This window comes from Struthio camelus, chromosome 5, assembly GCF_040807025.1.
Source record: "Struthio camelus isolate bStrCam1 chromosome 5, bStrCam1.hap1, whole genome shotgun sequence".
Taxonomy (NCBI): domain Eukaryota; kingdom Metazoa; phylum Chordata; class Aves; order Struthioniformes; family Struthionidae; genus Struthio; species Struthio camelus.
The window spans coordinates 2,882,762-3,112,267 of NC_090946.1; the positions used below are offsets into that span (position 1 = coordinate 2,882,762).

The 229,506-nt window shown below is 50.1% G+C and overlaps 11 protein-coding genes, 2 long non-coding RNA genes and 1 pseudogene across 23 annotated transcripts; 7 read left to right on the forward strand and 7 right to left on the reverse strand.

Annotated features, from left to right (window-relative positions):
- Window positions 1-17,856: 17,856 nt before the first annotated feature.
- LOC138067353 (uncharacterized) lies at window positions 17,857-22,635 on the reverse strand. Its single transcript, XR_011141206.1, has 3 exons — window positions 22,253-22,635; window positions 21,738-21,821; window positions 17,857-20,127 (listed from the first exon to the last, which is right to left on the reverse strand). It is a non-coding gene; the product is annotated as an uncharacterized lncRNA (long non-coding RNA).
- Window positions 22,636-23,886: 1,251 nt separating this feature from the next.
- On the reverse strand, window positions 23,887-31,297 carry LOC138067354 (uncharacterized). The gene is made up of 5 exons (XR_011141207.1): window positions 30,634-31,297; window positions 29,523-30,049; window positions 27,893-28,057; window positions 27,360-27,443; window positions 23,887-25,164 (listed from the first exon to the last, which is right to left on the reverse strand). It is a non-coding gene; the product is annotated as an uncharacterized lncRNA (long non-coding RNA).
- Window positions 31,298-54,542: 23,245 nt separating this feature from the next.
- On the forward strand, window positions 54,543-55,526 carry LOC104140388 (olfactory receptor 5AR1-like). The gene has a single exon (XM_009669117.2). It carries the CDS (start codon window positions 54,543-54,545, stop codon window positions 55,524-55,526), a length of 984 nt encoding a protein of 327 aa, XP_009667412.1.
- A 6,501-nt stretch (window positions 55,527-62,027) lies between these two features.
- On the forward strand, window positions 62,028-64,322 carry LOC104140387 (E3 ubiquitin-protein ligase TRIM39-like; annotated as a pseudogene).
- Window positions 64,323-71,080: 6,758 nt separating this feature from the next.
- LOC104140386 (olfactory receptor 5AR1-like) lies at window positions 71,081-72,076 on the reverse strand. Its single transcript, XM_009669114.2, has one exon. The coding sequence runs from the start codon at window positions 72,074-72,076 to the stop codon at window positions 71,081-71,083; it is 996 nt and encodes a 331-aa protein (XP_009667409.2).
- A 19,865-nt stretch (window positions 72,077-91,941) lies between these two features.
- Window positions 91,942-92,938, reverse strand: LOC104140384 (olfactory receptor 4S2). Its single transcript, XM_009669112.2, has one exon. It carries the CDS (start codon window positions 92,918-92,920, stop codon window positions 91,991-91,993), a length of 930 nt encoding a protein of 309 aa, XP_009667407.2. The 5' UTR covers window positions 92,921-92,938; the 3' UTR covers window positions 91,942-91,990.
- A 4,551-nt stretch (window positions 92,939-97,489) lies between these two features.
- On the reverse strand, window positions 97,490-118,368 carry LOC104140383 (olfactory receptor 4S2). Its single transcript, XM_009669111.2, has 2 exons — window positions 118,344-118,368; window positions 97,490-98,545 (listed from the first exon to the last, which is right to left on the reverse strand). The coding sequence occupies exon 2, from the start codon at window positions 98,500-98,502 to the stop codon at window positions 97,567-97,569; it is 936 nt and encodes a 311-aa protein (XP_009667406.2). The 5' UTR covers window positions 98,503-98,545; window positions 118,344-118,368; the 3' UTR covers window positions 97,490-97,566.
- On the forward strand, window positions 104,501-113,754 carry LOC104140375 (proto-oncogene Mas). Of its 3 annotated transcripts, none has more exons than XM_068944120.1 (2): window positions 104,501-104,709; window positions 112,448-113,754. In XM_068944120.1, the coding sequence occupies exon 2, from the start codon at window positions 112,513-112,515 to the stop codon at window positions 113,446-113,448; it is 936 nt and encodes a 311-aa protein (XP_068800221.1). In that variant the 5' UTR covers window positions 104,501-104,709; window positions 112,448-112,512; the 3' UTR covers window positions 113,449-113,754. The 3 variants fall into 3 exon arrangements, with proteins under 3 accessions (XP_068800221.1, XP_068800220.1, XP_009667398.1); XM_068944119.1 differs by lacking the exon at window positions 112,448-113,754 and adding an exon at window positions 106,219-109,308 and having other exon boundaries at window positions 104,509-104,709; XM_009669103.2 differs by lacking the exon at window positions 112,448-113,754 and adding an exon at window positions 106,620-109,308 and having other exon boundaries at window positions 104,510-104,709.
- On the forward strand, window positions 114,491-118,390 carry LOC104140381 (proto-oncogene Mas-like). Its single transcript, XM_009669109.2, has 2 exons — window positions 114,491-116,033; window positions 116,511-118,390. The coding sequence occupies exon 2, from the start codon at window positions 116,567-116,569 to the stop codon at window positions 117,539-117,541; it is 975 nt and encodes a 324-aa protein (XP_009667404.1). The 5' UTR covers window positions 114,491-116,033; window positions 116,511-116,566; the 3' UTR covers window positions 117,542-118,390.
- Window positions 118,391-129,341: 10,951 nt separating this feature from the next.
- Window positions 129,342-136,888, reverse strand: LOC104140373 (proto-oncogene Mas-like). Of its 6 annotated transcripts, none has more exons than XM_068944124.1 (4): window positions 136,591-136,888; window positions 136,186-136,286; window positions 132,855-133,215; window positions 129,342-132,344 (listed from the first exon to the last, which is right to left on the reverse strand). In XM_068944124.1, exon 4 carries the CDS (start codon window positions 132,280-132,282, stop codon window positions 131,308-131,310), a length of 975 nt encoding a protein of 324 aa, XP_068800225.1. In that variant the 5' UTR covers window positions 132,283-132,344; window positions 132,855-133,215; window positions 136,186-136,286; window positions 136,591-136,888; the 3' UTR covers window positions 129,342-131,307. The 6 variants fall into 6 exon arrangements, with proteins under 6 accessions (XP_068800225.1, XP_068800224.1, XP_009667394.1 ...); XM_068944123.1 differs by having other exon boundaries at window positions 132,855-133,101; window positions 136,591-136,887; XM_009669099.2 differs by having other exon boundaries at window positions 132,855-133,116; window positions 136,591-136,887.
- Window positions 136,889-145,598: 8,710 nt separating this feature from the next.
- On the forward strand, window positions 145,599-156,521 carry LOC104140372 (mas-related G-protein coupled receptor member H-like). Of its 2 annotated transcripts, none has more exons than XM_068944046.1 (2): window positions 145,599-145,877; window positions 154,913-156,514. In XM_068944046.1, exon 2 carries the CDS (start codon window positions 154,955-154,957, stop codon window positions 155,906-155,908), a length of 954 nt encoding a protein of 317 aa, XP_068800147.1. In that variant the 5' UTR covers window positions 145,599-145,877; window positions 154,913-154,954; the 3' UTR covers window positions 155,909-156,514. The 2 variants fall into 2 exon arrangements, with proteins under 2 accessions (XP_068800147.1, XP_009667393.2); XM_009669098.2 differs by lacking the exon at window positions 145,599-145,877 and adding an exon at window positions 154,001-154,524 and having other exon boundaries at window positions 154,913-156,521.
- A 3,303-nt stretch (window positions 156,522-159,824) lies between these two features.
- LOC104140380 (mas-related G-protein coupled receptor member H-like) lies at window positions 159,825-160,919 on the reverse strand. The gene has a single exon (XM_009669107.2). It carries the CDS (start codon window positions 160,852-160,854, stop codon window positions 159,937-159,939), a length of 918 nt encoding a protein of 305 aa, XP_009667402.2. The 5' UTR covers window positions 160,855-160,919; the 3' UTR covers window positions 159,825-159,936.
- Window positions 160,920-164,331: 3,412 nt separating this feature from the next.
- Window positions 164,332-168,113, forward strand: RHOD (ras homolog family member D). 3 transcript variants are annotated; one of them, XM_068944126.1, is made up of 5 exons: window positions 164,332-164,390; window positions 165,352-165,625; window positions 166,811-166,920; window positions 167,310-167,444; window positions 167,565-168,113. In XM_068944126.1, the coding sequence occupies exons 1-5, from the start codon at window positions 164,361-164,363 to the stop codon at window positions 167,730-167,732; spliced, it is 717 nt and encodes a 238-aa protein (XP_068800227.1). In that variant the 5' UTR covers window positions 164,332-164,360; the 3' UTR covers window positions 167,733-168,113. The 3 variants fall into 3 exon arrangements, with proteins under 3 accessions (XP_068800227.1, XP_068800228.1, XP_068800229.1); XM_068944127.1 differs by lacking the exon at window positions 164,332-164,390 and adding an exon at window positions 166,339-166,426 and having other exon boundaries at window positions 165,285-165,625; XM_068944128.1 differs by lacking the exon at window positions 164,332-164,390 and having other exon boundaries at window positions 165,300-165,625; window positions 166,816-166,920.
- A 1,303-nt stretch (window positions 168,114-169,416) lies between these two features.
- Window positions 169,417-223,666, forward strand: KDM2A (lysine demethylase 2A). The gene is made up of 22 exons (XM_068944129.1): window positions 169,417-169,506; window positions 169,913-169,940; window positions 171,434-171,538; window positions 194,992-195,130; window positions 196,348-196,426; window positions 197,926-197,972; window positions 198,346-198,524; window positions 200,077-200,183; window positions 200,798-200,891; window positions 203,747-203,900; window positions 206,290-206,405; window positions 207,580-207,706; window positions 209,110-209,534; window positions 216,190-216,273; window positions 218,641-218,907; window positions 219,075-219,206; window positions 219,287-219,376; window positions 220,317-221,029; window positions 222,172-222,335; window positions 222,681-222,839; window positions 223,035-223,250; window positions 223,445-223,666. The coding sequence occupies exons 1-22, from the start codon at window positions 169,487-169,489 to the stop codon at window positions 223,624-223,626; spliced, it is 3,627 nt and encodes a 1,208-aa protein (XP_068800230.1). The 5' UTR covers window positions 169,417-169,486; the 3' UTR covers window positions 223,627-223,666.
- The last annotated feature ends 5,840 nt before the right edge of the window (window positions 223,667-229,506 follow it).

The window sequence follows — 229,506 nt, forward strand, 5'->3', positions numbered from 1 at the left end:
GGGGGCTTGTGCGCAGATGACTGCAAAAGGCGCAGGGCCCATCTTGGAGCCCAACAGCCTAGAAAGAACAACAGCAGCAGTGCTTCCGCAGAGGGAGGAGAGCGCAGGCGGCAAAATGCAAGGTGCCGTCCTGCACACCGAAACAGCCTCCCGGAGGGGCAATAGTGAGGGGAGCCAAATGGAAGAGGCCGTCCTCAGTGGGCACTGCCCAGGCCCTGTGCCTGCCGCCCCCACCACAGCTTGAAGGAGCAGACCTGTCTGCCTTCGCATCAGCAGGCCTGGCTAGCACGGAGCCTGGGAGCACTGTGCTGCCTGACAGAAGCCCGAAGCAACGCGAAACACACAGCAGCCTAGCTGAAGAAGAGCCTGTGGCACCAGAACAAGAACTCCTGGAAACCTGCAGCTGTGAAGGCGTGCGGACGGAAGAAAAGGAAGCGGAGCAATTGGTGGAAAGAGCCCAAGAAGTAGGAGACTCTGGCGGCCTGGAAGCTGTGAGAGGCCCCGCTCCCGTCTTCCCATTAAACGCTCTTTCTAACTAGTTTCCTGGGTGAGGAGACTCTCTGTTGTGTGTGCCTGCGTGTGGACGGAGGGGCACGTGCCAGCCACGGGAGTCACACCGGGGGCCAGGGTCCCCGTGCGTCTCTGGCGCAGCCCCTGGAGCGCGTGAGGGGCAGCTTGCCAGGGGGTGATTGCTAGCAAATTTCAAGGCAGCCCAGCCAGCGAGTAGGCTAAGAAGCTTTGATGATGGCCTCGAGGTGGCCGTGTGGGCCGGAGACTGGAGAGAGTGAGGGTGTGCGAGTTAGCTCCTGGGGGGACCAGGGCACCTGAGCCAAGTGTGTGTTTATCTGTGGGGCCAGCCCCGTGGAGACGGGCCGCGTATAGGTGTGGGCACATTTTGTGTGTGCGTGCCTCTAGCTGCTCAGCCTGGCTGCTGCCTGGAGCTGGGAGCTGGGAGCTGGGAGCTGGGAGCTGGGAGCTGGGAGCTGGGGCTGCGGCAGCCTCAGCTCCATGGGGCCAGCGCCTCCAGCCCCTCCAAACGCTGTTGCCCATTCAGGCACAGGGACTGCCGAGGCCGACTGTGCGGAAGCACCTCGCCCTCGCACGCCACCTGCTTCCATGAAGGCCATGCCAGAGAAGAAGGAAGCGCTGCCCCCAGCTCTTGGACAGCCTGAACAAAGTGTTGTTCCTCCGAGCGAAAGTGCCTCTGTCGCCCAGCTGCAATTGGAGGCGGAGGCTGCTCTGGCTGTGACTCTGGGCGCCCAAGAAGCGTGCTGAGCTTCATGGCGGCGCCTCTCGACAACCTCAGAGACAGCCAGGGCTGCGGCTGCTTCTGCTCGGCCTTCTGCATCAGTCAGGTCGTGCAGGGCAAGCACCAGCTTTTCCAGCCCGTAGAGCTTCTGCGTCACCAGCTCTTGGGCTCTTCCCTCTTTCTGCTGGGAGCAGTGGCGACCGAGAGACTGGGGGCCACGAATCCCCTCTGCAGCTTCACATGCCCTTGCTGTCTCGTTCTCACCACGATGCTGAGGAGCACAGGGGCAGCAGCTCGCCGCTACGCAGACAGAGGGTCTTTCTGGGACCGCTGAAGGGTTGGCTGAGGCAGAGGCGCCAAAGTAACAGCCGCCCCTGTGGCTGTGAGCCCGTGGTGTCTTGGGCTGAGGGGACGTCACCTTCCTCTCCTCTTCTGCACACACTGTTAGCGGGGCGGGGGGGGGGCGGGGGCGGGCGGGCGGGGGAGGGGGGCTCTGGGCTTCCTGGCAAGGCAAGAGCCTTCCTGCTCCAAGGCTCCTTCCAGACAAGGCCAGATGACATCAGCCTGCCCTTCCCACCCAAGGACCGTGGTGCCACGTGGTGGGCGGCAGCCTCTCCCAGGGCTCACGCTGCCTTTCCCCTCTCCCGCCTGACAACCCCTTCCCAAGCCTGCAGTGACAACTTCCCTTCGCGACACAGCGCTGCTCTCGGCGTGTAGGGACCGGAGCCTTTGGTACACTTCTGCCGGCCTGGGAAGCTCGGGCAGGCCGTTTAACTGCCACACAGTCCAAGTGGCCGGCGTCAGCATCTGAGGAATCACAGTACTTGCCCGACAGTGTCCTAAGAGAATCCTAAGGTTTTTACATTTTCAGAGTTTATTAGAGAGAGCATGGCTCTAGCAAGACAGCTTTGGAGGAACGTGTGTATGGTGGAGAGTGCTATTTCAGAGGTGAACATCCATTTGCCTTTCCGAATAGAAAGGGCTGCACGGCGCGCTGCAGTGCTATTGAGCACTGGAGTGTGGACAGCATTGGCCTTCCCAAATGGTCTCCAGCTCCCTCCATGAAGTGGATGGGGCTGAGGACTGTGAGGCCACTGTGCTGGGAGCAGCAGTGGTGCCAGCAGGGGGGCAAAGAAAGTGGCCATGTGTCTGACCCCTCTTCAAGACACAGCTGCAGAAACAGAGGCACAGCTTCTGACACGCAGATACACGAGTGGCATTGCTGCAGGAAGTTTCCCGCCACAGCAAAGCACACGTCTCCCCTGGGGGAACAAGAGGAACCAGGAAACACAACTCGCAACAGTTCCTTCTCCCAGGGAGTGGCTGGCCTCAAGCAGCAGTCTCCAGTCCTTCAAGGTAAAGGACTGGCAAGGCAACATTGTCACGCAGGAACAGAGGGAAAGGCGCATTTCCCAGAGGTTGCTGGGCTTCTCTGGCCAGCAAGGCCCAGAGAGAAGCTGGGCGGGAGAGAAGTTGCTGGCTGACACCATGTCACTCCTCTGCGCCCTCTTTCCTGGCTGCCGAGAGTTCCAGGGCTGAACAGGGTCCCGCTCTGTGGCCAAAGTGTTCTTGAGAAAGGGCCGCCGAGCATTTGGAAGGCTCAGGTCCGAGTTTTAGTCCAACAGAGATTTCAGAAAAACGGGCATTCCTGGTCCGTTCTGGTCAGCAAGAGGCAACGGTTTGCGGGGAGGGTTGCCTCTCCGACTGGGGCTCCTCATCTGCCTCCACGATGCAGTATTCGGTGCTCCAAGGCGCCACAGACTGTGCACTAATGGCCTACGGGCAACCAAGCCACAGCAGTGCAAACAGGCGAGAACTGGAGAAGTGGGGTGAAGGAACAGGCTTGGACGGCTCAGTATGAATCGCTGTAGAGGGGAGGCAAAGCCCTGTGGAGCTTTTCTGCCTAGAGCTACCATGAATCACATACTTCCCTGCTCTACTTACGAGCAGTGCCACTCGGGGAGAACGTGGCAAACTCGGGCCTGAGCAGTCTGAGCGGGCTGCCAGCACTAACCCTAAACATAACCCTAACCCTAACCCAACCCTGTCCCTAACCCTAAACCCTAACCCTAACCCTAACCCAACCCTGTCCCTAACCCTAAACCCTAACCCTAACCCTAACCCTAACCCTAACCCTAACCCTAACCCTAACCCCTAACCCTAACCCTAACCCTAACCCTAACCCTAACCCTAAACCCTAACCCTAACCCTAACCCTAAACCCTAACCCTAACCCCTAACCCTAACCCTAACCCTAACCCTAACCCTAACCCTAAACCTTAACCCTAAACCCTAACCCTAACCCTAAACCCTAACCCTAACCCTAACCCTAACCCTAACCCTAACCCTAACCCTAACCCTAAATGGCCCTAACCCTAACCCTAACCCTAAACCCTAATCCTAACCCTAACCCTAACCCTAACCCTGACCCTGACCCTGACCCTGACCCTAACCCTAAGCCTCACCCTAACCCGAACCCGAACCCTAACCCTAACCCTGACCCTGACCCTGACCCTGACCCTGACCCTGACCCTAACCCTAACCCTAACCCTAACCCTAACACCAACCCTAACCCTAATCCCCTAACACTAATCCCCTAACCCTAACCCAACCCTAACCCTAACCCTAACCCTATCCCAGGTGCGGGGTGTGCTCGGGAGGCTCCTGGACCAGCCCGCCTGCTCCCGCCCGCTCCCGTCACCGGCCAGCCGGACACTGCGGGGCCAAGGCCGCGGGCTGTCACAGGAGCACGGTCACAAAGGGCCCCCACTGTCACCCTGGGGTGGGCTGGCCCCGGCCCCGGCCCCGGCCTGGGCAGGGGCAGGCCAGGTCCCCTCGGGGGCGCCAGGCCGGCTCGCCCCCTGCCACACCTCTCTCTGTCCTCGGGGCGCCCGGCCCCTGTGGCGCCTGGGGCCCTCCGGGCCGCTCCCCTCCTCTTCTTGTCCCCGCCACCGCTGCTCCCGACCCCGTCCTCAGCCAGCCCAGCAAGCGCCCCGCGGGGACACCCCGGCACCGCGGGGAAGGGCACCAGCCCCGAAGGGCACCTCTCCTCCCCGGGCACCCTGGCGGCTGCTCCATCCCCCCCGCCAGCCACCCCTGTGGGGCACAGACAAACCCAGGCGTCTGCACTGGCGGCCTGGGTTCCCTGGGGCCATCACGCACCCTCCCGAACGGCGACACCCGACAAGCGTCCTGGTGGGGTCCCCCATCTACCTTAGCGTGCGGGGTGGGTGGTTGTTTGCCCCCTGGGGCCCACCACCAGGCTCTTGGTGCGCTGCCCCCCACCCCGAGCTGCCCGGGGGCCGGGCTGGGGCTGGCTTGGCCTCTGGCAGCAGCATCGGTGCCCAGCGGCCGGAGGAGGTGTCCCCACGAAGCGGCGTGGGGTGCGCTGCTGGCAGCAGGGGCTGGGCCAGTGGGCGCCCAGAGCCGAGCCCTGGCAGGGCAGCTTGAGGCCATGGGCTCAGCCCCTCCTGCTGCCCCTCCACAAGGATCCAGGGCCTCACCTGGGGCTGCCTTTCTCCCCGGCGCCTGTCACGTCCAGGCACCCTTCGCCGGCCTCCCGCCGTCACCTTGTGTGGGTTTCTGCTGCGCGCCAGGGCCTCCCCGTGCTGCCCTGGTAGGGACCCGCCTCCCTGGCCCCAGGGACAGCGGCCACCCAGGGCTGTGCTGGCCCCCGTCTCCCTGCCGTGGGGGGATCAGGGTCACCAAGGGGCACCTAGACGTCCCCGGGGTCCACCATAAAGCACACAGAGGTCCCTCTGGTGCCTGCAAAGCCACACGGAGGCCCCGACGATGCACCAAAAGCCACGTGGAGGCCCCAGGACTGCACAAGGAAGGATCTGGCACAGCCCAAAAGGCACCCTGAGGCCTTGCTGCCTTTCTGCCTGTGAGCGGGTACAGAGCAGCGGCTGAGCAGCCTCGGTCCCTTCCCTTGGGCTACTTGGTAGCAGGCACCAAGGAGGACCTCGCGTCGGTGGGCTGCTCCTGCTCTTTCTGCAAAGGACTGAACTTCGCCATCCCCACCGGCCTGCCCGCTTCCCTGGCAGCCAAGCGCTTTGTGGTCACGTTTGCATTCGCGTTCGTGTTGCATTAATTTTGCTGCCTGCTGGGGGGCTTTGCAGAGGGCAGAGCCAGGCCAGGAGAACAGCTTCTTCTGGTGGCTGCTCGCAAACGACACCCTTCCCGTGCCCACAGATGGCTTTGGCATGGGTCCGGCAGCTGGGGGGAGAGAGAGCAGCGTTCAGGGACGAGGGCTGTGGCACCCCAGCTTTGTATCAGGAAAGGTCAGCCCAGTCCCCACAGCGGGAGTACAGCTCTCTCTGAGCTCCAGGGTGGGCCAGCCCTGGGGGAAATCTCCAGTCTCGTCCAACCCTGCTGCTGTCGCCAGCCCCACCACACCCATGCCAAGGTTCTTTGACGACCTAGGGCCCGTTGTTGCTGGTGTGAGCAGGCGCCTGATGCTTGGCTTGCTGCCCCCGGGGCAGGGGAGCAGGGGACCAGCAGGGCCAGCAGGGCCAAGGATGCTTAGAAGGAGGAAAGCAAAGCATTGCAGGGCCCCCAGAAAAGAGAAGTCCCCTGTGCCCCACAGGCCTCTGGCTTTGGCACCTGCGACCAGCCTGGAGTGTGTGGCTGAGGTTGGGGTTTGGTGCTAGAGGTGTGAGATTTTGCCCTGGCAACCTCACAGGGGCACAGAGCAGCTGCGGTTGTGGTTGGAAGGGGTCTCTGGAGCTCCTCTAGTTTCAGCCTCCTTCTCCACCGATTGGTTTGCGCAAAGACAAGACACTGGCACGTGGCGAAGAGACTGGGTGGCTTCTTTTGGAAAAACCCAGCAGACGGTGGGCTGGCGGCACAAGCCTGGCACGGGCTGGGCCTGAGGGCTGCAGCTGTCCTGCGGGCAGGGAGAGAGGCCAGCAACGCCCCCACCCACAACTTGCCCCTACACGCCGGTGGTCCTTCGGGGGAGAGCAGCCCGGCATCAGGAGGCAGCCAAGCTCTAGCAGCAAACGCAGCCACCTCGCAGAGGCCAGTGCCACCTCTGCCACGCTCTCCTCAGCTGCCAGCCCAGGCCTTCGTGGCCGCCTCCAGACGCAGACGTCTTCCCTGGAGCTCTCAGGAGCAGGATGGTTTGCGTGGCCAGGGAACAGATGGACGGGCTGACGTCCTCCTCCAAGCCTTGAAGCGCTGAGAGAAAGAGCCAGAGCAGAGATCAAGCCCCCATATCTGCAAAGACCCCAGGCAGCCCTTCCTGGGGACGACATGGCCTGTCCCACCCACCTCTTCCCACAGACAGGAGGCAGCAGAAGGGACACATGGATCAGCTGGGACTTGCTGGCCAGGAATGTCCCAAAGGCCCCTGAAATCTTCTCGCGACTCTACCCGCACCGCCTCTGAGCCGCACGGGGAGCAGAGCCCTCCTGGCCTGCGCCAGGCATTGCAGCTCACTGCCCAGCCTCTGTCTTCCTCCCCGCCAGCCCTGCCTCACACCCTGCTGCCCTCACTCACCCTCGCAGATGTCCTCCACCACCTTCTTGCTCTGGCCCCTCATGCTCTGCCCGACGAGCCCTAGGCACACGCACAGCCCCTCACCAATCCTGCTCCCCACACCACCCTTCCCCCAGGGCTAGCGCTAAGCTGCCCCAGTGCAGAGAGGGTCCGCAGGGCTTGGAGCTCACCAAGGAACCGCACAGCCATCTCTCGCAAGCACTCCTGGGGGCTCTCCAAGTACAGCAGGCTCTGGCGCAGGTATTCTTCCGATCTTCTCCTGCCCCTCGCCAGCTGGGCAGAGCACAAGGCCACAGGCTGGGCGCACACCCTCCCCACCCAGCCAGCCACTCCCTCCACCCACCACTCGCTTCAGCATCCCAGGGCTCAGTGATGGCACAGCAACCTAGAGAAGAGCCCGTTGGGGCAGTGTGCTGGACAAGGGCGGCGGGAGTGCTGCCCCAGGCTGGCACCTCTGGGCACCAGCCGTGGCAAGGCACACAGCTGCCTGCCCCCCCCCCCACACACTGGCCATGCAGGGGCACAGGCCTTGCCCAGGCTGCCTCTGGGGGCTTTGGGGGCCATCCTTACCAGGCACTCGCCGATCCTCCAGCTCTGCGCTGTCTCAGCCAGCTGCCTCAGCTGCTCCCACCTCAGGAACTTGGCAGCACCAAGCAGGGCTTCCTGAGAGGCCTGCACAGCAGCACAGACCTGCTGATGCCACCGCAGCCCAGCGCACAACCCCCACCGTGCCCCTCCTCTTGGCAAGGCCTCCTCGGGGCCTTTCCTCGCCCACAATGGCAAGAGGGAGCAGCTGGCAACTGCCTCTGCCAGCATGTTCCGTGCCCCGGGCAGACATGTGGGGCAACCACCCCCGCAGGTGTATGGTGCTGCAGGTGGAGGCATGGCAGGAAGACGAAGGCACTGCTGCGCCTGGTGCAAACAGCAAGGGGGCGCTCTGCAGCCTCAGCACCTGGCACCTCCAGCTCACCCACCTTCAAAGGCTCCCACTGCCAGCAGCCCTTGCTCCTCATGCTCACGCCCACTCACAGGGCGTCCGCATCGCCCTCCTCCAACGACCCGTCCCGTTACACATCCATACCTGGGCCACACGGGGGATCTCGTCATGCCAGTGGAAGAGCAGAGGCAGCAGGCTCCTGTGCACTTGCTTCTTCAGGGCCTGTGTTTTGGTGCCCACCACAGCCTCCATCACCTCTTGGAAGAGGCGGATGGAGAGCTCTCGCACGCAGGCCGGCTCCTGGCGGGAAGGGAAAGGGGGCACCTCAGCACTGCCTGCTCCAAGCCCACAGTCAGCACAGGGGTCAGTGGAGCTGATGGCGAGATGAAGGTTTCGGACCCTCCCTCCGCACCAGTGAGCTGTGGGCCTCGTCTGCACCCACTGCAAAATGACCCCCCGGCCCAGGCCGGGCGATGCAGCGTGCTTCTGTACCATGCTGCGGCCAGGGAGAGCGGAGCTGGCGGAGAAGCCTGCGCCTGGAAGGGCTCCTCTCGCCCTGGCCACGCTCCCCGCATCACCCCTGGCCAAGGCCCAACAGAGCTGCTCCAGGATGGCCCTCCACAGCGGCTCCTGGGGCTGTGGGGACGTTGGCGTTACTGAGGGCCTATCTGCAGGCATGGGCAGCAGCAGGACTTCAGGCTTCCCTCAGCTCGGCCTGCCTGGCCCTCCTGGAGAGCCTTTCTTCATCGCCCAGGCGCTCGAGCTGTGCTGCCAGCTCTAGAGGCCGGCAGAAGGAGGCAGCCACAGGGCACGGCTGCAGGGGCCAAGCACAATACCCTGCAGCTGAGGCTAGACAAGGGGCTGCTTCAACACAGTCCTGCAGGCCAGCGCACCACGGGCAGCACAGCGCAATGACCCCAAAAGCCACTGGGCAAAAACGTTCCTGGCAGCACCCAGGGCCCCTGCTGGCCAGCACAAATTCCCATGCCGCGGGTACACACACACACACGGCAACACACCACAGCCCGCAGCCCGCACACAGCCTCACCGACACGCCAACAGGGCCCCCGCCTCTCCCCCCAGCCTTACCTCATCAAAGAGAGGCAGCAGCTTCTCGGCCAGCAGCGGAGCAAAGTGGGCCACCACCTGCTTCTCCATGACGTGGACCACATTGCTGAGCACCAGCAGGGCCTTTGCGCTGATGTCTCTGTCCACGTCCTGCAGGTGCCCCACCAGCAGGGGCCACAGGTACTGCATTCTTCTGGCCTGGGGGAAACACAACCTCGGTGCCTGAAGAAAGAACCCACTGCCCTGGCAAAAAGGCTCACCTTCTTACACACCAGCTTCCCCCCTGCCTTTCCAGACGCGGCCATGGCGATGACTGCGGCAACCTGCTGCCTGGCAGCCTTTACCGGCACAGCCACGGGCCTGGGCAGGGCTGGGGCAGAGCGAGGCAGGAGAGGGCAGCACCGGCTCCTCTGCACCTCACCCCTCGCCCTCTTCTCCGCCACACTTGAACGGGCAGCGGGTTTAGTAACCCACGCTGCCTGCAAAGCTGCCCGGGCCACGGGCTGTCCCAGCCCTAGCAGGCACCTTTCCTGGCAGGGCTCGCTGCCCCATTGCCAAGGCCCTGCCGACACCCCCGGCTTGTGCACAGAGGCTGTGACGCAGTGCAACACCCCAAGGTGGCACTCGGCCCGCGGTGGCCCCTGCGTGGTGGGGGCTGCAGCCTGGCGGCCCGGAAGCTGCCTGCGGCATCAGCCTGGCCCTGTGCTCAGGCTCCAACAGGGCAGCAGCTCCCACAGCTCCCGAGGCCCACCAAAGTCCCAGCTACCCTGTTGCCCAGCACCCCACCGCCCAGCCCCTCGCTGCCTGCGCACCGTCACCCGGCTGGCCCCTGCTCACCATCTCCTGTCTCTTGCATAGCAGCACAAGGCCTCTGAGCGCCAGCCCGTGCATCACCCGCCAGTGACTCCGCAGGTAGCTCCAGAAGAGAATCAGCAAGTCGTCCTCCTCTGTGCAAAGGTCACTGCAGGCCAGCAGCTGAAGCACAGCACAGAGAAAGTGGTGAGGTCGGCAGGACTCCCGGGCTCAGGCAGCGCCCGATCCCACCAACAGCTCCGGGCGAGGGCACCAGGCCCGGCCCAAAGGCAGCCGTCAGCGCCGACAGCCCCTGGCACCCCACTCCCTGCCCCGGGCCTCAGGCCGCACCGCGCACAGCCCTCACCTGCTCCTCCGCTCCTCTCCAGCCCCGAGAGGCACCGCCTGCCATCAGGCTCACCTCCACCAGGAAAGCCATGGCAGGCATCTCCCAGCGGGCCGCGCCACGTTTCAGCAGCGCTGTCAGCCATTGGAAGAGGAAGAGACGCAGCTGTCTTGGGCTCTTCCTCATCTCTCTGGCAGAGGCAAGAAGGCACTGTCACTTCTGAGCAGCCAGGCAAACACCTCGTCTGTGATTGTGAGCCCATCCCTCTAGCCAGGGCTCGCAGAGCCCCGCAGCCATGGAGCGGCAGCTCCCTTGGCTGCTCTACTCGGCCAGCCCGCCATCACAAGGCCTCAAGCTGCAGCCCCGTGGGGCTCTGCGGGGCAGCCTGTGTGCAAGGGAGAAATGCTGGGGCAGAGCAGGGACAAGGGGGTTCTCACCTGGCCAGCAAACCCACTCCCCTGTGGCAGGTCTCCGCGCTGAGGAGCGTGTCCCAGGCGCCCTTCCTCGCCATGGCCAGCACCTGACTCTCGTAGCCGGCACGGCACAGCAGTGCTTTCATGGTCTGCACTGCCAACCTGCGTGCACAGCAAAGGCCGCGTCACCCTGGCACCCCTGGCCCTGCCGCCACCTCCACAGCACACACAGCAGGGCTGGCATGGAGCACCTCACGGGGCTGCCGGGAGCAGACTCTTCCCCTTGCCGTTCCCCCCAGCACATCTCAGCCTCCTCCGGCGTCAGCTCTGCGCAGAAGGAAATCTGGAAGAGCAGCGCCAGGAAGAGCTTGGGGAAGAACACCTCCAGCACGTGCTGGCAGCTGGGCTGCTGCAGCATCTCATGGAGCACTCTCGTTGCCTGCAGAAGAAGCCCAGAGACAGCTCTCGCTGCTGAGACGTGCCTGTTGCGCTGCCCGAGCTTGGCGGTGAGGCTCACACACTGCCCTGAGCCTTGGGACAAGCAGGAGTGCCTGCCCGGCCTGTGTGGCCAGAGCAAAGGCACGGAAGCTCTTTGGGCCATGGCCACAACAAGCCCTGCCAGCAGAGGCAGAGGCAGAGGCAGAGGCAGAGGCAGTGGCAGAGGCAGAGGCAGCGGCGGCGCGGCCGTGCCAGGGGGGCGGGCGGACGAGCTCCGGGGGCAGGATCTGGGTGCTGGGTGCAGGGTGCCGGGAGGTGCGTGCACGTTGCTGAGTGCTTTAGAGAAGCGAGTTGGGTGCTGAGGGAAGTGCGAGCAAAGCTCATGTCGTGCCTTTCTTTGCTTTTGAAGAAAGGGTTTTCTATTTCCCGGCCTGTGTGGGAGCCAAGTTTGCTGCAGGAGTAAAGCTGGAAAGGGGTGCGGGACGTGGCCAGCTGCCATTTGGGGCTGCTGGAGGTGGATGCAAAGAGCATTTTGGAGCTGCTCGAGCTTTTTTTTCCCTCTGGGAAAGCGGCTGCCCGGCTGCCCTGCGGTGCTCTGGGCTGCTGCCCAAAGCACCGCTTGCTCCTGCTTTTCCTTGTGCCCACTTTGTCCTTTGAGCTCTGCAAAAGACTTCCAAAGTGCTTTTCCCCCCAACAGCCCCTGATGTCTGTGAAGCTGCCAGGTCCTTTGCGTGTCCAGGTAATGCCTGGCTTTGCTATTCTGTTTGGCAGGTGAGGGGCTGAAACGGGGGGCAGGAAGATGCTCATCAGGAAGATCTGGAGAAGCCAGGCGAGAGTGGAAAGCTGTGCTCGCGACAGAAAGCAAACGGCGTGGGAGGGTGAACGCAGGGCAGCTCGTGAAGGGAGGGCTTTTTCAGCAAGTCCCTGAAGGCTGTTGTCCAGGGGAGTCGGGACCCTGTACAGGTGCAGTGTGGTGACACCTTGGCTCTGTGGGTCCTTTGCAGCACGGGAGGCTATGTAGGGACACAAGGGACACGGGAATATGCAAGGGACATGAGAGCACCCAGACGATATGTAGCTCCAGCTCTTTCCGCAGTTTGGAGAATCAGGGGAACATCCAAGCAGCAGTTTCTGAGGAAAGAACAGAGCTAACTTCCTGGCTGGCAACATCCTTCCCACAAGCTGCAGAGAATCCTCTGAGCAGAGAGGAATGCCAAGACAATCACAGGCCCTGGAATGGGACAAATTAGGAAAACCAATTGTGTAGCGAGTGAGAGAGCAAAGAGAGAATCCTTTGCGATACACCTTCAAGGAGGGGAAGAATACGTCAGTCGCTGTAAAACAAGACCACTGTCCTGGAAGCTCCGATACTCTCACTCATTTTTCTTTCTCTAGTTCATGTGATTTGTTTCCCTTTTTTCACGTCAGGGAAATAGAGCTGGCCAGCAAAACTGCCTTTCATGGTCTCTCAACTGTTCCAGTGGCAGAAGAACAATGTACAACCAGCAGCAGGACCGAGGTGGGTTAAACTTGTGGCAGAAGGGAAATGCAGTCTTGGAGCAGCTCAAGGGGCCCTGCCTTCTGCTCTTAAGACATGGACTCTCTGCGCTCTTGTGTACATCCCACAGCTGGACTGAGCAGGCAGATTTTGGAGTTGAACGGGACCTCCTTTAGCCTGCCATTCATTCCCCCTCCCCAAACCCTACATTCAGATGTCTACTCCAGAGGAATCTGGAGCATGCGATCCTGCCCCAGGATCATGCCTTGCATCTGCCCCAGCATCCTGTCCTGGCATCTGCGCTGGCCCCTGCAGCGTGATGCTGCCCCGGGATCTGCCTGTGCTGCCCCAGGACGTGCCCGATGCCAGGCATCCGAGGGAGCCCGGTGTCCCTCAAAGGCGGCGTCGGAGGAGCCGCCAGGAGTGTCGGTAACGGCGGCGTCGCAGAACGCGGTGTCCCGGCAACAGCGGCGTCCGAGGGAGCCGGAAGAGCCGGTAACGGCGGCGTCCGAGGGAGCCCCAGGTGCCGGGAGCGGCGGCGTCGGAGGAGCCGGAGGAGCCGGTAACAGCGGCATCCGAGGGAGCCCCAGGTGCCGGGAGCGGCGGCGTCGGAGGAGCCGGAGGAGCCAGGAGCGGCGGCATCCGAGGGAGCCCCAGGTGCCGGGAGCGGCGGCGTCGGAGGAGCCGGAGGAGCCGGGAGCGGCGGCGTCCGAGGAGCGGCGGCGTCGGCGCGGCCCAGGCGTCAGGGGACACAGGCGATGAGGGACCGCGGGGCCGGGGCATCCAGGCGTCAGCGTGCGGCGGCGACAAGGGGCCCCGGCGAGCGAGGGAGCGAGGTTTGGGGGCGGCGCCCGCCATGGGCGGGGGCAGCTCGCGTCTCCTGGCGGGGCTCCGCGGCTGGCTCGGGCCGGGGCCGGGTTGGGGGCCGGGGCCGGGGCGGGCAGCGGGGTCCCGGGGCGGCAGCGGGAGCGCGCGGGCGGCAGGAGGCGGGGCCGGGGCCGGGGTGCTGGTTGGGGTCCGAGTCCGGGTCCGGGGCGGGATCGGGGTCCAGGTTGCGGTCCTTGAGCGGGGCTGGGGCTGGATCGGGGTCCCGGTTGGGGTCCTTGAGCGGGGCCGGGTCGAGGTCCGGGTTGCGGTGTGGGGCTGGGGCCGGGTCGGGGTCCGGATTGGGGTCCTTGAGCGGGGCCTGCTCGGGGTCCGGATTGCGGGCTGGGGCCGGGGCCGGGGCCGGGGCCGGGGCCGGGTTGGGGTCCGCGGCCTGGTCCGGGGCCGGGTCGGGGTCCGGGTCCGGGGCCGGGCGGCAGCGTGGGGCCCCGCGGGGTCCCACCCGCGCTGAAGGGGCAGCGGCCGCCGGCAGCCGCCGAGCCCCCCTCGCGGCTCCGGGCAGCGCCGCCGCTCGCAGCGACCCCGGCGTCCGGCAGGAGGCAGCGGCTCGGGCAGTGGCGGCAGTGCCCGAGGGGCCGGGGGGGACACGGGGGAGACGGAGGGAGAAGGGGGACGAGTGGGGAGCCGGGGGAAACGGCAGGACACAGGGGACATGAGAGCGAAGGGAGGCTCTGTAGGGACAGAAGGGACACAGGAGGGTCTGGGGAACAAGGGACACATAGGATATGTAGAGAGAGAAGGGAGATGGGAGGGGGCAGGAGACAAGAGGGGACATGGAGGACATGGAGAGACAGAAGGGACATGGGAGGCTGTGAGAGGCTTGAGAGGATATGGAGGTTATGCAGAGACGCAGGGGACATGGGAGCGGGCAGGAGACATAAGAGCACATCTAGGATATGTAGAGACACAAGGGACATGGGAGGGGGCTGGAGACATGAGACAATATGGAGAATATGGAGAGACAAACGGGACATGGGAGGGCGAAGGAGACATGAGAGGATGTGGAGGCTATGTAGGGACAGAGGGGACATGGGAGGGGGCAGGAGATAGGAGAGGACATGAAGGATATACAGACACACAAGGGACATGGGAGGGGGCAAGAGACATGAGAGGACACTTAGGATGTGTAGACACAGAAGGCACATGGGATTATGCAAGAGACATGAAAGAACATGGAGGATATGAAGAGACAGAGGGGACATGGGAGCAGGTAGGAGACATGAGACCACATCTAGGATATGTAGAGACAGAAGGGACATGGGAGTATGCAGGAGACCTGAGAGGACATGAAGGTAATGTAGGGACACAAAGCACACGGGTTTCTGTAAGAGACATGAGAGGACATGGAGGATATGCAGAGACAGAAGGGACATGGGAGGGGGCAAGAGTCAGAAGACAACATCAGGGATATGGAGAGACAGAAGGGACATGGGATTATGCTGGAGACATGAGAAGACATGGAGGTAATGTAGGGACACAAGGCACACAGGATTATGCAGGAGACATGAGAGGATATGGAGGATATGTAGGGAGAGAAGGGACATTGGGAGGGCACAGGAGACATGAAAGAACATGGAGGATATGTAGGGACAGAAGGGACATGGGAGGGGGTAAGAGACAGAAGACAACATCCAGGATATGGAGAGACACAAGGGACACGGGAGTATGCAGGAGACATGAGAGGACATGGAGGTAATGTAGGGACACAAGGCACACGGGATTATGGAAGAGACATGAGAGGATATGGAGGATATGTAGGGAGAGAAGGGGCATGGGAGGGTGCAGGAGACAAGAGACGATATGGAGAATATGTAGAGACACAAGGGACATGGGAGGGCGAAGGGGACATGAGAGGATGTGGAGGCTATGTAGGGACAGCGGGGACATGGTTGGGGGCAGAAGATAGGAGAGGACATGGAGGATATGAAAGGACAGAAGGGGCATGGGAGTATGCAAGAGACAGAAGACAACATCCAGGATATGGAGAGACACAGGAGACATGGGAGCAGGTAGGAGCAACCCAGGCGCCTGGATCCCTGGGGGCAGAGGTGACCCAGACATCTGGGTGCCTATGGGAAGCCGGGACCCCTAGTCCTGGGTCCCTGGGGGAGTGGGGACTCAGACAGCTGGATCTCTGCCGGAGTGTGGCCCCAGACACGTGAGCCCCTAGGCAGGGAGAGAGGCCTCCGATGCCTGGGTCCCTTGCGGGGTAGGGTGAATCAGGCCCCAGATGTCTGGGTCCCTGTTGGGGGAAATCAGGTCCCGGACACCTGGGTCCCTGTTGGGGGGGTAGAGGTGACGCAGATGCCTGTTTCCCTGGGGGGAGCAGGGACCTGGACAGCTGGATGCATGAGGGGAGCAGGAACCCAGATGCCTGAGTCCCCAGGGGGAGCAGGGCCCCAGACACCTGGGTCCCTACCTGGGGGCATTGGGCCCTGGGTCCCTATGCATGGTGTCTCTGGGGCTACATGTGTGGGTGGGTGTGCCACAGCCACAGAAGCACGGTAGAAGGTGCGAGCTCTTTGCCCTGGGGCGCTTCTCATCTACCAGCACAACTGCAGCCCCTTGGCAGTTACTCCCCAGGACTCCAGTAGCTTTGTGTAGATGAAAAACTTGTCGCTTGTTTCACGTTCCTGAATATAGAGAAGAGCTGCTGCAAGCTGTGCAGAGAAGTAGAACGGTTCGTGCCGGTTAGTAATAGAAGGCCCGGGACATGCAGCCAGTGTCCGCTGCCGGCTTGGTGGATGGTGCAGCCTGCTGCTCCTTTGGTGAGATGTTCTCCTCCCTCGCAGCACGAGCAGAATATAGGTATTTTTCAGGTCTGCCATTTCAGGCTGCATGGAGCGTTCCATGGGAAGCCAACTTGTCAAGGTTAATGCTGAGACATCAGGTGGGCCATGGCCTGGTGGGCAGTTGCCTGATCAGTGGATTTGGGGAAGAGCCCCTCCACTGAGGCAGCCTCTTGCTGGGGCTGCAGAACACAGAGAAGGCTGTAATGCCTTTTTCTGCGGTGGGGCTGTCTTTGCCTCCCAACACCTCCAGCAGCTGCAGATGTGGAGGGTAATTTGTCCTGCAGTAGATGTCTTGGAGATGCCTCCAAGCCAAAATTGTCTTGTGGGGGGGCCTCCTTGTTGCCATTGACTCTGGAGGTGGCGAGGAGCTCCGGTTGAGAGACAAGCTCCTCAGACATGTCCTCTTGTGCGTTTTCTTTCCTCCTGAGCTGCTGCCGGGGCTCAGTGCTGGTCATGTGCTTGCCTACGCTGGTTTCCTCCTCTTGGCTTTTGGGCTCTTCAGTCCGGCGCGAGGTGGTGGCAGCAGGATGCTTTCTTGCCTGAGCCAAGCAGGGAGTTGGGAGAGGAAGGGGGCCTGGAGGGACGCCGGAGCTGTGCGTGTGTCTGAGAGCTGGTGGGCTGCAAGAGGATGCTGAAGGTGCGGGGAAATGCGATGGTGGGCAAGTGCTGGCGGGACGTGTGTGCAGCAGGCAGAGGCGAGTGGTGGCGGAAGGCGAAGGCTGGAGGGTGTGGGGCGCAGGGCGGCCGGGCGTAGAGGCCGGGCGAGCGGGCGCGGTGGCGGCACGGCTGAGGTAACAACCTACAACGGTTGACTAGCTATAGTCATTCATTATTGTTATGAAGCAATGCTGGTGGAGTGGCTACTTGTTATGAATAAGAAAGCGCTTCTTCCCTGCAAGAAGTTACAGTTGGAGCTGAAAATGAAGTATGGGCGTATGGTAGGAAATGGGGTTATGAGAGTTAAGACTGAGGGCTCCCGAATAAAAAGAAGGATTCATGTCTGGCTTTTTATATTTTTAGTCTGTTTCTTTTCGTCATGCAACTGCCTTTCACCCACAGACTCAGAACTGCTGTACTCTTTTTGGTAGAATGTGGTGTTAATGAAACGCTGGTTTTGTGCTCGGGGTATGTGGGGGGGGGGGTTTCTTCCCGTGTCTCGGTCTATAAAGAAAGGATAAGAATTAAACCTCAAAGCCATTGTCCAGAAGCCTTTTTGTTAGACATAGATTTCTATCGCAATATTTCTATCCCTTTTGACCGCTAAATCGGTTAAATGCTGTGGACTTCTTAGGCACAGACAGCAGTCCCAAAGTTTGCCCATACACAAGCATGATTTCACGTCAAAGAGGAAGGAGTTAGCTCCGCTGGATCCATACCCGCTTCTGCAAAGCCTGAATGCTCGCATAGTGTTCCCTCTTCTACCAGCAGTCACTGAGGAGACAGAAAGGTTTCCCTTGTACCTCTGTGACAGCATTCCTCGTCTGGTAGTAGGATGTAAACGGTAATACATTAATATTAGTGTCTGTGTTTCTCTCTCTCTGCTTTTTGCTCTGTACAAAGTCTGTGCCCCCATGTATAATGTGTTTGCGCATGCACACATAATTCAATATCATCCGAAGCCTATATTACCAGCACTGAAAAATCGATTCCAAGTCTTAGGTATTGGACTTTAAGTCCAAACTGTGGGAGTCCTGTGAACGTGACCTGGGGTTTGCGTCTTCCACTTGTAGAGCTGTGACCCCTGCAAAAGTCTTGAATTCAAGCAAGTGGCAGTTAAGTAAAAAGAATGAAAAATGTAGTTTTAAGTATGTTTAGGTACAGTTTTCCGGCAGTTATTAAAAAGAAGCTGGTGTGTTTTCAAATTCAAGGATATTAAAAGCTGTTTTTCTGTTATTGTTTTTAGGGAGTAGAAGAGCATTCCAAGGCAAATGAGCGTAAACTGCTTAGTTGAGCGAAGCCAAAGAGCTGGATTTAAATGGCCTTTTCAGTGGAGCAAATTCTGTGCTACAGTGATGAGCGCGTGGTGACTGAGGAGGGATAGTAGCCATATAAATAGGTACTGTTCACTTGAGTTTCTGATGACACCATTTGTACCACACCATCCTGCTACGTTTCCTACATTTCCACACCTAGCTCTCCTGAGAGCTCCCCCTCACGCGCACTGTGTAGCCCATCTGGCTTTGTGACTTTGCCTGGCTACATCCCTGTGGAAGATATTATTGAATACTGGCTACGCGACAAGGGGCATGACAACAAGATCACAAGACCTGCTTAAATGTAGCTAGACACGGAATGCAGGACCTTGGTTTAGAAACTAGAAGATAATGTAGATACCAGTGTCTTGAGAAAAGTACATGACTTGCTACTAGTGTCCTGGGAAAGGTACATGACTTGCTACTAGTGTCTTGGGAAAAGATGCATAGCCTTCTACTGTATCCATTTAATAGATAACAATGCCTTCTACTGTAGCCACCTATAAGGAGCTTGGCTTTTGCAATATGTATGAGCTAATTAACTCTGTTATATAAGTAATAAGATAATTCTGAATAAACTGAGACTTGTTGATCATCATCGGATGTGCTTGTCTCCCGTTGTTCTCCGACACCAACACCCTTGGGTGCACGAGGTACATCGCAGCTATCCTCCCCGGGACGCCGCGCAAAAGTCCTGCTCGCGGGACAGCCTGCCTCCCCACACCTCCAGGCCATCTGCATCTACACGAGCGAGGGCACACGTACAAGCCTGCCTTGGGGAGGAACCTCAGCCCTAAAGGCAGGAATTAAAACAAAGACAGGGAGAGGCAAACATGCGTTCCGGGCAGACCCTGCCCTGTGCCCGCACGGAGCAGAGCGCTGCCAGGCCCCTGAAAGCCTGCACCCTTTTCTCCCCGCAACCCATGCCTTGAGGTGGGCCGGAGAAATCCAGGCACCCGCAGCCACCCCAGGGACACCCTCGCCTCTCTGGTTCTGCTGAGCCCTCGGCGCAAGGTGGTTCCGGCCCTTACCCGCGACGGGCAATGAGCGCTGCCGCCTACCAGGAGAAACGCATCGCAAGGCAAAGCCTCCAAAATCGTCAGCGGGCGTACGACCGCCCCCTGGCGGTCTTCTCCTCTTCCACCGCTCTCGAGGGAAGCTCAATAGCTAGTCCGCTTCTTCCTGCCCTTGCATGTCTAGAGCACCGGCTTATCGACTGCTCTCAGCTGCCTCCTGCGACGCGACGTTAGCGCTAGAAGCACATCCACCGTGTTGCTCGGTATTGGCTCAGAAAGGCGTTTGTTTACTAAAGGAAAGGAAAAGGCAAGAGTACTCCTGGGGAGAACACACGTATATGAACGCAAGCACCATATGAGGGAGGTCATATGCAATGGCAACACAATCTCTGCTTTACGCTCAGTTATGACAGTAAGGCAGTAAGCCAAACGAATACTAGTTTCAAACTTTCAAAGCAACGAACTTATAGAAACAACAACAAAAAATCCAAACTGTGATGAGGATTTCCCCAGAGTTAGCCCAGAAATACTACAAACCACAATAACGTATTTGCTTCCCCTCCAAAGGGTTGCAGCTGCATAAAGAGATACCGAGTTTGCCTTTAATCTCTGCTTTATTCAAAAAGGGGAGGGTGCTGACACACAAAGCCAGAAGGAAGGCTTCTCAGGGGAAAAAAAGCCAGAAGCTTGTAAGCGGCACAAAAAAAGCTTTACAAAGGGGGTGGGGGGTGGGGGGTGCAAAAAGCCCAAAAGAGAGAAGAGCTTAACAGAGTGAACTGGTGGTGCAAAATTGCAAAAGGAAGGATCGAGGGGCAGCAAAAAAGAAAAGGAAAAAGAAGGGATGTTGTGGGCTGGGCGAGGGAGAAGAAACAATTCAGGGTTCTGTGGGGACAAGATGGTGAAAGGGAGGACCTCAGGGGCAAAAAGAACCTCAGCGGAGGAACCTACAAGTCACAAAAAGCCAAACTCAGGCATCCGCAGAGCACAAATACTTGACAGGAGGGATCGGGGGAGAATGAAAGGCCAGAAGGTGGGCTCTGGGGTGCACATAATCCAAAGAGAGGTACCTTTCTCAGCACTCATCACGGCAGCACTCCGGCCTCTCCCCGTGCTGAAGATGGGCTGTGCCAGGATTCGCCGTGTCCCCGCGATGCCATCCAGGGCCCATTTACCCACAGCTGGCTCCTTCCCCCCTCTGTCCACACCAAACCCTGACCTGCTTCGGGACAAGAAAGAGCAAAATAAGTGCCAAAACACTGCAAAATGGGTAAATTTGGGGGTAATGGGGAGGGCAGAAGACCATGGGGGACCCTAGGAACCCATCCAGAACGCATAAGTATTGCTAATAATATTAAAAAGCTGCTTATACTCCTTGTTTTCTTCCCAGGGATTTTTTGCAAGCATATTCTAGATGAGATTTAAAAGGACAAAATTCCATAAAATTTGCAACCCCTAAACAAGCAATGACCTTACTCATTTAGCGCTGTCAACCTCCTGCCTTTCTGTTTGTTACGCAAAGTAGATAGTCAAAAGAGAGCTCCGTGACAGTCTGCGCAGTCTTGAAGATTAAACACAAGGGATGTTTGCACAGAGCATCTCTACCACACTAAAGCATGAAAACATCAGCACTCTGATCATCTTTCGAGGTACTGCAGTCAGCAAGCTCAGAAGGCTCGTTCAGTTTCTAAAATATCTGGACTTTTCGAGTAGCGATCGCAGCTTAAAGGCTCTTATTGTCAGAAAAATCTAGTGGCTTGATTACTACAGGTATTATTAGAGGAAGCACACAGCCTTTTAAAAAGGGCAGATACTGTCTCTTACGTTTCCAGTGAATCCTCAGAATTCTCATTGCTTTTCATTAGGAGTCACCTTCAGCCGCAAGAGCGTTAAAAAGACCAAATACTTTGCTGTCAGGTCAGAACTTTCTGCTTCCTGGGGCCTAAAGGGACACGCGATTGTCTGCTAAAACAGGTACTAAACCCCCCAAAAGAGAGAGGGGAAGTCGGACAGAGAGATGGGATGGTACAGGGGAAAAGAGGGATAAGGAGGCGGCAAATAGATGGATGAGGAGCTGAACAGAGGGATGGAAACAGAGAAGACTGGAGAGGTGGATGGAGGGCTGAAGGGGCAAAGAGAGGTACGAAGAGGCAGATAGACAGAGCAGTTGGGGGGGGGGGGTGGAGGGATGGGGAGCCAGGCAGAGGGACAGCAGGCAGGTAGTGGGATCGGGAGAGAAAGAGGACGACGAAGAGCTGGACAGAGCGATAGGGAGCCAGTCAGAGGGATGGAGAAGCAGACAGAGGGAAGCAGGTATTGACAGAGGGACGGGAAGAGTACAAGAGGGATGGGGAGCTGGGCAGAGCAACGAGTAGCTAAACAAAGGGATGGGGTATCAGACAGAGCTACGGGGAAAGAAAGAGAAAGATGGAGAGCTGGACAGAGGGACAGGGAGCAGAACCGGATGGACCCAGGCAGCCCGCCCGGGACAGCCCTCGACCCGCTCCAGCCCCGCTCACCCACCGAGCGCTCTGCACACCGTTTTCCCCAAGTCCGCCTGTGGGCCTGCTTGCCCGAATCCCTGCGCCTCCAGAGCGCCTGCGTCCGCGAGAGCGAGGGCGCACGCACGGGCCCACACCGGGGAGGAACCTTGCACTCCGTCACGCCCTTTTACTACTGCTTGTGCATCAGCCCCTTTCAGACCGTCACGTGCGCACGCTTAACCCCCCAAATTCTCTCAGCCCTTAACAACTTCCGTACTCACGGCACCTAGCTTTCCCACGCTCTTCCCCGTCTTGTTTGAAAACCCTCCCAGAGCTCTTCTGTACTTACGTGCTTCCTTAAAACAGCATCACCGAAATCAACAAAACGGGTCGAGCGGCTCCTCCTCAGGTTGCTGGCCCTCGGAACACTATTCTGCAAATGAATCAAACCACCAAGGTCACCGGGAGGTTCCTGTTTTGGAGCTTCCTCTCCCCCCTCCCGCTCCCCCCCCCCCCAAGCTTTCATTACGGTTCCCTAACCTGGGCAAACGCAGGTCCTCCCTTAAGCACTGCAACAGTTTTTATTCTGGGGTCCCAAGTTCCCGTTATTACTTGCTGCTAGGCAGCAAAGCAAGGCGAGGACAGGTCGGGTCACAGGTTACCCATCTAGCCATCCTAAATTCTCATTTTAGGCCTCGCCGGTTACTCCGGGTAAACAGACCAAAATAAAGCTCCAGACAGGCAGGTGAGGCTTCACACAGACCTCGCGGGCCTGCTAGCGCCAGCGATGCCATAGCGACTGGGCTACCAGGCGCTACTCCCCCCTCTCCTTTGCTGGTCCACAAAGCGTGGCTTGCTACTCACGGGTCCGGTAAGGACGCTGCCAACCTTCCTACGGCCGAAGGCTCCTCTTCGGGACCGGGCAGAGAACCTTTCCGCTGGCATTTGGATTCTCCTGGCCGCTCCTGACACGCGATAACTGACAGAGGTCTGAGGGCAGCAGCCCGTAGTTCTTCACGGCAGCATATAGTCCTTCCCCCATGACATGACAAGTAAGGAACAGACACACTGGCCCACTGCTGCAGTGCTGAGGAGGCACAGGCACCTGGAACGGCAGCTCCTGGCTGCCACAGAGCACGACGTGGCCAGCGGGTGGGAACCCTGTTGACAGCTGCACCTCCTGCCACCTCGACAGGCACAACATGATTTCCCAGAAACCCAGCAAGGGAAGCCAACGCCTCCCGGCATGCCTAACAGATTAAAATGGCCGCCCGGAAGCTCGGTGCTGGGACACTACATCTCCCAGAATGCTCCGCAGATGAAAATGGCCGCCCGGCAGCCCGGCGCCGGAAGACTACTGCTCCCGGCATGCCGCGCCCCCAAAACAACATGGCCGCCCGGAAGCTCGGTACCGGAAGAATACATCTCCCAGAATGCTCTGCAGACTAAAATGGCCGCTCGGAAGCCTGGTGCCGGAAGACTACTGCTCCCGGCATGCCGCGCCCCGCAGACAGCCTGGCCGCCCGGCAGCCCGGTGCCGGAAGACTACTGCTCCCGGCATGCCGCACTCCCAAACCAGCATGGCCGCCCGGCGCCGGAAGACTACATCTCCCAGGATGCCGCGGGCAGCAGCGCTCCGTGAGGTTTGACCCAGCGGCGATCCCGTCCCGTCCCCGGCAGCCGCCGTGGAGCCCGGAGCCCCCCGGCCCCGCGATCCCCGGCACCGCAGCGACCCTCCGCAGGGCTCCCCTGGGACCCCTCCGCCCTCCCGACACCACTCCCAGCCCCGCCGTAAAGGAACAGTGGAAAAAAGGAAGTTACCGGGCGACGACAGCGCAGACGGAGGGACTCTGCGGGGCCCGGAGGCGCCAGAAGGCACCCGGACAGCTCCTGGGCAGGGGAGAAAGCTCAGCAGAGAACTTTGTGGCGTGCTGCAAAACCAGCACTGGGCCCCGGGGCACACAGAGGGCTCGGGGGCACCTCAGAACGTGAACGGAGGGGTCCTGAGGGCGTCGGAGGGCAAACGCAGGGCTGTGGGGCAAAGCAAAGTACGAGTGCAGGGTCTCAGTGCACACCGAAGGGGCAGCAGGACATGTCACAGGGCTCAGCGCGGCTGACGGGACGGTGCCTGCAGGCTCCCCCTGTCCCCAGGGAAAGTGTCTCCCAGCCCCAGGCGCACAGGCCCCCGCCACCGACACATGAGAGACGTTGCAGAGTGCTGAAAGCAAATCTGGGAGCAGTCTGGGGCCCTCACACTGCCCTGCGGAGCCCTGGCTGCCCCCAGGATAATGGGAAACTCCACCAAGAGCCCCAAGGGTCGAGGCAATGCAAGGGAAGTTACCCCGAGCCCTGTGAACAGCACTGGGGTCCCTGGGAACCGCAGGGACCCCCAAGAACAAAGGATGTGGGGACCAGCTCCCAATCCCAGACACAATGTGTAACCTCCTCCCCTGGGCATCATCTTCAGGCAAAGCGACGGCAGGAACCACAGACACGAGTGCAAAGAATAAAGCAACTGTTTATTGTTTTACTGCGCAGAAGCAACACCTGGGAGGGAGTTTGCCATGGAGCTCAGTGCCAGCATGCTTCCCCTTACCCTGTGACACCTGAAGAGTCATCTCTGCACCAGCGTTCGTCGGTCCTTTGGGGAAGGGTCAGCTCCTGCTGCTGCCCTTGACGCGGCAGGCGTCTGAGTAGCTGACAGCCTATCCCCTCTACTTTTTCCTTCAGGGATAGGATTCAGCTCTGACAGGTGAGAAGATCTTTGATCTCTGATCCTGCCTGTCTGCACTACTGCCCTACCCCAGACTAGAGCCCTGCAAGACACTTTCACAGCTCTCACCTCACCTGTCACATCACCACTCTCAGTGCGATGGGCCTGCGCCTTATCAAATCCAGACCTCAGGTCAGTGCACAAAGCTGAACGCTGGGAACAGGGGAAGGTTAGGAACCCCAGAGAAGGGTTTGCAGCCTGCTGCTTAGGCTTCGGGGCTTACAGTTTATTATCTAAGGATTCAGCCCTTGTCATTTATCAGTAAGGCGTAAGCCCTGAACCCTAAGTGACAAACTGCAAATCTTGGAACCCAAGTGGTTGCTTTAAAATTTACGGATGAGGTTGGATTTTAAATCCTGCGCCCTGATCGCTAAGTCAGCAAACTGTAAACCCTGACTGATAAAGACAGCCCCACAAAATAAAGTAATAAACCATAGCCCCTGAGTGACAGACCCTCAACAACAAACTAAACAATAAACCTCAAGTGAAAAACTCCAAACCCTCAGCTTTAAGCAAGAAACACCAAAGTACACATGAGCGTGCAAGTTTTGCCCACAGCTTAAGAAGTTTCCCCTTCATTTAGAAGTACAGCAGAACAGGAAGATATGCATCAGAATCACGTTACAGTTGCTGTTTATAAGCTTGGTCTTAGCCACCATTCAAATGTGAGCACATGCAAGAATCGCTCCACAGGACTGCAGTAAGCTGCACTTCCACTGAACCTACCTGAAACATTGCAAGCGCTTATTCAACTCCATTACAGACAATTAATATTTTTGGTCCCCTCAGCTCCATGGGCAAACATCCACAGCCAGTGACTCCAGCAACCACCTAGGGGACAACCACCTTCCACCTCCCAGCCCTGCACACACACAGTGCAGCCCCAAGACTTAGCTGCGTCCACGCTGCAAGTCAGAGCTCGACCTTCATGGCCAACCACAGATCTCCGCAGAGCTCCCAGCTGTGACACCGCTCCTTCGACTGCCAGACTATGCTTCAGCACCTGCAAAGAAGCCAGAACAGTTACTGAGAGGCCAGGCAACTGCGCAGCCCTCCTAGAACTACTCCCTTGTCCAAGGCCCGTAACTGTTCCCACAATTATGACTGACCCTCTACACTGCTCCAGTCACTCTCTCAGGCTCCGTTTTATCGCAAGGATGTCACGGCAGCCCTCACATACAGTCAGGCTCGCTCAGGCACTCGGCCACCTCCAGCCTTCGGTAGATGGTCCTCCTCAGGGAAACTGTGCCGCTGACGGACACTCTCAGAAAGCACTGTCCAGCCAAGGCAGGATAAAAACTAAGGCCTCCAAAAACTCCAAACTCTGGAGACTGAGCTGATGGGAAACTGACTCTGGCCTGGACAATGACAGAAGAAGGATTTTGCTTCACTCGTTCAGGCTGCCTAGCATGTGGCCCAAGTCAGACAGACCGTGCTGGATAATCCCTGTGACATGACAGCATGCCGGAAAGCAGAGTTGAAAACAGGCTCCTGGAAGAGGAGCAGAGTAAGGCTGATGTAGGGAAGACAACAGTTTGCATAAAGTCAGAAAACAGGGCTCAATGCCAGCGACACAATCACGACTCAAGCTGCACCGCGCAGCAGCCCTGTCTGCGCACAGGCAGACAAGACACAGTAACTGCAGACTGCACTGACGAGTACGACAGACAACAGTAGCTCCAGACTGCCCTACCACAAGCACCTGTCCTAACACCCGAGTACTCGGAGCCTCTGCTAATCTCTGCCTCCACGACAGCTTCCCCAGAAGCCTCTTCACTGTCTACCACATCCCCCACAGCATCTATGGCCCATTAGTGCTCCCCCACTGCACATCCGCAGCCCCATGCCTCTGCACATAGAGACACTGCAGGGGTATCTGACATGACCTGAACCAGGCAGATTGATGGGACCCTCTGGTCGCTACTGATCATCTCTGCTGAGCACCAATTGCCTCTTGACTCCTTCCACACCAGACAAAACACAAAGGAATGATGAACTTTCAACTGGACAGAGGAACAGGGAGCAGAACAGAAGGAAAGAGGGATAGAGAGCTTGGCTGACAGATGGAAAAAGAAAGAGAAGGACAGAGACCTAGCCCCAGGGTCAGGGCCCTGGACAAAGGAAGAGAAAAAGAGGACAGAGGGCCAGACAGGTGGAGGGCTGAAGAGAGGACCAGGGAGCAGAAGAGAGAAAAAGAGGGATGTAGAAGTGGACAGAAGAATAAAGAGAGGAAAGGAGGGAAGGGGAAGCAGACAGAGGGACGGGAAGCAAAAGAGAAGGGTGGAGAACCAGACAGAGGAACGGGGACTGGAAGAGAGGGAAAGGGAGCCAGTCAAAGCAATGGGAAGAGAGCGAGAAGGACGAAGAGCCAACCAGAAAGGTGGAGAGAAAAAAAGTAGGAGGGAAAGTCAGACAGAGAGATGAGATAGAGCAGGGGAAAAGAGGGATAGGGAGACAAATAGATGGATGGGGAGCTGAACAGAGGGATGGAAAGAGAAAGAGAAGGCTGGAGAGGGGGACAGAAGGCTGGAAAGGTACAAAGAGACAGACAAGAGCGGCAGAGAGTGGCAGTGGGAGGGGGAGCTGGACAGATGGACAGCGGGCAGGTAGTGGGACAGAGAGGGGAAAAGGATGATCGAGAGCTGGATAGAGTGATAGGGAGCCAGTTGGAGGGAGGAACATATTGACAGAGGGATGGAAAGAGTACAAGAGGGATGGGGAGCTGGGCAGAGCAACGAGTAGTTAAACAAAGGGATGGGGCACCGGACAGAGCTATGGGAAAGAAAGAGAAAGATGGAGAGCTGGACAGAGGGACAGGGAGCAGAACCGGATGGACCCAGGCAGCCCGCCCGGGACAGCCCTCGACCCGCTCCAGCCCCGCTCACCCACCGAGCGCTCTGCACACCGTTTTCCCCAAGTCCGCCTGTGGGCCTGCTTGCCCGAATCCCTGCGCCTCCAGAGCGCCTGCGTCCGCGAGAGCGAGGGCGCACGCACGGGCCCACACCGGGGAGGAACCTTGCACTCCGTCACGCCCTTTTACTACTGCTTGTGCATCAGCCCCTTTCAGACCGTCACGTGCGCACGCTTAACCCCCCAAATTCTCTCAGCCCTTAACAACTTCCGTACTCACGGCACCTAGCTTTCCCACGCTCTTCCCCGTCTTGTTTGAAAACCCTCCCAGAGCTCTTCTGTACTTACGTGCTTCCTTAAAACAGCATCACCGAAATCAACAAAACGGGTCGAGCGGCTCCTCCTCAGGTTGCTGGCCCTCGGAACACTATTCTGCAAATGAATCAAACCACCAAGGTCACCGGGAGGTTCCTGTTTTGGAGCTTCCTCTCCCCCCTCCCGCTCCCCCCCCCCCCAAGCTTTCATTACGGTTCCCTAACCTGGGCAAACGCAGGTCCTCCCTTAAGCACTGCAACAGTTTTTATTCTGGGGTCCCAAGTTCCCGTTATTACTTGCTGCTAGGCAGCAAAGCAAGGCGAGGACAGGTCGGGTCACAGGTTACCCATCTAGCCATCCTAAATTCTCATTTTAGGCCTCGCCGGTTACTCCGGGTAAACAGACCAAAATAAAGCTCCAGACAGGCAGGTGAGGCTTCACACAGACCTCGCGGGCCTGCTAGCGCCAGCGATGCCATAGCGACTGGGCTACCAGGCGCTACTCCCCCCTCTCCTTTGCTGGTCCACGAAGCGTGGCTCACGGGTCACGGTAAGGACGCTGCCAACCTTCCTACGGCCGAAGGCTCCTCTTCGGGACCGGGCAGAGAACCTTTCCGCTGGCATTTGGATTCTCCTGGCCGCTCCTGACACGCGATAACTGACAGAGGTCTGAGGGCAGCAGCCCGTAGTTCTTCACGGCAGCATATAGTCCTTCCCCGATGTTCCGAACGCCTAGGATTAAGGCAACGTATAAACACAAAAATACTACCGCTATGGGGTGGGTGTAAAGCCAAGCTACAATTCCTGCAGCCAACGAAAACCTCTCCGTGTCTGAAAGAACGAGCCACGCGCATCAGCGCCTACGGCTCAAGGCCAGCAACCCCTCCCAGGCGCTGTTCTTCTGGCAGGCTGCGGGTCTGAACTCCTCCGTCTTGTCTGGCACAGGATAACTTTGTCAGCCAGCGCTCATCGCTGGGGGCACGGTAAAATCCATCGCCCTACCAAAGCATAAAGCACAGCAAAAAAAGCGGAGAGCGCCGCAGGAAATTTTTAAGAAACCAAACTCGTTTATAGGCGCAAAAAGCACACACACTAAGACACACGCAAGCAAGATCAACGATAGCATGCAAGGCACAAACACCGCTTCCCCCAGCCCCCGTTCTGGTCACTATGACGACCCTCGGGTTGCTGTGAAAGGGAAGCGGGACTAAGTAGCCGCTAGAGATTAATCTTTTGGAAGCCTTCTGCGTCCACATTTGTGGCACAACCGCGCTCTGCCCCTCATTCAACTCAGACACGCAGAGGAAGATCCGCTCCTCGTAACGCTTGCGCAGCAACCCACCCCCCGTTACGCTTCGTGCCCGCTGTGCCACTTGGAGAGAGGATGCGCTGCTGTCTACTCGTTTCCCTGGCATTAGCTGTTCCAGAGGGAATTGAGCAGATCGGCCTGCATCTGTGCCATCAGAGGCAAAAAAAAATAAATCTCAAAGGCAGCTACAGCCCAGATTGCCACTAAGCAGTCCTTCTCGCAGCCGGAGAATTTCTGTTCGGGCCTCAAAGGGGATGGATGTAAGGATGCTGCTGCCAGCACCCGCTTTCCCTTACCGCTGTTTTCTAACGGTGCTGCTCCCGCGGAAGCAGCAGACGTGGAAAGCATTACTGAGAAAGGCTTGCCTCGTCCCGGCAACTTTAGGGCAGGAGATTTTTTACAGACGCTTCTCTCAGTTTAGTGAAAGCGGCGTCGTGTTCCTTGCTCCGGCTCCGTTCCCGACTCCCTCCAGGAATTTCCGCCACGGTCTGCTGATGCCCGCAAAGCTATCTTACCACTGCTGGAGGAAATTAAATCCTCCTAAAAATCGCTCCAAGTCGGAACTGATGAGGAGGACCCTAAATGCCACGAGGCTTTGGCCTTTCTCCTATCTCCCCTCTTCCTCTTTCCCCAAATACCATGGCCATGTCACTAGCCTGGGGTTGCACTAACTGAGCCTTCCTGAAATCACTCTCTTAATTTTACAATTCAGACACCTCTCTCTCCCCTCGCTTCCTTCTCGGTAACTCTGGTCACTTGACTATCATTCCCCTAAGATAATAATTTGCTGTCTTGTAGCTTTTAAAATACGATGCTTCATAGACACACGAAGTCTACACATGCACAGAAACACACGCACGCAGCATACTTTTTGTAGCGCGTACAGACCTGTGATATGTTGGCCATCTGTTATCCTGATCCCCATCGATGGCGATCCTTCCTCACCAGGAGGAACGGGCTTTGCCTCTTTGGGAGACGGAGGCAGCTTTCGGCTGGTTCCATTTGATTTCATTCCTCCAGCTCGCTTACGTTTTTCCGGTCTCTCCAGTTTCAGCCGCGGCAATTAATCTACAAAGCATCACATCTTTCCCTTTTCGTAGATGCATGTAAGATAGCGACACCAAACAGAAACACCCAAAGCAAAACTACGGCAGACACAGCTAACAGTAGCCACAGGGTAGGAACGGGTTACTTAGTCCTCAGCGCTGCCCCTGGGAGACAGAAATAACAGGCGTTTGTTATCACTAGTTGCCCACGCCAGAACACCTCCTTCTGTAGCAGTTTCTGCCGAGATGAAGGGTCCGCTAAACTTCGTTCCGGCTTCCTTGTTTTATCCGGTGCCTTAGGTATTAATCGCCAAAAACCGCTCGCCCGTCTTTTCTCTTCGTCAGCTTTTGCTATCGTTGCTTCCATCCCTGTAACAAACAGGGATTGTTAAACTTGCGTTTTTACCTCCAATGAAACACTTAAATTCACGTGTGTTCTTTTCCTCTTTACCATGTTCTTCCCCCCCCCACCCCGCCCCGTCCTTAAAGGAGAGGTCTTAATACAGCGCTTTGCATCACGCGACGCGTTACAGGGTAAACAGTTTGGAAACATTACATACGGCCGTTAGGACTAGGTTATCGGACAGGCAGGCACATCCCCTAATGCTCACCCACGCCATTGTTAGAAAAGGGATTTAATTTAGCTGTAGCCCAACTTAGCACTAGTGCCTGAAGTAGACGAAGGCTGCAGGCGTGAACTGGAAATGAGCTCGAGAGACAATGCTGAGGATGCGACTGCAAACCCAGCTAGAACCAGCCCTCAAAGATACAGCACGCACTGGACAGAGGTAACTTCAGGTAAGATAAGGCATCGTGAAACAGGCACATAGCAACCGTCCCGGGATGCAGACGTGAACCAATCAAAAGGGAAGAGACCACCGACTCCAGTACACAAGACTGGAAGAGACTGTCGCTGGCAGGTGGGGAAATAAGACTGTAAGGAGTAGAATGACCGGCAAATTTCTTTGTTCGGGGTCCTTCCCCAGAGGCACCCAGCTCGAGCTGTTACTTTGCTGTACCGGCGTTTAAACAGATAATTAATTTTGCTGCTAGACGTCCGCGAGACTCTGCTCCTCAGAAACCTAGGGTCGAACTGTTTCCATAACGCCACCTTCCACGACAGCTTATTCGTTTTTATTCCGGTTCGGTGTGATTGTACTGTTCAGTGTCCTTTCTTGAACCCTCGCGTACGCGTGCTTAACCGGCAAGTCTCTTGGTCTTTAACTACGTGGAAGAACGACAGCGCTTCGTTTGCCCGCCTCCGTTTCAAACCTTTTGTTGACACGGCTCCTAGATTCCTCCCGTACGCGGACGCTCGCTTCAGAAGCGATGCCCAAAGCGAACAACTGGATCACTAGGTCTAGCTGCTTCTCTTCAAGATGTCCTCCTTCGATGGGTTACCCTGCCAGACAAACCAACAAGACCGATGAGGCCATGAGGGGATCAGACTTTTGGATCGCTTCTCTAAGGCTTTCAGGGTGATTGATGTAACCGCTTCTCTTCGCGTTACTCAAAGCTACGTTCCTCTATTACTTGGGACTAAACCGTTTCCGGTGTCAGAGGGGCTTGCTGTTTGTTTCAGCTTTACACGCAGTCCATAATCTGCTAGGCATCATCTCTAGTCCCTTCTGCTTTCACAACACTTTTGGTAGTTAAAGGTGGTAATTAACAGTACCCATTGTCCTATGGGCTGGAGGAACACGTCTCTCCTTCTCTGAGGATGTACCCAAAACCCATGCTTTCTCCTACAGCATGGTGGGGGCTTCCCCTAGCCCTTCACTGTTCTCAGGCTTTTGCTAAGCCTTTTGCTTTTTTAGGTTATCCCTTAGCCTGCAGTTTTATCTTAATGTTCTCTTTAAGCATTGCGCACAGCACTATTATCCCAGATCAGCCACATTTAGAGAGTCCTCTTGCACGCACAGAGGGTTCTGAGGGGTGGCTCAGAAGAAAAGAGAGAAAAATCTGTTTGCCATCTGTGCATCTGTGAACATTCCTCACCAAGAAGGGCTGTAAATTCCCTTTTCTCTAAAGTGAGCAGACAAGAGGAGGCATCAGGCTGCTGTGCCACTGCTGGAGACACCCACACCCCTGTGCAGCGTATGAGTGCCTGGGGAGATGTCAGAGGCAACGGAGGACCCATCAACACATATTGGACTGGGGAACCCCACGGCTTTGGGGCAGCTGTGCAGGAGGGCGCAGGGCTCAGCGAGGCTCAGTGGGGGTTTCAGTCAGTTGGTGCCTGCGTTGGCTGGGGCCCACAGTCTGTGCCTGCGGCTGGGGGAGGCCTCAGGGTACCCTGGGATATTTTTCCTCCATCCACCTTCCTGTTTCCCTAGCTACAACTCTCAAGTAAACCTTTTTTGGGTTGCACTAATTGTATCTGGCTCAAATTGACCTTAAATCTGTTTGGTCCCGTGGCTTTAAGCTTTCTCGCGGCTTACCAGCACCCTCGGGCAAGCCTGCTGCCACAGGAGCCGTCTGCCCAGTGCCGCTCCAGGGCCCACGAGCCTCGCCGCTCCTCCCGGCCGCCTCTGCAGGGGCGAGCGCCGCCCTGGCCACGCCAGGGAGGAACCGGGGCCCTGAGGGCAACACACGGCAAACGGCCAGTCAAACCCGCGCTCCTGGCAGACCCTGGGCCGCGCTGCTGGTGCGGCACAGCACCAGGCCTAAGTCCCCTCCCCAACCTCGCCCCGCACCTCCGCCTCCACGCAGCGACGGCCCCAGCAGGCAGGAGACTGCCCGACGCCCGCGGCCACCTGAAGCGACGCGCTTGCCTCACTGAAGTCCCCGCATCCCCAACTCCAAGTGGCCTCGACCCTCACCCGCCACCGCCCCAGCGAAAACTCTGTCCCTGCAGGCCACCATGCGGCTCCCGGCACCACGCATGCGCCGGTCACGAAGGGAGCGCAGCAGAGCCAGGGCCCAGCTCTCGAGCACTGTGCATGCGTGGGCCCCGCCACAAGCCAGGGGGAGGCGAGGCGGGGAACGGCGCCCCCGTGTGCCCTGGGTGATTGGAGGGCGTCTCCGCGCTGCCTGCCGCAGACTGGCACCCCGCGCCCGCCTCTTGCCAGGGAGAAGCCGGTGGCCGCTGGCAAAGATGGCAGCGGGTGCGCTTGCTCTGAGAGACTTTCAGAGTCTTAAAGTCTCGGGCTGCTCTTAAAGTTACTTTAAGAATAACCTAAGGAACTCAGCCCAACTAGGAGAACTTGAACTTTCTTCTTCAGTTCTTCCAGGTAGGCTGAGTTCCTTAGGTTGTTCTTCAAGTTACATTGAAGGATTAGGAAGAAATTAAGGAAGTCCAAGTTACTTGAAGAGCACCCCGAGACTTTAAGACTCTGAAAGTCTCTCAAGCATGCCTTTAAGGTCAGGGGTGGGCATCGGGGGCTGGCCTTGACCTGACCTGACCCCTGGGGGGCAGGGGCAGGCCTGGCCCCACTGGAGCCACTCCCACTCGAGGGAGCTGCTTAGGGCAAAAAAGCGCCACAGCCTCGCTGTGCTTGGGGCGCCATCGCTGCTCGGCCAAATGCCCCCAGCTGCATTTACAACCAAACCTTTACTGTCACGAGGAAAGCTGACGTCCAGCTGCAGAAAGATCATGGCCCCAGGGATCTAAATGGCCCTGCAGCAGCCATGGCTCCTTTCTCCACCGTCTCAGGGCCCGGCAGGGCCGGCAACGCTGCTCTCCCTGGAGAGGAGGCTGCTTTCCCCCTTCGGCTCTCCCCCTTGGGCTCCAGGATCAGGTCCCTGTGGGGAGGGGGCTGGGGGCAGGGCCATCTCACTGACTCTGCTGTTGCTTCTGCAGTGCCAGATGGGCTGCAAGGGAAAGAAAACATACCTTCACAGCCCCATCCTCAGTCAGCTACTGACGGCTGAGCTGCTGGATGCTGCCCGGCTGAAGAGGGCTCCGTAGGCACAGAACCGGGGCTCCCTCCTCTTTCTCCTCCTGGTGTTGGGCGGGGCAAGGGGATCACTCCCAAACTCCTCTGTGTCCTGCCTGCATGGAGGTGTTGTGCGAGCCCCTCCCCGCCTGGCTGGGGTGAAGCCAGCAGGCTGCATTGCGGGGTGGGGGTGGGGGAGCTCTGGGGTGCCCCAAAAGACAATACAAGCATCAAGGGTGCTTTGAAAGGCAACCCGAGGAGCCTGGGGTGCCCAGAGAAGCAAACGACAGGCCAAGGAACCAAACGGAGGGCTCCGAGGTGCTCTGAAAGGGGAAAAAACACAAACAAATAAAAAACCAACCAACCCCCAAGGCTCTGGGGATCCGAAAAGCAAACCCGAGGGCTCCAGGACATCCCAAAAGGCAAGCAGAAACAGCTAAGATGATTCAAAAGGCAAATCAAAGCCTAGAGGGTGCTCAAAGAGCTACAGTGGGGCTCCAGGAAAAGCACCTGGAGGTGGCTAGAGCACCCTGAAGAGCACACTAAGTGCTCTGAGGTGCCCCAAAAGACACCCCCCAGGGGTGCAGGGTGCCCCAAAAGCCACGCTGAGAGTCCAGGAGCACCCTGAAAGGCAACCTGAGGGGGTCTGGGGCACCCTGAAAGGCACCTGGGGGGGGCAGGGCCCCTCGCAAGGCGCCTTGATTGATCTGGAATGCAAGGAAAGGCACTCTGAGAGGGCCAGGACACCCCAAGGGCGCATCAGGGTGCCCAGGGGACCCCAAAATACACACCAACAGTGTGGAAGCTCCCAGGCGGCACCCAAAGGCAGGCAGAGGCTCCCCAGCCTCCTAGAATGACCCTCAGAGGATCCAGTGCCTCCTATAAAGACACTCAGAGCATTCCCAGTGTCCTAGAATGACACTTGGAGGCTCCCGGTCCTCCTAGAATGACACTCGGAGGCTCCTCAGCCACACTGAATGATACCGGGAGGTTCCTCAGCTACACTGAAAGGCACGCGGAGGATCCCTGGCCTCGTAGAACAACACTTGAAGACAGCAGGAGGCCGCCCCATGCACTGCGTGATGCCCTAGCCCATGTTACAGGGGGGCTGCAGGGACGCATTGACCGGCCAGGCCCTGCCAAGGTGGGCCCTGCAAGGGGAAGGGGAGCTGCCTGGGGCACTTTAGGGAGCTGCCCCCAGCTCCCTGCCCACTCCCCAAGGCCCTCCCACAGGAGGGCTTCCCCAGGCTGGGGCTCCCCTCAGGCCTTCCAGTGCTGCCATGTCCCCACCTCGGGGTTGCTGGGCTACACCTGCTGGCAAGGAGAGGCTCTGCTGAGGAAGGCAGGCCTAAGCGAGCAACCCAACGAATACAGAGGAAGACTCAGTCATCTTCTGGGGAGGAAGGGCCGAGTCCTAGCTGTTGCTTCACTAGGCCACAAGCATGGAGCGGGCCGAGCCTAGTGAAGCAGCAGAGGAGTGTGCTCGCTCACCCTGAGAACTGCTTTCAGGCAAATGTGCCGCGAATGTGTCCCAACGCTGTCAAAGCCTGGGAAAATAAAACCAAAACCAAAACCAAAAGCTCCCCCAAACCTTTATGGGCATGGTCATTGCTTTCCCTCGGCGCTAAAATGCCTCTGCATTCGAGACAACCCCTGGGAGTACTGGGCTTGGGGCGGGTTCTAATTTGGGGAGGTTTAGAAACGGGATGCTCACAGGGGAAAACAAATGAAGGGTAGGCCCAGGCTGAGATAATCACGGGAGCCCAAATCCCCATTTTCATTCTAAAGGCGCTCGTTTTGTAGAAGAAAAAAATGCGACGCGCACACGCAGCCTACAACACTCGCGGCACCCTCACGCTGGCTGGGTTGCCAGTGGAGGCGGTTCAGAGGAGCTTCCCACCTGTAGCGTGCCAACGCAGTGTCACACACCCGAATGAGGCACGGAAATGATGCCTGTCCAGGGAAAGCAGAGTGGCTTTACACCGAGGGCCTGCATGCCATCGCCTGCAGGTTGCTTTCCTCCCTGGGACTCTGCGGGGGCCTCAAAGGAAGGACTGGAGTGAGCGAGCCCGTGGGAGCAGAGGCGAGCTCCTGCTGACACCCCCCCTGCCCCGACTGTACAGCTGCAGAGGTCTGTCGGAGGGGCGCTGTCCCTTCCACAGCAGCACCGGCTGCCCAAGCGAGAAGCTGCAGAGGGGAAGTGAGTGTGAGTGGGGGGAAAAGGGCGGGGACGTGAGCGTGCCGGGAGGGAACTGGAAGGACGGTGGAGGCTGCAGGGAGAGGACCAGCGGAGAGGTCATCATGCGTGAGGGGAAGAGAGGGGCTGTGAGGACAGGCAGAGGGGAAGAGAGCACCGGAGCATGCTCGGAGAAGGCAGAGCAGAAATTGGTCTCTTCAAGGAAAGCAGCAAGAGCTGCTCAGGAAAGAGCTTGTTCACTTGTAAACGGCGCACTGTGCAGCACCCCCTTCCTCCTTGTGCCCTCAGGACGCTGGTGCTACCTGGAAGCAGCACCTGGCCGATGCCTCGTCTTTTCCACACATACAGACCCACTCCAGGGGCTTTTTTTTTCCTCCAGGGCGTGGGAGGAGCGGAAGCGCTGGCCGAGTGCAGGCGGGAGCTGGTGAGCGGGTGCCGCGGCGCCGGCGGCGGGCAGGGCGCCAGGACAGGCTGCGAGTGCGGCACCGGGGGCGCGGGACCCGCGGCGGGGCGAGCGGGTCAGGAGAGCACTGGGCTGGGTGCGCAGGGCGCGTGTGCGTGTGTGCGTCGAGGGGCCTTGGTGGAGAAGGTGCTGAGCCCTGGTGCTGGGCGGACGTCGAGAGGGGGCGAGCAGGAGAGCGCTGGGGAGACAACGGAAGGGTTTGTGGCTAGCGAGAGAGCGAGGGAGGAGGGATGTAAAAGGAGCATTGCGAGGCTTCTGAAGCAGCAACAATGACAAGGTAGCCAGGAAGACAACTTCAAAGGATTTAGATGAGCTTTATTCCTGTCTTCCAGGCGCCCCTTTCCTGAGTTTCACGTTAGGAGCACGGGAGAAGTTTCCAATTGCTTCCTTCATTTCCTAAAAAAAAAAAAAAGATTGACAATAGCAACAGTCACCAACCAACCAAAGACAAACTTGCTATAAGCGGGAAGAAAAATGCACAACCCCTGCAGCTGAGTTCTTTAGGGAAAAGAAAAGGATCTGTAGATGCATGCCGTCGCTGGTTGGCTCTACTTAGCAAATACCTCTATTAAGCGAGTTCTGTCATTGTCCTGCCGGTGGCGGTAAGTGCACTGGCTGAGCACCAGATGGAGTTTCTCGAGGTGGCGTATGCTGCAGTCCTTGGTTGCCTCGCCAATGTCATTCAGCAGCTGCTGAAGAAAAAAGCCAGACAGTACAAGTTTACAGCTGCACGGGATCTTCTGAACAGGCTCTCGATGTGTTGGGACACAACAAAGGAGGCAGTGCAACACAACTCTCATGTACAAAGGCAGATGAGTGAGCTGCAACCTACCCTGAGCCAGATGTTAGTTTCCTTCTCAGCAGCGGCTGAACATCTCCTCCTCTTCTCTGCTAGGCTCTCTGAGGGCGATGTGGGCCGCCTTCGCTTTCCTCTGCATACGGCTGCACAGAGATAGCAGAAGCAGCACGCCAAAGCATTACCTAAGCAGTTCTGTCTTTGAAATCGAGCATCGTCCTCTTACTTGGTGCACCAGGGAAATGGCGAGAGGCACTCAAGTGCCATTGTGCTGGCAGCAAGGCGAGAGGGAGAAGAAGCGAAAAAGGAAGGCAAGGCAAAGGGAAAAGACGGCCTCTTTCCTATGCCGGGAAGAACTTGCGGAGTGTTCAGCAACTGCTCTAAACAGCATGTAACATTTGAGGAGTTAGCAGTTGCAGGGCCATCCAGGCCAGGGTTTTCCAGTGTGACCCAACCTCTGTGGCTGGCCTTTACTTGGTAAGCATGCTGGCTGAACGTCCTGGGCATTCACCTCCCATGCTGAAACGCAGTCCGAAACGGAATGCCTTTGGCATAAAGCCGCCGCATCTCCAAAGCCTGGCATGCCATGGCAACAGGGAAGGTAGCAACGCCATTGGCAGCTCATCCCCAAAAGACCAAAAAGCTCCAACAGAAAATCGAAGGGACCTTGCCACCGGAGAGGGCTGTACTGGCATCTGCAGGCACCGCTGGCAATGTGTCCTCCTCTTGCTCCTCCAGCTGCCTCTCTTCCTCCTCCGTCAGCAGTCGAGGCTCAGGTGGGGATGCCACAGGCAGGCCTTGCAGTGTGTGACAACCTCCAGTCAACCAGAAAAGGTTAGCCAAGTGATGGCAGTCAGACACAAGCAGAGTCCATCTGCTGACGTACCAGTGACCCAAACACATGCCGAATAGCTGCTAAGCTACCGATGGCAAAGCTCTATGTGTAGAACGGGCCCACCTGCTCTCCTTTGTGGTGCAGCAGGTTGAGCAGCTTGCTGGACAAGCAAGTCCTCGAAAAACTTTCTCCCTTCCTCCTCGCTAGGTGACTGGACACTGAAGACTTCTCCATAAAGCTCAGAAAATAAAGCTTGCACCTGAAAATAAATAAAGCGTGCAGCCATAAGGCCCCCACTCGGCGCCCTCCCCCACCCCCCCGAATTCGTGTTCTACTCCAAGAAGGTGAAAACGGTTTTCAGTGAAGCCGAGGAATGCTTTGAATAAGGGGGAGACTAGAACAAGTTTGCTTCTTGGCCTTCAAGGCAAGATTGTAGTGGGTCAGCCCGGCAATGGAGGGCGTCTTCTTTAAGGAAGACCTCCAGGATGAAAGCTCAGGGCAGCGAGCCGAGGTTCCAGTGAGGCCAGGGAGGACACGGACCAGCTCCTCGGTGGCCTGCTGTGGATTGCCTTGCCTTGCTGCCCTTCGCGTTGAAGCCTTGTGGCAACTGCCGAGGGAAGAGATGCCAGCAGGGTGCCCTAAGAAGAGCAGTGTCCAATTGCTTAGGAGGGCACAGGACTGAGGTGCTTAAGGGAGTGATAACTTATCAAGGGACTGAGAAAAGCGGGCAAAGCGGTGACAGCAATACCTCTTCTGGGAGATCTGCATGGCAAACATCCGAAGTAGCGAGCAACAGCACTGGAGCGTGAGCTGGAATGCGCTCTAGCAGTGTGGTGAGCGTAGCTCTCAAGGTGACTCCAGCAGCCTCCCACCAGGCGTGGATGTGTGGCATATAAATGATGCTGGGGGCTGTCCTCTGGGCTTCTCGGATCAACTAGTAAGAAGGAAGCTTGGGGAAGACCTCTGAACGGAGCAGCAGAGGCTGCTGCTGAACAGCAAATCAAAAGCACCAAGCAAAAGTACCAATCAAAAGCACCTCCAAAACAGGAGCGCGCAAAGAGCAAGTGTCCAAACAAGCCACCAAGAACAAGGTAACATTTCTCCTTGGACACAGGTGTAGACTGAGCTACGCAGCCAGAAGCAGAGCTGACTCTCTGCCGGCTTTCCAAACTGCTTAGGGGGTCAGGTATCTCCCCCAGAGCCTCGCCCCTGGGTTCCAGTGGTAGTGTCCTTCCGACCACATTGCTTGCTCAGTACTCTCAGTAACTGCCCAACTCCAAAGAATACTCCTAGCAATCAACAAGTGTCTTCCTGTCTTTTGCCTGTGGCATGCTGAGAGAAAAGAAACACTTTTCTTTGCCCCCAAACCGGGCTTGCATTTCCGCATGCCAAAGAAGGAGGCTGGCGAGAGGGCATGCCCTGCAGTCGGGCTGATGCAGAGGCGCCTCCTGGGAGCTAGAGAGCCTGAAGAGGCAAGGGAAACAGCTCTGCAGAGCCCACTGTCATCAGCAGCAGCTCTTGCCAGGAAGAGAGGCTTCTCAAGAGCATCTTGGAGCTCCTTGAGCTGCTAGCAACAGCCTTACTGTGTGGCACTTGCAATGGAAAAGATGCTCCGGCACAACGCGCTGCTTCTCTGCTGTTCGGTGTACAAGAAAAGTGTTCTTTCAGCGCAAAACACACACCCCAGAAAGCACAGGAACGCCAGGCCACCTCCACTAAGCCCGTGAAGCCTGTTAATCCTGGGAGCCTGCAGAGAGAAGCGGTACCTGGGTGCATCTTTCTTCAGGTGACGTGCTGCTAGCAAAGAGAGCCGGCAGGTCCAGCACATGAACGGCAAACCTCTCCAGCGCGTGTATTAGTGCAGGCGCCAAGTGAGAAGTTTGCCCGTAGCCGGGCTCTCCAGCTATCAGGAACCTGGGCCTGTGACATGCTGGCTGGCCGCAAGCATTGCTAGGAGAAGAGCTGCAAGACAAGCAGTTTGGAAGGAAAGCGATCGGTCAAGACCCAGATGGTGGAGGTGTCTTTCCCTGTCCGGCACACACCGTAGCAGCTAGTTCTATCGCCGTGCTTGCTTCTGGCAGTTTTGGACACCAGACACCCTGGACAAACGCTTCTTTCCTCCCTCATCTGCCACCCCTGCCGCTTGCAACCGCCAAGGCAGTTTGGAAAGCCCCAGCAAGCAGAAGCATTTCACTCAAAAGGCCGCGGGCAGTTACCTGTTCAAGTTAAGGAAGGTTTCTTTTTGTTGTCCAGAAGGTGACTCGCCCTCCCTCTCCAGGCAGTCGTTTTCTGAAGAATGATTGGTACCATCATGAGAAGGCAAGAGAGGGTGGTTAACTTTCCTGCAGGTCTGCAGCCCTCCCTTGCACTAAGCCAGCTTCTAAATGAGGGCTGAAACCCACTGCCTTGCCTGTCTTCACTGCAAGGGCACACACTGAATGCCGTTTCCCCCAAACTGTCCGGATTTGCCTAAGCTGTCTTTTGCTACTGGTGAAAGCTCCCTTTCTCCTTACAATACAGAGAGAGGACAAGCAGGAAGCCCTTCTGCGCTTCCTGCACACCTAAAGCAGCCAACAAGGCCACTGCTTTCTGCAGCGGGAGCCCACACTCCCAGTGTGGAAAAGAAGGGAAGGGCACGGCCAAACACTCCCTCATATTGCCTCCTAGTTCAAGCCTCAAATCAGTCCCAAACAGCAGGAAAGATGATGCTGACAACCTCCAGAAACTGGCTGCTTCAGTGGAGAACCCACAGTGCCCTTGCTGTGACTTGGGTTGGGAGGAGTTCCCAGCTCTCCCAAGCTCCACCATTCCGTTTAAGCTCCGCCTGGCGCAAAGGTTTCTTTCTGTTGTTGGCGCAAACTAGCAGGGTTTGCTGTGGGAGAGGTTGACGGCAGTGAACGTAACGGCCCTACCTGGCTGTTGGTGCTTCTGGAGTGCAAGGGCTGCATGGGGAAATACCCTCTGCACGCCTTTTAGGAGCCTCTCTAGCGTGTTCTGAAGCAGAGGCTTGGAAATGAGTGGGAGTGGTTGTCCAGGGGAAGCCACGGCCCTCTGTGAAGCTGGTGCAGTCTTCTGCATAGCCACCGCAAAATCCGTTGCTGTGATTTCAACGGCAGCCACGTCGATCTGCAGCTTCTGACTGCTTGTGTAGATGTGGGGATAGTGGCGATGGAGAGCACAGAGGGCAGCTTCAGCGCAGAGGGCTTGAATATCGGCCCCACAGTATCCTAATTCAGCAGACCAGAATCAAAAGGTCCGTCAGTCTCAGGCAGCACAGAGGAGTCAAGGACAGGCTTTGCCAAGGGACACTGCCAAAGTCCGGGCATGTGGCCCGAAGGGGAAGAGTTCCAGGGACAGCGGGAAAAGAGGTCCTGCCCCGCAGAGGCGTTCCGTGGTGGGGAACTCCCGTTCTGGGAGGCCCAGCGCCCTATAGCCGGTGCGGCGGAAGTAGCCCTCTGAGCAAAACTTTGCTCCTGAGGAGGATGCCCCGCAAACCCTTCCGTGTTGTGGGAGACAAGGGAAGGGACGTAGGCAGAAGCATCCCACTCTGCGAGCGAGCAAGGCGTGCCGCCTGGCTGGTGGGCGAATTCTGAGGGAAGGCACGGGAGCTTGGGTACTGCCTGGCACAAGCTCAGACGCTGTCAGGACCCAGGCACAGGCAGGAACTCGGAGCGCTTTTTCATCTTACCGACACATTTTTCAGCAAGCTCTTCAAGCAGCGTGTCCGATGGCTTAGGGCTCCAGTGTCTCGTGTGGATGCCGAAAATGTCTTTGCGAGCCTACAAACCAGATGGTCACATTTGGGGTTGTCTTCAACCTTTTTCTCAGAAACAAAATAAATATCCACAAACCCCCCCCGTCCCCCCACCGTCACATTCCCATACTTGCTTGTCTTCCTCTGCTGAAATTAAGAAACATTTGAATTCTAGTAACACACTGCCTGCTTTTTGAAGCTCAGTACTTCTCCAGTAGATAGGAGGAGGAGTAACTACAGTAGGAGAAACAATAATTCTGACGCAAACCTCTACCTCTGAACGAGCAAATGTCAAGCTGTGCCTATGCTCATCTCTGACCTTTGCCAGAGATTTGGGGAAGTGTTTCCTGTTTCTTTCCAACATGCTGTGCTGGGCATTTTTACTAGCCTTCGATCCAATAACGTGTTTCTCCTTTTCCCCCTCAAATGTGAATTAAGAAAAACGAATCTGGGATAGCCAGGGGGCGGGGGGGAAAGAGAAGAGGAGAGGAGAGGAGAGGAGAGGAGAGGAGAGGAGAGGAGAGGAGAGGAGAGGAGAGGAGAGGAGAGGAGAGGAGAGGAGAGGAGAGGAGAGGAGAGGAGAGGAGAGGAGAGGAGAGGAGAGGAGAGGAGAGGAGAGGAGAGGAGAGGAGAGGAGAGGAGAGGAGAGGAGAGGAGAGGAGAGGAGAGGAGAGGAGAGGAGAGGAGAGGAGAGGAGAGGAGGAAGCACCAAAGCTAGGGCTCCAGTTTGTCTTGGAGTTTCTGTTTTCTAAAGGAAACAGTTACTTGTGGTAGCTCTGTAGCTCTGTGGTCCCTGCTTGGATGTTGCCAAAGAACTGCAACATCCTGCAAGTGTCCCAGGCCTTGCAAGTAGAAGCTTCCCCAGCGTTGCAACTGGGCAGCGTGCTTCGTGTCTCCATCCAGCTGCCTGCTCAGACCAGTAACAATGGCAGCTCCCTAAATGCTTCTGGGCGGCCGGCCAGGATTCCCAGGGCGGCCACACTCAAGCACAGGCTTTGCCCCGAGGCTCTCCCAAATGGAGAACTGAGAGCAAGGAGGCACCTGCAGGAGGCAAGGGCCTGGGTGGGCTAAGGAACGAAGCCGAGAGCAACCGCTTGGGCAAGGAAGAAAGTCCATGCGCTCCAGGCTCCGTGAAACTCCTGTTTGCAGCCTCCCTCCCAGTTCTGCTCGGGGAACAGGGAGGTCTCCAGCACGTAGGGCACCTCTTTGCTTCCTCCCTCTCGGAGATACTGTGCGGCAACACGGTTTCCTTGTAAAGAAAGGCCTTGGCCCCGTAGCAGGAAGGCTGCCTAAAGAGCCTTACCTCTCTGTTTGGCAAGGTGAAAAGGAACTCCCTGTCAAAGCGGCCAGGCCTTCGCAAAGCAGGATCCAGGGAGTCTGGCCTGTTGGTGGCGCCGATGACCACGACCTCGCCTCTGCTGTCTAAGCCATCCATGAGTGCCAGCAGCGTGGTGACAATTGAACTGGCAAGAAAATATTGTTGGATTGCCTGGTTTAGTAGCTGTTGCTACATGCTGCTTGACCTTCTCCAAAGTCACGTCTCTCAAAAAAGGATAAGCCTTTCTGGATGAGCTCTTGATTATGGTAAGCCCAAAACACCGAGGCAGGGCAAGAGAGGCCTTGTCCGGAAACCAAGCTTAGGGACTCGATTTCAACTCTTGTCTGTAAAACCCTGTGAACCGCTGTGTCGTTGTACTAGAGGAGTTCAGAGTAAGTTGTGTGCGTCACCTCAAGGGGACCAGCTGGGTCTTTTTTTCCTCGGGATGAAGCCGATTACATGGCAATGCAAGGAAAAGGTGGTACCTGTGAATCTGATCTTGGCGACTGGAGCGCACAGGAGCGAGACCGTCGATCTCGTCAAAGAAAATAATCGAAGGCCGCATCTCATAGGCCTGGAAGGGCAGCACAGAGGCAGGGCTACTGACTGCATGTAAAACACAGCCCTACTCGGCAAGAACGTGCAGGCTTATCCTTGTGGCTGCAAGGGCACTGCGCCTGTGCTGGCCCCAACCCATCTGCAAGATTTCCAGCCCCTCGGGCCAAGCCGGACGGCACGGGAAAAGGAAACACTGATGTTCCCACGTCAACAGGAGACACGGCCAAACTACCCAGGAGGCCGAGTTCTCCTGAAAGATGTCCACCGCGGACAAGTACAGCTGCAACTCCGGCCCGGCATATTTCCTCCTTACCTGCTCAAATAAGGCGCGGAGCTGCCGCTCGGATTCTCCCACCCATTGGCTGAGGCAGTCGGCACCTTTTCTCATGAAGAAGGCTACTCTCTTGTCTCCCTGCCTACATTCCTTTGCGAGCGCTCGAGCCACCAGTGTCTTTCCAGTGCCGGGCGGCCCATAGAACAGACAGCCTCTGCAACATGAGAAAAAGAGATGTACGCAGCTACAACCAACACATGGAAAAGTGCCTGTGGCAACCGCTGTCCTGAAAGCAAAGCACCCTTCCCTCCTAACCAAAACACTTGCACCATTAGACAGCAGGAAGAGCTCCGGTGGGAGGAAAGTCCAGGCAGGTGCAAGTGTTCCCAAGAGGCAAGACTTGCGAGCACAGCCTGTCTTTCTGGCGGAAAAAGCCGCAAGCTCTTTTTGACTGAGCCTTGCAAAGAGAGGGAGGCGGGAAGTCAGCAGGTCTCTCCAGCAAGAGCGTACAGGTGACTTGCCGGGCCTAGTGCCTTCCCGCTTATAAACTTTTCCTAAACACTCAGAAGCCAACCAGCAGAAGCACTCCCAAAGCCACCTTCTGAAACCAGGACCCTTCTGCAGCGTCTTCAGCTTTGACAACGCTGGACACTGAGCCTTTGACTACGACAAGGCGTTGCTTGTGGTTTGAAAGTAGGTCTAGATAGGTCTGGATGTAAGCCATTTGTAAGAAATTCCTTTTTACCGCCACTGCGCAAACTGTGCACGGGCAAAAATGTGGAAGCGCACAGCTGTGCTGACCCCTCCGCTTCATATTCTCCGGAGACGAGCGCAATTAGCATGTGTAGTTCTAAGGCAGCGTCCGTTACCTGGGGGGTCGGATTTGGAATCTCTCAAAGAACTCGGGGTAAAGTAAGGGAAACAGCACCATCTCCTTTAAAGCGGAAATGTGGTCAGCGAGACCGCCGACACCATCAAAGCATACCTAGGGAGACATTGAAGAGGAGACATGTCAGCGGTCAGAGAAAGCTGCAGCCTAGCCAAAAAAGGCTTCCTCCAAATTTGTCCAAGGCCAGCCCAAAGGGAAGGTTCAGGGCGACCTGGAAGTTCCCCGAGAGGAAAGCGTAAAGCACGGGAGCTGTTGACAGCACAGTCAGGAAGGTTTTCATGAATGCTGGGAAGGTCCCCACCGACTCAGGGAGTTCCCGCTCCTCACCGAACTCTCGGTTTGCACTGGATCCACTTCCGGCAGGTTGGTTCCGGTTTTCCTTCCATCCGCGTGCTTTCCCTCGCATTCATCCTTCCCAGAGTTTAGGGGAAGACCCCTGTTGTGCAAGAAGGAGAAAGGGAAAGGGGCTTTATAATGAAGCTGCAGGTAGAGGGATAGCTGTGGCTTTCATGTTGGCAAGCGAGTGGAGAAACGCTTATATGCTGGCGTAAACGTGGATGTTGTGAAGCTAGGCCCATCTCTCGGAGGAAAGAAGAATTCTGCTCGAGCCACATGTCCAATTTAAATGGACCCATTTTCAACCATGAGACAGAAGAGACTGAAGTTTTACTCAAACTTAGCAAGACGCTCTCCCTCTAGGTCTGACTGAATTGCCTGCCTGGGTTAAGAAAATCATTGTTCTACTTCACCATGACATCGTCTAACGTCAGTTTGTGGCAGGGGATTCTGGCTTCAAGTGTAGAACAGAAGGATTTCCGTTACCCAGTCTCAGCCAGGACCTCTGCCACCATCATCTCATGGCTGGCTACCCCATGGCAAAATCCTGCCTTTTTACAAGCTGTTGGCGAATGAAAGTTCTCTCCTGTCCCAAAGGAAAAGCCTTGCTCCCTCTAGACCCTCTGACTGCCACAGCTACAATGCTGAGATTTTTCCCCCTCCTGAGCATCCCTTGGAAAAGCTTTACACGCGTTACTCGGTGATGGGAGTTGCACCGCTACGGATCCCTGAGAACTATCACTAGCCGTACACCGACCTGCTTGTTCTTCTGCAGCACGGGCTTCTCGACCGAGCACGGCTCGACGCAGCTCTTGGTCCGGCAGCAGAAGATGGGCCTGAAGAAACAAAAAGCAGCAATGAGCCTGCACACTGGCCAAGAAGTGCAACGTGCACAGGTTACAGGCATCTCAATCCCAAAGGGAGAGCCTGACCTGCAGAACGAAGGCAGGGAACGTCAATGAAAGTTGTGTTTTCCTTTAGCCCCTTGTAGCCCACTCTACACAAGAAATCAGCTCTTCCGAGAAACTGTGCATGGAACCTACTTTCCAGTGCATCCTGGGAGTAGGCAACAGTCTTCCTGGCTCGAAGGCTATACTGCTTCCAGGGACCTTTGCCATCTCCCCCTTCCCGGCCTTCACCTTCCCGTGTTGCCCCTGTAATTACAGAGCCTAGACAGAGCTTCTGATTTGTCTGTGCGTGTATACGCTTGCATTGCCCAGCCTGTATCCCACTTACACACAAGAAACGAGCCCTTCAGAGAGGCTCTGCATCTAGCCTACCTTCCCGGGGAGCGGCAGTGTCTTCAGCAGTTTGCCTGAGGTGAGGTGCCATCATCCTCTTCCTGCTCTTGCTCGTCTTCTGAGGACCCTGTAATTACAGTGCCCGAGCATCGGATCTGGTTTGCCACTGCATATGTACCGTCTCATTCAGGAAAGCTGTACTCCCCCGCCCTTAAACACAAGCAATCAGCCCTTCAGACCAACGGTGCCGATAACCCACGTTCCGATGGCTCTTGATCCTGGACGACAGCGTTCCTGGGTCGAAGGTTATACTCCTTGTGAGAGGCGCGGCCATCTTCCCCTGCGTGGCGTTCACCTGCCTTTGATGGGCCTACAATGACAGAAGCTAGCTCTAATTTGGGACTGCGCTGAGCGTACGGACGTTTTCACGTCGCATCGCCTGTCCCCCGCTTAGAGGCGAGAAATTAGCCCTTCCGAGAAGCGCTGCCTCTGACGTACTTTCCAGTGGAGCTTGATCGCATATAACAGGTTTCCTGTCTCTCAGGCTATAGCACGCCTACAGGGAGCAAAGATACAGGTTCTTTTAGAGTGCAGTGCACTTTGGAAGGCGTTCGTTCAGCTGCGTGAAAAGTGCAAGGGCATCAGAGTGCTGGGTGGAAGGCATTACTTACTGAGAAAGAGGAAGGTAAAGACATTTTGACTTCTGCTGCAAGGACTCCTGCAGTCTGCCTGAGGTCCATGCTTCCTCCGAACCTGAACTCAAAGAGCATACGAAGCACATGTCAACTTTTGGAAGCATGCAAGAAAAGCTCTTTACTCCTGAGGCAGTTTCTCAGGCAACAAAAGTTGCTGAAGAGGACACGGGAAATCTCCTGGAAGGCAAGCAAGCGTTTGGTTCACAAGACACTGGAGAAATTGCTGAGCCCGTAGACACGAGAGTCAGTAGTCGGAAGGTCTACTTGGAATGCTAATGCAAAAACCTCAGCCAGCAGCAGGGAATTACGCAGGAGCTGTCTGCAACGTCTTCCGACATGACGCACCTTTACGATTCCTCCTCTCACGCACCTTCTCAGTCCTCAAAGAAAGACTTGAGTAGCCATGACTGCCTACCTACAAGACGCTCCTGCCAAACCAGGTTGGCTCCACCATACCAAGGAGCACAAGCGTAACTCAGAAACCCACAGCTACATGAACCCTCGTCACAGGAGAAACCTGTGTTGGCAGCGGCAAAGCAGGAGGCAGTTATTGGAGCAAGGGCCAAAGGTCCTCTCACCGCAGCTGGCAAGGCACGAGTAACACGGGGGTGGACGTGTTGCTGGGGAGCTAAGATTCAAAACGTGGAGGTTGTGCCGCCCCGACAGTGCCCTATAATGGAGGGCTCCCGCAGCCAGCAATTTCCAGCAGGCCAGAGGACTTCCCTAGGGGCCCAGAGGGAATTCGCGGCCTCCCGGGTTAGTCCAAATAGGTCTTGCGGCCAGGAGAAACCGCTGCTCTCCAGCATCCTCCTGGGAACCTCACCAAACAGCATCTCGCGCTGTCCCACCACCTCCTCTCGCCTTCTGCTGCTCACGGCCCCTGCAGCTCCTCCAGAGCAGAGCAGAGCAGAGCAGAGCAGAGCAGAGCAGTAGCGAGAGCAGCCCCAAGCGCCTGGGCTCAGCTCAGGCTCCCGGGGCGATCTGGGCAGGGGGGAAGCTGTTGCTGCGATGCACTCACTGCATGATGCCCCAGCTCATGTCACAGAGGGGCTGCAGGGACGCATTGACCGGCCAGGCCCTGCCAAGGTGGGCCCTGCAAGGGGAAGGGGAGCTGCCTGGGGCACTTTAGGGAGCTGCCCCCAGCTCCCTGCCCACTCCCCAAGGCCGCCAGGGGGCAGGGGCAGCCACAGGAAGGCTTCCCCAGGCTGGGGCTCCCCTCAGGCCTTCCAGTGCTGCCATGTCCCCACCTCGGGGTTGCTGGGCTACACCTGCTGGCAAGGAGAGGCTCTGCTGAGGAAGGCAGGCCTAAGCGAGCAACCCAACGAATACAGAGGAAGACTCAGTCATCTTCTGGGGAGGAAGGGCCGAGTCCTAGCTGTTGCTTCACTAGGCCACAAGCATGGAGCGGGCCGAGCCTAGTGAAGCAGCAGAGGAGTGTGCTCGCTCACCCTGAGAACTGCTTTCAGGCAAATGCGCCGCGAATGTGTCCCAACGCTGTCAAAGCCTGGGAAAATAAAACCAAAACCAAAACCAAAAGCTCCCCCCAAACCTTTATGGGCATGGTCATTGCTTTCCCTCGGCGCTAAAATGCCTCTGCATTCGAGACAACCCCTGGGAGTACTGGGCTTGGGGTGGGTTCTAATTTGGGGAGGTTTAGAAACGGGATGCTCACAGGGGAAAACAAATGAAGGGTAGGCCCAGGCTGAGATAATCACAGGAGCCCAAATCCCCATTTTCATTCTAAAGGCGCTCGTTTTGTAGAAGAAAAAAATGCGACGCGCACACGCAGCCTACAACACTCGCGGCACCCTCACGCTGGCTGGGTTGCCAGTGGAGGCGGTTCAGAGGAGCTTCCCACCTGTAGCGTGCCAACGCAGTGTCACACACCCGAATGAGGCACGGAAATGATGCCTGCCCAGGGAAAGCAGAGTGGCTTTACACCGAGGGCCTGCATGCCATCGCCTGCAGGTTGCTTTCCTCCCTGGGACTCTGCGGGGGCCTCAAAGGAAGGACTGGAGTGAGCGAGCCCGTGGGAGCAGAGGCGAGCTCCTGCTGACACCCCCCCTGCCCCGACTGTACAGCTGCAGAGGTCTGTCGGAGGGGCGCTGTCCCTTCCACAGCAGCACCGGCTGCCCAAGCGAGAAGCTGCAGAGGGGAAGTGAGTGTGAGTGGGGGGAAAAGGGCGGGGACGTGAGCGTGCCGGGAGGGAACTGGAAGGACGGTGGAGGCTGCAGGGAGAGGACCAGCGGAGAGGTCATCATGCGTGAGGGGAAGAGAGGGGCTGTGAGGACAGGCAGAGGGGAAGAGAGCACCGGAGCATGCTCGGAGAAGGCAGAGCAGAAATTGGTCTCTTCAAGGAAAGCAGCAAGAGCTGCTCAGGAAAGAGCTTGTTCACTTGTAAACGGCGCACTGTGCAGCACCCCCTTCCTCCTTGTGCCCTCAGGACGCCGGTGCTACCTGGAAGCAGCACCTGGCCGATGCCTCGTCTTTTCCACACATACAGACCCACTCCAGGGGCTTTTTTTTTCCTCCAGGGCGTGGGAGGAGCGGAAGCGCTGGCCGAGTGCAGGCGGGAGCTGGTGAGCGGGCGTCGCGGCGCCGGCGGCGGGCAGGGCGCCAGGACAGGCTGCGAGTGCGGCACCGGGGGCGCGGGACCCGCGGCGGGGCGAGCGGGTCAGGAGAGCACTGGGCTGGGTGCGCAGGGCGCGTGTGCGTGTGTGCGTCGAGGGGCCTTGGTGGAGAAGGTGCTGAGCCCTGGTGCTGGGCGGACGTCGGGAGGGGGCGAGCAGGAGAGCGCTGGGGAGACAACAGAAGGGTTTGTGGCTAGCGAGAGCCTCTGCTTCATTCAGGTCCGTATCAAGGCCCACGGGGCAAGTGAGAAGAAAACACCACAGAGACCTGAACCTGACAGGCAAGGGAGAACAGATGATGGCAAAGACCCAAAGTCTCCAGTCTCTTCTTAACCAGCCCTGAGGCAACTACAGGCGTAGTCTGGGAGAGGGATAACCTGGGCTTTTTAAGTGATGAGGCAGACCTGAGGATCTGGGGTTGTTCATAGGGGGTTGTCGACCCATGCAGGACTGAGCAAGCAATGTGTGGGGCAGGGCATCAAAGAGGAATGAAGAGAGGGAAGAGGGAGAAGGGGTGTAAAAGGGGCCAGATGCATGTAAGCAGTTGCCGATCAGTATGCTTGTGTGACCAAGCCCTGCAGCTGATCTCCACAGTCAATCCTGTCATCCTGTTAAAGCCTCTTAACTATCTTTCCATGTAACCTCACTCTGTAACCAGCTTTTGAGTGCTGTAAAATCTAGGTGCCAACAACTGGAGAGATCTGAATGAGCAAATTAGGGGCCAGCAGCTGGAGTCAAATCTGAGGCAGTGATGGCTTCCGTGACTGCGATGCCAGTAACTGAGGCAAGAGAGAGTCTCAGATGACCAGGGCTGCTATTGCCCGTGGTCCTGCAGGCCACTGGCCGGAGGGAGGGGTGAGTAGAGTGAGGGTCATTGTCAGTAGTTGGTGTTGGACCACACAGCTCATAGCACACATGTGCCTGGGCACCAGTAGCTGAGGGGGCCACAATGTTTTTGTATTTTTCCCCTAACCTTGTGTGCATTGGAGTGTGATTTGCCAGCAAACTCAAAGCTGGACTAGCCGTTAAGCAAGAGGCTCTGAGTCTGGGTAGGGATATTAGAGGGGCAGAAGGCTTGAACCTGCAAATGGGAAAGCAGCAGCTGCATCCATCAGCCTGGGACAGAAAGACTTCCAGGTCCCCAGGCTCACCAGGCTGGGCTCCAGTGGCCATGCAGGAGTGATCCCTGGTTCCCAAAGCCTGCCAGGGCAGTGACTCTATAAAATCCTTTAATACACTGGTTCTCCTATGTGTTTTTCTTTCATTTACTTACTGCTTCTGGTGGGAAATCTTGAGATGGTGATATTAACCAAGACTGAGTTTCAGCTGCACACTGCCATGTAATTCCTTCTTAGTAACAGAATCACAGAATCACAGAATGGTTGAGGTTGCAAGGGACCTCTGGAGATCATCTAGTCCAATCCCCCTGCTCAAGCAGGGTCCTCTAGAGCATATTGCCCAGGACCACGTCCAGGTGGGTTTTGAACATCTCCAGCGAAGGAGACCCCACTGCCTCTCCGGGCAACCTGCTCCAATGCTCTGTCACCCTCACAGTCAAGAAGTTTTTTCTCAGGCTTAGGTGGAACTTCCTGTGGTTCAGTTTCTGCCCATTGCCTCTTGTCCTGTTGCTGGGCACCACGGAGAAGAGACTGGCCTCATCCTCTTGACACCCCCCCTTCAGACACTTATACTCGTTGATGAGATCGCCTCTCAGTCTTCTCTTGAACAGGCCCAGCTCTCCCAGTCTTTCTTCCTAGGAGAGATGCTCCAGTCCCCTCATCCTCTTTGTAGCCCTCCGCTGGACTCTCTCCAGTAGTGCCATGTCTCTCTTGTACTACTCCACATGTGGCCTCCCCAGGGCTGAGGAGAGGGGCAGGATCACCTCCCTCCACCTGCTGGCAACACTCTGCCTTTTCCCCCCCCCAGGATCCCACTGGCCTCCTTGGCCACAAGGCCACACTGCTGGCTCGTGCTTAACTTGTTGTCCACCAGCACTCCCAGGTCCTTCTCGGCAGAGCTGCTTTCCAGCAGGTCAACCCCCAGCCTGTACTGCTGCATGGCATTATTTCTCCCTAGGTGCAGGCCCTTGCACTTGCCTTTGTTGAATTTCATGAGGTTCCTCTCCGCCCAGCTCTCCAGCCTGTCCAGGTCCCTCTGAATGGCCCTGAAGGCCCCTCCCTTGTATCATTAGTACTTAACATATAAGACAACAGCATATCAATCCTATGACCCTCAGAATGGACTATGTAGGTTCACTGGGTAGTCTACAGACTTTATGTTTCAGGGGAATACACTCTATGTTCCTTTCTGCCATCTATGTTGATTAATTTTCCCCTCACAGAATCTATGAACCTATTTAACCCTGAGAAACTTGATCTTTTCATTTCAAGTGTCAATAATTTTTCCTCCCTCCAAGTTAGAACAGCCTTAGCTGGGCAAATGTTCCATTAAATTGACTGATGCAGAGAAATTAAGAAACAGAAATGGCTGGAGACTTATTTCACTTGGACTGAATGTAGGAAGATTATTTCCTGAAAACTGACTTACCTAGCCAAGATGTTTGATTTGGTTACACATAAACATACCCCTTGGTGAAAAGGAAAAGACCTTGACAAATACATAGTTGTCTTAACTGAAGTATCTTAGAAGAACATTAGTTTGTGCCTTGAATTAAATTAATTTACTGCCATATTGCATGTTTGGGGTCCCAGTGTAGAGGTTAGAAGTGTAGAGAAAGTATTTGAAGGAGCAACTCAGATCTGTTTCTTATGTCTTTAGCATGTTTCAGAATAGGCTGAAGGACATGCCTGATGTTAAACACACAGCTTCCCTCTTCTCCAGAGATTTAATTCACCCCTGCATCTCCTAGAGCCTCAGAAGACCAAGACAGGTTGATATGGCTGAAATTACTGCTCTGCCTCAGAGCAGTCTGGGGAAAGGGCCTTCTCCTCTACTGAAGAGAGGCATCTTTTTCTCATTCCCTGTGTTTCCCTCCCCGGTGTGGAAAATGATTTTTTTTGGTTCCTGATGACCTAGGTTATTACGCAGCAGAAGAAAACAAGAAAAATAACACAAAGGACCACATAGATAAAAAAAGAAAAGAAAGAAATTTCTCTTTACAAATGCAAGGAAGAAAGTCCATTTGTATAACTGCATGAGAAAAGAGGAAAAGTTATCTCCACAGGGAGCACAAAGGACATTTTAATTGTCCCACTGTGCCTTGCCTTGTGCTCAGATGCTGTGGCCAACCAGGAATTCTACACCCAAATAGAGCATAAGTATATGAAAGTGCATGTTAATTGCTAAAATACCTCTTTTCTGACAAGGAGCAAGAGACTTCCTTCTCCCACAAGTAAGCTCTGTTCCTGATTCAGCTAAAGATACGCTATGTCTTCCCTTTTGGTTTTAGAGAACAGAAATTCCTTCTTATTTGAAGCCGATAGAGACTATGCACCTTGCCATCAAAACTGCATTATTTTTTTCTTCTTTCTCTGCTTCTTTTACAGGAGAGTTTACTGACAAGAGAAGCAACACTAACACACCCAGCATGCTAAGTCGTGAGTGGTACGGTGAGAATAGTGGATTGCAAATACAAGCTCTGTTGATCAGTGTGAATGCAGAAGATGAGCTATTTCATATCTTTGCTTTATATCATGAGGGAAGCAGAAATTCCCACCCCACTGCTGCCCCCCAGCCCCCATATATCAATACAGGTACTCTTGAAAATAATCTCTGATTTTTTTTGGATTGTGAGACCTCGCTTTAGGAGCTTTCAAAGCAGTAGCTTTCTCATTTTGCTGGGATTCTGTTTTGCATAATTACCATGAGAACAAACTCTTTGATTGAAGATAATAATTTACAAAATGAGCTAACACCTTACTGGACACAGTCTAGGAAAAGCAATATGCTAAAAAAAAGGATTAAAACTGTATTAAAACTGATGGTGGAAAAATGTCTAAAAAGTGAAAGGGAAAAAATTGTTTCTTCTGCCACAATGAGTTGGACAAAAGCTTTTTCAGTTAAATTGCAATGGGGAAATTTGGGTTAAAGTTTAGGAGGAGACTTAATTATCATTAACTTTTTAAGAAGAAACATAAACAGTGAGGGATAGTGTGAAAATTTTGCTGCTAGAGAGTTTAAAGTACAAATTAGGCAAAGGTTTCTGGGAATCACATTGGTGGAGTGCATTCTTCCTTGGAAGAAGAAAAATGGGCAAGATCCAAGGTCTCTTCACAACTTTCTGTTCCTGGGCACAGAAAGCTTATTTCTAGACTTCTGAAACAGAACATGCTTGAGAAGTCAACTGATTATAATTTTCACATTAGTTTCAGAGTTATGGAAGCAACAGCAGACCATAAGCCCTGTCCTTCTTCAAGTTGAAATGCTTTTCCAAGCCACCAGCTTTTGCCTGCTGCTTACCATGGTTGCCTCAAAATACTATTTTGGCGTAGTGGTAAGCTACAGACTTCTTTGCCTCACCACCTCCACCTTTTTTTTTTTCAATTTGAGAGATTTTCCTAGTTTTAGCATATGTTTATAGGTCAGCAATGTACAAAGTTAGTTACCCAGACTCTGTCTCTAAAAACATGGGAAAAAATAAGCATTTCTAGGGTATGCTGCAAGACATCTTTGAGTAGACATCTATAATAGGTGAGGTGAAACAAACACTATGGAGCTAATGCCTGCAGTGCAGATGACTGCTTTAAAAGTTAAATTAAGCATTTGGGGAGGGAAAATTAGTGAAGTTTGCAGGAAGAGGTGTGATTTCTTAACCTGTGCTCCTTCAAAGTACACAGAAAGAATACATGCTTTTGAAAGGCAGGAAATGTCTCTGAGATAATCTGAGTTCAAAACTTGAAAAATGTGAATAGGAAGATATACACAAAATTAAACCTTCATCCTCAGTCAACTTGACTAGAGCCATGTTGACATTCTGACAGTCACTTTGCATTTGTCTTGTTTTCTTCAGTGTAACCCTGGCTTTCTCACCCATGATAGATGGCAGAAGGGAATCACACTGTGGTGACAGAATTTATCTTGTTGGGCTTCACAGACAACCTGAGGTTGCAAGTCCTCCTCTTCATGGTGTTTCTACTGATCTATCTGTTCACTGTAGTGGGAAATCTAGGGATGATTGTGCTTATCTGGATCAACTCCCAGCTCCACACCCCCATGTACTTCTTCATCAGCAGCCTTTCCTTCTTAGATGTCAGCTACTCCACCATCATTATACCCAGCACTTTGATGACCTTTGTGGCAGAGACAAAAGTCATATCATACACAGCATGCGCAGCACAGCTCTTCCTATTCTGCATTGCAGTGACAGGAGAATGCTACCTCCTGGCCGTGATGGCATATGACCGGTTCATAGCCATCTGCAACCCCTTGCTTTACTCTGTCATTATGTCCAGGAGGTTCTGCATGCTCCTTGTATGCAGCTCCTACTTCATGAGCTGTGTGAATGCAACTGTTCAGACAACATTTATATTTCGCTTGTCCTTCTGCAGTTCCAACATCATCAACCATTTCTTCTGCGATGTGCCCCCCATCCTGAAACTCTCCTGCTCTGATACTTACATCACTGACCTTGTCCATTTCACCTGTGCTACTGTGCTTGTCACCTCCACTATCCTCCTCATTGTCATCTCCTACATATGCATTGGGGTCACCATCCACAAGATTAAATCTGCCAAAGGCAGACACAAAGCTTTCTCCACCTGTGCTTCCCATGTGACTGCTGTCACCATGTTCTATGGAACAGGCTCCTTCATGTACTTAAGGCCCAGTTCAAAATACTCTGTGGAGCATGACAAGATCATCTCTGTGTTTTATACACTGGTAATTCCCATGCTGAACCCTATAATTTACAGCCTGAGGAACAAGGAGGTCAAAGAAGCCCTTCAAAGGACAATAGCAAGGCTGTATTGTTCTCCAAGAAAACAACAGAGATCCAGGACTCCAAGCAGAACTGAGAGAAAATGAAGTGACCTTATTGTTGAAACTGGTGAATTAAATATGCAGGTAGGTGGGTTCTCCTCGGCCAAAGAGAAAGGAAAAGGGAGCAATATCCAAGACTGCTTGTTGCCACATCTGTCTTCTGTGGAAGAGGCTAAGCAAACTGCCTTCCTATTACAGGGCTCCCTGTTTTCCCTCAACCCTAGGAGAGGGATGTGTCATCAAGCAGTCCTTAGGAACTAACTTTTCAGATGGTGACAGTCACTAGTTCGATGGCCATATACGCTGTAATGTAGCAGTGCCCTACACCTGATCTCATGTTGTGACCTCTGCAACTACAGCCATTGTCAGACAAGTTCACTGGGAATATTTATATGCGTTCTTGTTTGCTTGCTTGTTTGTTTGTTTATTTGGAAGCCAAAGATAGTGGAATGCATCTTAAATTTATTTGCTGTATAGAAGTCTAAAACTGAGTTATGCTTTCTGGGTTTCTTTATGCCATTTGAGTCTAAGTTTTAGCGGCAGTTCCACCAAGCTTGTACCACACCTTCATGCAGGATTACCCTGCATGCTGGTTATGCGCTGCCAATTTCTACATATGCTCCAGCAATTCCTGTGTTTCAGTTGCCCAGGTACTACCTGCAATGGTGGGTGAAGGAAGGGATCGGCTGCCAGGAAAGAGCACCACCTCACATCCCTTCATCTCTCTTCCCATTAGGACTTCATAAAGTGAAATCCTGATACTAAGTTTAATACAAGAGACCAGCACATATGCTATGCCCTGGGGTATTGGGCCTTCTCCAGAATAGGATGGGACACTGGTAGCTTGGTAGCATGGGGGAACCTGCAGGTTAGCTGGTGGGTGATAATGAGCCTTTTTTCAGGCTTTATCCTTTACTTAAGGGGATGTGTACCTGGGGAGATTGAATCTTTGCACATCCTTTTTCTCAGGGCTCCCCAATAGGCCAACCAGAAATGGCAACTGGATCCCACCAAAACCGCTACCAAGTTCCCCACAGAGCCCATTAGGATAGTCCAATTCTAAGAGCAGATTCCTTTGCCACTCCTCCCTCACCCTGGGGGCGATTTCAGGAGGTAGGGTGGGAAACAACAGATAACAAAATACAGGTTTTGACATTAACGTGGTTTAAAATGGAAGCATTACAACAAACTGGGGAAAGTACCTAGCGTCAGAAGACCAAAACAACTGGGTTTTGAATAGAAAAGATGATTGGCTTTTACTCAACATCAGTGCCAAAGCAATATCTAGACTCTGCATACTTCTTAATGATACGGCAAAAGGGGTCCTACAAACCTGGGCGGTACATGGTCTAGTGGCAGCCACTGGAAATACAAGGGGGTAGCTCAAGGTCAACTAATTTTTAATTGTAATGGTGTGGGCATCACCAGGAGAAATCATTCATCTTCACTGTAGATATCTTTGGAGAATGTTAGCATGCAGCAAACAGAACAAAAATGGGAAAAAGCAAAATGGTAGTGGCAAACACACTCAGAGGCCCAAGTGGTACTGAATGCCACCTCAAGAGATTTCAGAATCACACCTGGATACAGCCAGTTGTTGTTTTGATCTGTTTACCCAAACTACATCTAGCCCATCTGGGTGAGTGTGAGTACATATCAGATCCCTCTCTCTGGTTTGGAACTAATTAAAGGATGAAAGGAGGAGGGGAGGTTTAGGAAACTTGTGGAGGAAAAGTATATACTTCATTTCGGCATAGAATCTCAGAGTCAGGCCCTGATTTACTCTAAGTAGTTGGGTGTGCTGGGAAAGTAGCACAGGCATTGTCTGAAAAATAGAACACCAATTGCCCAAGGACTTACAAACGAATAGTTAACACCAACTGATGTGACAAACTGCACCGAACTGAAACTGACCCTTGATAATCAAGAAGTTGCCTTGCTCTATCCTTCTACACTGCAGTGTCACTTGACAGTCAACATAAACCTGCTTGCAGAAAGGACTAGCAAAGAGGACTACCCAGGCCTGCAGGAGCCAGATCAGATCTGCAACATCTCAGGGACCTGAGCCTACAGGCAAAAGGAGGACTTACTCTAGCCGCATAAGCCCGCATAAGATAACAAAAGCATTGCACCTAGCTGCCAGTAGCCCATGACTTTGTGGTTGGGGAGGTATTGAATACTCATCAGAGCCAAAGATCCAGAACTTTCTGCATGGACTATTACTCTTAATGAGGTGTAACTGATAGTGGTTTAGCACGTACGTTCTGTACTGCCTCTCACCGTGTCAGGAGGTCAGACTGCAGCTACTTGTGTGCTCATGGTTAAGGACCAGTAGAGTCAGTCTCCCACCCCAGCGGGAGCAATTCATATGGGGGAGCACCACAAGAGACCTAGTGAGTGAGGCACTCTGAGAGAGGGAATGGGGTAGTTCCTTTGGATATTACCTTTAAGCAGAGAAGTGTTAAGGTATGCAGGCAAATGGCCATCTGTGACCCAAGGTTACACTAATAGGAAAAAAACATGAGAAACTGCTGGACATGACAGAGAGTGAAACAGGGGTGTCAGGAACTCCCTTTAGGTGAAAGATATTGAAAGACAGTGAAAGACGATTGCTGCCTTACCAAAGTTGCTCAGTAAGACTAAAGTTGTCAACATAATCATATAAATACCAAATACAGGTGTAAAACCAGCAAACTAGGAGTCAAAAGAGAAAGCATAATTGGGAGGGGAAGAGAGAAAAGGGAAATGTAAAATAAAGAAAATCACATGATTAGAGCTGCTTGTAGGTACCCGTTGATTAGTCCTGAATCTGATCAGTGCAGCCTGGAACAGGGCAATAAACTTGTATTTCTGACCATAGCACATGAGTCAAAGTTGCTTCTGCAGTCAAAGAAACCTGCAGTGTTTCTCTTAACATCAATGAAAAGGTCACCCTGAAGGGCGCAGAGGACTCCTGCGACGTCCCAAGGAATACACATCCAACATGCAGGGAAAGGAGAGAGATTTGATAACCGGTCCCTAAAACCACAAATTAATATCGTCATTTTTTCATTTCTTTTTAAACGTAGGATTTCGATGTCTAGTTTCCACCTCTAGGACAAGGTGCCAACCTTTGGGTTTCTGCCATCTGACACATGGAAGCATATATACTGCCTCTGTAGGAATTTGCAGGATGGGGACATCTTGTTATCGTTAAGGGGTAGGGCAAGGTGTTACTCAGAGACTCTGAAGTCATTAAGCACTAGTGGAGCTCAAACAGGTGCATTATAAGGAGTGTTGGGAATAAATCATGAAATTCCTGAGATAAGTGGAGGGATGTTTGTGTGGGAAAGGAGTTAGTCACACTGCTTAACTTAAGGATAAAGTTCAGAGTCCTAATGTTAAAATCAGTCTCCAGAAAAAAAGGATAACTTTAGAGATACTACATTATGATGCCACAGGAACAATTACTACCTACTATCTTGAATCTTCTATGACCCTTCAGTAGGGAAGCACCTTGTGATTGGAAAATGCTACATAAGACTACTAGGGTTGTTCCCCACCCTGCTCCCAGCTCCTCTAATAAAGGAGAATGAAGAATGAATTCAGAGCAGGAGTGTGGGTTGCAACAAGTCTTTTCTCAAATCCAAGGGGAACAGAGATCAGAAGGGTGCCCTGAAGAGTGAGACCTCTCATTTCTGTTTTTCTGCATGTCTAGTTAGCATGTACTGACGTCAAGGAAAAAAATCTGTGTGTAGGTGATAGAGCAGAAATACTCAGTATTCTCTCCTATGCTTGTTAACGTGCATACTATTTCCAGCCTGCCTTTAACCACCCGTTTCTGATAGCAGACAATAACAGCTCCTGAAGGGACTGGGGAATTCAATAAATGCTTATTACTTAAATTACTGCTTGGCTTAGTCAGTGAGTATCAGGATGCTCCAAAATAGGCATCCTTTCCTGCTTTAGGGAGGAAGATCCCTGATCCCAAAGCCTGGGGAAATGTGTCAGATTGAAAGACATGTACTTTCTAATGGTATACTTCACTCAAAATGGATTGCCACATTGAATTCTCACCTCTCCCATGGAAGGGTATGGGGATTAATGAAAGGTAAGTAGGACTAAACTGCCACTTGCTCTGTCTGTCTTGACTAGCTGCAAGACCTGTCATGATTCCTTGTGGCCACAGCTTTTGTAGAGCCTGCATCACCCACTACTGGGAGCCAGTGGTCAAAGACTTCAGCTGCCCAATGTGTCAGCATGTTTCTGCTCAGCAAGTCCAGCATAACTGAGACAGCCAGGCAACTGCCTTTTGTCAAGGAAAAGAAGCAGAATGAGAAGCTTTGCTGCCAGCACCATAAGGTCATTAATATCCCCTGCAAGGAGAACCAGGAAGCCATGTGTGTGGTGTGTGCAGTCTGCCACAGCCATCCCTATCATACAGTAGGGCCCCTGAACGAAGTCCCCCCCCCCCTCAAAAAAAAAAAAAAACGAGGTAAGCAAAGGGTGTCTCCCAGAAGTACTGCTAGAAAGCATTTCCTTCACAGGGTTTGAGATATCTGGCATTCCACCTCAGTATTTTGAACTCCTAACCATCTCATCCTAAAAAAGGGTGGAAGTAGAGCAGTTCAGACCCACCAATACTGGTTAAGTCACAGGAATGCAGCAGAACAGTCTAGGAACAAGTGTTGCATCTCTAGCTTGACTTTGACACTAAATATCTGAAAGGGGTGCTAGTGTCTAGAGAAACTCTAGAGAAACTGTGTTCAAGCACCACAGTCTGGAAGTGGAGTCTGGTGATCAGAACATGAGTAGATTATTAAAAAGGATATATGACCTTCCCAGTTCTGGGAAGAAGTTTAATCTTGGCATAAGAGCTGAGTGTAGGCTCGATGATTGCTGGCTCCTACATACTCTAAGCAGAGAAGTGGAATTCAGAATGAGTTAGATTCCACTCTCCTCTGCAAACAGGGAGGAAAAAGACAGTCTCTGCTTCAGAAGGAGGTGAGTATGTGCTGAGGGTCAGAGTTTCATTTCTGTGATCCAGGAAAGAAACTGCAGCCTAATGGTTAGAGTGAGGAGGAACAGGAACCAAGGCAGCTGTATGTAGGCATATACCTAGGTACACCTTATGGCCAACTTGAGGTGAGCCCACACAAAACTACAGTAATGCCTCAAATATTAGAAATTGTCACTGTTCACTGGCTCTCCAGCTTGAAGCTGACAAAACATATTCCAGCAGCTGAGTGTGGTGCGGCTCACTGTCTGAGGCAGCCTAAACAAACTAGCTTTGATTGTTAGTGGCTAGAATTCAGTCTGACAAATGTATTCATTCAATTCACCCTATAGTAGATGCATGGTCAGTCAATTAGCTTTCTGGAATACTCCTGTGACCATACTGGCAATTAGGCATTTAATTCATCTAAATTTAGATGCCTGGATCCTGGACAGAATCCCAGCAATGGTGTCTGCACAAGTCGTATCCAACATTTTGGAGACTACTTGTGCAGACACAATTTTCAGGCCCCTTTTTAGGAACTGCAACTTAGAATTCAATTAATCATTTTCAAAAGCAGAAGGGAGTGTTAGAGCAAAATTTCTGATATTCCATTGAGTAATTTCTGCTGTCCCATATCTGAGAGTTGAGTCAGAAGTCTCATTTTGATTTAGAGATGCAGCAGGTTTCCTGGAAAGTTGCTCTGGTGATTGACTAGCCTCCCCAGAAAAAATTAATATAGATAGTGTAGGGCTATGTTGCTTTGACTCTTGTCTGTAGTTCTAGCTGCTGTTCAGAGGCTAAATTGTGAAGGCAGAGGTATATCGTAACTTGTATTGCTGCTGTCCACACAAGTGTTCAGAACTTTATTAACCCAGAAACAGTATTTGTAGTACATGATACAGACTATTTGGTCTGGAAAGCCAGAGGATTGCTGGAATTTAGGATTTTCATCTCATGAAAGCAAACTGCATGAAGTGACATGTCAGATAAATTGGTATATGATTCTCAGCTGGTATGATCCAAGCCTTCTTAGTGCTGGTTCAGCTTATGATCCCTTGGACCATTTTGCCTAAGTAGAATCTCTTGCCTCTCCGTCTCCAGAACAGGCTACAAGCTTGCTTGGAGGACCTGGGCAGGAAAGCAAAGGATTTGATGGAACATTTATGTACAGAGGAGAAAACGCCCAAGGAGCTGAGAGTAAGTGGAGTGAAGGGAGCAGAGCTGAGAGGAGTGGGGTAGGGGCCTTCTCTTTAGGCCCACCCAACTGGAGTGGTGTGGTGAGTTCAGAAGAGTTGCCAAGAGGGGCTCTTTCCTTCGCTGGGGGTGTTGACTCAGGTCAGTCCTCAGCTGGGAGATGTTCTCTAGTCTTCTGGTGACTTCTCAGCCCCACAGGAGTTAGTGTGGAACTGTCATAAGTGTATCACCTGTGACTCTGAGGAGCTGTGCTCTTTCCTGGAGCAAGAGAAGGACCAGCAGTTGCATTGTCTGAGAGCAGAAGAGACTGAGATCCTGGGAAGGCTGAAGACTATCACAGCACATCTGAGTGGTGCTGGTCTCTCAACACCCTCATGGTGGACGTGGAGAGATGCCCGGAGTCCAGAGCAGGGGTGCTCAAGGTATGTATGACGGGGCTTTTCCTACCACCAGTGTGTGGAGCACAGCCTTTCAAAGAAGCTCTTGATGCAATCTCTTTCTCTGAGGGGTGAAATCTATTCCATGTGGTATAGCTGATACCAACATGAGTTTGATCTTTCTTGGTGAGGAAAAGGCTGAGCTGTAAACATGGTAATGGCAGGTCTCCACCTTGGGAAGCAATACTCTATACCCAAAGGATAAAAATGGGGTATGACTCACCTACATGTCATGAGCCATACCTTACAAGTGCTGCCTTTCTTTCCATTCCCCAAAAAATAATTAGCAAAATTAATGACACCTAGGTCAGATAAAGTCCAGAACTAACAGATAAAACGATTGCTGGGCATGCAGGCACACCCTACAATATTTAGGCTGATGGGGTTTTTTGGAGCAATCTGACTTACTGTCTTCCCTTTTCTTTTCTAGGACACGCGGAGTGTCCTGCAGAGGTGACGAACCCAACTCCTATTCCTATTTGGGAGGAAGGGATGGGATGGGACAGGGAAGGAGCCATTAGTAGTTGAAGATGCAATTGCTTGGTAGGAGTGCTCCTTTCCTCTGGGGTTAATGCCATGCCAGTGTTTCAGAGCAACGTTAGACTGGCTGCACTGCACTGCAACAGAACAATACACTTGAAAGATAAAACCTAATGTGTTGGTGGTCAGTTCCATCCTTTGTCTTTTCTCTAGACCAGGATAATTGTACTGACTCTGGGCTACATCCCAGCATATGGACTGTCAGCTTTTCCCCCTAAATTTCTCCCATCCTGGTTTCTCAGTGGGAATACAGACTTTCTGTAAGCTTCCAGCATTTCAACCTCAGCATAGCAATAATTCCTAGAAGGAACTGCTGTGCTTTGTACTAGGGAATGGCATCTTCTAGACATTGCTTGATCTCATTACTAGATGAGGTCACTTCTTTCCTTAGGTATGAAGCATTTAAGAACTTGGAGCTACCCTCTGTCTCTGACCTGAGGAGGGCAATGGCCTGTTTCCCTAGGCCATTATTTCAGCTTAAGAAGATGCTGAAGAAGTGCATTGGTAATTCAGCTGTATAGAGAACTAGGTCTGGGACTGGATTCCATTCTTTGGCTCCAAAAAGCATCTTCTATTTGGTAGTGAATTCACCTGTATGTCCAGGCCTGGTTTAAAATGTTCTTTAAATGAATAAACTTCATTCTTTTCGTTTAAATGGTTGTCCTGTCAATGACCTCAATGAGCAGGCTTGAGGGCTCATTTGTGGGGCCCTCCATGGAGAAACCCATTATATCAGTATATGTGCTCAACAGCACCCTGTTACCCTTTTTTTTTTTTTTTTGTCCAGACTAAGTGCAGAAGTGACCTCTGGCCCCAGTATTGTTGGTCCCAGCCTGAATAAAGGTTCTAGAGTGGGGCTTGGGAGATGCAACAGATGATAGAGTATAGGCTAGCAGAGAAAGGTAAGCAGCTTCAGGAGAAAGGTGGCATAGCATAGCACTAAGACAGTTCAGGGTAGGGACTCTGAGAAGGCAATTTAGGCCTGTGGTATGGTGAGGATATGGGACATGGGGGGTTGACGGATCAGCAGCTGCCTTGTGGTGAATGGCTGTGTAACTGCTCTTCTCCAGTTGATTCTTCTGGGGTGAGGTATGTGAATCCACTCCTCCCTCCCCCTTGGTTTTCCCTGCTTTCTCATAGTCTCTGCTCTGCCATAGGCGATGTGACTCTGGACCCTCAGACAGCTCATCTCAATCTGGTGCTCTCAGAGAATCTCAAGAGTGTTTATTTCACATCCCCCAGGAGCTGCCACACAGCTCTTGGCGTTTCACCGCTTACCCCTATGTGCTGGAATTATCTGCCTACTCATTGGGCTGATACTACTGGGAGGTTGAAGTAGGGAACAAAACCCATGGGGCCCTGGGTGTCTGTAATGAGTCTATCAGCTGCTGTGTAGAGGACCCCAAGCAGGAGATGGGCTTTGGGAGGGAGCAGCTATGGAATGAAAAATATGTGGCCATGACCACACCCTTCACCCCACTGCAGCTTAGTGTCAAATCCAAGCAGGTTGGGGTCTTCCTTGACGACGAAACTGGAAAAGTCTCCTTTTATAACATGACTATCTACTCTCATATTTACATGTTTGATGTCATCTTTGATGAGCCACTCTGTCCCCTCTTCTATCCAGGCATATGCGTGGGTCATATTAACACTGACCCACTGAGTATATGTCAGCCCTTAGACTGGTACTGATAGGCTATTGCTACCCTCCTAATAGATACAATACCCAGTATACAAAAAGCTGATGGGGTGTCAAAAGGGAAATGTTTCCTGAGCAAGCCTCTGGTCCAAGTCCCGTTTTCAGCAACCAGAATCCCTGGATTTACAAGGAAGCTAAGTATGGCTGCCCCTCTCCATGTTAGACCTCCACTGCCCCTATAATCTCTAGTAATTTCTGGAACCTTGCAGAGCAGTTAGCAAACCCTAGAAGGGTGCTTTAGTCTACATCACTTTTTGTGTGTGCGTTTTTTAAAGTCCAAGTTAACTGGCACTTTGTCTGTCTGTGTTGGTGTATGTCTTCTGATTTCTGCTGTCATAGTTCAAGAATCATAGGAAATGCCATGTAAATCTCTGCCTGTTCTGCTCTTAATAGGTAATTGTTCTCCTATTTAGCAGTATAAGGCTTTTGGTCTTTTTGGCCAGTTGGCAGAAGTGAAATATGACTGGGTTGTCTGTACCTTTTCTGGAACAGAAGCTAGGGACCAAAATAGATACCTTCGGTCGTGTTGTATGGCATTAAAACCTATATTTAGGGAACTGAGCCCCACCCTTACTGTAGGTCAGGACACTGAACTCTGGGATGCTCTGTAGCATCATGATTTTGACCCAGAAAACCATTGCTTTCCTGGAGAAGGTTTTATGTAGGTTATTTAAACAGTGGTCACCAACTGACTTATAGAGAAGTCACCTGCCAGACTTTGCCGTGACAACTTAGTACACTCGCTATTGTTCAGACTCATGTGAAGAGCAAAATAGTATTTCAAATTTGTCCCTAATGGCCCCAAACTGTTAGTAGGTACAGGCATGGTCCCTTCAACAGCAGGAATGCAATATCACTGCATATTGCAGTCAATCCCCTTTCTCTATATTGTCAGCAGGCAGACACTTGTGGTGCAGGATGAGCTCAGAAATAGTGTGCCACTCTCTACAGTCATAAGTCTAAGCAGAATGGCAACTGCAAAGTGCCATGGATCATGCAGACTGCTTATAGGACTGATGAGACTACCCTCCCCCCACCTTTCAAACTGTATCTTAACTTAGATGTTGCAGGTGAAGTTAAATGGGTATGATCTCAAAGGCAGTAGCTGAAGTATTTCCTTAAAGCCATCAAGTTAAATTTGACAAAATTTAGGCTCTTGTTTAAAATGCAATCTGCTTCATGTGTGAAGAGAAGGAGAGAAATGCTTGAATGAGCAGCTGGAATGCATGGAGCTCTGCCTGGCAACAGGTGAGGGACCAGCTGAGAGCTCATGGGTCAGGACTGGTGGGCAGAACAGCAAGGGTGACTATGTAACAGGTGTCTGCTGTAGACCATCCCTTCAGGAAGAAGAAATAGAGCAGGCATTCTTCAGAGAATTGGAATAAGCTTTGTGTTCACAGGCCCTGGTCCTCATGGGGAATTTCAATCACCCTGATATTGGCTGGATGGACAACACAGTAGGGCACAAAAAACCCAGGGAGTCTCTAGAGTGCATTGAAAACAACTTCCTAACACAGGTGACTGAGAAGCTGGGGATGAAGGATACAACAAGGGGTACTTGTACCTTGTTGAGGGGTACAAAGAAGGAAGAATTGGTTGGAGGTGTGTAAGTCAGGGGCAGCCTTGCCTGCAGTGACCACAGAATGCTGGAGTTCAGGATCATGCGAGGAGGGAGCAGGGCAAAAAGCAGGACCACAGCCCTGGGCTTCAGGAGAGCAGACTTTGGCCTGCTCGGGAAGAATCCCGTATGAGATGGCCCTGGAGGGAAGAGGGGTCCAAGAGAGCTGGTTGATATTCAAGGATCACCTCCTCCAAGTTCAAGAATGGTCCATTCCAACAAGCAGGAAATCAAACAAAGGTGGTAAGAGGCCTATGTGGATGAACAAGGAGTTCCTGACTGAACTCAAACCTAAAAAAAAAAAAGTGTATGAGAGGTGGAAGCAGGGACAGGTGACCCAGGAGGAATATAGAGGCATTGTCTGAGCATGCAGGCTTGGGGTTAGAAGAGCTAAAGCCCACCTGGAGATGAAACTGGCAAGGGACATGAAGGGCAACGAGAAAGGCTTCTACAACCTAAGCAGCAAAGGGAAGGTGAGGGAAAATGTGGGCCTGCTGCTAGAAGGGGAAGGGACACCCATTTTTTGGTGTTGGCCCTGGTGACAAAGGACACAGAAAAGGCAGAGGCACTGAATGCCTTCTTTGCCTTGGTCTTTACTGGTAAGGCTGGTCTTCAGGAATCCCAAGCTCCTGAGACCAGAGGGGAAGTCTGGAACAAGGAAGATTTACCCTGCATGGAGGAGGATCAGGTCAGAGAATGCTTAAACTGGCCATACCTAAGTCCACATGGGATATGATGGCATGTGCCCACAAGGGCTGGGGGAGCTGGCTGATGTCACTGTGAGGCCACTCTCCTTTATCTTTGGTGATCAGGTGAGATTCCTGGGAACTGCAAGAGAAAAAATGTCACCCTACCTTCAAGAAAGCAAGAAGGGGAATCTGGGCTACTACAAGCCAGTAAGCCTCACCTCGATGCCTAGGAAGGTGATGGAGTAACTAATCCTGGACACCATTTCCAGACATGTGAAGGAAAGGTGATCAGTCGGGAGTAGACAGCACGGCTTTATGAAGGGAAAATCACGCTTAACAAACCTGACAGCCTGCTATGATGAGATCATTGGCTTGATGGGTGAGGGGAGAGAAGAGATAGTTGCTAATCTCCATTGTAACAAGGCTTTTGACCCTATCTCTCATAACATCCTCCTAGACAAACTGATGAAATACAGGCTAAATAGGTGGACAGTGACAGCTGATATTAGGGCATCCTTCACACCTTTGTTTCTCAGGCTGTAGATCAAGAGATTTAGCATGGGGGGGTCACAATCATATAAAATACTACCTCAGTTTTGCCTTGCCACTGTGAGCTATTGCACTAAGGTAGAATATAAATGCAACTGGCTGTTGCATATAGCACACTGACTGCTACCAGGTGGGAGGCGTAGATTGCTTTATTTTTATTTTTTTCCACTGTGGACTGATAGCATCCTCAGGATGTTTTGAAAGCCCCCTGCATTGTGCTTAGCTGCCATTTAAGATTTTCAGTATTTTTTCCAAGTTGTGCATTTTGTTTGCACTGTAAGCCTGAGGAGTGGAATATATCACCTCTGATTTGGATGTTTCAGTCTAAACTAGAGAGATAGAAGTTCCTTTAGATGATGATTCATGTCATTCTTGGATAATTATCTTAACATACAGGCAATAACTATTACATATGGTGGATATAAATAACAAGAAGAGTAAAACTACAAGAAAGCATGTGTGTAATAGAAAAAGTTTGAGTCCTTTGTGTCATTGACCATTCGTTCCATAGATAGGAATTTCCAGCTGAGAGATTTCCAAGGGCTTGGTGTGATACCCTACAGCAGAGCAGAGAAGAAAACATACGTATACTACATCACATTCTACACCTTTTGTCTTTTCCACCTATGATTTAGTTGCAAAAGGTTCAAGAAAAGATTTCTTTCCTTAGTCCACTCTCTGTTAAAGAACTATATATAAGGCAGAGAGGAAGAGAGTCAGGAGTTTCTTGTGTCTCTGAATTTCATATTTTCCTATATAATCTCATAAGATTTTCAGGGTGCTGCAATCCAGTTGCATCTCTACATGCTGCTTTTTCTGTATAAATAACAGTCCAACTATCACCAAAACAAAAAATCTTCTAGATCAAGTATTCAGACAGACAGATATCCATGCTAAATCCAACAGAAGCATCAGTGACCAAACCTCCCTCACGCACAAAAAGGTTAACCCCTAGAGCTTCTAAACACCTTGGCCTCAGTTCCCAGCAGAGATCACCACACTATTGTCATATTTTTTTTTTCTTAACTCATTATATCAGGATTTCTTTGACACTGCTGCCGATTCCCGCTCCCAGGCAACTGTTTGGCATGCAGTTCAAAGTCACCTGCAGGTCATTTTGTTTAGAAAGAGGCTGTTGGAAACAGCTAAAGTTTTCTGAAGCTTTTATTTGCTGTGAAATAGTTTGTGGCCAAAACAATAGCACATACAGGATATCATTTAAAAATATTATTAAACCTAGTTCCAGACCTCTCACAACAGCTTGATCTTAAATGCTTTAAATAAATTTCTTTTCAGGTTTTTGATGGTGTAACTACAGAAAACATTTCCATATTGTTCTGATAGTGATAGTTTAGTCCACAATTAGTAAGAGATTCCTTCCATTCCTTCCAGGTAGCAAATGCTGTTGATGACTGCACAGTCTGTTGGTACCGGTAGCAATGATACAGTTGCCTCAGTTTGTTGGTGAATACTACATTGGTATGACCTTACCGAAAAGGGTAAGAAAGAGTATTCCAGCTGTCAACATGGACTACTGTTTCCAAAAACTATGAGAGTATAGCATGGCTCACATTCGAATGGACCGGTTCTCTCCTCCCATTTACCACTTCAAAATGGGTTAGCCATGTGCAAAGTATTAATGAGGAGTCACCCCAAACCATGTCCTGTGATTGTCTTGGGAGTAGAAGAGGAAGGAAAAGAGACAGGTAGACACAGCCTTGGTGCATGCCAACAGTGTGATAGGCACTGTATTATTTAAATAGTAGTCATCATACCAAATCAGTTCTGAAGCACACGCTCTGCTGGTTTTTATTCAGCTGTAGGAATTGCCTAGTTTGGACACTGAAATTATACATCCATGCATTGTTCCAAGGCTCTTTTGCAACTGAGAGAAAAGGTACTATGATGATATGGTTCATCTGGCATGTGAGAAAGGTTTACTTTGGGATAGGATGAATGCAGAGTTCTTGATTTCTGTTCACCTGCTGCACAGGGAACTGCATAGAAAGTCCTGGTACAGATGCTTCATCTTCATTGTTTCACATTAATCCCATCCATGACAACTCTGCTGTGATGTCAACATGAGGACGGAGCCACTCCTCTCCAAAAAAAGCTTCATGAAAAATTCGTAGAGGCATTTACCAACTTCTTAAAGCTTGACTTTGGAATTTAAATGGGTTTGGATAGTAATGGATGATCATGCTATTTTTAAAGTTGTTAAAATATACTTTAAAAAAATCAGAAAATGCATTATGAACTCATTGTCAATATGACCCACAGCTGAGGGTGAGAAACTTAAAATATTTTCACTGATTTACTATTAAGAATGTACATTCATTACCACTGAGAGGTGAGTTCCAGCAGGGAACAGTCATTAGCTTAGCCTTTGCACAAAGACAGCAGCCGCAATAAAAGGCCACTAAGAAACACAGCCTTGACATTTGGTTTCAGTACAGAGCAGTGTGTAAGCAACAAAGTCATGTCAATTATTTTGCACGAGGCACTACAGCTGGAATGCCATGCCATCGTGCTTTAACACAGTCGGAGGTCCATCTCAAGCCATGAGTGTTTATCATCCCAGCACAGAGGTGCAGTTAAGATGCACTCAAATTTTTGTGCGCCATGAAATGATTAAGGCACTGGAACATCTCCTTACAAAGGCAGGCTGAGAAAGCTGAGGACTGTTTAGCCTAGAGAAGAGAAGGCTCAGGCAGGGTGGGGGGAAGCTTATCAATGTTTATAAATATCTGATGGGAAGGTGTGAAGAAGATGGAATCAGACTCTTCTCAGTGGCACCCAGTGACAGGAAAAGAGGCAATGGGCACAAACTGAAACTCAGGAAATTCCACTTGAACTTAAGAAACTACTTCTTCTCTGAGAGAGTGAGTGATCACTAGAACAGGTTGTCCACAGATGTTGCAGAGTCTGCGTCCTTGGAGATATTCAAAACTCAACTGGACATGGTCCTGGGCATCCTGCCCTAGCTGACCCTACTTGAGCAGGGCGGTTGGACCAGATGATTTCTGGAGGTCCCTTCCAACCTCAGCTAGTCTGTGATTCCTTATGCATCCATTTCCACTTTTTTTGTCGGCCACATCTTCACTTCTGCCTGGAAGGAAACACTGTTTCTTGTCACAGACATGCGCAGACCTAAAGCACACTCTGTAAACTCACCTTCAGTACTGCCAACAGTGAGAAAGGCTCAGGCCTACCAGTGAAATGTTCACAGAATCCTTGTGATTGCAAAGTCATCTTGCCTCTCCACAGGCCAGAAAAGCAGTCTTAGAAAACTAGCTTCTGTGTAGACATCTGCACAGTTGACATCTCAGTTTATGGAAGATGATTTCCACCCTGGCAGGCTGATTGAGATGCATAGTGCAAACTGTGGCCCCGTGTGCCTATTTGCACTGTAGGTATCGCAGCTGGACTCTTAGCATGCCTGGTGAAAACACATCCACATCTCTGACCTTAAACGATAGCAAAGGAGCCTTCCTTCCAGTGAATCTTCCACAAAGGATGTGCTCACATTTTCTTTCACAGGAGTAATATAGATAACAAGATGCCCCAGCCCTATAAACTGCTTTTAGTACAGAAGGATCTGTATCTTTAAGTGTGCCTACATTATCGCTTCCTGTCATTCACACTCTGTAACTGCCTATGTATCTAAGCTTCCTCTGCTCAGTGGAAAAAAAGCCTATCAGCAAACTATAGGTCACCTCCTCCTATGATAATAATCTCAGTCATACCATCCAGTTGACTTTCTAGAGGTGCACATGTTTTAACTGTAAAGGAAGCCCAGGCAAGGAGTTTTTATCCTAGCATCTAAGTTTTAGATTGCTGAAGTCAGAGGAGCTGAGTCCTTCGCCTGATGGGGAGAAACCATAAATTGTGGTATCTATGCAGTTGCTTGGGCTCCAGAGGAGGTCAGGGACTGGGAGAGATGGTCTTGTCTCATTACAGCAGTTCTTATCTGGCTGGCCATTCTTCTTAGGGTACATGTAACTTCTTTATTTCTCAGACTGTAGATTAGGGGGTTTAGCAGGGGAGTGAAGATCCCATACAGCATGGAAACAATCCTGTCCTGATTGGGTGAGTAGCTAGAGGAAGTCCGTACATACGTGCAAATGGTGGTCCCATAGAAAAGGCATACCACTGTCAAGTGAGAACCACAAGTGGAGAAAGCTTTGTGCCTGCCCTCAGCAGAGTTTGTGCACAGGATAGTCAAGAGGATATAGACATATGAGATCAACGTGACCAGAAAGGCACTGCTTCCAAGGATCCCAGCAACTGTGAGAATTACCAGTTCCCTAGTGTAAGTAGGAGAGCAGGAGATGGCCAGCATTGGGGGAATATCACAGTAATATTGGTCAACTTTGTTAGAATCACAGAAAAAGAGTGTAAAAATGAAAGATGTGTGCAACAAAGAATTCAAAAATCCTGCTATCCAGGTGCCAATGGCTAGGTGAGCGCACAATTTCATACTCACAATATTCAGGTACTGCAGCGGATGACATATTGCAACATAACGGTCATATGCCATCACAGCCAGGAGGAAAATCTCTGTGCCTACAACATCAATCAGGAAGAACAGCTGGAGCATGCAGCCAGTGAATGAAATTACCTTGTTCTCAAACAGCAAGGCCTCCAGCATCTTCGGTACAGTTATAGTGGGGCATAAGATATCCAGGAAAGATAGGTTGCAGAGAAAGAAGTACATGGGGTTGTGCAGGCGAGTGTCTGTACTAATGGCAACAAGGATTGCGATGTTGCCTGCCAGGGTGGCCAAGTAGATGAGCAAAAAGAGCACAAAGAGAATAAAACGTACCTCCGGAGCATCAGAGAGACCTACGAGAATAAATTCAGATACTGTTGACACGTTGCACGTCTCCATCTTACTTTTCATTGTGGAAATGGTTTCAGAGATGGATCTGGAATAATGAAGGAATAACTTTGTCAAAATTGCATCCCTCTTTCAAAGAGTGGTTTTTGGTTTTTTTTTGGTCTGTGCAGCAGTTCAAAAACACTTGCAAGTTTGCCTCACCTCAGTCAAAAAAATTTGAACTTTACTCACATATACCTAATGTAAAAGGCAAAAAATAGGCATCAAGCTTACAGTGATTAATCAAGAAAGTTTACTTCATTGTGTGCAATTCGTCTTCTCAGACTCTGCAGAGCTGAATTGCTGAACACAAAGGTAACAATTTAAGCTCGTCTCCATCCACCATCTCTCTCTAAGGCATTTCCAGAGGGCCATTCTTTCTGTTGGTGTTAAATGCCTGTCCTAGCCCAGCGGTCCCCAGTAAGGATGTTAGAAGTAGTCAGAGATAGGGTCAATCTTACCTCAGTTCAGGTGGGTACAGTGAAGGCTTTAATAGCAGAGGTCAAGTCAATTTATCAAAGGATTCAACATCAGCCTTTAGAAGAGAAATTAAAGGGGAGACCCATTTGCAAAGTTCAGCTACTCATTGGGAGGTTATAAAGATGAAGTCAGGCTCTTAGAGATGCACAGAGAAAGGACAAGAGGCAACAGGAAGAAACTGCAGCAAGGGAAATTCCAAATAGAGATAAGAAACAAGAAAGTCACAGGAGTGCTACAACATTGGAAACAGTGCCCAGAGAGGTGGTGGCCACTTCATCCTTGGAGCTATTCCAAACTCAGCTAGACAAGGCCCTGAGCAACCCACTATGGCTTTGAAGGTAGCCCTACTCTGAACAGGGAGGGGGTTGGAACAGAGACCTCTAGAAGCTCTTTCAGCTTAAATGATGTCATGATACTAATATCATCAAAGGAGTTTAGATGACTAGCTGAAACTAGAGACCTCATTTGTAGGTGAAGTCATGCTAGCACAAAGGAAGCCCACTCCTAGTAATCACCAGAAGGAATGGTGTAGCCAGAATGCATTTTACTCTTTCAGCTTTATCTGGTGGGATAAAAAATGGAATATAGTCCAGTATCTGATAAAAGACCTCACTTCTTTCCACAAATTTTGCCCCACAGGCTTTCATAACAACAGTATTGTCACTTTTAGGAACCAGTTGGGCATTTAATTTTTTCCTCTCTCCCAGTGCATAAAGTCTAGGCAGACATGGCATTGAAGAATCTTTCCATATACCTTGGATTACTATATTAAACAGTAACTCAGGACTTGCAGGAATGACACTTGCAGGAATGACTTACACACTGCTTCTATAATGAGAGCTAGCAAGAATATTTGAGCTGAATCTTATGCAGGAAATTCTTTACTGGTAACAGTCATAGCGATTCATTACTATGAGCAGCCAAGTTGTTTCCAAGGAACACAGAGAAGAAAGAAAGTCTTATTCACCCCCTTATTTTGAAATCTGGATCGCAAGGATAAAATGGGGTAAATAACATAATACATTGTCACTTGTAAGAGATACAAAGAAACAACATAAAATAGGTAACTATTTTAATATGATGTAATTAATTACATTGTAATTAATTACAATGGAATCGTATTTAATAATCCTATTTTAATAGGTAACTATTTTTTTTATTTTTATTTTCTCTAACGCAGTCTAAAACAGTGTCACCTATTGTGTCTCATTCTCACAGAAGCTTATTTCTAGCTTGAAAGGGACCAAGGTCAGACCTTAAAATACCTTAAAAATGTTTTAGTCGGCAGGAATAAAAGGTACATGACCCTTTAAACCACAGCATCATGTATTATTAAAATAGGGAAGTTATTAAGGTGAAATACAATGGAAAGTTAACACAGAAATACTCACTGCTACAAGGAATTCATTACTGGTAATATACACTGATCTGTATCTCCAGGAAATGTAACTGCCCTTTTTTTTCTTTCCACATCTGATAAGAATATCTTCACATGACAGAAAAATGACTTTCACTGTTGACTTAGGAAACACCAATCCGTTAAGCAAGTGATCAATCCAGATTTGGCAGCATAGGAATATTCATATAGCTGTCCACAAACACTGGCAAAATCGCTTGCTTGATTGTGAGAGCAAGTGTCTCTTTTCTTTAATGAGGTTTCATAAATATGTGCTGAGGATAGTATCTGGGGAGGCGTGTCTCTGAGGCTTTCTTAAGTGCTAGCTTTATTGGGTATGCAAGGCTTTTTCAGAATATCATCAAAGGGTCAAGGAAAGCTAGAAATGTGATAAAAGTATTTCCTCATCCTGAATCCTTTGGTTCCTGTAGCTTTCGTGTTGTAGGACCTCTCTATAGGGCTGTGATTTGGTACCTAAGTCTACTCTCAGGAAAAGGAAATAGATGCTGTCTTTCTCTTTAGTTCCTAGAACTCTGCCTCACGGGCCCTTGCAGGTTACTGACATTTTATATCTCAGGAAAGTCCATCGTTTTAAGTGACTTCTTTACAGTAAACTACAGCCTTAGGAAGACTTGATCACAAACCATTTTGTCTTGGTATGAAGTCTGAAATCAATCACTTACATAGATTAGGCCAAAATAAATGAGACAACAGCTCCTCAGCAAAAGAATATACCTTAGGAAAGGGCAGTGGTAATATGTACGTTCAGAGTCTCTTCGCAGAGTAAAGAACAGACCCCGAATGACTGCTGTGGAAGTGTCATAATGGCTTTGCAAGGACAGCTAGCACAGCATCCTCTAAACTCCTTTTATGTTGATTTTCTGGACACTCACCAATTCTTTTTTAGGAGCAACCTTTTAATTTTGCATAGCCCCTCCTGAAATGACAAAAGGTAAACCACGTGTGGAATCCACGCACTACTTGAAGTGGATGTGTAACCAGGCATAAGAATGAGTGCTACTTTGGAGAACAATCAAAAATCCCATTCTTGTTCCAGAAAGCATCCATGCAGTTATTTACTGTAATACCACTTCCCCTCTGGATGCGCAGGGTGGTGTGTATGTTGCTATTCCAACACTACCAGCAAATAACTTCTGCAGTATTAACATGGATAATATGGTTTACCAGTCATTCCTAAAGCCTGTTCTCTACGTTTGCAGTGTGTGACTCTTAAAAAATTAAGACTCTCATGTATATGTTTGTTAGAAGATATGCTGGGGTTCACCAAGGTTTACCAAGCACAGGTCTACCCTGCAATGCTTGCAGAGACCTTCAGCTGGAATAAATTCATGAGGTCCAGTTCTCTTTCTGTGTACCGCAGTAAGCCCTAGGACCATCAGAAATCACATATCCCATGAAGTTTTGAAACAGGGAATGGAGCTAATCATTATTTAATAAACATAACAGATGTCAGAAACAGACACAGTGAACAGATAAGTCTCATGTATGCCTAGGAGAAGAACTAGGGCTGCACCCTTCCATCTTCCCAAACTGCCTTAATGCGATCTCCACTAACCGAAAACTTTCTGAGTTACCCGTCTTTTGCTGGACAACCACAAGAGGGCAATACTTCGTGTAAAATCTGTGTTGGATAGACCGCTCCAAAGTACGTTGCTGTACGGAAAGTGATGATATGCTAATACTAGCGAAACGAATGGACCTCCTGCTTGTGAGATAGTCCCTTTCTGGTATTAATGCTCTGAGAGTTTACATCTAGATCCCAGTGCTGATAATCCAATCTTGTTACAGTGCAATGTCTGATATTCTGCTAAACCATACATTGCTAGCCATCAGCATGAAGTACATGCTATAGCTAACTATCTCATCAAAAGGTAGACTTATAAAAGGGGATGGTATAGTTACGTATGAAAGCATAAACAAGTTCAAGGAGAGGTTCATGCCATGTACCTTAGAAACCTCTTTTAGGTTGGAACACACTGCCCCAAGGTGAGTGTCGCCCATGACTAGAAAGACCTTTGGGCTGCTGGCTCTCAAAGCCACCTCTAGTTTTCACATTTGTAATTGTAGGGATATTCTTAGTTGTATTGCGTAATCAAAAATAGGACCATAGGTCAGCATCTGAGATATGTCCTTTGCCAAATCTAATCAGCCCTTCCAATTAACCAGGTTGGTTGTGATGTTGTTAGCCCAAGACTACAAAGGTCTAGGCTTGTGAATATGTGTTCATGAACCCCAGGATGCCTGTGAACTGTATGTGCCACTATCACATACCAAATGCAAATACAGTCTTGAAGCCCTCAGGAAAATCATCAGCAATTACCAAAAGCTTCCTCTGCTGTGTCTGTATCATGCTATTCTTTTCATCAATTTTGTACTACAGTTCCCAAGGCCTAGTGAATTTTTCATAAGTAGAATAGCATAAGAATTCATAAGACTTCATAAGAATAGCGTTACTACCCTCTATGTACTCTAGATCACACAGAATCACAGAATGGTTGAGGTTGCAAGGGACCTCTGGAGATCATCTAGTCCAATCCCCCTGCTCAAGCAGGGTCCTCTAGAGCATATTGCCCAGGACCACGTCCAGGTGGGTTTTGAACATCTCCAGCGAAGGAGACCCCACTACCTCTCCGGGCAACCTGCTCCAATGCTCTGTCACCCTCACAGTCAAGAAGTTTTTTCTCAGGTTCAGATGGAACTTCCTGTGGTTCAGTTTGTGCCCATTGCCTCTTGTCCTGTCGCTGGGCACCACGGAGAAGAGACTGGCCTCATCCTCTTGACACCCCCCCTTCAGACACTTATACTCGTTGATGAGATTGCCTCTCAGTCTTCTCTTGAACAGGCCCAGCTCTCCCAGTCTTTCTTCCTAGGAGAGATGCTCCAGTCCCCTCATCCTCTTTGTAGCCCTCCGCTGGACTCTCTCCAGTAGTGCCATGTCTCTCTTGTACTACTCCACATGTGGCCACACCAGGGCTGAGGAGAGGGGCAGGATCACCTCCCTCCACCTGCTGGCAACACTCTGCCTTTTCCCCCCCCCCCAGGATCCCACTGGCCTCCTTGGCCACAAGGCCACACTGCTGGCTCGTGCTTAACTTGCTGTCCACCAGCACTCCCAGGTCCTTTTTAGAGACTGAAATATTCAGTCCATATGCAGTAATTGCAGTACTTGTGAAGCATTGTGCAGGAAAAAAATGAAGCCTTTAGCCCAATTGCCAGATATTGCTTGTAAAAAGGGTGTTCTGCCTCTGGATAGAAAACCTGTTTCACAGGTAGTTTTCACACCTATGAATGCTTCAAAGCAGTTTGGAGGTGCTTGGATGGTGTAACTCCCCCAAATGTTACTATTCTATACCCTTAACTTGCAGGATATATGTAGTACAGTGTAAACTGCTTATTCCAGATCTTATCAATCCAAATGGCTCAATCATCCAAAGCCACCTGCTACTACTCAACCTGCTTATTTTGGTATGGCCACCACAGGAAATTTCTAATTGAGGATGTGCACTATAAAGTTACAGTTCTTCCATTCTGTTTTAGGATGAAATAGTAATAATAATTTTTAAAAAATCTCAGGAGTCTATTTGGAGAATACGTGTATGCACTAGTTGATGATATACTGGGCCCAAGCAATCCCAGGCCTTTTGGGGGAACAATTTAAATCAAAAGTTTTGAACACACCTCTGAATTCAGTGAGTCATTAGAAAAACAGTTCTTCCTTTGAGCCCTGCTTTCCAGGTCAACACCTCTCAGTGGCTTTTTTGACTGCAGAAAACTTAGCACCGGCCCTCTTGGCCCACCAGGAGAGCATCTCTCCTGCTGTCACTTCAGACGCCTGGCTATGGCCAAGTCCTGCAGCGGACTGGCCCCCCCTGCAACTCTCCAGGGTCTCTCATCTGCATTCAAGTTGCAGATTCCCTACCAAACTCCTGCCCTGCCAAAGGCACCTGCTCTCCAAAAGGGTCTCTAAGTTCAGGATGGTTAGGGGAACTGAAATCACAGGGTTTCATCCTGATCCACAGTGCAGGAAACAGGACAAAACAAATTAGCAACTATTCCCCCTGGTACCCAGCCACACACTTTTAAATCCATGCACTCATTATTATCTCAATTTCCTAGCTGTTCCTTTTTCTAGATTTTGAATCCTAGCTTTGGATCTCAAAGCAAAGAGAAAGCTCGGAAGGAGAGGAAAAGTCTTTTTATGCATGCTATACTACTGTTAAGATTTGTTTAGGCCTCTTCTTTGCACTGTGCATGCTGCTGCATTGTTTAACCTTGCAGGCTGGTGCTTCCGTCCAGGATCATTAGCCTTGTACCTGAGGAGTTGTCACTATGGGGTTTATGTAGACAGTCAAGAGGCAGCCTTTTGGCTGGAGAAGGGCTTTGTTCACCCCTCTAGTGCCACACCAGGACTATGTCACTGGACTTCCCAGTGCAGCATGATCAAAACAGTCTGATTTTGACTAATAGTGGGATTACTGAGCTTTGTAACTAAGAATGCTCATTATGACCCCAGGCCAATTACAGACTTAGCTGCTGGCTTTAAACATGAGGCTGAAAACGATCCTTTTTCTCTTATGGCCATTTGTGTTTCAGACCTAGAGAGGAGCTCCTCTGAGGTAGTTCTGTTGCAAGGGAAAAATCCCTCACAGCAGCTCACATTGCAGGTGGGCTCCATATTCACTGCTAGACTCCCTCACAACGTTGTTTATTCTAAAATTAAATTAAAAATTGGGTTTCTATTCAAAACTTTGTTCCATATTTTCCAGGTTCTGCCAAGGAGAAGGAGTAGCAAGAAGAAATCTGCAGAGCAAGATGCCTGGGACAGCGGAAGACAGTGAAACTTGGTGGATTGGCCATATGTTTGCCAGGAACCGTTTCTGAGTTTACTCCCTTTGCTATGTAGACTGCCTATGTAGACCAGCTGTGTGTCAGCCCAGCAAAAAACAGAATAGTTCAAAAGCAGCTTAGCCCAAGCGGTTTTAAAACCGCACCCCCAACAGTGCAATGCAGCCAACTCTGTTTGACCCATCATCTTCAAATGAAATGGATTAGACCAGGGTCTCTTCAGTTTTCTTGAGATACAACAAAAGCATTGTAGAGATCCTGCCAGTTTTCACAGGATGCTTTTCCTTTAAGGCCATCTCTCACTGTCCCTGGATTTGAGCAATAATCGAGTCTGACTGTAAGAGGAGAAAGCTGCTAATTTCTAGGAGTGAAAGAACTTGAGATGTTAATGATGCACACTGGAGCCAATTTAAACACGCTCGCAAACTCATTTGCCAAGTTGCATCATTGCAATTTGTGAAGCACAAGTTTTTTAACTATACCTACTGAGACCTTATTGAAACCATCCCAAGTCATTTCCTGGAGAGAATAAACCAATTATGTTAAACTGCTTGCCTTGAGTCTTTAGACACAGGCTCCTTAAAACTGTAACCTACTTGAAATTTGCATTTGGCTTCCTTGTCGGAGTCTGAGCGATTATTTCAAATCAATACGTGTAATAACCTGCATACTGCTTCCTCACAGAAAAGCAGAGGAGATCACAGACATTTCCCCCGGAGGAACTGTAAAGCTCAAAAAAAGAAACCAGGAAATTACAGTTTCACAATTATAGATCAAGCAATTAAAAAAAATCTGAAATTCCACACTTTTGCTCTTATGGGTATATTAGCATCCATCACCTATGGTTATGACTGACTTAGTCATCACTTAGTAAGTATCTGGGTGATGTGCCTATTTTCAAAGGTTTCTCCCTTCTGCCTCACCAGTACAAAATATCTTCCTAAAGGGACTCATCTTAATGCTGAGAGAAATCAATTGGCAACTGAGAAATCTGATGTTGAAGTCAAATGTCCGTCACTGCCACAGGTTATGAAACAGGCTGCTCCTTCTGAAAAAAAGAACTTTTATAATAAAATAATTGAAATTTGGCAGTATGCACAATCCAGCCCAATTTGTTCTCTCTCCTGCCACCACTCTCAGCGCACTAGCCAGAGCAGAGGGGTTGTCTTGGGCAGCAGATTGCTAACGGCAGCAAAACTGCCAAGATCCCAACATAGCAGAATCCTGTAAAATTTCAGTGAGGATAAAGGGAGTTGGTTACTGAAGGAGTAGGGCAGGAAAGGGAGAACAGACCCCTCCCAAAACTGGCAGCTGTGTCCTTGTTTTTCTGTATCCTTAGTAGTGAGCAGTAAATTCCAGCTCTTCAGGGCTATCCCTGCATAAAACCATGGCATCCTTTCAGGTTTGACGACAAAATTCAGTTGCCGAGAAGCCTGTCAGCCCACCCTTCAGCTCTACCAGTGTATTTCTATGCTAAACCCTGCCCCACAAGCACCCCATCATTCCGTTAAGGATCCCAAATCCTGTTTTCCTCTGCCATGTTCCCTACTATATCAAAGATGAAGAACACCTCCATCCCACCTCCCCCATATATGTCAACTCACAGACCCAAGTGAAGGCTGCTACCTACAGACTTGGAAAGACAGAGTTCAGGCCCCTGTCCTGCTAAGACCTTCAGCACTCCAGACTATTTTCACACGTCAATCCATGCAGAGATACCAGTTGCCCCCGCCAGGGAACATGAGCTCTAACCTGATTATAAGACAAAGCCTTTCAGACTGAAAAACTCAGGGCTGAGGATAACCTGGCTACTGTTGCAAGGCCATGGAGGAAGATATAGTTTAGGCGGTGGGGGAACCTGTACGTGTTGGTGGCTGGACAGGCTACAGCCAACACCGCAGGGCTCTGTGAAGTAAGTGCCAAGATCTAGCTGAACTCATGGAGCAAGGGACTCAGCTGAGAAAGACTCCAGGGGCTGTTTGGGGAAAGAAGGGTCCCGCTGTGCTGGTCTGATTAGGTGGTGTGTGAGGATACTGACTCTGAATGGAAGGCAGGCAAAGGAAAGGAGGAGGGGACTAAAAGAAGACATGACTCAGCCTAGCGGGAGGAGAAGGAATGAATAATTGGAGGGAGTGATAAAAGTGAGCATGAGAAGCGCAGTTTAGGGCACTACCCCGATAAGCTCAAACAGCTGCAGGTCCAAACTGGCATTCAACCTAGCCTCCACAGGTAATGACACGTACTGTGAGTGCTGGTAATGGCAGAGCTGAGCTGGGGCCAGGGTTTAACCTTATTTCAAGCAATAACAGGCTGTGAGGTGATCAGAAGTTGTAAAAAAGTCATTTACACGTCCTCTGCAGATATGTCCCTGGTTTGTAGATGGCTAACTCTGCTCCTAAATTCACTGTTTTCACCATGCTGTTATTTCTTCCTTAAGTCCAGCTGTGCCCCTTCAGTTTTAGGCCATAGCCACCTGCTGCTATTTCAGTCCACCCTCACCCCCCTGCGGATCTGAAGACTTCTTTCCCAAAAGCTGTTCCTGTGAGGTAATTACATACTCAGTTATTTTCAGTTGATAAATCTTATGTGCTTAAAGATGCATGTGATGGTCATACACATGCATAAATACTACTACCTTGATACCCCCAGTGTCCCTCCACACATCCCACAGTCCCTCCATTTTCCCACAAGTTCCCATCCCTCTTCCAGCACATCATCTCCTGGGGTGAGGGGCGAATCAGCTCTGTAAGTGCCTCTATTCCCATGTCTTTAGTACTGCCTTTCAAACTAACTGCCCAGCTAGTCAGCTGGTATAGTCTGAGTTTGATCCATCATTATGTTTCAGATCGAGAAGCACTTCCAGTTTCAAAATACCAGATAAATTTAGGGAACTGGGGTATTGTAAACATTTGGCTTCAACATTGAAACATTTGGCTTTAGTAAGACAAAGCATGTTTCATACCGACTTTCTTGTCTAGTTTCATTTAATTTAAAATACACTATGTTATTACATATTATATGACTATTATAATTACTCTACCTTCTGAAATATCTAATAATTTCTTTATTGCACTTAAATGATTGAAAATGAAACATTTTGATTATTCGCAATTGAAATTTACCATAACTGACCCAGAAGACATTTCAGTGTTTCAATATTTCTCTCTAATGTGAAAGGAAGATTACAGAAGCAGGAATTCACCATTGAATAGAAATATCATTTGCCCAAAGATGGGAGATCTTTGGAGATCCGTCTCCACCAGGAGTATCAATGACTCTCCCGATGCTTCTGATCTTCCTTCTCTTTCTGTAGATGTGAAAGTGAAGGCAAATTTAAAATACCATTATTATATACCAGCATTATTATATATTATTATATACCAGCAGAAAATTAATTGAAATGGAAAATCACAGAATCACAGAATCACAGAATCACAGAATCATTTAGGTTGGATGGGACCTCTGGAGATCATCTAGTCCAACCTCCCTGTTCAAGCAGGGTCACCTAGAGCATATTGCCCAGGATCACATCCAGACGGGTTTTGAATATCTCCAGCGAAGGAGACCCCACTACCTCTCTGGGCAACCTGCTCCAATGCTCTGTCACCCTCACAGTCAAGAAGTTTTTTCTCAGGTTCAGATGGAACTTCCTGTGGTTCAGTTTGTGCCCATTGCCTCTTGTCCTGTTGCTGGGCACCACGGAGAAGAGGCTGGCCTCATCCTCTTGACACTCCCCCTTCAGATACTTGTACACGTTGATGAGATCCCCTCTCAATCTTCTCTTCTCCAGGCTGAACAGGCCCAGCTCTTGCAGTCTTTCTTCATAGGAGAGGTGCTCCAGCCCTCTAATCATCTTGGTAGCCCTCCGCTGGACTCTCTCCAGGAGTGCCATGTCTCTCTTGTACTGGGGAGCCCAGAACTGGACACAGTACTCCAGGTGAGGCCTCCCCAGGGCTGAGGAGAGGGGCAGGATCACCTCCCTCCACCTGCTGGCAACACTCTGCCTCATGCACCCCAGGAGACCATTGGCCTTCTTGGTCACAAGGGCACACTACTGCCTCATGTTTAACTTGTTGTCCACCAGCATTCCCAGGTCCTTCTCGGCAGAGCTGCTTTCCAGCAGGTCAACCCCCAGCCTGTACTGTTCCACTTCACTATAAGATGTTCCACTGTAAAATGTTCCACTTCACTGTAAGATGAGTTCATAAGCAAGAGTGATGAATTATCTTCTTGCATGGCCTGACTCCTTCCTTTACTACAAAGGCAGCCTAGACAGCTAGATTAGATTTAGTCACCGAACTTTTACATAGCTTAACTTCAGGGAGATGAATCCCGTCTGCTATATAGACATGTTGCATATGCTCAAGAAGTCTGATGGGTCTGGCTCTACTGCACAGCTATGTCCAGGAAATGCATTTCACCTCTGAAATATCACGCTGAGCTGGACCGTGGGCTATTCTGACTCTCTTTATGTGCACAGTAAACCAGCTGTATTTGGGATACACCGAGCCTAGTCAACATGACATGGAGAGGGCATGTACGAAATTCCATGTGCACGTGTTTAAAAAAAAAAAAGACGACACCTGCCCTGGAAATCCACCAGGCTTACCCTTCCAAGCCTGCAGTTTTGCACCTTGCTATCACACCACAACAATCTGGGAGGCCAGTCTCCATGATTACTGTTTCAAATGCTCGTAAATGTGAAATACCTGGGGAAAACATACAGAAGGACTTCCTCGCTAACCTTGAGCTGTAGGTAAGTGACCTATTTAAATCTAACCATGCTTCCTCTATTATCTTCAGGGAGAAAGAAATTAGCGTCTTCACTGAGTGATTCTTCCTTAGGATGGGTTGAATCATAGAATCACAGAATCACAGAATGGTTGAGGTTGCAAGGGACCTCTGGAGATCATCTAGTCCAATCCCCCTGCTCAAGCAGGGTCCTCTAGAGCATATTGCCCAGGACCACGTCCAGGTGGGTTTTGAACATCTCCAGCGAAGGAGACCCCACTGCCTCTCCGGGCAACCTGCTCCAATGCTCTGTCACCCTCACAGTCAAGAAGTTTTTCTCAGGCTTAGGTGGAACTTCCTGTGGTTCAGTTTGTGCCCATTGCCTCTTGTCCTGTCGCTGGGCACCACGGAGAAGAGACTGGCCTCATCCTCTTGACACCCCCCCTTCAGACACTTATACTCCTTGATGAGATCGCCTCTCAGTCTTCTCTTGAACAGGCCCAGCTCTCCCAGTCTTTCTTCCTAGGAGAGATGCTCCAGTCCCCTCATCCTCTTTGTAGCCCTCCGCTGGACTCTCTCCAGTAGTGCCATGTCTCTCTTGTACTACTCCACATGTGGCCACACCAGGGCTGAGGAGAGGGGCAGGATCACCTCCCTCCACCTGCTGGCAACACTCTGCCTTTTCCCCCCCCCAGGATCCCACTGGCCTCCTTGGCCACAAGGCCACACTGCTGGCTCGTGCTTAACTTGTTGTCCACCAGCACTCCCAGGTCCTTCTCGGCAGAGCTGCTTTCCAGCAGGTCAACCCCCAGCCTGTACTGCTGCATGGCATTATTTCTCCCTGGGTGCAGGCCCTTGCACTTGCCTTTGTTGAATTTCATGAGGTTCCTCTCCGCCCAGCTCTCCAGCCTGTCCAGGTCCCTCTGAATGGCAGCACAGCCCTCTGGGGTATCAGCCACTCCCCCCAGCTTAGTATCAGCAGCCAACTTGCTGAGGGTGCACTCTGTCCCTTCCTCCAGGTCATTGATGAATACATTGAACAAGACTGGACCCAGGACTGACCCCTGGGGGACACCACTAGCTACAGGCCTCCAACTTGACTCTGCGCCGTTCACCACAACCCTCTGAGCTCGGCCATCCAGCCAGGTCTCCATCCACCTCACCGGCCACTCCTCTAGCCCACACTTCCTGAGCTTCCCTAGGAGGATGGGATGGGAGGCAGCGTCCAAAGCCTCGCTGAAGTCCAGGGAGACAACAGGCACTACTCTGCCCTCACCTACCCAGCCAGTCCTTCCAGCACAGAAGGCTAGCACATTGCTCAAGCATCACTTCCCTTTGCTGAAGCCATGCTCACTACTCCTCATCGCCTTCTTGTCCTCCACATGCTTAGTGAGGACCTCCAGGAGGAGCTGTTCCATCACCTTTCCCGGGATGCAGGTGAGGCTGACAGGCCTGGCGTTTCCTGCCTCCTCCTTCTTGCCCTTTGGGAAGACCGGCGTGACACTGGCTTTCTTCCAGGCCTCAGGCACCTCTCCTGATCTCCAGGACCTTTCCAAGAGGATGGAGAGTGGCCTAGCAATAACATCCGCCAGCTCCCGCAGCACTCGTGGCTGCATCCCGTCAGGGCCCATGGATTTATGGATGTCAAGTCTGGACAAAAGATCTCTAACCTGATCCTCCTCCACCAAGGGAGAGTCTTCCTTTCTCCAGCCTTCCTCTCTTGTCCCCAGGGTCTGGAATTCCTGAGGACTGGCCTTAGCACTAAAGACTGAAGCAAAGGCAGCATTCAATAACTCTGCCTTCTCTATATCCTTTGTTACCAGGGCACCCGCCCCATTCAGCAGCGGGCCCACTTTTTCCCTAGGCTTCCTTTTGCTATTGATGTATTTGAAGAAGCCCTTCTTGTTGTCCTTGACATCCCTTGCCAGATTCAATTCCAAAGGGGCCTTAGCCTTCCTTGTCGCATCCCTGCACACGCTGACAACGCCCCTATGTTCCTCCCAAGTGGCCTGTCCCCTTTGCCATATTCCCTAGACTTCCTTCTTTCGGTGTGACTTTTGCCAGCAGTTCCTTGCTCAGCCACGCAGCTCTCATGCCCACTTTGCTCAACTTCTTACTCATAGGGATGCACCGATCTTGAGCTTGTAGGAGGTGACGTTTGAACATTAACCAGCTTTCTTGGACCCCTCTTCCTTCTAGGGCCCTCCCCATGACAGTCCCCTAGGTAGGTCCCTGAAGAGGCCAAAGTTAGCTCTCCTGGAACTGCCTCTCTCTTTCTCCACTGAGTACAGAGGGGTTTAGATTAGATTCAGACAAAATTCTTACATACTTACTAGTAGATGGCATGAACCATTTCACCCACAACCCTCCCCAATTTCTCTCTTTTATCTCTATTGAGAGACCTCAAACTACCTCGGCACCAGCATGAGGATCTTCAGTAGGATACCTGAAGTTAGGTGAGAGGAACTGAATCCTAAGAGTCAGTTGCTCTAACATAAACAGATAATGCAACTCACTGTATTTCTCTTGTTGGCAGATGTTGAACTTTTGATGTATTAGGTGACAGAATTGCTTCTTTCATAATGGATAATTTTCTGAAGGAGCACAGGAACATAATTTTTGTAAGGTGGTAGTCTCACAATTATTCAAGTCATCTCACAGAAAAAAATCCTGTTGTCTTCCCTTTACTCTGCTTCCCAAAACACTTCTGCTGCCTCCCCAGATATAATGCTGGATCATGTCACTTCCTCCTTTCCCATGAACGTCCTCTTGTATGATTTTTCATAATTAACGTATGTGGGAGAATAATGACAATTTTCAGAAAAGTTTTTAAAAATAGTGCCCTAATATGATTAAAGAATTTTCAGCAAATGAAATAGTCATCTTTAACTTATCTAAAAACATCAGCACCAGTGTACATGCTTTTATATACGCTCTTATATGTGCCTTCGCCATCTGGTGGCAAAGCATGATCATAGCATGTCAGAGCTGAGGAAATTTTTGGATCAGATATATTTGTTGGAAAATGATGATTCCAAAAAAGTAAAATTGTTGAGAAAGTTTCCATTTCTCGACGTTTATTGATAATATTATCAGTTATATATATCCATCATTTGGAGAGCTTATATTTTGTAAATAGTTGATACTTACTGCTTACTGCTGCTACTTGCTTTAATGTATTATATTTTGTTATATTGTACTGAACAACATTGCACTGCATCCTATCTTAATGTTGTGGAAAAACAATGTCAGACATGCTCTTTTCAAATAGCTGAGCATGTGTCTAGTCATAGACTTGAGCAAAAGGCTGTCACAGGTTATTCCAGTTATAGATGAGCACCAATTTAAACATCTGCAGCAGATTTGAGTCCATCTGACCTCATCATTCTAATCTGCCTTTATGGTCAAAAAAGCACTTCTCGGGCACTGTTCATCTTCTCAGAACAGACATGTTCATACCCTAGGATCCACGAATCTTCTTTTTAAACTAAGAAGAAGATGAGATGAACAGCTTAGGTGAAATCGTTTACTTCAGAGATCACGTCTTGCATCATAGAGACCCAAAGCACAGAGAGCAAAAACTCACGTCTTGTTCTTCAAATCAGGGAATCCAAGTCACTGAGTGTAATTTTAACCTCGTTACTCTTGCGTATGTCCTGAAATATGGGAGCTAAGAAAGATATGTAAGCCATATTGCATACTACGATCAAATGAAGGAAAGAACAAGAAAAATACTAACTCTTACATCATGTAGGAGGGAATTCACTAGTTACACCAGTATACTATGAAATCTGCAGTTTCCTGGCCTTAGAAATCAGCAGTTGAAAGATCTATTTCCCATCCCTAGTTTCTTTGTCACGAAGGAGAGCCATCCATTCTCTTACATCCATTGCTTAATTCTGCTATAACACTGGATTTCAACACAGGCAGAGTTGCTAGCTTTCTGAATTGGGAAATAACCTCTGTGTTCATTTCAGAAGTTGCTGCGTAATTTCTTGCAAGTCTTTTTTAGTAAGGACTGGATTATTTACCCATTTTCCTTATAAATTCTTGATCTTCAGATGTCTGTACGTGCATATGGAAGCTCTATCATTAACGCAATGAAAGCCTTTTCAGATGTCCTTATTTTTCACAGTGTTGGGTGCTACCAAGAGTGGAATAAATCCATATAGTCTCAGCATTTTAGAAAGAAGCCATTTCTGTTATGCAAAACTGAAATAACAGACATAAAGTTTGTTTATATTTGAAACTGGACTTAAATTTAGCAAAACATCATTTCAGAACAGTGTGGAACTGGGATGTTACAGTCTAGGAATCCTAGAATAGCCTCATTTTTATATGTATTCTTTATGGCTTGTAGGTCCAATTTATTCATATAATTGATGCAGCAGTAGAAGATTTTAGTGATGTACTCATGAATTCATAAGTCCATTTACCTACTTGTCAGACAGCCAATTCGTTATGAGTGTGAACTGAGCTTTGTTTTGTGCAGGAAAGAGTAGAATTAATCAAAGAATGTTTTCTGTCAGATATTTATCTAGTAGAATGCTATCAAGTTGACTTGAAACACATGGACTCAAACCAGTGGATTTTAATATCTTTTTCTGACTACATTTCTGACTGCATGTCTGATTCTGATTGAATTTCAGGATTATGTTTTGGATGAAGTCAGTATCGTCCATGTTGAGCAAAAGAAGTATTCTGTTCCCTGCTAGCGGAAGGATATGATCACGATCAGTTTTTGCCAGTTATTCTCCAGACTATATTAAGACAAGATTGCTTACCTAACGTGAACAAATATCTGAGCAAAATGGCAGGAGAAAATTACACCATAGTAGCTGAGTTCATCCTCCTAGATCTAATTAACAAGGCAGAAGTACAGCCCACTCACTGTAATGCTCTTAATTATTTACCTGATAACTGTAGTTGGAAATCTATGTCTCCCCAAACCACCCTCCCATGTACCTTTTCCTTAGCCATTTGGCAATCTTAAACTTCTGCTACCCGGTCATCATCCCCAGGACAGTGGTCAGTCTCTTAGCAGAGAGCAAATCCGTCTCACTTGGTGGCTGTGCTGCCCAGATGTATTGTTTCTCTGCATTTTGCACCAATGAATATTTCCTTCTGGCTGTAATGGCATATGATCATCTGTAAACCACTGCTCTACAAAGCTGTCATGTCACGAAGTCTCAGCATCCAGCTGCGACTTAGTTCTTACAGTTGTGGGTTTCTAATCTCAATGATGCACAGCAGCTGGGCTATTTTTGTGTCCTTCTGCCATTCCAGCATCACCAGTCACCTCTGTGGGGCAGCACCCATGCTGAACCTCTCCTGCTCTGACATCAGGGTTAACAAGATCAGCCTCACTGCATGCGGCATCTTCATCACACTGGAGTATGCATTTCCTACATCTACATCATCTCTGCCATGCTGAGGTGTCACTCCAGCAAGGGAAGGCACAAAGCCTTCTCCACCTGTGCTTCTCACTTGATAGTTTTTGCCATATTCTTTGGCACTTCATCTACACACTCCACAGCTGTGGCTCGTTGCCTAACCAAGACCAGGTGATATCAGTGCTTTATATAATGGTAAGCCCCACAATCTACAGCATGAGGACCAAGGAGGTAAAAGAGCCACTGAACAGCCTATTATATGGAGGAAATTGTTTGTCAGTCAATAAAACCTCCAAAGTAGTTGCAACAGGTGCTTAAAAAAACAGAGTGATGAATACAGCTGTTCATGAATGAATTTACTCTGAAATAATTGCTCATTATGCAATAGAAGTAGGAGAAAAGTGATTGCAGAAGTGAAGAAAGAAGTAACTGTAATATTAAAAACTTTTCTGCAATAGCAAGCGTTACAGCTTTAATGCAAGGAGGTACAATTGTGACAGTTTTGAAGGGAATTAATTTCACCTAATTTTTTACTTTCATGTTTGATGCCTTGAAGATATCCCAGCTTTGTTTTAAACTGTTACTAACTAGTACCAGTTCAGCAATATCACTTCCATATTCTTTTTCCACTTCCTTACCTCATACATCCTTGTAGTCTTTGTTTGCTGACTCACAGTCTGAAGGTGATCGTTAACTTTTTAGTAAAACTGGGTCATGTTCATTGGACACCTTAAAATGTTTGCAGTATTAGCGATGTGGGAGACTCATATCTTTGATACAAGGATAAATTTACCACACTGCAGGTGGTCCTCAGTGACAGCCTACCCTGCAAAGGCAGTGTTAAGATAGAGGCACCAGAACCATAAGCAAATCATCAGTGATAAACTACTTGAAGAACTTTAACTTGCATTTGAAGAAAAATTTACCCTGATGGATGAACACATCACCTAGGACTGGCTGGTCCACAGGTTATCACAGAAAGACATATGGTCCACAGGTGAGCAGGCTTCCTGAAACCACATGGTCCGTGAGACAAACAGATTATCAAACAAAGGACACTAGTCCAAGGACAGATGTGTTACTAGAGACAACAGGACTCTTCTGCAGAAAAAAACAATAGTCAACTATGTATTTTAATTATAGGAAGAATTATCAAGTTTGATCATAATTAATAACAGAGGGGGATCCACATTCAGAATAGGAAAAAGGAGGCAGTAATGACTGACAGAAAAGGGAGATTTAACAGAAGAAGGAGATTTATTACCAAATTTCTGAGTTGTGCAGAACTGTCTTTTTCAGTGGACTCCCAACTCAAAGGAAGGAAATAGCTTGAAAAGAAATCATAGACATCATTTTATTTTACTGTGCATGTTTAAAGGTCTCTGGCAAGAGCAATGTACAATATTACTCTTTCAGAAAAAGAACATCATCAAAGAGCTTACTTGCACAGTAACACGTCATGCCTGCACAGCTTCTTTTTCTGTGCTGATGTTTAAGATGTTCAAAGCCATCTAGAGCTAAGCATCAGCAGAACTGGCAGCATGTTTCAACCAAGAATCAAAATCTCAAATCCAAATATGTTTTCTGACAACTATCATTAAAACGAACAGATTTTCATAAGCCCTGCATTAATCCAAGCCCTGCATTCTTCTATCCCTTAGTGTCTACCTAGAGAAACCTAGACAAAAGTAATGAATTTAAAATGCTAAAGATCTGATGTCTCTTCAAATCTACAGTTTTCTTTTCTAAGAAAGCCTTCTGATCCAAAATCTAGAATCCTGTTCCTCTTCTTTCCTTCCCAATATCTCATCTTCAATAGGATATTTGGGAAAATACCTACCTTGAATTGTTATGACAGCAACGCTAAAGTCAGTCCATTTGCAGTAGAACAGCATTGACCAGAGTCAGGAGGTCCTAGGGGCATTTCTAGGGCATTTTCTGTGCCGCAAACAGCTGAGGAAAACTCAATGAAACAAGAGTGGTTTTATTAAGAATTTTAGGAAAATGTTCAGTGTTCAGCTAGGAATTAGGTTATATTCCAGTATGGAAAAATATTTAATTCCCATATTTCCACTGAGGTACCTATTCCTTAGATTTCTATAGTGTAATAGTACCAGAGAACTGGCCAAAGTATGAAACTTCATCCAGTCGCTAAATGAAGCCACAAAAAAATATCCCAGTAATTAAACTGGATTGTGACTCCAACAGTGACTATGGCATTTAATTATGCTTGAGTTGTTGCTCTGATAGATTACAAAGCTCAACTATGATATAAGGTCAAGGTCCTGGAAAGGTGTTAGACAGCAGAGCTTCTTTAAATGAAGAGCTCCTAGAGAAAGTAGGTTGGCACAGACTGATGTAAATTTGAGTTAATGTATGACATTGGGGAATGCCCTCTGCATCCATCAGTGTTCCCAGAAGCCTTGGGAAGTCTACTACAGCATATGTCACCCTTCACTGTAAGGCGGAGACCTAATACAGCATCCTGCTTCTCTCATGCTCCTATTTTACCGTGAAATGAATCTCAGGCCCCTCAAAGGTTTCTTGCTGTCTTCAGCAGCTTGCTCAAGTTTAGACACCTCATGTTAGCACATCAATCTATGTGAGATGAAACCTGCCCATGCTGTGCCATACTGGAGGATTGCTGCCTCTTGGAAGCTTATTACCACTATCACTTTTTTGTGTAGAAACTTGAGGAGATACTGCCCACAGGAGCTAGTAGGAAAGAATAACCTATCAAAATACTTAGTTATTCCTCTTAATGCCAAGAGAAGCCTAGAACTGAGACTTACACAGCTACAAGGGGTCTCAAGGTAGAAGTCACAATACCACCCCAAATGCTCAGGTTTGACTGGTGACAATATCCTCACATCCTTTTGACTGGCAATTTCCAAAGAAAGATGAAAGCCACATAAAACCTTGAATTTAGTTTCAGTTCTGTTCTGAACAGCCATGCTACAAATAGAACAACATTACTGAGAAGTCCCTCCTGAACACTTCTCTTTGCCTCCCCATGATTTCTTGAGCTACAACCATCTTACAAACATTCATCCTGTTGTTTCATTTCCCATTTCTCTTTGCTTTTCTACTCCACAGCTTTTTCATGGCTTTTTTCATGTCTTCATTTCGGAGAGTGTAAATCAAGGGATTGAGCATAGGCGTGAGGATGGTGTAACACACAGAGACCATCTTGTCTGCTGAGAAGGTGGTGGAAGGGCGCATATAGATGAAAATGCATGGCCCAAAGAATAGAAGTACAACAGGGACATGGGAGGTGTAGGTAGACAGTGCTTTGAGACATCCTTTGGAAGAGTGTGTCCTCAAAGAGACCAAAATAATGACATAGGACACAACAAGAACAACAAAAGAGCTCAAGGAAATCAGACCACTATTGGCAACCACTATGACACCAACCACGTAGGTGTCAGTGCAGGCCAGCTTCAGCAAAGGATGCACATCACAGAAATAGTGGTCCACCTCATTGGGCCCACAAAATGGTAGCTGAATGGTCAGCAGGGTCTGCACCAGGGAGTGCACACAGCCTCCCACCCAAGAAGCTGCCACCAGCCAGCCACAGACACGCTTGTTCATTATGTTTGTGTAGTGAAGCGGCTTGCATATAGCAGTGTAACGATCATATGCCATTGCTGTGAGGATGAAGATCTCGGTGCAGCCAAAGAAATGCACCCCAAACAGCTGTGCTATGCAGCCCGCAAAAGGGATGGTCTTCTTTTCAGCAAGAAGGTCATAAATGAGTTTGGGAGCTGTGACAGTAGAGTAACTGATGTCTAAAAAGGACAAGTAGCTCAGGAAGAAGTACATGGGAGAGTCCAGCTGTTGACCGGTCTTTATAGTGATGATGATAAGCAGGTTTCCAAGAATAATAGTGGCATAGAAGACTAAGAAAAATGTGAAGCATACTTTTGCTAATGTATTATCTTGTGTGAGTCCCTGGAAGATAAACTCAGTCACGTTATTTTTGTTCTTCATATGCACCAGGTAGATAGGACCTGAAGCACAGAGTAAAGCCACCTGCAATGGCATTAGAAATACAAAGTTACCAGTACACATACATATTGATCACTGGCATGTTAAATATTAATATATTCCCTTTGATGTCTTTTGGGGAAAGTTTCCTTTCAAGGTCAATGCTTCTCTCAAGGAATAACAGTTGATATCTAACTCAGAATGTATTACTGAAGTGTATAATAGTGAGCTCTGCTTATTTATTTGAGGAAGCTGGTGGAAATACCCTCAAGAATCGTATTTCTGATCTTTACCCCTTTTAAAAAGGAAGACTAGTTACTAGGTTCCCTAGTTTCCTAGGTTCCCACTTATAAAGTGTTAATTTGGAAATAAAAACCTGGCTGAAAAGGATAGTGCATGTTACAATTTGAGTCTCAACACATTAGTCATCCTAGGAATTCTGCTCAAGCAGTGAACGTACCTCCTTTTTCAATCCTCTGAAAGAATTCAACAGAACCAGCCCTTACCGTTGCATTCTGACTACGGTAGAAAGTCCATGCATTTTTATGCAACCATCACTATTCACATTATGACACAAGGCAACTGTCTAAGTAACTTCACTTCAAATATCATTGTAGATCATTACGCAGGAGGCAAAGTGGACACCTACCTTATGCCTGTTTAGTAGAGATGTGCCTTTAGGAGCAATTGTCTTTAAGGCCCCCTAAGTGAATTCAGACCATGTTCAAGGATTGCCAGGAAACCTGTGGCAGGAGAGTCATGGTCCTATACGTGCTGCACTGGGCTACATCTTATGTGGACTAGTTCCAGTTATTGCTCATACGCTTCTGGGTTGAGACTTGATTAAGTTCAGTCTCAGAAAGAGCTGGCCTGTATTTCCTCGGACCACCTTTCCTACAGTACGTGGGTGAATACTGAAGATAACCTGCATTAATAATGTGTTCGTATACTTCGCCCAAGTTCTGGACTAGGCATGGAAACCCTCATAAATACACCTATGATGACACGGGGGTAATAAATGCACCACTGCTGGATCTTCTTTACTCACCAACACCCTTGTATTCGCCTTTGCAGCATTCTAGTGCAGCACATGAGTATCACTAGTGTTCAGTTTCTACACTGACAAGATAGATGGCAAGAGCTGCGTAACAATGTCTACAATGCTGGCAAATCCTTTGATCCTCTTTGGCAATCTTGATCCTGTTTGACAATCACAGGTCAGTCCGTTCTTTCTCCTGAGATCTCTGCCTCTTCCACTAGCTACCCTCCAACTTTGGCAACAGAGGAAATATTCTTTCACGTCTCCATCCCTATCTCCATGACACTCCATGTGCAGAGGAAAAGCAGTGTAGGGAGGCCCACAGTACGTGTTAAGACCATTATTGCCAGGACATGTACAGCTAGAGGGGACAATTTAAGATTGAGTACATAAGAAGTGCTGTAACTAACTACTGACTCCTTGTCTCTGTAACATCGGAAACTTCCTTTGACAGATATTTCTGGAAATGATATATAACTGAAAAATAAGCAAAGACACTAATTAAAACAAAGGGTAAAAAAACTAGAATAGAGTTGTTTCTAATTCAGAAAATGTACCTCAAGAAAGTCACTCAACAATAATGCTTATTTTCAAAGGCAAGATTTCATAGTCATGCTTGAACAAAACAAAGAAGCAATGTCAGAAAACTTACACAATTTATATTTGCTAGTCTCCAACAGTTTGCTTCCTATTGCTCCTCTGATGTCCTTCTCTGACCACTTTAGGTGGTTTCATCAAAAGCTCTCGGCTGCAAGCTGCTTCTTATGTGTCATGAGAGCAGTCCACCTCTCTGCCAGTACTGAAAACTACAGAGGATGAAACAAACAGCTTGAATGTCTATCTCCATTTCTCATTCTGCAGAAACAACTTCCAAGAGCATCTGCAAGAACTACTCTGTCTCTCAAGATAGGGAAGTTGTCACAGAAGTATTTAAAGGAAATTGCACAGCAGAAGCACAATACTACCATAAGTAATGAGATCCCAGAGGCATATGCAGTTTTCTTTGTCAGAAATAATCAGTAGACAAGGAGCTAAAATAAATATTTTGGACAGCTGTTAGAGTAATCGCTACAGGGTGACTCTGGAGGGTGGTCATCTAGACCATGTTACATTGTGTGTGGGTTTGCTCGCTTTCTTCCTTGCTTTCCAATGCTGTCCAGACAAAGGGACTTTATTTAGTATTAGCTATGTGTTTTTTCTGGAAACACTTCTATTTGGCATAAATGTCATGGCTGCCAATTGCAGGATTTCGTGTTCACATCACCTTTGCAATCAAACGTTTTTTGAGTAAAGGTGTCTCTTACACATGTCATTAGATAACTTTTTCCCTTCTAAGCCAATATTTCTCATATGCTTTCTTACTTCTTATTGATTTGTTCTTACCATTGCACATTTGCAGCATAAAGAAATATCATACCTGTGCTATAGGACTGTTAGCCCCTAGACATCTGGTCTGTATAAGTTTGAAACAAGAAGTAAAAGAGGAAATTATTTCAAAACTTTAAAAATGTTTGTGGTTAGGCCTCACTACTTGCCAGGTATTTTTACTCAGACAATGCAAAACATAGAAGCAGCTGTTTAGGCCTAATGTGAAGTTAATATAAGAGGCTGGTCCAATGTGTAGAGGAATCTAATGTTGTTTTTCATGCCTTCCATAAACTATGGGCTAGCTGTTGCCTGCTAGCATCCAGCACCCAGAAAAGAAATCAGAAAAATGATGGGGTTCTTCCCCAAAACATTTTTAAAAAGCAATTTTTTAATTCTAAGCCTTAGCAGCTTCAGTTATTTGTTTAACAGAAGGAGCTGGACTTGGTTATTTTATTTAATCCCTTACATAAACCCCTTAGCAGCTTCAGTATGAAGGGGGTTGGTGGGCCCCCATTCGTCTGTCTACCTATCCCATAAAGGGTGAGACAGACCAACCTCTGAAGGTGCCTGTCCCTCTCTGTTGACAGTGGTGCTGAGCTAGACAACCGTCCTGCACCGCATGAGGAATTTAGACTGCTACAAATAGGTAGGGAGGATCCCACCTTAAGCTGTGTCCACCGAGTGTGAATGCTGGGGTGGGGGGGGCGTGCTGGCCCACGCCTGAGGGACACTATCCCTGTGAGCCTTGAGGATCAGGACTGACGCCAGTTTCTTCCTGCTGGCAGCCATCCACATAACCACAGTGAGGAGAAGACACTGAGATGTCTGCAGTACACCCGGTGCATGCAGGTGAAATGGGAACCCACTCTGCCACCCCCTGCATGCAGTGGAGGTCATCTGGGGAACGAGAGCATTTCCTGCATTGTCCCAGGGTCTAGCCTGTAGATTTGCTGCTCTCCTGTGCAGTGAACACCTTATTACCTTGAATCACACTTAAGCCACATTAAGGTGCAATGCAAGTGAAAGCAAGTGTTTATAGGGAACACAAGTGAAGAAATAAAAAAGAAAGTGCTTTGGTTACTTTCAGAGTGCATTATTCAGATCTCTCACTCACTCAGCTGATTTGCTGTTTTCCTCCTTGCAAGCTAGGAGCTGGGGTCCCATGTGTCCTCGTGGCTCTTTTTTCCTTGTGGAGAACCTTAGCTGCTGTAACTAATCTCCTGGTGACAGCTCTGACTGGCTCTGAGCTGGTTCAACCTTTCATCTTCACATTTCTTCTCTTCCCTCCTGCAGCAGTAGGCATTTCAGCTATTGCCTTGCAATACATGCTTCTTCCCTTGCCTTGGCCTGTAAATGTGCCCTGTTGTGCTAGGAGTTATCTTGCATACAGGAATTATTCCTGAATAACTCTTCCTTTTTCATTGATTCATAAAGCTGTGCCCCCAAATGCTTTTTTTGGTGGCAGCAGTTTCCTATGGTGAGCAATTTGTCTTTCACTTGGATGTGTGATTCTGTATTAGTCTAAACATTAAAATGCAAAATCTGAGGCAGAGCTGAAGGGCAGAGGGGATGGCTAGGAAGGAAGGTATTAGAGATTGACTGGTGAACTCCTGCAGAAAGGAAGAGAGTTGCAATGGAATGGGAAGGGAAGAAGCTTCTCCTCATATCATCTGCATCAGCAAATGACCCAACCAGCACCTAATATCAGCAGTTTAATTGCTAAAGCATGGATTCAGAGTAAGACAATGTACTACTCATAAAAAGGCATTTACTCCAAAGTAAAGGGGAAGCCTCTGGCATGATTGCTTCCAGCAGCAGGTGACCAACTGCCTCGCAGACACCTTGGGCCATTGTTTCCTAGCTGAGTGGATTACAGAGTAGATGGAGTTTTTCTGACTGAAAGTTTACACCGGGGAGAACTCTGACTAATGGGATGCTCTGCTGGGACAACATTTTAATATTTTTGATAACATTTATTTATTTGCTGATGTTTCAGTCGTGCTTGGAAGCCCCAGTCCTGGGCCTGTGCTACTCAAAAAGAGAATAGAAATGGAATCCCTTCTAGTCATAGGGTTTACAATGGCATTCCAATCAAAACATGAACATTCATTGTCTTCCTAATTACAACAACAGCTGAAAACAAGCTTTTCTTCAAAAGGGAGCTTTCAGTAAATTTTCCAAAATGGAATTATAGCAAGAGACACTTGATTTTCTCAGCTCCTGAGGAAGCATTACCACAATTCTACATCTCACCCTTTTCACTTCCCACTTTTCTATTCCACAGTTTTCTCATGGCACTTTTCACCTCCTCATTTCTCAACGTGTAGATGAGCGGGTTCAGCATGGGTGTGATAACAGTGTAAAACACAGCCACCCTTTTGTCCTCTGAGAGATTGCTGGATGGGCGTATGTAGGTGAATGTGCATGGCCCGAAGAACAGAATCACCACAGTAATGTGGGACCCACAGGTGGAGAGGGCTTTGTGCCGCCCTTTGGACATTCGCCTTTTCAAGGAAAACAAGATGACCATGTAGGACATGACCAGGATGAAGAAACAGCTCAGAGCAATCATTCCACTATTGGCAACAACAATGATGCCCACGACATAGGTGTCGGTACAGGCCAGTTGTAGCAGGGGGTGGATATCACAGAAGTAGTGGTCAATTTGGTTGGGGCCACAAAAAGGGAGCCTAGTGGTTAGAAGGGTCTGCACCATGGAGTGCACAAAACCCCCCACCCAGGAACCGATCACCATCCAGCCACACACGCGCCTGGTCATGAGGGTGGTGTAGTGGAGGGGTCTGCATATGGCAATGTAGCGATCATAGGCCATCACTGTGAGGATGAAGATCTCAGTGCAGCCAAAGAAATGCACCCCAAACAGTTGTGCTATGCAACCCACAAAGGAAATGGTTTTCTTCTCAACAAGGAAGTCAGCAATCATTTTGGGAGCTGTGACAGAAGAGTAGCATACATCTACAATGGACAGGTAGCAGAGGAAGAAATACATGGGGGAGTTCAGACGTTGACTGCTAATTACAGTGATAACAATGAGCAGATTTCCTGCCACAATAATCACATAGAAGAATAAAAACACCACAAAACATATTTTCTGCACCCCTTGGTTCTTTGAAAGGCCCAGAAGAATGAATTCCTTCACACTGCTTACATTCTCCATGTTGATCAGCTGGGTGGCAATATGCGATATACAGCTTATATACCTGGAATAATACAGACAGACACTTGATTAATCAGTATTTTTCCATTATTAATAATGGGTTCTATATCAGCAGTGGATACAAACCAACACAAATATAGGATTAGTACTAAGTTTATGAAGTGTTCATTTTCTGTAATTCATTTTTTTCACAGATATTTAATTCTCCACTGTACAAAACTTCTGCCATGGCTTTGGTGGCACTGAGACAGGTGCACTCTGTGATATGTTCCTTAATCCTGCTCCTCCAGGATTTTGAAGGATCGGCTCCATGGCTGGTATCCTTCCAAGGACAAGGCCAGAGTGTTCACCTCGGGCACGACAAGGCAGTTAATGCAGTATGTTTGCCCTCAGTGTAGACAAAGTCCCTGACAGCAATCTTTGTAAAATGGATATCTTTAAGAATACCTAGAAATATTTCTCAGAACAATGATATATTTTATAAGTACAAATGATCTTCGAATTCTTGTTTAGAAGGGAAATGTAACGACACGCAGTGGAAAAAAATCTCTTGCGTATAAACATTTTGAAACATAAATATGAAATGTCACAAGCTGAAGAATGAGTTCTGGGGAGGTTATCGATCACAGAGATAAAAAAAACAATTCTACATAGGACATAATATATTATTTAACATTGTTCTAAATCTCAACATTGTTTCTATCAGAGGAAGGAAGAATGAAAGAATCTGATGAGATCTTCTGTTCCGGCATTGTACTGATTTTACCTGCTACTGATTTTTGATACACTCTGCCGGATGCTTTCAAGGGTTAACTTAGCCTAATCAAGCTAATCTAACTAAACTCCTTCAATAGTCAGTATAAGTGTCTCTATAGGCTGGTTCAGAATGACTAAATTAGGATCCTTTGTAGAACCCTTCTTTTCTCCATTCACTATGAGGAGCCTAAGTAAATTAGCATCACCAGGTTAAAGTTAACTTCAGAGAATAATCCCTTTTGTTCCCTGAAAGCGGCTCAGAGCTTTTCATAATGCCATTTGCCTTTTTTATGTTATGACTGAGCTCCTTGTCCTTAGGTATTTCTACATCCATATAGTCTCTCATTCTAGATGAGGTTACGTTCCAGCATAAACAGTGGGCTGCTTTGGTTCACTCTGTATTCCAGCTATAACCCACAAAGCACTGTATGTCACTAAAATATGAGCAGTCTACATCTTTAAAAATGTAACATTTCTAGCTTGCCATTATGCACCCACATGACTAGAGTTCCTTTTGTCAAAGAAGTCTGGGAATCACCAGATTAAACTCGTCACAGAGAGTTTAAGGTCAATCAAAATCAGGCACTCTTTGAATAAAAATATCCACTATATGGGGTTCCTTCTAGTATCAAAACATTTCCAGTCTACTGGTGTTAAAATGCACCACTGTAAGTCCAGTTCTCCTCATTCGTATTGGTGATCTATGAGCCAATCTGTGGAATGATTCAGTTAATCCAAGTTATCTACCAACTATTTCAAATCGCAGCATAATCAGAAACTCTCGTGCAGGCACAAACAGATCAAGCATCCACAGGAAACACTGAAATTGAGAAAACTCAAGATTACTTTCAAACCCACAAAGGAAAGCCTAGACAGGAAGTGGGGAAAGTTAGGGACTTTTCCTATGCTTACAGTTGTACTTACACCGGATAAAAGTTTTTCAAGTAGAAGGGTAAAATTTACATGGATGGTTCCTTTTCAGATATTTCTACAAGGAAAAGGATCAGTAAGAACAATGTGAGATCAAGTTCTCCCTGGTCTTACCAAGCTGTGATCCTTTCTACCCTTCTTCCTTCTACTTAGCAATGATGTAGATTTCTCCAAAAAATAAGTGACAAGGATGAGATGAGTTCACCTTTATGGCTGTGCAGTATCCAGTAGAAAAGAAATAGCTGGGCTCCATCGAGGCTGGAGCATGACTGGACACATTCCACAGCAATCCCAGTGCCTTATTTAGGCAATCAGAAAGGAGTGACCAAGAGGTAAAGGATCAAGGAAAGCTACATGCCTGAATAAAATCAAATGGCGAATTTCTAGGCTAAAAACAAGATGTGCATCTGTGAAAGGATTGTAAGCATATGACCCATTCACAACTCAGACAGCTTGACTATGTATCCCTCTTCGTAAGGTCTTTTCCATCACCACCTGTTAAACTGCATTTAACAGACTATCCATCTGTCTGATCTCATCTCATCGACTTAAGTCATGTAGGCATCTGTATCTAAGCTAGTCATATTACACTTGACCAGTCTAAAGTATCTACTTATAGATATGATGAATTATGTACTGAAGGTACCTGTTTCTTTCTGTTGACTCTAAGAGGATTACTAGAATGACTAATTCAGCGGAGGATTCCCATCAGTTATGTGTTCTCTTTTAAACTACCTTTTCAGGAATAGACTAGAGGTATACAACATAGTGCAATCATAGCGCAAATTAAAATAAATCCAATGTGCACTCTTAACTTCTCAAAAGGACTGAGAAATTACACCATCTGCTTATTGCATGCATTCTTTCCTAAAATCTCAGGTGGTTATGGGAAACAAAAGAATAATATCAAAGTAATCTTATCTGGGGGTGTAGAACTAGCTCTGTAAGACAGTTGATAACTTCAGTGAAAGTTTCTTTCTATATGTTCACATTTGTTCAAGAAAAAGGGAAGAGGAAGAAAAAAGAAAAGTGAAAAAGGAAGAGGACAGGAGAGGAGAGGAGAGGAGAGGAGAGGAGAGGAGAGGAGAGGAGAGGAGAGGAGAGGAGAGGAGAGGAGAGGAGAAAAAAGTAAAGAAAAGAAAAAGAAGCAGGCAAGCTGGAAAACTTACCTCGTCTGTGTTTAGAGATCTAATTTTTTGTGTAAGGGCTGTGCCCTCAACTTCCTTATCTCCTCAACTTCTGCCTTTCCCGGTATGAATGTGATAGAGCACAGAGTCTTTAAAAACATAGAATGGCTTCTGGAAAGCTTCCAAAACTTGCTTAGGAGGTGGCTTTTAGTGTATAATCCAATCCCATCTAATTTATTACTTGCTTTCGTGTGTCACAAGCGTATCTTGATGTTTCCTGCCCATGTGAGAAGTGGTTTAATAGGTTGTTTGGATTACGTGACCCTGGTGTACTGAATGATGCTTTCATATTCCAGCAGCAGAAAAAAGGGCTGAGAAGAAAACCATTTAAACATCAGTCTTTAACCTTCTCCCAGGAAATCTTCCACCTGAAGGTCTCTTGGGGCCAGAGGAGGGAGGCGTGGAGGCTTAGTGAAGGGAAGGCGTGAAAGAAAGTGGCAAAGGAGGAGAATGAATCCTGTCTTGACTGTAAAGTTTAAATAAATGTATTTTAAAGAAATAGCTGTCAGTCAATGTTTTTATAATGATATCACAAAGGCATTCCAGGGTTTCTCCATAAGAAATAACAGTCAAAGGAGTAGCTAAATATTACACTGGACAAGCATATGCAGGGAACTATCCAGTTAACGCTTTCCAGAGTCCTTCATTGAACCAAGCTGACAGCTTTATGCATTTCCCATGTGTAAAGAGCCATTAGGTCCACTGCTTTGGCTTCCTATCATTATGAGTGCTAAAATAGTCCATGTGTAATCTAGGCGTTTTCTCTCTCTTTTTAAACTCTGTGTATTCCAAAAAACATGTGAAATAGAAATCTTCATGAAAGAAAAAAAAGAAAGAAACTTCAAGCTGTAAGAAAAGAGTCACCATCCTCCGGGGATGGTAAAGAATTACTATCGTAGTAGTCTTTTAAGGGCAGGTTGGGCTCATTTCTCTTAGGGATGGTTACAATTAAGTTTTTATAGAGACAGAAGATGTTCTGGGTGACCTCTTGATGACCCTTCAAGTCCTATCTCACAAGAAATTTCATCACTGGAAATCCTCTTTGCAAGAATTTGCATGTTTCAACAGAGGTCAATGAATTACAAAGTCAAAAAAAATCCTTCATTTATAAATCAGGAAACTGAGGGAGGAAGTCAGCTATTTAATGCCTATGGAAATCAGTGAACTTAACTCTGACCTAGTCACTCTAGGCTTTCCTGGGGAAAAAAAAAATGTCTCTGGAGGCAGATTCATCTGATCTACCTCAGAACTGATTTTAGGATGCGATTAGGTCTGAAATAGACATCTAGCTTTTAAACAAAATAACTTAGAGCAGGCAAATCTCACTGTAATGATGGGCCCCATCTTTTTTAACTTGAGCAGCTGCAGTCAAAGGTGATCTATGAAATGAAGCCCAATGAAGCAAATGGACATGCTGATTTATATCAGCATATCATCTCGACCAAGGCCCAAGTTGAATTCATCATTGCTCTGAACTCTACTGTGTATTTTTCACTTATGCCTCATGGATGCCAGTAAAGAAATTGTCTCAGCTACTGCCCTTTACTTTGTTTTGTTGAAATTTTTTTCAATATAAAATGGCCTGATAACAACAGAGTAAATATCTCCACCTCCACTGCACAGAATGCCAGCAATCTACACAGTGAAAACAGAAATTGCAAAATTAATGAGAATAAATGCTGGTAAAGAAACGTCTTGGTGAAAATAGTCCCCTAACTTAAATATCCTTTTACTGTAACCTGAAGTCTTGGCCAGGTTAATGAGCACTATAGGACACTATAGAAAAAACGAGAATTGAGTAAGAAGGTAGAAAAAGTCTTACAATCTTTGGGAAAGGAAGAGGAACAACAGACAACAGAAGCCAAAGATCAGTCCAAAAGTATCTGGCCTGCTAATCTAGTATGAGTTAGGCCTGCTAGTTTCTGTACCCAGTGGCACATATGGCAGGAATTTGGCTATCATCATATTCATGTCCTTTTGTTTCCCTAGGCAAATGGGCTACCAGAGGTGATTTAATGCACAAGCCCAAATGAAGAATTGCTGCTACCTCCTGTTGCAAAATAATTCCCTGCAGGGTCGTGCTTACTGCCAGGGAAGAAGAAAGGTGTTTTCTCCATTTTCATTCCACTTACTTTGGCACCTGGCTCTGGGCACAACTATGGCAGTAGCTCATGCTCAGGGGAGCTGTGATTTGGACAAAGACAGATTGTGCACAGAGAGATGAATGAGGTTTTGCAGCTGGATAGTGAACACCGGCAAGGGATTTTGTTGATAGAGCCATGGGGTGGTGAATAAGTGTTATGAATTCAATGATGGGCAGGATAGGGACAGAGCATGGTGTATGGGGAAGTTGTGAAACTTGAAATGGATGCTACATGGCTGGGGGTTGTCTTCATGTAGTTTATGAAATTGGAAGTGCCTGAGGTGTGGTGAGGGATTGTGCTGAAAGACAATATGAAGTGGCATGTAATTCTATGGGGAGTTAAGTTCTGTTGAAAGACCTTGTGACATTAGAAGCAGGCACTGTGTATTGAAGGGTAACACTAGGAGAGGTTGCAAAATTGTGGCTGCTGAGGTATCATAAGGCTGGCTACAGAGTTCTAGTGGACCCTACTGTAGGATAGATTGTGTGAAGTAGTAGGGGACAACGTATGGTGACAACTTGTGTTGGGAGTCGCTTTGAGGTCAGAAGAGGACACTCTGTAGTGATGAGCGTGCTAAGGGAGGTTCTGCAGTGACAGTGGACCCTTAGGGAGTGAGAAGTTGTATTGAGGGAGATTGTGAAATCAGCAGCAGGCATTATGGAAGAAGACTGACAATTTCTCAATCTATGTGACCCTGAGTAGCAGTAGGGCATCTTCTGCAAGGTCTGTGAAACTAGAACAGCTCATGGATGGGGCTGGGAAGCAAAGCATCAGTGCAAGAGACAAGGTATAACTTTAGACGGACAGTTCTTGTGTTCTTTATATCATGAGACTGGCTGAAGGGAGAACTAGTGAAAAAGCATTTCCTAAGCCATGACAGTGACAGGTTGGGAGGGAGGAAGGGTTGTACAGGGAGGGAAGGGGGAAGTGGTTGAAATCTAAGTGACCACATGCAGCAAACTAGATATTTCCCCCAGAGAGTGATTGGCTGGTTCTCAAGACGTCACTTGAAGCAACCATGGCTTTTTTTTAACAGTGTCTAAATAGCCCAGCATCAGGATTTTATCTTACAGTACAAGTTTTTTTTCTGGACTATCAGTCGCAGAATTCAGGCGATGATTTTCATCAGCAGATCCACACCAGGCGGTTGCTGCAAATAGTCACTGAAATTCCAAGGAGCCCCCAAGAAGGTGAGAAATTCCTGGATGGGTGCAATGGTCTTTACAATTTCACTCTGTCTATTGCTTTCCACCATGATTTTGGAGAGATGGTGAGGGGAAGGGAGGAGAAAAAAGAGCTGGGGGAAAGACAATCAAACATTTTCCTCTCCTGCTGGTTAGAAATTGGCTATAGGTACACAGTTGTCTTGATCATCTTCAAGATAAGGAGATCTTCATTCCAGGGACCTTTTTCCAAGAACAAATGCAATTGCATTGCCCTCAGCGCACATCCATAATACAAGGTGGCATTTTTCAGACATCTAGTATTAGCAGTTTTGGACTTAGATGATCAGTTAAGGTTAGCTGAGAAAACACAACAGCAAAACTTTGTGTCTGGACAATAAGATGTCTTTGTGGTGACAAGTTTGTTCAGACTGACAGCTGCCACAAGAACTATACTGTACTCAGCATGTAAACCACAAGAAGAATGCTTAATCTCAAGGGAAAGAAGACTAGCTAGATTCAGTCTGCTGCTATTTGATGCAGGCTTTCATTAATTAGTTTCATTGAGGAAGTAGACTCAGGTTTTGAATATGCTTTGGAGACAAGAGATCAGTCTTATCAAAGATGTCTTATAACAGACATATGAGAACTGTGGGTGACTCTTTTCAGTATGCTTTTGCATGGTCTATGGAAGTCATAGGATGGTTACTTCACTTTCATTATATGGAATACAAAGTTTTTGATGATTTGGCATATATCCACAGGGCGTCCATTACAACCAGTATGACAGTACATGACAGTACATTTTCAATGGCCCAGGGTCATGTCATTTAACATTATAAAATCTGATTGAAATGCCTAAGTTAGAAACCTAATCACCTGACATTCACTGAATGTCCAATAGAGAGAGAGGCACCTCCAGAGGATGACCCACATTTCAGGTGGAGTGAATTGCCTTGTGAAGATGATGGTAGCAGGGAGGTAAAGCAACTACTTTCTTAATGTGAGCAGCTGGTCAGAAGGTTGGAGTGGGCAAAGGCAGAGGTAGGCACCTCTCAAATATTTGTGTACTCTTTAAATCTGTTGGCAAATTGCCTCAGGTCACACAGATAGACTGTGGTAGAAGAGTGTGCTGCAATTGGATTCTCCAAAGAGCAGGTAACCACTCCTCACAGTAGACTTGGTTCACAGAACTAGCAGCTGCTTCAGGTACTTTCTACTATGGATTAAGGCCTGATAATTGCTCATTGCAGGAAATCAGCTGCTACCCTCAAACCAGATGGAGAGGAAGTGAACACAGTCATAAGGCCATATATTTCCAATGGGCTTGCTACAGATGTTCAGGGAGGAGGTAGCTTTTTCAGTGTTATTGGGCAACCAGTAAGCTACTCTACTAAGATAAAGAAGCAGAAGGTGAATTTGGACTCAGATGTTACATGCAGGACTTACTTTGTGAAACAAACTGTGCTACAACAGATATTCTGTGCTTTCTGAAAAAGACGATTTTTTTTTTTTATTTTCCTTACTCCATTTCAGAAGCACGTACTTCAATTCTTTCTTGGATCTAACTAACAGGCTCTAAATGCTTGATGTTAGAAACACTTGAGGCCCCATAATGGCGGAGGATGGAGTCTTCTAGCTCCCTGCAAAAGAGTATGCTGTAGTGCCAGAATTTCCCTGGGTTCAGTCAACCCTAAGCCTCAAGAAATAACTTCAGAAAGAGACACCTACATTGTAGTCTTGCTTTTCCTCCATGCCACATAGAATTTGGCCTCAGAAGCGGTGTTTTGAATGACAGAAAAAGCTCTGTGCTCCAAGTCTAAACGCAGCAATCCTTCCCTGAATCTACCTTGTGGCTATAAAGAGCTGGACGATCACCAGACAATCATGAGGGAAAGTCACACAAGAGCTACCACCTCTCTTCTGTCTGCTTACAGGTCTGCGCGAAATCAGAGATAGTGACAGATCAGTACTTTCCAGTGAAACCCGCATTATGAGTACTAAAATCGCATCAACCTTCCTTCCAAACACAACCAGCCAGGCTCATGGGGCTAATTACAGTGGGACAGGGCAAAAGGCAGAGCCATCATATGCCGTCCTCAAGTTCATGGAGAGCTTCTGCCTCATCAGCTCTGCCTGTGGGATGGTGGGAAATGGCATGGTCCTGTGGTACCTCGGCTTCCGCATCCGAAGGAACCGCTTCACCGTCTACATCCTGAACCTGGCCGCCGCTGACTTTGGGTACCTGCTCTGCATTGCCATCGAAACGGTTCAGTACCTGATGCAGTTCAACGTGGGGGTGCAGTTTGGGATATTCCTCTTCCTGGATCTTTTCATGTATGGGACCGGCTTGTATCTCCTGACGGCCATCAGCATTGAGAGGTGCCTGTCTGTCCTCTGTCCCATCTGGTGCCGAAGCCATCGCCCAAAGCACTTGTCCGGCGTCATCTCCGGCCTGCTCTGGAGCCTCTCCCTGCTGCTGAACACCTTGGGCTACCTTTCTTGCACTGTTCGCCCCTCGGGCAGCTGCCACGTACTCCTCATCACCATCGGAGTCCTGGACTTCCTCTTCTGCACGCCCCTCATGCTGGTGTTCAGCCTCACCCTCTTCCTCAAAGTCAAGTGCAGCTCCCAGCACCTCCGAACAGGCAGGCTCTTCACCGTGATTATGCTCACCGTCCTCTTCTTCCTCATTTTTGCTGTTCCTCTGAGCATCCTGATCCTCTTTGACTTCTGGGGCTATAAGTTTCTCTACTCCCCAGAGATTGGCTTTGTGCTGTCCTGCGTCAATAGCAGCCTCAATCCAGTTATTTACTTCATTGTGGGCAGCTACAGGGATCGGCGGATTCGGCTCACTCTCAAGCTGGCCTTCCAGAGGGCCTTTGAAGATTCAGCAGATGACAAAGATGAACGGGAAACCCATGAAACAATAACTATGTCCTCTTGAATACCCTGCTGTGCCTAACATGATAACTGTACTCTGGAGTTGAAGGCCGACAGTTTACAGAATCAAAGAACTCTGAAACAGTGAGTGGAGTTCCTCTCACCTAACCTTAGGTATCTTTACTGTAGACCTCTACCCTTTAGCTAGTTATCTTAAGTTCCGCTTGTAACCAGTGGAAACAAATAAGCACCTCTGGCACAGAGTTCATCTGACCTGTGTTAGTTTCCAGCTGCAAGAGCACATTGAGAGTGCCTACGTCTTTTCAATAGCCATTAAATGATTGGAATTTGATTAGGGGACACCTCTTGACATCTGCATTTCATGGAAATCCTCCCAGAATTTTCAGCTCACCCAGTAAATCTCTATCTTTCAGAGCCCAATAAAACTGACATTCATAAATTCTCAGTCAACTTTTTACCTAGATTTCTGAAGACAAGTGGGGATCCATCCTCCTCCCGTTGAAATCAGCAGCAAAATTCCTGGAAGAGGAGTCCATGTCCCTTAACTTTACATACCTGTATCTCAGCAACACATGCAACCTTTTGTGGTTGGTACGTTGCATGACTCTCTGTTTCCTAATGTGAACATTTTAAATAGTCATACAATTTATGTTCTAGAAGTCCTTTTCTTCTGTTAACCAGGGAGGGTTTCATATCATATATTTTTCATGTAATGGAAAAGGGCTCCAGCCCCTACCAATTCCCTTGCAAATGTGTGTGCTGAGCTGTATGTTCCCTCTTCTTTGCATTTCAGAGAAGTTCAGGGCTGGAGTAGTATGTCATTTTAGCTTCCTCCAGCACAGGAGAAACTATCTACTTCTTAATACAGCATACATTGGGTTGTTCTTTCTTCCTTTAAAAATGACAGACAAAAAGAACCCATGGGCTCTAAAATTTCTTGATGTACCAACAGGCGTAAATGCAGTGATAAGAAAAAACTAGGAAACTGAAGAAAGGTAAATAAATGCCACAATTCATAACACCTTCTTCTCCAGAAACCCAATCTATTGAAAAGCCAGATGTGATTATTTGAAATGTTATAGTATCAGACCATGTAACACTTTTACCTAACATAGTAGGCCTTAATCTAAATTGATGGAAAAATGCAAAATAGGTAGTTTTCTTTAAGAAACTTTACAGATTTCCTCTTCATGCTTTTATCTGCAACTATTCTCCTAAATGGAGGCTGCCACACTCTTCTATTATGTATTCTCTACTTTCTGTGCATTTGCCTTTTTATTTATATTGAAAAGCACCACCTAAAAAGCAGTGGTTCACTCTAATAATGTTGCTTCCTGTTTACAGTCTCTGAAAGCTAAAATCTGACTTCATTTCTACTATTCTTTAATTATTAATGCTATTTTTCTGCAATGCACACAGAGTAGATTCAGATTTGGTCTATGTCATCAATTATCTTTAGCAGGATTTTCTTTCTTCTGGCTTCTACTGGTGAGGGGAAGGGGGCATCCATTTATCAGAAACCATGTTAGAAATGTTTTTCTTTTCATATCTGTAATGATTTTATCATTGAGAGAACTGAATCTCATATCCTTTATTATGTAAAATGTTGAAAGTTCTTTTTTTAAGAAAAAAAAACTGTACCACAGAATAAGCATTACTGTGTTCAGAAGAAGCCATCAAATGATGAAAACCTATAAAATAAAAACTGTTAAATAAACTTCCCATCCTGCTAGCTTGTCCCTTAAATGTACCCATCAAGAAGACGTGGCATTTATTGTGAACACACCTTTTTTATCTCATCCAACTTTGGACATTTAAAAGGTGATGCTTGCATATAAAACACCATTGTAGACCTTCTCAATTGTTGATGGCGAGAGATAAGCATTCTCAGAGGTGACATCTGCCAGATGTTTGCAATATATTTCTTGTGTTCCAAAAGAAATCAGTGATAGGATGACTGCAAGGAAATAGGGATCATTTGCAGAACTTTCTGCCCTAAACTAGCATTAAGATAGCCAGCCTAGCCTGGAGTATGCCCTCAGCATGTGAGCTATGTTTGTCCTCTGAATTGCTCAGTATCTCTCTGGGAAGATGCCAGGGCATAGAGCACTCTAGAAGGTCAGCAGTCATGGCCTGAGAAGGGTGCATTCCTCAGGGGCCTCCAGCACCCTGAAAAAAACCCATATTTCTGCTTTCCTGGGGACAGCTGAAAGGAGACAGGCAGCCAAGGGTGTAAGTGTTGAGTGTGTTCGTCAACACGCTCCATGTACCGGTGACATGAGGTGCATGCAAGGGACAGCATCATTTGTTCCTTGAGGGCAGCAAACCTAACTCCACTCATCAGAAGAGCTCGTAGACATCAGCATTTGAAATAGTCTATATTGTCTCATTGACTGCAACATTACGCACACGCTTTAGTGTTGGTATTTCTGCAATGCAGTTAAGGCCTGGAGGAAGGAATCTGCATGTGCTTGTGCGTGTTTCAGAGCAGTCCAATTTTCACTACATGCAGAGAAAGACTCTACAAAGACTTGATTTGTTTCCCTTTCCCAAGCCTCCTCCCCTCAGTAGTTATCCCCGCTCTTTCCTTCCCAAAGCTACCCCCTTCTCACCTCCAAGAGCTCCTACTGCAGTCAACCCTCTTCTCTCTGTCACCTCACCCTACCTCAAACATCTCAAAATGGCAGCCTTCTCCTCATGACCCTCCCCAGCATTAGCTGCCAAATCACCCGCCTTGCACCTTTCATGGACATGTGGCTTCCTGCCACGGGAAAGAAGGGAAGGCAACTAGGAAGAGAAGGCTATGCCCTGTTTGGAGAAAGGGAGTAAGGGTCCATTAACTGTGGGGCAGAAGGAGGGGTGAGCAGCTTCAAACAGCTACCTTTTTGGCCATTTAGGTCTTGCACCAACTCAGAGCCAAGTCTCATATCCCACAATGTAGAATCATGCACAAAGGACAGAGGAGACACAATAGTGCAAACAGGCTTTGGTAGGCCTCGTGAGTCTAAAGAGACATTATAGAAACACCACATTGTGCCTACTTTCCCCTGCTTTAAAAGCTTAACCCTCAAAAAATAGTTGCCCATCCCTACCACCGCCCAAAAAAGAAATCATTTCAAAGTAAGTGCCCAGAGGCAAGAAGCTGTAGATAAAGCACTTTGTCACCTCTCTTAGTTCAAATTAACCAGAGTTTAAGATCAAAGTCAGATCACAGACCATGTGACAATATCACAAAATTAGTCTAATTTGTCTAATCAAAGACAATTCCATGAGTGTAGAGGCAGAGAGAGACCTTTGCTTCTTCATCATGGGATACCTGAAGTCTGAGTGAGATTTATCCCTCTAGAGCCAACACCTGCCCATTTTGAAACTTGCACCATCACATTACTAAAACTCCTTTCTTCCTGTTCATTTTGTAAGTGGCGTACAACAAGCATGCCTCTTGTCTGCAGTGTTTCTGTTGTATTACTGTGAAGATATTGCTGTGTTTACTATTTTTCTAAACTCCCTTTCAGGTCAACTTGTTAAAATATTTTAATTCTCTGGGGCCAGAGGTGAACAATAAGTCATCAAATGCTGTTAGAGCCCTATGCAGCTTGGAGAGACTCTTCCTATCTGCAGGAGAAAGAAATAGGCACCTTTCTACACGTATTGTGAAAGGGAGGTCCAGAAGCATTCAGGGGCTGCAGGCAAGGGCTGATAATGCCCAGAAAGGATTATTGATGCCTAGCACCCAGGGTGTGAAAGCCTCAGTGCCTGATCTCCCTTCCCCACCCCAGGCAGAGCAGACAAGCCATTTGTCTTTTTGGGGTCTTGGCAGGATTTGGAGTGAGACATTGCACAGGAAGTGATTTTTGAAGGAAATACTGGGAGAAGGGACATTCTCCTCTGCAATAATTCCATTCCAACCTATTCTGATGTTCCAAGAAAGAAAAAACAACAAAGAATACAGTTACTCTGAAAACTTCCCACAGTCTCTACTGACCACTCATTTATACATCCCCATTATAACAGCATTTGGCCAGAGTACAAATGCACCGAGCCTTTCACAAGTGCATGCAAAATCCCACAGCATCCCTGGAAATGGAATCACTGGCAGGTAATTTTCTCCCCACCTACTGTAAGAGCAACCAGGGAAGTGGAGCAGAAATATGAAACCACCTCACAACATAGAAGAATCCCATCCTCATCTGCCACTGACTTCATCCCATCCTCTTCAGCCCAGTGAAAACACTCCTTCCTGACAACACCTGTTTCATTACACCACAGGAGACAGAAACTGCATCTGCAGACTGAAAGATCTTCCTTGTCTTTTCCATAGAAAACATTTCCCAGAAGATCCAATGGGATGAATTAGAAACCAAGAGAAAGACACTGGAGCTGATGCCAGGTCCCAGCTTCTCTGAGCAGTCGATTCAGATGCACCAGCGCAGGAAGATAAGCATTTCTGGGATAGGTTCAGCAATTCCTTGCCATCATGAACACTTTGGGATGTTCTCTGTCTATGCTGTTCAATTTTCACGTCCTCTCTCACCGACATACATGCACACCCAATCACTGTGTAGAGTTACCCCCTCCCCATCTCCTCCTCCCCCACCTATTATAAGTAGCAATGTTTTCTTCTGCTTCTTGGTTTTTTTTACTCTGTTGAACTCTCTCACCTTGTCTTCCTCCTTCAACTTCTTCAAATTTCTGCGTAATTTTGCCTTTTCCTCAATATGTAGCATCTATCTATCTATTACCTTCCCAGACAGCAACAAGGCATACTCTGTGAGACATAGCTGTCCCAGGCCACAAGGCTGTAAATACAAAAGCAGTGTGTCAGTCACTAAATTCCCCTCTGTCTCTTCTCTGATCCCAGGAGAAACAGAGAGAAGAAGAAATTGTCTCCATTTTGGATATTTCATAGTGACTGCTCAGTTCATAATGCCTTCCTTTCAAAGTAACTCAAGCCAGACTCATGGGGCTAATTACAGTGGGACAGGGCAAAAGGCAGAGCCATCATATGCCGTCCTCAAGTTCATGGAGAGCTTCTGCCTCATCAGCTCTGCCTGTGGGATGGTGGGAAATGGCATGGTCCTGTGGTACCTCGGCTTCCGCATCCGAAGGAACCGCTTCACCGTCTACATCCTGAACCTGGCCGCCGCTGACTTTGGGTACCTGCTCTGCATTGCCATCGAAACGGTTCAGTACCTGATGCAGTTCAACGTGGGGGTGCAGTTTGGGATATTCCTCTTCCTGGATCTTTTCATGTATGGGACCGGCTTGTATCTCCTGACGGCCATCAGCATTGAGAGGTGCCTGTCTGTCCTCTGTCCCATCTGGTGCCGAAGCCATCGCCCAAAGCACTTGTCCGGCGTCATCTCCGGCCTGCTCTGGAGCCTCTCCCTGCTGCTGAACACCTTGGGCTACCTTTCTTGCACTGTTCGCCCCTCGGGCAGCTGCCACGTACTCCTCATCACCATCGGAGTCCTGGACTTCCTCTTCTGCACGCCCCTCATGCTGGTGTTCAGCCTCACCCTCTTCCTCAAAGTCAAGTGCAGCTCCCAGCACCTCCGAACAGGCAGGCTCTTCACCGTGATTATGCTCACCGTCCTCTTCTTCCTCATTTTTGCTGTTCCTCTGAGCATCCTGATCCTCTTTGACTTCTGGGGCTATAAGTTTCTCTACTCCCCAGAGATTGGCTTTGTGCTGTCCTGCGTCAATAGCAGCCTCAATCCAGTTATTTACTTCATTGTGGGCAGCTACAGGGATCGGCGGATTCGGCTCACTCTCAAGCTGGCCTTCCAGAGGGCCTTTGAAGATTCAGCAGATGACAAAGATGAACGGGAAACCCATGAAACAATAACTATGTCCTCTTGAATTCATCCCTTCTTTTGCCTGAACACCTTCTACATTGAAGAGAAAAGGAAAGAGAGGAAGACCATGAGGATTCCTTCAAACCGTTGGACTCTAGATATCAGGAGGAAAAGAACTGAATATAAGGTTTTAATTCAGGATTACCCCAAGTCGTGTTGCTAGTCCCCTATATTAGGCCATGTTCCAATGCCCTTTCTTCATTTAAACTCCTGCACAATATGGCATGAGAAGCAGCTGCATAGCTTTCTAACTCTGCTTACTGTCACTGTCCTTGGTTGCTAAATTTATTAAATCCCATTTTAAAATGTATCAGCCTGGTCTTTGATTCTTGTTTTCAGCCTTTATGCTAACTGAGAGCAAAAATCTCAGCTCCTTCTCCATCGACTTTCTTGCTCCTGAAGCCATTGCATAGATCATGGATTGTCAAAAGTGTCCAGTCAAAAACAATTTTGAAAACAATTATTTTTGTCAATAAAACACAAAAGGGGTCTCTCGCCACCCCTCAATTTATTTAAAAAAAAAATTAGTTTTTCCAAAAGAAACAGGAAAGAAAGAATGAACACGATGTACTGAAGGAAGGGAGAACTATATGGGGATATATATTTTCCTCTGCTTCAGTGCTTTTCCCCAGGTGTGTACCTGGATGCTATCCCTGTGGGCTAACCACAAGGAAAAGGCCAAACTCAATCCAGCCACAAACTGAAAGCTTTCCCTGAAAAAGGAAGCGATTCAGGGAGAGGAAGGGTGGAGGTTGTGGGAATACAAATGAAAAAAGGGACGTGGGTGTGTCAGAGTTTAAAAGAAGGAATCCTAAGGAAATAATGACAAGATTTCCCCCTGCTGCCACAAAACTCCCACCATTTGCGGGACACAGGACTGTGTAGGAAGTTCTTCAGGGCAGAGAGAAGGGAAGAATGAGAAATTCCCACCTGAGATAGAAGAGAGCTTGGGTAGCCCTGACCTTGCAAAGGAGGGAGCAGGAGGTGCAATGGGTCAACCACCTGATTTGCTGAGAAAGGTTGCTGGGTATAGCCAATCCCCCTTGCAGGCCAAAAGGACTTCTGTAAAAAAGCAGCAAGCTGGGGAGGGCCCTGGGGAGGCGGTGAAGCTCTATCAGACTCACAAGAGCCTGCAGGGGCAGCTGAGGAAGGCACACACCAGGCAGTCCCCTTTCCCCCAGCATCTGCTCCAAAGCTCTGTGGGAGCCCTGTGAAATCCTGGCCGAAAGTAATCCAAACATCTCTTAGAGGATCACAGAGGGAGGCACAAGGTGTTGGAGAATACAGGCGGGATCAGCCCATCAAGGACAACATCTCACCCTGAGCTTATCTCTCAAATAGTGTGACACGTCCCCGCAGTAAAATGGGCTAGTAGAGTTAATGCAAGACTTTCAGCCAAATAGAGAGCTGGGGCCAAAGCTGACTGCATGGTCTCCTGTACACTTTCCATGTCATCTGTCATGTCAGAGGTAATCCTCAGTAGGCCACTAGCTCTCTTTTCTCCTTAAAAGAACAGATGTGATCTGAGAGGGGAAGTAATATGCTAATACTATCTAAGATGACGAAATTACACAAAACTTAAAAATACAGATATTATTTTTCTGCTTTGCCTGTTCAGCTTAGTAAAGCGTGAGTACATCTGCCCTGGCAGTGAACTGGTCAGGAATTTGGACTGTTATAAGTTGCAGCTTATCCCCTCCCGGGGATCTTTATCAGCTGTGTAAGGATACAAGGATATGGAAGAGCAGGGAGGAGAGTGCTGGAGGGTGAGGCAGGGAGAAAGGCAGTGGAGCAATAACTACAGAAAGAAGCAGAGACTTGAGCCAGCAGTTTTTTGCATTTTTCCCCCAAGAAACCCTGTAGTTTGAATTGCATCCTTATGGAAACTGGCCTAAAGCAGATTGGCCACACAGTCCCTACATAGCTCAACAACTAATTACAATTCTTATTGGAAGGTTTCTCTTGGCTACCCACATTCAGAACGCCCTTTCCAGGAAAAGCAGCCAAATCCTATCGGGGAATGTCCTTTCTAGGCTGTGCAAGGTTGGACACCGACTTAGCCTTACATTTTCTGAACACTGAATGGTTTCCTAGCTCGTCAGGATTATTGTTCTTTTGAAACTGACCCCTGAAAGGAAATAGCTTGCTAAAGACCATATCTCACACTATCAAAAACCATTTTTACCTGTTGTGTACAGAGTGCAATCCAAACACATTTGTTAGCACCGTTTACAACACAGCTAAACCCAGAAGCCCTTGACATGGAGAGATGAAGCTGGAAGAAAGGAGGAGAAGAAGAAGAGATTGATGTGGCCAACTTTTACTGACAAGATCACTGGACATAGGACATGTGAGGGGAAGTTGTCAGTGATGTGATGAGATTGTGAGGAGAGTCTTCTGCTCACGCAAAGTAATCTTTGGCCAAGGGTTTCCTGCTCGGGTGCCAGAGAGGAGGCAGAAGCAGAGCCAGGTGGCCCTGGCTGCCGTGACCTGCCCATTTCTCCTGGGGGGTGCTGGCACGGGGGAGGACCCCCGCCCCATGCACTGGTGCTCCCGAGGGGAGCGGGCATTTCCGAGGAGTGCCAGAAGGTAGGAAGCAAGGGATGGGCATGTGAGCAATGCCAGCTGGCCAGGAACAGGGCTGGAGTGGTTGGGGGTGCCACGGAGGCAGGAGAGAGGCTGTCCCCAGCCTCTTTGCTAGGGCATGAGGCATGGGTGGGAGGAAGGGAAGCTTTGCTCAATGATGTTTTTGTCCTTAGTGCCCACTCCAGGACACCTCCTCTTTGACGTCCCCTATTTCTAGTGATTCCACTCCATCCCCAATGCTCTCCATCTCTCTCTTTCTCCCAGATGTCCCTTGGCCCCGGACTTCCAGCCTGTCTCCACCTCTCCCTGCAGCCTAGGGCTGGGTCTCTCCAGGCCTTCCCTGGGCACTCACGGGGGAAGGTGGTCCTTCCCACCCCAGCCTGGGGCTTGGTGTGGGGGAGTGGGGGGGGGGGGGGGGGAAGGCAAGTGCTGGGAGCACAGATGCCCCTGATTTCCCCTCTCCTTCCTCATCTCTCCTAGGAGGTGGCGGGAGAAGGGAGAGCAACGAGACAGCCACCGACAGCAGGGGCTTCACCATGTTGGGCACCAACACAACAGCCCTTTCTCTGAGCTACACGGCCACAGGATATACAAACTCTCAGAGAACTGAAGAATCTCAGTGCATAATAAGAGACTACAGACTGCTGTTAATTTTGAGTGTCACTATTGGTGTTTGTCTGTGTGGGCTAGTGGAGAACGGGATGGTCATGTGGTTCCTGGGCTTTCACATGAAGAAGAGCCCTTTCACTGTTTACATCCTGAATCTGGCCATCGCCGACTTCTCTTTGCTCCTCTTTCTTCTTGTTATATTTTCACTATACATTACTATAGCAATTTCTTGTTCTCGATTATATATCTTTTCCACATATCTCCTGATATATCTGTTTCTCTTGTGGTACTTTACTAGCATGTATCTCCTGACAGCAGTGAGCATGGAGAGGTGTCTGTCTGTTTTATTCCCAATCTGGTACCGATGCCATCGCCCAAAGTGCTTGTCAGCTGTTATCTGTGGGGTGCTCTGGGCTTTTTCTGGACTTCTAGTTTGCTTAGTTCTTCTTAATTGTTATGCCTTCTTTAATATTAGCTGTCAAAAAATATTTCAAAACATAGGCATTGTGAATTTCCTCATCTTCTCCTTCTTCCCATTCCTTTCCAACCTGACCCTGTTCATCAAACTTCGATACGGCTCACAGAGGCGTCACCCCGGGAAACTCTATGTTGCCATTTTGCTCAATGTGATCTTCTTCTTCGCCTTTGGGTTTCCTTTAAGTGCGATGATGTTCCTAGAGTCTATAATTCCTTTAAATATATTTTACACTCATATTTCTTACCTGATGGCGTCTCTAAACAGTAGCATCAACCCCATCATTTACTTCCTGGTTGGGAGCTACCGTCAGCGTCGGTTCCAGGGCCCTGTGAAAGACGCCTTCCACCGAGTGTTTGCAGAGAAAGTAATGTGTGAAGAGAGCAGCCGAGGCCCCAGAGACACTGCAGTGGAGACCACAGTATAGATCCCTGCTGGTAAGGCAGGAGTGGAGTTGCTGAGCTCCACAGGCAGCCCAGGAAGGAACGGAGAACCCTACAGATGCTTGGCACCCCACTTGCTGCCAGGGAGGTGACCAAAGCTGGGGGAGCAAGCACTGCTGAGCAAGGGGAGCATGGTATGGGGACAAGGCCACAAGCCTGGTGTGCTGCTCTGCTGGACTTGGGCCCAAGCACTGCCTGTATCCCCCATTGCAACCACAGTCCTGGTCCTGGTCCTTGCCTAATAAACTTTGGCTTTCCTCTGCCAGTAAACAAGCCTTTGTGGTCTTCTTGGGACTCTCTTGCTCAAGAGAAGCCAGGCACATTCATAGGAAGGCTCTCACGGAGCTTTGGCCAACTTGGGAAAACGAGGTTTCAGGGAGGGTGAAAGGGACAATGCCAACACATGGCAGTGGTGGTGGATCACCAGAGGGGGATCGCCTCTTCCTGATGCTGCTGTCCCTGTGCTAAAGTGAAAGGCTGAGCAAGAACTGGAGGTAAGCTCTGCCAGGAGGAAGCAGAAATGCAGCTGGATTAGCATTTGGCTGTGGTCACCTCCCTCGGGCCCAGGGAGCAGCATCTGCTGCTCTTTGTGCCCACCCTGCCACCCTGGCATGGGGCTTCTCCACTGCAGCTCCCCTCTGCTGGGGTAAAGAGCAGGCAAGTGGCTGGGCGGCTTACTCCAGGCGGCTTTCGGCCCCAGCAGCACAGCTTGGGGGCCAGTTTGCAGGCCATCTTTTGTGGTCTGCCAGGCCCCGCACCTCCGCATCTCCTTGGCCATGCACATACCTCTGTGAAGAAGATGTCCCGGGGATCTTTCTCCCTTGAACTCAGCAGGCAGGGTCTGGGTCTCTCGCATGCATCTGGCACCCTCAGCATCCCACAGCTGGGATTTCCATGGGCAGTGACTGGCTGCACGAGAAAGTCCCCAGGGCCATGTTATGAGCCTGCCCCCAGAATATTTCTTTTTTTCACACCGTGTCCTTGTAGGATACGAAGCAAGGAAGAAGTATTCACTCTTTTTCTCCCACAAGAACATACAGACCTCACTCAGAGGTCTTTGTCTTCTCTTCCCCAGCTGGGGATGTCCCACTTGCTCTGCAGAGCAGCTCCTGCCAGGGAAGGTGTTGCTCTCCTTTGCCTGCCCTTGTTTCCCTTCTTGGAGACCTTCTGGCTTATTCCATGGTGTTGCTGTGCTGGGTGGGGTGGGGAGGAGGGAAGGCACAAGTGGTGGCTGTGCCTGTGGCACAAGTGGTGTCTGTGCAGCCCTTCAAGATCTGTGTTCTTCCCCTGGAAATACCTCGCTATTCATGAATGGTTTCATCTTGTGTTTATCCTGTTCTTAGGCGGTGATAATGAGGTCCTCAGGATGTGGCACTCCTGTTAGTATGTTCTTTTCTGCTGTGCTCAACCTTGGGAGTTATTTTCTGGTGTTGACACTTCTGGGGCTGTCAATAGACCCTGTTACCTGGACATCCACTCTTTCCCTGAGCTATGTTGTAGGTGTACCTCTCTCCAGCCCTGTCTCTGGCCCTATTTCCCAGATGGCACTTGTGTTCACTTGACTCCTGCTCAAGCTTTGGGTCCTAACACACCGATCATGCTGAGGCCTGATGCATGCTGTGAGCAGTGCCATTAGGCTAAAGCAAGAGCAACACGTATGCCAGATACTCAAGGACAAAAAAGAATGAAGTCCACTATCCTTGCAGTTTTAGAAGGAAGGAACTGCTTGTTAAAACCTGATAAGACCAAAACTCTTTGCAATTAAGTGAATCCTTGCCCAGCGACTGAAACGACCAATAGGGATGGTATAGACCAAACTTTCCAAGCTGGAAGGTACAAACACTTCAGCTTACCCAAACAGCCTTTGAAGCAGACTCACCAACAGCTGGATGGCTGAGGCTCTCGTGCTTCCCCATGCAATTCAGAGGACACCCACATCATGACAGTAGAGGAAGGATGAGCACTCTCACCGTCAGACTAGTAACTATTTTGTTCATAAGTGCATGATATTAACAAATTATCAAGTTAATTAATCAACGAACTAGCGAATTAAGTAACTAGAGAATTAACAATTTATACTAGTCTACAGAGAAGGAATTAACCCCTTGTTTGCTTGTTTGCTTATTGTTTTTTTTTTATTTAATGAGCTTGTTAAAAATAAAGTTTGTTTCACACAGTATGCTCTCCTGTAAATTTGAGAAATCACAATGAACCGTGACAACTTGGACCCATATTGTTGTGTTGTTTCCATTCTTGTCTCTGGCCGAATCTCCTGCTGCTCCTAACTGGGCCTCCTGGATGGACCCTGGACCTGGTTCATCCCCTTGCCTTGTGTGGGACTGTGAATGGACCCTGTTACCAGCTCCCTGCTCTGCTCAGCTGGATCAGACCCTGTGGGATTGTGCCCCATCAGTGAGGTCATTTTCTGCCCTGGGTTCACCTTCAGCTCCCAGCTTGTAGCCCCCTCATGAAGCAGCCCTGCTCTCACTGATCCCTAATATTATTGTCTCAGAAACAACACCATAGGGGTAAGGAGATTTAAGAAGGGCTCCAGGAGCAGGGTTAATTGAACTGGCAAAAACCCTAGACAACAAGCTTTGGAAGCATGTGCTAGCACGAAGTCTGCCCGAGATAGGAGAAGAGCAGTAAGGGCCCTCACTCACTCTCACTTCTAATACAAACCCTAGGGAAGACACCACACCTGTGCTGAGAGCAGGTTCACACAGCACATGTCTGCATGGTGAGGTGCAGTCCTGCACGGCAGAGGGGGGATGTCTGAATCCCGTGGGTTGCAGCTCAGCTCCTCCCATTGCATCAGGGAGTGGGTGAGGGATAGGTGAGAGAGCAGAGCCCCACCATGCTGATGGCAGAGGGGCCCCGAGACACTAGTTTGACATACATAAACATTGATGCTCAGGGTGTCCCACACATTAGGCTCCTGGGAAGAAAGCAGAGGGACCCTAATGCCCTCCCCACGTGAATGACACCCATAACTGGCTGCTGCTCCAGTGCTGGTCTGCAAATACACATAACCCCCTCCTGCCTAGCAGAACCTTCCCATTCTTCCAGCTCTGCAAAGCACTCCGCCTGCACCCTTGTCTCCCGCCAAACAGGTGCCTTCAGAGCACAGGGTTGGAGCTGCCTTGTAGAGGGGACAGAGGCAGAAACTGCCCTCTGTGTGGGATATGCTTAGACAGCTGGCAGACATGGCCTCGGCTGGGGCATCAACCAAGCTGCTGGCTGCATTTCCTGGGAAAAGACTGTCTCCATTTCCTATTCAGTGTTTTCCTTCATCGTGAGATTCACCAGTGTTCACCAAAGACTTCCCACCTCCCCTTCTCAAGAACCATTGCCCTGAAAGTATCTAAAGCCCCAAAAATACCCAATGGTAAAGGGGAACTGTGATGTTCTAAGAGGCACAAGAAAAGAAGAAAAGCTATAGGTAAAAAAGGATGCTGGCTTCAGTGCATATGCACAAAATGGCACATTTGTAAGGGAATATTCTCCTACGTCTGCCATGGGGTAGACTTGCAGCATGATCTTCTGACAAGCATTATAGCAAGAATGGCACTAAGCTTGAACACCAACTGTGTGGCATTTCTCTAAGGACCTAGCCATGGCATTTCACTGTGCACAGGGTTCTTATTTCCATGATACTTCCCAGACACACCTGCTGACTGTGCATGGAAAGTCCTAGCTGCAAATACAGACATGCATATTTATACCATTACAAAATTAGAAGTAGTTCATTAAAGAGTTTTCTTTGTCTGAAGAAATATACTGAATCTATTTTAGAAGCAACAACCTAAAATTGTTGTTTGACTTAGAAGAAACTACTGCCATAACTTTGGTTGTCTGATTTCTTTACAGTAACATCTTTAACACCCTTTTTCTTTTTTCATGTTTCATATAGTCTGTGCCCATACTTTAGGAGTAAAACACCATGGGAATTATGAGACTAACGCAGCAATAATTTCAGTGCATCATGAAGCTCTTCCATGGAAATCTCACTTCAAGGAAAGAGCTAAGCACCTCCACATGGCAACTTTGCTCGACTTCAGGCCCCATCAGAGGTGGGGTGGTCACCAAGACACTGAAGCCCCTGCCATGCAGGTCAACACTTACAAGTGGACCGAGAGAGAGGGAGGTAAACCCAAACTGGCATTTCTGTGGTGGTCTCCCATCTACCTGTGAGACCTGTGTGAGCTGTCAGCAGGTGCAAAGCTCTGGCCAGTCATTACGAAAAGGGTGCTGCCGGGTGCGGCCGTCTTTTTCTCTCTCCTTCTCCCTCATTCTCCCTTCCTCCTTCCCCCCCACTCTCATATACACATACATGAGCAAAGACTGAGCAGGAATTGGCAGTACCAACAGCTCCAACATTGTGCTGCTTTGGTCATTCCAGCTCTGCCAAGGACAACCTCGTCCTAGCGAGTGTGATGAGAACCCCACTGCAATGCTATATTTGAAGGATGAACGTATCACGCTAACACAAAACATGTGGTCAGAAAGAAAGAAAGGCAGTAGCCAAGGACAAAATGAATGGTTCAGGGAAGAGGGCAGGGCCCACTAGCAGCCAGATGTCTTGTCAGTCTCACAATAGACAATACGGATGAATTTTGGCCAACTACTTGCAAATATCCGTATGTCAGCAAAAGGGACTTTATAGTGAAGCAGAGAAATGAGAGCCCTTAAGGCATAATTCTTCTGGTCCTAGAAGTAACCATCTAGAGTAATCTGTATCCCTTTCCACTGACTATTAAGGAAACCCAGAGTGTGCAGCTCTGATGGAAATATCTTCCCTGCAGACACCCACAGAGGAATTCAGCCCCAGCTTCACACTGGGTGGGATGCAGATGCCATTTCAGATGACTCTGGGCATCTAAGCCATCCTCATAGGGCAGTGACTCAAGCACAGGATTCCTGTGAGGCCTCCTTGCTTCTGGCAAGGCAGCTGGAAGCCAAACAGGATACCCTCGCAAAGGAAGTCTAAAGGGGAAGTTCAGCCCACATTGAAATCCCAGTATTTGCCCAGGTGAAGCATGCTCCTTGCTCCAGGGGCTGTACTGTCTCCACTATCCAGAAACAGAGGTCCAGAAGTCCTGGAGCTGTAACTGGCTGCATTGAAAGATAAACCATGTCAGCACTGGGCCGGTGGTGATTTTGCAAATATCCGCGTGGCTGGTGCCTCTAGATGGCAGGAGAGGGGCACAGATCACAAGGAGCGTCCTTGTTTCCTTGTTCTTCAGTTTAAGCAGTTTATCAGCAGAGCTTATCCTGCCTTCCCAGCAAATGAAACAAAAAACAAACAGCAACATAAAACTGGGCCGCAGAGTTTGAGAGGAAATGACAGTATGATCTTATAGTTTAACTGGGAATTTGTCGTACTCTTTAGTTCAAGGTTAAATCATTCTGAGGAAAGTATGGATTCAATAGTGCAAGGGGGTTATGAGTCACATGCCCGCTCTCATGTTAGTGCCAAAAATTTCGCACAAGGTGTTGGTTTCAGGCTGTGCTCCAAGAGAACATGGCTTGTTGCAACTGACTAATGTTGGCTGGTTGTCTGATTCATATGTTTGTTTGCAGCTTGTTACGTGTGTTGTGATATGATCCTTTAAAAGGCTGCAGCTGGGCAGGAGTAAAGCTGCTTGTCTTACCTCAGTTGCTGCTGGAACGAGCTGTGAGGAGGGGAGACCCCTGGGATCTAAGGAAGACCCTGTGAGCTTTTGCTGCAAGTCAGGAGTCTACCGAGAGGTGCCCAAGTGGAGACCAAAATGAGAGGAAAGGATCTGGCTTCCTACGGCATAGGCGGCAGAGGGAGAATTAAATCTCTTTTACACCACTTCTATCTCACCCTGGGATTCCTCTCATTTAACAAGTTCACTGTTTGAACTTATGTCCTAGTAAACTTGTCTTTTGAGGCTCGGAGTGCCTTGTGAAGAATGAGCGGGGAAATGCACGATGCCCCCAGGATCCCCTCTAGCAAAGGGACTAGCGTAACCAGGCAACAAGCAAGTCACCGACTTCATCATCCTTTTAAGAGGTAAGGTCTGAGGGGCTGTGTGCTGCCTGGAAACCATCTCTGTGTCTGACATGCTACCCACAATCTTCTCCCATGGGGGTCTTCTTTTGGGCCTGATCAGCATTGCTTCTCCAGATTGTATCTCAGGCTGTGCATCTCTTCCTTCCAGGTCTTTCCTCCTTCTTTCTTTCCCCCACATCTCAGGGAAGTTCAATAAAGCCACTGTCTGGGGTTGAGTTTCTGTGACCCATGCACAGGATCGACATTGCTGACATCTCCCTTGCTGGCTGTGGTCTCAGTTCAGGGACATGGCTTATCTGTCTGGGCAGTTCTCCAAACCTGGTTGAAAATGGTCCTCGGGCTGTTCTTCCAGGCCTGGAGTTGCTTTACCACAGTGAAAATACAATGAAGACATCATTCATCATTCATGCCAGGGCATAGTTCGCTCTTCTACCTCTCCCCTTCCCCCATGACTCTGAATAAATATCTGTGTCTGATAATGCATACAGTTTTTTGCCCTGTTCATGTAAGGCAAAGTGGGTCTGGCAGATGTAGATTATTACTGGAGCAGAAAGCAAGCTGACAGTAACCAGTGGGAAAAAAGCAAACTTGTAGCTTTGTGCCACATGTGTCTGCTAATGGAGAACAGAACAAATACAAAATTGTTAAGAAATAATGAGAAAGATTTGAATGTTGCTAAACAGGTTTAGTTTATAAGGCAAAAGAGCTGCTTCAAAGTTAAGAGTAGGTTGGGCTTTTTCAGCATCATTTTTTGGGGTACAGTTTTTTAACTCATGACTTTTACTCCGGAAGCTCAAAAGCAGAGCCCTCATGTTTCCAGATGTTGTCAGACAGTCACATATGGAGACTAGGCATTGTATCCTGGACATTGCTACCTTTTTGCTGGGACCTCTCAGAGTCTGCACAACCAGTATGAATCACTGAGACAGGGCAGGGAACCTGATCCAGCTCAGCTCCTATAACCACTTGGCTTGCGACCCAGGATGGAAAAGAGACAAAAGAAGACAAGCAAATGTAGTTTGCGTCCTTCACCAACTGGGAAACCAGTTTCCAGTGGCTGCTGTCTTTCTTCACTCTTTGTTCCCAACTACTTCTACCATTTCTCCTCCATATTTTGCCTCCTCCCCCATCTTGCTCTCGCAGGTTGTCTTCTGGCTAATGCTCCTTCTGTAGGAGTATCTTAAAGGAATTTCTTCACCCATTACTCTTTTCTTTTGTCAGTCCCTGTTACAGAGACTCTCTCTCTCCTGTAATTGAAATGGGTGTCCTTACACAGTGAATCCATTTGGAAGATTCCAGGAACCATTCTTCTGGAGAAGAGAAGACTGAGAGGCTGTCTATCTGATCAATGTATACAAGTGTCTGGAGGGAGGGTGTCAAGAGGATGGGGCCAGTCCCTTCTCCGCAGTGCCCAGCAACAAGACAAGAGGCAACAGGCACAAATGGAAACACAAGAAGTTCCATGAGGAAAACTTCTTTCTTGTGAGGGTGACAGAGCACTGGAACAGGTAACCCAGAGAGGTTGTGGAGTCTCCTTCGCTGGAGATATTCAAAACCCGTCTGGATGTGATTCTGGGAAATATGCTGTAAAGGACCCTGCTTGAGCAGGGGGGTTGGACTAGACAGTCTCCAGAGGTCCCTTCCAACCTCGGCCATTCTGTGATTCCGTGATTTTATAAGTAACTATTTTCAAATTCACATGAGGTTTGAGATCTGGGAAAGGAATTCAAAATATACCACATTTACAAACAGTCTGACAAGAGGGGATGCTGCCATCCTCAGTTGGCTTTCAAAGGCCAAATAACTCCAGACCTGAAATCTTGCTTTGCGTCCTGGAGCAGGCAAAGCTACATACACTGTTATTGACCTGAAAAGTAAGACAAAAGTGTTTTAATCGACTGTTTCATGGAAGCGTGCCACAGTTAAATATCGACCTCATCAGCTCCAAGTGGAACTCATGTGACCAAAAGCACACATGTACAGTGAGACTATCTCCGTCTGCGCTAGCCAGCCCGGAGAGGAGGAGGCCTCAATAACTGACAATATCCATGCATGTGTGTGGATGAAGAGGAGGTGGGGAATGAAAAGAACTTGGGAAAGGCAGTTGGTTAGGCTGTTAGCAAGCCTGGCCTCTGTATGTGTAATGAATCCTGAATGGCATCTCCAGGAAACCAATGACATTTTACAAATTGCAAACTTCATACAAGCATCATATTATAAATGCTTTTTGTGCTGTTAACTAGGGGGACAAGGGAGAGTTGCAGGAAAATCAAGAGTGGATTTTAGAACATGTTTCATTTTTCAAAACATCCACGAAAGGTGAGTCCACAGGCACAAAATTATGCCATAGGAAACTTCACATAGCCAACATAAAGCCTCCTTTGCCTTACTTCAGTCAAGGCTAAGATACCCTGTCACCTTAACTTGGAAGGCGAGATGGGGGCAACTGTGTCTCCAGAAAAGGCACTGATTTTTCAAAGGAAATATTTCAAGGTGACAAGTGAAATAACACGGTATAACTCAGGACATTTAATGCCAAAGACCATGCCGGAGAGAATCACACTGGACAAATGTCAGGTGCTGAGGCTGAGAAGGGAATCTGCTCCAACACAGCTCACCAAACATTCCCCAGCTTCAGCATCAAGAGGACCTTATTCACTGGCCATCACAGTCTTCACCTTCCTCCTCGGCCCAGCTATTGTAGTGACTAAACATTTACTCCAAAATTCTGAGTGCATTGCTCTTTTTTTTCTAATTACCTGCCTACGGTTTTATAGATGGGACTGTGCTTACATTCAGCAGCAGCTTGGGTGTCATAGTGTCATAGGACTGTATAGGCTGGCAGGGACCTCTGGTGGTCTCTGGTCCAACCACCTGCTCCAAGTAGGTCCAGTTAAAGCAGTTTGCTCGAGGCTTTGTTCAGTTGAGGTTTGAACCTCTCCAAAAATGGAGACACCAAAACCTCTCTGGTCCCTATTTCTCTCATGATGAAAAAAATGTTTGTTATTGTCTAATGAGAGGCTTGTGCCCATTGCCTCTTATCCTATCATCTCCACGAAGAGTCTAGCTATCTTCTCTACACACGCGCATGAGGTAGTTGAAGACAGCAATATGGTCTCTTCTTCATGTTCTCCTCTCCAGACTGAACAAACCCAGCTCTCTCAGCCTTTTCTATACATCATGTACTCCAGCCCTGTGACCATCTTGGACTCATTCCAATATGATCATGTCTCTCTTGTACTAGGAACCTCAAACTGGACACTACCGCAGACTTTGTCTCACAGGCTCTGAAGAGAGGGGAATAATCATTTCCCTTAACTTTATGACTACACTTTTGCTAATACAACCTAGGATGTTGTTGACCTTGACTGCTGTAAGGGCCTTCTGCTGTCTTCTATTCAGCTTGCTGTTTACCGGGACCCTCAAGGTTCTCCTCAGCAGAACTGGCCCCAGCCTATCCTGTTGTTTGGAATTATTCCTCTCCAGGGACAGGACTTTGCATTTGCCTTCTTTGAACCTCCCAGCACAGTCATCAGCATTAAGAAGTGTCTGTCTGCCTTTCTTCCAGCCTGCCTTCCCTATGACATGCTTCTCACATTGGCCTCAATAAACACTAGCATCCCCTATAATTTACTTCCTAGGTGGCAGTTGCAGGGAGGGCAGGTTTGAGGGGTCTGTCAGCATTCATCTCCACAGGGTCTTTTGAGCTTAAGGAATGTTCCAGGGAGGAAAGAGAGAACCCCAAATGGATATTACAGAGACGGACGCTCATTTTAAGCATCCATCCTGAGAAGGGTTGCCTGAGGCTGGCAGTGCCCTGAGAGCATGTTATCACAGATATTAGACCTATAAAGGGCACAAAGCTCAGTCTCTAGCTTTTTCACTAAAGAAAGATCATTTGCTAGAGAGAACTGCTTTAACTGGACCTACTTGGAGCAGGTGGTCCTACTCTGGAGGCACCTGTCTTTCCCTTGGACAAGATAGGGTTTCTACAGAATTAGCTGTGGTGGATAATTAAAATTTACAATTTGGGAAAATGATTCATTTTTGAAAGAGTCAGGTTAGCCTGGCCCTGTTTGTTCACCAGTGACAACTTTTGCAGTCAAGCCCAGTTGCTGTTGATTCAACAAACCTTTGGGTCAGACAGAAGAGTTACCAGGTTGGACTCTAAAAAGGAAATCAAAATTTGATCTACAAATAGAAACAAAATGCACTGTGGACTGGCTCCCAGGGTCCTGACTGTTGCTTTGAGTTGTAAATCATCCGAAATCTGGCACTTCTCTCTAGAGGAGGATGGAAAGGATGTAATAATGTGGAACATTCCCAAGCTTGGTGGAGTGGGTTTGTCTAGACAAGCAAAACATTTCTGGAAAAATCTGACTCACTGTCCTGTTTCATGGAGAACATCGCATTTTTGAATACAAATGAAGGATTCAGCAGTGTCAGTTTTCCAAAGTGTTCTTTCTGGGGGTTGCTCCCCTCTGGCTCGCAGACAGCGTGAAAGATGTTTAAAGTCATTGTGCTTTAGAAGAGGGCATAACATAAAGCCAATGGATTTTGCAGTGGTTGGCACATACTCTCATGGCTGATTTCCAGAGCCTGTCATCCCCCACCTGAGGTCTAGGGAACATGGGGGAGAGGGTGGAGGAGATTACGAAGAAATGGAGAAATATGAACAAGCAAGCCACAGCCTGGAGATAACCCTGTGTCAATCCGGATAAAAAGAGAAATTTTAGTAAGGAGAACATAGCAGAAGTGGGGCAGGATTCATCTCCAGTACTTTTAGCAATCTAAAATTAGGTATTTTATCTGTGCCAGTCACCTGGGTGCTCTTTAAACCCAGTGGAGAGAGATGAATGCCCCAGGGTGACTCATCCCATCTCCACACAGGTGTCTAGGTAGACAGAAAGAGTCACCTTCTGAAACTATTCCTCTCTCTCCACTAGTGCATGGGTAGCTGAGATATCCCATACAGATTTAGAGAGCTACTTTTGGGCAGCTGCAGCTGGGCAGGTGGTTCCCATCCTACATGAATCAAGGCACCTGGCTCAGTCTCCACCTCCGACCAGACACCCTATATAGCCACAGCCTGTCAGTATTTTTCTAACAAGCATTCTGGCTTAAATTTTACAAGGATACAAAAAAGGAGCAAAAGAGTTACTGGTAAAAGTACAAAACCTAATCTCTTTGCAACAACAAAACACTGTCTCAGGATGTTCTGCACCTTCTTCCATTCATTATGACTCATCAAAAGCCTGAAACTTCCCTTTAAAAAAAACCACTCTTCTACCCCTAGTTGAGGAGGGAAAGAAATTCTGCAGCTGGGCTTGGTTACTGTGCCTCTCTGAGGCAGTGTATCCTAAGGGGGATGCAAAAGGATCATCACTACAGTATCCTTCTTCGTGTCTTTCCTGCTTTCTGGGAACCACCTTGCCTTCAGAGTCACCCAGACCACTTACACCCCCTTCACTGCTTCCATTCTCTGAAAACAAAACCAAGTTACCAGATTTCTCTTTGGCTTCTTTGACTGCTTAGCACATGCCCTGGAAACCTGCCTTACCCAGGTTAAGGAGAATATTATACTACAGCATGGCTTATCTTCAGAATGCAAACAAGAAATTCAAATCCAGCCTTTCAAATTCTTCTACAGGCTCCTGCAACCTTTCTGGCTTGCAAACAGTATGGAGTACATTTACTCCCCCACCCGCATTCAGGTTACAGTGAACATCAAGGCTGACAAAATCTATAATGGCTTATATATTTTTATTGGCAATTTTCTGAGTTATCGCATCCTGACAATAGCTTATGACTGGAAACAACAGGGAGAAAAGGTGCCTCTGCAGGAGCTGATGGAGAGACATGGTAATGGTGGAAATGAATTTAGAGATACCTGTGTACCTAGACCCATAAGGAAGACAAAGTAAACCAGGAGATATCTGTCTTTAGCCACTCACAATTAGGTCTCTGATCGAAGCTAATTATTCAGACAACCTCTGCAGCTGAGAGAGAGAGAGCAATTGATACCTGTGGAGGGCAATTCATGCTGTCCTAAATCAGACTCCAAAGTAGCTGAGACAAAGCAGTCACAAAAGGTGCCCATCTTCCTGTGCATCAAGGAAGTCTTCATGGCTGTGTGGAAAATGCTGGCCTTTTAGACAGCTAAATGAAGTGAGATGAATCCCACCAGTCATCTGTGAATTTCCTTACCAAATCCTGGGCCAAAAATGCCCGAGTCCATCTCTTTCCAGAACACAGACATTGTCTCCTCAATAGGCAAGGAGTTTTCCTGTTTTCTGAGCTTATTGTTTTTATTAGGGAGTTTAATGGGTTTAGTTAACATGGCTGTATATCTGTACAGCAGCAAGTGATCGATTTTCATTTTCGCCTGTGTGGTGACTTGCTGCTTTGGGCTGGGCTAGGAGAAAAGCCAAAGGGCTGTTAAACTTCCATCACCACCTGAAGTGTCAAAGGCCACAGTGTCACTAGTTCCTGGGGTTGCTAGTTAATCATTTCAACCTGACTTCAGTCTGCTCACCTGACAGATTTTCTGCCTCTATCCTTCCTTACCAGCTACATTTTCCCAACCTTTCCGTTGTGGTCATATTCAAGTTAGTGCAGCTTTGTGGCAAGTCACACCAGGAAACAAATTTGGCTCAAAAGCAATGGTTAGTTCATGGGCAAATCAGAGCCAGCATACCACCCAGCTCTGTAATAGCTGGGGCTAACACACAGAGCGAGGAGGAACACAATCAGGGACTGAGGAACACAGAAAGCACATTACTCCTTTTACCTGGAGAGTGCCTGTGTCAGGCTACAGGGATTCATGGCATCAGATAGGTCTTCTCTGTAAAAAGTCCGTTATTTTCCTTCGTTCTCCCTGTACCCTCTTTTACATTGAAAATCTAGTCTTTACAGAGTTTTAGGGCAGAGCGGTGCTTTTGGGGTTGTTTTGTTTTAACCATACTCCTCTTAGGTTTTTTTGGATGAGGAACAGACACACTAGAACTGGCTACAAGACCTCAGGTCATGGTTGCGAAATGGCGTTTGCTCAGGCTAACCATCCAGACAGCCCAGAGAAAAGTGGTGGAGACCACAACAGGCAGACAGTTCCAGTCAAAAATCTTTCATACAGACAGCATACATAATGGGCAGATGAAATTCAATTTACAGTGTTGTTACCAGAAGCAATGCGCTTTGGGGAAAGCCATCCAGAGATGATTGCAAACACATGCCTGCTTGCCTGTTAACAAAGCTGAATGTGAGGTCTACACATATTCTTTGCACGTGTCCACACCCGCTGGAGATGCACACACAAAGCTTTGCCCAGGAATTATTCTGCATTGCTGTGCCAAAATCTCTTATTCACCAGTTAAGCAAACTCATCAAAACACACCAGAAGGAGCTGTGAGCCTCCATGGATCTGTTTTAACAGAGCATGGGTTAGAGCAAGATCACTTTTGAAACAGGGAAAACTCAGACCTGTTGGATAGGACAGATTGAAAGCAAAGGTTTCAGTGGCTATTTCACCATCCTGTTCAGTGTTCATCAAGGCAGGAGTCTCCATGCCACTCAGCAAGTTTTGTTGCGTTGCAGCTAACTCCATAGAGTTGCATCCAGATCTGTACCAAAGTCATCTTCCTTGTCTTGCGCTGTTTCATGGGATACCTCCGTCCCTAGAGTATCTCCTCTCAGGATGGATGCTGCAGAGATTTAAACAGTTGTCTCCACTGTGTTTTCTCTAGGAGTTTCACCTCTATTTTGGGGCCCTGCTACATCCTCTAAAGCTCTCTGGAAAGCAATTCTAACAGAGGCTGTGAACTTCCTCTTTGTACAGCTCCCAGCCAGGAAGTAAATAACAGGGTTGATACTGCTGTTCACACAGGCAAAAGAGAGGGAGGTGTCAAAGACAAAAACAGAAAAATCAAACAGTCTTAGCAAGATCCAGTAACCAAAGTCAACAGTGAGGAAGGGGAAGAAAAAAACAAGGAGTAGAATGACAATATGGAGCTTACCTGGAGAATATTGCTGTGAACAACAACAGACCTGGGCAAATAGGATTAGACCAGAAAGAATCAAGAGAAGCACAGATAAGAGGTAGCTCAGGACAAAGACGATGAGCACTGTAGGAGAGAAATACAGCATTACAATTAGTAGGAAGGAAAGGGCCAAGAGCAGGGCACACACAAAGACTGGCAAGTGCTGGGGGAAGTGGCAGTGCCAGCGGGCTGGAAGAAGAATGGAAAAAGACATCGCGGCACTGAGGGCTGTCAGGAGGTAAACACTGCTGGTGAAAGCAAAGAGGATCATGATGTTCAATAGAGTTGTTACATCCCGGGAGCCCAGTCTGTGACAAAAGCTCTCTGGGCCGTAAAATATCACAAGAGCAACAGCCACGAAGACGAGGAGGGCAAAGTCAGCGGCAGCCAGGCTCAGGATGTAGACAGCAAAGGGGTTCTTGTGGATGTGGGAGCCGAGGAGCCAGAGGACAGTCCCATTTCCCACCAGCCCGCACAGGCAGATGAGCAGCGTGGCAGGGACTTCATTCAAATGAGTGACTTCACAGTCAGCCCAGTGGTAGTCATTGTCCTTATACGAGTCGCTCTTCATCAGCAGCCCCTCGAGCCAAGTCCTGTTATATGCCATTGCACTGTATTGGCTCCAGCAGGCAAGGCTAGCTCTTCCCATGGCAGGGAATGCTGTATTCGTTTTGAAACTTGCATTGCAACATCTTCTTCCCCCTCACACAGCTGGAGGGACAAGAAGATAAAGAAGCATGTTAATGACTGTGCTGCCCGCCACACTAGGCTTTTCAGATTGTTGCAGCCATGCCCCAGCTTCATAGAAAAGCCACATGGAGAAACACAAAGAGCAGCAAGGGACAGGAGGGATGGAGAAGACATGACCTGGGGAAGGCAGGTACACAGAGGTGGCTTTGGACCTTCCTGGCTTTGGACAGGAAAGATCTGGAGGAGCGCGATAATAAGAAGAAAGGACTGTCTTTAGAGATGTCAAAGAGCAAGTGGTTTGGGAAGTAGAACCCCTACGGATTCTTAGGTGGCTAATATCACAGTTAATATTATTAAACTGCTGGATTTCCCTCAGTGAAACATTCATTTCAGTATTCCCCTCCCACCGTTTTCCACAACATTTATAAGACCTAATTTCCTAGAGGTCACTATTCCAGATTTGCTGATAGAGGAACCAAATACAGGAGGGCACAAATTAGATTGGAAAAACACCACCCAGAAAAGTCTGACCTTCTTTTCTCTCACATCCTGGGGATCTTCAGTGGAGCAGACTTGCTTTAGCATTGCCTTGTGCTCACCAGCCACCATGAACAGATCTTCCCATGATGATTTTTGGAATTATCACTTGTAAGATGGGCACAGAGAACAGAAGACTGCCTCAGTGAGCTCACGCAGCATCCAACATGGGATCTCTCTGAGGTCCTTCCACAAACAGCTTTTCTCAGTGTTAGCCAAGCAGGTTAGGTTGTCGGCGATCCTTGCAAATAGAGAACTATTTCATAGACTATGAGAGTATCAGGGTTTCATCATAAAATCTATTCTTGATCTTGTACAGGAAGTTACTTACAAAAGAGAGTCTCAGAAGCTAGACCTATAGGAAAAGCAGAGAGTCTCTGTGTCTCATGTTCCTCTTTCATTTCGTTTTAAAGCAATCCCAAACTCCAGATTTTCAGATCTTCCTATGGCTGTTTTTTCTCCTATCTTTCCAGGGAGCATGTCTTTAGAATCCTAAACTACAAGCCTGTCATCCCTGTAAAATTTATATTTCTGATTCAGTTCTAGGTTTGTCACTTATATACCCCCCATCACCGTGATACCTTATCTTCAAATGCACAGTTCCCAACAGTGTGATACTATGTGCAACAAAGAGGTAACTAAATAACAAGATCTGTGCACGGACCAGAGCAGAGGCAGACAGTACAGAGATGACCTAGAATTTCAGGAAAAACTTTCATTTCCTCAAGGGACATGAATTAATGCAGCTCACCTGACTTTAGACATCTAACAGTTAGGGGGTCTCATCTGAGGTGTCTTCTACACTCCCTTTGTAGTCAGCAATGAAAAAACAACACCTGCAAGTTGTGAGTCATGCTATCTTAGGAAAAGTTGTCTCAACTGGTGGAATGAATTGATTTTCAACGGTACTTCTCTTTTCCCTTGGCAGTAGAGGAAACCTACAATGGTTTCCTAGGACAGGGCCACGTGATTTTTAGAGGGCTGAAGATAGGTGAGAGGAGTCTTACCTAGACTGGCTGCAGTGAAAGTGAAACGCAAACTAATCCTGACGTGCCTGGGAGCAAAGGATGTTCCTGGTGGAAAATGGGGTGTTTGGAGACTCCTGGGCTGAGCCAACATCCTTTCTCCCTAGCTAATAGTGCTTTTGTCTCCCTAACTACAGAATCTCCCATCCCCTCCCCAAGCAGATTCTTTCAATTGCAAACAGGAGGTCCTGATAAGAAAAGCTTCAAGGTACACCAGCATAAATTTATGCAACATAATACTCACTCCTCTAGCTATCCGTGCAGTCTGTGAGGAAGCAGAATTATTCACAGTTTCCCAGCTTCTGCTTTCACAGGCAACATCCTGACCATGGCCACAAAAAACTTTGTTTTCAAACAGAAGACTTACTCAATTACTTATTTGCTCCCTGGGGTTCTTCAGCAGGTACACAGAAATGCACTTTACAATGGCCAACAGCACCCTAGATGTCTGTATGTCCGTCCTCTGCCCAACCTGGCACAGTACTAATCTCAGGAGGCACTTGTCTCTTTGCTTATCTTTGCTCTCCAGTTCAAAACCGCCTTGGAAGGTAAAGATTTGATTGCTGACTAACGCTGCCAGCAACATCAGCCAGGCTGGGAAGGATTTCCTCTGTAAGACTGTGGTGCAGGAGGGCACTAAACCAGAGGGAGCTGAAAAATGTCATTTCTGTCCCTCTCTATCATCTTCTCTGTTCTAGGGGCTTTTGAGGATTAAGGAAGTGTATGCTCATGACTTTAATATCAGGCCAAGAATACAGAATTGCAGAACACAGTAGAAGCAGGAACAGTTGGGCAACTCAGCTCGGGGAAGGAGACATGGTACAGACCTGGACCCAGGATTGTGGTCATGAAAGTCTGTTCATTCCTGTTAGCACTGGAGAACAGGCGAACAAATGACACATGACTTTCCAGCCCACATAATTTCAGCAGTACAAAGTAGTGGGCAGTGTCAGGAGACTCTCATAAATTTCTGACGATTGTAATTTTGAGAACAAGCAAGGGCAATCTATGGGGTTAGTGAGGGTAGAAATTGCAACCAACTTGAAATTACATAGAAGGCAATTTTATTAAAATAATTTAAATAGAATTTTGAGGTTTGATCCAGCCCCTTCAAAGTCTCATTGAGTCTGGCTGTGTCCCATGTGACACACTTTGTAATCCACCGCGGTTCCTGTTCACCCAGCCGCAGGGAGGACTCAGCTCCCATAGATGCAGATGAGGGATGTGGTAACTGGGCTGCCCCTCTCCAAATGCCAGTCTGCAGCCTGGCTGGGTGGATGCTGTAGGGGTTTAAGTAGCAGTTCCCTCTGCAGGGGTCTCGCCCACCATTTGGGGATCTGTCTTATCTTCAAAGACCTTCTCAAGAGCAATTTTGACAGATCCCCTGAACCTGGACTTTCTGTAGCTCCCGACTAGGACATAAATAACTGGATTGATGCTGCTGTTGATGGATGCCAGCAACAGGGAGCTCTCCAAGACAAACTTAACATAGACAAAGAAGTTGAGGAAGATCTGAGCACTAAGTGGAATGGCAAAGAGAAGGAAGAAGAAAACAGCGAGGAAGATAACTGTGTACAGCCTTCCCGGGTGATGTTGCCATGAGCTATACCTAAGCTTGATGAGCAGGATCACATTAGAAAGAACCATAAAGGGAGTGAAAAGGCAAAAATTGAGAAAGCACAAGGTTGCGAGAACCATCCAGCAGTGTTTGGAGTGACCCAAATCACATACAAAGTACACAAGCCCAGAGAGCATGCAGGCGAGGGCCCAGAGCAGGCCACAAATGACTGCTGACAAGAGCTTTGGGCGGTGACATCGGCACCAAAAGGGCCAGAGGACACCCAGACACCTCTCCACACTGATGGCTGTGAGGAGATACAGGCTAGTGCTGTATGTGAGCAGAACCATGGAGTGAAATGGCAGGAGCACATGCAAAAGCTCTGGCTGAAAACAGCTGAGCATGGGGACATGGTATATTATGAGGAAAACAGATGTGCAGAGGAGAAAAAAGGTATCTGCAATGGCCAGGTTCAGGAAGTAGGCAGTGAAAGGGTTCCTCTTGATGCAGAAACCAAGGAGCCAGAGGATGGCCCCATTCCCAAACAGCCCACACAGGCAGATAAGCAGTGTAATGCTATCAATGATAATTTCAGGGATGTGGTCTGTAAAGCCTCTAGTCCCGTTGTGTCCATCCCCACAGACCAGGTTGCTCTTCACAGAAGATGGGGACACTGTAGTCAAATCAAGCACCATGTTACTGGAATGCAGGTCCATATTCTTCCTTGTCCTCTTGTACTCACCTGGGAAAAGGGAAGAGATGAAGGGAAAATTAGTGACACAGTCCCAGTACTGTGCTCCTCTGGTCGTTCAGTCTTTCCCCCAGCTTCATGGGCTAGAACATCTGCAACCCAAAGAACACAAGTATGAACTGAGTAGAGAAAGTATGACAAGGGTGGGTACAAAAAAAAAAAAAAAAAGAAGAAGAGAGAAATCAAGAGAAATAGGGAAAGGAGGAAAAAGCCTGGGCCTATGAAGAAATAAGACAGAGAGCTGAAAGAGAAGTATGGAAAAAGAAACAAAAGGCATGCAGGAGCCGTTTGCCCCTTAAGGACTGAAAAGGTTTGAGGAAAAGAGAAAGACAGAGAAAGGGAAAAACTGAGTGCCTTAGTGATAGGAAAGAACCCAAGCACTGGCCTCCCTCTCACCAGGTACGCAGAGGATCCAACGAGGGCAGATTCCTTGCGCAGTCTTGATAGTCCAGAGCTGCAAATTCCAGCCGTCTCTGTCAGACTTGCACATGAAATTTTAAAAGGCTGGCATGCCAAAACCCTCGCAGATATGATCTGACCACCAGGACCAAGGTAACTCCATGCTAAAGTTCCTCTGATGGTCCTTGTGCTGGGTCTGACACCCTGTCGCTTCCTCAGCTCTAACCTGAATGGGTGTAGGGACTACAGCCCCTGTGTTTCTCACAGGGGCGGGTGACGTCTGGGTATCTGGACATGTCAGGGCTTGGTCATCACTTCTGAGAGCAGCGGAAGCAGCTTGCCAAAGTATCACCCTCACAAGACAGACACTGCAGACAAATCTACTCATTGCTTCAAACACTTCCTGTTTCTTGTGTTGTTTGCAAACTGGCCGTCATGTTTAGCATGAAATTTTCATCTTCTTTTTTGGTCTTCTCTTCTGTGCGTGACTGCAGTGTCCCTGAGATGTGCTTTGGTTCCTGCCTGTGTGCATATCTACTCATCACTGTTAAATAAAAACCCACTGGACCTCATATCCCCTCGAGAACCCCAGGGAAATTAAATTAAACACAGCCTGCTGCTCACTGACTGTCATGCCCCACTTGCAAGAACTGAATAGCCAGGCTTAACAATCCAATGTTTTGTGAAGGTTGGGGAGGAAAACCGTATAACGTGCCGTACCCAGCAATCCACTTTTCAAAGTACAACACAAACTCTGTATGGTCTCCTTCTCTGATGTCCAGACAAGGTGGCTGCCGCAGCAGGTAGCTGGCTGCTTCCATACTCTGTCCCGTACGTCTCATCCATGCTTTGAGTTGCAGAGACACAGCATGAGTTATCAGAGGGGATTACTGCTCATGACTCTAAAAGCCTGATTTCTGTGGGGTGGAAGCCTCCTCCTGCCAGTGGTGCCATCCCTTTGCCCTACTTTAGACTAATTCTGGACCAAGAAGATCTGTCCTATTTCATTTTTTTTGCTGTAGAATGAATTTAAACAAATCGGTCAGAAGAAATAGGGAAGAAATCACTGTAGACATGCATAGCAGGGGGAGGCAAATGCAGCCCAAGAGGAAGGAAAAGGGAAGAACCATTGACTAGAGCGGAGAAGAGAAGGGAAGAACAGCCACATCTGTGGCAAGGTACAGGGCTTTTCCTAAGCATTCAAGGCAGCCAAGATGAAGCGGCCTGGATGTAAATCCTGATGTCTCTGTATCAGCAATGCCAGTCGCACTGGGAGGACGTCAACTCAAAATGCCCCAGGCTACAATCTTCCATACCTGCTGTAAGCATTTTTGTGTTGGCATGTCCCTGTTTCTCCACAGGCAGAAGGAAAGGATGGGAGGTAGAGTTATCCTGAATGCTGATGTGATGTTGCCTGCTTCAAATGCAGCTTTTCTCTGACTTTAATAAAATGGGAAGTAAAATATTCATGACATTAGTTACCATAGTCATAATTTGACATGAAACCTGGACCTCTCTGAATTCTTTAGAAAATAACTTTTGCTTAAACAATAATGAAACTAGAACAAAGGAGACTTTCAATACCATAATCTAGTTTGTTAGGCTCCAGCTTTCATCTCATCAGCCACTCCAAAATCTGCAAGTTGTTCCGGCCACAGGCTGGTTTTGAGAGTTATTTTAGCTCTCCCACGGGTCACAAGCTTACAGCACCGCCAAGAAAGGGGCCACACTACACCACTTCATTTTATTTTTAGAGGGAGGATGCGAGATAAAATAAAATAAAAAGGGGATTAAGGAGGGAGTAGAAGAACTCATAAGCAGGGCAGCAAGAGAAAGGCCAAGTCTAATAGGCTTTTGATTTTGCAGAGAATGGTGTGGAGATAATTCTTCCTGACCCCTCTTTCTTAGCACGGTGGCACTGGAGAAGCATGACCCTGTGGTGCAGGGAGGGTGTGCTGGGCACCAGTTTCCCAGAACGTGCCATTTTGTTTGCCCAGTTGACACAGCTTTGCTCTTTCAGGCCAGGCATTTCCCTCTTGCGATATATCCAGACTTGTGTTGGGCAAGGGAGAAGGCCACAGCGCTGCACATCAGTGGCAGAACCATGCTGGGCTCCTAACTCCCAACTCCTTGGAAAAGTGCCTCCACCAGGTAGGGTGCATGCTGATTTCCCAACCTATTTCCCCCCTTTGTTCATCTCACCAAAATTTTAGCATTGACCTTGCATGTCTTTGAGAAAACTTTCTCTCTGCACCATTTTGTTCTTCCTGTCTCCCAGCCCTTAAGCCTTCCTCTAAGAAATTGTGTGCAGCTGGCTGTATGGGATTCTTCCTCCTCTGGATTAGTGAATGCCCAGACCCTTGGGAAAGGACGAAAAGTTTGGATTCATTCATTACTATAGCCCTATCCACACACATCTCCATTTATTGTAATTATTTGGCTAAGTTCCTAAATTATTTCTAAATAATGTTTAAAATTGTTACTTGACGAAGGCTATCAGATCCCTCCTGCTGAACAGTCACACACAAGGTTATGTGTGTGTTATGTATATTAGGCTGGAGGGGCATATTCCCTAAGCGTGATTCCTTACATGTGAATTCTACTCACCCCAAAATAACTAGAGTACTTACAACAATGATTATTTGAATTAGCACCCATCTCTGTATCGCACCTGATGGCAGCCACTTACGAGTCAAAATCTTTGATTCTTCATAAACTGCTGGTTAATATACATTTAATTGGGCTTTTATCTTTATCATTCTCTACTAAATGAGAACCATTTCATTTTGTTCTTTTGTTTGTAATAAAGTCGTAATGGCAGGTTTATGCCAAAAAAGAAAAAAAAAAAAGAGTACTTGTTTATCTTGACTATCAGGAAATGCATAGCAACAAAAAAGTCACTTTTTCTGTGGAAGCATCCCTCTCAGCCAGCTTCCCTGGAAAATCACGCAGAGCAGTGAGCTTACTGCTGAGCCAGGGATGTAGGGACTGGGACACAGTAAAACTCCTCTTTGAGTGGTGACAGCCGCACTGAGGGTGAAATGTAATAATTTCCCAGTGTGCTGCTGTCCCTAAAGGCATCTTTTAACATCAGTTTAAAAGTTTAACTTGAGTTTCTTCCATTTACCGTAAGAACAGCGAGAAAGGGACATTAAGAAATTGTTTTTAAGCGAGTTTTCCTCACTCTTCAGCCCTGTGATGCTCTAGAAATAATCTCTATGGCAGATCCACTAGCTAGTTCTTTTCACAGACATACGTGTTTTTTCTGGTCATTGTCACAACTATTTATTTATCTCATTTTGGGTTTCACTGAACAACATAGGCTATCACCTCACAAGCATCTCTTCTGAGTCACCCTTTCTTTTCCGAGACTAGTGCACAAATGACTTAATCAGCTTATCCCTGTAAGAAGCCATGGATTTATTTTCTATCCTGTCTGTTTCTGTATAGCATTGCAATAGCGTTCCTCATTTCTTCCAACATGCCTTTCTCTGATCGCCATGTCAGTTCTTTCTCTAACCCCACAAATAAGAGGCTGATAGCAAATCAAAAAAAAAAAAAAGTGTTGGAAACAGTCTTTTACCATCTCTGCAATATCCAGAGCCAGCTGGACAAAATTCCAAACCACAGCAACATATGTATGAACTGAATTTAATTAATCAAAATTCCTCCAACTGAAACTCACATTGAACCACTGGGAAGGATTTCAGCAAAGATATACATACACACTGCAGTCTTCATCTCATTGGATTTATTTAACAGCAGAAACATCTTATTAGGACCTACCTAGAAATCAAAGAGAACTCATAAAATTATATGAAATTATAACAAACTTTGAAACAATTCTAACAGAGTTGTAACAAAAGTGTATAATTCATAACAAAGGGCAATCCTTTCACCTGGGATTGTTTAAATAGCCTAAGTAAAAGTTAAGCGTCTTACTATTGAGCTTCCAAATGTCTAATTGAATAACCATTACCATTTCCAAGTCTCTAGCCATATTTGCCCCAAATGTCCTTTCAATTACAAGTCCTTTGGGCTCACTAACTCCAAATTTCCCTTTAGTACGTTCCCAGCATCTGCTCTGGCAGTGGCTGAAATGCAAAGGATGTCCCAGTAAGACATTCCATGCCCCCAGAGGAATGTCCCTGGGCTGTCTCAGAGTTGTCGCCCTGTTATGGGGTCTTAGTGATTAGAGACAACAACTTAAATGGGAATATGCATTGCTAGCTCCAAACCACCACTACTGCAAGGTTTACCCTTCAATCCCTACAAATATCTATCCAAAAGTAGGTTTTTAATTCTAAAGCAATGTTACTATTAGCTAAAAATGTCCTCCTGCATGACTAACAGACTGGGTTAAAGGTAATGCAGCTGCATTGCAGCTCTGCCTCCCCATAGCTCCAAAAAGCTTCTGTTACATCAGATTTCCGTGGGCCAGAGGGAAAGCATCATGCTATAGTTTCTTAATTCATCTTTTAATTCTCCCAGTGAGTGTGAATCAGCACTGATTTACAGATTGGTACTTCCCAGCTTCTGCAATTACAGAGAATTGCAGGATGAATTTCAGCTGCCATTGTTGTCCTTCCAGACCTCAAATTTTATAGGCAGAAGAGCTATGCTTCTCTCTAATTCGGTAAGACCCATCCCAGAGTTCGTATCCATGAACTGCACAACAGCATCCCAACATCTCTAGCTTCCCAGGCATTTTTCTCACTGAAACTTGTCCAAATGCATTTTTGCTTTTATTTTGGGTTTCCCCAGGGTAAGAATCATGCAGGTGCAACCAGATCCAGTTAATGTAAACCCTCTGCCCTGAGAAGCCCCTAGCATTGTGCAGCAACTCTGTTGAAGCAGCTGGGGAGCAGTGAACTGTGCTATAACTAAGGGGCTGAGCAAATCCTAGTGTTTTCCAGTGGTTTTGCCTGATTCCCTGAGCTCTGTTTTGGTCACCCGATCCATTTGCTTTGCAAGGAATATGTTTTTTCTTTGCTGTACTCCAGATATGGACCTTCCTCCTGATGCTCCCAGCTGTGATGTCTGGACAGGCAGGCAGTCTGCTGCCCTTGGCTTCCACAAGGGAAACCAGGAGGAGGGACTAAGGAGAAAGAGGTGTGTGAGGACCAGCCTGGATAGAAAAGGAAGAGAGGGAGGGAGGGAGAAAGAGAGGCGGGGAGGCCAAGTCTATCCCAGCTAGGGGAAATAACCAGGGAGAAGAACTGAGGGATGAGGGAGTGAGCAGGAGAGAGAGCAAGCCACATATCACTTATGAGAGGAGAGAATAGAAAGAGGTCCTTCCCTTCTCTCCTCACACACTGTGAGGCGGAAATGAGGGTTCAGAGGAACCAGGCAGGAACAGACAATTTCTCAATGTCTCACAGATACCTAGGACTGGGGTTACCCATGGGAGGGTCTTCAGGGCAATATCCACAAGGAATAATTAGTAACTCAGTATTTTCTTGTTCAGTTCACACTCCCATAACCCCATCCAGATGCTATCAGCAGAGGCATGGCTTTTCCCTTGAGTGAGTGGGATAGCTGGCAGCCTCAGGGTTTCTTTGTGATACACAGTGCCACGAGAACTCTCCTCGCTGCTTCTGCTCTCCTCAGGCTAAAGGAGAACCCTTGAAAAGGCCAAACTCCACTGAATAGGATATGCAATAAAAAGCGTCTTTTTGTGACTTGTGAACCAGTGATGGGAGTTCGCATGGCAAATAGTTCACTCCTAACTGGTGGATTCTTCTCCATGCCAACAAATCTCTGCGTCTTTCTGTTAGGTAAATGCTTGGAGATGCACCTCTGCCTCCTGGAGGGCCTATATCTCTCCTCTGACTACAGAAGAAACCTAAACTTTTGGAAGGGTAAAGGGAGAGCAGAGGAGTCCCCTCCTTGGTCTCCCACTGTGGAAATGTCAGTACTGCAAGGAAAAGTTCTGGAATACTAAAACCAGTAAAATACTGGGAGAGCCCACGAGAAGCAGGAGTAAGAGAGAGCAGTGGACAACAGCACAAGGGAAGATTAATATAGCTGGGCTGAGAGGCTAAGAAATGAAGCTGACACAGCTGCCAGAAGAAGAAACCACAGTGTCCTCTGCCAGTGACCAAAAGCCAGCATGGAAATTTCAAAACAGGAAATGGGCCCAACAGATGCAATAAGAGAGAAAACGCTGTCATGCAAGGGAGAAGAGCAAAACATAAGGGCAGCTCACTGTGCAGGTCATCTTGAGAAGACCTAGTCGCACCCCACACTTCAATATTTGAAGAAAACATGCACAAGACAGGCATGATGCTAACATTGGCCTGTCTGAAATACTAGATATTGAATACCCCAACACTAAGGGCATGGCCTCATGGAAAGGGAAAATAGCTAATTTCATCCATTCCCACCCTCACCCCATGCACTTCCCAGCACCAAAATGTGCGTAGTCCAGGACGTGGCCAGGGTCACTGGGTGACATACAGGACAAGGAGCGCTGGCTTTTGAGACCTCATTACAACACTTGGGTTTGTCTTAGCTGGTGGTAACAAATTTGAACTGATCTTTTATGCCCTGTTTCTGAGTCACCAAAAGGAACTGGGGAGATCCTTTTGCCTCTCAGTCTTGCTTGCTTCTGTAAATTTTAAGCCAGTTTGCAGCCTATTGCCTGTGTTTCCTCATTTTGGATATCTTTGTGGCTATAGTTTCTCTCGCTCTTGGAATATTAAGACTAGTGGGTCACCAGACCTGTGTCCAGGAATAGCTGCTTTAATGGAGCCCCCAATCTATGGCACTGTCACTCGAATTTCTACTGTGTTTCCTTCCACCCCACCCCCTTTTCTTCTCCAGCTGATGTGAGGGGCTGACTTCCTGGTAAATCACATTAAAAAAAAACATAACTTCTTGTAATAAGCAATAAGCCTCTGAAGACAAATAGTGCTCTGTAAGAACAGTAATAGGTACCATCAAGGAAAGAGAGGAAAAGATGTTCTTAAGAGCTGTTCTTATTGTTAGCCAGAGAACCTGGGCAGGGATGGTAAGGAAATACAGCTGAGGAGCAAAAATAATACGCGGCAGCCATCCTGGGATGGAAGAATACTATGCCAGACCCACAGAGCCAGCAGGTTATGAAGCTTGGGTTGATATGTTTTGGACTTGGTAGTGACCCTCACCTGACCGTGTCATCTAGATGTTCGTTATAGGCCCCAGAGAAAAATAGGCACTGCTTAACCATGGTTCTTCTCTACTTAGAGCAGATATCTGCAAGAGGAGGCAGGAGGGATGCAAGTCAGCTGCCCTCTGGCACATGGGTAGTGACATTTGAGAAGCCTGCAGTAAACTTCCTCAGCCCTATTTGCCCTTCCAGAAGGTCATGAGGTCCTAGCAGATCCTGTCTGCTGCTAGCACTCTGTGGCCGTCTCAGACACCCTCAGATGTCTCAAACGGTGTGAGATGATTACTTGCAGAGAACTAAATGGAGCCCTAAAAGTGGGTCTTTCTCTCCTGTGGATGCAGAGGGAGCTCAGCTGAAGGTGTTTGCACTGTTGGTGTCCAGGCATAGGACAGGCACATCCTGCTGCTGACTGTGAAAGTTGTACATTCATGAAGTTCATTTGCAGAGAGCGAATGGAGGATGAAGCTATTCCAGCAAAAGGCTGAAGACCTTCCAGGATACCTGAGAGAAAAACCCAGGTTGTTTAAGGTCTATTTTCTTAAGACAAAAATATACATCTGGAGGAAAAGTCTCCATGTCAGCTGCAAGATTCTACCAAACAGTGTTAATGAGACATCTCTGCCCCTGCAAGCACCGATGTCTACACCTATACAAGAGCTCTGCTGGTATCAGAGCGATAAGGAAGATCCTGAATGGCAAAGAAGATGCCAAGAGCGATCCCACCCTCTGCATCGTCAGGAAATCCATGATTGATTCCCAGACTTCCAAAGCTTCAGGAAGAATAGGAGCTCTATTTGGGGGGCAGGAGGTGGGGGAGTGGTTGTTACTTGGGGTGTGGGGGCTGTGTTCATCTTGCCTCTTCCTCCTCCCCTGAGTTTTTACTGGTAATACTTTGCAGTTTTCACACATGGTACAGCCTTGATTGAAAATAAATGGCACAGATCCTTTTGCATTTACACAGGAAGAAAAAATCAAAACCCACTAAGTCAGGAGATAAGGCAAATGTTCCCTGGAGCTGAGAGGATGTAACACTGTCAATTAAGAATTGGCTTGAATTACATAAAACAAGAGGACTAGCTATTTTGTACAAAGGGTTCTTCCTTGAGTTATAAGAGCACATTAAGTATGATTATAGGTTATGATGTTCACACTTAATTTTGCTGTGTTATGTAAACATTGCAAAAGAGATGTTATAGGACAGGCCCTTTTGCACTACACTATCTTCATGTCAAGAATTTTATTACAAGGAGAACTCCCCTTTCCAAAAAAAGTCGACATGAGGATTGAACATACTCCACAAGCCTCATCTTTCTCCTGGAGCTACACCATCTCCTGATGAATCACCAGTTCCACCACCTGCAAAGAAAATACAAATAGTGGGGCTTGTAGTGCTGTTTCTGTGGAATGAGTACAAGATGAAATGTGTTTCTTCTTTTACCTTAAAAAAAGAAAAAAAAAATCACCCACCACCCCTTCCAGAAAAAAAACAAGAAAGAGGGAACAGAGAGTGGCTAATAATGAAGTGGAGAAGCACTGTCTCTAGAGGGACATCTCTGTGATGGTGGAGCTGAAAGAAAAGGTCGTCTCTGACCTGAGCTTTGAGGGTACAGAAAGATGAGCAATTCAGACTCATTAGGATCAGCTCTCTCACAGCCTTCATGGATTATGCAGGCACCACAATCAAGAAGAGATTTAAGGAAGGATGTGAAGATAAAGTGTGAAAAGGATACCTACATGTCCTGGAGGTGTTTCTTGAAAGGAGAGAGAGCATGGGAGCATTTGCTTTATGCACTGACATAGCAGGCAATGGAGGCTGGTGTTCAGGGTCACCCATGAGTCGATATGGGAACGATGGTGGGCAGGAAAGGGGCATGCTCTGAAACCCTTCAAAGATAAGTTACTTGATGTGGATGAGACAGACCAGGCAGAGGAGCCAAGGGATCACATGCGGGGTGAGACACAGCAGCTCTGCTGTTTAGGGGCTTCTCCAAGCAGAACAAGAGCTGCCTCAGGTCATAGCGTCGGAAATACTTACCTGAGTGAAGACAACAGGTCTGCATGATCAAGGACAGAGAAAAGGCTTCAGCAGAAAAAATGGATATGATGATGGGGCTCCATCCCACCTAATGCAAGGGTGAGGTTATTCTCATTTTATTGTATGTTTTTACATGTGAGCTGCGGTCTGTTGCTTTTCTTACAGGTATTAGAGAAAAATAGGTGCTATTCAGCTGAGATTCACCTATCCTGCGACAAACACCTGTTGTAGGACAGAGAAGTCAAATAAATTTGAGACCAGTCCTCAGGCAGGCTCAAGCCATGTAATTTTATATGTCTAATAAGTAGTTATCCTAGTCCAAGCTCCTCACTTTATGTTCCCTCTCAAATACTGAAGAAAAATAGGCACTTCTATAGGTTCCTGTCTGTGTTAGATTCCCTACAGAATAAACCACCACCTTTGAGTCCTCTCTCCACTGATTCTAGAGGGAGCCTCCCTGGTAAACTTAATGAGGGTTTAAGGTTTGTTAAGTTAAGCTAGATAAATCCCATCCTTTATTGCAAAAAATACTTCACAGAGAATCCTGAAACACCAAAGATTCAAATTAATGAAGTTTCCACTTCATGTGCATTTTATCAGATAAACTAAAAAAATTAACAACAGAAAGGCAGAAAACAAGTTCATACCACATCCTCAACTAACCTCTCCATCTACTTTACTGAATCTTACTAGAAAAAGATGACCATTTCTTTATGAAATCGGTACACTAATTTGAAAAGACAGTGATGTTTTCAGCTGTCCTTCCCATATGCAGGAGGGAATTCCCAGTCTCTCTGCTAGTTGATATATATTTATCTATATAGCCCAGCTGAGTGGCTGAAGGGAGATGGATGTAATCACTTCTGAGTTGAAACTGGGGTTGAGGCTACAGGTCATATCCATTTCAGCCAGCCTGCCCAGGTAATTGGTGGCTAGGGAATAGCCTGCCTCCTTCCCACTCCAGCAGATCATTATTGCAAAACATTCCAGTACAAGTCAAGATGATTCAGAGTGCTATATTTAGCCTTCAAATTAAAAAAAAAAAAAAACTTGAAGTTAGCACACTAATCTCTCAGGAACAAACATGTAACTTCTAAGAAATCAGATGTATATGCATGTAACAATTTTGTAAGACAGCGAGTATTTCATTTCTGGATGATTAAGATATCTGAAGAATGACTGGAAGGCTTCATTCACAAATTCTTTTGCTTTGTTGATACACAGTCTTACAGACGCACATACACGTATGCCTGCTCCCAGACTGTCCCTGGTTCATCCCCACCTTAAGTTCAATGTCCATGTCTCATGGGAGACTTCAAGCACCCTGACATCTGTTGGGAAGACAGCACAGCTAGGCACAAACAGTCAAAGAGGTTCCTGCAGAGCACTGATGATAAGTTCTTGACACAGGTGGTGGAGACACCAACAAGGAGAGGAGGAGAGATGCAATGCTAGACCTTGTACTAACCAACAAAGAAGGTCTAGTTGGAGATGTGAAGGTTGGGGGCAGCCTTGGCTGCAGTGACTATGAGATGGTGGAGTTCAGGATCCTGTGAGGAGGGAGCAGGGCAATGAGTAGGATTGCAATGCTGGACTTGAGGAGAGCTAACGTTGGCCTCTTCAGGGACCTACCTAGGGGACTGTCATGGGGTAGGGCCCTAGAAGGAAGAAGGGTCCAAGAAAGCTGGTTAATATTCAAGTATCACCTCCTCCAGGCTCAAGATCGGTGCATCCCTCTGAGTAACAAGTCCAGCAAAGCGGGCAGGAGACCTACATGGATGAGCAAGGAACTCCTGGCCAAACTCCAGCAGAAGAAGGAAGTGTACAGAATGTGGCAAAGGGGACAGGCCACTTGGGAGGAACATAGGGGCGTTGTCAGCGTGTGCAGGGATGCGACAAGGAAGGCTAAAGCCCCTTTGGAATTAAATCTGGCAAGGGATGTCAAGGACAACAAGAAGGGGTTCAGCAAAAGGAAGCCTAGGGAAAAAGTGGGCCCGCTGCTGAATGGGGCGGGTGCCCTGGTAACAAAGGATATAGAGAAGGCAGAGTTATTGAATGCTGCCTTTGCTTCAGTCTTTAGTGCTAAGGCCAGTCCTCAGGAATTCCAGACCCTGGGGACAAGAGAGGAAGGCTGGAGAAAGGAAGACTCTCCCTTGGTGGAGGAGGATCAGGTTAGAGATCTTTTGTCCAGACTTGACATCCATAAATCCATGGGCCCTGACGGGATGCAGCCACGAGTGCTGCGGGAGCTGGCGGATGTTATTGCTAGGCCACTCTCCATCCTCTTGGAAAGGTCCTGGAGATCGGGAGAGGTGCCTGAGGCCTGGAAGAAAGCCAGTGTCACGCCGGTCTTCCCAAAGGGCAAGAAGGAGGAGGCAGGAAACGCCAGGCCTGTCAGCCTCACCTGCATCCCGGGAAAGGTGATGGAACAGCTCCTCCTGGAGGTCCTCACTAAGCATGTGGAGGACAAGAAGGCGATCAGGAGTAGTGAGCATGGCTTCAGCAAAGGGAAGTGATGCTTGAGCAATGTGCTAGCCTTCTGTGCTGGAATGACTGGCTGGGTAGGTGAGGGCAGAGTAGTGCCTGTTGTCTCCCTGGACTTCAGCGAGGCTTTGGACGCTGCCTCCCATCCCATCCTCCTAGGGAAGCTCAGGAAGTGTGGGCTAGAGGAGTGGCCGGTGAGGTGGATGGAGACCTGGCTGGATGGCCGAGCTCAGAGGGTTGTGGTGAACGGCGCAGAGTCAAGTTGGAGGCCTGTAGCTAGTGGTGTCCCCCAGGGGTCAGTCCTGGGTCCAGTCTTGTTCAATGTATTCATCAATGACCTGGAGGAAGGGACAGAGTGCACCCTCAGCAAGTTGGCTGCTGATACTAAGCTGGGGGGAGTGGCTGATACCCCAGAGGGCTGTGCTGCCATTCAGAGGGACCTGGACAGGCTGGAGAGCTGGGCGGAGAGGAACCTCATGAAATTCAACAAAGGCAAGTGCAAGGGCCTGCACCTAGGGAGAAATAATGCCATGCAGCAGTACAGGCTGGGGGTTGACCTGCTGGAAAGCAGCTCTGCCGAGAAGGACCTGGGAGTGCTGGTGGACAATAAGTTAAGCACGAGCCAGCAGTGTGGCCTTGTGGCCAAGGAGGCCAATGGTCTCCTGGGGTGCATTAGGCAGAGTGTTGCCAGCAGGTGGAGGGAGGTGATCCTACCCCTCTCCTCAGCCCTGGGGAGGCCTCACCTGGAGTCCTGTGTCCAATTCTGGGCTCCCCAGTACAAGAGAGACATGGCACTCCTGGAGAGAGTCCAGCGGAGGGCTACAAAGAGGATGAGGGGACTGGAGCACCTCTCCTCTGAAGAAAGACTGCGAGAGCTGGGCCTGTTGAGCCTGGAGAAGAGAAGACTGAGAGGTGATCTGATCAATGTGTATAAGTATCTGAAGGGGGAGTGTCAAGAGGATGAGGCCAATCTCTTCTCTGTGGTGCTGCATTTGGAAATCCCAGGACAAGAGGCAATGGGCAGAAACTGAACCACAGGAAGTTCCACCTAAGCCTGAGAAAAAACTTCTTGACTGTGAGGGTGACAGAGCATTGGAGTAGGTTGCCCAGAGAGGTAGTGGGGTCTCCTTCGCTGGAGATGTTCAAAACCCGCCTGGACGTGATCCTGGGCAACATGCTCTAGAGGACCCTGCTTGAGCAGGGGGATTGGACTAGATGATCTCCAGAGGTCCCTTCCAACCTAAACCATTCTGTGATTCTGTGAATGATGCACTAAAGATATTTGTTCACTACTAACTCTGCAAATTGGAAGCCATCCCCCCCTCCAAAGGCTAATTAGGGTGGTTGTGGTGACCATTGTGATTTTGCTTGTCTTCAGGAAGCTAGGATGTGGCTGACAAACTTAGCTGGGGGAAGCAGAAGAAGAATGGAGGCTGCCAAATGTAGAGAATGGACCATATGACCAGTTTTACAAAGGGGCCACTGGGGCAATCAAGGGTAAGATACAGAGATTTTCATCTGGAGCTGAACAGGAGCTATGGAGAAGGAGAAAGCCTGGGAACAGGAAGGAGCATGGTAACTGTGCATGAACTGAGACATATGAGAAACTGCAGAGCCCACCATGCCTCACTAAGTCCAGGATGAAATGTGTCAGCAAGGGTACAGGCCAATGAAGGAAAGGGACGAGGGTCTGAAGTCCTACGATCTACCCTTGCAGTATCCATGGAGAGCAAGGAACTGGAGTACTAGCTTGCATTAACTGTGTGCCACAGGTCCTCCTGAACGACCTCATAGGGTGACCACAAGGTCCATGAGGAAAAGGGACAGGGCAGGTGACCTCCTACTATCCTCTGACCCATGGTGCCTTCATGCAGAAATAACACTAAGACATCTGTAGTGCTAGGCCACAAATGCACAGAAGCAGCTCCCTTCCCATCTGATGAATCTGTTAACACCTCAGAGGTGCTTAGGAGGGTGACCAGGCATGGCGCTGAAGAGCCATTCGTTGTCACTTCTGACTAAGATGTAAATAAAGGGGTTGATGTTGCTTCTTACAGAGGCTGGCAGGACAAATACATCAGTGGGTTAAACCGAAGCAGGTCACAGGCTGGAGAAAGTTCTGAGCAGTGACTGGAACAGTGAAGAAAAGGGAAAAGTACTTACATAGAGAGCTTCCCAGCCAACAGTGCTCAGAACCATGTCAGACCTCAGAGAACAGGATCATGCTGGAAAGGACCATAAGTGGGGCAAAAATGAGGAAATTGGGAACATACATGGAGATTAGAGCCAGTCATCAGATTTTTGGCATGTCAGAAGCACATGGGAAGTGCACTAGTCCTATGAAAGAGCAAGAGAGATCCTGGAACAAGGCATGGTCCTAGTGGTTCTTGGTCCTAGTTCCAAGAAGGAAAGGAGACAGACAAGCACCTCTCATTGCCGGGGAGCTACAGACCCATGCTTTGTGACCACAAAGAGCAGCTCAAATGACATCTCAATGCTGGAAGTGTTAATATCTTAAGAACACACAAAGAATTGCACACCAGAAAAATGTTGAGGAAATCAGCTTTGAAGGGGAGGAAGCCAGACCTGACAACAGCCACATTAGGGTCCCAATGGTGAAGGAATTCCTTCTAACGTGACATAAGTGAAAACACACTGTGATCCCATTTTCCATCAGTCCACATAGGCACATTAGCCAGTTCCAACAGAGAAATACGCAAGTGATATAGGCAAAAAGCAGGAGAAAAAAGGGAGAAAGGCAGGTTGGGACATAACAACAGTTTGGACTATGGAAGGGAAAAGTAAAAACCATAAGAAGAGATGGTAACAGCCTGGGGAGGGGACTCTGAAAGTGCCCTTGTCCGGTCTTCCATCCTTCCCTGCCTTACTTGGCCTTCCAGTTTGTTATGCAAGACTGGAATCATGGCAAGAGCTGATTTGTAGGCCATGTGTCTGAGCAGGTAGGATCAGCAGGCAAAGCTGAACCTTGGACTAGAATGGCATTGCTGGTGTAGCCCTATCTATCTTGTCACGGCTTGTTATTGCTGCTGTGAACTGAGCTGAAGCAAGAAATATTCTGGATCTGAAACTCTCCTGATAGTGTGAAGCAACAATCAAAGGATGTCAGAAAGATCAACCACAGCTATATGTCCCCAGCTTTGCATTTAGTTTAAATTTCATGAAGGTGGAATAGCTAAAACCACAGCTGATAAGGTAGGCCTGTTGTTCCCACCAACATTTCTATGATTCAACTGATCTAGGGCTTGCAGGCCTAATGGCAAGGACTCAAATTTAGGCTCAAGTTGAAAAGCAATCCGTATTCGAAGTGCAAATCCCCTCCACATTCAGTGTCAAGAGGGTAGTTCCTTCTCAGGGAAGGAGCGTATCCTACTGCTCAGAAGACCTGTCAAACAGCGCTTCATTTTGTGCCTCCCACCCACAGAGCCCACACCAGCGGACAATGGAGATTACAAATGTGTGATAGACATCTCTGATGTGGCCCTGGATGGTGCCCATGTGGGCCCCACAAGGAGATGGTCTAGTAAATGGGACAGAAGCAGGGAAAACAAAGTGTATCTTTGTGCTTGATTATCATCAAGGAATGTTTGACCTTTTCAGTATTTATCAGCCCAGCAACTAAGTCAATTTAAAGATGTTTCCGTCTCTAAACAGGAGAAAACTTGCTTCTCTCAGTGAGGATGAGTGTACCTCCTATAATTAATAGTCATCATGTTTAATAGATTACTAATATATGAATTCAATGTCTGAATATCTAATACAATATAGGTATGTGTATGTGTGTGTGTGTATGTATAAATATATATACATACACACACACACATACATACACACATGGAAATTTGTATATTTATAAAACATGATATTTGGAGCACAACAAGAAGCTAAGGTGCAGAAATGCTTACCATAGTAAATTGAATGTTAAAAGGTATCTTGCCTTTAAGTACAATGCAATTAGAAAGATTGCATTGTTTGGAAAGTTTTCTGTAAGGAATATTTTTAAAGGATTATGTATAAACTGATAGGTAGGAAATAGCACATGCTCAAAGCCAGAGGTTCTTGAATCGAGAAGATACACTGATAATCAGAACATTACATACGTGTATGAGATGTAAAAGTTCCTTTGTTATACAGGAGCTGTCCAGATAATTTTAGAAACGTACAGCAATAGTATAGGAAAAAAAGGTAACACCAGGGCCATACATGCTCAAGTCCACGCACTCACTTAGGGAGCATAACCTCCATGTTTCCTGTAGTAACCTCAGTCGCTCTGAGGTTAGCACCAAGTACCAAGATCACTGGGTTATCGAACTAGATGGGACTTTCTGAATAATTTTCATGAAGGATGTCAACAAAGTGCAAATCAACCTGCAAGCTATATCTCCAAAGACCTTCCCCTGCAGCCACCAGGTGATTTTAGCTTAATAAATTGGACTTAAACATCATTCCTCCTCTTTCTAATCTACCTATAACTGTATATGTGGGATCCAGCTGTTTGTGTGCCCGCTGTATGTGCACAAACCATGGTTAATCTTTATTTTAATACATAAAGAGACTGATAATATGTGATTTTGTAATATAACCTGAGATGAAGAAAGTGATGTTAGTGACACAAAATCCTTAGACATTACTCTGATGTTACAGAAATCATTGAAACCCGAATTATTTGATGAGATAACTCTGGTGCCTTTAGGGGCAAATTTTACACATTTACAAAATGTTTTAGAACACCCCAAGGCTACTGCAGCAATTTTAAACAGGTAGTCAGTCTGGCTACCAGGACAGAAATTAACAGTACCTCACAGTAACAAAGACATGACAAGCTGCCAAGGTAATAGAAGAGGCAAGGCACTACTCATGATTGGGAATCCTTCCGAGAAAGGTCTTCTACAGCTACAGGCACTTTGAACCTAGCTTTACATCCCACAGCTGTCATTTTAATCATCATAACAATGATGTTAATGGGGCGAATCATATTGCCTATAAAATTAAGCCCTTGGCAAACGGATCAGTGGCTATACACCAAAGTGAAAAGCTGCAAGCCACCCACAGACCTGTCCAGGTTATTGTGAGACAAGGCCAGGTAGGGGAGGGTGAATGCCTCCAAGAAGAGCCATTGCTCAGTCCTCATGCATAGGAGAGTTTGCAACATTTTTGCTGAACTCAGTACCAACTGCCCGTGGTAGGTGGACTACCAGAAGGGTGGGATTGAACAAAAATAACTGTTAGCATACGCAGGAATGAGGAGGAGGAAACTCCCACCACCAACATCATACTTCTGGTAAAGAACTGGGAATGCTTACAGTTCATCCTAACAGCATGTTGGAAGGGTGAACATAGCACCAGAGAAAGAGGTAGACACTAGAAAGCTGGTGTCTAATAATTGTAATTGTATTATTAAGACAAATTATCAATAACTAATCTGGAATATAAGTGTTAGTATAGCTGTAACCTGAGACTGAAAATAATGGTTTGTTGTACTTTGATTATGCTGTTAATAGTCTATCAATTAGACTAACAACAAATGCTAATCCTTGGCTCTGCTTTGAACGTGTGTTCCCTTGTGCCCGTAGGAGATTTTAATGATAACCCCCCCTACTCTTCCCAGAAGGGTAGAGTTGCTTCTGAGAAGCACACAACCACTCCTCTGATATCTGCTTCCAGAAGTTTTTGTGCTAGAGGATTCCTCGAGGGGTGTGTAATATTCACGCTGAGGTATCAGATGCTGTGGGGCTGAGAAGTCCTGCAATGGACAGAAAGAGGAATGAAGAACCACAGAAACCTGTCAAGTAGGGGAGGAAAGGGAAGATGATACAAGAGAACAATTAGCAGGACAGTCATTGCAGCTAGTAGGAGAACGTTTTTAATCAGATGTGTGCCAGGAGCCATTCACAAAATCCTGCTTGCAGAATTTCTGGCAGCAGTCACTTCCTCTATGGCAAAAGAATCAAGATAAATAAAAACAAGGAAGCAGAGCTCTGACGTAGACCATAGTTACAAAACTGTTCTCTGCTCCCTTACAACCCACACTGTGATTCTGGAAAGCTGGCGTGCATGCCACAGAGAGGACTTACTGGGGACAAGACAAGAGGAAGATCAAGAGTAATAATATTGGGGATCTCCTGGCACCCCGGGGAGCACATTCTTCCTCACACATCTTTCCTGGAAGATCAGAATAAAGACATGGATTTGAAGGGAGCATGAGATGTGGAGACACTAACGCTCATCTGCCCAAGCCAAGCTAGTAAGAAAGCCCTTGTCTGCTGCTTCACCAAAGCTAAGTTAAATGCCATGTTTTTCTTCATCCCTATCACACTTTTCTTTCCTCTAGCTTCCGCTGCCAATAATTAAATCCCTCCCATGCGCTCCTGGCAACTTACAGCACTCCTTCCTTTTGTTCTTTCATCCTACCCTGCTCTTCCCTTCAGTGCCTCTCTGAGAATCAGTCCCTCCCATCCCATATGTCTCTCCCATCCCCATGGTACCTATAACTTTTGTCCCCTGGACATGTCTCACTTGCCTGCCGGGGGTCCTGCGTGGACCTCCCCCTCCAGCGTGGGGAGCAGGCAAGAGGCTGCACGGCTCAGCTCCCAGCATCTCGGAGTCACTAACCCAATTGTCTCTGATCACAGCCGAGAGACCAGATCCCGCCACCCAGCCCAGCCTTCCTGGGGATGGAGCTGAACTACACGTACCTGCCACCCACACAGCCCACGCCAGCGGACGATGGAGATTACAAATGTGTGATAGATGTCTCTGATGTGGCCCTGGACGGTGCCACACTGCTCATCTGCCTGTGCGGACTGGTGGGGAATGGAGCCGTCCTCTGGCTCCTCGGCTTCCGCATCCGCAGGAATCCTGTCACCGTTTACATCCTCAACCTGGCCTTTGCAGACTTCACCTTCCTCCTCTTCATGCTCACCTCCGCCCTGTTATACATCGTGGAGAATGTCTCCTGTTCCACTTTAGAGCTCCTGAACTATCTGAGGCCACTTTTCCTGCTGTCTCTCTTTGCCTACAACATGGGCTTATATCTCCTGGCAGCCATCAGCATTGAGAGGTGTGCATCCGTCCTGTGCCCACTCTGGTATCGCTGCCGCCGCCCTAAGCGCTTGTCAGCCATTGTGTGTGCCCTTCTCTGGGCTCTCTCCATCTCTGTAATTGCTACAGTGACTTTTCTCTGCATATCTCACCACCATGAGCACTGCCAGCTGGCTCTCATCTCCATGTATGTCCTTAATTTCCTCATCTTTGCTCCACCCATGGTCCTCTTCAGCACAGTCCTGTTCATTAAGGTCCAATGTGGGTCACAGCAACATCACCTTGGGAAGCTCTACATCGTTATCTTCCTCACAGTCCTCTTCTTCCTCCTCTTTGCTCTTCCCCTCAGCATCTGGAACTTCTTACAGCAGTTTAACTATGTCGCCGGGCAGTCCCAGATTGTTTTCTTGCTAGCCTGTATCAACAGCAGCATCAACCCATTTATCTACTTCCTGGTGGGGAGCTACAAGAGGCATTGCTCCTTGGTCTCTTTGAAGGTTGCCTTCCAGAGGGTCTTTGAGGAGTTGGGAGATAATGCAGCATGTAGTGAGGATACTACAATGGACACACTAGCCTCAGTCTGTTAAAAGCCTTTCCACTGTTCTGCTTCATGCCCCCTGGACAAAGGATGAGGGTTTTCTTCGGTAACTGGATTAAATAAATTCGTCTATATTAATTCCCCTAAAGTCACCCATCAGCAGTGCAATTGCGTTCCCTAGAAGAAATCAGGGCTGGGCTATGTAGAAGATTGATATGGGGAAAGAAGCTCTATGGGGAGAAAGTGTGTTGGTGCACAGCATTTGCATCCCCATCAGCCCACACCAGTTCCAAAAGTACTATTCCCCCGCTAACAGAAATATGTCAAAGAGGACCATGTTCCCATCTCACACACTATCAAATAATCCAGCGTCTGCTGACTGGGGTGGACATTGCATTTGGGAAACCCTGACCCATATTCAGACTAGAGGGTAAAACATAGTCAATATCCTGAGCTCTTCTCCCCCATCTCACCTCCAACCTGACACAGGTTGTCCCAAGTTCTGCTCCCCTTCTATTTCTAGAAATGCTGATTGGGGAGGATGGAGGGGTCATCACCCCCTCACAGACACTCTGCCGATGCCTCTCAGCCCTTCCCTCGCATGGATACTCCCCTCCTGTATCTCACTGCTGCTTGATATCAATAAACAGCATTGCGCACACCTGAGCTGCCTTCGATTTCTGTCCAAGCACTTGCTGGATATCTGGAGCTTGTTCTGGGTCCTGCTTTGAGGTTCAGGGTCCTGGTGGAGGGAAGGAGAAATATATACATTGCTCTAATTCTCCATAGCAAAAATATTACTAGCTCCCCTTCAGATGTGACTGCCTTGCTTCACACTGAATTTGAGGAGGCAGAATAGGGGCTAAGGAGTTAGACCATGCCTCCAGGCTGTTTTACTAGTTTCACAGGAAATATCTCCCCTAATTTTTCTTTTATTTTTAACTTTGCTAGACGAGTCGAAGGATAATGTGTTCTTCTGAAATTCTCCCTTGATCATGGTAGGCTGGAGTATTTCTTTTTCTTCTCTAATGGGGGAGAGTGGGAGGGGAGAGTGGCAAGTGGAAGAGAACGGAAAGTCTGCTAGCTACCCTTTCAAAACAAAGAGTACTCTGGTTTCCCTTGAAACTGCCTGTAAAGTCAGCTATGAAAATCACTGTATTTTCTGAGGGAGCTATGGTACATAACATAAAGTTATGAGTCCTCACAAGCTGTATATAAAATGTGTCAGGTCCCTTCCAGTCCTCACTGAGGAGGACGTGCTCTTCTCAAGAGCAGAGCAGCTTTCATGGTCAGGTCTTTGCAAGAGCAAAGGAAGGATGAGTCCACTGTCACAGGCCTGGCCAGGACCTTCTTCAAACATGGTGCAATGTTTTATTGTCACTACGGCCTCTGCCTGGTATGACACATGTCTCTAGGTTGTTGTTAAGCTCTAAGCTGGTAGCAAAGTCTCCTGTAATAGGGAGAGCCATAGGTGCCCAGGGTTAATTCACAAAGGAAAGTTTTCTAAAATGATGTGGGAGGACTCTGAGCATGGCCACCCTGCCAGACATGTAAGTCATTTCAGAGCATAAAGTCAGGTAGGGACCTCAGAAATGAGCTGGGAACATTTAAGAGGAGAAGGCCATAAAGCAAACGACATACTCCCTGCAGACACGTCAGGTGGGGCTGCAGGGAGAATCCTTTTACAATACCAGCTCCATGACCCACCTATCTCTGCCCTAAAAATGCAGAGGAGCTGCTTGGAAGCGTCAGTAGAGAGTGGACATCTTCTTGCATACCGCAGCCTGACGGGGGAGGGCACTGAGACAAGAAGAGCAGGGCACTGAAGGTTCATCTCCCTTGCTGTGAGGGGGTGCTCTGCAGCCAATAGGGACTTCTATCAAATGGAGGAAAGTCCTGTGGCGTTTCTCACCAGCTGGACACTTCATGCTACTCAACTGCAGGCCAGCACAGTAACAATGTCAGCACCCTTTCCAAGGCAGCTGATAGAAACTGAGGTCTTCCCGGAGATTCTGGTCTCCGCTGGGATCCAGAGGAGCCATGGATCCAATCTCACTTTGGTGTCTCTGCAATAAAGTTGGGTGGGCTGAGTTGGGGCTCCCAGGGTAGGCAGAGAGCTGCTCTCAACCCTGCCCAGGACAGCTGGCATGAGGAGCAGACAGCACAGGTGTCATTCAGAGGCTTCTGAAGCTAGGCAGAGGGGTGAAAGTATATTGCCCACAGCTGTGCAGAGGTGTGTCAGATGGCCTCTGAACTAAGCGCCATCATGCCATGACTTGGTTTCCCCCATTGCCATTTAAGGGGCAGAGGGGAGGGACATTGCTCCTTCTCTATCTGCCATGCAGACACTCCAGAGCTGCACTGCTTACCCTCCTCGCTTCCTGCCCCTCCGTCGCAATCAGGGCTGGCAACTCATCAGGTCCCACTGAGTGCCAGCCCCACCATGTCCTGCACTAGCCACCCTCCATGATAATCACCACCACATCCTGCATCTCGACCACCCTCCTTGAAAGCCCCACCACATCCTACTCCCTCCACTCTCCATGATACCCCTCCATGTCCTGCACCCCATACCACCAACCCTCCATGAGAGCCCTTGAGGTTCTGGTGCTGTCCTGTGGCCTGCTCATCCTAAGCTGCTGTACTGGGGTTTTCGGAGGGGGCCGCTTCTCTCCCAGCTGGGGAAATCCTCACACTGGCTGGAAGAGGAGCCACCCACCACCCATCTCAGGTCTCCCAGGTGCTGTCTTCTTCCACTGGGCTCCCTAATTGGGTCAGTGTTGGTGGGGACAAGCAGCCTCCACCTTGCTTCCCACTGCAGTTGCCCCACAGGGGCCACAATTCAATGCACCCAACATGATGCCAATGAGACAGCTGGCTGGCCCCAGGGTGCCCCTCAGCCCCCTTTGTCAGTGCCTCTTCTCAGAGCAGAAGGGCAAGAGAATATGGAGATGTGGGCCCTGCTGCAAGCCTTGGGCGAACCAGGCACAGGGTTGCCTTGCCCTGACAAAACGTGGCTCCTGAACAAGGTGACAGGAGGATTTAGGCTGTACCTATACCCTAGCCTGGCGTCCCTCAGCCTGCTGTGCTCCCGGTTGCAGGTGACATCTCAGAGATGCTTCAGGTACCCACACCATTTGGGGGATGAGGCTGGATAGATCCCTGGCCACACAGGGAACCCCCAATGAACCCCCCAATACCTAGTGAGCCCTTGGACACAAATAAAATGCAGCTCAGGGATGCACGACACTGTTTATTGATGTCAAGCAGCAGTGAGATATAGGAGATGGGGATTTGGGTGAGGGGAGGGCTGTGGGCATCAGCAAAGCATTGCAAGGGAGCAGCAGACCCCCTGCCCTGCAGGTGTTTCTGGTAATAGGAGGGAGAGCAGAGTGTGGGAGACCCTGTGCAGGTTTGGAGGTGGGATGGGGGAGAAGGACTTAGGACATTGCATGCATTTTATTCCTACTCTGAACATGGGTCTGGGATTTCCAAATGCAGCATCCATCCTGGGAAGCAGAAGCTGGGCTATTTGACAGCATATTTGACGGTTCTGGGGCACATCTGTGTTCAGGGGAACAGTATCTCTGGAGCTGGTCTGGGCCCATGGGGCCATGCCGCAGTGTTGCAGAGAGCCCCTTCACCACCAAATCTCAAAACATCCCTTCCCCGAGAGACTGCTCTGAGTGACAAATGCATTGTCTCAGAAGAGCTTCTTTGAAATCTCCGATTTCTTGTTCTCACACTGGAGGGCAGCAAAACTCTTTGTATTCCTTCCTGCTCTCCTCAGAGCTGGGCTGCCGGAGGGAAGCAGCAGAGTCCCAAACAAAACAAATCTCGTGGAGAGCCAGGTTTCTTGTGCAGAAGAGCACGAGAGAAAACGGAAGGAAACAGCTGCTGGAAGCAGGACAGACATTGCTGCTAGTCCAGACCTGGGACAGGGAGGCCTCCTGACACTCCAGCTGCAGGAAGGTAAGCTGCATTCCCTGGCACCAGAGAAATCGGCCACAATGACACATTGCCAACTGAGCATGAAGCGGGCGTAGGTAGCACAGCTGATGTGGCCACAGCGGTCTCTTAGCTGGAGATGGTGGTAACCACCGTTTCCTCAAAGACCCTCTGGAAGGCAACCTTCAAAGAGACCAAGGAGCAATGCCTCTTGTAGCTCCCCACCAGGAAGTAGATAAATGGGTTGATGCTGCTGTTGATACAGGCTAGCAAGAAAACAATCTGGGACTGCCCGGCGACATAGTTAAACTGCTGTAAGAAGTTCCAGATGCTGAGGGGAACCACAAAGAGGAGGAAGAAGAGGACTGTGAGGAAGATAACGATGTAGAGCCTCCTGGGTTGACGTCGCTGTGAGCCACATAGGATCTTAATAAAGAGGATCACATTGGAAATGACCATAGGTGGGGCAAAAATAAGGGAAGTGAGGACATACATGGAGATGAGAGCCAGCTGGCAGTGCTCATGGTGGTGAGATATGCAGAGAAAAGTCACTGTAGCAATTACAGAGATGGAGAGAGCCCAGAGAAGGGCACACACAATGGCTGACAAGCGCTTAGGGCGGCGGCAGCGATACCAGAGTGGGCACAGGACGGATGCACACCTCTCAATGCTGATGGCTGCCAGGAGATATAAGCCCATGTTGTAGGCAAAGAGAGACAGCAGGAAAAGTGGCCTCAGATAGTTCAGGAGCTCTAAAGTGGAACAGGAGACATTCTCCACGATGTATAACAGGGCGGAGGTGAGCATGAAGAGGAGGAAGGTGAAGTCTGCAAAGGCCAGGTTGAGGATGTAAACGGTGACAGGATTCCTGCGGATGCGGAAGCCGAGGAGCCAGAGGACGGCTCCATTCCCCACCAGTCCGCACAGGCAGATGAGCAGTGTGGCACCGTCCAGGGCCACATCAGAGACATCTATCACACATTTGTAATCTCCATCGTCCGCTGGCGTGGGCTGTGTGGGTGGCAGGTACGTGTAGTTCAGCTCCATCCCCAGGAAGGCTGGGCTGGGTGGCGGGATCTGGTCTCTCGGCTGTGATCAGAGACAATTGGGTTAGTGACTCCGAGATGCTGGGAGCTGAGCCGTGCAGCCTCTTGCCTGCTCCCCACGCTGGAGGGGGAGGTCCACGCAGGACCCCCGGCAGGCAAGTGAGACATGTCCAGGGGACAGAGGTCCTGTGTGACAGGGGAAACAGTGATGGCTGAGGACACGAAGGCAAAAGGATGGGTGGGGACGTGGCCAGCTGGAGAGGCTGCTTTGCCACTGATGTTCAGGGAGGCGAATGTGGAAGAGAGATTGGACAGGCTCCAAGATGTCCAGAGGAAGGATATGTGTGGGAGTGGGTGAGAAGGGCTAGGGGCTGGAGGGAACTCAGAAGAGAAACGGAGAAAGACTGATGCAGCTCGTTATAGCTTGGGCTGCAGTCTCGCAATCCCCTACCTTTCCAGGCAGCAGGCTGGAGCTGATCTTCTCCCACATCCAAGCAGGGCACGCTCCCTCCTTTTGGGTCTCCTTGCTTGATCTTTTCAGATAAGGAGAAATCAGGTCTCTGAGTCCTGAGAAGACTTGGGTAGACAATCACTTCTTGTGTCCTTCCAAATAATGCTGCTCTCTGGGGCGTTTCTGCAAGATCAGGTGGTGAGAGAGCACTGGGCAGTTTCAGAGATACAGACTACATCACTGAGCCTCTTCCCTCATCGGATTTCTGTTGGTCTTGCTGGAACGGAAATGTTTTGTCCAAGAGAATACCCCAGAGGACCAATATTGCAGCAGTTACATCTGTCTGTGAAAGAATCTTGGTGCTTTTACGATTCAACCTGATATCTCCTTAGACTGATAATTACCACCTTCCTAATTGTTTTATTGTGCCCCAGTCTTCTCCCCCTTCCATCCTACCCTGATTCTGGCATGCTTCTGAGATTATTCATTACTGTTTGCATTTGTCTTCCAGCCTCCCAGCATGTGAATAGGTGCTGTATCACATCCACATTCCTCTTGCAAGCAAGCCTATTTAGGAATTTGCGCTGTTTCAGGTGTCTCCTAAGTGGTACGGGGCCTGCAGGGAACAGCTACCTGAGGCACTATGTTTCTGCAGTAGCACTTTAAGACTACTTTTCCCTTCCTAAAAGACTCCCCAGGGAACTACATACTCTGAAAATTCTCCATGACTTGAAGACCCTCTGCAGACACATCTGCCTTCACAGCATGATGACCAGCCCTCTCCCTTCGGAGTAACAGATCTAGTAGGAGGTCACAGCACCCCAGATTTCTGAAGACCAAAATAACTATGACCAGAGCCTCACTACTGTTCTCTGAGATATTCTCCCCCTCCCAGATGGAATCACTGCTGCCCTCCAACAACTGTATGGCCTGGCCGCAGCCCTCCTTGCCCAGCGTCAGGGCCAAGGGCCCTGCCGTGCACCCTGCTAGCATCGGATGGGCTGAGCTGCTCCTGTGCAGCACTGGGAAGGGAAACATGCGCTTCCACTCTCTGCAAGGAAAGAGCCCTTGTGATTGCAGGCAGGAAGCCATGGTCATCAGGAGGGGAATGGTAGATTGGCCTTATGGGGCTGCAGGAACCACAGCAGAGGGGGCAGCAAAAATGGGGGGGGGGGGGGTTGCCACTTACGGCAGGGCCTGCCTGTGCCAAGGGAGAAGACTTCTGGACCTTCTTACAATCTTCCATGGCCCTGGCAACAGGCAATTCATCCTGTGTGACCACAGTGACAGCACCTCCCTCTTTAGAGATCCCACAGAGGAGCACTGGGGAAGGAGGGAGCTGAAGGGCAGGAGGAAATGCGGCGGGAACAGGAAGGACATCAGGATGTGGAGCTGTGCTGAACAGCAAAGACTAGTGATGGATTTGCAGGGAGGAGGTACCAAGGGGAGCCAACAGAGTAGCGTGCAACTCATGGCGTGCAGGGCTTTTCCTTCCTCTGCTGGGGAGCTGTGGGCACCAAGAGGTGGAAGTGGGGTGGGAGATGGAGTAAGGGGAGCCGCAATTGACTTGATGAGCATAGTGAAGCTGGAAGCACCTTTGGCAAGCTTTGGAGGGCTTGTGGGGAAGGACAGATGTCTCTATTCTGCTTCTTGCCCACCCCAGACTATGTCCTCTGTCTCCATCCCTCCTGGGATACAAGATCCCCCCTTCCATGTCCCTCCCTGCTCCTCTATACCCCTAGACGCACCCACTCACCCCCTCCTGCCAGGACCCGGAGCAGATATGAGGAAAGGGAAGGTTTGTAGGTGCCCAGCTGAGAAAAACAACCTCCAGAAGGAGGCAGCTGAGCTGGGAAGCAGCAGAAGTCCCTACGGATGTCTCATTCTTCAGCATCCAGTCAGAGCCTGCAGTGAGGAAGAAGAGAAGCAAATGGAGGCTGGGAGAAAGGGAGCAAGAAGTGGTGCCTTAAAAGGATCCTCCGCCCTGGGGTTACCACCACTCATCAGAGGGTGCGTCCAGGCTCCTGACCAGGGGGTGCAGGTCCCCAGGGGTCTCCACTGACCTCAGAAGCCTGAAGGGACCCCCTTGGCCCAGCCCCACAGCACAGCCACCTGCAGCACAGTGGGACACCTCCCTGGGAAAGGGCTGGGCTTGGCAGGCACCCTGGCACCCCAGAGGAGGACAGGGATCCCAGAGGAGGGCAGGGACCACACACAGACATGCACACAGCTGCAGGGTAAGCAGGGGTCCCTGCTTGGTCCAGCTGATCTCCTCTGTGGGGCTCAGAGTGGGGATATCTGGGCCCAGTGACATGGGACCCTGCCATCGCCCGTTGGCACACAGGCCAGCAGGGCCAGGGCCCCATAACGTTGCTGAGCCCTCTGCTCCTCCAGCAAGGGCAGAAGGCTGCTTTTCCAGCTCATTAAGCTGACTAATTGTGGCTTGGACAGCTAATGCCCCTTCCCAGCTCACCTGGGCTCCCAGTGCACTTTGCGGCATGGCTGGGAGAGTAGGTGGGGGGGACGTCAATGCACATGGCTCCCCCAAGCCTTGCCATGTCCATAGGCCCCTCCCAGAAACACCCCAAATTGGTTGCATCTGAGCATCCTCCAAGCTCCTCCTTCCCAGACCAGGGGAGTCTCTGTCTCAGGGGAGATGAGCAAGGATCGCTATGGGAGGGTCATAGGCAGGTGGTCAACCTATGGGGGTCCATGCCACCGTCTGGGGTCCCGGAGACAGCACTGGGCTGGTGAGTCCCCGAGCAAAGCTTAATTTTGCAGCCAGTCCCCGCTAGTGTGCCAGGGTTACTGTGGCAAAAACCATCAGCCCAGCACTGCCCAGGCTGGCTGGGTCGCCACCGGGCTGGGCGCTAAGGACAGAGCTGCCCAGCACGTCACCTGGTGTGACAGGAAGAGGTGGCACCGCACTGTGAGTCAGGCCCCACCACCTCCCGCCACCCTGAACTTTGCCTCATGCAGATGCTCCAGGGCAATAAAAGCTGGGATTCGTGGGGGTTGCCCGGCTTGGACAAGGGGCAGGGGTTGGGGATCTGGGGATGGCCCCCTACATTGCAGCAGAGACATGGGTAAGCGGGAGACCTCTGTGACCGTGGGAATGCCCCAAGGGTGGCAGTCAGGATCAGGTCCTTGGTGTGGGGCACGATCTGGGGGGCTCTGAGGGGTGCCAGCGTGCTGCAGTGAAGTCTCATGCCCTCCAAATCAGCTGGTGCTCAGGGATGGAGAGCCTTTTCCCAGGGCTAAATTCTCAACCTACTCCAGCACCACCCTTGACTGGCAGCTGCCAGATATTTCGGCTTCACCGGTGCCTTCTCACACCCTACCAGTCCTCCCACCCATGCCCAGGGCTAGGTCAGCCCCACGATGTGCCATTGCCCCGGGCTCGCTCTGGGGCCCTGGAGACCGAGAGGCATCGCTGGAGGGGCAGGAGCCACGGGGCGGGTGGGCTCACCATGCGGAGGGAGCGTGGAAGCTGCACGGAGAGCTGTGCTAGTGTGTGTGCGCGTTTGTGTATATGCGTGTGTATGTGTGCAAGGAGGGGGAGCCGTGCAAGTGTGTGCACGTGCGTGTGTGTGTGTGTGTTTTGTGTATAAGCATGTGCATGTGTACAAGAGGGACCCTGAGTATTACATGTGTGCAAGGAGGTGTCAGCCGTGCACGTGAGCACGCCTGCATGTGCAAGAGGGATCCATGCATACGCAAGATAGACCCACGCACACCTGGCAGGGACCCCCGCACGTGCGAGAGGGCCCTGGGCGTGTGCAAGAAGGGCACGTGCGTGTGCCAGAGGAGCCCTGCCTTGCCTGCGCAGCGGTCCCCCGCAGCCCGCACCATGAGCCCCTCCACCCGCATCCCCGCTCCTCCCAGCGCCCCTGCATCCTGGCACCCCAGCGGCACTTCCCAGCAGAGCAGCGCAGCGCAGGGTGGGGTGGGTGGGTGGGACGCCTGCAGGTGGGGGCCGCACCCAGCGCCGGGCCGGGGCAGCAGGCGGAAGCAGGTGCCTCCCGCTGCCCTGTGTCCCTGAGCCAGGGATCTCCCAGCAAGCCCCGGCAGAGGCTACGGGGCCCGAGGAAGCCGGACAGGCTGGGACAGACACCCGCCCCGTGGAAGGGTGCTCCCGTGAGAGCAGCAGGACCCCCTCGCCGGGTGCCCCCCGATGCAGCAGGCGCCCAAGGGGCACAGCCCGGCCCGGGCTCCCCCGGCCGAGGCCAAGGAGACGGAGATCAAAGCTGTCATCGTCGGGGACGGGGGCTGTGGGAAGACATCGCTGCTCATGGTCTTTGCCAGAGGGGACTTCCCCAAGGTAAGGACCCCCCCCCGGCTGCCCCCATGCAGCTCCAGGGCTGGGGGTGTCCCTGCACTCTGCTCCTGGGACATCTCAGCCCCCATGCAGAGGGACCCTCTGCTCCTCCGGGTCCCCATGAGACCCTGCGCCCCCCACCAGGTCCCCTCTGAGGCCACATCTCCGAGGTGGTGGTCACCACTTCCCAGAGCAGCCCCCAAGCCCCAGCCCTCCCACAGCGTCTTTCTCCCCACCCCCAAAAGAGTTGCCAGGGTTGGAGAACAGCTCCCTGGGGGCCCAGAGAGGGTTAAGGGAGGAGGTTTAAGGGAGGAGGCCGAGGGAACCCGCCGACATCGCCAGCAGAGGCTCCACTTGCAGCCTGAGGAAGAGCAGTGGGATGCAGGGAGGTGGGGGAGTCCCCACCCCCGGCTTGGGGAGGCCCTAGGCCAGTGGTGGCCCTGTTCGGGGCTGAGCAGAGGGCTCCTGCTGTGGGGCTGATGGCAGCCCTGGCCAGGTGGTAAGCACCCACCGCAGCTGGGCAGCAGGTGCCAGAGGGTGATGGCCGGCATTTGCTCGGGTCGGAGGCCGCTCGTGCTCTCTGATGCCCGGGGGCCAGCACGGGGTGTCCGTCCTGGAGGCATGGGAGCAACCTGGCACCTCTTCGAGGACACCCTTTGCGCGCCCGAGCTCTCCGGCTCCCTGGGACCATCTCACACTCGCCCATGCCCTGCCAGGTCTACGTCCCCACAGTGTTCGAGAAGTACACAGCCTCCTTCCAGGTTGGCAGCAAGCCTGTGAAGATCCACCTCTGGGACACGGCAGGTGGGACAGGAGGGGACAGGAGGGGATAGGGCAGGCAGTCATGCCCAGCAGGGGCACCGGATGGTCCCCCAGCCCCAGGCCACCTCTGGGACTTGGGGTGTCCCACAGACATGACACTGCATGCTGTGGGAGCTCTGTCTCCTCACGTACAGATCCACAAGAGACTGGGCTTTGACCCACAGCTGGCCAGTCTCCCGTCCCCAGAGGACGTCACCGTGTGGACTGTGGGGAAACAGAGTTGCCCTGTCCATCCCTGGACCCCCCTCCAAGGTGGAGGGACAGGACATGGTCCTCAGGCTGGGTTGGACCAATAAATGCAGGTTGGGATGGGGACCCAGTCCAGTAGGGAACTGGTATTTAATGGTGTGCTGCTCTGCCTGGCAGGACAGGAAGATTATGACAGGCTTCGCCCACTGTCTTACTTGGATGCCAATGTTATCCTCATGTGCTTTGATGTCACTAACCCCAGCAGCTATGACAACATCCTAACGAAGGTAACACCACCACCAGGGTGGGGACTGGCTCCTGCCCCACATGTCCTCCCTGAGGAAAGGGGAATAGAAGGAAAAACTTCTTTCCTGTGAGGGCGACCGACCCCTGGAACAGGTTGCGCAGAGAGGTTGTGCTGTCTCCATCCTTAGAGATGTTCAAAAGCCATCTACGAAGGATCCTGGGCAACGTGCTCTAGGTGACCCTGCTTGAGCAGGCGCATTGGGCTAGATGATCTCCAGAGGTCCCTTCCCACCTCAACCCTTCCATGGTTCTATGAAGGTGGCACCAAGCTGGGGCTGCCACCTCCCTTTTGGGCCTGGGGTGGCCCACATCACCTTCCCCATGGTGCCATGCCAGCCACATCCAGCTTCCCCTCTCCTGCCCCATGCAGTGGTGCCCGGAGGTGAACCACTTCTGCAAGGGTGTCCCCGTGGTGCTGGTGGGCTGCAAGACCGACCTGCGGAAGGACCGGGCCGTGCTGCATAGGCTCCATGAGGACCGCCTGGAGCCCATCACCTTCCAGCAGGTGAGACCCCCAGCCCCATGCTGAGGAGCCCTTGTGGGGCACCCCGCAGGAGAGCTGGGGTTCCCCCCAGGAGGGTGGCCAGGCCAGCGGGGGACTCACAGCCCCCTCCACCCCGTGCAGGGGGAGGCCATGGCCCGGCTGGTCCACGCAGCATTCTACTTCGAGTGCTCAGCCAAGTACCAGGAGAACATCTCGGCCATCTTCGTGGCAGCTTGCAAGGCCGCACTCAGCACCGTGCGGAGGACCCAGCGCCGGAGGCGACCCAAGCGGGACTGTGTGCTCTGCTGAGCTCCCCGAGCACCCGCAGCGGGGGGATCCCACCGCTCGGCAGAATCCCACCTGCCCCCTTCGGAGCAGCGTCTCTCCGGGCCAGCGCCAGAGCCGGCGTGCCCGGAGCTGCTCGCTCCGTGTCCCCCAGCAGCACCGTCCCAGGGGCATCCGTGCAGCGCGAGCCCCGCACGAGATGCGAGGAAGCTGCTCCGCAAGGAGAGCCCAGGCATCCCCCCTGCCCCGCCCCGCAGGTCTGGGTGCAGAGGACTGATTTGCCAAAAGGGATGGCTCCCTTTCTGCTGCAGCCCGAGCACCGCTGGCAGGCTAACGAGGGCGGCAGGCTAACGAGGGGCCCGGGTTTCACTGCACGGCTCCGTTATTAAAGCACGTAACCCAGCAGCATGGCGTGGTCACTGCACTCCCCCGTAGGGACGGCGATGGAGACATCCCCTCTGCGTGCTCCCACCGCCGCCCCTCCACCCCGCCGCGGAGCTGAGAACTACCCCAGCTCGGTGCATGCCCGGAAACCTGGTGCAGCCAACACCCCAGGGTGGCCTGTGCAGACCCCCAACACCCACATGGCTGGGATTGGGGGGGGGGTGCCCTGCTCATGGCTATATACACGCATGTGCATGTGTGTATACATATGGGTGTTTTGTATACAGGTGAGTATATACGTGTGTCTGTGCATGTGACTATAGGTGTGCATCTATATGTGTGTATGGGGTTATAGACATGTGCATGCCTGTGTCCTCTAGGTCTATGTGCATGCATATATGTATGCATATGAATGGCTATGTATATAGATGTGCCTTTGTGCACATGCAAAAGTGTATGCATACATGTATGTATATGTGCCTCTATATATGTATGTCCTTGTGTGCATGTGTATAGATTTGTAAACACTCATGTATGAGTGCATATGTGTGTAGGTGTGCATATGTATATGTATTTGTTTACATGTGGGTCTATGTGTACCAAGACATATTTGTATGTCTGTATATACATGTACACCTGTATATAGAAGTATATACATGTATATATGTAGATGCACTTGAGTGCCTTTACAGATATGCAGGTGTGCATATATGTATATGTGTGTGTGTGTGTGTATAGGTTTGCAAATGTACAGATATGCATACAGGTATATAAAGGTGTGCATTCCTGCATACAGGTGTGTGCGTGTATATATGTATGCATATATATACACAGGTGTATGTATATACACACCTGCCTCTATGTCTCTATAAATGTAGAGAGGGCTGCACATAGGCGAACCGGTGGGCGCACTCACGTGCACCCCGGTGCCAGCACGTCTCTATAGGGGCACAGGTCTCCATAGGTGCACACAGGCGCGGCACTCACGGGCGGTCACGTGTCTCTCCATGCGTTCCCCCCACCCCTCCCGACACGGCCGCGGCCCTGACCCAGGCGCATGCGCGGCCTGCGGGGGCGCGGCCAGAGCGGGGGGCGTGGCCCGTCCCGCGTCCTTCGGGCGTGTGTGCTCGGCCTGGCGCATGCGCGTGCGCTTCCGCTCCGGCGGGGCGGGGCGGGGCGGGGCGGGGCGGGGCGGGGCCCGCCGACGTGCGTGCTGTGCGCGCGCGCCCGCGCCGTGCCCGGCGTCGGGGGCGGGGGCGGGGGCGTTGGGGGGGCGACCGCGCATGCGCGGCCCGCGGCTCGAGGGAGGCGGGGGGGTCAGGGGAGGTTGCGGGCGGCGCAGGCGCAGTGCGGCGGCCGAGTCAGTGTGTATGTGAGACTCTGACGGGTTCAAAATGGCGGCGGCGGCTCCTGTGTGAGGAGAGGAACGGTGTCCCGGCCGGGGGGGCGGCGGGGCCGGCAGCGGGCGGGCGGCGAGGCGGCGGAGGCGCGCGGCGGGCGGCGGCGGCGGCGGCCCGGCCGCGGGGCGCCTGGCGGCGCGGGGCACGGCGGCGGCGGCGGCGGCGGGACGTGCCGCCGGGCCGGGGAGCGGGGCCCGCGGGGCGAGCGGAGCGGCGGCGCGGGGCGGCCGGCGGGGCTGTCAGCGCCCGCTCGCCGCTGCCCGCCGCGCCGGCGGCTGCGGGGGGCGGCGGGGCCGGGGGCGCGGGGGGCGGCGCGGCCGGGCCGGGCCCTGGGCCGGGGCCGGGGCCGGGGCGCGATCGCTGCCTGACTTGGGGGTTCCTCCTCCGTCTCTTCTGTTTCTTCCCCCGCCTCGGCGCTAGAAGAGGACAAAGGCGCAGGAGAGACCTGGTGAGCTTCTCGCTCGGGGCGCGGCGGCGGCGGCGGGGGGACCCCGGTGCCCGGCCCGCTGCCCCCGCCCGCAAGTTTCCGCAAGTCCCCCCAGAGGGGCGGCGCGGCCCAGCGGGAGCCGGCTGTCGCCCCCGGGGGCCCGGTGGGGAGGGAGCGGGCGGGTCGCCCCCTCTGCCCGGGGCTCCCCGGGAGGGCGGGCGGCGGGTCGGGTCGGGTCGGGCCGGCCCGAGCCCCCTTCCCGCGGCGGCAGCGCGGGGAGGGCTCCCCGGGGCCGGGTGACAGCTACCCGGGCACTGACGTGCCGAGCGCCTCTGTGCTGCCGCTTTGTTCTGCCCTGCGCCTCGGCCGGGCTCGGGCAGCCGCCCCCTGCCCTGGGAGGGGGTCTGGGGGCACGGCCGGGGCTGCGGGGTCGCCTTTGGGACCGGCCGCAGGCGGCGGGGTGGTGAGCCCGGCTGGCAGGTGAGGTTGGCCATGTGTCGTGAGCTGGTTGTCTTGAGCGGCTGTGTTGCGCTTTGGTTGTCCGGGTGTTTACAAACAGAGTTCAGTCAGTGTAGTGAAACTGTGTTAGCTGAACTGCAAAGCCGGGTCCTTCCTGTTACTGGCAGTGGGAGCTGGGGGGAAGCGTTAGTGGGCCGTGAACTACTGTGCTGTCAAACCTTGCTTGGAGGAGCAGGGAAGAGTTCGGGGTAAAATAATTTCTCTCCACACTACCGTAGCGGTTCTGTAATGCTACACGGGGTGGCAGGTTCCTTCCCTGAAACTCTGGCATAGGCAACGTTGTGGGGATTAAGAGCTGCAATATATCTAGGCTTTGGTTTCTTTCTGTTCCCTTTTTAAAAAAAAAAAAAAAGTTTAGATGCCATCCGACACCTTGGGAGGTTTTCCCGTGCTAGTGTAGTGGTGTCACAAGGTGGCAGATTTTGAGGTCTGAGAACTTAGGTCCTCTCCAAACAGAAGTTAATCCTCTACCTGCAACTATGTTGAAACGCTGTATGTAGGAGAGATCCCATATGTCTTCACTGTACATAGGAACCATTCTGTATGTGTATAGCTACTCCTTCCGAGTACCGTGGTACAGGAAATCCAGAGAACAGCAATCCTGTCATTTAGACAACTTGATTCTTTAACGTATAATCTTGTACTCTAGCGAAACCAGACTGCTACCCTACTGCCATCAAATGTTTTGCAGCAGGTGCACAGTTTGCATGGTTCATATCCCCTGTGTGGGCCAACTTAACTGCCACTTGTGCTAGAAGTAGTGCAGAGCGGAGGCCTTTTCCTGATCTGAGACCTACAGCTCAATGTCGTGTTACAGAACAGCTGGTAAAGTCATTTACCCTGGGTCATGCCTAAAGTTAGAATGGGAGTGTTAAAGTTGAGGTGGGCTCGTCCACTCTTTGCCTGCACCATTTTCAAACTGAGTGGAGAGACTAGGGGTGGTAGGAGTCTCATGTCTGTGTGCTCTGCTTCACTATTTCCCTCTGATTTCAAAGGAGGAAGAGGAGGAAGACAGCAGCCCTGGAGTGTCCTTCTCGCTCTCTTCAGAAGAGTCGGAGATGGAACCCGAGGAAGAAAGGATCCGTTACAGCCAAAGACTGGTCAGTATTGGCCCTTACCCACCAAATTCTTAGTGTTGTTTCAGTTGAAGAAAGAAAAGGCTTTCCTAGCAACAGGTTTAAAAACCTTAAAAAAAAAAAAAAAAAAAAAAAAAGCATTCAGGTGGGTAGTTACAGCCTGCCCAGAGGTATAAACTTAGCTGGCAGTAAGTCAGATGGCTTGGTGGCTCCAGTTTGTTTAGTAAAGTTTGCCTGAATGGAAGGCACCAGCCCAGCACATGGCAACTGAACTTGAAAAGTGGAGGGTTGAGGGCTGAGTCTGAATAAGAGGCATTGGGAAGCTGCTGGATAGAAATGTAAAATGAGTGTCAGTGTTGCTTCTTGCACAGCAGGTTTTCTCCATGTATTTGTAACAAGCAGAGAGGCTGAAATACACTGTGTGTGTGTGTGTGTGCGCGCACATTATGTTGGCCTGGACTTGATGTGAGCGTGCTGCGAAATCTGAGAAAACCAGCTTCAGCTTAAAGCTCAAATGTAACTTGTGCTTGTGCACATGTGCATGTGTCTTCTCCTGGTATTTTCTTTTGGAGGGAGCTGTTCCAAAAGTAGGGTCCTAATGAGGCTCTGTCAGGAACTTGGGCTTGTTTGATGTTTGTGCTAATGTTCAGGGGTTGCTCAAAGCTGCCGGTCTGGAAGTTGGGCCACAACTGTGAAAAGTTTGGGAGCAGCTGCTCTGAGTGTCTGAGATGATATTCATGGTAATTATGAGCAGGACAGTGTTCCCACTGGGGAAGCAGTAGAAGCTGGTATGTTTTCCTCAGGTCAATTCCTCTTTGTTTTGAGGAAGTTGTAAACTGTCTGAGAAGGCTGGGTGTCAGCATTGTGATAGTTGAGGTTGTGATGGGGTTCATCTCTAAGTCACTGTGGTAAATGTACCCTCACCTGCAAGCTGCTGTCAGTAATAGTTAAATCCTTATCCTTTAATGCTCTGAAATCATTTGGTGTGAGGCAGCATGATACTCTTTGCATTAAGCTTTGCCCTAGAGAGTGAACAGTTCCTATTGCTCTTCTGTTGCTGCTCTGTACCTTGCCATAGAAAAGGTCCTGAGGAGTTGTAGCCAGCGCTCACCTTGTAGGTGGCCTAGGGATAGAAATCCTCTAGCGAGAGTAGAAGTGGTTATTAAGCAGTAGTTCCTGTGGAGGAGAGATATTGTGTAGCCTGTGGTTGGTCCACAGCCCCGATTTACTGAAGGTTGTGCTCCTTTTTCTGGTGTTTCTCCATATCTGTTGCATATTTACATTTCACAGGCAGGATTGTCACACTGGATGATAGTCAGGCTTCTTAGTCTGCTTCAGGAAACCAAAGTGACTCTGATTTGGAATGGTTTTTAATCTCTTCTTTTTGGAGAGATTTCTTTAAACAAAAAAAAAGTTCAGTATGTCTGGACCCTTCAAGATGGCTTGTGGGATCCCCAAGTGCTTTGGTGGATGCTTTGGTTTAGCAGACTGCTGAAAGCAGCAGTCCCACCTCCTCCCTCATCCTGATGTGCTTGTTCCTGCAACTGTGCAGCATACAGTTCAAGGTGTCGATTTGATTGGAAACTAACCATTTCTATAGCCAGTGGTTGGGGCATCAGGGTAGTTTCTTTTGGAGGCAATGCTAACTTCAAGTTCTAGTTAGACTATGACCTTATCTATGCTGTGGCCCTGCTGAAGTAACTCAGAATGGCTGGACAGAGACAAGGCTGTGCAGTTGAATGGAACTACTGACCAGGACGCCTAGCAGTTTAAAAATGCTCTCATAAATAAAAATTAGTGGGAGGAGTTGCTGTCCTAGCATAGGTGGCCTTAACTCCAGCATAATATGCTAAGCTGGATAAATGGCTACACACTGATGAGCTGCATGCTTAAGGGGCTTGGAAAGGCACATGGGTAGCAAGCAGAGGATGCAGCTCACCTAGGCTTCTTTGGCCTCATGTGTGGTGTTGTGTCCCTGCTGGCCTGCAGCCCAGAGGAAGAGGGATGACTGTTGTGTGGTAGGTGAGGCTTAGTTCATGCCTCCTGCTTCACTCTTCCTGGGAACTGCCAACCTGTTAACCTGTCTCATTGTGTCAGTGGAGCTCCATTGTTGATGGACCTTTAGAAGAGTGGTTTTTCAGATATGTGCTCGCAACAGTTCATCCTGCTGAGGTTTGGTGAGCTGTTCCCTTAGTGTTTCCAGCCCTTGCAGAACAAGGTATCATAGGTGAATTATCCAGGAAGGTGAAATGATCTGATTATGATTTATTTGAATATCCTACTCCCACAGATGCATTGGGGTTTTTCTTTGTTTGTTTGTTTGTTTGTTTTTTAGGGGAAGGTTTTAATATGACTACATTTTAGGGTAGAGAAACAGGTAGTTGGTAGTATAGTATATGTTTCTGCTGCTGTGGCAGTTTCCCTTGTGCGTAACTGGCCATCAGTGTGGGTGTGTTAGCAAAAGAATATATATATATATTTAAAAAAATACACCAGCAGAGTCTTCCTGGTATGTAATCCTGGCCTTAAAACCAGTCAGGATGTAGAGCAAGTCTCAAGTTTTTTTTGCTTGTTTATTTTGCTGTGTCCTGAGCATTGCACTTACCTTGCATTGGTTCAGCAAAGATCTGATCTATGAATGTTTTTTAAATGGATTTGTCAGTATTGGTTAAGGATCTGGGTTGTAATGGGAAATTCACCTCTGCTTTGGATGTAATTGCGCTCCTACAAGTGTTCTCTGCCGGTTCACACATTTCTCTACAGTATAATGATATTCACATTAGATGGGTCACACAGCTCTAACTGCGCTTGCTTCTCAGTTCAAACCATACATCCGTGACTCCCGAGGTGATAGAGGTCTGGCTGAGTTCGTCTGGACACAATGTTATCAGCGTTAAGGGTGTCTCACTTCCATCTGAAGCGATTAAACCAGGGAAAAAGCTGTGTGCCGGCAAATTCTGGGAGGCCAACATGAGTAGGGGAAGACAGCCTATGGGCAATGCTGCTTAAGCAGGGGAGAGCGCACATGGCAATGGAAAGGGGACATCTGTGTTCCCCACATAAAGGTTGAGCTGTGTCTCCCTGCTCCGTGAGTAATGGAGGATGGGACTCATCAGATGCTGTGGGATAGTCTTCTACTAAGCCTGTGTATATGTTACTGCAAAACTTCAGAGACTGGTTTGAAGTACTGGCTTTATAAGCCATGGATGCAGGTTTATAAGCCCTTAATCAAGGATTTGAAATGCTCTGTTGTATTCTGATGCCTGGGTGACAGTCCAGCCCCTGGCGCTGTAATGGTAATGTAATGGTCCCTCTCTCTGACTTGGAAGTTTGTTAGCTGTCACTTGGTGGTTTCACTCAGCCCATGTCACAACAGTCTGTCCAGCTCCCTGCAGAGACACCAAGGACATACTGGCACCTGGAACCTGAACTCCTTAAAGGCAGGAGTGGCAACGTGAGCAGCTCTGGCTAAGGATTAACAGTCCTGGGGGAAGAAGTTCAGTTGATCTGGTACTGCAGTGCTCAGATACCCTGCCTGGTTCAGGCTGTCCAGACTGTCTTCTCACAGAGTATGTCTTCTCCCTTACACCAACTGTGATATTCTCCAGGCTCTCTGTGAGCTGATTTGAGACACTAAGGAGAAACTGTTGTATGTTGTATGTCACTAGCCTTCTGGTAAGGCTAGATGCGTGTCAGGTCCTTGAGTGTGAGGAGGGGTAGCAGGGAAGGAATCACCTAGTGGTGCTTGGGAGCCGTTAGATAGACTTACCAGTACATCTCTAGGCTGTCAGAAGGGTGGTTTGACGTAACATTTTCTAATGATGTGCATGGCTCCTTTGAGTTGAGGTGTTCGTGCCTTCTGGTAACAGCATTGACTGATTTCTCGTTTCCTCTAGTGATCACCACACATGAAGCCAATTTACCCATCCAGAACTATGTGAATTCATGAAGCTGAGGAGTGATTTCTCAGACTTGGCTGTTATCTTACTGGCACTTTTGTTCTTCTGCAAGGGAGTTCTTGAAGCTGGCTCTCTACCTCCAGATGAATGAATCTCCAGCTAAACATATTGCTGCCCTCTAAATTAGTATCCGATGTGTGTGTTTTAGAGCCACATTGCAGTACTGCCAAGCTGGGAATCTCTTTCCATTGGTAGGGTGCTGGGTTGTTTTTTTTCTGTCTGCTCAGACCAACCCTCCCGCTTCCCTAGATAAGCCAGTAGTATAGTCATAAAGGCTCTCTGAGAGACTGCTGGTAGTACAGGAATGTTGGTGCTGGCCAGTGGATTTCAGGATGAGAGGGGAGACTATGCTGCTTTTGGCCTTGGCATGTCTCATATCAGTGGGAACATCTTATTGCGGCAGGGGGCAGACTCCCAAGAAGCACAAGCAAAAAATTCCTCCTTTGAACCACAGGCTGTTTGCTGACAACCAGTGCCCTTAGCATAGATGCAGGACTGAGTTGGTTTTCCCCAAATGATGGGTGTGTTGGCTATTGGAAGCGTCAAGAAATCTCACCTTCTGTCTCCACCGGGGCTAATTCTGTGAGGCCTATATTGTGAGTTAAGACTAGCGTACTCCATGAGTCGAGAGTTGGGATTAGCTCATCACTGAATTGTTGTTACTGAAAGATTACAGCACCACTCAGGGCAGGGAATGAAGGGCAACAGTGCTGGATCACTTCAGAATGGCTTGGTGGGGGAAGCATAGCAGGTGAGTGTATTTACCTTAAGGAGAAAACCTGCAGATTGTGGTCTCTCTGATGCTGTCAAGTCAGCAGGCTTTATCTCAGGGTGCGATTCCAGTTTGGAATCTGTCTGTGTGGCAGAGCTGGTTTAAAAGTTCCCTCCCTCTGTAGTTGCCTCAGGAGCTGATGCCCCTGAGACAAGTGCTGCTTCCAGAGGATTGTGGATCATACCCTAGACGAAAGCTGGCAGGGGGACACCTAGTTCAAATTGTTTTCTGTGCTGGATTAGTGGAAGAGCTGCCCCACCAGCAAACCTGACAAGAGTGAAGAGGTGGCAAGATGGGGAGACAGGGTGGGGTAGGAACCTCTTAAACTGGCTCTGCTGCTAGAGAGGTGGGATGGCGGAGCCACACCCTCGATGGGCCTGTGCCAGGCAGGCTGGGGCTCTGCTGCAGCTCCTCTGCTGAGGTGTTGGGGTGTGGAGGCAGAGAGTGACCATCCCTGGCTGGGCACAGTGGCACCCCTGTTACAGCTGTTGGAGGTTGTGCCACCCCCCTGAAGGGAAACGAGCCTTTTTAGTATGAGTTTCACCCAGCATAAAGGCTCTGGATGCTCAGGAGTATTGGGAGGGGAGGCAGGGAAACGCAGAGTGAAATACTATCTCTCCCTTTGCTTAGGGCAGTCTATGTCCAGTCTTTGCACTGGCCTGCCCTGCCCTCTGATCAAATCCTTATGTGAAATTTGAGAGGAGGCTTATCCCCACCAGCCAAAAACTGAGGCCCCTTCTGTAAACAGCAGGGTTAGCAAACCTGCCCCTACATGTTGGTGTCCACACTATTCCTCAGGCAAGAGTTCAGGTGAGCTTTATGGTATGTGGAGTCATCAGCTGAGGGATGAGACTCTGGGAGCGTGGAGAAGCTTTCTCTTGCAGCAGTGTGTACTGTGGTATGCACTGCTACAAACATGCTCAGATGTGTACTGCACCTGCTCGAGGAGCAGCAAGGCTAGCACTGACCAGTGCCCAGAGTCACAGGGGCTCCAGTTTTGTGGTTTCCAAGTCATCTGTATCAGCAGTGCCAAACTCTCCCTGCAGGATGGGGTGATGAGCAGTCCTGTCAAACAGCAGGAGACAAGCCAGGAAGGCTCATGCATGTTGGTGTTCATGTGACAGAAGCATGACAAAGTTCTAGCCCTTATCCTCACGTGACCAAGGAGAGAAATGGCGTCAAAGCTGTGCAGGGAAGGCCAGGAGGTAACAGGCTGCAGGCTGGTGGGATGCTGCCCATGTCTGGAAAGATGGGGAGAGGAGAATGCAGGCTGCCTGCCCTCTCCTGTGTTGGTCAGGTGGCTGACCTTGCTCTATCTTCAGAGGTTCATGCTATCCCAACAGTGGGATGCAAGGGAGTAATGCTTTCCTATCCGGTTCAGCCGGGCTTGTTGTTTGTGTCCTCGTAACGCTGCCGACTAGCAAGTAGTAATCCTTTGCTCTGGCTAGTGCTTGTCATCTTTACTGGTCTTCAGAGGCCAGTCCTGCTTGATACTGGCTTTTCCAGGGCTGGTCCCAGTGACTCTGGACTTGTACGGATGTGCTGGGGCGGGAATCCCAGTGTGGGCAGCTAGAGGTACCAAAGCATGGGAGGAGCCACGTGCACTGGGGTGAGAATCTAGGTAGTTGTATCACTCACACACACACACACTCTTGAAATTGGACACTGGCAATTACTTACCCTGTCAAACAGTGCTTCTTCATGTTGCCTGAAAGGACTAAGAACTTGTTTCACTTTGGGCTTTCCAGCAGACCTTGTCTGGCCAAATGTTGCTCATCTGGTGCCATAACCTCATCTGCTGGATACACCTCAATTTCCTAGTCTAGACAGGACCTGTGTGAGTAGGGTAATTAATCTCTCCTGCACTCCTTTGCCTCAAACTGGAGACACCACAAATGAGTCTTTCCAAATGACCCAGGTGTGGTGATTAATCTCTAAATAATTTAGGGACTCTGGTCAGATTTGATTTGGGCAGCTGCAGGGGCTGGGAAGGGGGAGATTTGCTCTTTGGTGGAAGCTAATAGTTACCAAAGGTTATTCTTGGGAAGCTTTATAAGTCCCTGCGAACATGTGGAGCCTGAAAGATGCAGCACTCTTCTGGTCCCAGGGAGAATACATCCCCCAAAATGGACTGGATTATGTTTCTTGTCAGCGGGGAGGAATGCAGGAGGTAAATATCTTTGCTGATTTCTTACTGTCCCAAGCCTAGCTGTCCTTTAATGTGACCTGGAAGCTGCAGTGCTGGCTGAGCTATCAACCAGACAGCAGAGGAGCACTTGCAGTTGCTTGTGAGTTACTAGACAAAACTTCATGTTTCATTGTGTCTCTTGTTAATGAGCAGGCATAGGTTTTTATGGAGTTATCCTAGTTGGAGGTGGTGCTAACAAGTTAGGAGATCAGTCCCTACTGCCACTTTGTTGTTGGATAATTATGTCAAGTGCCACCTAGGCAGGGGTCTTCAGTTTACCAGGTGATTTTCTGGGAGAAACGGGGGCGGTGGTGGTGTGCTCAAAGTGAAGAAATGAGTGGGTGTGCCAACACTATCCTCAGGCAAATGCTTCCCCTCATACATTTTCACAATCTTCAGGGTGAGCTGCCTGGTGCTGTTGGTGACTGAAGAATTTTGCTGATTCCAGAGAGGGAAATGGGTAGCCTGAACTCTGGAAAGCCCATTTTGCTGCCAGGGTTGACTTCTTAGTTTACAGGCTTTCTTACACAGTGTCTGGTCTGGTTTTATTTGGGTTTGAAGAAGTTAAAGCCTGGGATGGCACTGGGATGACCAGACCTGGTCATCTCTGGGCAAGTGGAAGAGGTAAAGGGTAGGGAGGAACATGGCATATCACACTAATATGGCAGTTGCTGAGCTTCATTGCCTGGTTGTGGCAGTGGACAGCACACCTGCACTGTGGTCCTGTGCCAGGAGTTAGTAGGGGACAGCTGCACTAAAATATGTACCTGTGTGCTCAGAGAGAGCAAGAGTCGTCATAGCTGAGCAGATCTACCTCATTGGATATCCTGCCTGTTTGTGGTCCTGGTTGGGAGGAAGATGAGAACAGAAAGGGATCCTGTCTGGTGGTCTTGGGAAAAGCAAAAGAGCAAAGTGGAGGAACAAAGCCCACAGTTGAATGTCAGGGTCTGTAATTAGGTATCGAAGGCACTAGCTGTCGAAAGCACTAAGAGGCAAGAAGGGTGGGGAGCACCTCTCAGAATCACGAATGTTTCTAGTCCGCTCAGAGAACCTGGTATCTTGTTGGGATCTTGATTTAGGTTAGTTATTCTTGCGGTGGGGGGATCAGACAGAAACCTGTGCAGAGAGTGATCTGCTGGGAGGGAAGGGGGAAGAACAGATAAGCCACGTGCCCCTATTTGAGAAATGGGACATGACTGTTTAGCTGAAGCTAAGAAAGTATCTGCAATTGCACTTGTACAAATGCATTATCAAAAAGCCTGTCAATAATTTAAAAAAAAAAAAAAACCTGAAACCAATATTGTGATTAACTTGTGCCTTGTAGCTGAGGTACAAGCTGAACTCTACTCTGTAAGTACTCGTGCTAATCTAGGCTTGGTTCCTTTTTTGGAGGGCTTAGGGCAGGGTGTTAGCCTCTTGGGTGCCATAGGGCACTTTGAGTTCTTCTTCCCTGTTCCTTGGTCATCTCGACTCCTTGTACTAGTGCTGTCCAGCTTCAGGTAGCTGCATACCTTCCCTGGGAGGGACACTAATGACATCTGATTTTTGAGGGCCAAGGAGGAGGAGTATGTTCTTCCTACTCTCTCACTAACTCGGTGACCTCTCAGGTCCCTTCAGTGTTGACAAGTAGCAGGTCTAGGAGCAAATGCTCTGCCATCTCCCTGCTGTGTCTCGGGCAGTAAGGAAGTGCTCTCTGCCATGCGACCCAGACCCAGCTGGAGGGTCTACATGCGAACAGTTGGACCACAATGGCTAATTTTCCCTTGGAGAATGCATGGGTTCTCCCATCACTGTCCCTGCTGGTCTGATGGGGAAACCAAAGGCTCCAGGGTGTCATAATGACAATGAGCTTGAACAGCTGTGGATTACTGATGCTAAAAGAGCTCTGCTTATACAGTCTGCAGCTTAAGTTGGAAAGACCTGAAGGGGTAGGATGGACTCATAAGATTTCTGTGTGTGACAACTCTCCCTCCTCACCTCTTCTCCCTGTGAATCAGGTGACAAAGATGAATAGCTGTCCACAGGAGTTGCTTGTTGCTCTGTGTCTGCACTTGAGGTGGTTCAGACAAAACTGGGGACTGAATCGGTCATGAGGAAGAAGAGATGAGTCCATTTGACCAGATTTCTCTCTCTTCTGGCTCTGCAGGGCCTTGTTTTGTGCGTCTGTGTCACTGTTGCTGTAGAAACAATACTGGTGGTAAACAGTGTGAACTGGCTGTCCGGGGACTCTGAATCCCTGTGGAAATTCCAGGAACCTAAAGAAACTGAAGAAGGTTTTGGGCTGGGATCTGCCCTGGAGTTGTGGGGTAGTAAGAAAAGACAGGTGGGTTTACCCTTGTGCAGCAGCAGTTCAAAAGAGAGGTGTGCTCCCTGTAGTGCTTCCACACAGGTTGGGTTCCAGGAAGGATGCAGATCTGAGTTGCATCCTTGCTGCCAAAAGAGCTGAGGGGTATGGTTTACAGCACCGTATGTGACGTACTTATGTATGTGTGAGCAAGCTGTTGTGGGGAGGAGGGTAGAAAGGCACAGGCAGCTTTTATTGCTGTTAACTAGAACAGGTCATATCCACAGCGAGGTGATGGGTAGAGTGGAGACCTCTCCTCCCTGTAGCACACTAAACATGGACTGCGTTTTGTCTTTTCCCAGCTCTTACATGTGTTAGCTATCACACTGTACACAAAAGCAAGACTATAAAAAAGCCCCCCGCACACGCACCTTTTTTGGCAAGGAAGAGGCTCGGCGCAGGATGTGATTGTCGTCTGTGGTTTGTTAGTACCAGTCCTAAGGGTTGGGAACCGACTGCAGAATCATGTTGTTGTATCTTAGCCAGTCCTGGGAGAGTTTGGAAGAGGAGGAGTTGCTTGATAAAAGGCACCAGGAGAAGGATCAGGAAGTTACTTGGCAGGGATTGTTATCTAGAGAAGCAGATCCCAGCTGGTGAGGCACATTCTTGCTACAAGTGAGACATGGAGAGGGGATGATCCTTTTTGATGTTGCCTCTTACCTTGCCTTAACTTTCAATGGGATGGTGCTGAGAGGGTAGGAGAAGGTAGAGGCAGTGCTGCAGGACTTGGGGAGAAAAGCTGATGGGGGAGCAAGGATCAGAAAGGGGAGGAGCAGAGAAGCCTGCCAAAAAAAAGGCTGGCCTGTGCTGTTCCAGTCCTGTGGTGCCCTGCCTCCCTCTTGTTCTCCCATGTACCCCTGGCTCCTGGGAACTGTGATCTTATGAGCAAACTGCAGCAGCTGGAAGTGGAAATCAGAGGGCTGGAAACACATGCTCCTTTAGGGTTAGACTGCCTAAGTGTCTCTAGCATGCTACTGACACACAAACGTTTCCGTATGTCACCGAACTCCTAATCTCCTTTGCCTTGTTTGGAGTAAGGAAGGGGAAGGTACTGGACATCTTGTGAAGCAAAGAGGGAAGGAGTGTGTGCAGTGATAGTACCCCTTTGCAGAGTTCAGGGGGAATCTCCTTCCCAGAAGAGGGTTTCACAGGCTGACCATGTACTTCCCAATGACCGTGTGCTGTTTTTCTCCTTCATCCTAGGCCCTTTAGCCTAAAGTTCAGACAGCCCTTTACTAGTACCTTTAAAAGACAGGGTCAGCTTAGCAGGAATGCAGTGCAAACCCGAACACTTCCTATGCTTTTGCTGTCCAAGTACTCCCATGATCTGGCCTTGTTCAGTTTGTGTGATGGGACAGAAGTGCAGTAGCACAAGGCTGTAGATTTCAACAGAGCTGGATTGGGACAGTAGGAAGTTCAGAGGATCAGTTCTTCCTCACTGAAAAACCTGAGCTGGTCATCTAAATGCTCACCACATTATGGAGAGCTGGAGAGGTGCTTTGCCTCTCCGAGCAAGGTGCAAGTTATGCAGAGCAGATCTACAGTTAGATCAGCTGCACCCCTGTCCCTGAATGCAGGCGGTTCTGTTTTCCTCCCTTGTGCTAGCTCTGCTATCTCTGCCTAGTGATTCATTTAGGCTCACCAGCCTGGAAGAAAACTGTCCATTCTCTTTCACAAGATTAATTCTTGCCAGGGGTAACAAGCTGAAGTGATTCACCAATGTGTGCCAGAAACAGAGCAAGGAAGGGAGAGGTGAGGTGTTACAGCTGCGGATGGTCCTAGGGAGGATGAGGGCAGAGGAGAAGTGCCCCTTTTGGCAGGGTGAGATTGACTCTTAGGTCAGGTCAGCTGCTCTTTGAGCCATATCTCAGAACTGAGATAAATACTTCTCTGGAGGTGTTGTTCTCTTTCCACCCTCAGCAGAGGGAGCCTAGAGAGCAAACTTGGGCTCTCTTCTGAAGTTAGTTGTCTAATAGGAAGAATGGTGATTCTCCCAGCTGGCATAGGACACTGTTCCTCAGATCAAGGAATGGAAATGCTGTTTCTCGCACACCTAGCATAGCACCACAAAGCACTGATGGATACAGATCACTGAATCACAGAATGGTTGAGGTTGGAAGGGACCTCTGGAGATCATCTCGTCCAATTCCCTGCTCTCACCAAGAGCACGTTGCCCAGGATTGTGTCCAGATGGCTTTTGAATATCTCTAGGGAGGGAGACTCCACTACCTCTCTGAGCGACCTGCTCCAGTGCTCCATCACCCTCTCAGTAAAGTTTTTCCTCATGTTCGGACGGAATTTCCTGTGTTTCAGTTTGTGCCCGTTGCCTCCCGTCCTGTCAGTGGGCACCACTGAGAAGAGTCTGGCCCCATTCTCTTGACACCCTCCCTCCCCTCTGATACGCATTGATCAAATCCCACCCCCCTCGGTCTTCTCTTCTCCAGGCTGAACAGGCCCAACTCCCTCAGCCTTTCCTGATATGAGAGATGTTCCAATCCCTTAATTGTTTTAGTAGCCCTTTGCTGGACATGCTCCAAGAGCTCCATGTCTCTCTTGTACTGGGGAGTCCAGAACTGGACCCAGTACTCCAGGTGAGGCCTCCCCAGGGCTGAGTAGAAGGGCAGATCACCTCCCTCGACCTGCTGGCAACACTCTGCCTAATGCACCCCAGGAGACCATTGGCCTCCTTGGCCACAAGGCCACACTGCTGGCTCGTGCTTAACTTATTGTCCACCAGCACTCCCAGGTCCTTCTCGGCAGAGCTGCTTCCCAGCAGGTCAACCCCCAGCCTGTACTGCTGCATGGCATTATTTCTCCCTAGGTGCAGGCCCTTGCACTTGCCTTTGTTGAACTTCAGGAGGTTCTTCTCCGCCCAGCTCTCCAGCCTGTCGAGGTCCTTCTGAATGGCAGCACAGGCTTCTGGTGTATCAGCCACTCCTCCCAGAAATGCCTAGTTGGACTTCTTGAGAACCTGTTGCAAAATATTTCCTGTGGGAGGAGAGAAGTATAGGATTTTGCATTTCTTGAGTTTAAAGTCCTACTGTGACTGAAGCAAAATCCAGCCCGAGTCTGGAGGAAATTGAAGTACATGTAATCTTTAAGCCTTCCTTTTTGGAGAAGCAAAGCAAAAAGGGGTAGGAGAGTTGATAATGCTCATCTGCCTGACTGTGTAGCACGTGTGCTCGGGAAACCCTGACAGGGGAGCGGCTCTACACAGTGTCTTGTACCTCCCACCCCTTCCGAACCAGAAGAAATCCAAGGAAATTAAATGGATTTGCTCAAATTAGTTGAGAAATACAAGGCTGAACAGCAAAGAATGGCTTTTAACACAAACTATGAGGATTAGTTTTCAGTCTCATACTTTGCGTGGTGGAAGATTTGATGGTCCTTCTTGAGCTTCCTCAAGCTCTTAAAGAATCCAGGTAGGGTTTGTCTAGAGACCAAGGTGCAACTGCTGGTGGTGAGGATCAGCAGTCTGAGGGTTAGTAGTGCCCAAAGAGATAGTTGGGAAAGTGGCTGCATGTGAAATACATTGCAGGTGACTGGAGTAAGAAGCCATATCCCTTGCTAGGAGCAGTGTTTTCTTATTGGAACTGTTGCCAGAGTTGCCCATCTGTGATCTGATCTAATAAATTCACTCCATCTCATGGTTTAACTGCTGTAGCTGGTCAGTGTATAGTCTAGCAGCAGCTGCTGGCATTCTTCTTGGCCTGTTGGTGCTGCCTCCCCACCTGCCTCTCAGCCTTGCTCGAATTCCCTGGTTACTCCTTGTGTACATCCAATTTTATAACCCAAAAGCGCAAACCAAACTGCTCTCCCAGCTTGTTCTGAAAGCCTGCCAACCCTGCTCGTGATAGGAATCCCTCCTGGAGCTGTAAACCCTGGAAGGGCTCCAGGTCCTGCCTAGATTCCTGTTCACTCCTGAGCCTGGTGTTTTGAGCCTGTCTTTGTCCAGGGAACGGGCAGCCTGGGATATGCCAGTTCTGTTCTTCAGGTCTTGAGAAATATCAGGAGGTGATTAGGGGCATTAAATGTGGGTCAGACCTGCTGGGTTAGTTCTTGGGGATCTTCTTGTGAAACCAGGCAGCAAAAGAGTGAGCTTCATATGGCTCTCTTGTCCAGATAGTCATCTCTGGTGGCAAGGGCATGCAGTGCTGCTAAAATTAGACACCTGCTAACTTGCACCAGCATTGGGCTGGCCTCCAGGCTTACGGTGAGACAGATATGGTCACTGACAGGTTGTCCGGGTCTCTTGCTTAGAGGGTCATGGCATTCTCTTTGGATCTTACTGCAGTGCCTCTTTCTAGCTGGTGTGGGAGCCCAGTACCACTTTGGGCTCTGGGGCATTGGCAGTTACTTGTCAAAGCAAATGACTATGCAGAGCCAGGCTGTTGTACAGATGGGCTCACATCACTTGGTCAGAGCCCTTTTCACCTCTTCTTGAGGGTCACAGGAGGTATTGGGGTTTAGCTATTCCTTCCCATGCTGGGGAGTAGTAGCTGAGGTGATCACTGAAGCGATTCAAGGTGGTAAAGCACAGAGCGAAGCATGCTGCATCTCTACTACCAGAGAAAACACAAGGAATGTGCTGGTTATGGAGCAGAGCTTGGAGCCAAGACCAGGGACTGAGGTTGGAGGTGTAGGGTTGGAGGAGCACAATGTAGAAAGAAAAAGCTCTTGCACTTAAGATAAGCAATGACCAGGCAGACTGCTGGCTCTGTGTCATATAATCTCTGTGCCTCTGTTCTCCATACTTTATCTGAAAATACTTGCAAGGGAGCGTCTTCCCCGCATAGCTAGTGGACTTCGGCATCTGTACTGCCCTGAGTCTATCTGGCAATGGCCTCACTGTTGCTCTGCTCGTCCATGCTTCTGGCAGGGGTTACTGTTCCCCTTGCTCCTTCCCAGAGAAATGGGATCCTTTCCTACTGCTGTAACATCTCACATGGCCTTTTCAGGGTGACTGTTAATTGCTCGTGGCTCTCAGCCCAGAGTACCTCAGAGTCTGAATTTTAGACACTGCCTTTTGCCACAGGTATTCACTGAAGCTTAAAGTACCTGTAAAAATATTTGTGTGGATATTGGAGGTTTGGAGACTTAAATCTAGACAAGGACCAAAGTTTTATTTGCTATAAAAGCATCTGAGAAGAAGGTGAATTCATAGACTGGGGAGAGTTGGGCTTGTTAGTGTATTAGTCGATTGGATGCGTTTCAGCAGAGTAAACCCACAAAGGGATGGATGTCTAGGAGGCACCCAGCTGTGAGTGCATGAGATTAGCTGGTAAAATACACTGCTCTACACGTATGTTGGGAGCCAGGTAGTAGATGCAACAACTGCAGTGAAAGGTGTTTGGAAGGAGGGAATTCAGAAATGGGAGTGAAATGTCTACGTTCTTCATCTGAACGTCTTTCCCCCAAAGGAATAAGGGAGGCTTATTGGAGGCTTGAAACCAGGCAAGCTGCTCTGGAAGCCCAACAAGCAAAGGGAAAGAGGCCCAGGAGGAGGAAAGGTGAGGGGCAGTCTGGTCTCCTGAAATGGAAGGCGCTGTGGTATGGCGGGCCGAAGCCTCCTCAGGCCTGGCATATGGAGATGTTGGGAAGTCAGGGTGGGAATGGCAGCAGACAGGACAGGAAGTGACTAAAACGTTGTGGTGTGTGTTGGTTTCACTCCTAAAATATGTGAGGTTGTTTCAGCAAAAGGACAGTTTGTTCTGTTTTCAAAGGTGACCTTGTACTCATTCGTGTCTCAAAAAAATACCCCAGGAGAATAGTCTTCTGGTTCTCTTCAGCCAATTGTTAGTTCCATTGCCCATTAGATGTAGCTGTATTCCTGGAGGTAGATGTCCAAGGAAGTGTTTTGAAGAGTACTGCTGTGGAGATGGTGTAGGGCACTTCCCCTTGGCATCGCTAGGAGAAGTAGATGATAGGTGAAGGGATCAGAATAGAAGGGATAGCAGCAGAGTTGTCTGCAGGATTAATGTTTGTGCTTTCTACTTCCTACACTAATTAAATGGTACCCAAGAGGGCCAGAAAGAAATGGGAAGGGCAGCTATCTCAGATGAGAGTTGCTGGCTCTCTGGTGTTGGAAGGATGAATAAACTGTCTTTATTTTGACCCTCCCTGGTACGGGGAGAACAATTTGGGGCTGCTTGTCAGCTCTTCCTTAGTTGATCTTTCATCAGGATGCGAAATGCCTGGAACCTAACACAGATCACAAAACTGAAAAAGCAATGTTTAGATATCCCTGCTTAGGACAACCTCAGCATTTGGCATTACAGTGACACATAATGTGTGCCTGACCAGTAGACTCTTACTCATTTCTTCGTGGGGCTGAGCTTTGTCTGGACCATTGGGGTTTCCTGTGGGTGGCAGTTTTGGAGATCTTTGCTGATCTCCCTCGCTTGCCCTATCCCTTTGGTCTGACATGAGGTATGTTGGTATAAGCTGAGCATTTGCTGCTGTGGAAGCTCGGGAAGTTCAGAGAGGCTGATCCTCTGTAAAAGTGGAAGGGGAAAGACAGTGGGATTTGGGCTCAGCAAATTTGAAAGTCCCATATTGCTGGCTGAACTGACACTGGGGGGGAAAAAAAAATTCCCAGTCGTGGAGCTACCCGCAAGGAGGAGTAGTCTTAGCTTAAGAGCCCAGGGCTGTAACATGCTGGGGTACTCTGGCAAGGCCTGCCTGGATGGGGTTGCACCAGGAAGCAGAGAGAGGCTTAGGAGGACTATAGCAATCTGCTGAGGAGGGTACTCAGTCCAGATCCAGTCTCTCTTGACCTTGCCCTGAAGTGGGCTGTGGGACAGAGGTAGCTGGCTCCTTCTGGGAAGAGATCTTCTGTGCTGAGGGAAGGATTTGTGCAGCTCCTACAAAATGTATGCTAGTGGAAAAGTGAGAATGGCATTGGCCTGTCATGGCTTTGCCTGCGTCTCTCACCCTTTGCAGGTACTACCCAAAAGCCAGCTATTTACCTTGGTAGCAATTCCCTATATGCCAAGTGAGGATCAAAGCACATCAGAGTAGAAAGAGGTCCTGGAGCGTCACTACACAAGCCTGAGGCCTGGAGAACTGTATACTGACATCTCTCCTGCTATGGAGACCTGATTTGGGGGGCTGAGGGTTCAGGGCTTGTCCAGCTGTACCATGGGGAAGCTGCAGACTTCGGGAGGGGAGCATGTGGCTACAGAGTTGTCTGAGGTCCTAGCAGATATTGGGTGTCCCAAAACACCCTTGGAATTGCAGAAGCCTTTCCTCCCTCCTGTCTGCTCTGCATGCACTGAAATGTTGTTTTTCCCCACCCTCCCAAGACAACAATGACATGAAAGCGCTGTGGCCCAGGCCGAGTACATGAGAGGCATTGTAGGACTGATGAGAGTTATTTGTATTGTGGAAGTGCTTTTGGGTCGTCTGCCATGACTGGGATCCTTTCCTCCTACGTACTGTGTAAATTAGGAGGAAAGACTCTTCCCTACCCACAGGAACAAGCAAAGGTGGGGGGGCCAGATTGCAGCTGATGCTGTATTGATGACAGCATGAGAGTTAGACTTTGGAATTCCATTTGCTGGAGGAGATGGTCCCCTTCTTTCCGTGTGCCGCAGCTGTGGGTTCCCCATTGCAAAGTGATTCTGGTTTTAGGTGTTTCTGCCCTTATCTATCCTCTTTGTCTTTTTTTTACCTCTGTGGTGTGGCTGCCTTTCACTTGCCTTGGAGGTTGTGCAGCAAATGAGATTGGGGAAAAGAGTCAGAACGTTTCCCTGATCCCACAATACAGCTCCATCGATAGATCTAGTTAGACTGAAGTTAAGCTTCTATTGCTGCTGCTTCACATAGAGTGAATTCATGGCAGGCTGAGCTGGTGGAGTGATATCCTCTGAAACGTGTCACGTTTCTTCATTGGTCATAAAGCCCCCAACTTTCTCTTAGTGAATGATCAAATTATTCATTGCACACTCCCTGGGTGAACAGCATAGGATGGCAAGTGAGATCTGTCTTGGGCGATGTAATTAGCTCAGGATTAACCAACACAAAGCAAACTGATGATTGAATTGCCAAATGGGGCAAATCTCAACTTTTCAGCCAGACCTAAACCCTGGGGGGTTTATTAGCATAGCTGTTTTGGTTAAAAACATGTTTTTATTGCACACAAATAAAAGTGATAGAGGTACACGTGCACTAGTATAGCTGGTCCCTGTTCCTGTAGGGGACTAGACAAAGGACACAGCTATTTGGCAGCAGAGCTGATCTGGTGGCTACCTGCTGCAGGAAAGGGGGAAGGTTCCCTCTTCTCCCAGTCTGCTCCCTCTGGCAATCATCAGTTGCATCTGTGAGTTGCCTTAAAACGGTTGCAAATGATCACAGTCTTCTGCTGGCTTGGTCTTGTCCCATTTTAGCAAGCTCTAGCTGCTCCTAGAGGAGTGCTCTGAACGCTGGCGCTAGCACCACGCAGGCAGCAGCAGAGTGACCGGGCGCAGGGAAGGGGCAGCCACATGGGGAAGGGAGCTCTCTGCTAGTATATCCCCAGCTCAGCCTGAACCCTTCAGTCCCGGTGGGACTGCTGTCTTGCTTGGACTGTACCACCGGCCCTAATACAGCATCCTCCAGGGAGAAAAACAGGATCTGGGTCAGACCTGGCCATGCAGTCGCATTTCTGTCAGATTAGCTGGAGTGTAGAATCCAGAGTCTGTGCTGGCTCGGTGCCGCTTCCAGAAGGACAGACAATGCCTGATCTGGCGTGCAGTCTAGCAGGGCCGTAACTGTGTCTGCTCCAGAAGGAGATCTTAAAGTGAACTGTCAGAATGAACTTGTGCTGGTTTAGTGCTCTGGCTGCAGAGCGCACTGGCTAGGATAGGCTCCCAAAGGCTCTTGTGCAGCTGTGGTCGTAGCTGGACTTAAACCATAGAAAACTTCCCTGTGTCGTCCTGTTTTTCCTGTCCTGGCAGGAGCCGTAGGAGAACGTTTGGGGGCAAACCGGTTAACACGATGTAGCTTTCCGCCCTCGTGTCCTCTGTTAAGGAAATCCAAGTGTATCAGCCACACCAGGGTCTCTGCAAGGTGACAGCAGAGAAGGGGCTTTTCCCAGTATGTCGGTTGTATGGCACTTTCATGCTGTGCCTCGCTGCTACCTACTTTTTTAGGCTTCTCTTGTCCTTTGTCAGCTGGCCTAAACTGTTTGCTATGACAAATGTCTGCTATGAACTAGGTTGCAAGTCACCATGCTTGTGACTGAAGTTGCATTTCAGCCCCGGTCTCCTGAGGTGAGAGGTTCATGGTCAAATGTGACATGCCTGTGGTTGAGCCCAATTTAGTAGCCACTGTTCTGCAGCTTAACTAGGAGCCCTGAAATTCTTGCATCCAGCCTGGGAACCAAATATGGGTTATAAAGGGACTAGCTTGAATGTAGCCTCTTCTTGCCAGCATTTGGCATGCTGGACATTTTTAATCTCTTCAGGTTTTACCTTCCTGGGGTGGGGGGGGTGGGGGGGAAGTGTTTTTTGGTGTAATAGAGTGGCTTTTCCCCAAACCTGCCAACTAAAAGCAAGTGGCTGGAGTAAGGCAGCTAGTCAAAACACAGGCCACAGTCTGGCCCTGCAGTTTGCCACCACCCACCTGGTTCCCCAAGCAGGAGACACCCACAGACTACAGGGCCCAGCATGCCCTGCTTCATTGTGCCCAGGCTTTAATCAGCTTAATAACAGAGAACTGCATGCTGGGACCTGTAGTTGTAAGCCTTGTTTCCAGGATTGGCTAGGAACAGGGGTAAGTGAAAAGCTAGTGATGGGGGGGGGGGGGGGGGGAGGTCGTTGGCATGCTTGCCTGGACTTGGCATGTCCTGGATTTCCCTGGTGTGCCTTAGCAAGGAATAAGATACCTGACAAAATCATTTTGAAAGTCTCCAGCAGTTGCTGTCTTTACAGCTGTAAGAGCTGTCAAAGCTGTCCTAATAGAAACTGCAGCAGGCAGCTGATGCCTCAAACCCTGAGCTGCAATTGCTATCGGACACGTTTCAGGCTGGGCAGGGCATATGCAGCTAATGGTCCGAACAAGTCAGAGGAAATGTGGTTACCTCCACTTCTTTCTCTGAAAGTGCAAAATGATAAAAGGGAAAGCTCCAAGTCAGGTTTCCGTAGCGTGTTTGCCCCTTTAACTTAAGCCTTCTGCACTCTTGCATGCACCTCTTCAGGGCAGAAGCAATTGTGAGACAGCCCCTGGATGCAAACTGTGGTTGTCCAAAATCGGGTTGTTTAGGTCTGCTGCCAAGATGAGGAAGGATCTCTTGGTGTATGTGGAGCTGGAATAGGCTGGGCTGGCTTCTCGTGTTGGCTTTGAGAGTGTTGCTCCAAAGGCTCCAGATCGGCAGGTTGTCAGCAAGTGAGAAATCAACCTTCCAGGTCTGAGCTCTGGGGCGTCTGCTCAGCTGGAGATGCTGTGGGTGGTTAGCATCCACAGACCTGTGACCGGCGTGCTGGCCTTCCAGGGAAGCTCTGCGTTTGCACCCTGCCTGCCAGACTTCTGAGCCTGTTTGGTCAGGGCTTTCCCTCGGCTTGGGCAAATGCAGTGATGAGAGGTGCGTCCTGCAGCAGGAGCTGAGCTGGGCTGATTAACAGTGGGGAGAAGGGTGGGTGCTCTCCCAGCACCTTATTGTGCTCTTGGCTCCAGAGATCAGTGCTTCACAGCTGGCTTTTGAGCTGCTGTTTGTGTGCCTCCTTCGGGAGTTAAGCAAGGTGTCAAAGGGTTAATGGCAGCTGAGATCTGCAGGGGTTGGTTGTTTAGGTTCTTCCCCCACCCAAAAGGTGGAGCCAGCATAGCTCCGCCTGCCCTATACATGTATATAAATATTTACATATAGGGAGTCCAAGGCACCCAAGTTAAGTCCTCAGTTAAACAGCAGAAGTACCTACTCCCCCCTTTCCCACCATGGGCATCTTGCAGTGCGGCCGTGCCAGGGCCTACCAGCCCCATCCCTCCCAAGCAGCCGTTTTCGACCGCCAGGTTGTGGACCACCAGCACAGAGGTGAGATGCAAGGCTTGGCTGTGGGGGGAAGGTTGTTTTGGGCAGAGACCACTAGAGACTAACCAGCCCCTCCAGGTAGCTGGAAATCTGGCTTGGCCCCTCATAGGAAGTTAGTTTCTTCTGTTCAGAAGAAGCAGAGCGTCAGGGGACTGCTTCCAGAAACCCTGGCCAGCAGGGGAGGGCTAGTCTGCTGGGAAGTGAGCCTGCCTGAAGGAGATATGTTTGAAACGGCTCTCTCCCAAAATGCTGGGGCTCTTCAGCCAAGCCAGAGTATGTGGCTGTCTCTTGTACAGCTGTATCTGTAAATCCTGCACAGGGCAGGCCTCCTCTCTGCTGCACTATGCTGACAGTTTAAAACTGGACACAACAAAGTGCTAACTGGTTCGGTGATTTTTAAGGAAAAGTGCTTTATAAGGTGATCTGATCCTCCACTATACCACAGCCAGGTACTCTTCCCCTGGTACCACCTTTACACCTTTAACTTAAACCTGTGGTGCATCTCCTAGAAAGAGCTGGTCTTGATTTAAAGATTATGAGTGACTGAGGATTTGGGAGTTTCAGGCACTGGGTTTGTGCTGTTGAATGGTAGCAGGAATGGCCCCAGCCCCCAAGAGCTGCGGTGAGTAGGTGCTATTCATGGCAAGTAGTCTTCTCACTGAATTAGTGTTGCAGTCTAGCCCTAAATGTGTGAAATTTGGTGCTCCACAGGAAAACGTCGCTTGATTTCCACTACTGGCACCTCCATTTGTCATTTTTTTAGGCATAGTTAGAAGTATATCCACATGCCTCTGGAAAAGCTCGTGGGTAAAGTGAGTTCTATCTCATTGTATTGTTAAAAATCTTCAGTGAAAGCAAGTACTCTTGTTTACTATCCCTGCTTAATAAGTGACTTAAGATAAAAGATTTCAAACATATAACCATTTTCCAGACTGCTGAATCGTCTGGGGGGCCGTGCAGAGAGGCTCCTTTGAGAACGCTTGTTTTGGGATACTTAGTCAGGGAGCTTTTGAAAATGCCCCCAATGCATACGCTATTCAGGAGTGGCCTGTTGGTGGTGCCTTGCAGATAAGGTGGCTATGCCTCTATTGTGTTGTGGGTATTGTGGGAAAGCTTTTCTTTTGGAAAGCTGAGCAAAGCTAATGAGGTGTTAACAGCAGGGAGAGGTAGGCTTCTCTGCACTGATGGGAGGGAAACGATTTGTAAGTGATCCGCCTTCTTGCAAGCGTGAAGTTAAAACTTGTACGTTACTGGCAAGTTGAGGTAACAAGAAAAAAAGCCCCTATTTTTGAATCCACTGTCCCCCACGCAGTCCTGCCCTTGTTTAATTAGTTAAGGAGGCACCTTTAAAGTAGTGCATCTGCCTTAGGAAATCCTTTCTCTCTTCCCAGTGCTGTCTGAATAGAGAAGGCCAAAAAGAAGAAAGCAAAAGTAGAGCAGTGTGGCGATCAGGCTGATGATGATACCAGGCTATAACTGACTGGAAGTTATCCTGGATTAGTTTATGATTGAAGCTTAGTAGTGTGATGGGCCGGAGAAGTAGATGGGTGAGATGAGTTAATAGGAGGAAAGCGATTGAGGAGAGCAGTGTTGGCACTGCAGAGGGGCAGGCAGGACCAGGCTGGGCTTGGTGGCAGGCTGCTTGGGAGCAAAATGAAATCTTCCTTCTCCCAAGTCTGGGTGGACTTGTACGTTCTGTAGGACCTCACATGGACAGAGCGAGCCCTGCTTTACCCATGCCACCTCATTGCTGAGCCCTTCTGGCTGGGCAAGGATGGCAAAGGTGAGTGAAGTATGGCCTTCAGGTTAGGTCTGAACTGGCACTGAACTCCAGGGGGAGGTCTGCAGCTTGCTTCTGTAGAGAGATGTCCAAGATGCATGCTCTCTCCCAGAAAAAGGCACTCTTATCTTTTCCAGGAGATCCTGAAGTAGGGAAGAAATGAGGTATTGAAGGTGTTCAGAATGAGACATTAGGAATGCAGGACGCATGTCTCTGCTCCAGACAGTGGAAAAGTGCAGGAAAAGACATCAGCAGGATGTCTTGCAGGGACTATGATACAAAGTGTACCCTGGTCACATCACTGGCAACAGTGAATGTCAGCATTACAGAGGGAGCTGTGGCTGAGCCCTACTCTGAGCACTGGGCCTAGGACCGGTGTCATTGCTGGGGACGTGACCCTGTTACCAGCTCTGCCGTGCTGCTGGGCTGCAGGCAGGTGCCAGCTTCCAGACCCTGATGTATGGCTGGTTCATCACCTCCTGTCCTGGGGCTGTCTGCTGGCAGAGCAGCTGATGTGAATGCTCTGGAATGGGAACTTCCCTAATTGGGGGAAGTCAGCTTGGCTAATTCAGACCAGGTTGACTTTTATCTGAAGGGAATTAGGGAGCATTCCCATGAACTGCTCTTCCAGAACATGATCAGTCTCTGGAGGGGTGGCTAACAGCTGGGGACAGTAATTTCTTCCAGATCTAGCTATCATCAAATAGGATGTCTATCAGGAATCTGAGTACAGATGTAGTTACAAGACCCTCTAAGAACAGGGTTATTCTTTCCCCCACACACACATGAGGGAATAAATCAATTTTTGTGTGCAAGCATGGTCAAAGATGAATACTAGAGAATCCTTTTCAGCATGAAACCCTCTATCACGTGGCATTTTGGCTGGGATTTAAACTCATAACTTTACCTGAAACATAGTAAAATACTGATGGTTTTGGATTTTTTTTAAAGTAAATCTGATAGTTGTTCCTTTGCCCTGGTTTTACTGAACCTTACTTTCCTCTCCTCCTGTGTTGCTGTGCTATAGTTAGCACTTACTATGAGTGAATTATCTGTATCCTGTACAGCTCTACATGCAGCAATCTGTTGGCTCTAGGAAGAGGAAATCATGTTTCAGTAGTACGTTTGGGATCCAGAACAGATTGCCTAACTAGATTTTTCTCTTGCATGTCTCAAATCAATGCCCGCAGTGCTCACTGAGCAAGATGTCTAGGAGATAATATAATACAGTAATGTAGTGTCCCAGCTCTCTCTAGGAGTAGAAGCCTGTAGGCTTCCCAGAGACACCTGCTGCATGGTGAGGGTCCCTCAAAGCCCCTGGCCGAGCTGTGCGAGGTTGAGATGAGATTCTGCAGACAGCTAGCAGAGGAAGCAAGCCAGTTATTCCTGCTGGTCCATAGTTCTTACCTTCCTGTTTTGTTTTCCTCAGCGTGGCACGATGAGGAGACGTTATGAGGATGATGGCATCTCCGATGATGAAATTGAAGGGAAGAGGACATTTGACCTCGAGGAAAAACTCTCCACCAACAAGTTTAACTCCACCTTTGTGGTCTTCATGGAAGGCAAAGGTCTGTGTTTGTCCCCTTTGGGGCCACTGTGCTGCAGCGTATGCTACTGGTATCTGTGACCAGACAGTTGCAGTGGTTAACTGTTTCTTCAGTGAGGCATGGTGTGTGAGATGACCTTTCCCTGAGTCTTTAGAAGCAAGCTATCAGTGATCATAGTCAGACTGTTCTTGTGCATCTGACTACACACAAAGCCTCCCTGACCGCCAACTTGAAGGGTGATTATCCTACAAGGGTAGTTGTGATGATAACCCTTCCCACTGTCATACATTTGGCTGCTTTTTACTCTCCACCCTTCTTCTCCAAACCTGTGGTAACTCTGACAACTGTTTCCACTCGCTCTGTGTTTTCCTCTTCTGTAAACCAGTAACCCAATGGTAGCAGAGGAGACAGGGACACTTCTGCTTGCTCTCCTCCAAGCCTTGTTTCAGACCCCAAGCAGCTGGAGGCAATGTGGAGTATATTGATGGAGGTATGGCTCCAGCCTACTATGCCCTTGGGTCGGGGGGCTGGTACCAGTGAGCAAGTGTGAGAAATGGCATGGAAGCTGCTCAGTCTGGAGTGCAGTGAGCCAGTCTGCAATGCTGCAGGCTTGCTGGGACACATGGCAGCCAGGAATGAGAGCGTTTGCCTGGGTCAGCACCTGTGATTGCAGCCACATGTCTGCTAGATATTTAATTCGGAATACGTGGGATCTCCCCCCTTCCTTTCACCACACGTAAGCTCAGTGGGATGTTTTTTCATCACACAGCCAGTGTAAGCCCTCGTGAGGATTTACTGTGAAGGAGGGGCATTTGGTTAAGGTCTCTCTTGCTCAGTTGTGAGCTTCTTAGGGAAGTGAGGACCAAAAGCCTCACTGCTACCCTGTCTGGCCCAGTCCATTAGAGCGAACCCCCCCTTCCTGGGGTGTCTGTCTCAGGGTTGTCAGTAGTACACACCATGCCGCTTACAAAACTGTCACAGAGAAGTTCCGGGATCTCCGAAGGAGGAGAGTAGCACCTTGTACTCTGCCATTTCTCTTTGACTGCTTGGGTTTGACACAAAGACATGAAAAGGTTCTCAACTGGACAGGGCCCCAAACAGTCTGATCTAACTCTGAAGTTAGTTTGGAAGCAGGGTTGGACTAGAGACCTCCGCAGATTCTATCCAACCTCAGTTTATCTGTAATCCTCTGAAGGAGTCTTCCCTAATGCTTCTCACTTCTTTTCTCCCCCCACCAGATTTCACAGTTGAATACATCCAGCGGGGTGGCCTGAGAGACCCTCTCATTTTCAGGAGCTCCGATGGCCTGGGGATAAAGTAAGTGTCGGGGCACAAAGAGGTGGGTGTCTCCAGCCTGGTTTCTCAACTTTCTCCACATTGGTGGGATCTGATCCTAGTAGCTAGATCTGTGCTCTGTCCAGCTGATAGGACTGTGTCCTGCCCAACTTCTTAATGTGTAGTCAACAGAGAAAAGTATCTTCCATTCGCTTACCCTGTTCTTGCTACTCTTTTTATTGGGCTTAAATGAGAGTACTGAATTGGCTGTAGGTGATCATAGATCAACTGAATGACAGGCAGATCTCACTGCTGCTCAGATGCAACCCCTGACTTGGTTTCTTGCCTCGTTTGGAGATGAGCAGTTTTTTTGTTCCTCTCCTTTTACGTTCACTTCTTACAAGCGTGCAGTCTGTGCCAAAGTAACAATCAATGTGGGCCTCTATTGCAAGGTACCCTACAATTTGTAGGGTGGCTACACTAGTATTTCTGGCATTTTCCAGACGTCCAACCTGGTCTGCACAACTTGTTTAGTTCTAAACCGTCATAACTTTTTCTGGTTACAATTAAGCCAATTAAAGTTTACTGCTCTGAGTGCAAACTCTTGCAATCAGTACAACTTTATACTGTTCTCTGCTGTTTGTAGAAATATGCTATGGGTGGTAGACCTAGTTTGAGGCATTTAGTACTGCATCAAAACATCCCAGCTGTCTTGTACAAAGAACTGAATCGATTCAGAGTCTGTGGGTCAGTGGTTTTTGTTTTTTAATAAATACAAACATTGGAGGAATAAATTTGTCCCAGCAAACTTTGTCAGAGCTGGCATCAGCAGCACTGCTCTTAACTTCCTCCACTGGCAGTGAGCAGATGGGCAACACTGAATCCAATGCATGCTGTATTACTGCAGTCCATAAATTAGGCAGGAGATTGTGCCAGGCCCTGTTTGAACTGCTGGGTGACTTGGGAGGGCATAGATCTGGTACTGAGGATTGCAATGTGGGTGAAACCGAATTTCTCCCAGATTTTGGTTCTTTCTCAGGGTCAAGAGCTGCTTGAATGGCCGCCTTCTCATTCTGCCTGTGGCAGCAGTGTTTGTACACATAACTGTGCCAATATAAACAGTTGGAGTAGCTATGCTGTGTCAGTGAAATACCCTGCTTTTACTGGTCTGGCTGTGTCCTTTATATTGGGATAACTCATACCATCAGTCTTTAAAATGAGAGCTAGGATTGTTTAGCTCAAGGCCTGCTCATTTGCCAGAAGTCACTGTACAGCAGCTCATGCTCTGGAGATGGTATATACTATTCCCAAATCACCTTTGTTTCCCCTGGCCAGAAGCTGGGCCCAGTGTTTCACCCCACTGTTCAGTCCAGATGTGTGCCCCAGAGATCTGATTGCACATTCTGGTTGGCCTCTTCCCTCCAAGAGGCAGAAAGGAGCACAGTGGTGTCTTCAGAGTGCCAGTTCAGGGGTTACAGGTGGGAAGGGTCTGCAACCAGAGGTGCTTCTTGGTTTTTTTTAGCAAGGTGTTTGTCCTGCAGGATGCCGGATCCGGACTTCAGTGTGAATGATGTGCGGCTGTGTGTCGGTAAGTGCCTCCCATTGTCTGGGGACTACAGCCCACCTCAGTTGCGCCCTGGGCAACTAGAAATGGGGAGAATCATCAGGCTTATCAAAGCTAGAAATCTGGCTTGGTCGCTCCCCCATTGTGCAGCTGGTTGAACCTAAGCTGTCCTCCTTTGTCAGTGGATCACAGCTCTTACCTGCCTGAGGAGTCTAGTTTGACCTGAAGCAATTTCTCTTTCAGTGTGGGTATAGAGGAAAGTGAAGTTATGGGAGAGGCTGGGGGGAGGTAGGGGGGAGTGGTTCTTTCGGGAAGGAACCACGTCTCCTGGAGCATCTCTTCTGGGTGGCCTGTTGCGCACAGGGACTGCTCCAGTGATGCCTGTCTGTCCTGGCAGGGAGTCGACGGATGGTGGACGTCATGGATGTGAACACGCAGAGGGACATCGAGATGTCCATGGCACAGTGGGCACGCTACTATGAAACACCTGAGGCTGAGCGAGAGAAACTGTACAATGTCATCAGCCTGGAGTTCAGCCACACCAAACTGGAAAACCTGGTGCAGAGACCTGCTACGGTCAGTAGAGCTCGCTCTTCTGCAGGAGTGTCCTTTCCCTTGTGCTTCTGATCCTCTGTAGTCAAGGTGCAGTCTGGCACTTGAATGCAAGAGGAGAGTGGCTGCTCCTAATGCTCAAGGGCTCAGCCAGGGATGTTACTACTGCACTCTGGACGCTGCAGGAGATGATCCTGTGTTCAATTTGGACCTCATCCGCCATAGCTGATCTTGCAGTCAGGCTGGGGCTGCTCAGCCTGTGCATCCCTCAGCTATAGTTATCACAATTAAAAGATATTCAATTCCGGAGATGACTTGTTCACTATCTGCCAGCAATTAGAGAAATGGAAGTGACTGCTGAGGAATATTAGAGTGAAGTAACCTGCTCATGCTGGCCAGGGATCAAGAACAGGCTTGGAGTTTGAACAGGCACCTGAACTTGAATAGAGAAGGCAAATTTGTCCCCAGCCGCAGTGAGGGTTGGGGACAGGATGGGGCCACTGACTCTCCCAGTTAGCCGATTCCACTGTCTGCCAAGACCTTGGCTGTCATCCAGTCTGGGCCTCCTTTCCCATTCAGTGCTCTGCACTGAACTACTGTGATGCTTGGTGCAGAGCCCTCTCCTGCATCTTGTAGCAGGAATGAGCTCTATTGTAACCAAAAAGTCTGGGTGGCTGAAGGAGGTGCGGGGCAGGAGCAGCTGGCCGGAACATGTGGCCAAGTTGTAAAACTCCAGCAGGGCCTAAATCAGGCAGCACTGCTCGGCGCTGAGGGTAAAGGAGGTGAATATGGGAAGGGGGGGGGAACCTGGAAAGGGTGCAGGAGGCTGTTGGAAAATGTGAAATGGGGGAGGGGGTTGGAATCCAGCTGCCCCTACTGAAGTGTTGAAGGTGGGATTATCTGAGCTGAACAACCTGAACTCCCTCTGCAGTCAGTGGAGAGGAATGGGCAGCTCTAAGTCCATTCATTTCCCTCTGTTAACTATAGAGGGAGCCTGGACATCTGTTTCTTGTGGGTGTCCTGAGGTTTAGCAAGTTGTATCCTGCCCTGGTAGGTGCTGCCCAGCACATGTTTTATGTAAGCCCAGTGCATAGCAGTTGCTGCCCAACCCTTAAGTAGAAGAGTAGCATCCCAGTACCATGCTTGGGATGTTGCTGCCCTGTTTGCTGCTTGTTTGCATTCAGAGGCTTCCTGCGCAGTGACTAGCATCAGAACAGCTGGTCCCAAATACATTACATCTGGAATTGCACCAGTGGCACAGGGAAGCTGCTTGCTGGGATGTGCAGGGCCAGCCAGATTGGGAGTATCATGGCCACTCAGCTTACACCAGGGCCTCCTTCCCTTCCTTGGTCCCACGTTTTGTTGCAGGTGTGCTTCGAGCTGGGTTTGCTGGCAGTATATGCACAACACCACAATGGCTTTGGCAGGCCCAGCGCAGCTCGCAGGTGCCCAGCCACATAAGAGCTGTGGGCTGACCAGGCAGGCAATAGGTATTTGAGCTTCCAGGACTGTTTAAGGGTGAAAGGGGGCAATTCCTTTCTTGCCTATGCTCATGTCTCCCACCTTTCTTCTGTAGGTGGATTTGATTGACTGGGTTGATAATATGTGGCCCAGACACCTGAAGGAGAGTCAGACAGAGTCTACGAATGCTATCCTGGAGATGCAGTATCCCAAGGTGCAGAAGTAAGTGACTTCCTGAACTGTTCCAGTGTTGGCAGGGGGCAAAGCATCTCTCACAAGAAAAATGCTTAAGGACAGCAGCTGATTCCTTGGGGGGGTTGGGGGGGAAGTGGGAGGAACAGTCCTTTTTGTATTATTTCAGTAGGTGACATTTGCAGAGGGCACTGCAACTAGTTATCTAAGCCCCTGCCAAGCACTAGATGTGGAGGGATAATCCTTGGACCTCTAGGAGCGAACTGCACTTCATGGAAACCAGGGGTGCTCACCATCTTGAGGCATCTGGAGTTGTTGGAGCTCTCAGGTGTTACCTGTCCTGCTCACTAGGCCAGACCTGTAACAGCTGGCTTCCTAGAGCTGCAAGAGTGGATGAGGATGACAGCTCTCTTGCCTGGTCTCCTTATGGGGATGTGATATAAATGCAAAGTGAACTTTCCTGCAAGACATCTCCACCTCCCTGCAGCTAAAGTGCTTAGCACTGCAGTCTTTGGCTTCTGGTGATGCTCTCAGCTATTGGACTGGGTCTGAGCAGCCCACTCCCTTTGAACACACTGTATTGGCTCTAAGATGTGGGTCACCACTCACTTTCACCTTACCGTCTTCTCCTTGTTCTCCATCAGATACTGTCTGATGAGCGTCAAGGGCTGCTACACAGATTTCCACGTGGACTTTGGTGGTACTTCTGTGTGGTACCATATCCACCGAGGAGGAAAGGTAGGAGGATAGTCCCTGTTGGGACAGCTACAAATGCTTTGGGAGAATGGGTTTCAGTATCTTTACTTGTAGATCCTTTGAAAATGCAGGTCCTTGACAGCAAATGGGAGTCTTTCCAACCTAAACTTGTTTACCTCTGCCTCTTAGAAGTAGTTCAGACACTCAGAGGTCCACTAGGCTCTAACTGAAAACCTCTGTTGTAGAGATGATGCAAAGTGACCTTCAAAAAGGATACATGACGTAGAGTAGAATAACTCCATTCATACAGTGCTTTGGGTTTCCTAGAGGTCATTTGACTGCATGACTGATCACCTCTTGGTGTGGCACAAACAGCACACTGGGAGAAGCAGCAAACAAAAGAAAAAAAATTCAAGACAAATGAGAGCCTCTCCAAAACCTTATCTGTCTAGGGGTTTTAAGTAGTCAGCAGATACATGAGGGTTGTCTTAAAAGTGACTTCAAAAGCAAAGCCTTGGAAAACGGGAGGTGACTGACAGGCCTTCAGTACAAACCTCCTTGAATGTTTTTTGGGGAGGGAGGGGGGAGTGTTGGGGTTTGGGGAGGTTAGGTGTGTGTTTGGGTTTTTTTTATGGGAAGTAGCTCTGAAACTCTCAGATCTGAGCTTTTAGGCTGGAGTCATTTATTGTAACTGAGCCTGGCCCAAGATACAAAAGCTAAACCCTGGGCTCCGTTGAGGTTGGCACATATGGATACAGCTTTCATCTGAGTGCTGTGTTTGCTCCCTGACTAGTGATTTCCTGTTATGATTGTACAGGAATCTTCCTGTGTGTCAGGTATCTCCAACCTCAACTATGTTTATGTTGTACTCGGGCCTGACTTGAAGGAAATCTGTCCAGAAGGGAATCCAGGAAGGTGTCAGTCCTCACACCTGCCCTTAGGCAGGGTAAATTGCACCTTAAACCTTTCTTACAGGTGGAGATGTATTGCATGTATTCTCATAACCTTCAGGAAACAGATTTGTAATAGTTCAGGTGCTATAACCCTGAAGGGGCTAGCTAATACTTTAATATAAATCAATTCCCCGGGTAGCACTTCCACTGCATTAGGGAGCACAGTCATGTTCAGAGCATAAAGCTTAATCAACAAGAATTCCTTGCTGAAAAAACCTCCCTGGATTATGGATGCAGAGGGAACCTGTGCATATACAACTGTGCTCTAAGTAGGAGAAAGGGGAGCAAACTTGTGTTTGCTGAGGGCCAGAGAGATCCCTGGGGCACTGTATGCAGCAATCCCTGTTTCTAGTGATTTTAATCTTCCAACTGCGTTTCAGAAGGGGAACAGAGTTGTGCATGAATCACCAATGCTATGGCCGTGTAGTGGCTCCTAGACGTTTGCTAAAGCAACTATTTTTATCTCAAAACTTCACCCTTTTGGGTACGTTTGCACAGCCGCAAGCGTGTGTCTATGAGGAAGTTACTGCCTGGCAGCTGAGTTATGACAGTGTACGGTGTACATCCAGTCTATCTGGGCAGAGCGGAGGGAAATGGGTTTGTTTGAATCCCTTCTGACTGCTGTTGTGTAGACTGAGAATCTATGGTTTAGCTTTACTGCTATAACTGCATGAAAAGCTCACACTTGAGCTTTTGCTAGCTGCAGTTGTCAGCTGTAGTGTAGTCAAGGAAACTTTGTACCGCTGTTCAGGGGAGCGATGCAGCAAACAGAATCATCATCGTAAATTTGAATCTCTGTAGTTGGAGCAGCGAAATCTCCTAGCGGCCGTTCAGCTTGGTGTTGGCAAAAGCTAATGCAGAGGAAAGTGTCCTGTAGTGCAGAATTCACCAAAGGCAGGCCCTGCCCGTTTCCCAGTGAAACGCACCATGCTACAAACTTAACCCTTATGAGCAAGTAGAAGAGACCTTGCTGCTTTCGGTTAAAACTGTTAGCCCTCTAGGGCTGCACTGATCAAGGGGCCAGGCTGGGAGGGAACAGGAAGGAAATGGCTACCTATGATTATAGACCTGTGGTGGCTGGATACCTTCTGAGAAAGCAAGCCACGGGCAGTCGTCAGGATTGAATCCTTTTGCTCCTAACTGTTTAGAAGGAACTATCCAGGCTCCCTCCATAGTCAGTAAAGACAGCTCTCTAGGAAAAAAAAAACGGCTATTTCTCTTGAGCAAGTCCTGGGTGATTATTGCATCCCATCTTTCTCTAGATTGGACTCCGAGTTGGCAGCAAACTCGGCCCCACCTGAGTAATCTGTTTGGGTAGACTTCTTGTTTGTTTTTTTTCCCTCTCCCCACATTCCTTTCCTTGCAAAGGAGATGCATCTCAACTCCCAAAACTGCCAGACCTCCCCAGTGACTTTGAAGGTTTGTGGCTCAAGTGCTTTCCCTCAAAGGACAGACTAATGCAGGATGGGGTCTCTGAAGAGCCTAGTTGGGAGATGGATATCTTACCTGGCCAGTTGTATTCCATGGAGCCAGACAGGTGCAAATCTCTAGTTCAGTTGTGGCTTTTAATAACGTGGCAGCATTCCCAAAATACATGAGTAAATATCTGCTTTGTTTGTCTGATGCTCTGGAGTCTTCAGTGGACTTATATCTCTTGACATTCATCTTAGAAATAATGCCTTACAGAGCACCCTAAGCTCAGTCTATATGTGGTGCTTGTTGTGTCAGGTGGGGAAGGCCCTTGTTCAGCAGCTTGCTCTCTCAGATGGGATAACCATTTAGTTTTCTCTACAAGGAATTACTGCAGGCTTGTATCTGCTATGGGGTGGGGAGAGGAAGACACTTGGATGTCTGGAGAGAAGCAGAACAGGTTTGGAAGAAGCAGGGGGGTGGTCAGTAGCTGTTAATTGTGCTGTGACTTAAGTATATTTTCTTTACTCACAGATCTTCTGGCTGATCCCTCCTACGCCCCAGAACCTGGAGCTCTATGAAAACTGGCTTCTCTCAGGGAAGCAGGGAGACATCTTTCTTGGGGACAGAGTGTCAGAGTGCCAGCGAATTGAGCTCAAGCAGGGCTACACATTTGTCATCCCCTCAGGTACAGCAGGGTGGACAGTTGCATTTTGGCCTTTGCCAGGGTAGTGGTGAGAGGCTGAAACTTCTGGGATATAAGCAAAATCAGAACAGGCAAAATTTTTCCTTTAGCTTTCTCCTGTGTGAGTAACTGAGAGGGGAGATGTGATGTGGCCCTGTCCTCTTGCTTGCCGGCTCCCAAAACGTGGCTGCCATGGCGTTGCAGATTGAGCCCGAGTTGACAGGAAAGCTCTGACTTGCATAGTGCATAGTGCTTGATCAGTAATTAAAGGAGGCTCTCCTAGAGCCCCGTTATGCTGGCATTTGGAGCAGTGCATACTGAGGACAGAGGCTGACCCAAAGCAGCACAGCTCCTCTGCTTCCTTAGTCTCTTGTTGTTAAACTGCTACAGAGTTGCATCCAGATTGTCTGTGAAACAAGAAAGGGAGCTGGTGTATGTGTTTAGGGAACAAGGTGACTGCTCTGGACATAAGGAAAGACGATGGTAGTCTGCATGTCCTGAGGATAGGAGAACTGGAAACCACAGAACTAAAGTGAATGTCAGAAAAGCCTGAAACCTGGTAGGGAGTCCAGAAGCAGTAATGTGGAGAGGTTTGCAGGTAAATGCCTGGCAGAGACTTTGGCAAGGAGACTTTGAGGCTAGGAATAGGGAACACTCTCCAAGCTCTGAGCTGACAGACATCAAGGGAAGGAAGCAGAACATTGATGCCAGTTCTTTTCTCCTAGAGATCTCTCCATCTTGGAGACAATTTGCTAAAGCAAGTTAGGAAGAAACTTTAGTCTGACTTGCTTAAGCAAGCAGAATAAATTGGAGGTCATCAGCAGTGTCTTGGGTGTGCAGTTAGTACAGTGCTGTGCTAGAGAGGAGCAAAGGCAGAAGAGGAGAGGCGAAACAGCAGCCTGAGTTAACTGTTTGCAACGTCTGGCTCACAGCCTTTTCAGGGCCCGTGATGTGAACCTGGGACATCTGTAATATGTTGTACTGTTGCTAGGGAATGCTCCCTTGTGAAGAGAAAGATTGTTAGACCTCTTTGAAGGCGTCTAATATAACTCCTGCATAAAAGTTTTGTCCCTAAGACTGCCTCAGATGGCAAGAGGTGCTGTAACCCGCTGTTTCCTCTCTGACAGCAGTACAGAAATAAGTTACGTTATGCACATCCTTCTGTAGCTTACAGCAGGACTAGGAACAGAAAGCACTAGAGATTGCACAAGAGTTACTCATTTGAGTCCCCATAGCATGACTGATGCTTCTGTTGAACTAAGTGGCCTTGTCCTAAGGAAACCCATACTGGGATTTACCAGATTTTGAGCTTGTCTGCATTGCTTAGCCTTTCAGATAGCAGAAATGTGGGGCTCGAGTTATTTTGAGGTGTGTGGTACTTGGGTTTGGGGTTGTTTTTTGTTTTTTGGGTGTTTTTTTTTTAATTGTTGATGATGAACAACCTTTGACCTTTTTGTCTTCCTTGCCACTGGTATACTTAAGCCAAATGCAGCTAGGAGGCAACTTCCCAATGACACTGGAGTGGCAAGAAGCTATGGAGAGGAGGTAGATACTGGCACGCTTGCTGCCACGGGAGAATGTGAGGCCAGATCCACAAACGTATTTCAGTGCCTAAACACAGATCCTTCTCTAGCTCTTAGATGGGTAAAGTTAGCAGTAAGCACATCCTAGACATCTAGGCTCCTTTTGGCAGAGTGAGTTAGGGCAATTAAACAATTGACTTGGAGCCATATCTTAAGGTGAACTGAATCACCTTTCATAGGTGCTGATCTTGTTCTATTCCCTGTAGAGGGTGTCTAGTTAGACTTACTAGGCCTGGATATCAAGCTAAATTTAAATGAGGCAGAGCCCAGCACTAGGTGTCTGACTGCTCATGAAATAAATGCTAGGTTCTTGCATTCCTTCCTGAAGATGAAAATGTTGGTGGGAGGCAGAGTGTTGAGTAATTTGGTGATGATACTAAAGGCACCTCTGGGATAGTGGACTCTGCTTCTAGGCAAGGTAACACAGCAATGTCTGCCCTCCTCAAAGAGCTGATTTCTGTGTGGGCCAAGCCCAGGGCACGGCTCCTGCTAGTGTTGACTGATGTAATGAGGGGTCAATAGCTAGTCCTTGTGTTAACAGATAAACCTGCGACCTTCCACGCAAGCAGGTTGGTTTAGGTCAGAATGGGCTGGTTATCCAAGTATCCCTGAGAATGTGATTGAAAGGGGTGTAACTATCGGGATAGACTTGGTTGAGGAGCGTGGAGGTTGTACAGACCTGACAGCCCTGCTCTGAAGATCACAGTTGGTAAGAGATTGCAAAAGGGTTGAATAGAAGTGTCAGTTGTGAGATCTTGACCTCACCTAGTTACTCAGAAAGATTCTTCAAACTCCCTTTTCTCTCCAAGGTTGGATCCATGCTGTGTACACTCCCATGGACACGCTGGTTTTTGGAGGCAACTTCTTGCACAGCTTCAACATCCCCATGCAGCTCCGGATCTACAGCATTGAAGATCGCACGCGAGTAAGGACCTGCAGGAGAGCTGGGGGGATGTGGCCTCCTGGGACAGCATAGGGAGGATGCAGCCAAGAGGGCTGGTGTTTAGGCAGGCAAGGTGAATCTCGCCCCGTGACAGGCTCCTCGACCTCCTGCTGTCTTGAAATGAGATGTCCCAGCTGCTTATTGGGCAGGCTGGAACTTCAGAGCACTAAGGCTTATTAAGTTCCTTCATGCCACTTTCCGTCTGGCACCAGGCTTCTGAGGGGGTCTGGAAACCTTACAGCGAGTGTGGTGGGGATCTCCCCTAGCCTCCCTCATAGGGAAGAGGAAGGCAGCAGCATAGCTGTGGGAGTGTCCGGTGCATTGCCTCTTCCCTTACCCAGCTGCTTTCTGGAGCTGAGAATGCTGTTGACAAAGTGTGTGTCCTCACTCACTTGTTGCAGAGATGGCCTCTCTGCAGATGCTGAGAGCTGCAGGACCCTCAGGACATGTCTGGGCTCTGAGAGACAGGCTGTTGGCCTTTCTGAAGCGCTTCAAGGCGCTGCGTTTCTACAGCAGGCAGGGCTGAAGGGATGTGCGCTGCCTGATTTGGTTAGTGCTCAGATGTCAAACCCTCAACCAGAGTGACTGAGTCATAAGAAGGCAGAGAGCATGAGTCCACTCTGACTTGGGCTCTGTAACCTCTGGAAGATGCAAGGCAGGCAGCACTGGTGTAACAGAGCCCTGATAACCCAGTGATTTAGAAGAGTGCTGGTAACTCCTCCCTCGATGGACCGTCCCTTTCTCTCCCACAGTGCATGTACTGATGGATGCAGTGCTGGGGCTTAGGAGGAGGGCTTGAGCTATTACTTTAAGCTAAAACCTTGTATGACGCTGGCCACTTTGTCCTGTGCTAATGAGAAAGAGGTCTGTGGGCAAGTAGAGAGGCACCACCCAAAAAACAAAGCATGAAATGTTTAATGGCTTGCAAGCAAGTGGTGCCTGAACTCTGCTCTGCCTGGTGATAATATCCTTCCACAAGGAGAAATACATCAGGCTGCCAGAAGCATGAATAGATGCTGTTACACATGTACATGCATTTCCTGCCTCCCAGGAGGGGATCAGTCTGGCTTGAGGCAGCAGTAATAAGAGCTGTCTCTGTGCAGCTCTGTGGTGGAGGGGGCCTGAGCTGATCCCTTTCCCTTTGCTTCTTTTGCAGGTCCCGAATAAGTTTCGTTATCCCTTCTATTATGAGATGTGTTGGTATGTGCTGGAGCGCTACGTCTACTGCATCACCAGCCGCTCGCATCTGACCAAGGACTTCCAGAAGGAATCACTCAGTATGGGTAAGCCTTCTGTGTTCGTTGTCTGACCCTTATTCCTTCCTCACACATTGAAGTGCTTTCTTCCACCCTCCTGCTGGGATACCATCTGGCTTAGCAGTACAGCAAGGAGGGGAGGGCTGTGCAGGAGGAATTCAGGACCCTTATTTCCTTAACTTCACAAGGTGGTTTCTTTGGGTATTTCCTCCCTTTTCCCTGTTCACTGTGTAGAGTGCTCAGAGGGGAAGGCAGACTGGCTGAAGGAGGCGTGACTTTGCACAAAAAGTCAAAACTAGCCAGGCTGTTGCTTCCTCCTTTACCCCTGTGACAGGCCAAGTTCCCTGCAGCTGCAAAACCAGCACATGAGTTCCTGGCCTTGCTGGTGCACACAGGGCCTTTAACAGAAGAGGGGGAGGGAAGCTGCAGTAACCATGGCTGTGCTCCAGGACAGTAATGCTTTCTTGCTGTTCAGGGCCTTCCTGCAGGCAGAGTTTAAGGTGCTGTGACGGGGGGTATGTACAAGGGAGTGCAGGGGCTCCCTTGCCGAAAGGGGGTTGGTCTCCTTCCAGCCAAGACAAACAGGCCTGTGCAGAGGTTCAAGAGATGATTTGTCACAAAGACCCTCCTTTAGAAAGAGAGAGCTGAATAGTCTCTACCCTAGGCCCTTGAAGCAAATCTGTCCTCTCTTCTCTAAAAGAGTGTAAACATTGGCTCCTGGACACCATTCTTCACAGCCAGAGCCTTTCCAAGGATTTCGGCTTCTGTTCAAAGGGCCCTAGCAGAGGGAAACAGCTCCCTGCTCTTGTCACTTTCCCACAGTGTTCTGGAGATCCCCCTTCAGCTCCTGAAGTTCTCGGTTTGGGACAAGCTGGGTGTGTTCTCCTGCCTGGAGGCCTTCAGTGCCTCCATTGCTCTTTCTCTGCCGTGGAGTGGCATGAAGTAAGAACTAGTGCAGAGACCTGAAAGGAAGAGAGCAGGACAGCCCTCTTCCCTTTTAGTGTCAGGGAGGGTGCTTTGTCTATCATACACAATCAGGTTCAGAGACGTCGCAGTCTAGTGAGTCCACATCCTCTTCCTCCCATAACAAAGACAGGATTAAGGTCCCAGATCACTCCCAGGAAGGGATGTCTGGAGATCTTGGACCTTCCCAAAACAAATCTAGCCTAGGGCTTTGCTATTCCCTCCTCCAAGAGATTTTCCTGAGATTGGCACCTGGCCTTCCCTTGAAATGAACTGGGAATGGGAAAGGATTTTTAACGATTCTTCCTGAGCGGCCACCTGCCCTCTCCTTTCTCTGGCCTCGTCTCTGTACCTATGTGTGACTTCAGCGCCTCCCCAGTGACTGGGGAGATTCCTCTAGAAACTGAACATCTCTTGTGATTGTCCAGTGGCTGTGCTCTTCTCTCACTCTTTCTCCATTATGACAGACATGGAGCTGAGCTCTTCAGACTCAGTGAACATGGAGGAAGAGGAGGAGGAGGAGGAGGAGGAAGAAGATGCAGCAGGGAAGGAACCCAGGCGACCAGTCACGAGGCGATCTGTTCTCACCAGCCCTATAGCCAATGGTGCCAATGTGGACTATGATGAACTGGGCAGGAGCTGCCGGAGCAGCTTGCCGGGTCTGAAGAAGACCCCATCTATAGACTCTTCCGACTCCAGCCGCGGTTCCCAAAACGGCCAGGCCTGGGACCCACATGGTGGCAGCCCAAACAAGAGCAGAAAGGTTCACCTGACCCAGTTTGAGCTGGAGGGGCTGCGCTGCCTCGTGGACAAACTGGAGTCACTCCCTCTGCACAAGAAGTGCGTCCCCACTGGCATTGAGGACGAGGATGCCCTCATCGCTGATGTCAAGGTATGTAGTTGTGAGGAAGCCACAGTCACTGCCCTTCTTGCCACCTGTCCTCAGGGCTGCCAGGGTGCATCTGCTTTGTCACAGCATCAGAGATGGGAAGGACTTACCCCACAGGGAAACTCATGTGTGACCCTGATCATACCCCAGGCCCAGTGAGGGTGACGTATCTGCAGACTTGGTGTCTTCTCCTTTTGTTGCGTGAGGCTAACGTGACACCAGTTGACGCTTAGAGGCAGTCCTGCTTTGAAAAGGTCGAAGGTGGATTTTTGGGTCGAGGATAGAAGGAGCAGTAATCGCTCTTAGCCAGCATGGCTGAAACACCTCCGGTGAGGCCCTGTTGTCCCTGTCCGAGTTCCTAATAGATGTGGTGCAGTAATGTTCATTGCGATGTAGTTTGTTTCCTGTTCTGGCTTTGACCTTCTCAGGCTGCTGGTCACTGGAACAGTTGGAGCCCTTTCATTGCCCCAGGTGGATTTGGCCTTGTTTCTCTTTGGTTGTTTGCACAGGATGTGATCTTAGGTTATACAAGAATGTGGGTGTGGTGTTTTGTTTGTTTATTTGCCCTGTTTTGCATCTTGTGCTGTATCTGCCAGACCTGTTGTGCTGACTCCATGAGCTTGGGTGTTTTAACCCTCTTGCTTGAGGGGGTTAACTCCCACCCCCATGAGAATTTCAGCCTCACTTAATTCTTCAAATGTCCATTTTGGTCTCTGAAACAACAGTTAGCTTCTATTCCCTTCCTTGCTGATGGCTGTTTGCCTGTACTGAAGCTGGCACCGATGGCTGGGTCTGGATGTATCCTGGGCCTTGCTATTTTGTGTGTCTTCTCCAGGCTCTGTCTCCAATTCTGTGTAGCACTTGGGCAAACACGTGCTTTGCTGCTTTTGATGCAGTGGGGCACAACTCTGGAGTCCCCAGTGTGGGCAGTTACGGATGTGGTTTATGGTTTATATTCTACCGGCATTTTGCCAGAGTAGTGAGCATATATGCTGTTTGGGGGGCTGTAGTTCTGGTTTCCTTGACATCTGTGGCTTTTTCAAGTATGCTGTGGGTGCAGTGACCTTTGGGATATGCAGTGCATGTGTTTCTAAGCCAACATGGCAGGGATGACCTCAGCCCTATCCTGGACCACACAGTGCTCTGGAGAGACTGGAGCTCTGAGGTGTGAGCACAATGTTTCACTCTTGGACTGAGCAAGGGAGACTGGTGTGATCTGCTGGATGTTTTGAGGCAGAATATTCAAGGTATTCAGTAGGGTTTTAAGACCCATTCAAAGTACTTGCCGTGTTCTGGAGCTAATAGACATGTATCTGGGGTGTTGATGTGACCCACCAACCCCCTTGTTCAGCTGTGCCTCATAGATGAGCTGTGAGTGAAAGTCAGTGTGGGCTGGCCGGAGCAAACTGCTTCCATGAAGGTCTTGCTCCTTGAAGCCAGATGACCTCTGAGGTCCAGAAGCATCCTAAGTTTTAGGACTCTCTCTGGGCCTCAGTGTTGACAGCGTCCCGAGTAAAGCCTGTGTTCCAGGGCATCCTCAAAGCACAAAAATCCTTAGTCATCAGACTGCAGTGGTTGGAGAAAACGAGACAGATTTGTCAAAGTACAATAAACCTTTACTTTTAACAATTACCTTTTCCTTAGAGGTGATGGAATTGGCATGCTAGATTGGCTTTTAAATCCTGAAAAGGGGTAAGACATTGTTTAAATCTTTTAATTATCCTGGGCACTTAAACCTCCACTCAGAAGGGTTTTAATTTTCTGTATCAGCAACTTGTATGAAGAACGTGGTATTCTTTAAGCAGGACAAATTGCTACCAAGTTAGGAGTCAAGCGCTCATCCATGTGTCTGTAGATCATCATGTGAGGTATAGAACCTAACGTTGCTTACATAGACTTTTTGCATAACTTCCTCCTCTAATAGCTTTTATGTTCTTGCAAAACTGTAATCGACTCTCTGAGGATAAATTGGTACCTTGGCTGTATCTAAGCACAGCCTTTCCCAATGAGATGCTTGGCCCATTTTGTCCTGATGGTCTTGTCTTTCCTCGCAGCTCTCTGAGGCATGATCCAGGTAGGATCCCTAGGGTTGCACCCTAGGCTAGATCTCTTCTGTTACAGAGCTTGCTGCAAATTTATCTACTATGCCCCCTCTTCCCACTCCCTTTTGGGTGGTGATCGTAACTTCAGGATGTCTCTGGGTTGGGTCACATGGGGAAATCCTGTGCATCCTGTCGTGAGTTGAGCTAGGAGCTTGTTGCATGGTGGGACCTGATACTTTGGATGTGACAAAGATATACTTCCAGCTCCATAGGTCTATAAACCCACCCGAGGCAAGGTTAAGGCTGTGTCAGGCAGCTTAAATAGAAAGAGCACATTGCCATCTCTGCTTCCTCCTTAACCACTCTAGCTTTGCCTGTCTCCCTGGGAAAGCTCTTGATGATACCATGCCACTGCCTTCTGAATCAGCTGCTCCTCAGTGGCTTCATCAGGAGGGCCCACATGAACCAAAACAACTTCTAATTCACCATTAGGAGACAATTTGCCTTCAGGAAACAAGGTTGTAACACACTGCCTTGCAGCACTGATGGCTGAGTGGAAGGAAAAAAAAAAAAAACCCTCTAGACTGGAGTCTTTGGAAGGATCATTGGCAAAGAGGGAACTTCAGAGAGGTCCCATCATCCAGGATTTTTTCATCTTCTGACTGCTTCTGTTCATCTCTGAACCAACCTAGGGTATGCTGGTTTCCCTTACTTGCTCTTCGGAGGCATTGAATAATCTGAGGGTCTAGTTCCTTTAGCTGTTGGGTCATCTCTAGGGAGCTATCAGACTTGCTGTGTGCTGATTGGTCGTGAGCCGAGCCCACATGTGAAGCAGGTGTTGCAGTGCCACCAGGCACTTCTGCCTTGGTAACTACTGCACATGGGTTATGATTAGGCTCTACATGGAGGCCTTGGTATAGGTATTGAAGCACCAAGCATTGCAGAAACAAGGAGAGTTTCTCCCAGAAATGCAAATCCCATTTGCAGGTCCTCATGTCCGGCATTGTCCGCATACTTGGCAGCTGCTCAGCGCTGTGCTAGGTCTCCTCCAGGATCAGAGACCTCTCGCTTCTCCACAGAAGCGTGGTGGTCTCCTTCTCTGTCTGATCTGTTCTTCCTGCGGGTCAGGTCTCCCTGAGATATTCCCTGTGCCTGGTACTCTCCCATCCCTGCTCCAGTAAATCTGCCAGGTGAGATCTGCTTTCCAGAGAGAGCACATCTCTCCAGCTGCTTGTGTCTGGGAGAAGCAGTGAATACATCAGCTTGTTGAAGCCCAGAGGATTGAACAGTGCTGATGAGTACCCTTGGGAGGAGTGAGTGGTCTTGGGCCACTTCCACTTCCTCTGCAGCCCTATGGGGAGAGGTCACACAGTCCCTCTTTGCTGCAGGGCTATGAAACATGGAGTGGACTCGGTGAGGCCTGAGGGCTGCTTCCACTGGGACTGGACAAGGAAGGTCAAGGTCATCTACTGAGAAGGTTGTCCACTGACGGGAAGGCAGGACTGGCCATGCCCCAGTCCCTGGCTCAGGAGAGGCTAAACAACCCTGGATTGAAACCCTGAGCCATGTGCAAGATCCCCTGTGTGTATGGCAGCAGTATGAGATGTCTGATACTTCCCACAGTCACTTTGGCAAATGGGCCCAGTAGAAATGCTGTACCTTGGAACAAGCAGGGCCAAAGACCTCTCAGCTGCCCTGCTGCCTGATGAGATGTGACCTGAGCATGCAAACAGATGTGCCCGATTTCAGCAATATGATGGAGAGGCCACTGCCACCAACCTCTGCGCAGGGCCAAACCACATGGCAGGTGTCACTGTCCCCAGCATGATGCAGAAACCAAGATCTGCCAGTGTGTGCAGAGAGCCTGTGCCTGGAGCCCAAGAGTGGCTTCCCTGTGATGACCTTCAAGAACTCCCAGTGGCATTACCTATCTAGATGGTGACAGTTCAGACCTAAATGTCTGGTCAGTATGCAACTTGCTTCCTATGCTTTTCGGGGCAGGAAACACAAAAGCTGTAGTCAGCTGCAGATATTCTGGATGTGTCAGACAAGCGGGAGCAGTTGTTCTTCTCTTGTGCCACTCTTGCGGGGGGGCTTGCTTTATGTAAAGGGCTTCTTCCACTTTGGCTGCGATGGTCTGGAGTCGGGGTCAGGGAGCTGGGGCTGGCCAGGGGAGGCGCTGCTTCACCCACGTGGGTTTGTCCCCCCCAGCAGTTGGGTTAGCGGTGGCTTGGGGAGCACAGCTGCTCCCGAACTTAGCTTCCAGGATATTTGTCAGGACAGGGGAGGTCTGTGCGTCCAGATCGGGAGAGCGTGGGTCCCATACCTGCAGCCCACGTGTTTCAGGGGCTGGTCTTCCCTGCTGTGATTTAAAAGCCCTTTTTCCCCCGCTCACGCCTCCGATGTCTCCTAGATGCAGGCGGGTTCAGCGTCCAGCGGGAGCCCCAAAAACCGCCCTGGCGAAGACAAAAGAAAGGTGGAGGGGGGCTGGGCGTGAGTGAGCAAGGCAAGGGCGCCAGCGGGCTGAGGTGCGCGCGGGGCTTAACGGCTTTCCGCCGTGCTCTCCCGAGCCTGCCCGGAGCCCTGGGGGAGGCTGGCTCTGGCTTCTCCGATTGCAGTGGCGGAAGGAGGGGAGGGGAAGGTGGGCCGCGCCAGCCAGGCCCCTGCGCCAATCCGCGCGGCGCCAGGCGCCTGTCCCAGCCCCTCCCGGCGCTGCAGCAGAACAGCTCTGCCCTCTGCTCACTCGCTCGCTTTTTCTCTTCTGCCATCTTCCCGTTGCAAAGCATTGCTGGGAACCGCATGTGGGTGACGCAGCAGCATTGTTTCAGGCTCAGGAAGCCGCCGTTGCTGCCCAAGGGCTCGGGGAGGAACACGCGGCTGCCAGAGCAGCTGCTGGAGCCGGGGAGGAGCAGGGGACGGCTCGGGGCGGGGGCGCGCGGCTGCTCGCCCAACCATGTCCCTGAAGACTGGGGGTCCGGCTAGAGTCTGCTCAGACTGAGCAAGCGAGTGGAGGTGTCTGGGGAGAGGTGGGGGGGGGGCCCCAAGCCCTCGCAGTGCGGGCACCGAAACAAAGAGGGCTCGGCAAACTTCACCCCAGAGTCTCAGCAGCTCCAGAAGCGCAAGGTCAGGCAGCTGGCGATGCTCGGGGGGGTGGGGAGGGGACGCGGGGGCAGTCCGGACCCAGGCGGGGTGGGAGGGGACCGCTGGGGGGACCCGGGTGTCCTCCACTTCCCCGGAGAGGTCTCGGGCTTGTGCTCGGGCTCGCCTTCGCTTCCCTGGGGCGCGCCGGCTCGTGCTGAGTTCCTGCCGGGCAGAGGGGGAAGCATGCGGTGTGCGTGCAGGGTCCCCTCCGCATTGTCCGCTCCAGCGGGAGCAGAGGGGCTGTGGGGGGTGGCCAGCTCCCGCACCAGGTCCGAGCAGGATGTGGCCGCAGGACGCCGGCACACCGCGGGGCACACCACAGGACACCGGCGCTCCCCGGGAGCCGAACGACCTCTCCAGCTCGGAGCGTGCCTGAACTGTCGCCGCCTTCCACCGTGCCCAGGGCGGGGGCAGCCCGCAATTCCCTGTACGCACGTGTGTGCGTGCATGGATGCGACCCCCAGACCCTGACCTTTCCTTCCAGCGCGTGCTCATGGGAAGGCTGGCGGGGAGGCAGAAAGTCTGTAGGCAGCATGCCGTGCCGCTGGGGAGCGGTGGGGAGGCCGCGGCTTCCTGCCACCCGCAGCCTCCGGAGCCGGGTGGGGGAAGTGCTGGAAAGCCGCCCGTGCGGGAGCGAGCTGGAGCGCTCGCTCTGGGAACGGGCAGCCCCTTGGGGGAAGCCAGCCCAGCCCCTGGCCCGGGAAGCGCGGCGCGCTCCGCGCACACGGGGATGCCGGCAGGAGGCTCCTGCAAGCGTAGCCATGGCAACGCCGAGTAAATAAAGCACCTTTGCAATGGCAAATTCGGCGGGGAATGGCTGCAGGGAGGGGGGCCGCAATCAAGGGGGCGAGCAGGAGAGCCGAAACGTCAAGGATGAGCGCAAGGAGTCTGCATCCACCAAGAGCACGGGTGCCCGTGGCGCCGTAGGGCAGCGTGCCTGTTCAGGGCAGCTCCCAGGGCAAAGCCTTGGTGCTTGGGGATCTCTCTTGTTGAAGCCAAACCCCGCGGCAGTGCGGGGGAGCAGCTTTCAGCTGCCTGGCAGCTTGCACTGCACTACGGAGGGGGTGCTGGGGTGTCGCATCCTCGAGCCACTCCGCCCTCCAGCTGCTCTGTGCCTGAGGAGTGTTTGGGGGGGGCCAAAGCAGGGGACCCTCGTGCTTCCCTCCCCGTGAATCCTGCTGGATTGTCAAAGCTCGGCGCTCTCCCCCCCCACCGCGCAGCGCGGGGCCTCGGGGCTTGAAATGCAGTTGATGAAAGCGCTCGTGCAGATCGACTCGACAGAGCTTGTCTGTCTAACGTGGGGAGGGATCGTCGCTCGCAGGCGTGGGTAGAGGAGGGCTCCTTCCCAGCCGCGTTTGAAGCATGCTGTCCTTGGCATCTGGTCAGAGCCCGCCTTGCTGGCGGGAGTGTTGTTTCGCTGTGCTCACACCTGTGCTTTTTGTCTCTTTGCTTTTTCCCCCTCCTCTCTCCATCAGCTGCTGCTAGAAGAATACGCAAACAGCGACCCCAAACTGGCACTTACAGGCGTCCCTATCGTCCAGTGGCCCAAGAGAGATAAGGTACGAGCCGCGAGGTGTCGGGGCTTGAGGAGCCGTTCCTGGGAGGGTGTTGCACGTGGTTTAGCCGGTTCCTCGCCATCAGCCGAGTTGCCCTTTGGGGCTGGGGTGCAATGGCACTGCCTGTGTATCTGCTTGGGGAGCCTCAGCCACTCGGCAGAAAGGGGAGCATTGCTAAGGCAGACCATGGGGGTCAGCTGCCTTTACAGCACCCTGACCAAACGCATTTATTTGCAATTCTGAAGATATCCATGTTGGTTATTCTTGATGGGTGATAATTGGGTCATCCCCAGCTGCTGCATGTGTTCCAGCCCCTTATTTGTGCTCAGAGGAGCCAGAGTCTTGCTGGTGGTGGAAGGAGTGATTCTCTAGAGGAAGCTCACCCCACAGCGCTCTGGTTTGACAAGGGGACCCTGGGTGGTGTGAGCCGTGTTGTGTGTCAGGGCACACAGTGCTATTGCATTCCCCGACAGGTGAAGGGCAAGGTGTGGGAATTGATGATAAGCATCAACCCTGCCCACTTTGTGGGCAAGGCAGCATTGGCAAGCCAGCCCCTCACTGCTCACCGCTAGGTGAGTGTGCCCCCTTGGGTCCATGCCCCTAGCAGCACACCTGCATACTTGCCTGTGCTGTAGAGTTGGCTCTTGCAACCGCAGAGAAGGCAGCTCCTTCCTTCCAGGAATCTCTCCCTGCAGAGAGCAGCCAGCTCCTCAGGAGAGGGACCTCTTGGCTTGCCTTTGCCCTTCCCTCCCCGATTGTGCTTGTAACCCCGGGGCCCAAAGCCGGGCTGCATCTGCGGCCAAGCTTGCTGGGCAGATGGAGAGGCTTGGAGTGGCCTCTGTTGTAGGCTGGCTGGCCGGCTTTCCATCCCCCTCCGCAGGCTGCTTTCCCGCAGGCAGCCGGGACACCTCCCATAGGTCACTGCTCCCTTCCTGCTGGGAGACAAGCTTGTGGGCAGACTGATGTATGGGAAGAGCAGGACCCTGTCACACTAGGAAGGATTAGTAACGCCCAGTCTGGGTGGCTGGAGACAAACAAGCCTCTCAGATCTCCTTTTAGAGGTGCCTGTCTCTGTTCACCCCGTCCAACGGGATCCAGCGCAACTTTGCTGGTGGTTGAGCGGCACAAGCATCTCCTCTTGCCTCAGGCAGCTTTTCTGGGAGTAGAGACCTGGAGATGTCGGCACTCTTTGGATGCAGCAGTCAGATGCTTGGTGCGTCCGTGACCCCATCCTTGTGCTGGGTCCTTTGGGCACAGGCCCCTTCAGCCTTGGTGCACGCAGCGCAAGGGCTGTCCCCGGAAGGATGCCGCGGCCAGCCTCTCTGCTCTGAGGGCCGACGAGACACGGTGGCAGGTGTCTGCTGGGGGAGGTGTGTTATCCCACCCATAGTGTAAATAAGGGCTCTTGGGTGTTCCCAGCATGCCTTGAGTTTGCAAAAAAAGAGCGACTGGAGCAGTTGGAGGCAGTAAAGTCTGGCTGGGCAGAAATCATGCACACAGGATTTAGGGGGTCTGAGCTGAGCTGGGTCCCTGTGGGCTTGAGTACTAGCTTTCCCCCAGGGCAGAAATCTGGTCGTTGGAGAGACAGCCTGCTGAAGCCCAGCTGGGTATTGAAATCCAGCAGCCACCTTGTCCTGGCCTACTCTAGCCCTGTAGGTAGGCTTGCAGGGTACATCTGCTCTCCCAGGCCTGAGCTTGCTCTGCTGTGCTCTGGGCACCCTGGCCAGCTCCAGTTCTGGAGGCGTATTGAAATCCAGCAGCCACCTTGTCCTGGCCTACTCTAGCCCTGTAGGTAGGCTTGCAGGGTACATCTGCTCTCCCAGGCCTGAGCTTGCTCTGCTGTGCTCTGGGCACCCTGGCCAGCTCCAGTTCAGGTACTCGGTGAATGCTGTAGAGGCACAGCACTTGTGTCAGAGCTGAGCCCTGTGCCCTTGCGCTGCTTGGGGAGAGAGCTAAGCCTGCACAGAGGCTTGGGGAGATGGCAGAGATTGTCAAGCTGCCCAGGCAAGCTTTCTCTGGTGGCTTGCTTCAGAAATAAAGTGTCCATTTGAGCACCGCAATGTTTTCAGGCCTCAGCAGCCCTCTTGAGAGCTGGTCAGCCCTCTTGAGAGCTGGTTCTCACTCCTGATGGGAAAGATGGGAGGAATGGGAGCCTGTGCCATGCGGAGATGAAGGCTGAGTGAGTGCTGCTCAAGGAGATCCCCTCGCAGCAGTGCTGACAGACTTCTCCTTTGTCTCCAGCTCTTTCCTGCGTAGAGGTGAAGGAGCTAGGAAGCTCTATCTGGAGCCTGAGATCAGAGGCTTTCTGATCCAAGCTGAATCCAGCAATCTGCCTTATCTCATGCCACTTCCGTCTCTTTCTGTTGCCAGCTAAAGCTCCAGGCCCGGCTGAGGGTCCGCCTGCCCACCATCCCCATCACCAAGCCTCACACCATGAAGCCAACCCCCCGCCCAACACCCGTCAGGCCCACGGTCTCTCCCATCGTGTCAGGAGCCAGGCGGAGGCGGGTGAGGTGCCGGAAGTGCAAGGCTTGCATGCAGGGCGAGTGTGGCATGTGCCATTATTGCAGGGACATGAAGAAGTTTGGTGGGCCTGGTCGCATGAAGCAGTCCTGTGTCCTCCGACAGTGCTTAGCGGTGAGTCTTCAGCCTGATCCTTTTCCCAGAGAAGCCCACTGCAGCCCAGCAGCAACCTTCTCTGGCTGTCCGGGGTCAGAGAGGAGAGGGCAGTGACAAGATTTTTGATTCATGGGGGACGTTTGGCCCCTACCTTGCCCTGGTTTCACCCCTGCTTTCCTTTGCAGCCTAGGCTGCCTCACTCGGTCACTTGTGCACTTTGTGGGGAGGTGGATCAGAACGAAGACTCCCAGGACTTCGAGAAGAAGCTCATGGAGTGCTGCATCTGCAATGAGATCGTTCACCCTGGCTGCCTGCAGGTGAGCATCTCGGGCACCAGGGCAGACAGGGCTTGGCCGCAGGGGAGGGCAACCACTAACCTGCACTGTCCTCCCCACAGATGGATGGGGAAGGTCTGCTCAACGATGAGCTTCCCAACTGCTGGGAGTGTCCCAAATGCTACCAGGGTGACGACGCTGAGAAGGGCCAGGTACGAGGCGAGTTATGCTGGGACAGAGGGGATGTGTGTCCTCCATCCCTCTGCATCCTGCTGGGGCTTAGGCAGGGTTCAGCCACGCCGGGCCACGGAAATGGCAGGTGACACGGAGGGCAGCAGGGCCGGAGGTGCATGGGTGGGCTTGCAGAGAGGGTTGGAGGGGCGGCAGGGAACAGCACAAGCCAGGGGACCAGTAAGGCAGTGACTGAGAACGGGCATCGCTCAGGGCGCAGCACAGCGGCGCTTGGGGACCTGGCAGCACCCTGCAGGGGTGGAGGAGCTGGCAGATGCTGCCACAGCCAGGTCCTGGCATCTCGCAGTGGGGGGAGCTGACAGCCCCCTGCTCTCTGTCCCCGGTGCTCCCAGAGAGCCCATCAGCGAGCCAAGGCCAGGCTCCCGCAGAAGCGGCAAGGGCACCCCAGTCCCTCTGCCAGGCAGCAAGCAGGCTACATGCAGCAGCTGACCAGGAGACCAGCCTACAGCTACCAGGTCATCTGTAGGACCGTGACTGCTGTTGTGGATGGAAATGTGGCAGCCAAGGCAAGCCAGGCTGAGAACAGCGGGCCGGGGGCACCCTCACCTTCCCCTGGGTGATGTGCATGCTTGGGGTGCACATCTGCCTGGCTCCATGATCCGCTGGCACTTAGAGCAGAGATGATGAGCACCTCTGTTTCCTATGGTATGTTGTGCTGAGCTGTGATCCTGAGGGTTTCCACTGCAAGAGGCAGGGGACTGCTAGGCACAGAGTGGAAACTACCTCCCACCCCAAAGGTCTCCCTTTTTGTGAAAGGGAAAAGAATGCGTTGGTTACTGCTGTCTGTGACAAAGTCTAGTCTTGGTGGTTCTGGGCACGACTGGTGCAGATGAGGAGGGTTCATTCCCCAGGCCTGCTGCTGCTCCATCCCCACTAACTTTCCACCTCGCTTCCCCACAGAAGCGGAAGGTGGAGGAGAGCGATGATGACACGGCGCAAGCCAAGGTGCTGCGGCCTCTGCGGAGTTGTGAGGAGCCCCTGACGCCCCCGCCCAACTCGCCCACCCCCATGCTGCAGCTGATCCACGACCCAGCGTCACCACGAGGCATGGTGACACGCTCGTCCCCAGGAGCCGGCCCCAGCGACCACCACAGTGCCAGCAGGGATGAGCGCTTCAAGCGAAGGCAGCTGCTGCGGCTCCAGGCTACTGAGCGAACCATGGTGCGGGAGAAAGAGAACAATCCCAGTGGCAAGAAGGAGCTGTCAGAGGTGGAGAAAGCCAAGCTGCATGGCTCCTACCTCACTGTGACGCTGCAGCGCCCCACCAAAGACGTCCATGGCACTTCCATCGTCCCCAAGCTGCAAGCTATCACAGCCTCCTCCACCAACCTGCAGCATTCTCCCCGCGTGGTCGTGCGCCACACACCAGCCAGGATGCCCCAGCGGGGTGGGGGGGACGAGGAGGCAGCTGCAGAGGAGGATGAGGAGGAAGAAGAGGAGGACGACGAGAACGCGGAGGAGGGGGGGGCAGCCCGGCTCAACGGCAGAGGGGGCCGGGCACAGGAGGGCGAGGAAAGCTGGATGCAGCGTGAGGTGTGGATGTCTGTCTTCCGCTACCTCACTCGCAGGGAGCTCTGCGAGTGCATGCGGGTGTGCAAGACCTGGTACAAATGGTGAGTGTGGGGGTCCTACGGGGAGCACCCCGGCCAGAGCTGCCTGTGCCCTGATCTGTGGACCAGGCATGGTCACACCAAACCTTGTGCCTGAAAGGGACGCAACCAGAGATGGAAAGGGGAGGAAAGGAGCTCGCTTCCAGCACCATCAGTGCACTTCCTCTGCACCTCAAAGCTGTCCTTTACTAGGCAGCATTGCCCTTGGGCCCTGCAGCCAGCCCTACTTGCCACTGCCTCTTCCATACGTGTTCCAGTCCCTCCTGTCCGCAACCTTCCTTCTGTCCCCTTTGCTGAGAGACAGTCACAGGCTGTCACTCAAACACCTGTCCCTCCACTTTTGTCCTTGCAAGGTGCTGATGCCCTTTGCTCACCCACTACTCAGCTTGATCTTAGGTCTTCTCTGCCTCCCATCCTAAGCCAGCTTCACGGCGCATGGCTGGTGAAGGCAGGCTGAGGTGGGGATGGGTTTGCTGGCTGGAAATGCCTCGCGGGGCAGTGGGCCCAAAGACAATGCTGGCACCGGGACAGCTGTGGATGCAGGGCTTGGGAACAGACGGCGACTGGAAGCTGGGAGGTTTCTAACCACCAAGTAGTGGGAATGGCACAACAGGAGCAGCCTGGGCAGCTTTGGTTGGCGGCCGATAGGAATCGGGTGATGCAGTGGTTGCAGGAGATCGGGACGCTGCTGTCCCTGGGGGATTGGGGTCTGTGAGACCATTCCTTCACCCGTCACAGGCCTTTAGGGCAGAGCTGGGCTGCAGTTGGGTCCTCAGGCTCCCACAGGAGAGGAGTTTGTCACCTCCAGGCTCTGTTGCAGCTCCCAGCAAAGCCAGAAGCATTGCTGAGGCCGTAGGATGGGACCAGGCTGAGCGTGTTTTGCCCACTGGGAGCAGGGATGCTTCAAATCTGCTCCTTCCTGGCAGGAGGAGCACCCGGGAGGGGGCAGACAGACTCAGCTGTGACTCAGTCTTGTTATGTGGAAGCAGAATCCTGCTGGGGTTGTTCTAGGCATCCCTGGGTGGCTGGACACCCCCACCAACCTCCCCATGTGTCCTGGCACTCAAACCAATGTGCCTCTTGTCACGCAGGACTCTGGGCTCTTGGTCCTTGGCTTCTCACCTTGTCCTTGTCCCTGTCCCCAGGTGCTGTGACAAGAGATTGTGGACAAAGATAGATTTGAGCAGGTGCAAGTCCATCACCCCCCAGGCACTGAGCGGCATCATCAAAAGACAGCCAGTCAGCCTCGACCTCAGCTGGACCAATATCTCCAAAAAACAGCTCACATGGCTTGTCAACAGGCTGCCAGGTGAGCCCAGGCTGGGGAGGGATGCCTTATCTCTGCCACCAGCCTGCGCAGAGGCTTCCCCCACAGCAGGGCTGCAGCGAGAGGCAGGCTCTGCATCTGGGGTACCTGCTGACAGGAAAGCTCTTGGGTGCTTGGATCCCATCACCTAAGAAGTAGCTGATGGTGCCTCCGCCCTTGTAGCTGTGTTTTAACTTCTCCCTCTGTAGAGCCTGACTCTCCATCCCACCCTGGGGCAGGAAGGGGAGCTGTTTCCTTATGTGCCTGGATAAAGAGGGCTGAGATCTGGGATGCCTTGGAGCTGACTGAGCCCAGCTGACTTGTTACCTCTCTTCCTTCTCCCGGCAGGCTTGAAAGACCTCATCTTAGCGGGCTGTTCCTGGTCTGCAGTCTGTGCTCTCAGTACCTCCAGCTGCCCCCTTCTCAGGACCCTCGATCTTCGGTGGGCAGTAGGAATCAAGGACCCTCAGATCCGGGACTTACTCACACCTCCAACAGACAAACCCAGTAAGCTGTTCCCCCGGCTGCCCCAGGGCAAGGCTGGGGCAGTCATTACCGAGGAGGGTCTCCACAAGTTTTGGGGAGCTGGTGAGGGTGACTTCTGGATTGCAGAGCAGGGTGGTGTGGCCAGATCTGGAATTCCCCGAGCCAGCAGTGCCGACAGCTGCATGTCCACACTCAGCTCCATCTCTCCCTCTGCAGGTCAGGACAATCGCAGCAAACTCCGCAACATGATCGACTTCCGGCTAGCTGGCCTGGACATCACTGATGCCACGCTGCGGCTCATCATCCGCCATATGCCCCTGCTCTCCCGCCTTGACCTCAGCCACTGCAACCACCTTACGGACCAGTCGGCCAATCTCCTAACAGCTGTGGGCTCTTCCACACGCAACTCCCTCACTGAGCTCAACATGGCAGGTGGGTACAGTGCTCTGTGGCCAAGGCTGGCCTCCCCACACCCTGCTGGATCGGGGAGGGGCTGGTCGGACAAATTTGCTGTCAAGCAGCGGCTTCCTCCTCCCCTCCTGCCTTGCGGGCCTGATGCGGAAGCTCAGCGCTGGCTTCGTGGAGGCGTTGCAGCGCTCGCGCTCTCTCTCTCTCTCTCCCTGCAGGCTGCAATAAGCTGACAGACCAGGCCCTGCTGTACCTGCGACGTATCTCCAATGTCACTCTAATCGACCTGCGAGGTTGCAAACAGATCACCCGCAAAGCCTGTGAGCACTTCATCTCGGACCTGTCCATCAACAGCCTCTACTGCCTGTCTGATGAGAAGCTGATCCAAAAAATCAGCTAGAGACCCCCCTTCCAGGCAGACTGAGGAGAAGGAAAAGAGCCCATCCCACCCCTCTTGGAGAGCCGCTCCTCCACATCCCCACCCTGCCCTCCGTGTCCTGCTGCTGCCTCCCACACAAGTCGGCAGGCAGGGCCACTGCTGGCCTCGCTCCGCCATCCTTCCTCCTCCTCCCCCTGGGACTTCCGTCAATGAAGATGTCCCACCAGGCTGGCCAGTACCAGAGGAGGAACAGGCAAATGGCAGGGAGCCCCGTCTTGGAGGCTGGCTGCTCTAAGGCGGAGGTTGTAATGGAGGTCTCTGTGCAGAGAAGTGGGGCACCCTCTTCCCCCTGCTTTTCCCCTCCTCCCCGTCTCCTCCTTGCCTTGAAACACTTGTCACTTCCCTGTTAGCACAAGCTTGAGGGTAAAGGTCTCTCCAAGGAAGAAGGAGCAGAGCTGGAACAAAACGTACCCCTTCATGCAACCACCAGCTCGTCGCTTGCCCTGCTCTGTCAGCCCCCGTTATGGTTTTCCTCGTTTGGCTGCAGGGGCTGTGATCGAATCCCCTCCTTCTCCCACCGCTCTTGTGCGTCTGGGCGGCTCTTTCAGTGTTGAGGGCAGGAGCCCCGCAGCTGGGATATCACAAGTTCACCCAGCCACGCAGCTGGCACAAGTGGGCCAGGAGCAGGGTGGCTTTGCAGCATGTTTTTCCCCTTGCTGGGGAGACGAGGCTGGGGGACGCTGCGCTTTCGCTCTGGGGCAGCGCCAGCCTTCTTGGAGCATCGCGTGTCCCAACATGGCCCCGCAGCAGCGGCGAGGGCCAGGGCTGGCCGCCAACAGGGAGCAGGGGAGAAACCACAGGTACATCAGCTCAGGGAGGACTCGGAAAGCATCAGCCGGGGGTGAGTGAGCAAGTGGGGGGACAGGAGTTGTCTCCTCTTCCTTCCCAGCTCCCTGCACGTGGCCTAGCATCGTGAAGCACTCTGGGGCTGCCACAGCCAGAAGGGCAAAGGCGGCTCTGTCTCTGCCTGGGGCTCTTTGACCTGGGAGTCGAACTGGCATAAATGCCCCACCCCACTGTCCTCTCCTTTTCCCCCACCCCCTTTTAGCTGCCGTTTTTTCCTTTGCAATGAATGGTCGGTCCAAAGAACCTCTCTCTAGGGCAGCAGAGAGCTTTTTGCACTTTAAAAAAAGAAAGAAAAAAAAACAAAAAAAAAACAAAAAACAAAAAAGGAAGAAAAGAAAAAAGGTTGGAATCTTCTTTTGGGTCACTATTTTATTTCCCTCCCTGTCCTGCCTGTGACCAGATGCTCCCCGTCTCTCCCCCAGCATCTGAGCGCTTGGCAGCACCTGCACACGGCGCTCTTCTTCCCCAGCCTGGCCCGGCCCTCTCCGTTCCCCTCGCAACGCGCATAGATAGCACAAACCAGCCCACCGTGTGCCACCGGTTCCTGAGCCCCAGAGAAAGGACGGCTGAGGGGCCAGGAGGCCTCTGTGGAGGCCAGCCCGCGTGTCATCTTGCTGCTTCAAAAGCAATAAGGGAGGAGAAGAGTGGCTGCGGCCCCTCGGGCTCCGCCAAGGGCTCTGGCACAGGATTGATGCTCAGGTGTTGGGCGAGATGCCTTGGCCCTCCTGTGTCGAGGGGTTGGTCTGCGCTTTCCGCCCTCCCCGGCGAGAGCCTGCTCCATCGCTGCGAGGTGGAGAAGGGAGATGTGAGTGTGAGGGTTTCCGCAGTGCCTCAGTACACGGGTGTTTTGCTGCAATGAATCGGGAGGGCTTCGAGTAGAAAATTACCCCGAGACTAAGAGCAAGAGTGCCAGCCCCTCTGCTCGTGGCCGGGCAGCAGAAGCCGCCTGCCTTAGTCTCTCTTGGTGGTGGCTCCTGTGAAAAACAGCCGAAAAATCAAAGTTTTGGTGTTTTTTTTGTTTTTATTTTTTGTTTTTGTTTTTTCTTTTCTTTTTTTTCTCCTTTGGATTGATTTTGAGTTTCACGACAAGAAAGAAGAAAGGTTGGGGCAAAACTTAGCGGGAGCTGGGAGGGCAGCTGGCTTGGGGGCCTGGGCCAGCCCTGGGGCTTCCCAGGCTGGGCGGGCGTTGGGCTTCCTCCGCCAGGAAAGCGAGCGTCTCTATTTACACGCGCATTCGGGGCCGAGCGAAAGCAGCCCCCCACTCTGGGGCAGCACGGGGAGGCAGACGAGGCGAGCTGAGCCGGGGAGGGGCAGGGTGCCCGGGGCAGCCATCCCCCCCCACCCCCCCCTTTGGGGCTTCAGAGACTCGAAATCAAGGTGCGACCCTTGTCACCTAACTGGCCACCCCAGCCCCCTTGGTGGGCGAGGGGTGAAAATTCACAAGGAAAGAAGAAGATAAAAAAGAATTATATATATATAAAAATCACTTAGTGATTTAAAAACAACCCAGACTGCTCCCTAAAGACAACTCCTGCAACAGAAGTCACTATTGTTTAAGGGTTTGGTTGTGTTTTTGTTTCGTTTCGATTCCCCCCCTCCCTCCCCCCCGGAGAAATATTGTAAATATATATTTTTTGTTGGCGATTTAGAGTCCATCTCTGATGTTTGTGCTTTAAAATTAAATGTAAGCATTAAGGGTAAAAGCAAACCAAGTCTTACGCTCTCTCAGTCGGTATGGTTTGGGTTGGGGGGTTTCTTGTCTGAGGGCAGAGGGAGGGGAGCTAGTTGGCTTTTTTTTGTTTTATTTTTCTTTTTTCTTTTTTAAGCATTCTCCGATACTGGTTTTAGAGAGGATCTTTGCTCATAACAGATTACCACAGGGATGGAAGAGATGTTGGGGGGGGAGGGGAGGGAAGATACCAGCCTCTGAAGGGAAATATTTTGTTTCTTGGGGGTGGATTTTTGGAATAAAAATTTAAAGAAAAAAAAATAACCCTGCGTCTCGGTTCTGCCCGTTGTTTGTCTGCGAGTCAGAGGGGAGCGGAGAGGCCGAGGCCTGGGCTGGGCTGGGCTGAGAGGCCGCAGCTTCTGCGGCCGCCCGGCCCTGGGGCTTCCTCTGCCGCGCCGAGCTGGGTGGAGAGGAAGCGCGGGGCTTAGTCACACGCCCGGGCTCCCGTGCGGGAACCCGACGGCGGCGGCGGGGAACGGTCCCCTGCGGCCGCTCGCCCCCCGCCCTGGCGGCGGGTCGAGCCGCGTCCTGGTGCTGCATGCGGCCGCGAGCACCCGCTCGCGTTTGCTTGGCAGCTGGGGCTGGCCCTGCCAGCGCCTTGCACCACAGCTGGCACAGCTCTGTAACCGGCCCTGCTTGGAGCAGGGGTTTATCCCGAAACGCACGGTCAAACTGGCAAAGCAAAGGCACTTCCTGCCTTCCCGGCTGCCGACGGTGCCCCCATTCGACTGCTGGGGACGTCCCGGACCAGCTTGCGGGCTGGAAGAGCTCGCGCTGCGACTGCACCGTAGCGGGATGCCCCCTTGCCTTTGCCTCGGGTTTCTCTTGCTGCTGCTGTCTCCCGTCACCCTTCAAACCCTTTCGAGCCTGCTTTGGGGGCAGCTGGGTCGTTCCCCTCCTTTTTGATATACAAAGGCATTTTGCTTCCACGCGTCGTTTCAAACCGAGGCACGTAAAACGCTGCTGGAGGCAGCCCGGCTGCTCCTCCCGCACAACCGGGGGGTCTCCTCTCGGGCTCAAACCACCAGCCCCAACTTGCCCATTTGGCTATGATACGTATTGTAGCCGATCCTCAGCGCGCCAGCGCCGCCCCGACCTCCTCCGGGGACCCTCCTCCTGCCCGGGGGTCTCGTCCTTCTCCAGAAAAGCATCCTGTTGGAGGGAGCCGGCGTGCCTCCGCGCCCAATTCCCGAGGCTAGCAACCTTCGGGGAGCGCCGAATCCACGGCGCTTGAATCCCGCCTCTCTCGGTCCTCGCCTTCGCGGAGCTGAGGGTCCGGTGGGCGACTCTGCCCCATCTCCAGCAGTTTCCACCGCCGCAGCCCTCCCGGGAGCAGCCCACCCGCCGGGGCGGCCGCGCTGCCGCTGCCAGGTTTGCCTCAGGCCGGCTAAAAGGAAGCGAAACCTCCTCCAGCGTCATTGCTCCCGCCTGCGTGGCTGCGCCCAGGCTTTCGCCTTTGCCGCCCCTCGCGCTGCCCGGGCCTGCGAGGTGGCCTGGCACCTCTGGCCCTCCCCACGCGCCAAACTCCCTAGAAATGAGCTTGTCACAAGGGGTTTTGGGGTTTTGTTTTGTTTTTTTAATTCCCACCCCTCAGCTGGGCTCGGTTTAAAAGCTGGGAGGAAGCCGGGAGCGGAGCTGGAGCAGGGCGGCCCCGCCGGCGGCACAGGTCGTGCAGGGCGGCTGTCTCGGTGTCACACGTGCTGTCACATACACACACGCACGCACACTCACCCCTGTGTGTCTCTCACCACTCTCCCGGTCTCTCTCACGCACCCCCACACACCTGCACACACCCCTGCTGTCACTCTCACACACACACACCACACACATGGCATCTCACTCACACTTGGTGTCTCTCGCACACACACACGCACACACTCAAGTGTCACGCACACACTCACATGGTGTCACACACAGAGACACACACAGTGTGTGAGTTGTGTCACACAAACTCACTCTCTCACACACAAACCCCCACACCCCTGGTGTCTCACAAACACACACAAACACACACGGCGTCTCTCACACACACTCACACGGTGTCTCAAACACACACACCCTTGGAGTAACACACACACACATTCACACACATACACACGGTGTCTCACACACACACACTATCTCACACACCTGGTCTCTCACACACACATTGACACACTCACACACCCCTGCTGTCATGCACACACACTCTCTTACACACACACACACACACTCATGCACGCTCTCTTACACACACACACTCACATACACACACACACTCTCTCTCACACTCTCAGTCTCACACTCACATACACACACTCTCTCACACACTCTCTCACAGTCTCACACTCACACATACTCTCTCACACACTCACACATACTCTCACACACACACTCACACATACTCTCACACACACATTCTCTTGCACTCTCACACACACACACTCACACATACTCTCACACACACGCACTCTCACACTCACACTCTCACACACACTCTTTCACACTCACACACCCTCACACTCTCACACTCACATGCACACTCACACTCTCACACACACACTCACACACACTCAGTCTCACTCACACACATACTCTCACACACATACTCTCACACACACTCACACAAACTCTCACACACACACACAGTCTCACACACACACACTCACACACTCACACTCTCACACACACACTCTCACACACACACACTCACTCTCTCTCACACACTCTCACAGTCTCACACTCACACATACTATCTCACACACTCACACACACTGTCTCACACACACTCTCGCACTCACACTCTCACACTCACACTCTCTCACACACTCACACTCACACATACTCTCTCACACACAGTCTCACACACACACTCTCACACACACACACCCACACACACTCACATACACACTCTCTCTCACACACTCTCACAGTCTCACACTCACACACATACTCTCACACAGTCTCACACACTCACAAACTCTCACACACACACTCACACATACTCTCTCACACTCACAGTCTCACACACACATTCTCTTGCACTCTAACACACACACACACATACTCTCACACACTCTCACACACACTCTCACTCACACACACTCTCACACACACTTTCACACTCACACACCCTCACACACACTCTTTCACACTCACACGCACACTCACACTCTCTCACACTCACACTCTCTCACACACACTCACACTCACACACTCTCACACTCACACTCTCTCACACACACTCACTCTCACACTCTCTCACACTCACACTCTCTCACACTCAC

What these genes read in the sequence shown, in the direction of transcription:
- LOC104140388 (XM_009669117.2), top strand. Translation starts at nt 54,543, where the DNA reads ATGGCAGAAGGGAATCACACTGTGGTGACAGAATTTATCTTGTTGGGC.
- LOC104140386 (XM_009669114.2), bottom strand. Translation starts at nt 72,076, where the DNA reads ATGGAGACGTGCAACGTGTCAACAGTATCTGAATTTATTCTCGTAGGT.
- LOC104140384 (XM_009669112.2), bottom strand. Translation starts at nt 92,920, where the DNA reads ATGAAGAACAAAAATAACGTGACTGAGTTTATCTTCCAGGGACTCACA.
- LOC104140383 (XM_009669111.2), bottom strand. Translation starts at nt 98,502, where the DNA reads ATGGAGAATGTAAGCAGTGTGAAGGAATTCATTCTTCTGGGCCTTTCA.
- LOC104140375 (XM_068944119.1), top strand. Translation starts at nt 106,676, where the DNA reads ATGAGTACTAAAATCGCATCAACCTTCCTTCCAAACACAACCAGCCAG.
- LOC104140381 (XM_009669109.2), top strand. Translation starts at nt 116,567, where the DNA reads ATGTTGGGCACCAACACAACAGCCCTTTCTCTGAGCTACACGGCCACA.
- LOC104140373 (XM_009669102.2), bottom strand. Translation starts at nt 136,684, where the DNA reads ATGTGCAAGTCTGACAGAGACGGCTGGAATTTGCAGCTCTGGACTATC. An exon ending in TTGGATCCTCTGCGTACCTG is followed by an intron (nt 136,186 to 136,590) that starts GTGAGAGGGAGG and finishes CCCTTTTCCCAG; the next exon opens with GTGAGTACAAGAGGACAAGG.
- LOC104140372 (XM_068944046.1), top strand. Translation starts at nt 154,955, where the DNA reads ATGGAGCTGAACTACACGTACCTGCCACCCACACAGCCCACGCCAGCG.
- LOC104140380 (XM_009669107.2), bottom strand. Translation starts at nt 160,854, where the DNA reads ATGGAGCTGAACTACACGTACCTGCCACCCACACAGCCCACGCCAGCG.
- RHOD (XM_068944126.1), top strand. Translation starts at nt 164,361, where the DNA reads ATGGCCCCCTACATTGCAGCAGAGACATGG. An exon ending in ATGACAACATCCTAACGAAG is followed by an intron (nt 166,921 to 167,309) that starts GTAACACCACCA and finishes TGCCCCATGCAG; the next exon opens with TGGTGCCCGGAGGTGAACCA. An exon ending in AGCCCATCACCTTCCAGCAG is followed by an intron (nt 167,445 to 167,564) that starts GTGAGACCCCCA and finishes CACCCCGTGCAG; the next exon opens with GGGGAGGCCATGGCCCGGCT.
- KDM2A (XM_068944129.1), top strand. Translation starts at nt 169,487, where the DNA reads ATGGCGGCGGCGGCTCCTGT. An exon ending in ATGGCGGCGGCGGCTCCTGT is followed by an intron (nt 169,507 to 169,912) that starts GTGAGGAGAGGA and finishes CCTCGGCGCTAG; the next exon opens with AAGAGGACAAAGGCGCAGGA. An exon ending in CCCTCATCGCTGATGTCAAG is followed by an intron (nt 209,535 to 216,189) that starts GTATGTAGTTGT and finishes TCTCTCCATCAG; the next exon opens with CTGCTGCTAGAAGAATACGC.